The following is a 288,358-nucleotide window of genomic DNA, read 5'->3' on the forward strand; positions in this document are numbered from 1 at the left end:
CACTGTATGGTTGTAGTCAAGGGATTTTGCCTCATACTATAAAAGCGGTGAGGAGTCCTGTGGCACCTTATAGACTAACCGAAGTGTTGGAGCATAAGCTTTTGTGGGCAAAGACCCACTTTGTCAGATGCATGTGTGACAGACCCAGCCGGGTCCGCACTCGCCCCGGGGGTAGGGAACGCCCTCCCAACGGCACCGGGTGAGCAGGCAGGCAGCCCGGGAGACAGGGGAAGCCTCGGCCGAGTGGAAACCTGCCTCAGGGCGGAGCGTCCTGCCCTGCACTGGGGAAGGCGGGGCCAGGAGTGACCACGGCAGGCGGGCAGGGAGCCTGAGCGGCGCGCCGGCCAGCTGGGGCTGCGCAGGACCGGAGTCAGTGTGGCACGCCCCGGCCCTGACGTCAGGGAGCATGCGGACGCCCGGGGGGGGGGAGGCAACATCCCCGGCGTCCTTGCCCGGGCCGCTTGAAAAGCGGCCGGGCAGAGCAAGCAGTTAGAGGCGGCACCCGGAGGAGCAGCCAACGACCCCGCTACCAGGCAGAGACCCCTCCCATTGGAGGACAGGAAGGCCAGCCCCAGAACCCGCAGGACGGCAGCTGAACGAGGCCAACGCTTTGGGCGGGTAAGCGCCTCTTGCAGGCACGCCGACAGGGCGAAGGGAAGCGGGGAGTGGAAGGAGTCCGGGGCAGGGCCCTTCTGGCGCCCGTGGACAGGTGAGTTACGGGGATAGTCCCCACCTGTCACATGGGAGAATGCGGCTATTGTTCCCCTAGTCAGGGCCCCGGGCTGGGACCCGGTGGAGAGGGTGGGCCCAGGTCCCCCACGTCCCCCCCCCCTCGCATAAGCCCGACTTACTCCGTAGGCTGTGGCAACACTCTCCCGCGCCACAGTGATAGACAGACAAACAGGACTACGCAGCAAGCCGTTGTATATTTCCTTCCCCATCCTGGCAAGGACCTCATCCCAGAACAGGCCTCGGGAGGCCCCTATCCCCCTTTACTGTACATTCGGACCCAGGAACCCTAATTGGGCCGGGCCAGGAGTTCGCCGAGCCCCGGTCCGGACCTTCGGCCGGGTGATCGCACTCCGACTCCGGTACCCGGGGGCCAACCCCGGGGTTATTGCAGTAACTTCAGGCGGCGGGTCCGCTGAGCCCCCCTGCCCTGCCGGGAGGGGGCGCTCGCACCCTCTTAAAGCTGCCACAGCATGTAGTAGAAATTTCCAGAGGCAGGTATAAATATGCAGGCCAGAATCAGGCTGGAGATGACGAAGTGGATCCAGTCAGGGAGGATGAGGCCCACTTCTAGTAGGTGATCTGGAGGTGTGAATTCCAAGAGAGGAGTATGAGGATTTTGCTTTATACTATGACAGTGTGGGTATAGATGGAAGTGCCGCTATTCCAAACACTTCAGGATTTGGCTACTCATTTCTTCTCTGCTAGGAGATTATGTACATGTGCAGTTCATTGGCCTTCTCCATTGCAGCCTGTTTTCTTTCAGAGAGAGAGAGATTGAACACCCCATAGTCCCTTGTATCCCGCTGACTAGTCTCTGAGTGCAAGGTCCATATTTTGCATCAGAATTCTGACACCAAGTTTGTCACCAGTATCCAGTGACATACATGAGCATAAAGGCCCAATCCAACTTCCACTGAAATCAATGGGAATCTTTCAGCACTGATACCAGGTCTGAAATGTACTCCCTCATCAAAAGCTAAATGCTTTCCTCAGTGCTAATCAGACACCACACGCTTTTGATGGCAGATCCAATGCCCAGAGAAATCACTGGAATCCTCTGGTTGACTTGCATGGGCTCTGGATCAGGCCCTTAAAGCACAATGTTTCCTTTCACTGTGCACGTTGCTTTAGGTTCTTGTCCTGTCCTCAGCTCTTGTAGGTTGAATGCAGAATCTCGGAGGTAGCTTAAGTGAGGGAGGGAAAAAGTTTTTAAGTTTACATTCCAAATATAAAGGTATTTGCAATGGAAGTTACTAATTGTCTATTTTATTGTTGTTGTATTGTAGCGTATTATTAATGTTTGTGAAGTTGGCATATGTAATTCTGTTAGGGCTAGGTTCTGCCACCCATATTTGGGATGAGACACACCCCAGTCCTCTTGTCACTGCAGTAACTTCTTCATAGCAAATTATATGCCACCCAATCTTAGCAGAATCCCTGTGGAATATGTTAATACATCCAGGAGAGTATCCACTGAGAGGCTACATGAAGGGTAAGGTACTGCTCAGTGTGAGTGAAGACTCCAAAACTCATCCTTCATAATTTGAGGCTTGAGGCTGGATTGATTTTAAAAGCTTTTTCACTTCAACTTTAAGCTTAGATTTAAAAAGGGGACCAATAAGAACTTCTTCTTGAACCAAAGGAGAGTATTAAACATCTGAGGCATGAGACCCAGAGGTACAATCTGAGTTAATAGATTTTAGTAAGACAGAGGATACGTCTTTAAACAGCCCTGCAGTTTCTGCACTAAAATATAGATAACAGCAATTTGTGCGACACTTTGCAATATGAAGTAAAGCATGATTGAATCTCTTTAATATTCAGCATAATAACATGAAACATGACTGAATTCTCCTGGTATCCTCCTGGATGTATTATCTTATTTCATAGGAATTCTGGTATGATCGTGCAGCATATTAATGTCTCAGGATAAAAGTGTTACAGTAGTTTCTTAGAAAAGAGACTAAAATAGGGCTGGTGGAGCCCCAGTGGTATTGAAAGCAGCAGCTACCATATAAGAGGCTTGGATATGGAGAATGTTTTCAAATACCATCTCACTTCTTCACATATGCTGTCACTGAAAACCCGACAAAAGTGTGTATCTGAATGCCCCCCATAACTGGGGAAAATCAAGATCTGGATTGGAACGTTGAATCTCAGGCTTATCTAAAGGTGAAAAAACTTTTGCAAATGGCACAAGTCAAACATGCATGGTAATTCCATCCTGATTGCATTAGCAAATGTCAGCATTAACTGAGCACATCTGAAATGGCAAATAGATTTATGCATGACAGTAAGATCCTGGACATTTCCCTTCCCAGATGGTGTTTGCAGTTTCTCCCCAGAACAGGCAGCTCAAGTGCAATATCTGGCTACCAAGGGAGTTTCTGATATTTTTGTTTTAAAACCAGCCTCCTAGCATCCCTCAGTGTGATACACTAAAGGTACAAGGCTTGCCCATCGAGCTGGACTTTGGAGGCCACAAAGCCTGCTGTCGCAGACCTCCTTTAATTCCAAAGCACTCTAAGGCCTTGTCTGCACTGACACATTTTGTCTCCAAAAACTGCCTTTTGGTGACAAAATCGTGAGAGCGTTTACACTACAATGTAACTTTGGTCAGGAGAAGCACCCAGTTTTGGCAACCAAAAACTTCCACCCTTGTGAGGGACATTTGTCATTTCCCCTCCCTTTATTGTCCAGTGTAGATTCTGCTGTTTGTTATGTCAAGAGAACTGGCTTCTGCCAGTATCCCACAATGCCTGCCCTGATGGCTCTGCTCAATGTTTTGTAGTCTCTGCTGCCCTGCAGTCATGCGCCCCCTCCCCTTTCGAAGCTCTGGGAAGTATCTGACAGCTGAGTGAGCCACTGTTTGGGGAACAAACAAAAAGAGCAAATCATTGGAATGCTTCTGTTCTGCTCTCCTAGGAACACAGTGGCAGGCAGGCTGCTGCTGCTGTAGGGAAGAGGGCTGGAGAGACTGCTGTGATGCTTTGACCATCCTCAACACAGAGCGCTCATAGAGCTATAAGGGAATCCCAAGAAGTGCAGGGATCATCTCTGCCATCCAATAACGCTGCATTGTGGGATGGTTTCCCACATGGCTTTGCTCTTACCTGTCGACAGGGTGCTAGCAATGTGGCCATAAAATGTTGACAATGGGAGGCAGAAAATGGTTTGAGTGGTTTTCACTGTTGGCGACTTTTGCATGTCAACAGCACTTTTGTCGCCAAACCTTCCCAGTGTAGACAGAGTCTAAATATCAAGTCCAGTCACCTGTTGGAAGTGTCTAGCCCTTGTCCTTGTGGAGGTAGCCAAGAAAAGTTCATCAAAGCAATCTGGCTGCTAGGGTTTGAAAGTCTTTCACAGCTATTTTCCCTAAACACCTGTTTATTCACAGCTCCCATCCAGCTCAGGTTTGGCTCACGGGATCAATGAAATAGCTCCATTAAGGAGCTTAAAGGGGTTCAGATCAAGGCATTTTGTTCTCTCCATCTAGTTTTTACTCTTCTTATAGTGCTCTAGATCCAGTCCAGCACTGGGAGCGTATAGTGGATTCCATTCTGCTTTCTGTCACATCAACACCGTCTACGAGCTTAGCCCTGGAGACACCCCAGCAGAATTTGCAGATCTCAGGTTGAGTTTGCAGTTGTTTGCACCTATTTAAAAAGAAACTCACCGTTTCACTTGCAAACAGACTAGCTTGGTCTGGAAATCATTGAGAAAACAAATAGAGAGCTGCGCAGTGTCATTTCTCAGGGCATTACCACGCTTTACATTTGGGCTACGTCTAGACTGGCCCCTTCTCCGGAAGAGGCATGCAAAGCAGGCAAGTCAGAATAGGGAAATCCGCGGGGGATTTAAATATCCCCCATGGGATTTAAATAAACATGGCCGCCGCTTTTTTCCCGGCTTGGGGAAAAGCCGGAAAAGAGCGTCCAGAGTGGCGCGATCCTCCGGAATAAAGCCCTTTTCCAGAGGATCTCGTATTCCTACTTGCAAGTAGGAATAGGAGATCCTCCGGAAAAGGGCTTTATTCCAGAGGATCACGCCAGTCTGGACACTCTTTTCCGGCTTTTCCCCAAGCCGGGAAAAAAGCGGCGGCCATGTTTATTTAAATCCCATGGGGGATATTTAAATCCCCCGCGGATTTCCCTATTCTGACTTGCCTGCTTTGCATGCCTATTCTGTCTTATGTGGCCAGTCTAGACACAGCCATGATGAATAGAGCCAGTACTTCTAATGACAGCAGTATCTTTTTGTTAGCCAGTTATCTGTTTTTTTGTTTACTGCTTCATATCCCTGATGTCAATAACTGGTAAAGTAAGTACTGAAAACTGGCATAGCCTGATAAGTCCTGCATTTATTAGCCCATGTGAAAGATCAAACAAAAATCTGCAGAGTTCTAGTCATTAACGGAGAGAAATAAAAAGGCTTCCCATCCCAGAGGCAAAAGAGAAGCCAACCAATGTATTTGTATTGTCATACAGCAAAGAAATGGCACTCGTGACAAGCTAAGGAATGGTGTTACATTTAAGCCAAGAAATCAGGGTTAATGGTGAAACTTGATCCTTAATTCATCATCACTCTGCCAGAGTGTGCAGCCCTTACGTCTGTCTGCATATGTATTTCTAGAGCTCCTCATTATCTGGAAATGGGGGTATTATTAGACAGATTCCAATAGGAGACATTATGCCACCCTAAAATTTGCTCTGTGGATTTATTGGAAATGATATTCTTCTTCACTTCCTGTCCTAAACCGTAGCAGTGATGTTATTTATCAGTTTTCAATAAATGTTGTTATCTACCCTTAAGGAATATCTTAGAGGTAGGTGAAATGATACCTACTGCATAGAGCACCCAGAACTTGCTTTTGATTGTTAAGGGCTTGATATTTAGGTGCCCCGATTTATGTGCTCAACGATGAGATTTAGATCCCCTCTTTCAATGCCCACTGTTAGTAAAGCACGTTTGGATCTTGTCAGAGTGAAAGATATTGATGTATGTGGCTAGAAGACTTACCCAGCATTTCCCGGGTCCTTCAGAGCAGGGGGCTAGCGATGTGGGGGATGCAGGAAGCAGGGTAGGGTCTTGGGAATGTGGGAGCTTAGGGCAAGAGGCTAGAGTCATGGGGGATATAGAAGTCAGAGTTGGGGGCTGAGGATGTGGGGGCATGTGAGAGTAAGGGTTGGGATTAAGGAAAGGCTCAGGGCAGGGAGTGTGGGAGTGGCCACTGGCTTCACTCCAAGGGCAGCCTAAGGAAACAAGGACTGTGCACCCCTCCTACTGGCTTGTCCCCAAGGGCCAGTGGGGGCTTTCTCTTTCCCCCAGCCCCTCCCAGGCAGGGGGACATGGAGGGCTGTCTCCCAGGTAGGGGGCTGCACTTACCCTGTCTCGTGGCAGGCAAGATGTTGAGCCTCAGCCTTGCTGGCCATGCTCTTACTGGTGCAGCTGCCTGCAGTGGTCACTCTGCAGTATTACTCTCCTCTGCAGGCACACTGCCCCCTGTGGTCACTGTGAGTATTGCGTCCCTCCAAACATCCCCTCCCTTGCCATGTTATGGAAAACAGTCCCATTCCCAACATTTCCAGTTTTCCTGGTGCAACCAAACCCTGACCTTGCTTTACGTTATGAGAAGAGGAAGCTGCTACCAAATTTGGTGGTCCTCACTCTTACCGTTTAGGAGGAGTTCTTGAACAGACTCACATACAGACAGGCAGATGCACATTACTAAAATATATAGATGGATTATATAAGACTGGAGACCCCTGCAGTATTCAAGCAGAAAGGGGAAACTCCAAAATTATATTTTTGTGTGGATTTAATGAGAACTTGGGCATTGTTTTAAGGTCCTGACCCTGTTATAAATCACTCGCAGCAGAGTTCAGATGAGACATGCTGATTTGCCTGTAACTGCAGTGATTCAAGGAGAGAGTTCTGCTGTGGTATTTCACATTGTGGGATAATGACAGAATCTCTTTCTTTCCGGTCCATTCTCCTGCACTTATTAGAGATCATTATCCCTCTGCCCTTGATCCTGGATCTAGACGCCCCCAAAATTGGAGAAAGTTCAGTTCTGGATCTGAACTCCACAGCTAATTTCAGGCATTGTAACTGAACCTTGGATGTGAACACCATGAAAGTTTTGATCTGGGTGCAGAGTCAATTTCCATAGCTTAGGGCCTTCTCTGCTTCTTTATGAAACTGGGTGGTGAGCTGTATTAGGCTATGTTCAAACAGCACATTTGAAATGTAAGGACAAACTATTTAAAACTGAGTGTTGTATTTGTGGGATTGTGAGCGATCCCTTCCATAACTCTTGAGCCCAGGGCAGGTCTTCAAGATCCTGGAGGCCGATAGTCCCTACCAGATGTGCCTAGTTTGTCTAGAAATTAGAGATCCTGAGAGAACCCTTAACAAATAATCTCCTTTCCATTCACTATGGCTGAGTCCTGTCCCTTTACCACATAGGTCACTACAGCATGATTTATCTCTTTTATTTTGACAGGTTTTATCCCACCGCCCTTGATCTTTGGGGCTGGAATTGACTCAACATGTCTGTTCTGGAGCACGTTTTGTGGCGAACAAGGAGCCTGTGCATTATATGACAATGTGGTCTATAGATACCTATATGTTAGCATTGCTATAGCCCTGAAGTCTTTCGCATTCATCTTATACACAACTACCTGGCAATGCTTGAGGAAAAACTATAAAAGATACATCAAGAACCATGAAGGCGGTCTCAGCACTAGTGAATTCTTTGCCTCTACTCTCACCCTAGATAATCTGGGGCGGGACTCTGTGCCCCAAAACCAGTCACATAGGACAAAATTTATCTATAACCTTGAAGATCACGAGTGGTGTGAAAATATGGAGTCTGTTTTATAGTGACTAAGGATGGATGAACTCTATATTAATAATATAAGAGTCCTTTTTAAATAAAAGAGAGAGAATAAAATTTAAAAAAAAAAACAGGAAACTTTTGTTTTTTTCTCAAAAGTCAGAGCCAAGGATTCAGAATAACAAAATCTTTAAATGGGATCATTTTTGAAATCCTTTCGGAGTGCTGGAAAGAACTCAAAACCACTCCAGCTGGGTACCAGCCCCCTTGATGATGGTACAATCTTCCAGGATGGAGTCACCTACAAGGGCATTGGGAGATGCAAAGCCAGGGTTTTGTCAGAGACCACAGTGGATGGACATTGGGCACCTGGTGAGAAGAAACAAGCAAATAACAGCAATTCCTGAATAAGCGTTAGTGACACTGCTTGCCATTGGGGATCTGGGCAGCTCTGTCACCTTTGCAATATGGGCTAACAGGTTAGCCAGTCTGGGTGCTGTTCAAGTCCAATGCACTCTTTCAATGATGTCAAAAGAGGGAACAGTGCAGGATTGATTAAACTACTTACACTCTGTCTGCACCAGCCATGATTCCATGTTAGATACTTTGAATGCTGCCGTATACCCTCTAGCCAGCTTACATTGGTGGTCAAAGGCTCCACTGTCCTTCCAGCAGATCTCAGATTTTGGTTCTCTGTAAATGGCTGTGTTCAGATCTCTAATACCCAGTAAAGTTCAAGTCATTTGCTTACACTTGCCAAATGTTGTCATTTTTTTAAAATTCCAAATATTTCTCTCAATAATCCTTTTAAGGTTTAAGTACTTTCAAATCTATGTTAACCCTTAAATCGCTGACAGTGTTCTATAGGGGGATTTATAATGCCAGTTGCATTTTTTTCCGGTTTCTTTTCAATATGCCACCATATCATGCAAGGGATTCAGTTAATCCATTGCATTTTTTTATTCTATATGCCTTCATTCTGATGCACTGTCAAACCAATGAGGACATACATTATTAAAAAGAAATTAAAAGAGAGAATGCACTGTGTCTCTATAAAAATAATTACCAGCTGGAGAATTCTAGTACGATATAATAATTTACAGATTATTTTTTCATATAACATGTGACTCAGTGAATACATAGATGGAGAGAACCTTTGTTTATGTACTCTCCAATTTTTAAATATGTATTATTTGCAATCAAAGGTGGAATGGGAGTATTCCTTAAAATTATATGTGTGTGTGTGTGTGTGTGTGTGTGTGTGTGTGTGTGTGAGAGAGAGAGAGAGAGAGAGAGAGAGAGAGAGAGAGAGAGAATACTTGAGTCCTGTCCTGCGACCCTTACTCAGACTATTTCTATTCCCGTGAGTAAGTCCCATTAATTTCAAGGATCCTACTCATGTGAGGAAATGGTGCAGGATCTGACTTGCTATGGGCCAAATTTGCCCTTAGAGTTTCATTCAGGGCTTCTATAAAGGGACAGAATTTTCAAAAGCACCTAATATTGGCCATTAATCGCTAGGACCAGAGTTTGGGCCTTACTGAGCATGTTTGAAAATTGCACCTAAATTCTGTAGGGGATGCTCCCCCCCATGCAACCTGGGGAAGAATTGGCATTATCTTTAAATTGGAGTTTTGTCCAATACCCTTTGAAATGAAGGGGAATCTTTCTATTGATTTCAATGGGCCTTGGATCAAACTTTTCCTATGTTATCTTTTTCCAGAGCATTCCTACTGTTAAGCAATAAAACATGGCTGGGTTTAATTAATTTTCTCCAACGGTAACTGAAACCGACCGTGTTTCCAATGGAGTAAATGTCAGTAGCATTTTAAGGGTTAGCATTGTTAATTAAGAATCTCCGGAGGTTTGTTTGTCTTTTATTGTGAACTTACAAGCTTCAAGTGTCCCGGGAGTAGGTGAGCTTCCCAGAGTTATGTTCATTGCCAGGAACGGACACACCAAACTCCTCACAAAAGGAGCAGTGAAGTTAACTTGCCATTCGTGTCCAGTACCGTTTTAGCAGACCTTGCTTTAATCAAGACAGTTAAAAGCTGGCAGTATAAGACCATTTTCAGACTAACTTACTTTACAGATGTGTTTCATAATTTATGCACTGCATTAAATGTTCAGCATCAGTAAGGGCAAAGAACCCAGTATATCAAATAAACTGCACTGTGCCAAATATTCAACCAATAATGTACCAATATATGTTTTTATTCTTGGCTTGGAACCTTGTACAGAATCATTTGGTAAAGAGTGGAGTGGAAAGGGAAAAAACGAGCAGTGCTGTTTGTAAATGTTGGGTGATAAATGATGCATTTGAACCACAATATTTAGATCAGTTTATTGTATCCTCTGCTAACATAGAGATACTGCATCCATAAGCTAATGAATTAAACAAAGGAACAGGTTGCATAACCGTCTCATAAAATATGTATAATTGTCAAGTATAAACCTTTGAAAGCTTTCTGTACAATTTTCCTTATTTTGAAAATTTAGTGCTTATAGAATGCCGCCTTTTTCAGACACTAGCTCATAGCTTTATGCTACACACACACATTACAACAACATGTCTCCATGTCTGATTTCTTGAAAAATCTATAAACCCTTTTGCAGCTTGGATTTTTTTCCTCTAAAAATCCAGGCTGACTAAGACTATTATGCGGGCTTGATGCAAAACAAACTGAAAAGAGTCCCAGAGCTTTGCTTTGTCATTGTGTGGATATACAGTCAAAAAATCATCTTACCAGTGTTACAGAACACAGGATTGCAAAGCACGAAGTGTCACTTCACTTGTTTGTTTGGGGGATTTTTTATTTTTACTTTTTTTTATCTTAATCGGATTTCTTGCGTGTGTACAGAAAGCTCAGCCTAAGCTGGGTTGTTTTATTACTTTTGTACTTAATTATTTTGTATCTTGTGAAATTGTGTGAATTTATTTCTTTTTTTCCCTATAACATTGCTTTTGAAAAGCTCTTTTTTAGGAAACATCAGATCTCAGTATCATCAAGGGCTTTATTCAGAGTTGTGGTGCTGTCATAGGAGAAAGAGGTTGTCTGTGCATATAAAACAAAACATGAAACCAAATATTCAGAGTGCTCCAACTGTTCCTTTGCTTTGCTGATTTCAAAGTCTCAATCCAGTTTTGCCTGTTCCCGACTTTTAATTGCACAATCAGGAGTGAATAATCTCAACTACTAAACCCCCTAAAATGGGAGCCACATGGCTTTTGTAGACACTTCGCTTCCTTTTTCAAGAATGACTTAACCATGCAGGAGATGGAATTGGAAAGATCTTCTTCCTGAGAGGAGAAAGTGGAGGCAAACCTCCCAGCTCCGAAGCTCAGATCCTAGCTTTCCCCAGATTCAGGAGCCTTTGAATTCAGGGTTTTTGTTGAGGCCTATCTCAGATTCAACATTGTCCCCAGACACTGTGCTTTGCTTCCTGGTGACAGCCTTCTAAGGAGATATTTTGGAAAATGCATTATACAATTTGGAGCCTGATTCTCTTCTCACTCTCGTGAGTGTAAATCAGGAGAGACTCCAATGACATTGGGGTGGGGATCTAAGGGTGAAAGTGGTACAAGTGAGAACAGAATCAATCCATTAGGACTTTTTATGTCCTTTGGGCTTTTTAAACAACATGATGCCTTTTGAGACCATCCCTTTATACTTATGTCCCACCCGCTTGAGAATCTCACCAGAGCAAAGAGCATTCTTGGGACGGAGGAGACAGCTTTCCATTCAAATCCCCAGACGAGGACATGATGGAGATTTGAAGATCACTTGAATTACCAAGCCAAATCCACCCACTTTCCCCTTGTTCAATAGGAAGGGCCCTACACCACTCCCTGGAGAGTCTGTATATTCAAGGCATTAAAACTCAGCTCTCATGCTACCATTATCCTGTCTGAGCAGGGTATGAGCCTTATGGGAGATAGAAGGAATTAACTCCCAGGGAGCGGAACTAGCAATACTTAAAAAGGAAACAATGGGGTGAGCAGATGACATTTGAAGAGGGATTTAAGAATTTCCAAATAGCTTGGGCATGTTAAAAAAATCTTTTAAAAGAAAATCTTTAGACAAGCTTTATATTCCCCCTTCACTATACAGAATGTCATCTGCAATGATTGTTCGTTAACTTACGGGATGCAGAGGGCTGTGCATCTTAGCCACACCTTTCTGCATCAGCGCACCCTGGGAGAGAAAGCCAGCTCAATGTAGCAGTCAGCAGTCTCATTCCACAACAGGCCCAGAGGCAACCTCGGGGCTACCAACATGGTGAGTTGTGAAACGTTTTACCAGGAGACAGAGTTTGTGGCTGCTGCTGTTAGAGCATGTCTAACAGCTGGACATGTTGCGCTCAGCACTTCCCTGTGATTCATATGATCTGGGGGTGTCTCTTTTGTTTTTTTGTCAGAGGAAGAGGGGGGATTTGGTGTTAAAGGCTCTTATGCAAATACTTCATAGATCTGACACTTTTTCTTTTGTTCATTTGTTCAGAGAGGTTTCCAAACAAATTCCCACTCCGCTCTTCTCTAAAGATGGCTCATGCAAAATATATAGAGAGGTAGATATATACGGCTTCCAAATCTCGCCCACACATTCTCTCTAGACATAATTAAAGTGTGCAAAGTTCACACCATATCTTTGTGCCTGGGACCCTGGAAGAGCACCTCCTAAGTATAAGCATGAAAGGTTGCAATTCTGAGCCACGTTGACCTTTCAGAGAGCAAGTGGTAACTGACAGAGGCCTCTGCGCTCTGCTCCGTCTCTAAAGCAAAGTTCACTTGTTCCCATGTTACCGACTCTCTCCATTCCACTGCGCTGGGGTTCAAGTCCGGGAAGGCTGTGGCACTCCCAGTTCTCTGTGACTAGGCAGAGTCAGTCCCCTGCAGTGTGTCCTTCCTCGGGGATAGCCAAAACACACTTCTTGGAAGTGAGCATGCAGCCTTAAAGGAAGAGGACACGTGATTGTTACTTGATACATGCCCATATTGGTGTGATCTTATGATGGACCACACCTGACTCCAGAGTGGCACAAATGACCAGGAGAGACAGCATTGTTGTTGGGTTTCCAAAAGTCTCTGTGCACTCGTCTACTCTAGGGAGCTATTTCGAAATAACAAGTGGAACGTCCATACTACCAAACCCGTTATTTTGAAATCATATTTTGAAATAATAATTCCTGCTTTCCACAAGGAATAATGTTTATTTTAAAGTGGTTATTTCGAAATAGAGTGTGGATACTCCACTGCTGCTATTTCGAAATAACTGTTCCCTGGAGTAATTTAAAATAATTACTCCCCAGTGTTTCCTGCAGTTCTAAGTTGAGGTAGCACATCCACATTAAGGGAGCCTGCCTCGGACTAATTTTGAGGCTTCCCTGCAGTGTGGACCCACTATTTTGAAATAATTATTTCAGGAGTTATTATTTCAAAATAATTTCCTAGTGTAAACATGCCCAGAGAGTATTAGGTTTCCAACTTCAGCTGGCCATTAAACACCAAACTGTCTCTGTCCCATTTAAAAACCTCTGCTTTTAGGCATCTCTTCCAGGTGGTTCACTCGGCTCTCTCACAATCCTGACTTTTGCACCAGTAATTTTGCAAAGGACTGTTCAAGTTCCTTCGCCTAGGCGGTGCCTTTCCCCCATTTAATGATGCTGACTGCAAAGAGTGCAGTTCAGTCCTATCCAGCCAATAATTTGTGTTAAAAGACATGAACAATGTCATTTACACTAGCCCAAGAGACCAGAACATCTCATTTGGTTTTGGCCCATTAGCTACATTAAAAACATGATCCATTTTTTCTTGCTTTTACACACTAAATCTGTCATTCTTTATAAACTGTAAGTGACATGTTTTCATCATTCCACTGACTTTTCCAGCAAATGCAAATCTTTATTCAGTTGCTTCTCTAGAAAGTTTGTAGATGCTGGGTGCTTTTCTTTTAACTAGTGTTGCCTAGTAAAATCTTTGTCTCTGATCTTGTTCCCTGAATTTATTGGGACAGGGGCAAGATCTGTGTAATTATGAGCCAATTAACCATTTTCATTGGAATGAGAAAAAACATATATTACTTTTTAAAGGCTTCAGTCCCTCAATACGTTGTAGGCACCTTGTGCTTGTGTGAAGAGGTGTTGACGTCAACAGGGCTTCCTGTGGCCCTAGAGTCTATTTGGGTGACACTCCTGGCAAGATTAGGGTCTTAGTATGAATGTCCATTATATATTGTTTTGCTTATTGAATCTTTTGTTTATAGTTACTTGGTGGAATGGAATGACTCAAGATCCAATGATTTTATAGCCTTTAGAAAACCAAGTAGCCTTTTTTATCTTTTCCTTTTGATTAAGAAGGAAAGAGAAAATTATGAACAAAAGCTGCCAATGGTCAAGTGCAGACAGTCCCAGTCTGATGTGAGGATTCCCCCAAGAAAGGAAAAACTGGCTATAGTTTAAGTGCAACAATTTTGGGGTGATTCTCCATGAAGCTGCTGCCACTGCTAAATGGTAATAAGCAATAAGAAACATGTCAGGAAGAACTGGACAAATAATTGATTAGCAGAATTTCCCATTCCCTTTCCCCATTTAAGAACTTTGCTAACTTTTTTGCCAAAAAAAAAATCTGCATATAATCTGTGGCCTGTAGATTGATTGTGAACCACTTATTGAGAATATTTGATACTTGCCCTGGTCTAGTTAATTTTGGTTGGACATGTAAATCAGGCTGGAAGTTTCTGTTTCCAGAGCAGATTAATGTAATTTTAGAATCAGGTTTTTAGTGCATCTATTCATGATTAGGAATCCAGGGTCAGATCCTTCACTGATATAAATCAGTGCAGCCCTATTGAAATTAGGTCAATTGTTATCAGCTATGGATTTGACTCTAAAAATTCACTATCCAGTTACATGAATAGCTGTTTACATTTCTCTGCTTCTGTGGACCTTTCTACCAGGTATATTCCCTTCATGAGAATAATCACAGAGAGCAAATACAAAAGGGGCATGAACAAGGGAAAAGCAAACTGGTACCAAAAGTTAGGTATTTGTAGAAATGTATTTGCACTATTTGTACAGCTATAATATTTGGTACAATAGAGTGATAGGAGTCAACATCATGAAAAGCCTCAGCTGCCATAATTCACTTCCCTAACCAACTTGTCCATCATCGGGATAAAAAAAGAAGTATCTTTCCTCTGCCACATACTTTTTTGAAGTTCAGAATGCTTATCCTTCCTACAGTGTAGACTCATACACACAGTGATACATTTACCATTGTCAACTCACATCTCATCATTGTCTTCTTGGGTCTTCATGACTCTTGCTAACACAAAAGCCAATTTCTCCTGCATTTCACATCTGCATTTCCACATCTAAAGCTATGTATGAGACACATCCAGCCAATGCCACAGGAGGCAGGACGACTCATTTCTAAAGTTACAGACTAACATGGCTACCCCTCCGAGATCTGCCAGACCTAAAAGCTCTAAGACATCTGGGGGCTCTCTGACAATCCCACTTGCTGAAAAGTTCTAGCCCCATTGTGTCTTATTCCTTAGTGCATGAAAGCAGATCCCATCATCCGCACCTGGCAAGCATCTGTCCTAGATCAGAATTCAGTGGGGAAGTCCCGTGATCTCTTGTTTCTCTTTGCTGCAATGCTCAACTGCATGGGGAAGAAGAGCTGTGACTTTTATAAACCCATAGTGCCTACCATAGAAACGAAATGCTGTGTTGTACTGCATTGTATCATACGTGGTTACTGTGTAAATAAAGTATCATAATTGTGATCTTCATTAGATTTTTTTGATGCAACCCACAACAATATTTCTTCCTCTGCTATCCGGGCTTAAAAACGATCCCAGACCTGGGAATGTCTGTGGCTGTGCAAGCTAGAAATGTGTCCTAGGCATTCGGTGGGAAAACAGCTCATATCTATGGCATTGCTTTGCCCCAGGTATGATACATGAGCATCACCTGAACCTCAACCAGGCAGGCAACTTATAAGCGAAAGAGCAGCTCTTTGATGAAAACGAGCAGTGAGCAGAACATTCCACATTTCCCAGCCACAACTGGTCAGTCATGTTCGTGCTGGTGGGAAACGTTATTGGGGATCCGACTCCTCTTTCATTGCTTTGTTTGTGCAGAGTTAATGATGAGGAACCCAGGCTAGTGTGAGCTCATTACTCTTCTTATCTCTTGAGATCCTTCTGTTGTAGCTTCAGCTGAATAGACTGGGTATGTTAAGGTCAGAGCTGGTTGAGAGGGACGAGCTTCCCAGATCCAGCTCAGCTAGTTGTTCCCTCTGGGACTCAAGCATACATTGCAGCTTTTAAGCAAATAGGATCTTCTGAGACTTTTATTCCCTGCCTCCATTCTCTCGTCACTTTTGCTTCATGAAGCCCTTGGGAACCAAGTTCCAGTGTATCAAGAAGCAGAAGACCTGCCCCAGTAAGCATCACATTTGCCCTTGTAGAGAACTTCCAAATCTTGATGGAGCCTTGTTTTAATTTGTTTTCCCCTTCTTAAAAAAGTTCAAGAGTTTGCTGGCCAAAGCGTGATGCTCTTGGTATGAGACCTTCATTGGGTGACATCCCCACACGCATGAGATCTTCAATTAGCTTTAAAAGGCTAAAATCATTCGGGGGGGGGAAGGGGGAGGAGTGTCATATGTATGCCAGGGAGCTTGTCCTGTCCTCCTTGGTAGTGGTGAGGTCTTGGTTGGAGTAGTGTGTCCAGTTCTTGATGCCACACATCCGGAAAGATGCTGACAAATTGGAGAGCTCTGGGGAGAGCAATACCAATGATAAAAGGCTTGGAAAACCTGATGTCTGAGGGAAAGTTTAAAACAACTGGGCATGTTTGGTCTTGAGGAAAGACAGAGGAGCAACTTCAGGCCCGCCGATGGAGCGGAGCAAAGGCATCAGCTGCCCTGGGGCCCAGCGAGTAAAAAGGGCCCAGGGCTCCCAGACACTGCTACAGTGGCCAAAGCTCCGGGCCCTTTAAATTGCCACCGAAGACAGGACAGCGCTAAAGGGCAGCGTGGGCAAGGCTAAACCCACCGCCTTGCCCAGGGCCTGCCAAAGTCTGTCGCTGCCCTGGGCAACTTGCTAACAGTTTTGAAATCTGGCAAGGGCTGTTATTAAGAAAATGGTGACCAATTGTTCGCCAGGCTCGCTGATGGCAGAACAAGAGCAATGGTCTTAATCTGCACCAAGGAAGATTTAGGGTACATATTATGAAAAACTTTCCAATACAGATTGTTAAACTCTGGACTAGGCTGCAAAGAGCAGTTGTAGAATTCCCATCCTGGGGGGCAGAGGCGTTAAGAATAAATTGGACAAACACCTGTCGGGGAAGGCCTCAGCACAGGGAGCTGGATGTGATGACCTCTCCAGGTTCCTTCCAGCCCTACATTTCTATGATTCTTTCAGACAGCCCTCTCTATGCCCTTGAGACACTTCCATCGTGTGTAAGTCATCCTGCTGAACATGCAAGACCATCCCACCTAGGTTGCTTTGCCTGTGCCTATAAAACACTTCCACAGAGGCCCACCTGCTGCACATACAAGATGGGTCAAGGGAGATTACTCTGCTTATGAACATGTAAGCCCTCTATGTACTTCACACTGCCCACTTAGAACCCGTGTTTATGCCCACCATGCCTTCACGTGCAAGACCCTCTCTGCATAGGCTGATTCCACATGTGTTTCCAAAAGGTCATATCACAGGTGACCTATAGCATCCTGCCCTGGAACCAGGATGAGCTGACTTGCCCCCACCTTGGGCTGCATGTTAATCTCTTCCTATTGTGCCGGGGTTGGGGGGGCCTTTTAAAAATTCTTTGAAAACATGCTGCTTGTTGCTTTGAGGGCTGTGTAGCAGCACTTCTGAAATAAATCTAAACTTGGTTTGGAAAAGGAAATGTTTCGCTGTACGATTGATTTGAAAAAAAAAGAGGAGAAAGAAAAAGAAACTACATGCTCGGTATATTTTGAGTACTGCATTCTGTATTTTTGCAGCTTATATTTTCCAAATGAGCAGTTTAGAAATATGTGATGTGAAATACATACTGTAACTTTGCTGTAAATTATATTAAAAGCACTATTTTCATTCTTCTTTTGCCTCACTGGGTGTTCTCCTTGGCATTCCTCTTATTTGGTTCTCGGCTGCGTCAATTGTTATGCTACTGCTGCTAGAGAAAGCTCAGCCCCAGCAATAGGGATTGTAAGGTGTTGCATGTTTCCTTAGCCCGCACTGGATCATCCAACTCTCACTCACAAACATGCATACCTGTGCAAACACACACATCTTATGTCCTACCACACACACACTCGCAAAGGTATAAATGGCAGGGGGGGGGGGGGGGCAGGAGTCCTGGTATGTTTGAAGGATCCTGGGGAAAGAAAAGGGGTCTGAGGCCTTTTGTAAAGTCATGAGAGGGGATTGGGCAGAAGTGTAATGGAAGGTTGGCGCACGGTTCTATTGAAAGGAGGCGAAGGCAGGCAGCTGGGTTGTAGTGGAAGGTCTTATGATGGGAGGGAACAACTGGAGCCTACTGGAAGTTTGGAAGCCCACAGGATGGATGTGGGAGACGGGCATTTAAAGGGGATGAATGGGAGGGGCAAGATTGCTGCCTCAGTTAACTAAACGCTCTCAATTATTCAGTTTTTCCCTTGTGCCAGTTCAGCTAAAGAGAAGTAAAGTCTTTCCTCATGTCAGTTAAACTGGCCACCTGGGCTGAACCTTGCAAAGCATCCTGGGAGACTCACCCTGGATCCCTCAGATGTATGTTTGTTTTTTGGACAGCGCTTCTCTTTTCATCTCCAGCACGGGATTTTTCCTGAGGGAAGTGACGGAAGGTAAGTTTGGTGCTGTTTTCCCTAGGGGCTTAAGTTAATGGCACTAGAGAGCCATGAAGGTTACTGCACATTTGTACTATTTATTGTTCTCTAGTGAACTGGACAATTCCGTCCTTCTTGTTAGACAATATGGAAGTCCAGCTGAGCTAGCGGCAGAGCAACCAGAGTGCCAGCAGGCTCTGGTGGGGCAGCAGTATGCCTTGTCGGGGACAGAAGCCCCAGTAGCGGGGCAGCGGTCAGCTGTGATGGAGCTGGGAGCCCTGGTGGCAGGACCATGGGCTGTCATGGTGTGACTGGGAGCCTGGCATCACAGCAGTTCTGCCAGTGGGGCTGGTAGAAGCGGGAAGGCGAGTGGCCAGGCAAGAAGGAACTGGGCTGGGGGACCAGTAATGACCTCCCCTGGTCTGACAAAATCCCTCACTTGGAACCAGTCAGCTCCCGAGGGTTTTGGACCAGGGAGGTGCAACCTGTATATAAGTATTTAGAGATAAGTAAAGGCATTTTGTCATCATGGGTGCATGGCTGGTGGTCCACAGAAAGGTTTGCGTTGAGCGGGGTGGGCTGTGGGCCAAAAAGTTTGAGAACCACTGTATTAGAGCCAAAAGGTGAATGGTAACTGCTAGGAAGGGGGACACATTTTGCATCAATTCTTATTGAATGAAAAATACTTGTTTAAAACAATACATAACAATTTGTGGAAAAAAATTAAATTTTCCCATTTTTGACACAATGCAAAATAAGAAATGTTTCTTTTAGTTCAACTCAAATGGAATTATTGGTTTTTAAGTGGGTTTTTTTTTTTTTTGTCCCCTCTCTCTCCTTTTCCAGCTGGGAAAAGAATTAAGCAAATCAAAGACTAAAAGCCAGAATATTTCCATTTTGGTTCCATTTAATTTGAATCAAAACATTTTTATTTGAATTGGTGCACCCCCAAAATAACCCTGAAAATGGGGAGGGAGGATGTGAAATGTTATTAAATGTCATTAAATTTTGTTCAAAAGTGTTTCTTGGAAATTATTATCATTCTTTGCCCAGTTCTAGTAACAGCCCCTATTGCAATCTGATCTGAACACCAGTGCCCAGAGGTGCTACATCCCACCCCAAAGGCAGCACATCCAGCACTGCAGGGTCTCTGTGTGACCATGTGGGGGCACTGGTTCAGTACTAAATTTGCAGCATTTGTTCCTTTAGCTTTTTAAGACCATGTCTTCGGCATTCTGAGCTAGGGCTGCCAACTTTCCTGACCGGATGAATTGGGTGCCATTTAAGGCAATGGTGTTCAGCCCGTCCGGCTGGGAAAGTTGGCAGCTCTATGATCTCTTCTGCAACTGAAACTGGCCCACTGTATTTACTGAAGTGATTTGTTGTGTATGCAGATTATTGACCTTTATGTATTCTGGACAATATCAAGTGGTTTGAAACTAGAAGATCAAGGTGTCAGGTCTCAAGGGTTTGAAACTAGAAGATAAAGGTGCAAGGTCTCAGGCTGCCCTCCTTAGTAGCTGTATGCCATATGTGAGTCTTCTGTGCTACTCATTTTCATCAGAAAGATCCCATCCCACAAATGAGTCCTATTACCAGTGCAAACAGCCTGTTAAAGCTAATTCCCTCTATCTCTTCTGGTCTTCCTTACTGTCTCTCTTTGCTGCCATCCCCACTTCCCCTTGAACTGATCCAAGCTTTATTGTTATTATTAATAAGCCTGTCGATTAATCGCCATTAACTCATGCAATTAGCTAAAGAAAAATCTCAAATAAAAAACAAATTGCTGTTTTACTCACACTGTTAATAGAATCCCAATTGAAATACATTTAGTATTTTGGTTGTTTTTCTACATTTTCAAATATATTGATTTCAATTACCACACAGAATACAAAGTGTACAGTGTTCATTTTATATTTATTGTATTATGAATACTTGTGCTGTAAAAATGAAAAACAAGAGACATACTATTTTTCGGTTCACCTCATGCAAGCACTGAAAGGCAATCTCTATTGTGAAACGCTACTTACAAATGTAGACATCTTTTGTTACATAACTGCACGCAAAAACAAAACAGTGTAACACTTTAGAGTCTGGACCTCCACTCAGTCCTACGTCTTATTCAGCCAGTTTCTCAGACAAACAAGTTTGTTTACATTTATAGGCGATAATGCTGCTACTTCTTATTTACAATGTCTCCTGAAGGTGAGAACAGGCATTTGCATGGCACTTCTGTAGTAGCATTGCAAGGTATTTACAGTCCACATATGTTAAACATTCATATATTTCTTCATACCCTTATTCCCAAAGGACCAGTCAGGCCTGCTGCAGGGTGGGTGGGGGGAGAGGCAAAGGGGCAGTTCCCTGGAGCCTGGTGATTCAAAAGGGCCCAGAGTTTTGGCAGTTGCTATCACGGTTAGCACCCCAGACCCTTTAGAATTGCTGCAGGAGTGCTGGGTGGTGCACTCTGGAACCTTGCACCATGCACTCCAGTTAGCTCTGAGGGCCAGAGGGGAGGGCAGTGTGGCTCTGGGCAGCACTGAGGGCTGGCTGCCCCTGCCCTGCTCCTTCTTACCAAAGTCCCGCCCCTTCTGGGAGCATGGAGCCCCACCCCCACCCCATTGTCCAGGGCCCAGCAAGTCTGTCAGTGACCCTGTAACCAGTCATTTTCTCCAGCTCCAGTGCACCTTAGATCTCACACAGTGCTTGTAGCTGATCCTATAATAAACTATATGAAGATTTGTTAAATAGGAAAAAGAAACCAGAATTATTTACAAGATTAAAGCAGGTCGACATCTCTATATATACATGTGAATTACAATTATAAATTTCAAAGGGTAATAGAAGCTTCTCTAATGAGCAAGCGATATATGTCCTTGAGGGCTAATCCAGGCTAAAAAGCTGGGGATCTCTTGCTTTTGCCTAAAAGCACTTTATGTCCCCTTTGGCCATGGGCTTTGAGTTTCAACTCAATTGGTGGGAGGAGTCCAGTTGCATGACTCATCTTCACAGGACGGAGAGCAGAACAGCACAAGTCTTTTGTCCTCTTGTGGACAGTAAGTAGGGAAATTCTAGTTGCTGTGTCCTACAATAGTTTACCCGGTGTCTGTGGTCCATTTCTTCTGTTGAAGATTTGTCCCTCTCCCTAATTTATGTCTCTTTCTTGTTTAGCGGTTTGCACTGATGCCAAGACTCTCCATGCAACCTCTCAAATATTGCCTTGCAGACTGGGTCACAGATGTGACCAGTGAGATTAATGCATGCTGCATCTCAGAAGCATTCAATGCAGGCTAAGCACTACACACATCCTTACCATTTTAATACCTATGCTAGCAATGCTAGCAGGCAGGCGAGCCGGTTTGATTCCAGCTGGGTATTTCTCAGGGTTCTGTTGAGATATGGGGTCTTGGCATGAGCTGACTGCATCACTGTTATGTAGCTGGTGCAAGAGGAGAGTCACCACTGTGCCGTAGTGACTCCCAAATGTGCAGCGGCTGGGGTGGGGAGGAGGAGAGCGTCTGTACTGCGTTGTCTGGGTGTCAGGTAGAGGAAGGTCTCCTGGAAATGCTGGCTTGAGCTACGCCACATTTTATCCCCTCTCCCCCAGTGCTAAAATAACCTGAAATAGCCCCCCAAAAAACACTATTTGTAGTCAGCAGCCAGCCCAGCAGAAACTGTTGGATCTGCACAGAAATTCACAGTGCTCCTAAAATGTAGTTTCTTTCTTACTAAAGGGGATCAGAGCTAGGCCCATGTTTGCTCCGAATATTCATTCCCATGTTCAGAAGAATTTGCTTTGCCTGTGTTCAGGCCCCTGTTGTGTTTGCTTCCTGTGCCTATTCTAGGGGATGAGTTGATTGGCAGGCACGTTCATGCAAACAGCAGGTTGCAAGGCAGTACTGGGGAACATTTTCACAAAGCAAAATCTGAAATCCAAACCATGAGCATTTGCAACAGAAACCTGATTCTCACTGTTCTGCTCAGCCAATCAGGGAACAGAAATGTGCCGTGTTCTTGGCCAATCGAAACTAACCACTTCTGATTTCAAATATCACAGCCAACAGCTGACAGGTGGTCAACAGACCAAGAATAGCAAATATATTTAAAATATATGGGGGAAAATAGGCAAGATATGAACGATTCGCTCCTCTCAGAAGGGGTGGGCTGGTCCTCTGAGCAGAAGAGAGCCCACTCACATTAGGTAGAGTGTCCATGTGGACTTTATCCACCCCATCATCTTGCTCAGAGGAAACAGGAAGAGCAAATGAAAGGCAGTTAAAGGGAATCAAAGGAAAGCATGGGGCCCATTGAGGCAAGGAAGATGTGAGTAAGGGAATTGGAGTCATCTATCAACGTCAGGGCTGGGTAAGCCCTTTGCTGTGTTTTTAATTCAAAGTCTCCAAGCCCAGACAACTCTGGGGGCAGGCTAATCCCCAGCCCCACCCCTTCCATCCCAAACTCTGCCTCTTCTGGGAGTGGAGTTTTATTCATTAAGTGAATGTTATTGCCCACCCCGATCTATGTGAAAAGTCGCAAACACGTGGATGCTAACTTTGCCTTTGCTTCACATCCAGGATGTGGCCTGCAGATCACTTGTGTTACCGCCAAAATCTGTTCAAATATAAACCCAAATAATAAAACAAATAATCAAACCCAGAAGACAATAAGAAAAGCTAGATAGGCATGCAAGCAGGTTAGCCTCCAGGCTACACCTGGGAGCTTTTACAAGTAAAGCAGAGACATGAACCTTGAAAATCCATCCTGGTTCTATTCTGAGTCTTGCATATGTTACCCACTGGAGAGTGTCTGTTACACATCGTTTGCAGGCTGGAGTCACCAGGGTTCCCATGGTGCTGAGGCTGGGCTCCTTTCCCTTTTGTGGCATTTAGAATTGTTGAGATGAACAATAAAACCAGATTTCAAAACATCAAAATCCTCCACAAAACAGAACAGCCTTGCTCTGTCTGTTATGGCTACACTGGGTCAGACCAAAGGTCCATCTAGCAGAGTATCCTGGTCTTCCGACAATGGCCAATGCCAGGTTCCTCAGAGGGAATGAACAGAACAGGCAATCATCAAGTGATCCATCCCCTGTCACCCGTTCCCAACTTGTGACAAACAGAGGCTGGGGACACCCTGCCCATCCTGGTGGACCTACTTGAAGATCCTTTGGCTTTTATCTCAAGTTATAACAGTTCCTGATTTTAGCTTTTACAGTCTTTGATTAAACCTCTGGTGTGTCCCCCAAGATGGCATCCGTCCCAGAGGGTTTAGTCAATGCTGGGTGGAGGCCCACGCAGTGCAAGTATAATGGATACAGCTCATTGTTATGTATGAAACTGGTGCTTTGATCAATGTATACCATGTGTCCTAATGCCCAACAGCAGCAAAGAATGATTTTGAGGCAATGGGAAAAGAACCCACTTGAGTTTAGAAGTGAGAGCAAGAATGGTGTGGTGAGCCAAAGGTTGGGTAAGTGGATTGACCACCTCAAACAGGTTAGGGTTAGGCAAGATCACTGTGAAGAGTTGAGTTTGAGCAACTTTCTGAACAGCCAATCTCTATTCTTAGCATATCTCCATCTCACGGCAACTCTCCAGCAGCGTAGGAGACAGAGCAAGTGCATTTGTTTCTTTGCCCATTTCGCTAAGTCAGGGCTACTCAACTTTGGAAGCCCCAGGAGCCACAATGATACTTATGGCACATGCCAAGGGCTGCAACTTAAGTGTGGTTGCATGTACAGGCAAATATACATGCAAATATATGCAAATAGCTTCTTTCACACTGACGGGCATAAATACAAAGATTAAGGCAAGACTATACAGCACACAGGCTCCATTTGAGTCAGTTCTGCTGATATTAATAAAATACAATATTTACCTGATTTCCACCCATATGACATCACTTTTAATGACAGTCCAGGAATTTAACTACTAAAATGCATATCAACAGACAATTTTTTTGTTTTGGCTCCCACCCGTGGGCCATGTGTTGAGCCCCATGTAAACCCAAACAGCATGGTGGGCCTCAAACAAACAGGCCTCATGAGGCTCGTGGGCCATGTGTTGAGTAGCCCTACTCTGATGTCTCCTGCCTCTTATGTTTATCCATTGAGACAACTCTAGGTCAGGAAGGAGTATGAATTTGTGCCTAGTCAGAGAGTTAACTCATCACTCCCACTTGCTCTAAAAGAACTCTGCTACCAGAATCTAACCAGGCACTTTCAGGGTACAGGTCCATGCGCAGCCAGGTTAACTTTGCCTTCGTGCGCACTTAACGTGGCATGGTAGAATGCAGCTGGCATCACCTAGTAAACCTGAGAGAATCTCCTCCCCATAGCAAAGAAACTATCCCTTTAAAGGCAGCTGACCCTGCCCTTTGATAGCTCTTGAATTCACTCTTGACAAGATCCCAGATCTCTCGGGGAGAGATCCTGGATCAGAATGTTAACTGCAGGCTAGCCAACATGGGGTAGCGGGAGGAGCTAAAGGGGGCAGTTACCTTAGGGCCCAGTGATTCAAAGGACATGGGGCTCCTGGCCACTGGTGCTGCTACTGTGGTAGCAGGAGCAGCCAGGGCCACTTAAATCACCACCAGAGTACCATGCTGTGAGCTCTCGGTGGTTCTGAGGTCTGGGGGCGAGCACCGCGCTTTGGGCAGCACTGGAGGCTGTTGGGGAGGGGGTCAGTGGCACGCACCAAGCAGTGCGCAGAGCTGGCTGCCTCTGGCCCCGCCCCTTCTATCTAAGGCCCCGCCCCAGCGCTCCTCCCCACTTTGTCCAGGGGCCCACTGAGGCTGTCTGAGCCCCTGGTTAACAGAATACAACATATGCAGGTGGGTGCTTGCAGCAGATTAGAAACATAAAGGTTTCCCTCTCCACTACTGCTCCTAGAACAGCAGGTGTGTTCCAGATAGTCAGGCTCTTCTGAGTGTTTCCCTTGTGTCAGATAAGGATATTGAACCCAGGACTATACTACAGAACTACTTTGGCATCACTACGCTGCTGAGGGGTGTGAATAAACCACACTCCTGAGCAACACAAGTTACACACTGACTAACCTAAGTACCAGTGTAGACAGCTCTATGACAACGGGGGAGCTTCTCCCACGGATATAGCTGCTGCCTCTCCCGTCTACGCTGATGAAAGACCTCTCTCCTGTCACCGTAGATGATCTTCATTTAAAGCCCTACAGCTGTACCCATGCAGCATTGTAAGTCTAGACTGGACCAAGCAGTGACATTGAGAAATCTCTTTTTACTGGTATACGTATGTTGGTTAGGGATGTGATTTTTATGGGTCTAATTTTACTTGTTTAAGCTTTAGTCAATAAGTGATTATTCCCATATAGTTTACTCCTCTTCTCTTATGGGGATATGCTACACTGCTGTCAGCACCTTTATACTAATATGACTCTGGAAGTTGTACAGCTTTAGTTAAACCAGCATAGTTATAACTAACTTTCCTGCATAGATAAGCTCCAAGTCTGATCTAGTTTAATGACCAGAAAATGTGGGCAGCACACTGGCAGAGAAACATGATTAAGAATGAGAGGCAGCGTCCAATGGCTGATTGGATTAATAACAGGAGATGCATTCCCCATAGAATCTGTGAGGCCATTCCCCAGCTGGTCTGTGTTTTTAAAGCATGCCTTCAACATTCAGTTCATGTATTAATTCCCCACCAAAATTAGCACTCCTCCAGTATTTACACACCCCCACACAACCTCTACGTGACTTTGGATTGAAACAGAGCAACTTGAAAGAAAACTAGATGGCTGCAGAAAGCCAGGTGCCTGTGCATAGTGGAGGTTTTGTTGTTGTTGTTGAAATGACATTTGAACAAAGAGGTGTTTAATTTGGCAGTATTGTAAACAGGCCAGTGACTCTGAAAGTGCATGTAGAAATACAGAGCAAGTTATTGTATTGCAAATCACAAGCTGTTCACCGCAGGAACTCACTCTGCAACAGAAGATAAAGCTTGAAGGAAATTGGGTATGTTGTGGATCACATTCCACCTGTCCATATTAGGCTGTACCTGCAGGCCAGGACATTCTATGTGAACAGTATATTAAGTGGTGTTAGTTTGTGGGCATGTTCTTGTAAGGGACTTTGTTAGCTTTCAAGGCCTGATTCTGATTACACTGACTCTGCTGTAAGCCAAGAATAGCTGCAATGAATTTTGATGGAGCTGCAAAACTGCTGTGAGAGGAAAATCAAGCACACTGAATTTAGGTACAGGCTTTCAACAGGGCTCTCTTAGCCAGATCTTTGAACCCCCACCTGGCTGCTGTGAAGCTGCCCCAAGTGGCAATAGATATGTGAGGATGTATGTGTGTGTTCATATGGATGGGTACGTGTCTTGGCAGAGTTTGAAGGTGTGCACATGCACATATTCAAGTGGAGATGTGTGTAGATTAGCACGTATTGGTAAGCCTATGGGCTAGTGTATGAGGGTGCATGTGTGTGTAAAATGTATATTTGTGTTTGCATATGTATTTTTATATGCACCTCTGCAAATGTGTGCAAGAAAGACTGGGTGTTTAAAAGCATAGAATAAATAAACCTGCTAACACTAAATACATTTTCCAAGCAGAAGGGCCAAAAGAAAATACATGAGAGAAAAGAAATAAATCAGTTGCATAAATATGTTTTCTCTGCACTAAAAAATAATCCAATATCAAAGCCTTCTGAAATGAATGGAACCTTTGTTAAAGATACCTGTGAAAAGGAAAATTGTGTGGGTAGGGGACAAGATTGTGTGTTTCTCATGTTTTGTAAATAAACCTTACTGGAGCAATTCTCCTCTGTGCACACCTGCTAGGGAAGCTGGGTTCATGGGCTGAAGTTGATCTGAATTACAGGGAGTGACATGAGCACTTCTTGGCGTCACGTGTCACAGTGGTTGGTATGTTGGAGCACCAAAGAAACCTTTTACATGGTTGAAAAGCGAACAAAACTCAGTTGGGGTAAGTTTAGTTCCTTAGAAACTTTTACCTCTTCTTTCCCCACCCTCCAACTCAGATCAAAGAAAACTGGAATGCACCAGAATGGTTCTTCAGTTACCTTCAGAGAAAACAGTCTAAGAATCTACTGAACGTTTTCATTCTCCATATTTTTTAATGCTAGGAAAACAAAACAAAACAAAGCCCCTGCTGGTTTCATTGAGACATTTCTCTTTAAAGGTAACAATCTCCCAGAAGAGTTTAAACAGCACACATGTTTCTATAGGACATTCACAGAACCCAATATACTTGCATCTAACAACTTAACCTCCCCGAGAGAAGTGAAAATGAGTTTTTCACTTCTCCAAGCTCAATTTAATGAACCAGCCTATTGACTTCCCTGTTACAATGTGTCCACTTACACAATATTCATTGAAAATGACAGATTCTTCTATACCTATCAGCTGGGTCACAAGCTGTATAGCATTCGCCAGGGCTGTGTTCAGTCTATACTGCAGGGAATTTCACCCAATGGATTTGCTATGGGTAGAAAAATAAAAGTGGTCTCACCATACACTGGAAAAACACATGAAAAATAAATGTTTCCCAGAGCAAAGTATGTGACTTTGTCTTCATTTGAATAATGATTTCTCTGCTAACTTCCCTAATAAAAAAATTAACCCATCTGTCTCCTTCTCACCACAGTAGCTCCCCAAGGAAAATAAGGGTGTTAACAAACATACCATAGTTGCAGGAGAGAGACCCCACAGATTTTACCTAATTTATTGAGGTGCAGGAAACTTTTGTAGAGCTTTGTAGAGCTGCACTTTAAAAATATATTGAGGTCTCCACTAATTTACTGGTCTCCATCCAGGCCTGTCAGAAATAAAAGTCTGGGGGAGGAGCAAGGCAAGATGATTGAAATGATGACAATGATGTACATATGAGTAAGTGGACAGTGATTCCTTTTTAAAGCTGTGTCTTTAATGTCAAAGATGTCTTTAATGACAAAGCCCTGGCCGGGTTGATTTAGTTGGAATTGGTCCTGCCTAGAGCAGGGGGCTGGACTTGATGACCTTCTGAGGTCTCTTCCAGTTCTATGATTCTATGATGTCCTCTGATCCAGACCTCAAATCACCATGGAGCAGTGGGGAGGGGAGAGACTTGAGTGTCACTGTTCACACAGAATCTGAAGTCCCCTTTAAACACCAGCTGTCTCTGCCCTGCCAAGATGTTCATGCTGAGAGTGTCACTGTCTCCCAGCAGTGAGCCGTAGTGGCAGCAGAGCATGCTGTGTTTGCTGAGTGGCTGAGGCAGCTTCAGGGCATCAGTTGTAGGGGCAATTTCATTTTTTCTTCCCCACCCCATTTTTTTCCCTAAAGACAATTCCTGGATCTGAAAATTTGGCGGACAAGACAAAGCAATCTATTGATGAAGGGTTGGGCTGGCATCAATGTGTCCTGACAAGCCTAAATCCCACCTCAGACTGAGGGCTCTCTCTGGAAAAGACCACCTGAACGGATGGATTCCTTTGCTTTTGAATGTGTTTCAGCTTTTCAGATTCCACAGGTAGGTTCCACCATCTGAGAGGTGTCTAGATCTGCTCTCTCCTTATAAAAATCTGATCAATCGAGGCCCGTGGCATAAACTTCAAAGAAAGTGTCTCTGACATGCACCCCGATCTGAATATGGGGGAGAAAATACAACAGAGAGAGTCCCAACTCAGCACCATAGTTCTTGTGTATGATACTGAAGAGTTGGCCTGAGGACCATGCAGTGGCAAGCTGGGAATAGTATTTTTTATCTAAATTAGTTCAGTTAGTTTCACATCCTCCTTTAAGAGGCTTGTCTGGCCACGTCTACATTAGGAAAATGTTTTGAAATTACTAAATTTGACAACTCCCAATTTAACAAATTTGAACAAGCGTGTCCACATTATGGGGAAGCCTCGAAACTAGGCTGAGGCAGTGGATACGCTACCTCAGACTTAGAGCCCCAAGAAGCACTGAGAAGTAATTAGATCGAATGACACTGGGGAGCAGTTATTTCAAAATAGTGGCACCGGAGCATCCGCACTACCGATATTTCAACGTAACTATTTTGAAATTAGCGTTATTCTTTGAGAAAAGCAGGAGCACAGATTTTGAAATAAGTGGCCTATGGGGCTTGGTAGTGTGGATGCTCCACTTATTAATTCGACCTAAGGGAGGTTATTTTGAAATAAAACCCTAGGCTACATCTAGACTACATCCCTTTTTCGTAAAAGGGATGTAAATTAGACATATCACAATTGCTAAAGAAGCGGGGATTTAAATCTCCCTTGCTTCATTAGCATAAAAATGGCTGCCGCTTTTTTTTCAGCACGGAGCTATGCCAGAAAAAAGCGCCAGTCTAGACGCTGATCTTGCGGAAAATAAAGCCTTTTCCAAAAGATCCCTTATCCCTCTCTGAAATAAGGGATAAGGGATCTTTCAGAAAAGCCTTTATTTTCTGCAAGATCAGCTTCTAGACTGGCGCTTTTTTCCGGCAAAGCTCCGTGCCGAAAAAAGTGACAGCCATTTTTATGCTAATGAAGTGGGGGAGATTTAAATCCCCGCTTCATTAGCAATTGTGATACGTCTAATTTACATCCCTTTTACAAAAAAGGGATGTAGTCTAGATGTAGCCCTAGTGTAGACCAGGTCAAGGATAACAGTCTACTACTGCTATTAGGTGAGATTTACTCTTTTAGCACAAGTGTTAGATTTTTATACTTTCAGGTCCGGGGTTCAAACCCAGCTCACAACACAGATAGACCATTATTTCATATTACAGTGAGTAATTTCAATGACAAATACAATCCTTTTCTCTGATAAGTTATCCATGAAAAGACGTTTAGTTTTTATGAATGTATTCCCTATTTAAACATGTTCAGAGAGAGATCTCAGCTCAAGGGAACCCATGAACTATATCTCTGGCTACTTTCCATCATTTCTTTGTTATTTTATGTCCTGTGTGATCAGTTCCCTAAGTTAGATTGCTACTCTTCCTTTACTCAATGGCTGAAACATTTATGAAAAGAGTAGAGGTTTTAGATTGGCTCCACATGTCCTTTGTGAACCTTCACCTAAGTGCAAATTTCTGAGACTTTCCCTTTCCACAACTGCTCTTGCAAGCAAAGATGTCATTCATGTGGCCAATGAATTGAAGAGGTCACAGTTACCACTAATGACACTTCTTGGGAGTTAGTTGCATGAAGCATCACAGTTACATCAGGGATGTATTCGCCCATCTCAGCTTGCATGGATTTTGCCATGGAGATGTGAGCAGCTCACCACGCCTGCCTCTGCTGAGATCTCAAAGCCACCTGGCAGCATGGACAGTATTACATGGAGGCTCCCTATAAAACATGTATTTCCTGATAGCTGGTGATGCTCAGCAGAAGAGTTGCTGAAGGTAATACTGAGGTGTTTGCTAAATTTCAGGCTGCCTGTAGTTTTGTTTGGGAGAGAAAGGAGAGGACAGCCTTGTAGTTGAGTCAATTCCCCGCTGAGCCATGGGTGACTACTTCTAATACTCCATTTTCCCTCTGCAAAATGGGGATAATACAACTTCCTTTCCCTCATTCCTTGTACGTCCTGTCCATTTAGGTTGCAAGCTCTTTGGGGTAGGGACCTTTTTTTAGTGTGTTTATACAGTACTACACACAATGGGCCCCAATACCAGCCCGAGAGGTGCTGCTGAGATATCAGCAAGAAATAAAAAAAGTGAAAATAAAGCAGCACCTCTGGGGAAAGACAACTGCCAATTTTGAGTCAATCCGGCACAGGCATTAAATAGCTAAAATACACAACATAAGGATAATTGGCTGTGCCCGCAACGCATTGCTGCATTACCCGATTTGCTGCTACATACTTGAGTACATGATTGATGGATGCTCGTTGCTCTGATTCATGCTTTCAAGCATATAAATTGGGGAGAATTAACAGAGAGGATTCTTCCCCCCAGCATAGTGGTGGTCACAGGTTGGAAAGGGTCAAGAAGCTCTAGAGAAAGAACTGATTTTGGAACAAGCACATCTTTCAAAGGACTTCTGCATCTCACGAAAAGAATTGATTTGCACTAGATCCATTTGTACAGAGGTAGTTATTATTGTCTGAGAGGTGCCAAACAAACTCACCAGCTGCTCTTGCTCCAAACAGCAAGTTCAAATATGTTGTGTTGTCGTTATATTACGTTCATCATTCAGGGAGCTTGGGGTTTACAATGTGGTTTTTTTAAATAGAGAATCTGGCCTAAAGCCTGCTTTCCACCCCCCTATAAGTGAAACTCAAGTGGTCTGATTTATCAGAAGTGCTGATTTACCCACTGCATCCCTTCCCACTGAATTCAATTAAGTGCTGTGAGGACCCAGCTTCTTTTGAAAATCAGGCCTTAGGTCTTTTCTGTGGCTTTCTGGTTGGGAGACCTCCAAAGGAGACGGGGGATGTTTATAGCGTGTGATGATGTCTCAGGGCAAGGAGAACGCTGTGATTCCAGAAAGAAGTTCCATCTTCCAGAGGCCTGGCTTTATTTATGATCATTAGCAAGACTCAGGCTTTTATAGCAAAAGTAGGGGGTGTTGTTTCTGACATCCTGGCTAATGCTCCCGCATAGTTATAGCTGACTATGTCATTGTTCAGTCTATTTTCTCCTATGGTGAACTTCTGCACGGTGTTCCCCTGAGTTGCTTAAAATGTGCCACCCTTTGGCCCAGAGGTGGCTGTGTTTCAGCAATGGGAGAAGTGGTGCCAGGGCACAGGGTTTGCCAAGCATTATGGGATCCTTGGTTAAAATGTAATATGCCAGGGTCGGTTCTTGTCTGGAAGAAACGGACGTGGCAGCTTCGCTGAATTCAATAGCACAGACAATCTGTGCTCTGAAGAAGAACCCCAATAGCCAGGGTGTTACAGGTAAGGATGGGGGAGGCATGAGCAGAGAAACTGGGGTGTGGGACTCAGATAGGGGTCAAGATTGAAGTGGATCGGGAAAGCTATTTGTGATGGGCCTGGATCAGAAATAATGGGGGGTTGCCGCATGCCAGGATTGAGATGTGTCTGCAGAGCTATGTGACAGCCTCGGCCAGAGAAGTCAGGATGAAGATGCACTGATTGGGATGGAGGAAGATGCACTCACTGGGATAGCAAAGGGGGCTACATGTCATGGGTGAAGTGCCTCAGAAGCATTGGCCAGTGGGGTGAGTATGCATAGCACAAGGAGCACTCAATGTGGCGGTAGCCCATGCAATTGCTCCCTTTTTACGAGCAGTATGCTCACTCCTGGAGGGAAACAAACCAGCCCCTGGGAACCACAGCAAAGCCGCCGTATCGCTGGTGGATGAAATGAAGGCAGGCAGAACAGGTGTACTTACACACAGCAAACTTACTAGTGCTGTTCACTAGTAATAATCCCTCTATGGGCCTGGCCTGAATCCAGCTCCACATAGCACTGAAGTGGTAGAACTTTCTAGTCCTTCCCATTCTTCCTGTGGATCCACCCAACCACAGTCCATCTGTGTACATGCCTCTCTCACTTTCTGCCATTTTGCTGCTAATCAGATTAAGATTCCCCTGCTCTCTGATTCGCCCGGCAGTCAGTATGGCTATTTTTGGATACAAAGGTGACTCTCCTCCCCTCAAGGAGAGGGTCCCTCTTGTAGCGATGCTACAAGAAGGCAGAAATAGCTTCCAAACTCACAAGCTACTGAGGGGAAAACCAACTCCCAGTGAGATAGAAATAGAACTGTTGTCCAGTTTCTTCTGTCCAGTTTCCTTTGGCACAGAAAACTGGGCCAGCCAGGAGGTTCGTAGGATACCTGCGTGTGGCTTTGTTCAAGCTGACACCCCAAGTAGTGCGAGGAGGTGGTGCCCTCAGCAAATGTCTGAGGATTTTGCAGAAGGGGCTGTTAGTTTGCTGCTGAATAAAGAGTTTGGCCCCAGGTTTGTCATGAAGGTTCTCCTTGGCTGACAGCTGGCAGCTCGCAAATGTCAGCAGAAGACATGAGCTCAAAGGCCCTTCCGCCTGCTTGGTGTTAATCTGGCCTGGCAGCATCTCACAAAACATCAGCAGGACAAACAGTGTCTCTTTGGATTCTCATTGGGATCACCCTCGTGAGGATTTGTAGGGGGCAGGGGAAGAGGTGACGGGAGAAAGCTGAGCCTTCGCCTACCAACCACAGCGATTCCCCTGACAAGCAGCATTTTTGGAAATGGGTCCAACAGTGCCATCACCAAGGGCCAATCTGAGGCTAGGAGGAGGGAGCCAAGCTCTGACTGGGTCCCAATGCAACAGAGGCTGGAGTAGCTGAGGGAATGTGATGGTTTCCCCCAGCAGGGCGCTCCAGAGACATGGCTGTGCAATGCAGCCGGAGGGGACTACTTCCACTGCAGCTCAAGAAGCACAGTGGGATAAACTTGGCTTTGAGCAAAAGAGAAAGGAAGGCACAGCTTAGATTCTACACGTTCCAGCCTCTGAGCGCTGCTTCTTGCTCTCCGCATGCCAGAAAGTGTGCCCCGTCATCCCCACAATGCTAATGGCACAATCACTGGATAGTGGAGCAGGTGGGCAAAGGATTCAACCCATGCTCATCATGATTGTATGTTCCGAGCATTCGAAGGATCACATCCCACAGCACTTTCCCAGATTAACAGTGTGGGTTACAGGCTGCTGGGTGGGAACAGTTCGCTGCTGTTGTTGTGCAGGAAATTCCATGAGTTATTTAAGAACGTTTCAAAATTGAACTACATAATCCCAACCCCAAAACTGAAATTTCCCAGGAAACAATATTTAAAAAAAAAATCATTTTGGGTCAATTGAACATTTAATTTAGAGAAAATCAAAACATTTCACTCTGGTGCTAAACCTTTAAAAAAATGTTCATAAAGAACATCACTAAATATGATTGTGAAAAGGAAAATCGAAATGTCCCATTCCGAAAATGTTGTCATGGGGCCTTGTGACATAACTGAAACACTTCATTTAATTTATTTGCATTATTTTGCACCATGATCTTTCGTTAGACGTGATGCCTTTTTCTGAAACGTTTAAATCTCAATGAAAATGGCTTTTTTTCCTCATGCCAAAAGTGAGGAGTTCCTGGGGGAAGCCCAAGATGGCCATATTCTGCCTATAAGGAATGGGACAGGTTTGCTGACAGGGAGCCTATTAGGCTAATGAGCCATCTCTCAAGGGAAGCAGAGGAGGCTCCATTTGAGACACTTAAAATCAGTTGGGCGATATCCCACTCGGCACAAGCCTGCATTGGCCATGGAAAGGAGGAACAGCAGGGGATGGAAGGTCTATCCCATCCTGAGCTAAGAGACAGGTTATGTTGCATGTGACTTCTACTGTCTTGCTGTAACCCCGTGTGTGAGAATTGAAGAGAGAGAGAACGAGATCAAGTGTGTGGGAGAGCGCACACACCATAGATGTCTTGTTCACCTCACTCACTCCAACCAAAAGCAAAACATCCCGGCTTTAGCCTAGTGGGTAGCTTGTGGTGTGAAGCTGGTTTTCCACGTGTCACTAAAAGACCATTGACGTGGTCTATGACCTGGAATGCAGTGGGATAGAATCAACCAATCTGAACCCACGGCACAAAGGCTCCTCCTTTCTGCCAACAGCTGGAGCTAAGGGGAGTTTGGTTAATGGGGAGCATCCCCTGCTCCGGCCAGCCTCACAGTCTTACTAAATGCAAGCAGAGCTATTTCCACAGAGTGAACCCCATAGGGATTTCATCACCGACACAAAGACATTCATTATCTGGGCTGGACTGAAATACAGTTGATTCTGTTTAATGCTGGGGGAGTGAAGGAATGCCAGGCTGGCTCTCTGGAGGGGCAGGCAACGTGTCACTTTTAATAATCTTTCCCTGAACAAAAGAGGTTGGTCCCAGTCGCTGGCTCTATCAGGGTTTGTGTTCTCCTCCCCTTACATTTGAAGTGAGACATTCTCCCTCTCTTGTGTCACTAAGAGCTGTATAGTCAGGTTCTTTGGTGGGTAAGCGAAGACATGGTGCTTGGTGGGCAGAAGAAGGTGCAGTGGAAAGCAGTACAGTAATTCCTCATTTAACATGTGCCCGCTTAACACGTTTTCGTGATAGCACCATTTTTTTTTTAGGGAACATTTTTTTAATTACACGACCATCCCTGGAATAACACGATTTCCCCAGCCAGTCCATTGCTCGTGGCTGCGCGGGGCTTCCCCCGCCTCCCTGCAAAGCGGTGGAGGGTTCGCCGCTCATCACGCCGTTCCCTGTTGACTCCCCTTTGCCAGACACCTTGCCCCCTCTCCTCTGCCCCCACTTGCAGGCTGGCAGCTGGGTTTCCACAGCCAGCCCATCGCCGGTGGCTGCGCAGGGCTTCCCCCACCTCCCTGCAAAGCGGTGGAGGGTTCACCGCTCGCCACAGCGTTCCCCGGCAGAACTATCACGGGCATACTCCCAACTCAATCCCCCTTCTCTCTCCTCCCCTTCCCTTCCCAGGGGCCAAACACCTCCCCTCCCTGCTGTAACCCAGTCCCCTTTCTCCCCCAACCTAATGTCCCGGTCCCAACAGACACCACCGCTTGAAACGCAATCCCCACCTTTTTTCATTATTTTCAATAAAAACATTGGCCCCGCATAACACGTTTTCACTTAACACAATCATTTTCTGAAACATATCTAGAGTGTTAAATGAGCAATTACTGTATGTGCATCTATGTAGCCCCTGTGTAGATGTGGAGAGGCTACCATGGAAATCAAACCCCAATAGTGTAGGTATCTCTGGGGTTTGACACCAGCAGCAAATTTTGTGCAATGAAATGTACCACTGCAGTGACACATGATAAATAGAACTAGAGGCTGGGGGCAAGCACAGACAGCCATACAGCCAAAAGACCTCCAGTAGTCAATCTTCCACAAACAAAGGTCTGTAAACTGCATCCTCAGTAATCCCTTGCTGCTCTGAAGCACTGTTTCAGGCCCATGAGGCACAGGTTGACGCTAGGGGTTTCTATTGATGCCCCAAGCCCTTACACAAGTTCTGCCATTTGGATTTGCAGGCAATGTTTGAAAAGTGGAAGTGGCACGGGCCTCTCATGGGAAAAGCCAGTAAGGATGCCTGTTCCCATTGATTAAGAGAGTGTTTTCCTGTGCAAAACGTTAAGCAAACCTCTGGCTCAGTGCATCTTCCTTCCCTTGGAAACGCGCACATACAAACAAAGCCAGCTTTATTGACGACAGTTGAGTAAAATAACAGCGTGAACACGGATCTCATAATGCCATGTGAACTTAAAAAACCCCTCGTCTCTTGAAAAAGTGTCTTAATCCCAATTTATAATGATTATGTATACTACAGTAGCACCCAAACCAGGACCTGCTCTACAAGGCTCTGTACAGGTATGTTTATTTGCTTTGTGCTCAGGGCTGGCCCACAACATTTTGGCACCTGAGCAGGGCTGGACGGAGGCATGGGCAAGCCGGGCAGCTGTCCAGGGTGCCAACTGATGGGGGGCGCACGGCATCCCTTACTCCCTCAGCGCCGGCCCCTCTGCATCCCCGCAGCACCAGCCAGCAACGCCCTTCCCCCCACAGCCGCGGGGCCCTACACGGTCCGGCGTGTGCACTAGCAGTGACGGCCAGGCTGGACTGGGCCTCACTTGCGCCGTGTACCCTAGGGGCAGGCCACAGGCTGCGTGCCAGTGGCCGTAGCCGGGCCACGCATGTGCCGTGTGCCCTAGGGGGGCCACAGGCTGCGTGCCAGTGGCCGTAGCCGGGCCGCGCATGCGCCATGCACCCTGGGGGCAGGCCTGCTCCCCACAGGCGGGCCCATGCATGAGCCATGCGCCCGGGGGCGGTGCCGCACGCCCGTGCCCGGGGTACCAGAATACCTCAGGCCGGCCCTGCACCTGAGGCGGGGAGTTCAAATAACACCCCCTCTCTAGAGCAGAGAGAATACATATGCACCAGCAGCAGACACAATTTTCTACACTCTGGGTCCTAGTGGTGCCCCCCAGTCTGGCACCTGGGGTGGCTGCCTCAGTTCGCCTCATGGTAAGGCCAGCCCTGTTTGTGCTGGATATGTGAGACAAGCTGAGGGTTGTTTGTGATGAATTTGCCCCTCATTCGGAAGTAGTAGGCACTGGCCCATGAGATGAGGGTCAAGTGCCAACAAAACTCTCTTGGAAAGCATTGCTTTGACCTCCAGGCAGAGCTAGTGATCTCATTTCTGGGAAAGCAGTGGAGCTATAAACCTGGCTTGCTCCAAGAAAACCCTACACAGTATTTTTGGAATGGAGGGGATATTTTGTCACCCACCTGTTTGAACCCTGAGAAATGCGCTTTGCATACTAAATGCCTGGTTTTCATCCTGGCATGCACACACAAGGCCTGATCTGAAGCTCTTATGGCTCCATGGAAAGATTTTCACTGGGATTGGGATCGGATCCACGATTTAGAAGTTGCAAATGGCTGTGGAAGCGCTTGCTCGGTAGGCAGACTGCAATCATGCCTGCAACAATTTGTGCCCTCAGAACCACCGGCATAAAGAGGAAGATGGGCTGTAAAATCACGCCCCTAAATATCTGCCTCTCTGGCTGGTGACTGGTAGGCCCATTAGAGATATTATAGATAAAACAGACAGTTAAGGCATATCAGGCGGTTAAATTACACAATTGCATCCACAAAATGGGAAGTTGGCTTTAAAACATTCTAGCTGAAGTGTCCATTTCTAGACCATTCCCATTGATACTCCCAACCAGATACATAAATGCAGCCTAATAGAGATGAGCTATTTCTTGAATCCCTGGCAATTCTGAATCAAAGGTTATCTAGTGTCTCTGCCATCAGCTGTGAGCGGACAGCATATGCAAGGGAAATACTCACAGATAAGCGCCCAATAATTTACACCCCCTATTCTTGATAGAATCCTCTTACATATCAATTTCTGCTCAATCTATAAATTGCCCCCATTCATCAGACAGGATAAATTCGCAGGCTAGTACCAAGGCAGTGCTGTGATCTGTGTATGCTTTATGAGGTCTCTTTGACATGACTTGGTTACAGCCTGGTCTGTAATCTTCTAGGCTAAACACAGCCCCACTGAATGGAGACCACTATTAAGCTGTAAGATAAAATACGTATACATTGTGTTTCATCTCACTTTGGTGTAATGAGGTAGTTTAATGTGAAATGTAATTTAAAAGCAGGTTTTTTTTCTCTTTAATGGATTCAATAACCCTGAGCAGGTGATTGACAGATCAGTAACTGCTACCAAATGAAATGCATTTTCTTCCAGGAAATAATACGAGGCTGAGGCAGCTGGGGAGAAAGAAGCTGAAACACAATGACCTGGGGACTTCAGAAAGAAACTCAGTCTTCTTCCAGTAGGAAAATACTACATGGAATACATGCAGTGTTTGATCCAGAAGGATGCAAATTTAAAAACAATGCAAATTAAGCTATAAGACTTAAATAGTTTTGAAAGAGGAATTTGAAAATTAGATACTCAGAGATTCCATATTAGGAAAAAAATTGCTAGTTGGTTTGAATGTTGGAACACTTGTTCCACAGCAATGCTTAAGCCAGGTCTATACTAGTCCTGGAAGTTTGGTTGAAGGTACGCAACTCCAGCTATGTAAATAACATAACTGGAGTCAATATACCTTAAGCCAAGCTTGGCGCTGTCTTCACAGCAGGAGGTCAATGGGAGAAAACGCTCCCTTGAGCTTCCATTACTCCTCAATCGAGGAGTACTGGCTCCAACTGGGGGCAGCCTCCGTGTTCGATTTAGCAGGTCTTTAGTAGAAGGAAGGGACATTTCCACAGCAGGAATCCAGCCCACAGCACTAAGTCAAGTGGCACATAATACCTCTGAGCATGCCTGTGCTCCTGGCCATCTGCTAATGGCCTGATGCCAATGTATAAGGTCATTGGCCAGTCTAAGCTGGTCACTAGTGCCAAGAAGAGATGGGCATGGGAGGGTAGATGCAAGATGTAGAAAGTGGCCTTTGTTGTGTAAGAAGATCCTCTTTGTAGAGAGCGATATTCAGTGTAGGACCACATGGTTCAAGGGTCTCACCTGTTGATGCTTGTGAAGTATTTCTCCCATCTTAAAATGCCCTTCACCTGGTATTTCTTATTTCACTCTACCTTTAAGAGAGGAGATGGGAAAGTTGCATTCCTTGTAAGCACCGTAGTAAGCCAAATCTGAGAATTATTTCAGAATATGTTTCCTTTTCCTCTTCTCCCAGACCTTCCTTCACATGGGTACACGGGAGACAAATCTCCATATATCAAAGCATCCAAAGGTGCAAGAAAAGTGCAGCTCATAAGAGAAAGTGTAGCTTTCACTCAGAACAACATTTATCAGTTCATCAATCAAGTCCTGACCCTCATTTCTGGGACGTGCACAGAATGGAAGATGTCACTAAGTTGCTAGTCTTCTGCACATCCTGGCCACGACCTAACATGCAAAACATGGAGCTGAGGAGGGGAGGTGTGAGTCTGGGTTAGGTCTAGTACCAGGGGTCTGGAGAGACAGCACATTACTGCTGAAGCGGCTTGTAAGTAAATCACATTTATTTCCCAATCAGTGTCTGCAAGGTCATAGGCTCCCATTTGCATAAGCTGTGTCTATGTTTTATGCATTGTTTTTCTTGTGCTTTCTTTGTTCTGGTGCCCCCTCATTTGTGTGCATTTGCTGATAGGCTCTTCTGACCAGCCACAGGCTTCCCCAAAACTCATGCCTGTCACTTCCATCAGCTCAAACAATAAGCAGGAGCGTTCAGCCTCCTAACATGGTTTTTTCCCCCCCCCTTCAAAAAAGAGTCAGAAAGCATGACCTGCTCCATTTTTGTCATCTTGTCCTCTCTCCTTGTTCATGTGCGAGCTGCCCTAAGAAATGGAAGCCTTTTATCTTATGATGTTCTTCAGGGCGTTATTCTCTGTAGGAAATGGCTCTGCACCTTTCACATCAGTAAATTCGTAACACCATTAGATTTACCCCCAGCGAAACAGCATCCTGGGTGCTTCCAGGCCGTTTTATAAAGTCTGAGTCCCCCTCTTCCTCCCTTTCTCCTGTTTTTCTGTCACATTCAAAGATTGTTCTGTAGGACCAACCCATCCATTCAGCCATGAAGTATTAATTGCATGTCTCAATAGAACTCTATGGCCCTCTTCACTCTGATGTCAGCCTGTGGGGGAGGAGAGGTGTTACTCACCCTTCTCCTGAGAGGATCACATTAATTTGGTCATTTCAATGGGGTCAGGACTGAGTTGAGCAAGATGAGGGTGTAGCAAGCCCATTGGGAAGCATACTCCACTGATGCAAACAAAGCAGCAAACCTTTCAAGGCTCATGGATACACCTTATCTGAATGATCTGACTTTTCTTTGCCAGCAATTGCACGGGAATATAAAAACTGCTTTTGTCACTGTATTGGATCCTTCCAACAACTACATTCCTCCCAGAAAGCCTTCCAACAATAATCCACCCAGAATAGAGGCATGTATACAAACACACCAATTGACTCACAAATACAAAGCTCTTAATGATTGAAATTCAAACTTTCAATGTATCATGTTCGGACTTCATTGTCAGCATTTGATTTATATAAAAAGATCTTTGGGAGCATGGACTAATAGAGTTGGTTAGAAAAATAGCAGATTTTTTGATAGAAACTTTTGGTACCTTAACAAAAATCCCAAAACTGAAAAATGTCAGCAAAAAACTGTCAAAACTTGGAGGGGGAGGGGATAATTTTGAGCTGGTGATTTTTGGTTTGTTAATGAAATTTAGGGAAAGCAGATCTTTGCCATGAAAAGTTTTATTTCACTGAAAACCTAGATTTTCCATAGAAAAAACTATTTTGCATCAGTAAAATGAAAAAATAGTAGGAAGGATAATTGGTTCTTCTCTAAGGCCACTTTGTATCCTGGATGAAGAGTCATGTGGGATCATATGGCCTCTAGAGTCCAGTCTGGCTTGCTTGTCCCTATTTATTTCCAAAGCATTTCTGCTCTTTTCAAGAAGCAAAGTGGAGTCAGGAAAGGGCTGATGCCCGTCTGTGATGTTATTGGATTCTGAAATATTGTGGCAACCACTATTATATGTTTGCACCAAATCTTGTACAAAATGGGCCAAGGAAGGTGTCTATCAAAAGCTTACGTTTTGCTGATTCTGTTTATACTGCTTATATGCCTGTATCACTGTTGTATTTGAAGTTATAAATATTGACTTCATACTTGTATTCTAGATGTATGCTTCTGGGAGACATCAACAGGCTTGGCCAACCTACTGTGAATGGGTTGCTCGTCAAGTGAATATCAATACTTGACTGACAATTCACCTCAAGTGGTGCTAATCCACATCTGAGGAACTGTGCTGTGAACATTCAGACCAGCATGAAAGCAATGTCTGTGACTTAAAAAGGACTGAATCATGCATGGATAGGTGACTTGCTCATGTGACAAACTCTATCATGGGCATACTTTCACACAGCGAGAACAATGGAATTCCTTCCACATAGGCAAGGGCATAAAGAGGGCCCAGGGAAGGGGGGCATGTTCCTCCATTTTGTTTGCATTCCAACTCATTACTTCTGGGGCAACTTTGCTATGAACTGAGCCTGAAAGGACTGATGACCTGTCCTAACAAAGGATGTATTCCAGAGATTTATAAAACAGCAGATTATTTCATCTCTGCTACAAGCCTGCATAGAGAATTTTGCAATTGGTGTATGCAACTGGATTCCTTTAACAATTTTACTCTCAGCCTTTTCTCTCTTTCTTTTATTAATAAACCTTTAGATTTTAAAGGATTGGTGTAGTGTGCTCTTTTGGGTAAAATCTGAGGTATAAATTGACCTGGCAAGATGACTGGTCCTTTGGGATTGGAAGAACCTGTTCAAATTTGGTGAGATTGGTTTTAATAAACTCTCATCTATATGGAGTAGTGCAGATGGTGTCACAGAAAAGCTGGATTGTCTAAGAAGATTCCTTGTATGATTTCTTCCTAGCCAGTGTGGTTAAGAGAAGTGCTCCTCCTCACCTTTGGTGGATCCTGTGCTTTCAGGCAGATTACTTGCCTCTGAGGTTCATAGCAGCCAGCAATTTAGGTACCAGCTTGCTGTTTGTTGAGCTACTCTCATTATGGGCCAGGAATGGAAAAAGAAAGGGGAAAACCAAGCTTCCTAATCTCTGTGGTCCCTATAATTGGTACAGGATAGGACAAATCCTTATAGCAAGCCAGTCTTTTTAGTACTGAAATTATGAGGTGGGGCGGGGAGGGGAGAGAAATCCAGGCCCACCATCTATCCCCAGTCCAGGGATTCTGTAATGTCTCTGGTAACAACTACAAATCCCTGGGCCAAAGCCTTCCCTAGCACCTTCCTTACCACAGGTACTTTCTCCACATCTCTCCCTATCATCAGCTCCTTCCTCACACACTGAGCAAATAGAAGGGAACTCTTTTTAAACCAGTCTCAACTGGTTCTTAATTGGCCCCCAGGTGTTCTGATTGGTCTGGCTCCCTTGAGTCTGAAAGCCTCCTAATTGGGTCCAGGTGTTTTAATTGGCCTGATTGCTCTGATTGATTCTAGTAGGTTCCTGCTGGTTCTGGATCAGCTCTTGTTAGTCTACCCTGGGAAGAGGGAAGTATTTAATCAAATGTTAATATATTTTCCTTCCGTAACTCTCCTGTAGCCCTGTGACTTGACCCTGTCACAGTACATAGCACATGCAATGTGTGCTCAGTATAGAGGCACCACAAAACTCAGGTAAGTCAATTCAATTAATATTTATTTGGAGCCATTGCATGATACAAGGGATGTGTCACTGGGTTCCAGTGTGGCCCAGGGCAACAATGACCAACAGGATAATTAACATCTGGTATCCGTTCAGTAGCCAAAATGGAATGGATTAATCCAATTCCCAATGGACTACTGTCTGAATCATCAAAGCCACCTTCCCAATTAGCACTAATTTGGATCCTAGCTGACAATTTCAGCACAGAAGACATAACACTTCAGCAGCAATTTTCTTTGAAGTCCATCTATTTTTATTGTAATTCCACAGCCCCATTGATTCTAAAATCTAATTGGATGTACTCCACAGGTAGCAAAATGCAGAGGAATTTTTTGCTGTGCTAGCACTGAACTGGGGTTAAGTAACTGATGTGCCATATAAAACCATTGTACCAAAGCTCAGTAACAATATGTAGCACTTTGTACAGTCAAACCTCTGTCCAAACAGGAGGAAATGCATTCTCCCAATCCCTCCTCCCCCAGGAGGTAGGTATGATTAACCTTTTATTAAATTTAGAGAAACCGAGGCACAGAGCTGTTGCCATTCATTCAAGGCCACAGAGAGGGTCCAGGGAAGAGCTAGGAATAGAGGCAGTATTTCCTAGTGGATAGGGCACAGGATTAGGACTCAAGAGGCATGGTTGCTATTCCCAACTCTGCCATGGACCTGCAGCATGACCTTGGGACAGTCACTTTATTCTCTAGGCATGCTTTCCCTCCCACCCTTTTTCCTGTCTATTTGGACTATGACCTCTTTGTAGCAGAGACTGAATCTTTCCACAACATGGGTACAGCACTTTGCACAGTAGGGCGCCAATTTCAGTTGGTGTCTGTAGGCATTACAGGACAATACCAACAGCTCTAAGAATTCCAGGCATTCCAGCTGGTACTCATCCCAGTGGACTTCACTGTCTCTCACTGCCCTGATTCTGCAAGAAGCCTCCACATTGGCAGGTGCATCTCAATGCAGGACTGAGGTTTCAGTTTTTATCTTTAATTGGAACAAGAGTTTTTGCCTTTTTTAAAAGAGAATGCCTGTGAAATAAGTGTTTTTAAAAATTGGCCTACCTGTGCTGAGCAGCAGTCCTATATTTCTATTTTTAGCATGGATTCCCCTGCTAGTAGGCTTGCTAGTTGGGCTCTGCACAGTCTCAAAGGCGACCCACTGAATCTATGGGGTGTGAGCAGCCTACTACAGTTCTCTCCAGAATAACCTTCGCTAGTCAGATAATGGTGCTTCCAATAATAATATATTGCACTTCTATGGCCTCACCCATCCAAGGAGCTTCCAGGCCTTTGCCAACACCTATTCTGCCTTACTGGGCAGTGTAAATATTACCCCTCTTACAAATGGGGAAATGAAGTCACAGAGAGATTAGTCAACTTGCCCAGACTTCGTGAGTCAGGGCCAGAGCTAGGAATAAGCCCTAGAACCCTGACTCTTGGAACTCTGTTCCAATCACTAGACCACGTTAAGTTTAGCAACCAGGAGAAGGTTGGAGGAACTTGTGTGTGTTGGGGGAGGGGGGGAATAAGGCACTCCCTCACCCACAATGGACCAATGAGCTGGAGCAAACACTAAGAGCTGGAGAGACACAAGTATCATGAGAACAAAGCCTCAATAGCCATGTTCCCTCCCACCCATTGTTATTCCTAGCATTGTTAGATTGTGATAGCGGAGGGACAACTTTACATAACAAAAAGATAGTATCAGAAACGTGTTATCACATGCCCAGCAGGGGGCAGACTTGTGGGGAGAGATGATAATACATAACTGTTGTGGATATCCTGGTGTTTTATTCCGATTTGGCAAGCAAGTCTCTGCTCCAGAGCTGGTTAGATGAAGCACGTTCTCCCCCCAGCAGCAGGCTGACAGTCAGCCCTTGGTTCCATATCAACTTTCTCACTCTTGGATATTCTCTCATCACAGGACACCCTTACACAATTCCACTCCAGGCAAGTAGCAAGAGGTAATCTCCAGAGGTTACTGCTCTGCCTCCTGTCAGGGGCATGAGGAAGAGGTTTTGCTACACTGGTATGATCCTATTGAGCTGGGAGTAGCATAAAACCTGTTTGTCTTGTACACAAAGCACTGCTGTGGCCAGCTGTCTTTGGAGAAAAAGCTGTCTGTATCAGGAGCATAAGCACTATCCTTCCAGCCCTGTAGGCATGGGAAGTTTTAATGCTGCTATAGCTGGATAAGTGGCTTTTGTCACCGTCATGAGGCTAAGCCACTCATAATGCCTTCAAGTACCTTGTTGGAAAGAACCCACTGTGCTCCAAGGCAGCCGAGAGTTTTTCAGACTGCCATTTTCTTGAGGAATCTTGGGTTTCCCTAAACAAGATGGATTTTGTATGAAATCTTTGCTGCTGTGGCTGACACATAACAGAGCCATGAAAGAGCTCTGAGCCCATCACACAGCGTTGTTTTTCTTATCATACAAAACTCAAAGACGAGAATAGCAGGCAAATCAATCAATAGAAATTAAGACAGGCTTTGTATTGATTAACATCCTGGAGAAAATGTTTGCTTCTTTGCCAAGAGCACCATATACTCCAGTGGACACAGCAATACCCACGATACCATCGTCTGCTGTTTTTAACTTAGGAAAGGGTAAATAATATAATTGCCTGTTCCTCTGGTCCAATTTTATACACTGCAATACACAAATCTCTAAAAAGCTATGTAGCTATTTGAACCTGCAGGCTGGAAAATGCTATAGAAATCCTCTTAGGGACCATCCCAACAGTACAGTGGCCAACAAATTATTTTGCAGGCTCTTCCTGTTTTTTAGAAGAAGTTTGCAAAGCAGATTTCTCTCTCTTTCTTTGCTGAGCGTGGCTTCTATGTCTCCTTTCGCAGTTCTTCTCTTTCCCTGGCTGATGGAGTTCCTTATAGTTATATCTTTAGTCCATTCCATTTGCCCCTCTAAGGCCTTGTCTACGCTGACATGTTTTATTGCCAAAACCTGCCTTTTGGTGACAAAACAGGGAGAATGTTTACATGGCAATGCAACTTCTGTCAGGGAAAACACTCAGTTTTGGTGAGAAAAAATTTCCAAGAGACTTTTGTCTTTTCCCCTCCCTTTATTGTTGATAAAGAGCCAGTGTGGACTCTGTTGTTTGTTTTGTTGAGTGAACTGGCTTCTGCCAGGATCACACAATGCCCGCCCTGATGGCTGTGCTCAGTATTTTGTGATCGCTGCTGCCCTGCAGGCATGCACCCCTTCCCCTTTCAAAGCTCCGGAAAGTATCTGACAGCTGAATGAGCTGCTCCATTTAGGGAACAAAACAAATAATTGGAATGCTTCTGTTCTGCTACTGCAGTGAGAGGGCTGGAGAAATACAAGTGAATAAATTAAATCTCGGCACACCATTTCTGAAAGATTACTGACCCCTGCTTTACTCTATCTGTCGACGGGGTGCTAGCAATTTGGACATGAAATGTAGACAATAGGAGGCAGAAAAACTGATTTGACCCGTTTTCACTTTTGGCAATTCTTGTCACCAGACCATCCCAGTGTAGACATAGCCTTACTGACTTCACAACTTCATCTGTTCCCAATAGTTCAGGTACCACTTTCTATAGATAATTTTCACATCTACTTCTCTACCCTGCCCATTCCCCTACAGCCCTTTGTCTCCTCCTCCAAGATTTCCAACTGCCACTGCAAACTCAATCGCTCCAAAACTTACCTTCTCTGTTCCTGCCTTCCCTCTCCTTACTGATAATTCCACGTTCCTCATAAGTCTCAGGTCCCAGTGTCAAGACTGATTCTTCACCTTCATTCTCTTCCCAGATCTAAGCTCTTCATTCAGTTACTTCTTCCTCTGTGTTGTTTTACATTTCCTGTGTCAGAAATCCAAGTGTTTCAGGAATCATGGCTGGTCATTGCAATCTCTTCTCTGGACTCCAGTCTATCCAAAAAGCTGCTGCTAAAGTCCTCCTTTTCTCCCTCCTATTAGAGCACGTCACCCCCCTTTCCTGGAATCCCTCCACTGCCTCCCTATCTCTTACCATAGCAGATTCTATTACCTCAGTCTCTTTTATGAGCCTGCTTACCCTTTCCTCTCCCTACAGCTCTGCTCTCCCTCTCTTCCCTCCCATCCTATGGTCCTCCCAATCCTCTTTCTTTACTGCTCCCTTTGGGCATGTTTACACTAGGAAAATATTTTGAAATAACTCCCAAAATAACTATTTCCAAGTAAGCTTATTCCCCACAGAAAGCAGGAGTTATTATTTCTAAATAACCAGCTTCTTATTTCAAAATGGTGGGGTTGGTAGTGTGACGCTCCACTTGATATTTCAGAATAAGGGGGTTATTTTGAAATAATTTCCTAGTGTAGCCCAGAGCTTCATCTTCTCCTCAAGCTCTTGGCTTCTTGTTTCTACCCTGCTTTTCTTTCTGTTTGATGCCAACCCCTTTTGTTTCTCCATCTAATGCCCTCTCCCTTCCATCAGCCCCTTCTCCCAACATGCCTCTTGCCTTGTATTCTTCTGGAGTCCTCTTTCTGTCTCTTCCTTTTCCCTGTTGCCTCATCTTGCAAATGACAAGCTCTTAGGGTACGTCTACACTGTGGGGGGTTTCCAGGATACCAGAGGTATCCCAGAAAAATGCCACATCCATGGAATGCATTTGCTCTTCTGCAAAAAAAAAAAAGCAGAAGTGCAAATGCGCTTTTTTGGAAGCCCTGTCTTTCTCATAAGGGCTCTTCCAAAAGAGGGGGATTTTCTGAATTTGGGCCACTGTAGACGGGCCAAATTTCAGAAGAGCCTGTTTAAAAAAATCGGAAAAAGCTACGCAAAATGTGGAGCGTATTTTGCGTAGTTTTTTCTGAAAAAAGGTTGTAGTGTAGACCTAGCCTTAGAAGCAGAGCTCCTGTCTTTGTGAATATTTGTAAAGTATCTGTTTAGACTGCTTTGTAAACTATGTTGTGTTAGCAGTAGTAATAATCGGCAGTATTAGTGGGCAGTTTGAAGGTAGAGGGTTGGAATGCAGGGGCCTTCTTTCCTGGGAGCATTTGCAGAAGTAATTATGGAACTAATTTGTAGTGAAAATCCATTTCTTTTGAAGAGTCAGCTTTCAGTGTGGCTGCAGTCGAAACACATGAGTGAAGTCAGCTGCTTTGCACAGACTGGCAGATGAAAGTTCCTCTCACCAAGAGTTAGTTGCCTCCTGCCTACTTTGGACCCCAGATAATTACTCTGTGAAGTACAGCTGCTGTCTTCATGTGTTTCAGGACACAAACCTGAAGAGATACTAGAGCATTAGAACTTTACAAGGACGTATCCCAGGGTGAGCCAGGGTTTTGCTCTGATGCTTTTCCCCTCTCTGGCTATTTGTTAAAAACCAAAAGTGAGCAAATGTCAAATAACAGACATGAAGAGTAGAAGCCTGGGTAGTAACAAATCAGCAAAGGAAGGTGCAGAAGCCAGGAGTGAGCTTAGAGACAATTAAAATCCTAAGACTCCTGTAAAAAAAAATAGCCACCACCTCCTTTGGAAGACAGCACACCTGAGACCTGCTGCCTTTCATTCATTTCTAAGCTTTTGTATTTGAATGAATTTTTTAATAAATATATTGCTTTGAAAAAAAAATCGCATCACCAGCTGGGTGACACTAAGTCCTTCTGAGCTTTCTCATGCTCTGATGCCATTTCTGACTGGGTGCTGGGATCTCTTTTATGCGTGTGTAATGCCTACAGGAGGAATTGAACCTGCGACCTGTGCAGCTTAGTGCATGAGCCGCTTCAGCTAGAACTAGAAGCCAGCTGCCTCGTTATAACGAAAAGCACACTCATTATTCCCTCTGGGTATGTCTACACAGCAGCATTATTTCAGAATAACTAACGTTATTCTGAAATAACATAGTGGGTGTCTACACTACAAACCATTATTTTGAAATAATGTCACACTGGAGAACTTCTTACTCTGACTCCTGTAACCCTCATTTCATGAGGAGTAAGGGAATTCGGAGGAAGAGTGTTCTTCCTTTGACTTCTTGGTGTGTAGATAGCGCCTAAAGCCGAATTAAGCTAGTTCACCTTAAACTACACAATTGACGTAGCTGAAATTGCACAGCTTAATTCATCTTTAACCCTGCTGTGTAGATGTGCCCTCTCTATGTGGTCTAAGTACCACTACATGTGGCAATATACCCCATGAGAGTTACACTGGGCCCACAGTAATTCAAAAGACATGCCACAAGGATCTTGTGCAATGGTTTACATGGGGTGCTGCTAGTGTAGAAGAATCATGTACTTCCATAGCCTTGGAGTCATAGGGACAGAATTAAATCTTTTCCATTAGATCTGTAATCTCATTCTCTAGTACCATTAGGGCTCACCTTCTAGACCATGGGTTCCCAAATTGGGGGGCATGCCCCCCTAAGGGGGCATAAAGAAATTCCAGGGGGGGCGTGAGGCGACCCAGCCCCACACAACCCTGTCAATCCCACCCCAAGTTTTGCTGCTATTTTTTTGGATGGGCTGGGGGGGAGGGGAGTCGTGAGGGTTTCTCAAAAATCAAAAAGGGGGCGTGATGCCGAAAAGTTTGGGAACCACTTGAGTCTATGCATAGTATTAAGAAACCTTGGTAGGTGCTAGTGGGTGGCAGAAATATGCAGACTTGAAGTGGTTTAATATTCCATTGAGCAGAGGACAAAAGTCTCTCTCTCACACACATGCATGCCAGTAAAATTTCATGTCTCTTTATCCACGTCTTGCCTCTCCCCTTCTCAAACGTATAATTCTAGCCCCTTCTGCCACCCTGATGATATCGTTTGTCTTTTTGCTCTGTGCCAAAGATTTGGGGCCCTAATCTTCTTCCTCCCTCCCCTGTCTTGCTGCCATGAATTTTGAAGTAATGTCTCCCACCTCTTTTCTGACACCATTTGTCTCCAGTGTACTTGTCTAATGTCACTGTCCTAAAAAGAGCAACATCAGTCCATTTTTATAAGCCTGATGCCAGCTTTCATGTCTTACAGAGATAGACTCTAGTGTGAAACTGAAATCAAACCTCAAATTTCAGGGTTTGCTGGGTTGGATTTGAATCCCCAAGATCAGAACTTGCTCCAATAAGTTTTTAGTCCAGGCCAGATTGAAACACAAAGGAAACCACTTTTTGAAATGTGGTTTGGATTTAGCAGATGGTAGGGAACTCATGCGAAGAGCTGATTTCCAAAGATTCTGCCATTTGGCCCTGGCCTATACTAGGGAGTTATTTCAAAATAATTCCCCTTATTTCAAAATAACAAGTGGAGCGTCTACATTACCAAGCTATTTGAAATAAGGGGCTGGTTATTTCAAAATATTAACTCCTGCTTTCCAGGACAAATAATGCTTATTGTGAAATAGTTATTTTGAAATAGCCTTAGTGTGGACGCGCCACTGCTGCTATTCAAAATAACTACTGGGAAGTCATTCAAAGTAATTGCTCCTCAGTGCTTCCTGGGATTCTAAGTCAGGGTAGCGTATCTACATTAACGGAGTCTGCCTAAGACTAATTTTGAGGTGTCCCTGTAGTGTGGATGCACTATTTAGATTTTGTTATTTTGGGGCTTATTATTTCGAAAGTTATTTTGAAATAATTTTCTAGAGTAGACATGCCCTCGGAGCTGAAATCTTACAAAAAGAGCTGTCAGGATATGACAGTTGAAACTGCAATTGTGAATCAACCTCTAACCCAAACCTTTAACTTTTGCCTAATGTAAGCCAATTTAGCTCAGAACTCTAGTTCCTCATCCTCTCCCTGATTGTAAACATTGTTCAAGTCACTAAAGGGTACGTCTACACTGCACGCTTATTTCAAAATAAACTATTCCAGACGAAATACTCTGAAATAGATTATTTTGAAATAGCCTGTCTACACTACAGGGAAGCCTCAACATTAGTCCAAGGCAGGCTTCCCTAATGTGGACATGCTACTTTGATTTAGAGCCCCAGGAGGCACTAGGGAGTAATTTGTTTGAATGGCCGTGGGGAGGAGCTATTTCAAAATAGCAGCAGTGAAGCATCCATACTACTGCTATTCCAAAATAGCTATTTTGGAATAGGCATTATTCCTTGTGGAATGAGGATTACAGAAGTTGGAATAATCTGTCCGTTATTTTAAATGTATTTAAAAAATAGCAGAATTGCTGTGTAGACACTCACGTTATTATTTCGGAATAATGGCCTTTATTCCGAAATAATGTTGCTGTTTAGACACACCCTAACAGGGTACCTGACAGTCAGCACCAGAACACATTTTGGAATTCAGGGGCAAGAAAAAGGATTTTGGATTGTGGTTGGTGACCAGTTGGACATGACCTCCCAATGCAGTACTGTGGTCTACAAGGGTTAATGTAATGCTTGGATGTATAAGCAGAGGAATATCACATAGAAATAGGAAAGTGGTGTTGCTCCTGCAAGCAGCTTGAAATACTATGTCAGTTCTGCTGTCCTTATTAATTCAGAAAGGATGTTGGAAAATTGCAAAGGAGTCAAAAAAGCTGCACAAATGAGTCAAGGTTTGGAAACCAGGCCTTAAACTGAGAGATTAAAGAAGTTACATCTATTCATCTTATCCAAAAGAAGACTAAGATGTGACTCAGCCATGGTAGTAGAAGGGTTTTTCTCTAATGGGAGAAAAAGTTAGAGCGGCCTGTGGTTAGAAGCTGAAACTAGATACAATCGAGTAGGAATAAGGCATACTTTTGCAAGAGTCAGAGTAATTAATCATTGAAGCAACTTCCCTAGAAATGTGTTGGATTCGCCATTACTTAGGGCTTTTAAATCAAGAGGATATATTTCCAAAGCTCAAACAGATGTTATGGACTTAATGCAGATGTTACTGGGCGAGGGTACATGGACTAGTGTTAAATAGGTCAGTTTAGCTAAGCAGAGTGGTCCCTTTTGGTCTTAAAACAATCAGTGCATCTACAAACACTTTCAGTACCTACAAACACTTTCAGTACCTGATTTCTGAAGTAATAATGTAATCACGTGTTGAAGTGCCTTGCTGTCCTAAGTGCGATGATATTGATCAAGTTATTATTTATTTATTCCTGATTCAGGTTGCAGTGATGAGGAAGGCTAGGCAAAGAGAGGTGATGGAGCTTGCTCAAGATCACCTAACAAGTCACAGGCAGATCCCATGATGGGCAATGACTTGAGATCACATTTCAGCCTCAGTGCAGGGGTGAGGATCTGTCTATTGACATGTCTCTGTCATTTACGAGAGCCTAGCTTCTTATGCAAATGTGCTGACCTGTGCTCTTGGCCCTAAAACTGGTGTTCTGGGAGATCTCATTGGCCTCTTTATGGGTAAGTAACATTTAAAGGCATGAAAGTTACAGTTCCTGGTGCCCGCAGGGTAGCAGCAAAATCCATTTGCCTTCTCAGTTTGCTCTGATAAAGCCTCTCCTGAGCGTGTAAGCTTTACTTAAAAATCTGATGAGCATTCCGTTTCTCTCAGAGTTTAACTGAGTCAACAAACATGGAGCCACCCCAGGTTCACCCATTAAACAAGGCAGGCAATTAGTTCCCCTGCACTGATTCTAAGTGAGTGTTAGAAGGCGAAGACGATGTAACCTCGTTCCTGTCTCCAGCTGCTGATAAGCGAGGGTAATGTGAGCGCGCCACAGACCTTGGACAGCTCCAAAACAAACCCTTCACCCTGGAGAGAAGAATTTCCTTCCATCAGACAAATGAGCAGTTGAGCAAGTGCCAGGAACCTCCGGTCTGGTTGCCCCTCCTCTCCTTGCTTCCTCCCCTTTACTCCCCAGGTGCCCTGTTACACATCTGCTCAGAATGAAAGGGGGGAAAGAAGTTACAACCTTGGCAAGCATCATTAAAACCAACTCAGCCACCCTGAGATTTGCCGTATGGAAGGCTGGTGTCAGGAACTTTTTAATAGGATGCGCCTCCCCTGCCTCCCAAGCCCAGTAGGAGTGGATAATTTAATAGAGTCAGCCTGTCAAAATGATGAAACTGAGAGAGCTTTTACTAAGCAGGAACAGGGCAGAAATGTGTGCTGTCGACGTACACAGGGCGAAATACAGCATGAATAGAGGCAGCAAGGTCCAAACGTTAAAGGTGGAAATAACCTATTAGATCACTCTGTCCATCTTCCTGCGAAGGCAGGTGTGTTTCCTATTGCACATACACTAGTCTTTTCCCAGCTTAATTGTAAAAGTCCCAAATGATGGCCTAAGGCTTCCACCGCTGCCTGGGGAGACATTTCCTCAGCCTACATGAGGATGTTTCTCCTCCTGTATAGCCTGGATTTTCTCTATTAGGCTACGTCTACACTGCAACGGTATTTCAGGACACCGGAGCATCCCAAAATAGCTATACCACATCTTCACAGCAAGCCTGTTATTTCAAAATATAACGGGCTCACTATTCCAATGTCCTTGTAAACCTCATTTCACGAGGAGTAAAGAACGTTTTGGAATAGTGCGTTATTTTGAAATTTGGCACTGCCTACACAGCGCCAAATTATGAAATAAGCTATTTTGAAATAATACAGAAATAAGATCCGCCACTTGAGCTATGCAAATTGCATATCTTATCTTATTTCAAGCTACGGTGCAGTGTAGACATGCCCTTATAGTCCCAGGCACCACCGTCAATAATTCATTTTTGTCCTTCATTTAAACCCTTCAAACTGTTTTGCCTTTAAGTCCCCACTAACTCATCCCTTAACCAAACTGAATGTTTCTAGCACCATTACATCCACCATCATAACTCGTTCCCTCCAGAGCCCTGATCCTTTTCATTCCTCTTCAATAAACTCCTTCAGTGTGTCAATACCTTTCCAACAATGCAGTGCCCAGAACTAAATGCAGTGGGCCAGATTCCAGCCTTGGCATGTCTCCCTAGCCTAAAGGGATAGAGGGGAATCCCCACAACCAGTTGACTTCATCACCCCTAGAATATGGCTTCCGCAAGCTGCTCTCTGCTGCTCCCTCCTGGAGTAACACCTTGAAACTGCTCTAAACTGTGCCAGAAACTGAGCCAGATGACCACACGATCAGAGGGGTGGAAGGGTAGCTTCAAGCCACTTTTGCACCCCCTCCTCCTCTCAGTGGTGCTCAGCAGAGCTCTTGCCCACCAACCTGAGGAGCCAAGCTTCTATTCCAAGCCCTTATTACATCACTTGGGGACAAATGAAAAAAGGCCTGCTCCTTCCGGGGTGCTAACACCAATAGTGCTGCTCCTAAGTGGAGCACCCTCAAAGGCCTCCTGCTTGAGTGAGGAAACATGGTCCCAGGGTGGGGTGCTAACCATGGATGCAGAAGATAGTCAGTTCAACACCTTGCTCTACCAAGAACCCTTTGTGCAACACTGGTCCGGCCACTTAGCCCTTGTTTCCCAGTAGCCCACTGAGGCAGAGCCAGAAAAATGCAGTTTCAAAATTAGGCCCATATCGTTACAGTGGGTGAGATTAACCTTTGGCACAGACTTGCTAGGGCTGCAGTGGAGTCTCCATCTCATCGTGTCTTCAGATCAATGCAAGATGCTGTTCTTCAAAATGTGCTTCCATCTGACACAAGTTATGGGGCTCAGCACAGGGGTCACGGAGTCAAATGTGACATACCAGAGGCCCAGGCCTGCTGACAAGGAGGGCAAAGAGGGCAACGGCCCTGGGGCCTGACAATTCAAAAGGTCCCAGAGCTCCCACTTGCCACTGCCCTACTATACCAGAAGCGGCAACCAGAACCACAGGCCCTTTAAATTGCCTCCAGCGTGTTGCGTGACATGCTACGGACCGTTCTGAGAGCTGGCAGGGGAGAGGTACAGCACTGTGCTGAGAGCTGGCAGCCTTAGCCCCGCCCCTTCCCTGAGGCTCCACCCCTTCTGGGAGCACAGAGCCAGCCCCTTAACCTTGTCCAGGGTCCTGACAATTCTGTGGGCCCCCTCGCAAAGATCAGATTAGATTTTCGGGCCTTAAACTCTGTGAATCTGGCAAACGCCAATTACAGCATTTCCCTACCTCACTGGACTGTGGTGAGGCTACTTTAAAGATCATGAGGCCCTCCATCATTACAGTAATGGGGGCCACATAAGTACCATAAATAGATGGATTGAGTGTGCCAGCCTGGGAACAGCAGAATTATTATCTACAAGACAGGCTGTAAATTGAAGAACAAGGCTTTTGCAGCCCATACATTCACAGCTGGGCTCTGCAAAGCCTCCAGTAAGTAGTTGCTAGGTCTGAAGTGATGGGACAATTTCGTTTCGCAAAAGGAACTTTTATCACCTTTCTGCTGATGTGTCCAGCACTCCCGCACTGGGGGTGGAGGAGGACTTGTACACATACTGCATATTTTTTATTCAACAACAGAAGTCACACTTGGGAGGTGGAAAAAAGAAAGTCCTCTGAATATTGGCCACGGTAAAGGGGCCAGCATAAAGATGACAAGATCTCCCATGGACCGCCACAAGCCAAAATTCCCCTCCCTTCCTGAGATGACTGATTTCTCCCCCCCCCCCCCAATGTGGAGCCACCTGACTCTGAGTGGTTTTCTGATTTGTCTGTTTCAGTAAAACCCACTTCATGGATGAGCCCAATTCCCTTTAATCAGCTTTGGCAGCTTGACAGCACGAGAGGAGAAAACACCACAGGACACCCTGTCAGGGTGCACATCAGCAGGCAGTGACAAAAAATAAACCTTTTTGGTGCATGACAGATAAGTGCTTTCTGACAGTCTGTCTGCTTTTATCTCTTTCAAGTCCTCCGCCAGTGACATTTCCTCCCAGCTGGTAAATGATTCTGGCCAAGGCCGCCACTTTACCAAGTAAAACCTTTTCTGCCTCTATTACCAGGAAGAGGTTAAACACGTGGCAGAATTAGTGTCCATTTGCAGTTGTTTTTCTGATTTGATTTCCTAGCACAAACTGCTCCCTCCTCTCCTGGCCCCACAGTATATTTTATCTCTTGCATATTCAGAGAGCTCCGGTCATTGCTAGGCAACATGTCATGATAAATATTTCATCAGTGGAAGAATGTTCAGTGCCATGACCAAAAATCCTTATCTGGAATGAGTTTCCAGATAGCTTTTTACTTGCCTAGATTGGAGCGCTTTGCATCTCCTGACTCTGTGCGGCGAAGGGCAATAGGAGTCAATGAAAAATCAGCACCTCTCATGGAGCAAGTGTTCAGCTCTGGCCCCCCAATGTCATGCACCCATTTTGTATCCACAGCAGATGGCACCCACCAAAGTGACAAGGCCCTTGTTTTGGCACATGCAGTCAGCTCTTTATTTGAGCAGCTGGGACGGACAGGAAGCCAGCAGTCTGACTGGCATGTGCAAAAAGTGGGTGCATTCCCACTTCAGCAGGGGCAAGCTGTTAGGAGTACTAACGTGAGTCCTGGAAACCAAACATTGGTTTGAAGCTGGCTGAACATACTGCTTAGTGAGTGTTAGTAAAGAAGAGAGAATGGGGGTGGGAGTGAGCTCCAGGATCCTGGTCCCACTGAAGTCCACCAGATATTTGGAAGACATACAAGTGCAATGAGAGTGTCTCAGTTTAACAGCACATCTCGCACTCCAGAATCCCACACCAAGCCAAGCAGAAGAGTCACAATGAATGACGTACAGCAACAGACCCCCCCACCCACACTAATACCGAACGGTTACAAAATATAAGGCCATTGAGGCATCTTCAGTCTTGCCAAAGTGCTCTCTCTTTGCAATGTTAACAGCCTCTGCAGCTGTGTTAATCTGACAGTGCAGAATCTTGCCCCCTCCTGTAGCAATCTCAGTCCTGACATACACCTCAAAGTTGTGGCAAAAGATCTGCTGCATGTTGCCTTTTCCACTTAATCAAGCTGTTTCTTGGATGATCCTTACTCAAGTAAGATCCTGACTCCATTTTGAAGCACTTGGAAGAGAGGAAAGTGATCAGGAATAGTCAACATGAATTCACCAAGGGCAAGCCATGTCTGACCAGCCTGATTCTCTTCTATGACGAGGTAAATGGCTCTCTGGATATGGGGAAAGTGGTGAATGTAATATACCTTCACTTTAGCAAAGATTTTGATATGGTCTCCCACAGTATGCTTAGCTGCAAGTTAAAGAAGTATGGATTGGATAAATGGACTGTAAGGCAGATAGAAAGCTGGCTAGATAATTAGGCTTAATGGATAGTGGTCAATGGCTTGATGTTTGGTTGGCAGTCAGTATCAAGCGGAGTGCCCCAACGGTCAGTTCTGGAGCTGGTTTTGTTCAATCTCTTTATTAATGATCTGGATGAGGGGATGGATTGCATCCCCATGAAGTTTGCGGGTGACACTAAACTGGGATGGGGAGGTCAATATGCTGGAGGGTAGGGATAGGGTCCAGAGTGACCTAGAAAAATTGGAGAATTGGGCCAAAAGAAATCTAATGAGGTTCAACAAAAACAAATGCACAGTCCTGCACTTGGGATGGAAGAATCCCAATCCCTGCTACAGGCTGGGGACCAGCTGGCTAAGCAGCACTTCTGCAAAAAGGACCTGGGGATTACAGTGGATGAGAAGCTGTATTTGAGTCAACAATGTGTCCTTATAGTCAAGAAGGCTAATGGCCTATTGGGCTGAATTACGAGGAGCATTGCCAGCAGATGTAGGGGAAGTGATTATTCCCCTTTATTTAATGCTGGTAAGGCCACATCTAGGCTATGTCTACACTGCCCCCATTTTGCACAAAAAATATGCAAATGAGGTGAAGCGTGGAATATCATGAAAAAAATGTGGAAAAATGGCTTTGGCGCAATAGGGGAGTTTTGCACAAAAAGGAGCTGTGTAGACAGCTCCTTTTTGCGCAAAAGCCTCTTGCGCAAATATGGAGTCTCATTAATTATGTAAATGAGGCACAGCGATATTCCACACTTTGCCTCATTTGCATATTTTTGTGCAAAACGGGGGCAGTGTAGATATAGCCCTGGAATATTGCATCCAGTTCTGAGCCTCCCCCTCAGTGAATTGTAGGACTGGTGAAAGGTGCCAGTTGAAAGCCCCCTATATGGGGAAGGGTTTGATTTCTGAGCTGCACCTCCAGAAGGCAGAGGCCAGGGGAGGGATGGACAAAGCCACCTTCAGAGTTTCCATTTCTCAGCTGTGCCAAAAATTGCTCTTGGGGTAAGTTAGATCCCCCTTGGCTTCCCTCCTTTACGGTGGCCCATGTTGGTGTGCAGCACAGAATCCCTACAACATTGTTCATTATGGGCCCATCTGGCACACCCCTTGTTCCATGGCTTGTGAGTGAGATAACCTGTAGCCAGTTGCAGAGTTTGTCCCAGGAGCTCTGTCCACAGAACAAATGCAGCAGGATCAATGGCCATGCAAGCTTTCTTCATGCTGCTCTTGGAACCCTGCTGTTGAACATCCCCAGAGGCACTTGACTATTGAGATCAAAGGACTCTAACCTCTTTTATTTCCAGACATACCTACCAACATTACACTGCCTTAGTTTAGCTCAACTCCATGTGATCAGAGACAGCTGCAGTGTCCCTCTCCAGGTAATGAAGATGTCTGGGTACCAGCAACAGTGATGACATGTAAGGGCCCAGTTGGTCCTCAAACTGCAGAAGAAACCAGGACAATCCTGCACCTTTCCCCACCTGGAAGGCTGTCACTGGTGGCATTTGATGGTGTACCTTCCTTTCGAGACCAGGATGGCTTACAGAAGAATGGGATGGAGTCTGGTGTGGTCTTGGGTTCATAGCAAATGTAGGATCATTGTTGCTGGCACCCAGATACCTCCATTACCCAGAGAGGAACTGCAGCTGTCTCTAATCACACCACAGGATAAAATTAGTAACTTCCACCTCTCCCATGAGAGTAGCCCTAATAAATGAGCATAGCCCAGAGTATGGGACAAATCTAGTAAAATGGCCTAGAAGTACGGTGTGAACACACATATTGTTACTGCATTGCTCAGAAGAATGCAGTTCCCCAGAGGAGGGGGGATTGTCGTTGCATTTTTGCTTTCATTTGTTTTGTTTGTTTGTTTCCCAAAAGTGGATCTTAGGGCTAAATAAAAAGGGGGCAGCTTCTCCACCCCATTGAGCCAGTTTTACGTCATCATACCTCTGCTGAACTCAACAGAGTTACACTAGCCTGGTGGAGCAGAGCGTCAGCTCAGCATGTCTACCGCCATCCCTGGTGGAGACCATATGTTGTCACCTCCAGAGTTAAATGCCTGCAGACATTAAGGACAATTGAGGGCTGAAGTCATCCTGCGTCTCTGACAGAGGAGCCAGTCATGAATCATTGCGGCTTAATGAGGAGTAGGCTGGAGGCTGTGCATTGAAGGGGGACTAGATTTTGAGCTCTCTACTCAGGCATTGACTGATTGCCTTCCGCTCATATTTTCAGTGAGGCAAATGAAGTGGGCTCATAGACGGAGATTTTCACTGTGGGATTTCAGCCGCATTCACAAAGTTTAAAAAAAGAAAAAGGCTCTCACCTGCCGTTAACCTTCAGTGACGGCGAAAAAGAGACACACAATGAGGGTAGCCTCTAATAAGTTTGGCTTTTTAAAAATGTCACCTTTGATTAAATCATTTCAAACATTTAAAAGGCTCATCCGTTCCAGCCTGGCCTCTTTAAAAGGTTGTGCTCCAACTATTAGACAGAGCCCTGTTTTCATCTGCTGCCAATCTAGTTTGTCGCTAAGAAGGAACACAAGAGAGCTTTGTGTTTCTCTCCGCTATGCGGACACAGAAACCCAGCGGGTGTGACGTAGGCATCGTTCTGCAAGGCACATCATGTGATGGAGGCATCTCCGGTGAGGACACTGGTGGAGAAAATTGTCTCTTGGATTTGAGGTTGGCAGGAATAGCAGCTTCATCATTCGCTTGCCGTAAAGAAGAGTTTCACGAATCACTTTTCTGTGCCCACGTAGCATGGACTCTAAGGGTACGTCTAAACTACATGGCTCCGTCGACAGAGCCATGTAGATTTGTTTGTTCGGCAAAGGGAAATGAAGCCGCGATTTAAATAATCGTGGCTTCATTTAAATTTAAATGGCTGCCCCGCTCTGCCAATCAGCTGTTTGTCGGCAGATCGGGGCAGTCTGGACGCTCCCCTGTTGACATGAAAGCCCTTTATCGACCTCCCCGGTAAACCTCATCCTACGAGGCATAACGGGGAGGTCAATAAAGGGCTTTCAGGTCGGCGCGGGAGCGTCCAGACTAGCACGCTAAGCCGACAAACATCTGATCAGCTGTTTGTAGGCTCAGCGCGGCTGCCATTTAAATTTAAATGAAGCCGCGATTATTTAAATCGCGGCTTCATTTCCCTTTGCCAATCAGCCTAATCTACATAGCTCCATCAGTGGAGCCATGTAATTTAGATACACCCTGAGTGCTCATGCCAGCTTTCTGAGGACATGTCTACACAGCAGAGTTATTTCAAAATAATGTTGTTAGTTGGAGGACTTCTTACTCCGACTCCTGTGGCCCACATTTCACAAGGCGTAAGGATAGTTTATTCTATCCTTTGACTTCCTGCTGTGTAGAAGACAGTGTCAAAAGCCGAATTAAGTTATTTCGACTTCAGCCACACAATCGATGCATTTTTGCCCTGCTGTGTAGATGTGCCCTGAGAGAGGTGAGCTAGTGTGTCTGCCCCAGCTCCCTCTTTCTTCCCACCTGGGAGGAAGCAGAGCTTGGTATGAAACCAACATGTCAGGCATGTTGCTTAATTGTAGAATCATAGAACACTAGAACTGGAAGGGACCTCAAGAAGCCAACATGTCCCGTCCCCTGCCTTCACGGCAGGACCAAGTGTAACCCCCACACCTAGTGGGAGTGGTTCACTGTCCCACGTAGTGGCACTTAGACCACTTACAGCCGAGAGATAAGAATGAGTGAGCTCTACAGCCTAAGCTGAGAGCCAGCTGGCTTTATAGCTCAAGCTGTAGAGTCTCCTACACTGAGGTCCTACGTTCAAATCTGCCTGCAAGTGCCTACACAAGCACCACCTAGATCATCTCTGATAGATGTTTATCTAACCCGCTCTTAAATATCTCCAGGGACGCAGATTCCACAACCTCCCTAATGTGACACTAAAAGGTGCTGAGAGAGATGAGGCTGATGTAGGAACCTGTACAGGACAGAATAGAGATGATTAGAATAGAAGGGAAGTGGCTGAGGGCATTGGAATAGCTCTGTCACTGACTGAAAGTTACAAGTGGAGAGGAGGGGGGGATCTGGCTTCTCTGCTCTTCTCTTCCCCTTTTGGTCTCAAAATACCTCTTTGCGGCTCTGGCTGAGCTGCTCATCCCTGCTCCACCGTACCAGCACGTTCGGGACCTGGGAGCTGAGAGAACCATTCTGCTTCTGAGAAATGCAGCTTCTGGGAGCCTTCGCTGCAGAGCGTAACTCTGAGTAACTCAGCAGCTCTCAGAGGGCCTCTAAACCACACAGCTCCCTTAGAAAATGTCCTTCTGACACCAGTGTGTGATGCTATGGGCTGGGGGAAGTGATCAGCACAGATCCCCACTCCAGGCGAAATGTGTCTGGTGTGGGGTTTTGTTTCAAACCCAAGACTCTGATCTGGTTCACTGGCAGCTTTGGGAAATATGTGGGGAGAGGGGGCAGGGGTGTGAAACTTTTGGAAAAACCTGGGGCCCATTTATCCTTTCTGCGGAAAGCCACGTGATCTGTGGGGGTGGCGTGAGGGTTTTTGACTCAAAACCAGACAAAACTTTTCTCTGGTTCTGTCTAACGGCGCAATCTGCTCGTTGGCCAAGGCCTGTCCCCAGAGCAGTCGTGTCCCAGCCTGTATGTGTCCCAGCTTAGAAAAACCATTTTCCCAAGGGAAAGGAAACGGATGCATCGCAATAATCCTCAGCCACCCCAGCCTCTTAGGGGCTGACAGCCCACTTGCTGCTGGGGCAAACAGAGTCAAATGGTGCTTAGAAAAGAAAGTGGCTCCCTCAAGGAGAAATGTGACAATGCACCTACCTTTGTCCCAGACACTTAAGTGTAACAGAAACCGTTGACCTATCTCAGAGGCAGTGAGCGGATGCCCAAGTGCTCCCTCTCCTGTTCCTTGATCACGGTGTTGCTGCTGATTAGCATGTGAATGGGTGTCTAATTAGAGGGAGGGAGAGAGATGGACAGACTCACTGGCAGGGCAAGTCCTCCACTCCTGCCACTCACGCCTGCATATGTTCTACTGATTAGTACGTGAATGGAACCATGATTAAAGAGGCCACTGCCATTGTGTAGCCTCTCAATAGAGGGGCTCCATTCAAGGATTTATTTTCAATTAAGACTTGAATAAATGTTTTGCAAATGGGAGCCTCTCCTGTTGAATGGGAAGGGCTTTTCAACACCTCGGAGGCGTAATTCTCTCTTGGTCTTTGCCTTATCGTGTCCATCTCTGCCTGTGTATAGCCGCGACAGGTTTCAAGGCACAGTTTGATTTAAACGTCTCTATTTCCTTTGTTCCTGGGCTTTGTTGCTCAAGGAGCCGCTGTTAACCCTGGTTGGAAAACTTCGAAAACCATTCTGGTGAGGAACTTGTCAGCCCTCTGAAGCCATGTCTTTACATGCAGCGCTGCTGCTCTACCGAGGCAGCTGCACTGCATGTGGGGGAGGTGCTTTATGCCGACAGGAGAGAGTTCCTCCGTTTCCTGTTAAAAAAAACAAACACCACCATGTGCGGCAGAAGCTATTTCAGCAGGTTAAGCTCTCTTGGGCTATGTCTACACTGCACACTTATTTCGAATAACTCATGTAGAGTGTAGACTCATGTATAGAGTGCACATCTACACAGCAAGCGTGTAATTTCGAAATAATTTCAAAATAACAGGCTTCTTACCCTGACTCCTGCAACCCTCATTTCACAAGGAGCAAGGGAAGTCGAAGGGAGAGTGGTTTTCCTTTGACTTCCTGCTGTGTAGACAGCGCCAAAAGCCGAGTGAAGGTACGTTGACGTCAGCAATGCAATTAACTTAGCTGAAGTTGAGTATCTTCACTCAACTTTAGCCCATAGTGTAGACGTGCCCCCACTGTGAGGACTGGCCTTAAAATCATGAGATGTAAAAATAATAGATCCGGTGGTTTTTATTTGCCTTTTGCTTTTTGAGGGGCCACATTTTGAAACTCCAAAACCTCAAGGGCTAGAAACTTCCTTTTTCTTTAAAAGTAAAGGCTTAGAGAATCCCAGATCCACTTGACTCCTGCAAACAGTTTTTATGGACGGTATAGAAAAAATGACAGCCAGCCAAACTTGTTTACAGACACTTTTATATCCTATACACATGGCTCAAAAGGACGAATGTGAACCATGTGCAGTGTTTTGGTTCCTACATCACAACAGCAGTGCCATGCTGCTAGTTAACCCGCTTAGCCATATCAGCATTCTTTCAATTCTCCAGTGGATGATCACTCTTTGCAGCAGCCACGCTGTCAACCTTTGCTTTAGTAACTTTTCCAGGTCCTTTTTTCTCAGTCAATAATCCTCCCATCACAGGAGCGGACAGTTTATTTCTTATATTCAAGTGACTGCCCCACTGTGACGTACCAGCAGGGGTGTGTGCCACATGCATACCCAAGTTGCTGCTGTGCTAACACTAATGACACTGAAGAAGAATTCACAGCTAGAGGTGGAGAAGAGCAGCCCCTGCCAGCCAACAGCAGGTCGGAGGGAGCCCCTGCCAAGAGGACTGTCCTTTCTACCTTGCCCCGGGGATTGTAGATTCCCTGGAGCAGCCCCAGGGCACAGAGCTTGCCCCCGGGCTAAGAGGGAGGGACTCCTCAGCTCCACTGCAAAACTCGGTGGTTTTTTGACTGATTTCCAAATGTTTTTATGGATTTAATGGACAGGTCCAATTTTAGCTCTTTTTTACGGACTGCCCATGAATTTACTGATGATTGGCACTCCTGATCACTGTGCCCAAATGTGCTTAGGCTGCCATAGCTGATGTCACTCGGGGGAAGGTTTATTCACCACCCTAGGGAACACAAACGATGCTGGCATAGCCTATAACCGAGACATGGCTTTAGGCACGTGTGCGGTGTGTGAGTTCTTCTGTCACATGTATTATTTATTACAAAGATTAGCTCACAAAAGCATCTCGCCGGTCTCTCCAAGTGAGGGCCTGATTGTGTTAGGAACCTATAGTAAGAGACACAACTGACCCAGGGTCCATCTAGACCATGCAGCTAATATGGGATACCAGAGGTAAGCTGAAATAGCTACTCCGCATCTTTTACATGCACCCGTTATTTTGAAATACATTTTGAAATAACAGGCATGCTATTCCGGCATCCCTGTAACCATTAAGGGACATCTTGAAAGAGCGCGTTATTTCAAAATACATTCAAAATAAGCTACGCAATTTGTGTAGTACAAATTGCATAGCTTATTCTAAGAAAAGCCCCAGGCAGGCTCTCCTGCTTGCCCCGTAGCCCTGCGCACCATGCTGAAACATGGCTGCTGGGCTCCATTTCTGTTTCAAAACTGGAGGGGGGCGGAGAAGGGGAAGCTTCAGAAGCTGCCCCCTCCAGCACAATCCCATTGGCCGACTTCTAGCCAGAAAGCAGCCGATGGGAAGTGCTTGTTTGAATAACAGGCAGCCAAGAAGAACCACGCCCCCTCTCCTCAGCTCAGTTATTCACTGAAGCACATGGACAGGCAAGCAGGCAGGCTGGGAAATGTTTAAAGCTCTGCAAGCCTTAGCTCTGCAGGCAGGCAGGCTGGTTTGGCTGCTGGCTGGTAAGTCTCCTGGCTACAGCCTGGCTCTGGCACCCCAGCCCCTCCCTGCCCCAACCCTTTGCTCCCCCCCCCCCCATCACTCAACATACCAAATCCCTCTGTCCCCCTCCTGAACCCATACCCTCTCCCAGATCTGGCACCCCAATCTCCTGTCCCAGATCACAATCCTCTTCTACCCTAGGTCACATCCCAAACCCGTGCACTTCAGTCTCCTGCCCTAGGTCACAACCGCCTCCTCCACCCAAACTCCCTCCTGCACCCTAAACCCTTACTCCAAGCTCCCCTCTGCATGGAAGAGTGCGGCCCTTGGCCACTTTCCAAAATCTTGGAGTGGCCCCCCCCCTAAAAAATTATTGCCCACCCCCGATTTAGATAATTGTTTGCTTGCTTTAACCTGTAAATTACCCTCTTATTCCTTTGTCCTAGTTAATAAACCTTTGGATAATTTATCACAGAACTGGCTACATGCTCTGTCTTTAGTGTAAGATCTAGGGATCCAATTAATCTGGGTTAAGTCATAATTTAGGACTGGAAGCAACCTGAATATTGTTTGATTTTTTGGTATAGGTGACCATTTATTACCCAGTCCAGTTTTTCTGAATGTTAAGACAGGCTGGAGCATGGTGGGCAATAATTTTTGACAGGGGGAGACACTCCAAGATTTTGGAAAGTGCTCGAGGAGAGGAGACGTGGTTCTTATTGGCTGCTTGTTATTCAAACAAGCACCAGAAACTGGCCAATGGGATTGTTCTGGGGATGGGGGCAGTTCCTGAATCTTCCCCCCTCCCCTCTAGTTTTGAAACAAACGGAGCCCAGCAGCTGTGTTTCTACATGGTGCATTGGACTATATGGCAAGCAGGGGAGCCTGCCTGGGGCTCCCCGCTGCCTCTGCAGGCTGGATCCAGTGACTTGGTGGGCTAGATATGGCTCACGGGCCGTATTTTGCCCAGACCTGGGCTGGAGAGTCTCAAGGGCCTTCCTGTGACTCTGTGGCAAAACTGTTTCAGTGATCTGGGAGTTTACATTTGTTACTGCTTTGGTGACATCTAATTATAAAACATGCCACCTATTTGGGGTGTCCTGCCAGTTTGTGACTGTCTGCCCTGAGGTACAAACTCATATTTCTGACCCACCCCAGACAGCATGACAACAGGCCCATGTCCGTGAGCTAGTAAAAATTACACCTCCTGGGTCAAATAAAGACACAACCTAAGTGATTTTCTCCTGGTCCCACAGGAAGTCTGTGAGAGAGAGCTTAAATGTTAACACAGTGAGGGTATGTCTACACTACCCTGCTAGTTCAAACTAGCGGGGGTAATGTAGTCATCCGCACTTGCAAATGAAGCCCGGGATTTGAATTTCCCGGGCTTCATTTGCATGAAGCCGGCCGGCGCCATTTTTAAATGCCGGCTAGTTCGGCCTCCGTGCCGCGCGGCTACTAAGCCTAATCCGAACTAGCTAGTCTGTGCCACGTGTGGGAATGGGTCCTCGCGTTTACTGCACAGAGGCCCCACTCCCTAGCTTTGCTCTAGGCTTGCACTCTGAGGGGGTTTAGGTCGCGGTCTACACCAACTTATTTGGGAGAGACCAACCTACCGCCCAGCAATCTGCCCACTTCCCCACGGTTGGGGGAGAGTCCCCGTAATCTGGGATGGGGAGGACCCGGCGCCCGTCGGGGGGTTACTCACGGCCCCTCCGGGTCTGTCGGAAGTGCCGCTCAAGGGGCCGGTGTCTTGGGCCATCTCGCCTTTGGGGTCCAGTGCACGTCCTGGGGTCTGGACCACTCTTCTCCTGGCGTCCCAGTCCTTCGCCTCCTAGCGACCTCCCTGGCAGCCTCTGCCGACTCGGCACCCCGGGTTGCCCTGCCGCGGCGCCTGCCGCTCGCCTCCGCGCTCTCGGTGTCGGGGGCCGCTCTGCCCGCCGCCCAGCATCCGCGGCTACTTGTTGGGGTGCCCGGACCTGCTCTGTGCTCCCAGCTGCTTCCGCCGCCGCTGCCCAGGTTCTCCGCCGGCTTCCTCCTTCGGCCGGCGTCCGCGGTCATCTGCGGGGATGCCCTGGCTGGCCCCCTGCTCCCAGCTGCCCCTGCCGGGGTCCTCCCCTGGCCGGTGTCTGCGGTCACTCCCTGGGACGCCCCAGCCGGCCCCATGCTCTCCGCCGCTTCTGCCCCTGACCAGCTGGTCCAGCCGCTTTTTAAATGCGGCGGGCGGACCTGGGTGCATGCGCCGCACTGCCGGGGGAGCGAGCCAGTCTCCGCTCTCTTCCCCTGGCTCTCGGGGTTGTCTGCGGGCGCACCCAGGGATGGGGGCACCTCGTCACAGAAGCGTTAGCCAAAATCTGGATGCCCTAGGTCAGGCTGTTGCACTCTAGAGCTTCTTCTGTAAAGCTCAGGCTTGGATCACTCTGTGAAACAGTCTTACCACAGAGCCCCAGACAGTCCCCTGAGACTTTCCAGCCTGTCTTGACACCCAGACAAACTGAGTAATAAACAGTCACCTCCACCAAAAATCATACAGTGTTCAGGTTGCTTGATTGATGGATCCTAGGAGTCCTCAGCTGCCACTGACCCTTTCAGATCTGACCATTAATTAGATTTGAACAGAGACCAGCTTGCAGACCAGCTCAGGAAGGGTGTGCTATGGATGAGGAGCTTTATGGAAGAAGGCCTAGAGATTAGGAGATCTATGGGAGAAACAGAGCATGAGGCCAAGCTGGCCTCGTTAGCAGAGCGCAGAAACCAGAGGCCTAGGCAAGTCAATAGGGAAGAGTAGAGTTTGGCAGGCTTTGAAGGCCAGGGTGAGAATCCTGATCTTGGTGCAGTGGAGAAGTTGGCCGCCAGGGATGAGAACATGCACTTAGTTATGTAAAGGACCAGCGACCATTCCCTTTTGAAGCTTCTCTCCTGTACTACCAGGTCAAATGCTCAGTGTCAATTCCAGAAATCTGCTATATATTTGAGAGAGTTTGTGCGTGTGTCTGTCTGTCCGTCTGTGAGTGTGTTTGTTCCAGAACTCCTCCTAAACAGTCAGAGCTGGGACCCCCAAATTTGGTAGCAGCTTTCTCTGTTCATAACTTAAAGCAAGGTCAGGGTTTGGCTGTGCCAGGACAATGGGAGGTGCCTGGAATCGGAATGTTTCTCCTCAAATGGAAAGGGAGGGCCTTGATAGCTGCCCTCCAGTTATATGTTAGAATGACCATAGGGAAGGGCGGATAGCAAGTGCCCCAGCACCAGGGAGCAGCTGCTGGCTGGGCAGTGCAGCCCCTGCTGCTCCAGCCATCTGGGGAGTAGATGCCTTCTGGCCAGCCAGTGCAGCCTCCATCATCCCAGGCTGGCCCTGTGGAACATCTGCCAGCTGCCCCCACCCCTTTCCCTGGGCCCCCCTAACCTCTCCCAATACACACACACCTCCCAATCCCCTGCCCTGACTTATGCATTCCCCCACACCCTGCCCTAACTCCTACACCCCCACACCCTGGCCTGAGGCCCCCATACCTCCCAACCCCCTGCCTGGATTCCTGAACCCCTCACATTTCTGTCCTGAGCCACCAACTCCCTGCCCTGACTCCTGCACCCCCACCTACTGCCCTGAGCCCCTCCTCACCTCCAACCCTGACTCCTGCACCCCCACACCTCCAGCCTCCTGTCCTGACCCCCCCACACACACACATCTACAAGCCCCTCCCTTGACTCCTCCACCCCCCTGTCACGTTACTGGATTTTAAGGGGAGCAGACAGATCACTGCGGCACCCGCAGGGGGGTGTTTGCCCCAAAGTCTGTGCAAAGGGGGCCGTGTGAGGTGTCAAACGAAAGCTTATGTTCTACTGATTCTATGTATGCTACTCAAAAACTTGTGTGATATCTGTATGTGGGGTTATGAGTATGGACTCTGCTTATACTGTGAAGGGTCTCTGTCTGAGACAGAGCAAGGGGCCAGGAATGTCCAGTCAGTGACTATGTTAATTAGCACAGTTCCAGGGACAATGGCTCTCAAGGTGCCCAATACACACCTGAAGAATGCATCTGGAACCTGAAAACCAGTCAGTATCTAATGGCCGCTGACATGGAACACAGGGATAGGTCACTTGGCCATGTGACCTGCTCCAGCTTGGAAGGTACCAGGGATGGATATAAAGTGCCATGAGGCAAACTTCATCTGGTCTTCAATTCTGTCACTGATCCCAGATGCAGCCTTGCGAGGGACAGAGAGTTGGGAAGGATTGTCGACTCATCCTGACATAGGCTGTACCCCAGAGACTTTTAAGCTAGCAGTTTATAACATCTCTGCTGAGAGTCTGCATCAAGAACTTGGAGATTGGTGCATGTAATGTATTTTCTTTAACAACCTTACTCTCCACCTTGTCTTTCTTTTATTAATAAACTTTTAGATTTTAGATTCTAAAGGATTGGCCCAGCGTGATCTTGAGGGTAAGATCCAAAGTGAAAATTGACTGGGAACTGTGGCTGGTCTTTTGGGACCAGGAGAACCCATTCGGAGTAGGTGAGATTGGGTTCTATAACCCCTCACCTGTGTGTTAGGCCCGGGGCTGATTGTGGCACAGGGAGAGCTGGGGTGTCTGAGGGGTTTTGCTCATGAGGCTGACTGCTGTCCGGATTGGCAGCTGAACTGCTCGGTGTGACTGGTTTGGGGCCTGTTTGGGAAAGGTCTCCAGTCAGGGGCTGTAAGGATCCCTGGTTTTGAGCAATTTGCCCTAAGCAGATGCCCTCAGACCCAGCCCGGTCCATCACACCCCCACACTCCCAGTCCCCAAAAAACCTGAGCAATCCCAGATAAATCTTTAAGTAGGCTATAAATGTGAACAGTTCACTTTTTCTCCTAGAGCATTTAAAAAACATTTTTTGCTGTCTTCCAGTGAGTGAAACTTAGCTGGCAGTTTGAGAATGAATGTTGGGCCTTTTGTTCCTCTGAAATAGAGTTGTGAACCTAGCTCCAATCTCTCTGCCCTTTGCGCTTTCATGACTTTCAGGCTGGATTACTGCAAATCGCTTGTTTGTAGCTAGGGAGGGACAGAAAAAAACCTCCCTGAAAGGAGGTGAGCAGCTGTAACATGGGTCATCCGGAGTGCATTATCCAGCTGCTGGCCTTACTACTCTCTGCCCCTTCCAAATACTGGTCAAATGCAAATCCTTGGTCCTGTTCTTCAAAGCCTTGCAGGGAATTGTCTGGAGCTACTCAAGCAATTGCCCTCTGCAGCAGCGATCTCCCCTCCCATCTACACCCCTGTTGGCGGTGAGAGTGACACTCTTGAGAGCAGGAGATGGAGCTTTCCCTGTGGCTACTCGCTCCCTCCGGAGAGCTGAATGACTGTGACACTCAGGCCCTGTCAGAACGAAATGATAAATATCTCTCCTTCGACGCGACAGCTGCTTTCCCGCACCTGCATCAGCCAGGGAGGCGAAGGAAGCCGATAAAGAGAAGGAAAAAGGAAGACGAAGAAAAAAGGGCAAATTTTCTTTCCCAGGAGATCTTTGCCGGAAGGAAGGACACAGGCCTACAGCTACAGGCCAGTCTTCAGAGATTTTAGAGCTCTTGGGTGCCCACAGACGCCAGTGGGACTCTCTGTAAAAATGCGGCGAGAGCTCACACTCTTTGAACAGATGTTTCTGGGTTTTCAAGACCTTTATTACTATGGGCAAGACTGTGGCTGTTCTGACACAAGTGCAGCTGACTGACATGAGGAAAGATGCAAGGGGGCCCTCTCGCCCATGGAACAGCTTGGCTACGTCTAGACTGGCCCCTATTCCGAAATAGCCATGCTAATTTCCAACTTTGGAATAGGGAAATCCGCGGGGGATTTAAATATCCCCCGCGGATTTAAATAAACATGTCTGCCGCTTTTTTTCCAGCTTGGGGAAAAGCCGGAAAAAAGCGTCTAGACTGGCGCGATCCTCCGGAATAAAGCCCTTTTCCAGAGGATCTCTTATTCCTACTTTCAGGAGCTCAGAGCCTCCTGGAATTGCTGACCCTCCTCTCCTCACACCCCTATGTGCGGGTCAGCACACAAACATATCCCTGACTTCGGAACGTCTGGGCGTGTTTGAATTTGGGGTTTTGGCTGTTTCTCTTTAGAGTGACGCTCAGCAAAAATCCCTGCAGGCTGCCCATTTTAAAATGGAATCACATGCCTTCTTCTCTAGCCTCTAATTTTTGGGGAAGTTTGGCTCCAAATGTAGATTCAAACATTATAGTCCAGCTCCATCTCTAGTATCTGTCTTTTGACCTTCAGTACAGGCCAATGTGTCTTCTCCACTTAGCAGCCGTAGGAAGGATAAGAGCACTTACTGTTCTGAGGGACTGTTCCAATGAGGCACACTAACTAGAAATGGTCCTATGCATGCAAAATTCAGTTACAGGCAGTGTTCCCTATAAGCTGTGCACTTGTGCAGCTGCTCAGGAGTGATCCAAGTGCCGCCCACCTGATTAGCAGAGCAGCCACAGCTAGTCTTCTGTTTTCTGTTTGTGGTGCACATTCACACATGCTTTGGTGCACATACAATTTATTCTGCACGCGGAAGGAAAAGATTAGAAGGAAGGTTGGTCACAGGCCTGGAAAATTTGGGATGCTGAGTTTTGGTTCAGCTCATTATCAATAGAAGCCATCTGAAAATCCACGCGCGTGTTTAGAAGCTGGCTAATTGCAGAGTTTGGATATGCCTGAAGAAAATAAGACCCTACATTCACAGGAAACTGACCACCTGGGGTAAACCCATTTGACCCTACTGGATAATCTCTGATCAAAGCACAACAAGAAAGTCCTAACACTCTGAAACCCCTGGGACAGATTTCTGTCCAACTCCATATCTAGAGATCTGTGGATCTCAGTGCACATGAACAGCAATGGCTATCGTTTCACATCTAATCGCAGCTAGTCCGAGCAATGCAGATCTTTCCCCAGCCGCCCGTTTTCTAAATTCAGAATCATCAGCGGGTAACACTTTTATGCCCACATTCCATGCTGTTTTACCAGACAGGCTCTCAAACCTAAATAAGCTTAGCATTATCATTGTTTTTATCACATTAAGATCCCACTTGGCGCTCAGCAGCACAGACCACAAAGTCAACACTACATCTTTAAACAGAAACAACAGATTTTGGTTCAATTAAAAATTCATTAACATGTAAATTAGTTTGATTTTTTTCTTCCGATGCCTACTCCATGTGGTACTTTAATTGCACAGAGCGTTAAGAAGAGTGGAACTCTAGGCATAGAGAGAAATTGTTCTCCTTGTACTCACATGGCTAAACAGGCTTTGAAAGGAGTTTAAACTTTTTCCTTCGCCCACTGCAGCGTCTGTTGTCGTACAGAACGTGCCCTTTTCACCTCGGCACATTCAAACACCTTAATGATCTGAAATATGTCATTTTAAAGCTATGGCAGATGACCAATTGGTGTTATTATGAAACTTTTATTCCCTTGAAATTCTCAGAATGCTCCCAGGAAATCTTTTTCCATCTTGAAAGCCAGCTGGTCCATTCTAGACTTGACTAGTTGCTCCATAATAAATTTTCAGGTCATATCCTTAATAGAATCTGCAGCCTGTCTGGAGGTTTAAGTCCTTACTTACTAGACCATGTTTTCCTTCTAATGAGCTATCAAAATATCTGTGAGCATTATTTTTATATCTATTTTTAATTTTATTTTTCTTAACACGATAAACCCATGCACTACAGCAAGTTCATTAGGTGTCCTTATTGCTAAGAGCACACTCAGAACGTATGGTAAATGAAACTTAATTGAGAACTAATTAACTTGTTATAGTTATCTCATTATATGCCAATTAAACTTTTAAACATTCTTTCCAGTAGATAAAGGAACAATAAAATTCCATTGGGCCAGATTCAGAGCTGGGGTAAATGGGGCAACTTCAATAGCTTCAACTTGTCTGTTTTAAATTTCTCTCCTCTTTTTCCAAGGCAAAAAAAAAAAAATCAAACAAGAGGGCAGGAAGGGGACTGACTGACTTTTCAGGGGAAGCAGAGAAAATGTATGTGTTCAAACAGTTGTCAAAAGCAAACAAAATCAAGAATAATATTTTCTTTAACCTCTTGTCGGCCAGCCACATAGGTAAAAAAATTCACATCAGAGTGTGACAGTTAAATTTTGTAGCATCTCTTTAGTGTTTGTGAAACATTTTGAAGGTGAAAAAATTAATTAAACGTTAATTGTTAAAACCAAAAGCAAACCTTCTGAAACTGACAGAAAAATCGCTGCATTGATTTATTTATGGCTGTGAAAAGAGAGATGAGCATGAATACACCACACACTGGGAGGGAACTAATGAGATCTTCTCATCATGGGAGATATTTCCCACTTTTTTTAAGAAAATGAAAATGTACAAGAGAGAGGATTAATTCTGGAGCCAGATTATTATTATAATCATGAGAACTGGGGAAGGGGTAGTTCGGTGCTCATCTTCCATGGTGATTGGTGCATTAGATTACATTAGATTAAATGAAACAACCTCTTGAAAGCAAAGAGACGGGCTGCTTTGTGATGATAGCCAGCTATGAAGAGCCAAATCCAGTTTTGGCAGGTAATTTCACAGTTGAGTCTATTTATGTCCAAGCTGAATCTGGTCCAAAAAGTTTAAATTAGAACAGGCCAGGTCAAATTGTTGAAGAATCTCATGCCCACCCACATATCTGCCTAATTTTCCTCTAGATCCCAAACTGAGCCTATCTTTGCTCTCCTTGCTATTTCCCAGTAGTACGAGAGAAGCTGTTCACAAATGATTTCCCACCCAGCTTGGCAAGAGCCATCCAAAGATCATTCGGGAATTTGCTGCATCTAAACGTTTTGAATGTCTCCTATAACTCCTGTGGTTTAAGCATGGTATGTAACGTAATGGAGGTAACTAGATGGACACCAGATGACAGGACAGCTCTCACCTGTGCAGTTCCCCAAGATGTGCAAAGACGGCAACACTTGCACAGTCAAGTATTATGCGTTTTTATTACATTTTGCAATGTTTTCGTTACGTGCTTTTATTGTGTTGTTCTAAACTGCTAGAGTGAAAGCTGGACCCATTAAACTTGATTGATCATTGTATTTCCATGGATAAATGAAGGGGGTTTTTTCAGTAGGAATGTGTGAACCTCAGAAGGTTCATCAGTTTGATTGAGTGCCAAGTCCAGGCATTACATCCAACCCTGGTGTGAACTCACTGAGGTCAAATAAGTTAATACTGATGTTTCTGAGTTCCTTTTATGTTACTGAGACATCACATTTGCGAAAGTGGGCTGGAGCTCTGGTGAGATCTAGTGGTTTTTCATCCAAGCTTTTTTGTCAGTTTGGTATTATGTGTGTTCCCATGTCCTGAAATTCTATTAATTAAAGGAGTTTTGAGTTAAGAATCTCATAGTTGACTTCTGAGGGTGTTTTGGGTGCAGGAAAACCAGGATCCTGCCATTAGCTAAGGGTGGATAGGTTGTACCTCCATGGTCTAGCACCCTCATGACTTGATTGGTACTGAATCAGGGAATCTGCCAGACCAGGCGAGCTCAATGCCAGCTTTGACCAAGCAGGGATGAGGGATGAGTTAGGGAAGAGATAGAATGTCTGCAGGGCCCCATAGTTCGGGTCCAGGAGTGCAGGCCCATGAGAGTGCACCAAGCCTCGCAGCTGCTAGACTGCACTCCCAGCTCCTGCTGCTGGCCATAGCGCTGTGCTCTTGGCCTCCTGCTGCGAGGCTCCACAGCCTCCCTGCCTCTTTCCCCAAGCATACCCCCTTGTCTACTCCCCCCCCCCCAGTCCCCGAGCTTGGGCACCACAAACGAGCTATTTGTAGTGCTCTGGAAAGAGGAGGAGTTGCTGTGCACGGCTATTTCAGGATATTGGAGGTATCCTGAAATAGCTACCCCGTGTCTACACAAGCTGCCCATGATTTCAAAATGTTTTTCACCATCCCAGTAAACCTCGTTGCTCGGGGGATAAGGGATAGCCTGAAATAGCATGTTATTTCAAAATCTGGTGCTGTGTAGCTGCGCCAACTTTCAAAATAAACTATTTCTAAATAGATTTGAAATTACAAAAATTACGTATCTTATTTTAAGTTTAGGGTGCTGTGTAGACACACCATAGAGGTCCAACCTATACTGTTTAATAGTTCAAGTCTAAGTAATTGTAATGGGTGAATCCCCTCATTCTTCTTCAAGTGCTGATTTTTATGTTGTACCACTGTGGCGAATGCACGCGCTCCCTGTGTCCGAGACAGGGTTCTTGCTAGCAATGTCCTTTGACCTGACTTGTGTTCTCCTCCTCCTCCTGCTCCACAAAACGGTGATGTGGACACACCTGCCTCTCACATACCATCTGAATCAGAACCATCCAGCATCCTCCCTCTTCAGTCCCGCAAAACGGCAAATAGAGTTATTGCTAGAGTTAGATTTAGTGTTTCTAGAATTAATTTCTAGTTAGAATTTGGGAACTTCCCTTCCCTTGGAGAACCCTCTTCCTTCCCAATGCAGGACAGAGATTCCAGTCAGGAACGGCTGCTCACAGGGCCTTTATTGCTTGGGAGAAGCTCACTTTTCATAGAGTGCTGCAGGGGCCTACCCACAATTGGGTCACGGCCTACTCACTTAGCATCTAAGCCTACCCCCTGCCCTATCCTTGCTCTGTTCCACTGTGCCTGCCCAGTGTTCCAGCCAGTGAGTGGTATGGAGTGTGAGGACTTGCCCCCATTCCACTGTCCACCCAGCACTCCCTCTAGGATGCAGGAGCTTTCCCCTTCTGCCAGGTGCTCCAGCCAGGCCTAGAGACCAGGCGTGGGGATTTACTCTGCTCCACACACTCACCGCTCTTGCCAGGAAGCAGAGCTGGGAGCTGCAGGTGGAAGAGGCAGAGCTGGGGCCTAGCCTCTCCCAGACCTCCCTTCTGCACTGCCTGGACTGCGCCACCTAGGGCTCTGGCAGCAATTTAAAGACCCTGGAGCTCCAGGAGCCCCAGGCCCTTTTAAATCTCTGGGCTCTGGGTTAGCTGTGCCCTTTGCCCTCCCCCATTGCAGCCCTAACCTTGACTTTGGTACAGATTATACAATCCACAGATTCTGGATTCTGTCAGAACAGTAGCGTCTCTTCCCATATACAGATTCCAGTCGATGAACAGTCTCATCTCTCAAGTCGAGAAGAATCCACAGACACCGGTTTGTTCCTGCCTTATCCTTTTAGCCCTCACGGTGTCATGCGCCCATTCACAAGGTGTCCTCTCCGTGTCTGCTGGGTTGGCCCGAACAGTTTGTGTGCCAAGCAAAGACAGCCTAGGCAAAGTAGAGAGAGAGAGAACTCTCTAACTTGGTGGGCAAACAAGGAAAGTTTGTGTGGGAGTTCTCTTCCTTCTTCCACACCTGACAAGCCCTGGATTACAGATGCACCCTTATGAGGTTGGGGGCCCCACTGGAGGGGCACAAGCCACATGGATTCCTTGGGAGGCCTGAATGCAAATAAACCTGCCAGTGCTGAGAGCTGTCCAGGAGTCTGAACAATGCAAGCCCCAAATTCAGAGCTGGAATATAGGGCTGGTACCAGTGTGGCTTACTCTAGTTTGCAACTAGAGTGAGCAATTCTGGTATAATGTTTACACTGGTGGCTAGCTACACCAGAGAAACAACAATCCTGAATCTCCATTACAACCTGCCTTCCTTTAGGAGCTATGGGATTTCAGCTCCTCACAGGATTGGTCCCTTAGCTTTTTGATGAATACATCTGTGCAGTTAGTACAATCTGCTTTTCCATCCAGCTTCAGTACACATTTCCAGGCTAAAGACAGTCTTACCTGCCACCTCGATTTGTGCCTTTTGTGTACTGTGCCTCAGACTCTTCCTTCCTAATTCTTTATGCACTGGGCCCCTAGACTGTGCTTCGGGGATGGCAGTTCATTGTGAAATGCCACTGCCAGGCCTTTTGCTCTTAATAGAGCTTTTTCCCATGGTAGTTTAGAGAGCTCTATAAAGTTGATGAACCTCAGGGTCTAACATTCCAAAATGGAGGTCCATAGGTGAGCAGGACAGAACACACAACAAGCATGAGGTGGCATGTGCACCAGAGGGGTACTTTTAAGCAAGTACGTGACAAGCATCTGGATTCCTTAGCAGACTCACAACTGTGATTTATTCATAGAAAGAGAAAAGGGTAATCTTTCCATTTCCCCATTCTAAAACTCTCTGTCCTCTGGCTTTAGTCATTCACTACCCCCTCCCTCCCACACACACACAGTAGGAGATGTATATCTCCATCCTCTATCGAGTATTCTGCGGCTTGTGTTATTGTTTGCTAAATGTTTTATGGCACACTGTTTACCTCACTCTGCAGCCTCAAGATCTCTGTGCAGCTTCTCCGCTCTAGGAATTTCATAAATAAATCACTATGTCAGGAAGTCTCCCTCTTTCTCCCTCTCTCTTTCACCCTCCCCTCTGTATTTGTACCGATCACTTAAACCTGCCACGAATGTTACTTTCGATTGCTCCCTTCTGATGGTATCTCTTTGTGCCAGGCTTAATCCAGCAGAAGATCAATTGTTCATACTCTTCACCACAAAGGGCCCTAAAGATCTAATACCATAGTACAAACGGATTTAGATATTACCTGAATTTAAGTTTGCTACCCGGTTAATAAAGGCTTCTAAACCAACAGACCAGGTGTTCAAAGGAGTGGGTTTTCAGGGATCACCGCTGGGACCAGATATACAAAATGATTTCAGCTCCCATTTGGGCATGCAAGTAAGTGACAGTATGGTTTTCACCTGGCTCCCACTGCTCCCACTGTGATTTACTTGCACTCAATATACTGAACAGCTTTGCAAATATGTCCTTAAGTAACTGTCATCAGGTTTTTCTCAGAATTAGACATGGCTAGGTTTTTTTTTTTAATTGCTTTATAGGTCAGGTTTTCTGTTTTGATTGTCAACACAGCTGTAAGAAAACACACACTGGCTGAGCTTCTGCCTAGTTCAAGAGGAACTACTGGAATCTTTCTGGTAGGAAAGGCCAGAAGTGTCCCTGAAGTCAGGGGCGTTTGAAATCAACATAACCATAATGATTAGGGTTTATTACAATATCAGGCCAAAGAGGAATTTCACATCCTAAGAGGTCTGAACTGGGACAAGGGCAAAAGCACGGTCAGAATTTTGTATCAAAAGCCCTTCTGTGTTAGCTAGTAACTTTAAAACTATCTGTAGAAAAGAGAAATAATAACCATCTGGGACTTATTTTGTGCAAAGAGCTATTACATTTGAATCTTTGCAGGTTGTCTATTGGAAATGTGTTACACACACACATACTCCAATCCAATTAAATAAAAATAGGGTCTTGTTTAGCCCAGTTATTTCATTATTATTGCTCTTATGGATGAGTTTTACTTCTAAAGCAGCAGGCTGGACCACTGAATGTCTACACTCCTCAGATGTGATCACAGCTTGGGTAGGCAAGTCCTTGCTAGCTGTAATGTAGCTAGTACTGATAAAAATGGGAGTGGCGGGATACCCTCCTGCATAGATTCTTCCGACCCCCTTGGCTCCCAAAATTTGCTTACAGGAGTGACAGTCATACCTCCAGTTTTAACAAAGACAAGAATAAGGTTGAGGTGTGCAGGCTGAGGGGAAGCAGGAAATAGAGCAGGTAACTCTTTTCTACAGCAGCATTATCTGTGAAAGACTCCTTTGTTTGTGTGATGTAAGGAAAATTGGCAAAGGCAAATTTCTAGGGAACTCTTTGACTACATCCATGAGCCTGTGGAGCTGACACGTGATTTGCTCTCTTTGGCGGTGGAGGTTTAGAGGGGTCAATGAAAACACACAGCAAGAAACCAACCTCCTTCAAAGTTTAAGCCTCCTCCCGCCCGTTTCCTTCTCTTTCTCGCTGCTTTGGGCACCTCTGTGACCTTGTGCTCATCAAGCATGATCAAAACATTCCCAAGTTCATGTGCCCCCCTGAGAGAATGCTCCCCGCCCACAGCACACGCACACTGCCACCTGGTGGTCTGATAATCCACCAAAGTGTTAACAGCCACAAAGGACAGTGCAAAGCTGGGGCGTTCAGCCAAATGCCATTATCGCTGCATTTAAAAACTTGACATCTGACAGTACTCTGATATGTTCCACCTTCCCAAATTGGAGGTGCCCTGCTAGAAATGCACAAACTGCCAGGCTATAATGGATTGGGTATGGTGCCAGCTGCGCAGATGTATTTGGAAACATCAGGACATTAGCATCACTCTCAGATAACAGGCGGTACAATTGTCACACATTTTCTACCTTTTCAGGTTTTCTGTGTGTGTCTAATTGTGGGGGAGGAAGAAGGCCCTTATCTCTTGGGACTAGAGGTGGCAAAACTGAAAAAAGAAATGTTTTTGTTACCAAGTGGAAAGCTTTTCACATGCAAATGATCAATATCATTGCAACATAGTGGTTTTATTCATCTAAAACAGCTCATCTGACCAAAAAGAAAAATAATTAAAAAAAAGATATTTCTTGTTTTATACCAAACATTTCTCTCTGACAATGGTGAGCTATACATGATGAAATGTTGGGATGGGTCATCCCATTTTGCAATTTGCTATGAGAGAGAAAAAACAAAGAAGAATAACGGACAATTATCTGTTTTGGACATACATGCCAAACAACAATCAAATGGCTGTTTATGCAGGCTCTTTATTTTCTCTTTTTCCCCATCAGAGAAATTGGTGCATTTTTATCATTGTGTATATCATTGTCTCTTCATTGTTTACAATTTCCTTTCAAAGGCTGGGAAAATCAGGTCACGTTCCCTACTGATTCTGTCTTTTCTATTGATTTTTACTTCCAGAAAATCCTAATAGAGCTTGAAATTAATACAATTTAATTTTGCACTCCCCTTTTATTGTGTGCCAAAAAGGATCTCTGCTGCTGTTGCACACAGCTCTAGGTGTAGGGAATATGGCACAGTTCGACTCCTGAATACAATACACGCTCGGAAGTAGGCTGCATTGATACTTTATACTCTCCATACCAAGACAGTGAGGGTCATTTGCTCTAGCCCAGTGAACCTGGTATAAATATTTCTGCTGGTTGATTCATGCAAAAATGGAACTCAGAGGGACAGATCCTCCCCTACATTTAATCAACCCAGCTCCCTTGATTTTCATTCACATCAAATTACCCCGGCTGAGAATGTGGTGTGATATGCCTTGCCTGTTGAGCAAGGAACATATTTATAGATCCGTGAACCAGGACATCCAATGATCTCAAAGCACTTTACAAGCCGCACAGAATCTCTGTGAGGTAGGTAAGTGTTGTTTTGCATATAGTTAAACTGAGGCACAGGGAAATTGAGGGACTTTGTCCAAAGTTGAACAGATCTGGGAAAACCTCCTTGTTCTTGGGGCCTTGCTCTACTCCCTGGAAGGCTGGTTAGGCATAATCAGGTGTGGATCTGTTCACCAAAGATTCAATGGGTTCTTTCTGCAAGAGTGGGATTTATGCAGAAGTGGGCAATGCTGTGTATGATATGAGCATTAAGGAGAAGACACGACACTGAACCTTGCCAAATGTGTAATGCTGATCCTTGCTAATGAGCTTATTCTGGGGAAACAGACACATGCTGGCCATTGGGAAGTGTTGACTTTTGCAGCAGACCTGAGACTTTCAATGGAGGAAGCGCCTGTAGGCAGGTTACAGCGTGGATAATGAGGTTGTTGTGGCCGTGGTTAATATAGGCTTCCATTTGTCATGCTTGTTTATCACGTCACTCGACTGTTTAGCTGTATAAAATGGATGGACTGTAAACTTTGTTCATTTGGGGCTGACAGCTATGATAGAGGTGCTGTGTATTTTACAGCTATACAAATTTGAAGGAGAAAGGTCTTGCTGCACAAGGAGTTATCATTCATCATAACTCAGATGACTGTTAGGTCATTTTGTCAGTCCCTCCCCTGCCAGTTTAGGATGCCATTACTTGACTCCATGTTACCTCCTTGCTCGGGTTAAAGACTTGGTTTTAAGGATGCAGAACTGGTCTCTCTATACATTTGTGTCTTTCATATCTGCATTCTAAAATCCACTGGCTCTCCTCGGGTTGTCAGTAAAAAACCCGAGAGAGTTAACTGTTAGTTTTTGAATCTTTGAAGCTGTGTTGTATGGGAATTTGGTTAATACACACTGATATTTATAAAATGTCAAAAGGAAATGTAAAAGTGCCCTTCCTTTCTGTCCCTTTCCTTCAAAGCGATGAATGTGATATTGCATAAAGGAGTTGCTTTTACTACTAGTCAAAGATTATATTTGTCAGGACACCCAATTTAATTTAGTGCAAAATTTTAAAAGTGGAGATCTATTCTCCGAGAGTACATCTACACAGCAGAGTTATTTTGGAATAACTGACATTATTCTGAAATAACATAGTGCACATCTACACTGCCAGCCTTTATTTCAAAATAATGGTGAGCTAGAGGACTTCTTACCCTGACTTATGGTAACCCTCACTTCACAAGGAAATTATCTTCCTTTGACTTCCTGCTGTGTAGACAGTGCCTAAAGCTAGGTTAAGCTATTTCGACTTAGGCTACAAAATTGACGTAGCTGAAGTTGTATAGCTTATTTCGAATTTAGCCCTGCTGTGCAGACATACCCTAACTTATTAGAGACAGGGTGATATAATAGGCCTTTTATTCTATTTCAGGTTATATTGCTCTTCCTCTGCAGACTGTTTTCCATCGTTTATTCTAATTTTCTTGCAACCTGTCTTGTAGAGAAGATATAAAATTGAGTCTCTGATGATTGATGGACTCCAATCCTGACACATTTATGCTCCTGCTTAATTTTAAGTGGGCAAGTAATCTCAGTAGCTTCAATGTACAGTGTGACTAAGAACTGCAGAATCAGGCCTATTGTCTATAAAGTACTTTAGGACAAATAGCTTGATACCAAAACAGTGTGTTGAACTTAAATCTTGCAGCATCCTCTGTAGCAGGGGTTCTTAACCTTTTTACTTTCACACCTCTCCTGAAAGTGAACTTCGTGTTCACACCCCCCTGGGAGTCATTTTGTGCACAGCCTAGCCCCGCCCCCTCACCTGACAGGAAGCTAAGGGGTGTGGCTAGGACTATAAGAACTCTGCCAGGGAGCTCAGTTGGGGCCCAGCCTCTGAGGGAGACAGAGGCCTGTCCAGAGCTCCTGGCTGACGAGGCTGAGACCTGGCCCGGGCCTCCAGCAGCTTTCTTCCCTCAGGACAGGGAAGGCTTCCCTGCCTGGGCCGCCGAGGCCTGGCCAAGCCGACCAGCAGGGCTACCCTCTGACCTAGAGGAACCCAAAGCTCTACTGGTGCCTGGCAATTTGGAGGACCGGCCTGAGCTGAAGGCCTGGCTCGAACCCCGAGGTCTGCCTGAACCCTGGGACCTGGCGAACCAGCTGGACTCTGGACGCAGCCATCCGAGCTAATTCCCAAGTCCAACGGCTGGTGGCACTGTGGGGTGAGTGAACCCCGTTACAATGCCTAAATGAATAATATGAGCTTTTTATTTTGAACCTTTTCCTAACAAATTTACATAATATTTGAAGATGAAAGTCGGCAGTGCTCGCATACTGTTATTGTAGTGTGTCGTCACATAGGCCTGATTGATTCGCATTGCTATTGTAGTGTGCCAATCTCTAGAAGTTAATAAGAAATTAATGTTTATAATTTTAATTCATAATATTAATTATGAAGAAATCTAAACGTTAGAATTTTATCCAGTGAGAAGGCAATTGTGATACATTTTCTGGGAGGCACCTCACATCTCCCCAGTATCCTCTTCACACCTTCCCTGGGGAGGCGCACCTCACTGGTTAAGAACCCCTGCTCTATAGGAAAGTCTTCCTGCTCCAGAAGGACTGCGTGCAGGCTGAAATAAATACCTGTACCATGGTCTGACTGTGTAGCAGTTCACAACTCACCATGATAGCACCTCCTGCTGGTCGCTGTGAGAATTAGCTCAGTCCAGCCTCAAAGCAACCTCTCCTGGAAGTATCACACCTGCTGTTACCACTCGGTTGGAGCACCACAGTGCCCTTTCTTAAGGAAACTGCCCTGAGGCAGTGCCCCCACACTTTGGGGTCCTCCCCTCCGAACTGCCTATACCCACTTTGCCTCAGTGATTCACTGCCAGTCATCATCTAGCCCATACCTCAGGGGCAAGCTGCAGTCTGAAATGGCCACTCATCATAGGCAAGGGGGTGTGGCTGCTAGCTACAGCCCTCTCCCAGAAATGTTTTAACCCTTTATGCTCCAGCGTGGAGCAACCTCCCTGTCACACTCAGGTTATGGTTATATTTAAGGCTGCTGTACTAGACACTTATACCTAACTGTTACAGTAAGTCCCCTGGATTTATGTCCTAGAACTGCATGGAGTTTCGTGGCATTTTGTGACTATGGCTATGTCTACACAGCAGCATTATTTTAGAATAACTGGTGTTATAGTCTGCGTCTACACTACAAGCAGTTATTTCAACACGGTGTCAAAATAATGTTGATCCGGAGGGCTTCTTTCTCCAACTCCTGTAACCCTTATTGTACGAGGAGTAATGGAAGTCGGAGGAAGTGTGCTCTTTCTCAGACTTCCGGCAACGTAGAGAGCACCAAAAGCCAAAATAAGCTATTTTGACTTAAGCTGTGCAGTTGACATAGCTCAAGTTGCGTAGCTCATTTTGGCTTTAGCCCTGCTTTGTAGATGTGCCCTTAGTTAATCAGATACAAAATAGTCAGTAAATTGCCTGCCTCCTCAACCTGTGAGAATCCAAGGGGCCAGACACCATCCCTCACCCAGGATACTGGATCTCCATCCAATCAATAATGGATCCACTTCAAGGTTCTGGTCCTCGTAGCCAATGCCTGACCACCTACAGAATGGCCTTTCCCCCTCCAGCACTCCAAGAACAGGCCATCAATAGGCATGATGCAGCAGATGGCACGAAGAGCAAGATTCTGCAGAGTTCTCTGTGAAATTACCTAACTGTGGTTCTTCCGGCTATTGGACATCAAGCTCAACTCACAGCATGCCTCCCTCAGGGCCTAGTCTTGTTTCCATTGCAGTCAATAGCAGAGCTCCTGTGGACTGACTTAACGGGAGCTGGATCAAGACCCAAAACAAGCATCTGATTACATGACCCTCTCCTTAGCTGAAAAAGGAATGACTCTACAGCCAACAAGCACTGTTCCCTATACATTCCTCACCCTGACAGACAGCATAAGAATATGACTCCTGGCGTGCTGGAAATGGAGAGATCTTGCATGATCTAAAAATCAAAAAGGAGTCACATATACAAAGTAGAAACTAGGTCAAATTACAAAGGATGAATATAAGCAAACAACACATGTATGTAAGGGCAAGATTACAAAAGCAAAGACACAAAATGAGCTCAATCTAGCTAGAGACATGAAGAGTAACAAGAAGACATTCTATAAATATATTAGAAGCAAAAAGAAGACCAAGGACAGGGTAGTCCCATTGCTCAGTGAGAAAGGAAACTTGGAAATGGCAGAAGTGCTTAATGACTTCTTTGTTTCGGTCTTCACCAAGAAGTTTGATGATGAAGGGATGCCTAGCATAGTGAATACTAGTGGAAATACAGTAGGTTTAGAAGTTAAAATAAAAAAAGAACAGGTTAAAAATTACTTAGAAAAGTTAGATGTTTTCAAGTCACCAGGGCCTGATTAAATGCAATCCTAGCATACTCAAGGAGCTGATAAAGAAGGTATCTGAGCCTTTAGCTATCATCTTTGAAAAATCATGGAAGTCAGAAGAGATTTCAGAGAACTGGAAAAGGGGAAATATAGTGCTCATCTATAAAAAGAGAAATAAGAAGAACCCAAGAAACTACAGACCAGTGAGTTTAACTTCTGTGCCAGGAAAGATAATTGAGCAGGTAGTTAAGGAATTCATCTGCAAACATCTGGAAAAAAATAAGGTGATAGGTAATAGCCAACATGGGTTTGTAAAGAACAAATCATACCAAACCAATGTGATAGTCTGGTGGATAAGGGAGAGGTGGTGGACGTAGTATACCTAGACATTTGATATGGTCTCGCATGACCTTCTTTTCAATAAACTAGGCAAATACAACTTAGATGGGGCTACTACAAGGTGGGTGCCTAACTGTCTGAATAACTGTTATCAGAGAATAGTTATTAACTGTTGACAGTCATGCTGGAAGGACATAACCAGTGGGCTTCCCAGGGGTCTGTTTAGCAATCAGTTCTGTTCAGTAACTTCGTCATAAATTTAGATGATGGCATAGAGAGTACGATTATTAAGTTTGCAGATGATATCAACCTGGGAGGGGTTGCAACTGCTTTGGATAGGGTCATAATTCAAAATGATCTGGACAAACTGGAGAAATGGTCTGAGGTAAATAGGATGAAGTTTAATAAGGACAAATGCAAAGTATTCCACTTAGGAAGGAACAATCTGTTTCACACATGCAGACTGTGAAGTAACTGGCTAGGACGGAGTATTGCAGAAAGGGATCTAGGGGTCATAGCGGAGCAAAAGCTAAATATGAGTCAACAGTGTGACACTTGAAAAAAAAAAGCAAACATGACTCTGGGATGCATTAACAAGGGTGTGTCTAAACTACATGGCTCCATTAATGGAGCCATGTAGATTAGGCTGATCGGCAGAGGGAAATGAAGCCGCGATTTAAATAATCGTGGCTTCATTTAAATTAAAATAGCTGCTGGACAAACTGGAGAAATGGTCTGCTGTCGACAAGGAAGCCTTTGTCGACCAGCGCAGGTATGCCTCGTGAAATGAGATTTACCTGCACTGGTCGACAAAGGCTTCCTTGTCGACAGCAGCGTGTCCAGACTGCCCCGATCTGCCGACAAACAGCTGATCATCAGCTGGTCGGCAGAGCGCGGCAGCCATTTAAATTTAAATGAGGCCATGATTATTTAAATCGCGGCTTCATTTCCCTCTGCCGATCAGCCTAATCTACATGTCTCCATCGACGGAGCCATGTAGTTTAGACATACCCCAAGAGTGCTGTGGGCAAGACATGAGAAGTCATTCTTCTGCTCTACTCGGCACTGATTAGGCCTCAATTGGAGTATTGTGTCCAGTTCTGGGCACCACATTTCAGGAAAGATGAGAAGATTAACAAAAATGATGAAAGGTCTAGAAAACATGAGCTATGAGGCAAGGCTGAAGGAAATGGCCTTGTTTAGTTTGGAAAAAAGAGGACTGAGAGGGGACATGATAGGGGTTTTCAGGTATCTAAAAAGGTATCACAGGGAGGAGAGAGGGAATTGTTCTCCTTGGCCTCTGATCATAGGACAAGAAGCAATGGGCTTAAACTGCAGCTCGGGAGGTGTAGGTTGGACATTAGGAAAAACTTCCAAACTGTCAGGGTGGTTAAACACTGGAATAAATTGCCTAAGGAGATTGTGGAATCTCCATGTCTGGAGATATTTAAGAGCAGGTTAGACAGACATCTATCAGGGATGATATAGACAGTGCTTGGTCCTGCTATGAGGGCAGGGGACTGCACTTGATGGTCTCTCAAGGTCCCTTCCAGTTCTGGTATTCTATGATTCTATGCTTCTATAAGCAGAGCAAAGAATCCTTCCTTACTATGCAGACCGCTGTTCCTGTATTTCACCAATGTAACTGGCACATTCTAAACAGAAATATCAGACAGAAGGGACAGAAGGACCATCTGGGTGTAGCAGGAGGAGACCCTGAGGAGCAGAGCTTCTATACTGCTAGAGATTCACATAGCAATGGAATGTGCCTAACATGAGGTGTTCTTAAGACCCACAGGATGAGAGCTCCATTCCTGTTCCTCTCAGGAACTCAGATGCCAGTTGTCACACTATCCAGCCTCTGACTCAAAGCCCTTCTTCACCTCATGTGCTACAGCCCATTTGTGAGGTGAGCCACACTGTCCCTTCCCTGTGTAGCATCAAAATGTGGTGGGTGGAGAAGCTGAAGGAATGGAAATTGGAAGGAAAACAAGCCTTTTTTTTCTGGATTGCTGCAGAGGGGAAATTATGGAGCTATTTGCACTACTACCAAGTCTCATTAAACCTAAAGCTTTCACTAGGCTCTATTATGAACACTGTATCCAGAGCCAAAATCTACTGGATATGCTGCAGTGTACACAGGGGCACAGTGTAATTATATTACACTGACCTATCCTGTATTTTAACCTATGCATGCAGCTTGCTTTTTTGAAAGTACTGGTTGTAGTCTAGACACCCTTTTTCAAAAGAGGCTTTTTCGAAAGTATCTTTCGAAAAAGCCTCTTTTGAATGAGGCTTGCAGTCTAGACATAGCCTATGTGATGGTTTGTTCCCCATATTTACATTGATATTCAATTTCAACAACCCAGCTTCACAGGAGGCTATGAAAGGGCATGAGGTACAAAAGACCTCTTTAAAATCCGTATCTAGTACTAAGGGAAACCCCCATATTCCACTGGCTATACACACAAAACACTGTACCATTTTAGTGATACTGCTGTAGTTATATTGGTACGCTCAGTGTGGGCACAGTTATAATTGTAGATGTGTTTTATCAGTGTACTTTAGCCCCATATAACTGCATCCCCATCAGGATTCAGACCAGAATTTTAATACAAAATCACACCCCTTCTCATCATAGTTATACCAGAACGAAATTGAATGTAGAAGAGAAAATGGCAGTTCTCCAAGTGGCACCATTTAATAGCCCTGTTTTGCTTAATAGTCCTTCTATTCAGGCTAAAGATACTGTTTTAAATATGTAAGTAATTAGTCTTTTCCCTCCCCTCTTCCCATCTGTGCCTCTCATAATATCCTCTGCATTATAACCCACTGTATACCTCTCGGGTTTGGTGACATGCATAACATCAGGTAGTTCACCGTTATGTCCAGCAGCCTTTAGATCAATTGCAATAAGCTTTGGTTTGGACACAGCTGACCAGCTTGGCCTTGGCGAACCCATTGAATTCTTGGCCCTTTATTGCCGTGACAGGATGCTGGAATCATAGCCTCATAGATGATAGGAGTGGAAGGCAAGGACCTCCTGGGTCATTTTCTGGTCCAACCCCTTTCTCCTTTTTCCCACCTCCCACTCTCTTACACACACACTATCACCACCCTGCCTGTGAGAGAAATTGCAGCTCTCACCCCCGTAGCCATTTCTCTCCAGTATTATGGCTGCAGTTTGCAGCAGGTCACTGGGGCTAGGAGTGTGACAGGAGCCACCTCTGGGTCTCTGGAAAGTAAAAGTATTGTGGGCCTTTGCTGTTATACACAACGGGCCAAAGTAATCCTTGCCATAACTCCAGTAAGCTTGAGACACGCCGGAATAATAATTTACTATTACAAAAGCAGCATCCCAACTTTCAAATAATTATTTTCCCCATGTTATACATTAATGCTAATACAGAATGTTAATAAGTAACCATATATTTTATGTTTATATAGTACATTTTATCCCAAAGGACTCGGTTTAATGTATACATTACACAAGAAGGGGAAAGGTAGAATGATTACTGTAATAAATGTGATTATAATAATCATCATTATTAATAGTATATTATGTCTTTAGAGGGACAAACCTGCCACCAATTTGGCACGCCCTCTGATACATGCATAATCAATTGACACTGCAGAAATTCCTCCAACACCTATATTTATGGGTGCAGAATGGGTACAATGCTGGTGCTCAGATGATTTTATAGGTACGAAAATGGCTTTTCTCCGAATAGAAACCTAGAGGGCTTGCTATAAAATTGGACCCCTGTGCAATGGGGTATTGGCCCATGATTAAGTGGTAAGATAATACAAAGAATAATGAGGGGAGTACCCCTAGCCCTTTGCAGGAATTAATGAATGAAGGCTCACCACACCTCCTGGACAAGGGGTAAGTTTTAATCATAATAAATGCATCTGCTATACATCAGTAGCTCTCATGTGTGTCCATAAGAAGAGGCCAGAAGTTCAGCGATGCTAGGTTACAGCACCTCCCATATGTCCAAAAAAGTGTGCCAGGGTCGGCAATGGGTCTGCCCCATGTTTCATAGGGGGGATTTTACAAAGTATTTGTCTCTGGTGCCCCACCTGCTCTTGGCTGTGTCAGGGGATGCAGACAGGAGCTCCGTGCTGTTCCCAGGTGCTGGCCTGTGTCAGACAAACTTTGCGGGGGGAGGGCGGGAGCGAGGAGGGGGGATGCATTTCCCAGGCTCTGTCTCATTCCCTCCCTCCCTCCCTCGCAGTGTCAGGGCGGGTGGTGGGTGGGAAAAGCGCTCTCCGGCTCCGCTACAAAGAGGGGAGCGGGCTCTGCCAGCCGCCCCTGCCTACCCCTGGGCGGCAGCCAGCGAAGGGCGAGGAAGGCGCGAGTCGGGGGCGTTTCTCGAGCGGCTGGCACTCCCGGGGGACTCCGCCCAGGACCCCGGCGCGGCTCCCCAGCCAGCCGCCCCCCGCCCCCGGCCAGGAGCCATGCCGCTGCCGTGCCGGAGCTGGGCGCTGGCGCTGCTCACCCTGCTCGTGGGCTTCCTCATCTTCGCGGACATCTCGGAGCTGGAGGAGGAGGAGGGCGGGTGAGCAGCCCCGCGCCGGCTCCGGGACGGGCGCTCGGGAGGCGCGGCTGGGCGCGGGGCGGTCTGCGCGGGGCTCGCCTGCCCGGAGGGACGGGAGTGCTGGGGGAGGAGAGGACTGCCAGGTGGATACAGAGGGGTCTTGGGGTGGGTGCTGGGGGAGATGAGAGGAGTGCTGGGGGGAGGAGACGGGTGCCAGGTGGGTACTGGGGAAAGGAAGAAAGGGATACCGGGTGAGTACTGGGAGAGAGGAGAGGGGTGCTGGGGGGAGGAGAGGGGGACAGGAGAGGGATGCTGGGGGGAGGAGAGGGGTGCCGGGTGGGGGGACAGGGGGGAGCTGGGGGGAGGAGAGGGGTGCCGGGTGGATACCGGGGGACAGGAGAGGGATGCTGGGGGAGGAGAGGGGTGCTGGGTGGGTACTGGGGGGAGAGGAGAGGGGTGCCGGGTGGATACCGGGGGACAGGAGAGGGATGCTGGGGGGAGGAGAGGGGTGCTGGGTGGGTACTGGGGGGAGAGGAGAGGGGTGCCGGGTGGGTACTGAGGGGCAGGAGAGGGGTACTGGGGGAGAGGAGAGGGGTGCCGGGTGGGTACTGAGGGGCAGGAGAGGGGTACTGGGGGAGAGGAGAGGGGTGCCGGGTGGGTACTGGGGGGGAGAGGGGTTGGGGGAGAGGAGGGGGTGCTGAGGGGAGGAGGGGAGGGGTGCCGGGTGGGTACTGGGGGGCAGGAGAGGGATGCTGGGGGGAGGAGAAGGGTGCCGGGTGGGTACTGGGGGGCAGGAGAGGGATGCTGAGGGGAGGAGAGGGGTGCCGGGTGGGTACTGGGGGGCAGGAGAGGGATGGGGGGAGAGGAGAGGGGTGCTGGGGGGAGGAGAAGGGTGCCGGGTGGGTGCTGGGGAGACGGAGAGGGGTGTTGGGTAGGTGCTGGCCCTGGGGGAGGAGAAGGGTGCCGGGTGGGTGCTGGGGAGACGGAGAGGGGTGTTGGGTAGGTGCTGGCCCTGGGGGAGGATGTCTGAGAACAGAGGAAGGAGGGCGGGGGCGGGGGCGGGGGTCGGAGAGTTTCTTTGTCTGGCTCTCTGGGTCTCTTGCCTCTGTGTGTTTCGCTCTCTCCTCCCGGGGCCCGAGCAAGTGGGGACAGAAGGAGGGTCCGGGAGAGGCGAACAGGCGGCTCGGGGAGCAGGTACCGGCCCGCCTAGCGATGGGGGAAGCCGGTACCGGTGCGGGCGGGTTGGGGGGCAGGGAGGGCTCCGATGGGGTGGGAAGAGCAGGTGTCGGTCCGGGGCGGAGGGTAGCAGTGGCAGGTGCCGGTCCAGATGGATATGGAGAAGCAGTTGCTGGTGCGGCTGGGGAATGATGGAGCCGGTACCGCTCCGGATTGGGATGATGGAGCCGGGACCGGATGGGAGAAGCCCGGAGCGCGGAGCCAGTCTGAAATGTGCAGGGGTTTCCACGGGGTGGGGCTGAGTTCTGTGATTAACCCCCTGTACTTCCGGCCCGCCCCCAGCCCCTCTCCCTTCCTCCCCCTGCTGCGCCCGTCTGTGTTGGCTCTGGAGTCTCCTGTCCCGGGCTGAGGGAGGGTTTCTTATAGACGTCCTGGCTCTGGGCGTGACTCCATCCGATTAAAAGGCAAAGCATCCGTGGGGGGGGGGGAGAAGGGGCAGTTTATCACAGTGCCGGGTGTCTGTTCACCTGCGGGACTCGCAGCTGCAGGGCGCATGGCGGCAAGACCCCCCCGTTTCTATGACTCTGAGTGGCATTGACCCTATCCTGACTAGGACCAGGGTCTAGTCCCTCCTGTGAGCAGCAGATTTCCCCTCCTACCACCCAGCCCCAGGAGCGCCCAGCAAGCAACTGGCACCGTCAAAAGAAACTCCTCAAGCCCCTTCCTGATTTTATTATTACAGGAGCCTGGGTGCGTTTGCTGGTGCTGCTGGCAGGAAGGGTTCCTGAGGGAAACAGCCTTCCTCTGAATCAGGGATACTGACCTAGAGGCTCCTTTGCCTTGGGCCCCTCTGCCAGTGCCTATGAAATAATCAAGCAGTTGCAACCCATTTGAAATGTGGCTTCTCCTCCCTGCCTCCTTCCCATAAGCCAAACAGCTCTAATACCCCCTCCTCTTTCCCCTCTCCCCTTGTCTTTCTCAACCTCTCCTCTTCCCTCTGAGCTTCTAGCCCGGGTGGCCGACCAGTTAGACATGAAGAGTCAAAAGAGCTGTGGATAAAAGTGCTAAGAGCCACACATCCCTCCCCCAGAGCCAGGCACCCCCCAGCCCTCCAACCCAGTGCCCTCCCCCTCCCCCAGACCCAGGCCCCCCCAGCTTCCCCCACTCTAACCCAATGCCTGGGTCTCACCGAACCTGCCACTGCCACAGCCATGCACTTCTCCCTCCAGGACCTGGGGTGCGTGCACAAAGCGGGCATGCGGCTCTGAAGGAGCCGTAACCCTGAGAGCCACATTTCTGTGAGCAAAGAGCCGCATGTGGCTCAAGAGGCATAGGTTGGCCACCCCTGTTCTAGCCCCTTGGCGTCTGTCTCTTTCAGGCTTGCGGGCATCTCTGCAGAAAACCAGCTGCTGGCGTTACCTGTCAGTCATAAACATGGAAGAGTCCAGTGGCACCTTAGAGCCTAATAAATACATTATATCATGAGCTTTCCCGGGTAACTCATCTGAGGCAGTGGGTTTCGCCCATGAAAACTCATGACATAATGCATTTCTTAATCTCTAAGGTGCCACAGGACTGCTCATGGTTTTTAAAGTTACAGACTAACACTGCTATACCTCCGGGACTTTTTGTCTGCCGTAGTTTTCATTAGAGGTTCCCTGGGTTTCGTCCCCACGCCCCTCATTGTTATTGTACAGTGGATGAAAAGGGGATGCGTGTTTAGTGACAGCTTTATCCCCAGCCTGTGGCATGAGTTTGTTGCTGTCAAGAGAGGGGCAGGCCCTCAAAGGGGGGGGATTGTGTCTGAATTCAGACACAGAAGGAAGCGGCAGGTTCAAGTGAGCCCCTCGGGGATAACAAGCAGCCTGTTGGGAAGCAATTCTAAAAAGAGAACAGGGGCTTTGGAATGGACAGTGGAGTCTTCCCCCGGTAGATTCAAATCCAACCCAGGATGGCAGTGACTGAAAGCTGAGGATGGAGAGCCCCAGAGCCCAAGCTCCTGTCTGAGGGCATGTCTACGCTGCAGAGTGGTTTCAGAAAAACAACCGTTTTTCCAAAAAAACTTCACTCACGTCCACTCTGCAATCGCGTTATTTTGAAAGAAAATCGAAAGAACAGGAGTTTTGCCGACATTGGTAAACCTCTTTCTACAAGGAACAAGCCTTTTTTGCAAAACAGCTCTTTTGGAAAAAGGCGTGTGTGGACGGGGAAGAGGGAGTTCTTTCGAAAGAAGAGCAAAGAGGAAAACGCACAGGAGCCCTGGTGGCCACTCCATCCATAGCAATCACAGCTTACATGTGAGATAACGTCCATCTAATGTGCACGCTATCTTTTGAAAAAGCAGATCGCTTTTTCAATGTGCTTTGCTGTGTAGACACTCTCTTTCGGAAGAAGTTTTTTCGGAAGATCTCTCGGGAAGCCTGCAGTCTAGGCATAGCCTGAGACCAAAACACTACACAGCAATTAAACAACATCGTAGCCCGAGCCCTGCAAGGCCAAACTAACTGATGGGGGCTAGCCACAGGTGTTTAGAAGACATACTCTAAATGCACAGGAAGAGGAGAAAGTAGCTGCAAATGTGCAAAACAGAAGCAAGACAGTGTAGAGCAGGGGTGGTGAACCTAAGGCCCATGGGCCAGATGTGGCCTCTGGTTTGCCTGAATCCAGTCCCTGAGTCTCTGGTGCTCCAGCTCTCCCAGGGTGCATCTACACTACACCCAGAGCTCAAAATAAGCTATGCAATTTGGGCTATGCAAATTGCATAGCTTATTTCGAGTTAATTTAGAAGTAGAGCACTATTTCGAAACGTCCCTTACTTCTCATGGAACGAGGTTTACAGGGATGTCAGACTAGCAAGCCCATTATATTTCAAAATAAGAAGCTTGCTGTTAAGACATGGGATAGCTATACCTGTGGTATCCCGAAATAACACTGCAGTGTAGATGTAACCCCACTGTCCCCCTGTGGGGCTGGAGCATATAGAATCTACTAGCCTGGGTTCCTTAGGCTCTGGTGTGGGAGGGGAATGTGGGGGGAGAGTCTTTCTCCTTCTCAGTGGGGGGCCATGTCAGTGAGGATTGATTTTTCTTCTTTGCTTCTCACTTGTGTGTGGCTTCCGACTCATTTTTCTGTAGGCCAGCGGCCCCCAACCCCGAAAAGGTTCCTTGCCCCTGTGTAGAGAAACAAAGTGTTTCAAAGTTTTCCAACAGTTCCTAGGATAGGCCTGGGTAAAATACGGCCCACAGGCCAGATCCGGCCCAACAAGCCACTGGATCCAGCCCGTGGAGGCAGCGGAAAGCCGCAGGCAGGCTCCCTTGCTTGCCCCATGCACCATGCAGCTGCCAGGCTCCATTTCTGTTTCAAAACTGGAGGGCAGGGGGTAGCTTCAGGAGTTGCCCCCACCCCCAGCACAATCCCATTGCCTGGTTTTTGGCCAGAAACCAGCCAATGCAAGGTGCTTGCTTGAATAACAGGCAGCCAAGAAGAACCACGCCCCCTCTCCTCAGCTCAGTTATTCACTGAAGCACATGGTCAAGCAGGCAGGCAGGCTGGCTGGGAAATGTTTAACGCTCTGCAAGCCTTAGCTCTGCAGGCAGGCAAGCTGGTTTGGCTGCTGGCTGGTAAGTTTCCTGGCTACAGCCTGGCTCTGGCACCCCAGCCCCTCCCTGCCCCAACCTTCTGCCCACTCCCCACTCAACATACCCAAGCCCTCTGTCCCCCTCGTGAACCCTTACCCCCTTCCCAATCTGGCACCCCAATCTCCTGTCCCAAATCACAATCCCCTTCTATCCTAGGTCACATCCCAAAGCCCTGCACTTCAGTCCCCTGCCCTAGGTCACAACTGCCTCCTCCACCCAAACTCCCCCCCCCCCCCCCAGACTCCAGTCTCCCTCCTGCACTCCAAACCCATACCCCAAGCTCCCCTCTGCACCCAACCTCCATCCCCGACCCCACATCTCCTCCATTAATATCATGGAAGAGTGTGGCCCTTGACCACATTCCAAAATCTTGGCATGGCCCCCTAACAAAAATTATTGCCCGTCCATGTTTTAGGGTATCTTTCAGAGCAAAATTGCTCTAAATTAGAGATGGCAGAAAGCTGTGCAGTTTGCATCCAGATCTGCATTTCCACCTTTCCAGTTCAGGTCTGCTAGCTTCCCAGACTGTTTCAGCCTCCTGCTCTGCTCACGGTCCACTCCCTTCTCTTTGTTCAGCTTTCTTGGCCTATTGAAAGGAAAGCAGTCTTCCATGTAAACATCCAGAGCTAAGAATCACGGCAGGCTCAACTAATTCCCCTTGTGTCTTTCTTTGATTTCCACATGCCCATTGGTTATTTTAAGGAAGACAGTTTGCCCACTTTTATATGTGGTTTAAAAATGTTTCTCTTTTTTTATTCTGTTTTTTTAAAAATTCTGGGGCTGTGTGTCCTGTCTAGAAGAAGATGGCTTATGTGGGAGGGAAACAATTCACTGGGCTTACCCTTCAACGCTAGGAAGTCTCAGGCATCCCAGGAAATGAAAGAAGGGATACAATGCGCATTAATGCAACGTGAAGGGTCTGACAGTAATTGGTGAAGTGACAATCAGGCTACTTCCAAGGACAGTAAGTCCTTAGCATCACAGGTGAAGAGCTAGAGCTAAGGAGCAGGGCTGGCAGTAGCTGTTGAAGTGTGACAGAGGTTTCAGGGAAAACCAGTCATTTAGATTGGTTCTCGAGCAATCCTTGTTGCTCCGCATAGCGTTCCCTCCCCCTTCTGCAGATGAGAGGAAACTGAGGCAAAGAGGTTAAAATGGAGGAGTCAGTGCCAGAATTAGCATTCAAGAGCTATTCACTGCCAGTGCCATAGTCCACCCTCAGCCCTCACCTTCCTCTTTTTCTTCAATGTGGGCTGTGCACCATTTTTGTAGAAGTATACCTATGTCCATTAGAGGTGTAACTTGTACCAACAAGTTATATTGGTTCAACCCCTACTGTAGATGCAGAAATAGTTTATTTAATGAGTTTTAATACTTTCCCTTTTGGGGATAAAGCTATCATGGCAAAAGGGCCCCTATACTGGTATGATTGTGTTCACAGTATCTGGCGGCTGCACCACTTAAACTGTCATCGTAATTGCATTGGTCATTGGAGCACCATTGCTGCTGAACAATTGTCTTTACCCCGACAATTGCGTGTCAGTGCTTCAGTCTGCGCTAAGTCCAATCCTGTCCACTCTTTCATGCTGTCCATTCAACTCTTCTTCTGTCTCCTTCTCCTCTTCCTCTGTTCTGGCACTTGGAAGAGGATCTTGGCTAGGCCAGAAGTCCTTGTTACATGACATTACCACTTCAGCTTGCACAACTTCCCCGTTGTCAGGAGGTTTTCACATGACTCAGCGCATTGGGTGATGATGTTGTGGACCTCTTCAGTGCTCGAAAAGGAGATGCCCAGGATTTTACAGAAGCAATTCATCTCTGCTACCTGTGTTTTCCGTTCCATTCTATACTGGTCTAGTAAAAGAAGTGCCATTTTGTAGATAGACAAGTCCATTTATCCTAGGAGGGTAAATAGAAAGGAGCATAAACACTGCCAAATTAAGTGTAAAAATGTAATAAGAAAAGCCAAAAAGGAGTCTGAAGAACAGCTAGCCAAAAACTCAAAAGATAGTAACAAAATGTTTAAGTACATCAGAAGCAGGAAGCCTGCTAAACAACCAGTGGGGCCCCTGGACGATCGAGATACAAAAGGAGCACTTAAAGACGATAAAGTCATTGCGGAGAAACTAAATGAATTCTTTGCTTCAGTCTTCACGGCTGAGGATGTTAGGGAGATTCACAAACCTGACCTGTCCTTTGTAGGTGACAAATCTGAGGACTTGTCACATATTGAAGTGTCATTAGAGGAGGTTTTGGAATTAATTGATAAACTTAACAGTAACAAGTCACTGGGACCAGATGGCATTCACCCCAGAGTTCTGAAAGAACTCAAATGTGAAATTGCGGATCTATTAACTATGGTTTGTAACCTATCCTTTAAATCAGCTTCTGCACCCAACGACTGGAAGATAGGTAATGTAACGCCAATATTTAAAAAGGGCTCTAGAGGTGATCCCGGCAATTACAGACTGGCAAGTCTAACGTCCATACTGGGCAAATTAGTTGAAACAATAGTAAAGAATAAAATTTTCAGAAACATAGAAGAACGTAATTTGTTGGGCAAAAGTCAACATGGTTTCTGTAAAGGGAAATCATGTCTTACTAATCTATTAGAGTTCTTGAAGGGGTCAACAAGCATGTGGACAAGGGGGATCCAGTAGATACAGTATACTTAGATTTCCAGAAAGCCTTTGACAAGGTCCCTCATCAAAGGCTCTTACGTAAATTAAGTTGTCATGGGAAAAGAGGGAAGATCCTTTCATGGACTGAGAACTGGTTAAAAGACAGGAAACAAAGGGTAGGAATAAATGGTAAATTTTCAAAATGGAGAGGGATAACTAGTGGTGTTTCCCAAGGGTCAGTCCTAGGACCAATCCTATTCAACGTATTCATAAATGATCTGGAGGAAGGGGTAAACAGTGAGGTGGCAAAATCTGCAGACAATACTAAACTGCTCAAGGTAGTTAAGACCAAAGCAGACTATGAAGATCTTAAAAAAGATCTCACCAAACTAAGTGACTGGGCAACAAAATGGCAAATGAAATTTAATGTGGATAAATGTAAAGTAATGCACATTGGGAAAAATAACCCCAAGTATACATCTAATATGATAGGGGCTAATTTAGCTACAACTAATTAGGAAAGAGATCTTGGAGTCATCGTGGATAGTTCTCTGAAGACATCCATGCAGAGTGCAGTGGCAGTCAAAAAAGCAAACAGGATGTTAGGAATCATTAAAAAAGGGATAGAGAATAAGACAGAGAATATCTTATTACCCTTATGTAAGTCCATGGAACACCCACATCTGGAATACTGCATACAGATGTGGTCTCCTCATCTCAAAAAAATATATACTGGCATTAGAAAAGGTTCAGAGAAGGGCAACTAAAATGATTAGGGGTTTGGAATGGGTCGCATATGAGGAGAGATTAAAGAGACTGGGACTTTTCAGCTTGGAAAAGAGGAGACTTAGAGTATGTCTACACTAGTCCCCTAGTTCGATCTAGGGAGGCTAAAGAGGGCGACCGAAATGGCAAATGAAGCGCGGGATTTAAATATCCCATGCTTCATTAACATGTTCCCGGCCTGTTGCCATTTTAGAAATTGACTAGCCCAAAGTAACTGCCTGCGTCTACACGCAGCAGTGAAACAGGATTCCAAATTAAAGCCCTTAAATCGAATTAGCTGGTAAACCTCATTCCAGGAGGAATAACAGCTAATTCGATTTAAGGGTTTTAATTCGGAATCCCATTTCACTTCCGCGTGTAGATGCGGGCAGTTACTTCGGGCTAGTCAATTTCTAAAATGGCAACTAGCCAATAACATGCTAATGAAGCGTGGGATATTTAAATCCCGCGCTTCATTTGCAATTTCGGTCGCTCTCAGCCTCCCTAGATTGAACTAGGGGCTAGTGTAGACCTACCCTAAGGGGGGATATGATAGAGGTGTATAAAATCATGAGTGGTATGGAGAAAGCGAATAAGGGAAAGTTATTTACTTGTTCCCATAATAGAAGAACTAGAGGACACCAAAACTAATGGGCAGCTGGTTTAAAACAAATAAAAGGAAGTTCTTCTTCGCACAGCGCACAGTCAACCTGTGGAACTCCTTGCCTGAGGAGGTTGAGAAGGCTAGGACTATAACAGGGTTTAAAAGAGAGCTAAATAAATTCATGGAGGTTACGTCCATAAATGGCTATTAGCCAGTATGGGTAAGAAATGGTGTCCCTAGCCTCTGCTTGTCAGAGGGTGGAGATGAATGGCAGGAGGGAGATCACTTGATCATTGCCTGTTTGATTCACTCCCTCTGGGACGTCTGGCATTGGCCACTGTTGGCAGACAGGGTACTGGGCTGGATGGACCTTTGTCTGACCCAGTATGGCCGTTCTTATGTTCTTAGCTTTCTTTGGTATGTTGCCTTCATGAACAGGGGGGCTGACAGACTTGCCTGGCCTCTGCCAAGGAGGGGGCTAGATCTATGCTCCCAGAAGGTTGGAGCAAAGGAAGCCAACCCTCATCACTGCCCAGAGTACACCGCCCATGTCAGTCCTTAGTGATGCCCACCGCATGCTGTGCGATGCTCCGGCGGTGATTTAAAGAGCCAGGGGGCAATTGCCCCCTTTTTCCCTCCACCGCCCTTCGGCTGGCCTGTTTATGGATCACTGGCATTTTTGAATGATTAGTTTTCAAACACTTGCCTGATTCCAGGCCATGTCTGGAGCTTTAATCTTGTGGCAACTTCCTTTCTGCAGGTCCCTCTGTGCTGAGCCCTATGTTTCCCCTGAAATACTCAGAGCACAGGTCTCTTGTAAGGCTTCCCTCTGGAATACACCATGGGAGGACTGTGAGAAAAGCATGGCTGTTTTCCTGTGCACTAGTGGGAAATAATCACCCTGCCCCTCTGCCTCTCGCTGCAGGGAGAGACAAAGGATGCGGCGACTGGTGGAATGATTATGGTCAGTTCCAAGAGTAAACATGTGGTTCTCTTTGGGAAGTATAAAAGGACAGCGTCTCCTAGCAAGATCCCTCCCTGCCCTGATTACCCATCACTGCCCTTAAGGGAGCCCATGCCCTTGCTGTCACCAGGGGACTTCAGCAATAAGCCATCGTGGTGCGCGTGTGACACTGAGTGGTGCTTAATATGTATGAACCCCGTCTCTGCTGGCGCAGACCGCATGCCTCTCAGGCTCAGGCCTGGAGAAAACACATGCTGCTCTTTCCAATGAATGGTACCGACAGTGATTTTTGGCCAGCCTAGAAACCTGGCGATAGCACATCACCCTTGGCTAGTGTGATTTAAAGTCCCATTGAATCCTTCACATACTGTTATGCACAGCATAACAGTAGCCTGTAGTGGCTTTTCCAGAAAGTGGTCGTTCCTCTCTGGCACAAAGCTGGCCTCCCCCAGCCATGCCTCCTGGCTGGATTATTATAAACCTGCTCTGGTCCAGCTTCTGGAAGCTGTCACAGCTGCCAAACGCAGTGGCACCTTGCCCTTTGAGTGGTGTAGATTTCACCATCCCTTACCAGCTCTGCTCCCTCTTTTGACCGCTACTCTTTTGGCCCTATGGCCACAGAGTGCTTTGCCTTCACTTTTGCTCTCTGTTTGCAGTTCTAGGGCAGCAGAAGCAACCAGGGGTAGCTTGGGGGGGGGTCAAAAAGTTGCGATGGCTGAATGCTCGTTGCTTTCACTTGACTGTGTTGACAACAAGTCTGGAGTGGCAACCTGATGTGTTGGATTTTTAACATTTCTGGCTCAGAAGTTCTCTCACTGTGGTCCAAGGAGCACTCATTGCTTAGAGTCTTCCAGGCGCTCTCAGTTGTGGTTTCTATATCAGGCTATGTCTACACTGTGTGGGTTTTCCAGGATACCCTTTTAGACACCTGAAAACTGCTATCATGTCCCCTCTCAATCTTCTCTTTTCCAAACTAAACAAGCCCAATTCTTTCAGTCTTCCTTTGAATTAATTTGTTCCATTCACACTGATTCTTCACTGATTTCCCCCTGTCAGCACTTGGATGTCATTTGCTTTTCCTCTCTCAGGCACTATGCGTGGTGGGGGGGGTCTCACTTCCTGTGTCTTCAGGTTACTCTTGCAACGAGACAAACCCTTATTTGTGAGAAGGCAGAAAAACAAGGGTGAATTTCTGCTCTCATTAACACTGCTGTAGACTGTGAGTGGCTCCACTGAAGTCAGTACCTGAATGGCACAGCCACGTCTGCATGGACAGTTGTGGGACATTCTCCCACCATTGGTCAACCACCAGTGTATCTCCATTGGTACAAGCTAAGCTGGGAATTGTTGCATCATCATTCAGCATTTTCACCACTGTATTTTCTAGATCTGCTCTAGACCTCACCATGGGCTCGTCTCCACCAGCACTTGCTAGTCCAGTTGGAGTCGCATCAGTCCTAAAGCCAGGGTGTGGGAATTTCCCTGAAATGTTCAGCACAGACGCAGCCTCTAGAATTGAGCCTCATGACATGAGGAGGAATTAAGCTCGCAGCCCTAAAAATAGCATCTGATATTTAGGAAGGTTTTAACACCAAGGCTGCCAAGCTGTGACAATGTGAACAAGTGAGATTTTAAACATTTGTAAGTGAGATTTCAAATGTCTCATTGAGACACATTGCCAGATCCCTCATCCCAGTGCAGTCACAATAGCCTCGTCCCAAAAGAAGGCACCGCATTTGCCATGAAAGTGGGAGTTGACAAGTCGCTCTTATGGCCCCTACTCCAATGTCCTCTCAAGCCTGGTCTTTTTCACACTCTGCAGTGACATGTCAGAGAGACAGTTTGCCATGTCCTGACTCCTTACTGTGCATTGTGAAATGTGGTATGCTTGAGAGGGATGTGTCTGTGGGCTTTGGGAGGAGTGGCATCAGAGTATCTGATAAGTATCTGACCTTGGGGGTCAAAAATCTCTCTCTGATCCCCTGACATTAGATTTTTCTTTCTGACTTGTGAGTCGGGTTAGTACCTACGGAAATGTAGGATGAAGATGGGCAGTGAGCTCCAGGCACACTGCAGGCCAGCACCCAACACGTTTCCCACACACACCTCTGCAAATCATCTTAGCCAGCCTGACCCTCTCCCAGTCCTAGGCCCGGCACAATTCTGCCAGAGCACCTCACTTCACTTCTGATGCCTGCTGCAAGTCCATTCCTGCATCCCACATTGTTCTGTCAATTTGTTCACTCCTCATACACAGCGCCCACTGTTGTTCCACAGCCCGTCTAGTTGTGAGCCAAATGTGCTGTATTGTGATATGCACAAATGGAAAACAGGGGACAAACTAAATTAATTTTCATCCCAGAATCCTCTGACCAGGTGAAAGGTTCATGTATAAACTGAAGCCCAGCTAAACCATCCACAGTCAAGCTTGCTGGACTCAGACTGAACCTTCACCAAACAGCACCACACGTGGGCGTTGTCCCAAAGCAAAATCACAGATCCAAGCATCTACACATTTTGGGGGTGTGGATGAGGATTCCATAACTCAGAACCCAATCTGACAGTTGGCTCTTATCTCTGTCAAGGGCCAAGCCATAAGCTAACCCTACAGCTAATCAGAAAACAGCAGTGAAACATTTTTTGTGGGAATTAGCCAATCCGTCAATATCAAAAGACTGTGCAGTGATGAGTCTGGGAAAGGTAGCCGTGTTAGTCAGCAAAAGCAACAAGGAGTCCTATGGTTTAGGTAGGGAGATATATAATATAAGTCCTAGTATAACAAAAGAAGGGAGTTACTTATCAAGTGTAGGACCCTGTTAAAAAAAACAATTCAGTCAGAGTGGATATCAGTCAGAGTGGTGTGAATATCAAGAGAGGGGAAATTGCTTTTGCAGTGAGATAACCAAACTAAATCCTTATTCAGTCCTAATTTGATTGTATTAAATTTGCAAATGAATTGCAGCTCTACTGTATCTCTTTGTAGTCTGGTTTTGAAGTGTGTTTTTTGTTTTTGATAACAGGATGGCTACTGTTAAATCCATTACTGAATGTCCAGAGAGGTTAAAGTGTTCCTGATACCATTCTTGATGTCTGATTTATGCCCATTTATCCTTTGGTGCAGAGACTGTCTGGTTTGTCCAATGTATAAAGAGACATCCTGGCACATGATGGCTTGATTTCAGTCAAAACTCTCCTGCCTGCCTGGTTTCCTTCCAGCTCACTTTCAAAATCTGGAAATCCCATGAAACGGGATGATTGTTCTGCACCCTGCTCTGTGGCCTCCATTGCATTGCTGGTTCATTGATTAATCTCGGGGTCTCACAATGATCATCTCTAGAGCTGTAGCGCCTGGTTACCTGATTACTCTCTGGTCTTCCCCAAACAGTCATTCGCCTTCTTAGCACAGAGTGAATGCAATGGAATCCCATTGTTCTCCTCTGAATGGAAGAAAAGTTCCCAAAGAATCCTGCTGTTCCTAATGGGACAGTTGCCACTAATCAATTCCTGCATGCAAGTGCCCAGCATCTCAACTAAATTCATTTATCTCGCTGGGATAGCGGAAATGTCACTTCTTTCTGATGTGGATTCAATCCATTCAAACAGGTGGCTCTGACCTGTCATTTGTGATGGGGTATGTTGCAGGGGAGGGTGATATCTGGTTGTGTTAGCATCTGTGAGCAGGACTGAATCTGTTCCTGTATTTGTCTAATTCTCTGTGAGAACTTATGTGTTTTCTGTTTGTGAGTATGCACGTAGGCATATCTGTGTGTCTACTTGTTCAGTCTGTGTGTGTGTGTGTGAGCGTGTGTTTGGGTGTTTGCCTGAAAGTTTCTGTGTGTGGCTACAGCTACACTGCTGGGTTTTTTCGGAAGAAGATATGCAAATCATGCTCGCATTTGCATATTGTCTTCCGATTCTTTTTGTGGCAGAGGTTTTGCTGATATTTGTCCCCATGTAGACGGGGCCAAATGTTGGGAAAAAAAACCTCTTTTGCATGACCCTGTAAACTTCGATTTATGAGGAATTAAGGGGCTTGCAAAAGAGGGTTCTTTTCTGACATTTGTCCCCGTCTACATGGGTCCAAATATCGGCAAAACCTTTTCCACAAAAAGAATCAGACAAAGATATGCAAATGCGAGTGCAATTTGCATATCTTCTTCTGAAAAAAACCCGGCAGTGTAGCTGTAGCCTGTTGGTATGTGAGTTTATGTCTCTCTGTAAATCTGTGCCTGAGGCTACGTCTACACTGCACGATTATTTCAGAATAAGCTATTCCAAAAGAAATATTCCAAAATATCATATTTCGAAATAGTGCATCTATACTACAGGGAAGCCTGGAAATCAGTCCGAGGCAGGCTCCCCAAATGTGGACGCACTACCTCAATTTAGAGCCCCAGAAAGCAGTGGGGAGAAATTATTTTGAATGGCCTGGGGAGGCGCTATTTCAAAATAGCAGCAGTGGAGCGTCCACACTACAGCTATTGCAAAATAACTATTTCAGAAGAGGCGTTATTCCTAATGGAATGAGGTTTACAAATGCCGAAATAAGCTTCTTTTTATTTCAAAATTATTTTGAAATAATGGGCTAGCTGTGTAGAGTCTTGCAGTTATTTCGGAATAACTCTTGATGTTATTCTGAAATATCGCTGCTGGGTAGACGTACCCTGAGTGTTTGTGCGTATAATGTGTTTGTGTGAAAGTTTCTGTTCCCACTTTTAACACCATTTTCTTGGTTGACCATGGCCCAGTCACTTACCTTCCCTGCTCTACCTGTAACATGGAGATCATCAAAAGTACTTGGTTCAAAGGAGGGTAGTGGACTTAATGAATCAGTATTTGAGATCATCAGTTATAACCATGATACACTGTATCTTGATAGAGCCTGTTTTCTGGGTTTGAATTTAGTTTAACAATCCCCCCACATTCATAGGCTATGTAACTATTATTGTCTCCATTTCACAAAGGGAAAAAACTGAAGCATGGCACTAAAATGACTTGCCCAAGGTCACTCAGGAAGTCTATGGCAGAACCAGCTATTGATCCAGTAGAACAGTGGTTCTCAAACTTTTCGGCATCATGCCCCCCTTTCTGATTTTTGAGAAACTCTCATGTCCCCCCTCCCAAAAAAATAGCAGCAAAACTTGGGGTGGGATTGACGGGGGTATATGTGGCTGGGTCGCCTCATGCCCCCTCTAGAATTTCTTCATGCCCCCCCGGGGGGCACACACCCCCAGTTTGGGAACCCATGCACGAGAACTAGGTGATTATTGCAGAAATGATCAGCGAGATTTTTTACTGTGCCCCTTCTTTTTTTGTGTGCATTTTCCATGAATATTCTACTGAATGAGCTGACTGGCAAGGATGTTTGTGGCAACTGTGACTTTTAAGTGGATATTGGAGTATCTCCATGGAAAACACATTTTGAATGTGTAATCCTGAGAATCTGTCCTAGAACACCTGTCTCTGTAGTCCCACATGACTTAGTTGTCCAATCAAAGCCGTTTGGAACGTGCATATCCAAAACTCACAACACATGGTTTGTGAATACACTACAGACTAACAACAGGTCCCAAAAAGAGGGAGCAAATCATTTCAGAAAAAAAAAAAGTGCACTTGAGAAAAATTGCAGGCTGGTCACAGACAAGTTGTGAACAGAAAATTCTTCAAATAAATGATTCATTGTAAATGATTCATTCAACTCAAGAGCCTGAACTCTGGGGCAATTGTTTCTCCCCATCCTGTGACACATGAATCACAACACCTTACATTCCTATACAATGCTGCTTGGCCAGTATGACACCTTCCATAGTCCAAATTCAGCGCCATCACCTCCAGGCAAAAAGAAAAGGATCTGGGATGCTCATCCATGACACAGAGTTACTGTATATCGAGGCTACTATGTGAGTAGAATCGGGAAGCAGGTTAGCATGCTGTGGGGCAGACAGTAAGCTCACACTGAGAACATCTATTTTAATAAGAGAATACAGCCAGGCAGCGTTAGGAAGTTTTCTAAATCAATGTCTTTCTGTATAACTTGAATAGTGGTTATTGTTTACCATATGAAGCTGAGAGATGTAACTGGATCAACTGAACTAGAGTAAAATGAATTGACTTTTTTGCTTGTTTCTTTTCTCCCTAGCACCCAAGGCCGTCCTTACCAATACACAAATCATGCAGACACAGGGGGCACTATGAAATTTAGGGCAACAAATTGCCTCAGATTTCATGGTGCCCTATTCATTTGGGTGCTGTGTAAGGGCTCTGGTGGCCAGCTCCATTCCCAACTTGCCCTCCCTCACCCCCCGCGACATGGGCTGTGCCCAGCCCCCACTCATCAGGCGGCAGCAAGCAGCACAGCGCAGGCTGAAGGACTCCAGAGGAGCAGTAGGCAGCCCCGCAGCAGGTGGCTGGGGAGAAGCCGTGGTTGTCCATCAAAGCATCTCTTCTCTCTAGCCAGCTGTATGGCCACCCGCTACTTTTCCTGAGTCCTCCAGTCCACGCTCGTGCTGCTCACGCCTCCCGCCTGCTCTCCTGAGGCTGCAGGTGAGCCTCCTGCCCTGCCCTGCTTCCAAGGTTGCCAACTCTCCCAGACCAGTGTAGCAAATGGCATCTGCTCCATCCAGTCTGGAATAGTGGGTAACCTTCTCCCCCCTGCCCCTACAACCCCTGTGGAGTGGCTGCACCCCACATGGAGGGGGTGCCAGTGTTCGGCTGCATAGGGCACCAGCACTAGTAGGGACAGCCCCTGCTAGGACCTTTTAGTGTTTTCCTCCTTGCAGGCCAAAGCAGTGGTGTGGCCATAGGGTATTGCCCTGCCTGTGTTCTCTGTGAGCAGGACAAACCTGGGAAAATCTTCTGTTGGTCAGGATCACAATGTCTAAACCATAGATCTGCTCGGACGGTCACCATCGGCCAGCTGCCCAGTGATCCAGCCAGGAGGAGACAAGCAGCCCTGCAGACCATGTTCTCACTGCATGATGCCTTTCACTATGCACTGAGAGGAGATGTGGGGAAAGTCTCCACGTGGTAGACTGCAAAGAGGAAAAGGGGCAGACCCAACTGTATTTTTAGTATTTATTCACTGGAGGATTCCCCAATCAGCTCACGCCATTGGTCCATGAAGCCTGATGTCATGCCAAGCCAGTGGACAACACCTGTGGCTGCAGGTGATGGTGACGACTAATCCGCTCAGGACCTGTCACGGCCACCACAAGCAGCAATTCAGCTGCCCACCCAGGTCAAGAGAATGCAGCCCAGAATCCTCCCTGCCAGCTGTGTGCCTGCTGCAGTAACCATGAGCAGCACTGCAGATGCCTTCAAGTGGGGTATCTGCTCGGTGTGTCCGCTGGGGAAATGAAACATTTGCCTGAACACCTTCCATCAGGCCACAGCTTGTCCCTCCTTTGAGATGCCACCAGGTTGGAGGCATTAGGCATCGAGTCTCTCCGTGGTTCCCTTATGTCAGAGCCGTGGCCTGAACTAGTTTAGAGGCCCTCAGGCTAACGATGTAAATGGGAGGATGCCTCTCCAATCCTGGATGAGCTCGGATGCCTGCAGCGCTCTCCCTGTCTGCACTTCACGCGCCCTCAGGACTGTGAGCTTTAAATCCGCCCTCCCGCCGGAGAAAAGCTTGACAAATGCTGATGAGAAAGGGGGGAAGCACTTACAGTGAATATGTGCAGGCAGAGCCATCGTTTGTTTTTTCTCCTGGCATCATTCTCATGTCAGGGCATCAACGAGCGAGCACCGGAAAGAGAACTCTGCACAAGTGGCTCCCGGTGATCCTCCAACATGGATCACATGTCACACTCCCTCTTGTCACATGACTGTGGCAAGAATTCTTCCACTGAATTCTTCCACTGACAAGATCTCCCCCTTCTCAGTTGGACACAGCCCCAGCCACCAGGGTCTTCTCTGCCTTCTAATTCCTAAGGATTCTCTTTTCCTGAGTGTCACAGAGATTTGGGGCACCCACTTATGCAGGCAGTAGGGAAATGTGTTTCCCTTTCTAAGCCCTTAATCCAGTCCCTATCTGTATTTCAGAGAGTGTGAGGGAGCGCAAATCCCATTTGGACGGCTTCTTCAAAGGACGCGTGATTGAAAAGGATTCGCAGATTGCACACTAATCTAGACTGCTCTCGCACCCTGCAGTGAACCCTATTAAAATGGATGCTTGATAAATGCCAATAAGCTTTGTGAATGAATCTGCCCTGCCACCCCCTTGACAGGATGAAATAGCAATTGATTCTCAGACTTGTCAAAGGAATGAAAAAAGCCGTTCCGGGAGGGATCCCACCAGTGGGATAACAAGCAGTATCCTGTGGGAAGCAGGAAATTGGCATGCCCCAAAGCACTATGCCCCAGACACGCTGTTCAGAGGATTTGATATTAAGAGAGGGTGAGGCTCCAGCTCAGATAAAATAAGGAACCTTTCTCCCAGCTCCCCAAGTTTTCACTCCAAACTCAATTGCTTCTCCTCTTGGGGCTGCCTGGTACAGCTGGGATGGATGGGAGCACACAGGTCTCCCAAAGGAATTTTTCATCCAAAAAAATGTCCAGTTGAAAATCTAAACATTTTTTTAAAATCCTGAGCAGCTGTAGTACTTACACTTCACAATCATCTAGTGCCCAGACCAGGGCTACTCAACACGCGGAATGCGGCCCACGGCACGTTTGTTTGCACAGGTTTGGGTTTATACGGGACTCAACACATGGCCCATGGGTGGGATCCTTTGAACATGGCCTCCACTGGGAACACGCTCCACAATGGCATCTCCCAGGTGGAGTGAGCATTGAAAGATGAAAATGGACGAGCTGGCTGAAACAGATGGGTACAGGGTGTTGGCCTTTCTAGCCCCCAGGGAGGAGGTGCCAGCAGTGCCAGGGCATTGTGGGAAGCGCTTTGTATTCATGACCACCAGTGTGAAAAGCTATTTGCATATATTTGCATATATATTTGCATGTATATGCAACCACACTTAAGTTGCGGCCCTCGGCATGTGCTGTGAGTATTATTGTGGCCCCCCCAAGCCTTCCAAAGTTGAATAACCCTGGCCTAGACAGTGGGCACATAAAACTAAGAGGACACAAAACTCAAAGCTGGCATATTCCAATGGATCTGAGAGTTACATGCCTCACTCCCATGGAGCATCAGTAGGAACAGGGGGGCCAATTCCCAGAGAATGTCAGGCTAGAGAAAGAGTGCACTTTGCAGTCAGCATGCTGCAGATTAAACACTTGTCCTGTTTTTTTCCTCCTTCCCCGGTAGAGTGTTGCATTAGTTTAGGAGCCAACTCCAGAAACGTCTTACCTCCGGCTTGCAAGAGTGTGACTTCAGGAAGATCAAGTTTCTGTGTCTTGCAAGGAAAATGGTCTCAAAATCATGAATGACAAAGCTTAACTTGGGTAACCTAGTCCAGCCCATAATAGACTGCACCAAATAGTCCCCATGATTTCATTGAGACTGTTTGTGGTGTGGTATCACATTCTGACTCTCCAAAGGCTTTGGTAGATGAATACCAGGACCTTGATCTAGTGCCAGTCTTGAGCACAGAAAGCCACTGGAGACTGTGCTGGTTTGATATGTTCCCCACGTCTTGCCCAGGAGGTGGGCTGCTGTCTGTTGGACAGGATGGAGATTTTTGGCTTAGCCTGACTAGACAAGCCATGAGGAGAAGATGATCTTGTTTGCCATGTCCTCATTTGAGAGAGAAGCATGAAGTTTCCTGGGGTCCTGGAGGAAGACATTGTATTCTTGACAAGCAGAGTTGACAAGCAGAGTTGTATTGGCTGTGCACTATTTCTGTCAAGGCTGTTACCCACTCTGGCACTTGGTGTACAGAAGATGGGGGCCTGCAAGAGGCTTTAAAATACCCTGCTACTAAAGGTTTCAGTTAAAAAAAACTCCCATGGTCACATCTCTGACCTTGGATGGTACAGCTATCACACAAAAGCAAAACCCCCTTTGAGAGCCTAGGAAGATGCATTTTGGGAATTTCTTCCTGTGGGGTACCCTCAAGCTCTTTAACCCTCTCTCTGGAGAGATCTTGAAATAAAACTGTAATTCTCTTACTAGCTGACCTTGCCGTTTTAGGCCCATGAACATGAACCCCCTACATTCTAGGACCCAGGAATCAGATCATGGTCCTAAAAAGATGATTTTTATTAACAAAACAAAACATGCTTGGTAAAACATTATTTAGTTGCTAGACATTACAGAACAATTGAAAAAAGATTGAAGGCTCAGAAAATTGCTTCCCTGCAGTTCAGTTTAAAAGTGACAGTGTACAAGGGGGAGGTAGTAGATGGGCTCAGCACAGAGCAATCCAACAAATCCAAAATTAAAGAGAATAGCCCCATCGTATCTGACTAAACATTCCCTGTTCTACTCACATATCTGTTGTTCCAAGGTTTAGTCCTTCCCTAGGCATGGATGTCACTGGATTCTATGCCTGCCCCCCTGGCTTAATTCATGTCTACCAGCTCTGAGCTGGTTACACAGACTGGCACAAGAAAATCACTGCTTCCAATTCAAAATTCACACTCTCTTTCCACTAGCTCTCCTAGCTTTCTGTAAACACTTCCTGCTTCTCTCGCATTCCTGAAGACTCTCTAGGACCCACTGTCTATTGTTTTAACATTTATGGGCAAATTTGTGAACGGAATGGCTGGGATGTCCAGAAAAGGCTAGTATCTCTCCTATTCATCACAACTTTGATGACCTGGGTGCCAGACACCTGTGATAGAGGGTGAGGTTATAATTAATAGAGATGGTTGGGAATTTTTGTGATGGAAAATGTAGTTTTGGAAAAAAATCAAAATTTTCTGAGGACAAATTTTGATTTTGCTGAAAAAAATTGTCCATTGGGAAAACTATCATGCAATATTTCCTTTCATGTCTGTTTGAACATTAATGTATTTATTTTGAGTCCATTAAATTGCATTTCTCTATTGTGGCATGCTGCCTCATGGGCACTGAAATTCAGATTGCTTGATAGCACTCTTCTGTTGAATAGGCTGGGCTCTCTGGCCAGACTACCACTCCCATAATTCAACACAGTCTTCCCTCTGACTAAACTATGTGGCACATTGTCAGTGGAGTTGTAGTCTGGCCAGGGATCTCCTCAGCATGCTGGTGGCAGACAATTTCTGTTAAAGGCTCCTCTGTACATTGAAAAGGATGGCTGCTCAGACAGTCCACCTGTAAGGGCTGGGGAGAATAAAGAGCAGTTACCCATCACTCAACTGGAATTTGTTGGAGAGAAATGATCAGGACCAGCTTGGAACCAGACTGTCTACTCCAGCCAGGGCTTGTAATAGAGTCTGTGGGTCCTTGGGATCCACTCTCAAAGGCTGAGGTGTGGCCTGTGTCCATTGCCATGTGATGGTTGTCCATCTGGGGAGTTAATCCATTTCTGGGAGTCATGTGTGTCAGCGGTGGAGACCATGCAAAAATCTAGTGCTCTTGGTTGTTTCAGCATGAAGTTGAAACTCAGAGTATGAACCCACAGAAACAACCAACCCAAAAAGCACCCTCTCCGTTAAACTAATCTTTCCTCTTTCTCACACTGACAACATTCTAGGTACAGGATAGGATGGGAAGAAGGAGGACTCCATGGTACATTCTCAGATGCTGGATCCCACCTATAAATTTGGGATCACATCACGTGAGATGAGATCCTCAGGTGAAAAGGGCAGCTACAGAGGAACAGTCCTGTTTGGAGATGGGCCCAAGCTGTGATGTTCAGATTAGGATTCTGATCCAAATTTGCTCTGCAGGCAGCATTTTCGATCTGGGATTCCAGCCCATCTGCAGTTGTCATTTTTTTAAGAACACATGACCATGGGCTGGAAATTTAGCTCCTATGCCAGTCCCACTTCTGGTCATTGATATATGAGTATGGCCAGGCAAAAAATGGTGTGACCTAGTATTCCCTGTAAGCTGAGCACTTGTGCGATCACTTAGGAGAGATTCCAGTGCCGCCCAGCTGATTAGCAGAGCTCCCACAGCTAAGCTTTTTGTTTCTCCTGGTGGTGAACATTCGCGCATGCTTTGGTGCACATAAAAAAATTATTCTGTACATGGATGGAAAAAACATTCACATGTGGATGGAAAAGATTAGAGGGAACATTGGTGTGGCCAGGGAGTCCTTGCTCCTACTGATCTGCAGCCACCATATTGTGGCAGTCAAATGTAAGTTAGAGGAACATGCTGAGAATAGGGCTGGACTGCCCCATAGTCTGCCTTAGGATCAGGGTAGCATAAAGGTGGTTTGTTATACTGCTTATCCCTTGCCTTGCTCCAAGTGCAGCTTGTCAGGATGACAGGATCAGGCCCATGACTAAAAGCCTGTGCCCCTTTGAAATCATCAATGAAAATTACTTTTAAGGGATCCTTTGGGCTACTAGAAGGGCGTTGCTCCCCACTTTTCATTTAGTCATAATTTGGTATTGCTAATCAAGGAAGGCATGAAACCCTTTCCCCATCGTGGAATGTTGCCATTTGGATTGTGGGGAATATGAGTGTTTGTTGCAGCTTCTCTGTTTGAAACTCTCCGGACTGGGGTTCTCTTGACTGTTGAACAATGCTTTGCAAAGAGGAGCTGGGTTTATAAATAATGCATTTCCTTTGTCTTGCAGGAATTCTGGCGGCAGAGGTACAATCAGATCAGCTGTGAACAGCTTACATAGCAAATCTAATAGGTTTGTAAATTAGATTTTGTGTTCATTTGTTTTTGCTGTAAGGCAGCTATTAATCTTCTTTGCTGGATGGTACTCTTCTTATTTAGCAAATGTATCTGGTTCTTTCCACTTCTGCTTTGCATTTTCTTAATCATTCTCCCTCTCTTTTAATGCAATAATTATTTGCAAATGACCCGGGATCTGCCAATTGCAGTGGCTGAGGATATGGAAGAGAATCATTTATTGTACAAACTAAGTCAGAGGAAAAGTTGCCACCTTTGCAATTTTCCACTGAGGTATTTAAAAAAGGATGTCTTCCTATGCCCATCATTCTGTTGCATCATAATGCCACTCAGGGTATGTCTACACAGCAGAGCTAAAGTTGAACTAAGCTACGCAACTTGAGCTATGTTAATTGCGTAGCTTGAATTGAAATAGCTTAGTTCAGCTTTTGGTGCTGTGTACAGAGCCGGAAGTATGAGGAAGAGCACTCTTCTTCCAAATTCACTTACTCCTCGTACAATGAGGGTTACAGGAGTCAGAGTAAGAAGTCCTCTAGCTCGAAATAATGCCGCTGGGTGTACATAGCCTCGGTGACACAGAGACATCACAAATCACAGTCATTCTGTGGCATTATGGACATTTAATGGTATTTGGGACCTCCTTTTAGGTCATTTGCAAGATCAGCCCATGTCATCACAACATTGTTATGAGCCATAATTGGGTAGCTTAGTGATGTCAGTCAGTGACACTTTGTGTCATTGCATCACACTGTGACATGGTGATGCCACAAACATCATCAAAATACAAAAACCGTCACGCACAACAAAATCACAGTGATTGCTACAAGGGTTTTCTCCACGTGGCTGCATTTTTTTGCATTTTCTAAATTTGCCTTGCAGGAGATCAGATTATGTGGCGAAGTGCGAGATTGGTAATTATCCTTATTGGCAGTCTCCACAGATCATACTTTGCTATTTTGTATAAACACACACAGTGGTAACTAGCACCTAGAAATATATTCAGCTTCCCTCTCTAAATATTAAGTAGCATAAGTCCTAAATACCCTCACATGTGCCTGAGATCTCCTGTCAATCATTCCCCATCTGTACCTGAAGCAAAGAGACCTCCTTTCAACTGGCAGTAAATTGCCAAGGCGACCTGCCCAGGACAGCCAGCATTTCAGGAGGAAAGGAATCACACTATGACATTGATGAAATTGAATGTAGAGAAATGTAAAGTACTGCATATTGGAAAAAATAATCCCAACTACAGACAGTCCCCGAGTTACGCGGATCCGACTTATGCCGGATCCGCAGTTACGAACGGGGCTTTTCTCGCCCCGGAGGACACGAGCGGCGGGACACCCAGATGCGCCGCGGTCCAGCCGCCATTGTCCTCCAGGGTGAGAAAAGCTGCTCCATGTCTCCCTGGTCTGCTGGGGGGGAACTCCACCAGCAGACCAGGGAGACGCGGAGCAAAGCTGCAGAGCACGCGGGCAGCAGGACAGCCCAGATGCGCCGTGGCTATCTCACTGCCGGCATCCTCCAAGGCTTTGCTCCCCGTCTCCCTGGTCTGCTGGGGGGAGACCTCCCCCCAGCAGACCAGGGAGATGCGGAGCAAAGCCGCAGAGCACACGGGCAGCGGGACAGCAGCGGCGCGTTTTGGCTGTCCCGCTGCCCGGGTGCTCCGCGGTTTTGCTCCGTGTCCCCCCCCAGCAGACCAAGGAGACACGGAGCAAAGACGCGGAGGATGTGGGCTGGACCGCGGCGCGTCTCGGTGGTCCCGCCACCCGCGTCTCCCTGGTCTGCTGGGGTAGGGGGGAGCAGCTAGTGCGCCCCTCCCCCAGCAGACCAGGCTTTTCTCCCCGACGACGCCTGGGGTAGAGCAGCTGGGGCGCTGCCGGGTTGGTCCCGCAGCGCCGCTCCTTGGCGCTACTGGACCAACCCGGCAGCACCCCAGCTGCTCTGCCCCAGGCGTCCCCAAGTCAGCCGTTACTGAAACTGACCAGCGGCTGACTACAGGAAGTCCGAGGCAGAGTTGCTCAGTTTCAGCAGCGGCTGACTTGGGGACACCTGGGGTAGAGCAGCTGGGGTGCTGCCGGGTTGGTCCCTGCAGTGCTAAGTTGCGGCGCTGCGGGGACCTACCCGGCAGCGCCCCAGCTGCTCTGTCCCAGGCGTCCAAATTCAGCCGCTGTTGAAACTGATCAGTGGCTGATTCCAGGAAGCCCAGGGCAGAGCAACTCTGCCTCGGGCTTCCTGTAGTCAGCCGCTGGTCAGTTTCAGCAGCGGCTGAATCTGGACGCCAGTTCCGACTTAGGGTATGTCTACACTACCCTCCTAGTTCGAACTAGGAGGGTAATGTATGCATACCGCACTTGCTAATGAAGCCCGGGATTTGAATTTCCCGGGCTTCATTAGCATAAAGCCAGCGCCGCCACGTTCCACGAGGCGTACAGATAGTTCGGAATAACTACATAGTTCGAACTATCTAGCCCGTGCCGCGTGTAGCCGCGCAGCACGGGGTTCGAACAAGCCGGCTTTTAAAAATGGCGGCGCCGGCTTTATGCTAATGCAGCCCGGGGAATTCAAATCCCGTGCTTCATTAGCAAGTTCGGTATGCATACATTACCCCCCTAGTTCGAACTAGGGGGGTAGTGTAGACATACCCCCAGGGGCATCTGGTATTGGCCACTGTCAGTAGACAGGATACTGGGCTGGACGGACCATTGGTTTGACCCAATATGGCCGGTCTTATGTTTTTATGTTCTTATGACACCGCACTGCTGTACCCCACATTGCATCATCGTGAATGGACGTGGCCTTATGTCATGAGGCTGCAGCTGCCAGAGCTCACTATCAGGACAGTTTTACCTGGTGCGATCAAAAGCATCCCTTTCTATTTGCACTCCATGCCTCTCTCCCGCTGGGGTGTTGACCTGCTTGGTGTAGATCTCTTTATTTGCTGACTCTCTGCTGGCTAAAAGAGGCCCCTTGTACTAAGGAGGGACATTCCGCTTAGCTGGCATCAAACACAATGGCTATGAATTTTTTAGCATACTCTGAAGGGTGAAGGGTTTTTCTGGGCTGCACACACATGCTGTGCTTCCTGGTGAGCCTCTCGGTTCTTCTTTTTGGAGAGAAGCTCACAGACAAAGTATGCAGAGCCTCCCGCCAGTTATGCCACTGGATGCAAAGTGAATTGAAATGTTGGGGCCTTGATTGTTTTTCTGGTTAAATTCAGGGTCTCAGAATGATCATGTCCAGAGTGGTAGCTGGGCACATGACTACTCTCTGGTCCTCCCTGACCAGTCATTCCCCAATGCCTGTGCCCCTTGTGCAGAATGAATGCACTGAAATCCCATTGTTCTCCTCTGAAGGGAAGAAAAGTGACCTAAGAGCCCTGCCGTTTGTAATGGGGCGTTTGGCAGTACTGGTTGAATCTCTCTAGTCTGACACCCTCCGAATCTGAGCAGTGCTGAACCAGAGAATTTGCCAGTCCCCGGGCGATCAATATTGTCTAGCAGCATTACCAACACTTTCACTGCTTATGGGCTCTTAGGGTGCGTTTACACAGCACCCTTACCTCGAAATAGCTTATTTCAATGTTGTTTTGAAATAGCTTTTTTCAAAATTTGGTGCTGTCCACACAGTGCCAAATTTCGAAATAAGGTGCTATTCCAAAATGTCTGTTATCCCTCATGCAATGAGGTTTACGGGGCCGTAGGAATAGTGAGCCTGTTATCTTTTGATATAATGGGCTTCCACTTAAGATGCAGAATAGCTATTTTGGAATACCAGTGATATCCTGAAATAGGACCACTGCGTACATGTAGCCTTCGAAGACATTTAGGGGTAACTTAGGCTAAATAACAGCACAGAACACTGAGAGCCAGGACTGGTGGCTATAAGCAAACTTTGTGGGACCACAGGAAACTTGGCCACACCCATGATAAGTCGACAACCAGTTAACTCAAATCATGCTGGACCACTGATGTTGCCAGACCAGAGAGTGTACAGGTTCGACCCGGAGTACCAAATCCAGCATGCACTGCCCAACATTTCAACTAAATTAATTTCACGCACTGAGCTAACATAAAGGTCACTTTGTTACGAGGTGGGTTTAATCCAGCATAATAGGTAGATCTGTCTTTTGTGAGAAGTGCGTTTGGGTTTGTAGCTGGTTGTGTCATCATCTGTGATCCAGACTGCATTTGCTGTCAGTGTCTAGAACCTCTGTGTGTGTGAACCTGTATCTGTGGCTAAGAGATTCTCTCTGTGTTTTGTTTGTGTGGGTGTCTGTGGGTGTGTATCTTGCTATGTCTAGACTGCAATCTTTTTCCGGAAGAGGAAATGCAAATGAAGCACTCATTAGCATTTCTCGTGCTCTTATTTGCATATCTTTTTCCGATCCTTTTTGCGGAAGAGGTTTTTGTGCAAAAAATCCCTGTGTACATGGGGCTTTTTTGCGCAAAAAAACCCCTTTTGCGCAAGAACCCTTGTTCCTCAAAAAATGAGGTTTACAGGCTCTTGCACAAAAACTTCTTCCACAAAAAGGATCGGAAGAGGATATGCAAATGAGAGTGCAGGAAATGCTAATGAGCACTTCATTTGCATTTCCTCTTCCGGGAAAAGATTGCAGTCCAGACGTAGCCTTAAGTGTGTCTGCCTGTTGAGCCTGAGTGTGTGGCAGTCTGTCCGTGTATGCACATGTCTGTGACTCTGTCTATCATTTGTGTAAGTCTATCTGCGTTTATGTCTGTGTGTGTGTAAATTTGTGCCCATATGTGTGTGTAGCAGAAAATAAATAGGCTTTCCTTCCCTGCTCAGGTAATAACTGCAATTTTGTTTTTCTGAAGAAGTTTGAATCCCAGCCACCTCAGAGCGATTAGAGATGCCATTGGGATGCTAACAGATCGCATCTCCCCCCTCCCCTTCTGTCTCTCTTTTCTCTAGAGCTGAAGTAGTAATAAATGGCTCTTCATCTCCAGCTGTTGTTGACAGAAGTAATGAAAGCATTAAGCACAACATTACACCAGCTTCATTCAGATGGAGACACAACCAGACACTCGCTTTGAAGATCAGGTACTGGTAATTACCTATCGGACAAGAGACAGATTTGGTCCTCTCCAGTGCAAACTGGCAAATTGCCTCTGTATATCATCTACAGAAGTCAAGAGAGAAATAAAATGTTTATCTCCTGCTGGGCCAGCATTCATATCCACAAGCGATCGCTTGGAAACGAATTCCCAGCTCAGCCCGGTGGCCTCACGCTAACAGAGCTGCAAGGCTTGAGCCTCCACTGGCGGAGACAAGCAGGGGCTAGAGGGCCCTGCAGAGGCATCACAATCAGCCACTCCTGGAGGGAAGGAAATCTGTTGCCTTGTGGGTCAACGCGGCGGCTCCTGCTGGTTGAGAGCAGAACTGGAAGTGATGGGAGCTTGAGGACCTGCTCCGGTGGAAAGGGGGGCATGGGAGATGCTCATATGAAGGAGGGGAGATGTTTGATCCTACTCGTGGGTTAGCAGATGGAATACAGAAGTCATAGTGGCTCTTGAAGGCTTTCAGCCTTGCTGTGGAGCATAGACAGGCAGGAGGAGGATGCTTTGCAGTTGGAGGCCAGGCCGCAAGCTTTCCTTAATGCCTGTTTTCGTTCTTTCCCAAGGAAACAGATCTTGAAGTTCCTGGATGCCGAGAAGGATATCTCGGTGCTGAAGGGGACCCTGAAGCCCGGGGACGTCATCCACTATGTCTTTGACAGGGACAGCACCATGAACGTCTCACAGAACCTGTACGAGCTGCTGCCAAGGACCTCGCCCCTGAAGGGCAAGCACTTCCGGACCTGCGCCATCGTGGGCAACTCGGGGATCCTGCTGAACAGCGGCTGTGGGAAGGAGATTGACGCTCATAACTTCGTGATCAGGTAGTGCCGGGTCAGAGAGGCCTGGCCTCTCATACAGCAGGGCTGCTCCTCACGATCACAAAACTCACAGGGACCCAGGGATAGGATCCCCCAGACTCTGAGCCAGGCAACGGGGCCAGCGAGAGCCTTTTCTCTTACTGGGGGTACGTCTAAACTACATGGCTCCGTCGACGGAGCCATGTAGATTTGTTGTTTTGGCAAAGTCAAATGAAGCCGCGATTTAAATGATCGCGGCTTCATTTAAATTTACATGGCTGCCGCGTCTAGCCTACAAACAGCTGATCGGCTGTTTGTCCGCTCAGCGCGCTAGTCTGGACGCTCCCCTGCCGACATCAAAGCCCTTTGTCGTCAGTCCCGGTAAACCTCGTCCCATGAGGAATAACGGGGCTGCCGACAAAGGGCTTTGATGTCGGCAGGGGAGCGTCCAGACTAGCGCGCTGAGCGGACAAACAGCCGATCAGCTGTTTGTTGGCTCAGCGCGGCAGCCATGTAAATGTAAATTAAGCCGTGATCATTTAAATCGCGGCTTCATTTGACTTTGCCTATGTGTCTAATCTACATGCCTCTGACGACAGAGGCATGTAGTCTAGACACAGCCTGGGGGACTGACAGAGTGCTGCATATTCCAGGCCTCCTTCCTCCGCCCTCGCTCCCCTTGCCGACTGGGTATGCTACATAGTGCCGGGAGCCCCCTGCTCAGGGTGGGAAGATGGGCAGGTAACAAGAAAGCCCAAAGGGGAGTGTTTAGTTAGTAGGATGAGTTCAAAGAGATGGAAACGGTCGGCAAAGGAGCCAGGGCTATGATGTACCGAGAGCCCCTCAGCAGGGGGCCTTGCACAACATCACAAGCCTGCCTGCCACAGCCTGATGCACTCCACAAGCACACAGACACACTATCCACCCACACAGACCCCTCTCCTGTCATGAACACTTCCACCACCACCCTCTCCACACCCGCACAGACACACTCCCACCACTCACACCCTAACATAGAAACATACACATCTCACACATGCCACCTCTCCCCTCCAACACACGTCGCCCCCCACAGCTTGGCAAAGAAGTACACCAACACTGATGACACATACCCCAGTCAAATACCCCTGATGCAAGCCAACCATACAGACACACATACCATTCCAACCCACACACTCCCTACCTTCTCCCACTGTCACCTACATCCAGTCCACAGACAACTCAACCCAAGCCTCCCTCATATGCATCACTCCCACCCCAGCGCACACTCTGTCCTTACACATGCACACGCTCACACATACACAAGCACCCATGTACACAAAGACATACCACCCCTTTCCCCTTACTGGAACACATAGAATCCCTACACAAGCCAGACATGTACTCTCCACTTCTCTCTCTCACACACACACACACACACACACACACACACACACACTCACTTACATTTCCAGTCACACAACTGTCAAATTAATACTTGCAATACCAAACCCAGAGAAGGAAAGTACCTGCCTCTTGACCCCAAGCCCATGCAGATCTGTTAGCTGAGGAGCGCTGCATGTCTGCTGGTGATTTATGTCTGCACAGACACTTGCTTTCTGGCAAGTCTATTATGAAGACAGCCCAATCTATCAGTGGCTTATATCAGCAGTCCTGCGTGTGACATGGGAAAGGAGATGATGCTTCCGTTATCCTCTGCATGAGCATGGTCAACCCAACCATGCTGGGTGTCAGAGTGGAGCTCAGGGTCTCTCTCTGATCTATGGGTATGTTCCCTGGATGATTTGCTCAGCAGCTTGAAGTGGAACAAAAGCCAGCATGGAAAACCCAGGCTGCCATGGGCACAGCAAGGGTTAGGCCGGGGTCCTTAGGACAGCAACAGTGACAACTCTCGTAGGCAAGGTCTACACTACGAAGGTCAGCTGATGGAGTGGCAACATTTCTATGACCGAAGCCCTAGTGTGGACACAGTTGCAGAAAGCGCTTTTGCTGTATAACTTACTTTGCTCGGGGAACCAGAATACATTAGATTGGCAAAAGCTGGAAAGCTGGTGCAAACTGCATAGGCACGAGAAGGGTTTGCCGCACAGCTAAATGTGCACAGCCATACCAACCAGCCTTTTCTAGTGTAGACTGCGCTGCAGTAGGGCTGGGGACAAGGAAAGCTGGGTCCTGCATTCTTGGGCACACAGACTGCCAGGTCTTTAGCTTTCCGATCCTGTATTCCCTTGGAGTTTATTCGCCATTAAGGCAGCATGCCCTAATGACTAGAGTAGAGTCTAGGAATCAGGACTTTTGCATCCCATTCCTGGCTGTGTGTACCTTTGAGTAAGCCGCTTTGATTCTTAGACTTAAAGGTTGGAAGGGACCCTCCTGATCCTCTGATCTGACTCCTGCACATTGCAGGCTACAGAACCTCACCCACCTGGTTCTGAAATGGATCCCTGACCTCTGGCTGGGTTACTGAAGCCCTCAAATCATGATTTAAAGAGCTCTAGTTATACAGAGAATCCACCATTTAGACTAGTTTCAACCTGCAAGTGACTCGTGCCCCATCCTGCAGAGGAAAGCGGAAAACCCCCATTGTCTCTGCCAGCCTCACCCAGGGAAAAATTTCTTCCTGACCTCAGATATGGCAGTCAGTTAGGCCTTGAGCATGCGGGCAAACCCCCCAAGCAGGCACCTGGGAAAGAATTCTCTGTAGTAACTCAGGCTTGGTCTACTGGAGCTGAAGGTCAACCTAAGATTCACAACTTCAGCTACGTAAATTGGGTAGATGGAGTCAATATATCATAAATCACCATCCACACAGTGGAAAGCCGACTTCCCTTCCTCCTCGTGAGGAACAAGAGTACCAGCACCAACAGGGGTGCCCTCTGAGTTCAATTTAGCGAGTCTTCACTAGACTCATTACATGGAACACCAGAAGTTCGATAGTGGCAGCATCGATCTTCCCTGTAATGTAGACGTATCCTCAGAGTCTTCCTCATCCAGTGTCCTGGCCTGTCTCCAGCCGTTGGGGCTTTTTGCTACTGGCAGTCATTGGGGACGCATGCCATTGTGGGCAATCTCATCATACCATCCCCTCTAAAAGTTCTCAAGCTCAGTCTTGTTGTAAGTTAGGTTTTTGGCCCCTCCCCTACTTCCTTTATAAGGCTGCCCAGAACTTCTCTCCTCCGATGGTTAGAAACATTTGCCTAGTTCTGAGCCTAAATTTGTTGATGGCCAGTTTATAGCCATTTGTTCTTGTGTCCACCTTGGCGCTTAATTAAATAACTCCTCTTCCTCCCTTGCATTTATCCCTCTGATGTATTTATAGAGAGCAATCATATCTGCCCTCTGCCTTCATTTGATTAGGTTAAACAAGCCAATCTTGGATCATGCTAGTAGCCCTTCTCTGCATCTGTTTCAGTTTGAATTCACCTTTCTTAAAGAAGGCAGACCAGAACTGCACACAGGATTCCAGATGAGGTCTCACCAATACTTTTTATAATGATACTAACACTTCCCTGTCTCTGGGTGTGTCTAGACTACAGGGTTTTGTCGACAAAAGTGGGCTTTTGTCGACAAAACTTTGCCTGTGTCTACACTACTGTAAGTCTACAGAACGTGGCAGTTTTGTTGATGGTGGTAAGCCTCGTTTTACAAGGAAGAACACCTTTTTCGACTTTTTCACAGCTGCATCATATTGACAGCTTATAATCCTCCTTTGATCAATCAATATGCCCAGATCTTTCTCTTCTTGTGTCACTCCCAACTGATAAGTCCCCAGCTTGTAGCAAAAATTCTAGTTGTTAGTCCCTAAATGTATGAGGTCACACTTTGCATTATTTATTTTCGACCCATTTCTTTTACTTCAGTTTACAAGATCATCCAGAACCTTTTGTATGGTATTCTGGTCCTTCTCTGTATGAGCAATACTGGCCAACTTTGTAACATCTGCAAATTTCATTAGCACATTCTCACTTTTTGTGCAAAGGTCGGTAATAAAAATGTGAACTAAGATTGGTCCTAAGACTGATCCCTGAGGAACTCCACTAATAACCTCCCTCCAGCCTCACAGTTCACCTTTCGGTACATTTCACCCATTGTTGTCACCCCTTTAACCAATTCCTTATCCACTTTTCACTTCTCATATTAATCCCCATCTTCTCCAATTTAACTAAAATGTTCCCACATGGAATAGTATGGAATGCCTTACTGAAATCCAGGCAGACTAAGTCTACTGCATTTCCTTTGCATAAAAAACCAGTTATCTTCTAAATAAGATCAGGTTGGTCTGGCAAACCATGTTGTATTTTATCCCAGTTACCATTCACCATTATATCCTTAACAACTTTCTCTTTCAAAATTTGTTCCAAGGTCTTCATGCAGTGGAAGTCAAAGTAATGGGCCTGTAGTTTCCTGGATCACTTTTCCCCCCTTTCTAAAAAATAGGATTTTTTATTTTTCAGCCATAGGGTACAATTCTCAAGTTACCAGAGTCATTACAAATTCTTGCTATTGGGTTTGCAGTTTCATGTGCCAGCTCCTTTAATATTCTAGGATGGAAATTATTTGGGCCCTCTGATTTAGTCCCATTAAGCTGTTTGAGTTTTATTTCCACACTGGATATAGTAATTTCCACCTCCATATTTTCATTGCCATTAGCTACCCTGCCACTACCCCTAAACTCATCATTAGCCTGATTAAAACTGAGGCAAAGTAGTTGTTTAGGCGTTGGGCCATGCCTTGATCTCTACTCCATCCTCAGTGCCTAGAGGTCCCTTTTCTTCTTTCCATGTTTTCTTCTTATTTATATGGCTATTGAATCTTTTACTATTGGTTTAAATTCCCTTTTCAAGGTCTAACTTTGCTTGGCTTTTGACAGTTCTCACTTTATCCCTACACTGTCTGACCTCCAATAGGTAGTTTTTGTTGCTGATCCCTGACAGCTTCCATTCCTTGTAGGCTTTCTGCTTTCACGTAATCGGTCTGTGCCTCAGTTTCCCCCTTGACAATATGAGGATACTGACAAAGACTTTGCTGTAGTGATAGTTGGGAGAAGTAATTCTTCAGTGCTCAGTACAGGCTTTGAGACTTCAGCTGCAAGGCACTACCAAAATGGATTTGATGGGCAACATGAGGGTGTTTCAGAGGTTTTGGCACAGAAGAAGGGCACCCTTTCAGGGCCTTGTGAGGTCCCATCAGTTGCTCACATGCTCCATTCTGCCAGCACCGGGCTCTGGTGCGTAGTAATGGATCAGTAGTCATCTGTCCCACAGCCAGAATGCCAAAAATAAGTGACTTGGAGACCACTGTCAGGAGCAACTGGGCAAGCGGTTGTTTTGGTTCCAGCTTGATGCAAATGTATCCCTCTCAGCCTCCTTGCCTCATGGCTTCCCCTGCTCCGCCACATGGGCTGGAATTACAGACAGTGAGTGTGACGAGTTTTCAGAGCAGAAGCTGCGAATTCCCTTTGTGTGCATGTCTGTGCACACGCATGTGCCTGTGCATGTACGTGTGCTTGTGCACGTGTGTTTGCACGTGGGTGCATGCATGGGCACCCATTCTTAGAGGGGGCACCATTGCAGAGAGGTTTCTCCGAGTCACAGCCCCTAAGCAGCCTGGCCCTGTGAAGGCCACAGTCATTGATACCCACGGGCTATCATTACCATTGCTGGTGCCACGGGGTCTGCTGCTAGCAGGCAATGGCTGAGAGGAGAAGAAAGGATTTGGGATAATATGACTCCGGCCAGGCTAGAACAAAGCATTTCCTGAGGCTACATGGCCAGCTCCTCTCTCTTCCCAGTGATGGGTTCTGCTTGTGCTAGGTGCCAGCCACTGTTTGTGCCTCCCCCTTCCCTGGTACACACACCATCATCAGAGGTCAGGCTGACCGATGGGGGAGGGGGAAGAGAGAGTAGCTGTTCCAGGGCTTGGCCATTCACTGCAGCACTGGTGCTGGCTAGAGCCCCAGGCCTTTTAAATCACCACTGAAGTCCCCGGTGGCACTGAAGGGCTGAGGCGTGGGGGGAGCTAGCCTCCAGCCATACCCTTTCCACTGTGGCCCCGCCCCTTCTAGGAGTACAGCCCGCCCCCTCCCCATGCCTTGCCCAGAGCCCAGCAATTCTGTGGCCCCCTCGCCAGAGGTACCAGTGGGCTCTGCATCTCATCCCACTTGACATTCAGAGCTGGATGCTCTGATACTGATGCAATGGGACACACAAGATCTCCACTGCACGGAGGGTTTCCCTGCTCTGGAAAAGTCACTTCAATTCAAATTTGTCATAGCAGCAAACATAGGCATTTTGTTCCCTGGTGTCTCTTAACTGAGCACAGAGCCAGTCTCAGGGGTTGGCGAGCCGGGTGGTTGCCTGGGGCCACCATTTTCAAGGGGCCGCTGACAGAGCTGTCTTAGGGGTGGGCCATGACCACATTTCGGTCCAACCCCCCGAATTCTCCCCCCAGGTTTCCCTGGTTACTCCCCGACCCTTTTTTTGTTTGTTTTTTGTTTTTGCTTGACAAATTTTTGTCCATTGTTTTTAAACCATCTGGCAACCCTACGGGTGAGCCGGGCACAGGACCGCCAATACCCTGGGACATATATGAACATCCACACCGAGCCACGTGTGCAAATCTTACAAACATACCTACACACTTTAGCGCATTCAAAAGCAAGTGTGTGCCTGTAGAGACACAGATGAAGCCATTCCCACAACTGTGCAAACATGCGTGCCGACATAGACCTGGGCACATAGACGTACACATTCATAAGCATACACATATGCGGACACTATTCTCCACACATTTGCATGGTACACACACACTGTCTGAGTTGCTCTTCCCATAGTATTTTTTTCTATATTAAAACCATAGTCTTGAGCTGAATCATGTGCTCTGAAGTCACAGTAGCAACATAGCCAGATGCCTAGGAGCCACTGGTATATTACTAGCAGGCTCTGGATAGATCATGTTCCAGGGAATTGGTAACAGGAGGCAGACGCTTTTTCCTACGATATCTGCCATGAGTCTGATCTGGGGTTGTGGTGACTGAAAGGCATTTCATGTAGCTCGCTGAACAAACACCACCAGTAGGCAGGTGCCCTCATCGGCATCATGCTCCCCTGCTTGTAATAAAATATTAACAAATCCTCTTAACATCCCCCTGTTGTTCTTGACCTACATTCAGGCAGGGGACACGGGCTAAGTGATTTGCCAAGGGTCATCCAGGCAGACAGTGGCAGAGGCAGGATTCAACATGGGTGGGGTTGCCAAGTGTCCAGACAGGTATTGAACTGGACAGATGGGTATTTGTGCTTTCTGTCTGGTAAAAAAATTCAGAAAATACCAGACATCTAAAACTCTCAGGAGCCCAATGGAAGGCTGGAAGGCCGCTTGGGACTTGCAGTGCAGCTTTTTGATGGGGTACGGTATTTTTTGTGAAACTATGTGTCAACCTAAACATGAGCCACTCCTGGTCCCTAGAACTGTGCTCAGCCAGTACCCCAGGCTGCTGCATCACCACCACACTCCTCAAGCATTGATTGCCCCTCTCCCTCCCCACTCCAGTTGGTCTCTGCAAAGAGAGGGCAAAGAGGGACTGAGCCCTGGAGACTGAGTTCTGCTCTCGTCCCAAGAAGGGACGCAAAGGGGAGGTGCATCCGCGCCCTGGTGCTACCTATGCCACCCCAGGATTGGCAACCCAGCGCCTTACCCCAGTGCTAGCATCCACCCACTCAGGTTTGTTGTTCTCCTTCCCTTGACGCCCTCTCCTGTGTTGCAGGTGTAATCTGGCCCCTGTCCAGGAATATGCCTGGGACGTGGGGACGAAGACAGACCTTGTGACCATGAACCCTTCGGTCATCCAGCGGGCTTTCGAGGACCTGGTGAACGAGACCTGGCGGGAGAAGCTGCTGCAGCGTCTCCACAGCCTCAACGGCAGCATCCTCTGGATCCCAGCGTTCATGGCCAAGGGGGGCAAGGAGCGCGTGGAGTGGGTGAACGAGCTCATCCTCAAGCACCGCATTGACGTCCGCACCGCCTACCCCTCGCTGCGCCTGCTCCATGCCGTCCGAGGGTGAGACTTCCTGCCTGGCCCTCTCAAGGGCCCAGGAGCTGTGCTGGGGATATGGTGGCTGTGTCTTGATGATCCCTCCATGAAAGGCTTGGTGGGGACCTGTGGGAGGGCTTGACTGATCTAGTACCTGTTTCCTGCAGCCACCGGACACGCGTGTGCTGCAGATCTGATGTTCCCGATGTTGTGTTACTCATGAACCGCTAGAGCAAGAGTGAGGTGCTTTGTGCTGGAGCTGGCCTGAGCCAAGCCCGCCACAGGTCACTCAGTGTTTTATTTTGCAGACCACCAGGAAGGGCACAGGGAGCAATGGATGGAGCATGGACCAGAGCTGGAGAAGCTCTGCTTTAGATCTTTGCAAGCTGAGGCTCCCAACACAGGTCCCATTGCAGCCAGTGTTTGCCTATAGCTCTGGAATTTGATGAGCTAGCAGCATTTACTCCCGTGTTCCTGGTCCCTCAGACTGGGAATGCTTTGTTGGATCTAGGCCTGGATTTCAGAGCAGCGTAACTTTCAGACCTGCAGTTTGACGGGTGTATTTGTTGTTTCTCTTTGAGGAATTTGTGCTTTACTCTGCTTAGCTAGTGAGTAATCTGGCTCCTTCCCCATTCTTGTGTCTCAGGCACAAACATGGTCCTCCTGGAGCTAGTTGGGTCAGAAGAGGGAATGAGCTACAAAACCTTTCACTGATTCCTGGATCAGGAGTGGAGGAAAGTGGCTGCCAACTCATGGCTGTTCTAGAGTATCCTGTTTGAAATGATATTGGTGGTTTCAGCCCACTGCTGGTAGATAGGCATTCACCGCATACAACCCCATCACCAACAGCAGCAACCTCGTTGCAAGTGTCAAACGCAAAGCCAAGGGCTAGATGGATATAACTTCCTTTTATGCCTAAGAGTGTTGAGTCTCAGGCCTGGTCTATACTAGACCAGGCAGGTCAGCTTAAGGCAAGGGTGGAGAACCTCACGCCCAGGGGCCAGATGTGATCCCCGACTTGCCTGGATCCAGCCCCTGAGTCTCAGAGCCCCACCCCCCGCCAGCATTGGGGAGGCTGTGCAGGTGCTCCAGCCACACAGCTGCACCACCACACTGCAGGAGCACACAATATCTACTAGGCTGGGCCCCCCTCAGCTCTGGTGGGCCAGGGGAATGTGAGGAGTGTCTTTCTCCTCAGTTGGGGGCCATGTCAGGGAGACCCATGACTATTTTTCCTGTTGGTCAGCAGCCCCCGACCCCTGGCTTAAGGTAAGCCAACCAGCTACACAAAATGCACACTCTCAACGGCCTCCCTTACTGTTTGCAGAATGAGGAGTATAAGACACGGGCGGGAGCTGGCCTCAGTGTTCCATTTGGGGGGTCTACACTAGCCCACTAAATTGAACACTAGAAGATCGACATGCAGAGGGTCGTTCTTCTCCGTAGAGTAGATGTACCCTACAGTGAAGGAGTGAGAGGCGAGCATCAGGTCTATTTTCTCTGTGAATAGGGCGACTCGTAGCCTCTGAATCTGTTTCTTCCCTCCTGTATTAACCATGCAGACTCCTCCTCCCCTTTATTTCTGGCTCTTCCTATAACATCCCCTTGTCCCTTGAGATGTTGCTGGCCTAGCCGAAGTGAGGAAGTTCTTTTGCTCCCTGTTTTAATGTCATCAGATCCAAAACTGAAGCCAACAGCCTGTGGGGCTCTACTAAAGTTTCCCGAGATCACGGGCTTCCTGGGGATGAACAAGAACTTCCCTAGAACTGGATTTCTTCTTCACAAAGCCAGGAGTGAGCTGGCTTAACAGCTGAGGACTGTCATCCTCTACCATTGCAACTCCGCATGGAGATGCAACCTCCTCAGGTTACGGCAATGCTGGGGACTTGGTAGTTGTCCTGCAGGCTGGGACGGGGTGGTTGGACATGGGTTCGGCTATGAAATGCAGCACTGTGGTGTGGACTTGTTGGTGGCTCTGTTGCTCTGACAGAGAGCCAAGGAGAAAGCTGAAAATGAAGGGGATCTAAGGAGGTCAGTAGCGTCATTGGTACAAGGTGCTTTGTCGCTATGGCAATGAGGGCCAGGTAAAGCGATCGGATTAATGATGGCTGGCTGGAATGGCACAGAGAGATGTCGCCTGGAGCCACTGAGCTGCGCTGCGAAGAGCCTTTCCCAGCCAGAGGGGGCAGAACAGCTCGCTCAGAGCAGCTCCTAAGGACACACCGGAGGGTCGGCGTGTGTGTGTGAAGGGAGCAGGGACTGGTTTCTGCAGCGACAAGCCCAAAGTCTATAGATCGCCCCTCTGCACAGGTCTGCGACTCAGACCACAGCCAGCTGAGCAGACAGCTGCCACTGTAGGACCCCTCGGCCCACCAAGAGAGAGACAGGAGGTTTCTGCTGCCTGGACAAACCACCAGTTCAAAACAAATCCCTGCTTTCCGTCGGCAGGGCCATGGCTTCCTTGGGCTCAGAGGACTCTCAGGAAGGAGAGTCACTATCAGGGGTAGGGGCTGAAGGATCCCACAGGAAGCAAAAAATATAACCCAAACCTTGAGCTATTTCCAGCTGTAATTGACTTACTTGCCTCTGCCAAAATAAAATTAAGCTCCTGTAATAAGCCCTTTAAATCAACATGCTGCTAATCCTGTGATTGCAGCACTCCCCCATGCCAGAAACTCCCCTCAGGAGAGGCTGCATGAGGTGTTGGCAAGGGTCTTGCGGTGCATCCCGCTGGTAGGAGAACATGGCAAAGGAGGGGCTCCCTGAGCCACTCCAGGAAGGGAGCACACCTGCCGATCCTGCAGCTCCTCCGCCGGTTGGCAGGGGCCTGCAGAACAGCCGTCTGAAGAGGCACTGGCCAAACAGCAACCAGCAAGCCTCTGGCATGCAGAGAGAGCTAAACAGAGCCCCTCAGAGCTTGACGGGTGCGCTCCTCTGCATCACCCCACACAAACCAGACGCAAGGCTTGTGAGAGGAGCCACATGTGGCCTGTGCAGTGCGACCGCTAGAGAAGGGGGGCTGGCGATCCTAATGAACAAGCGGACAGAGAAGCCAGCAAGCTTGAATGCCCAGAACCCTGGGGCCATGGAAGTGCCGGGCTCCGAAATGCTGTGGGAACCCCAGGGGTGTCTCTCATTGTAGTTGTGGACGTGTTACCAGGGCCTCTTCCGGTTCGCATTCCCTGGGGTCGAGTTCCCTGCCTATGAGAAGAAGCGGAGGGATTTGGGCTTATTTAGTCTGCAGAAGAGAAGAGAGGGGGGATTTGATACCAGCCTTCAACTTCCTGAAGGGAGGTTCCAAAGAGGATGGAGAGAGGCTGTTCACATTTGTGATGGATGGCAGAACAAGGAGCAATGGTCTCAAGTTACAGTGGTCTAGGTTGGATATTAGGAGGTCTAGGTTGGATATTAGGAAAAACTATTTCCCTAGGTGGCTGGTGAAGCACTGGAATGGGCTACCTAGGGAGGTGGTAGAATCTCCATCCCTAGAGGTTTTTAAGTCTCAGCTTGACAAAGCCCTGGCTGGGTTGATTTAGTTGCGATTGGTCCTGCTTTAGGCAGGGAGCTGGACTCGATGACCTCCTGAGGTCTCTTCCAGTTCTATGATTCTATGATTCTATGCCATACATTGCCAACCTCTGATCTGGGAAATGGTACAGGGCCCTGGTAAACTGAGGCACACACACAGGGCTACTATGGGACAGTAGAACTCATGCAGCGGAACAAGGCAAATAAAATCCCTGCTTTGTCACAGGGCCCAGCAAGGCCTCAGCCCGGGTGCACATGAGCCTTGCAAAGGGATGCTGGATATGTATTGACCAAGCATAGACAGCAGATGCTAAGTACCACATTGGCCTCCCATTCGTTGAGGCTCTGGGCTCACATTAAATCACCTCCTTTCCCCCTTCCAGTGTCAGGCAAGCTACAGTGGAAGAACTGATCAGAGCTACAGCAGAGGCCACTGGGCTAGTTAAAGGCTTCCAGGGCCAGGACACACAGGCAGAGAAGTGAGCAGGGCAGGGCTGAGATGAGTCAAGACCTCCTGAGATGAGTCACGTCTGTAGTGAGCATGGCAGTGACCAGAGGAGCTGGAAGCTGGTACTGAACAGAGCTAATCCAATTACAGCCACTGAGTCAGTTCAACCCCACCACGAGGATCAGCCCTGCTGCCAGGAAGGCAACAAACTGACCTGCCCGACCTGCCTCTGTCTCTCCAACCCATCAGCCCAGCATCGGGAGGACCAGGCTGCCAATTGAGGGTTAATTACTGACCACAGAATGCTGCCTCAGTGCATCCAGGCTCAGGGATACCATGTGGGTGAGGGTTAGTCGCTAACGGGCCTGGAGGGCAACTTTCCAGTGTGACCACAATCACTGCACTGAGACCAGACCAGAAGCTTGAGCTGAAAGTCACCAAGGCTATGTCCACACTGAACAATGGGTTGATACTGCAGAGATCGATCCACCTGCCATCGATTTATCGTGTCTGCTTATACACAATCAATCAACCTCAGAGTGCTTTCCCTTCGACTTCGGTATTTCACCAGGATGAGAAGAGCAGCCCCGTCGACCTTACCGGGTAGAAGACACGGCGGTAAGTACAGTACATCAACTTCAGGTACAATAGTTGCATAACTGGAGTTGTGTAGGTTAGATAAATGGGAGGGGGAAGGTAGTGTAGAACTGGTCCAACAGAGAAAAAGAAAGAAGTGAGGACTGTCTGCTAGCTAAGCAGCTCTGACATGTGGTCACTAACGCTTCCATAGCACTCTTTGGAGAGAAAAGGAGCATCTTAGCACATTCCAGTGACAGTAAATCAATTCTGCTATCCTCAGTTCCAGCTCTGCTTCCATCAGATTCCATTATAGACAGTTCCTCACTCCCTATCCTGTGCACAGCTAAACAGCTTCTGTCTTCCACCCAGAGGTTACTGCATGTCAGCGGCGGCTGGAGCAAGATTTCGCTGAGTTCAGAAGGTGCTTTGGGATCCTTTGGAAGGAATGGCCCTGTTATAAATGTGAAAAAAACCTTTAAAAACGAGTGGTCCTGTACCACCTTAGACACTAACAAAAATATAGATAGTATCATGAGCTTTCGTGGGCACAACCCACTTCTTCAGATGACAAATATGGAGCAAGAGGCATAGTGTTTCAAGTATAAGGCAGAAAAAGACGGGGGAAGGGAAGGAGAAAAAAAACCTGTAAATATAAAACACTCATTATTTTCACCCTCACTGATGTCAGCTGAAACATCACTTCTCTGGGTTGTGTGTGTTTGGGACTGTGTTGTGGAGCAGGGTATTGGAAATTCTGGATGATTTGTGGAGCACGCAAGGTCTTTCTGCAGCCGGACATGACAAGCTGTGGGTCCCTATGGTTTGCATGGGGTTCTGCAGCAGGAGTCCAAAGGAGACAAAACAGTTTGACAGGAGGGGCACAGGAAAGTGGAAGGGGAGACAGTAGCAGTTCTGAAATGGAGTTTCTGCCGAGGAATAAGACTAGCCCCAGCTAAAACATGGGGCTCGCCCCACCTAGAAACATGGGGCTCATCCCACCTGCAGCCAGCTCTCCAGGGCAACCTTGGTGTGGAAGATTCCTGGCACGCACCAGTATTTCTGAGTGATTCTGTAAAATGCCCTCTGAGCACACGAGCAAACGATGTCTGGCTAGGAGAGCTTCTCTCATGGGATGGAAAGCTAGCAAGCTGCCTTATGAGGCAACCCTGTCTCCCCAGAGCCCTGTGATCTGATTGCCAAGTGGCTTGTGTTAGAGAAGTACATTTGCATGAGGCCAGAGAAAAGAACAGGGTGGTGGAATTGAACTGGCTGTGTATGTGGAGGTTTGAGTGTTACTTGCTATAGAAAATTCATAGGGACATTTCAATCTGCCTTTCATTGTCTATTCTAACATCATCACTGTACTTATCACTATGGCCTCCATTGCTAATTTTATTGGCTTTTTAGTAATACCCTCTGTTAAAAATTAAATAAACCAATTCTAGCCTGAACCTACTGGAAAGGGTCCCCTTTTGGTTCAGCATCTGAGCACTGAGTGTACTGTATATACCCAACCATAAGCTGAATTTTTTGGTAAAAAATCATGCTGTAAAGAGCAGGGGTTGGCTTATGATCGGGTCATTGTGCTTCACATTTTTTTTCTGCTGGGAGGGTGGGTGTCGGTGAACTTCAATTCCCAGCCCAGCAGGGCAAACCGCTGGCACACCAGGACATTTTATGTACCGGGAATGTCTACAAGCACAGAGCCTGTCAGCTCCTAGTGGCTGCCGTTCGCTGATGTGGGTCAACAGAGTGGCGGCCAGCATGTCCCTTAGCCCGCACTGCTTCCTCAGCTACCATTGGCTGCTTTCCGTCATTCCTAGCCAATGGGAGCTGCAGAAAGCAGCACGGGCTGAGGGACATGTTGGCTGCAGGCACAGAGCCTCTCAGCTCCCATTGGCTGGGAACAGCGAATAGCAGCCAATGGGAGCTGAGAGGCTCTGTGCCTACAGCCAGCACATCCCTCAGTCCGCACTGATGCTGACAAGCTAGGACCAGAAACTTGTACACTGCCGAAATAGTGTTGGCTTATAAATAGGCTCGTTGACGTTTTAACATTTTGTTTCTGTAAGTTGGGGGTGTTGGCTTATGAACGAAGGGGCTTATGTTCGAGTATATACAGTAAGTCATGTAAGCTCTCTGGGAAAAGCAGCGACTTTGTGTCCTGTGTTTATACAGACCTAGCACAAAGAGGCCCTTGCCCACCATTCGGGCTGCTCGGTGCAACTGCAACACAAATATTAATAACAATAATCAGGGCATTTATCCCCTAGGGAAAAGGGGGCCCCACGCAAAGTCTGTGCCCCACTGACATCCTCAAAATCAGACTTAAAATGGGATAGAAGGGGGGCCTAGGCTTTGTACTGTCCCACCTGTAGCCTGAGCCTTTACAGCGAAGGTCCCAGCTTCCAAGGTGAAGTTTGAGCCAAGACATGCAGAAAGGAAGAGACAGGGAGGGAGTGGAGAGGCAAAGGAAAACAGTAGAAGGGGGCTATGCCCAAGGCACACCCCACCCCACGGTGGAGAGGGCAAGGCAGGCAGGAGTATAGCTCTTTTGAGAGTGACTTTCCCCCTCTTTTCTCTTTTCCTTGTGACACGTATGCCATTGTCGCTGCAAAAGCGAGAGGTGAGTTTCAAAAGATCAGAATGAGTGAGAGTTGTAAAGAAGGATCTGGATTCTGAATGATGAGAGAGCAGCTGAGCGGCACATAACAGCATCTGCTTGCAGTAAATGCCAAGTTGTTTACTGTCAAGGCAAGAAACGTTGATGTGTGATGGCTTCTTTCTCTTTAACTTGATTTTATGTCTGATGGGGAGAGGAGAGCCTCAACCACACACTGAGGATAGAGATGTAGATTCCAAACTTCACAGCATGAACATAAGAACATAAGAACGGCCATATTGGGTCAGACCAAAGGTCCATCTAGCTCAGTATCCCGGTCTTCCAATGGTGACCAATGCCAGGTGCCCCAGAGGGAAAGAACAGAACAGAGAATCATCTAGTAAACCTCCCCTGTTGTCCATTCCCAGCTTCTGACAAACAGAGGCTAGGAACACCATCCCTGCCCATCCTGGCTAATAGATATTGATAGATCTAACCTCCATGAATTTATCTAGCTCTTTTTTTAACCCTGTTATAGTCTTGGATTTCACAACATACTTTGGCAGGGAGTTCCACAGATTGATTGCATTGTGTGAAGAAATACTTACTTTGACTTGTTTTAAACCTGCAACTTATTAATTTCATTTGGTGACCCCTAGCTCTTTTGTTATGGGAAGGAGTAAATAACTCTTCTTTATTCACTTTCTCCACACCAGTCATGATTTTGTAGACTTCTATCATATTGCCCCCTACTCATCTCTTTTCCAAGCTGAAAAGTCCCAGTCTTATTAATCCCTCCTTATATGGCAGCTGTTACATACCCTCTAATAATTTTTGTCACCCTTTTATTAACCTTTTCCACTGACAATATGTCTTTGAGATGAGGTAACCACATCTGTACACAGTATTCAAGATGTGGGTGTACCATGGATTTATACAGAGGCAATAAGAAGTTCTCTGTCTTATTCTCTATCCCTTTCTCAGTGATTCCTAAAACTCTCTAGAGGCTACGTCTACACTGGCAGCTTCTTGCGCAAGAACTGTTTTGCAGAAGAGTTCTTGCACAAAAAGTCTTCCACAAGAGCACGTCTACACTGGCATGTGCATTTGTACAAGAGATGTGCTTTTGTGCAACAGCATCTATGGCAGTGCGGACGCTCTCTTGCACAAGAAAGCTCTGATGGCCATTTTAGCCAGAGGGGTTTCTTGCGCAAGAAATTCATGTTGCCAGCCTACACTGGCCTCTTGCACAAGAGCTCTTGCGCAAGAGGGCTTATTCCTCGTGGGGAGAGGAATAACTCTTCCAGAAGAAGCCCTGTTTTCTGACGCTGTACTGTAAATTTACTTGAGCAAGAACGCACGTGCAATGTAGACACCCGGCAAGTTTTTGCGCAAGAACAAGCTGTTCTTGCGCAAGAAGCCACCAGTGTAGACGAAGTCTGTTTTTTGACTGTCACTGCACATTGAGTGGATGTTTTCAAACAACTAGCCACAACATCTCCAAAAGCCATCTCTCTCTTGTGTGGTAATAGCTAAATTAGACCCCATCATTTTATACATATAGTTGGGATTATGTTTTTCAATATGCATTACTTTGCATTTATCAACATTAAAATTCGTCTGCCATTTTATTGCTCAGTCACTTAGTTTTGGACTTAACTTTCTTTAGCAGTTTTGTATCATCTGAAAATTTTGCCACTTCATTGTTTACTCCTTTCTCCAGATCATTTATGAATATGTTGAATAGTGTGGTATATGTTTGGATATTGGGGCAGGGGTGTGATCTGGCTTGCTATTCAGTTAGGGGCCAACTATAAAATACAGACCCTGATCCAGTTTTGGAATCCAAATTTCAAGTGTAAGCAATTATAAACCTAGATTGACAGACAGAATAGATCTACAGATGCAATGTATATTTTAGATACATTCTGATGATGTATTGTTATTTCTATAGCAGCTTGCTAGGCACTTAACAGATAATGCACCAAATTCTGTCCTCAGCTATGGCAGCATCAATCTGGAGTAACTGCAATAGATTTACTCCAGATTTATACTGCTGTAACAGAGTAGAATCTGACCCTCTGATCAGACCAGTGTACATGGGGCAGATGGTGACATGCTTCTGCCAGTCATAAACCTACTCCAGCGGAGTGTGTTTTGGGCTTTGTCTCACTGTTATGAATCAGTTGGTTTAAAAGTTATATTTGTTTGTTTGTTTATTTCTCCACCTTAAGATTTATCACTGAAAAAACAGCAGCTGAAGCTCCTATAACCTGATTTCTTGGCTGACCTGGGTTTCTTATACTCACTCCAGTGCGGTGATGGGCAACCTATAACTCAAGGGCAGCAGGTGGCCCATCGGGGTTCTGTGGGTGATCCAGGAGTCATTTTGTTTACCATTGTCCATGCACAGGGTTGCCAGATTCGTCCATGTAGGTTTTTTCCTACTGTTTTTACAAAAGTGACCTGCACTTAAAGCAAAGGCTCGTGAAGTGAGGTGTATGCGTGCTGATTACATACCAGATTACGAGAGCTGTGTGCTCCCTCTGCGTCTAATCAAAGTCTTCTATGGTCCAGTTGGCACGCCCCACAAATTCTAGGTCTGCAAGCACAGTTAGCAAAACTACCCTGTCTTAGGAGACCGTCTTCATTGCAACAACCATATGCCACTCATGCGGCCCATTCACTAGCCTCAATTTCCCTCTCTGCTCTAGTGGTATTCAATCATAGGATTTTTCTCTTCAGCTCAAAGTGCACCTGCAACAAGCCCAGCCTTTTGTAGGACACATCAGCATGGGGATCAGAGGTGATGTTTAGCTGTACATCAGCTCTCTCTGTTATTGAAACTAACTGCTGGCAGTCCTGCAATGGTGTCTGGCTGGGCAGAGCTTTTCTTGCACTGAACTTTTCCACACAAACGATGGACGGGCTCTATGCAAAGTGATGCTGAGTGAAGATGAGTGTAAGGCAGATTTGTGAATCCTAGGCCAGCTCTACACTTGGGGGAAAGTCGAACTAAGATGCACAACCCCAGCTACATGAATAGTATGTTACGTTGCCGCACATTAGTTCAAATTTCCGTGGCACCCCCACCGTGGGAGGTTGATGGAAGAAACTCTCCCATCTACTCCTTGAGAACTAGTGGAGTACTGGAGTTGATCAACGGTCATTTTGGTGGGTCCTTACTAGACCCACTAAATCAATCCACGGGAGATCGATCTCCACAGTGTTGGTCTCCTGGTAAGTGGAGAAAAGGCCCTACTAATATGCAGGATGGGGACTGCCACCATCCTCAGTGGAGGCTACAGCTTCACAAAGGACAATGACCGAGTCTTACAGGACTTATTTTACAATGCAGATATACTGCACAGAAATCACTTCCTCCAGGGTTGGTAGACAACCACTTCAGGAGTGGAACATACCAACTGTTGAACAGCCCACAGGAAGGCTAAGCAACATTTTAGGAGAGAAGATGAAAAGGAATACTGCAGCCACTGGAAATTGTACTGGCAATTGATATCGGCCCAGTGTCCTGGTTAGCTTCTAACTGGGGCAGTTATTTTTGACCTACATTTGGGTGGAAAACAGTCCCATGGGCCATCCAGTGACCACAGGGCTTAGGATCTGTGTTTTAAGTCACCTACAAAAGAAAGCCCCTCTAGCACGGCCATACAGAACAATGGGTCCCAGCCAGCATCACTCCCTAGGACACAAGGTTGCTGGAGATTTATTTCTTGAAGTTATTACCTTTTTTATTACAATCAAATAGCAGTCTAGGTCCACCATAAGGGGTGCCATTCTGTCCTTACAGGGTCTGGACATGATGGTCAACCAGAGTTTTTCATCAGTAACTATTGTGGATTCTGTATAAGAATTGTTTAGGCAGCTGATGCCTGATAGCACCACAGTTTCTATTACTCATCCAGGCCCACCTAGACCTCAGCTTGTTTCCATGTGGCTGATTCAGCCTCTGAAGATTTATTCACATAAATGCCATACTGCAACCTTCAGAAGAACGTCCAGGCTGCCAGCATAACTCCGAGAAGGGAGGTCTCAAGTTGCAGACTTTGCTCTTAACTGTCTCCTTTAATTGCTGTCTGCTTCCATAAAACATTACAGTTAATAGTTATGGTGATTGGAGTAGCCAATTTGAAAAATAATTACTGCCTTCTTCAAGATTACCTTGCCTCCTAATTAAAATCCCGGACCTTGCATATTAAAGGTGTGCTATTGACACAGCATCCCATGTGCACCCAGACAACCTCATTTGGGTCTGCAAAATTAATTAGTGTTTGTTTCAGTCCCCAGCTGTTCTTCCGAATTGGGAACAGCACACTCACCAGCAATGTGGATGCTGTCTAAATTGACCAGAGCGGAGAAAAAGATAAGAGAGTGATTTGTTCCTGCATAACTCATGTGGCTGCTATTACAAGCTGCTCATTAAACAGTGCCCCTGTGTTCTTTGCAGACGTTACCTAGGAAGATCTCAGTTTCCGCAAAGTGAGGACAAGATGTGTCTGCCGCAATCCAGCCAGCGACAATCCTCAAGCTCATTCCTTTCAGGGCATCCTATGACAGGTTGGATCACAGAGGTCCCCTTGGGGCTGTCACCCAGTATGCTGTGCGTACCACTGAGTCTGCCTACCTGCTCCCTGAGGGTATGTCTACATTACCACCCTAGTTCGAACTAGGGTGGTTAATGTAGTCAATCGAAGTTGCAAATGAAGCCCAGGATTTAAATATCCTGGTCTTCATTTGCATCTTGCCGGGCGCCGCCATTTTTAAATCCCCGGTAGTTCGGACTCCGTGCCCACGGCTACACGCGGCACGGAGTAGGTAGTTCGAATTAGGCTTTCCTCATGGAATGAGGAGTAATGGTAGTTCGAATTAGAAAGCCTAATTCGAACTACCTACTCCTTGCCACGTGTAGCCGCGGGCACGGAATCTGAACTACTGGGGATTTAAAAATGGCGGCGCCCGGCAAGATGCAAATGAAGCCCGAGATATTTAAATCCCGGGCTTCATTTGCAACTTCGATTGACTACATTAACCACCCTAGTTCGAACTAGGGTGGTAGTGTAGACATACCCTGGAGCAGCCCCAACACCCTGTCCTGCTCAGCCAGAACCTCTGGTCTCCCCCAGCAAAGGCAGAGAGTTGGGGTAACAGCCCCCCAGCAAAGCAACACAGAGGCCAAACTATCTCAGCTCTGGGAAGCTATAGACGCTATTAAAGTTAATTTGAAATAATGGCTGTTATTTCTAATTAACTTTGCAGTGTAGACATGCCCTAACTTAAAAAAACTTAATGAATCATCCTGCAGCACCTTAGAGACTAACACAAATGTAGATAGTATCATCAGCTTTCGTGGGTACAATCCATTTCTTTAGTTGAACGGAAGAGGGGTCCAATGGCACAAATAAATAACAGAAAAAGAGGGGATGGAGAAGGAAGAAGAAAGAAAAAAAATCTTGTCAGAGTGTCCCTGCTAAATAAGGTTAATAGAGTGGGCAGTAAGTGCCCGATACTTAGCTTTTGATGTCACCAGGGTGTTGAATATAGTGGCCCATTCAGTTCATGTCTTTGCCTTCATTTGCAAATTTGACACTTTTAATCAAGGTTTGAACAAAGACATGAACTGGATGGGCTGTTATATTCAACACCCGAATGACATCAAAAGCTAAGTATTGGGCACTTACAGCCCACTCTGTTAGCCTCATTGAGCAGGGACACTCTAATTGACATGATTTTTCTATCCTTTTCTTTCCCTTTCCATCCCCTTTTTTTCTGTATAAAAGTTTTACACAGAGAACGCTTATTAGTTTGAGCTTTAATCAATGAAAGAGAGAAATGCACAGTAGTTGTTCCCCCCAGGTAACAATTATTTACACTAGGGATTTAAGTGATTGCAAGTGAAAACACGCAGATCAAAGTAAATTACTAAACCAAAATAAATAAAACACGCCAGCTAATCCTAATCCACTAAGAAACTTGTTACATGCAAATTCTTGCCATAACAGTGGTTCTAATCATTTCTTTAACAAGCTAAAACAAAAAACAGGACTATGTAGCACTTTAAAGACTAACAAGATGGTTTATTAGGTGTTGAGCTTTCGTGGGCCAGACCTACTTCCTCAGATTAAATAGTGGAAGAAAATTGTCACAACCATATATACCAAAGGATACAATTAAAAAAATGAACACATATGAAAAGGACAAATCAAATTTCAGAACAGAAGGGGGATGAGGGGGGAGGTAAATGTCTGTGAGCTAATGATATTAGAGGTGATAATTGGGGAAGCTATCTTTGTAATGGGTAAGATAATTAAAGTCTTTATTCAAACTTAGGCGTAAAGTGTCGAATTTAAGCATGAATGACAGTTCAGAGGATTCTCTTTCAAGTGTAGTCTTAAAAGGCCTTTGAAGCAGGATGCAGGTAATCAAGTCATTGAGACAATGTCCTTTCTGGTTGAAATGGCAAGAAACTGTTTTTTTCTTTGTGATCGTGTCTAATATCTGTTTTGTGGCATTGATCCTTTGGCGAAGTGTCTGAGATGTTTGTCCAATGTATATAGCAGACGGACACTTTCGGCACATGATAGCATAAATTATATTTCTGGATGCGCAGGAATATGTGTTCTTGATCTTATAACTCACTTGGTTAGATCCAATAATGGTATCAGCAGAGTGAATATGTGGACAAAGCTGGCAACGGAGTTTGTTGCAAGGGAAGGTACCAGGGTTGGTATTAGTGTGGTATGTCCTGTGGTTGTTGGTAAAAATCATCTTAAGGATAGGTGGTTGTCTATAGGAGACTATGGGTCTGTCTGCCAGAGCCTCTTGGGCTACGTCTACATTGGCACCCCTTTCCAGAAAAGGGATGCCAATGTAGCACGTTGGAATATGCAAATCCGCGGGGGATTTAAACATCCCCCGCGGCATTTGCATTAACATGGCTGCCGCTTTTTTCCGGCTTGGGGAAAAGCCGGAGAAAAGCGCCAGTCTAGACGTTATTCTCCGGAAAATAAAGCCTTTTCCGGAGGATTTCTTCTTCCTACTTTCAAGTAGGAAGAAGAAATCCTCCGGAAAAGGCTTTATTTTCCGGAGAATAACGTCTAGACTGGCGCTTTTCTCCGGCTTTTCCCCAAGCCGGAAAAAAGCGGCAGCCATGTTAATGCAAATGCCGCGGGGGATATTTAAATCCTCTGCGGATTTGCCTATTCCAACGTGCTACATTGGCATCCCTTTTCCGGAAAGGGATGCCAATGTAGACACAGCCTTGGAGTTTAGTATCCTGTTCCAGTATAGGCTGTAGTTTATTGATAATGTGTTGGACAGGTTTAAGTTGGGGGCTATAGGTGATGACAAGTGGTGTTCTATTGTTGGTTTTCTTGGGTCTGTCTTGAAGTAGATGGTTTCTAGGTATTCGTCTGACTCTTTCAATTTGCTTTTTTATTTCTCCGAGTGGGTAGTTGAGGTTTATAAATGCTTGGTAGAGATCCTGAAGTTTCTGGTCTCTGTCAGTGGGATTAGAGCAGATGCGGTTGTATCAAAGGGCTTGGCTATAGATGATGGATCGTATGGTGTGTTCTGGATGGAAGCTGGAAGCATGTAGGTAACTGTATGAGTCAGTGGGTTTTCTGTAGAGAGTGGTGTCTAATTTTCCATTGCTGATTTGTACTGTGTGTCCAGGAAATGGATCTCTCGTGTAGAATGGTCCAAGCTGAGATTGATGGTGGGGTGTAGGTTGTTAAAATCTCTGTGGAATATCTCCAGTGTTTCTTGGCCATGCATCCAGATCATAAAGATGTCATCGATGTAGCATAAGTAGAGAAGGGGTGAAAGGGGACGGGAGTTGAGGAAACGTCGTTCTAGGTCAGCCGTAAAGATATTAGCATACTGTGTGGCCATGCGTGTACCCATGGCTGTGCCGCTGATCTGGAGGTATAAGTTGTTCTCAAACTGGAAATAATTGTGGGTGAGAACAAAGTTACATAGGTCTGCTGTCAGATTGGCAGTGATGTCCTCTGGGATAGTGTTTCTAATTGCTTGTAATCCGTCTTCACGTGGAATGTTGCTGTATAGAGCTTTTACATCTATGGTGGCAAGGATGGCATTATTGGGGAGGTTATCCTGCTTCAAAGGCCTTTTAAGACTACACTTGAAAGAGAATCCTCTGAACTGTCATTCATGCTTAAATTCGACACTTTACGCCTAAGTTTGAATAAAGACTTTAATTATCTTACCCATTACAAAGATAGCTTCCCCAATTATCACCTCTAATATCATTAGCTCACAGACATTTACCTTCCCCTCCCCCTCTCCATCCTCTCCTGTTCTGAAATTTGATTTGTCCTTTTCATATGTGTTCATTTTTTTAATTGTATCCTTTGGTATATATAGTTGTGACAATTTTCTTCCACTATTTGATCTGAGGAAATGGGTCTGGCCCACGAAAGCTCATCACCTAATAAACCATCTTGTTAGTCTTTAAAGTGCTACATAGTCCTGTTTTTTGTTTCAGCTACACCAGACTAACACGGCTACATTTCTATCACTATTTAACAAGCTAGGCAGTCTCCTAGCTTGGCCCTAATCCTTCTCCCCGTTCAGTCTTAGGGTATGTCTACACTACCACCCTAGTTCGAACTAGGGTGGTTAATGTAGGCATCCGAAGTTGCAAATGAAGCCCGGGATTTAAATATCCCGGGCTTCATTTGCATCTTGCCGGGCACCGCCATTTTTAAATGCCTGTTAGTGCGTATTCCGTGCCCGCGGCTACATGTGGCACAGAGTAGGTAGTTCGGATTAGGCTCTCTATTCCGAACTACCGTTACTCCTCGCGGAACGAGGTGTACTGGTAGTTCGGAATAGAAAGCCTAATCCGAACTACCTACTCTGTGCCGCGTGTAACTGCGGGCACAGAGTCCACACTAACGGGCATTTAAAAATGGCGGCGCCCGGCAAGATGCAAATGAAACCCGGGATATTTAAATCCCAGGCTTCATTTGCAACTTGGGATGCCTACATTAACCACCCTAGCTCGAACTAGGGTGGTAGTGTAGACATACCCTTAGATATTTCTAGCAGGAATCTTGAGTAGTAAGAGGGTGATCTCCTGTTGTCTGGTCATGCCCCTTATCATTTGGTTTCTCTCCTTTATATTTCTTTTACCCAAGATGGGAAATCTTTGTGTTCAGTTCATATTTATCTCACCTGAAGTGGAAATGTATTAGATCCAAAATGAATTCCAACATCAGGTGGCTAGGCCACATGTCCTGACACAACCAACCAAAATCCAGGCTTACACGGGGGGGAAAAAAGCATTCACACATCATTAACTCGAGCTCCGAGCCATGAAGTGTCCAGAGCATCAGTAATGGCCCTCATGAGCACATTTAGCACTATAGACAGAGCCACACTTCATATTTCTAACTTCACATACAAGAATGATACATGGACAAAAATAGAATGTACACATTCAGCAGCTTGCAACTTTTAAAATGATGCGTTAAATGATGTGTTATACTAGAAAGTGTCTTCGAGTAACAGACATTCCTATTCAGAAGCCAATTTTCATAAAGCATGGGGGGGACTCATGCCATGCTTATCATCTTCTTGGGCCCAGAGTTTGGATCCTTTCTCCTTGCCACCTCCTTCCAACTCTTCAGCACTAAAGTAGGAGGCACCTTTGCCTCCTGGCACCAGTAGATCCCTGGACATTGAGAATGGAAAGAATTTTTCCCATGTGTTGCCAAGAGGTAGTTCAGAGGGTAGGCACTGCTGATGCGAATCGCCACCCAGTGATTGTAAAGTGACTGGAACTAGCTGGTTCTGGTGGCAAGCATGAGGGGGATGGAGCCAAGGTGACAGGCTCAGTGTTCAATGTCAGAACTGAGTATCTGCAAAACGAGGGGGGGATACATGTGATTTTTATTGTAGGGTTACACTGAATATTGGGCTGCATGCACATGTTGTTGTTTTTTGTAGGGTTGCTCCTCTTGCTGGCATTGATATTTTTTACCATTAAAAGATTCTTTAAAAGGACATAAAACATCAAGCATAAGTCAGACATTGGACATAGATGCAAGGAGGGACTGTGAGGGTGTGGCCATAGCGGTCTGGCATCCAGAGGCAGCCACGCCTTTTCCTTGCTTCAGTACCGCTGTTTCCTCATGCTTTTTGCAGCTGGACAGTTTGCTCTCCAGCCAAACCAGAGCTCTGCCTTCCAGGATGCCCCAAAGCACAAACCAGAAACAACACCCGTCAGAATTTCTCCCCTCAGAGCTGCAGGGCTGTCTGATTCCCTCTCCAAGAAATGCAGCTGAAGGGCAGGGAATCTTTTGCTGTCCTGCTGCTGTGTGCTTCAGCCCCTATTATGAAAACCCTTGGGGCACATCCATACAAGAGGGCTGAAGCTGAAATAAGCTACGCAACTTGAGCTATGTCAATTGTGTAGCTTAAATTGAAATAGCTTATTTCGGCTTTTGGCGCTGTCTACACAGCAGGAAGTCCAAGGCAGAGCACTCTTCCTCCAGCTTCCCTTACTCCTCGTAAAGTGAGGGTGACAGGAGTCGGAGTAAGAAATCCTCCAGCATTGTGTCGAAATACCTGCTTGTAGTGTAGACGCAGACTATGTTATTTTGAATAACGCTAGTTATTCCGAAATAACACTGCTGTGTAGACGTCCCCATAGGGACCATCCACAATGCCAAAAAGAGCATCATGGCAACAAGTCTCAGAAACTGGGTCCACAGGCGCCACACGGTGGGGCTCCAGCAACAGGGCTGAAAACAGAGAGTAGATGATCCCGCTCAGGTTGGAGTCCAAGCTCCAAAACCCAGCAAGGAGGAAGGTCTCAGACCCCAGGCACTAGCCCAAGTGGCTAAAGTTGCTAGTTCCTTGGCAAACCTGCTACTAAATGTTGCCCAGTAGTACAAGCCCCAGAGGCCTGAGTCAGTTGGCCTGGGAGCTCTGTCATGCTGCCAGGGGGTTTGTTTTGCAGTGGAGACAAGTCGAGTCCGCACAGCAGTCGGAAGCGTGACCTGTGCCATTGTGGCTAGCTCTCAGCTAGCTAGCTCCGTAACAACAGCCGTGAAGGTGCAGCAGCACTGATTAGCCACTGGAGGACAAACCCAGAGTTCTGGGTGGGCTTGGACGGCCCATGTGGCCATAGCTGCACTGCTGTCATCATTCAAGCTCCTTAGATCAAAGAAAGCTCGTCCATGTCTCCATGTGTTGCAGTCACGTCTCTGACTGCAGCATAGACAGCTTGCCCTGTGGCCAGAGGTCAGGGAATGTTTTGGGGCTCCTATCCTTGACAGTGGAACTTCAACAAGACCAGGGTTCATTAATAGGTTTCCTAGAATCTATAAACAAATACCCCCCCCCCCAAAAAAATACCTCTGATAGGGTCTGACGGAGCCAGTATTCTTCATGGAGTCATATGACGGCCCCAGGTGTGTCACAGACTATAAGGCTATGTCTCTACTATGAGATTTGCCAGAAGAGGCAATGCAAATGAAGCGCGGATCAGCATTTTCTCGCGCTTCATTTGCATAATCTCTTCCGATTCGATTTTGCACAAGGGGTTTTTGTGCAAAAACAAGCAGGGTGGACATTTCCTTTTTGCACAAAACCCCCTTTTTGCTCAAGATCGTTATGCATCAAAAAAGGAGGTTTAAGGATCTTGCGCAAAAGGGTTTTTGTGCAAAAAGAAAACGTCCACACGGCTTGTTTTTGCACAAAAACCCCTTGCGCAAGAACATCTTGAATAGATTATGCAAATGAAGTGTGACAAAATACTAATCTGTGCTTCATTTGCATTGCCTCTTTCTGCAAAATTTGTAGTATAGATGTCGCCTTCGATGCCAATGCCAGACCAGCAGAAGTGGTAAAGGGAAGTTTGAAGCTGTTAAATTTTATGAGATAGTCATCCCTGGTGCAACTCCTTCAGTGTGAACAGATGAATTTGGCTTTTCAGGTATCCCTGGGGTTGCTGGATTACAGTCGCATCCCTGCTGAATGACTTTCCCCGGCTTCTCATTATGAAATGGCTGTAACAATAGTCCATGTATCAGTTTAATAGCTGCCCTCAGGCGACAGTGTAAAATTCACTAGCACAGCTGTTTCTTGGCCACCTATAGGATAACCCTGTGCTTCTCTATCATGGCAAAGTTTTATCTTTTTCTTGCTCAAACATATGGGGCCAGGCAGGTCCAGAAGCTGCAGGGACAATATCTCTGAGTAGGGATATTCAGAGGCAGGCACACAATGCCCATCAACATGTTTTTTTCCCTGTCCGCACCACCCTCTCAAATGCTGCCAGGAGAGCAAGTCAGCCATTCCAGAGAGCAGTATTGTCCAAAGGCATCCCTTCCAGACCAGGGGTGGGCAAGAGAGCCTCCGCACGTCGGATCCAGCCGGACAAGCGAGTTGATCCGGTCTGTAGATGCCCAGCCGTTCCCCCGCTCCCAGGCCAATCAAGACCTGGAGACGGGGGAGTGTGCAAAGTCTCGTCCCCCCACCAGAGGTGCGCAGCACCGAGAGTGAATTGCCAGCTGTTCAGAACACAGGGCTGGCCCACAAACATTTTGGCACCTGAGGCAGGGAGCTCAAATGATGCTCCCATGCCCCCTCGCTTGGGCCAAAACTTTGAAAGGTCTCAATTCTGCCTCCTTCCTCCAGCACAGCACTCCACCATCTCTGTGCATCTAGAACAGATAGATACATATGCCCCAGCAGCAGACACAATTTTCTACACTCTGGGTCCTAGTGGTGCCTCCCCCCTCTCCTCCACAGTCTGGCACCTGAGGCGGCACCTCAGTTCACCTCATGGTAAAGCCAGCCCTGTCAGAACAGCTGGCAATTTATTCTAGGCACCAGGGGGCAAAGACATCACACTCTCCCGCTGCCACCAAGCCAATTAGGCAGAGGAGCGAGGAAGTGTCCTGGACCTGTTCCTTCCGCCCAAGACCCCGTCCCTTCCATGGTGGCTCGGGGCCACTTCAAAAATGTGTGAAGGGGCCCTTTAAAAATTCTTGCCCACCCCTGTTCCAGACAGATCACAACAGAGGGTTTTGCTGTGGCCACAGGTGGAGTGCAGCTGGGAGATGGTGACGGCAGTGCTTAGCAGCCAGCAAGCAGCCTCACTAAGCTAGAGGAAAGCAGGATTGTGTTCCCAGCATGCCCTTAGGACTCTACTCCAAATTAGCTACATTTAAAAAATTCTGCTCACTAGCTCACTTAGGAAGCGTCATTTTTTTCCCCATCTAGTTGAAGACCGTCAAGTAGGTTTTATACCAGCGCAGTTAAATGTTCCTGGTTCCTTGCAACGCTAATTTGCAAGACTGAGGCTCAGATACTGCATAGGGATCCAGCTGAGTGGGTCACACCTGCAAGGAGTCCCGCAGAAGACACAGTCTACACTACACTTTCCCGTCGATCTAAGATACGAAACTTCAGCAAGACGAATAGTGTAGCTGAAATCGATGTATTACTCACTGCAGTGTCTTCCATGCGGTAAGGTCGGCGGCTGATGTTCTCCCATCATCTCCACCTCTAGACTCTCTTCTTGTCCTGATGGAGCACTGGAGTTGACAGGCGAGTGCGCAGAGGTCAATTTATCATGCCTAATCAGACACGATAAATCGGGTGCCAGTGGATCGATCACTGGAGCGTGGATCCACCATGTAGTGGAGACAAGCCCTCAGTGCCTGCACTGTGGAGCAGGACCCTGAGAGGGCAAGATCAATGATCAGAATGCTGAACGACCTCTCAGAAATGCTGCCCAGAGCCACCAAACCCTATTCGGCATCCCCAAACATAAGCCCTGTCAGTCTGGCAGAGGGTCTCTTTGAAATCCCAATTACACATAATCCATGGGCATCTAAAGTGAATGTACCCCAGGGCGGGTGTTTGAACAGGCTTCCTCTGGACTCTGGGGAAGTGCAAGCCAGGCATTCTTCTTCACACAGCGTGTAGTCAACCTGTGGAACTCCTTGCCAGAGGAGTCTGTGAAGGCTAGGACTATAATAGAGTATAAAGAGAAGCTAGATAATTTCATGGAGGTTAGGTCCATAAAAGGCTATTAGCCAGGGGATAAAATGGTGTCCTTGGCCTCTGTTTGTCAGAGGCTGGAGAAGGATGGCAGGAGACAAATCACTTGATTATTGTCTTTGGTCCACCCTCTCTGGGGCACCTGGTGCTGGCCACTGTCGGTAGACAGGATACTGGGCTAGATGGACCTTTGGTACTGGATATGACCAGTACGGCCGTTCTTATGTTTTTATGCATGCTCACAGGCGAGCAGCCACTGCTAGCACTAGAGGCAGTTCTGTCTGCAGCCAGGGATGTCAGCTGTAGAACACGGCCAATATCAAATGTGATTTGGTAGGGAAGGGTACACCTGGGGGAGATTTTCCACCTTCCCCCATCCTTATGTTGGTATTCACTTCACAGTGCTCACTGCTCAGTGGGGTGCGGAGATGCTGTGTGCTGTCAAACTCCAGGAGCTAGTAAAAACGCTTGTGACCACACAATCACATTGCAGTGTTTTCTATCACAGCCCATGACACTACCATGTTCAACAGAGCTTCTGCTGTATCTTCACCCATTGCAACAGGGTGTAACTTCTGCCCCTCTTCTCTGTCGTCCTAAATAATAGAATAGCCAACAAACCACGGCTGCAACACTCATGAACACACCTGCTATATGCCCTGGTACTCCCCAATGCTGTGGTATGTTCTGATAAGGGAGTTCAGAGGTGATCGTGGGCTTTAATAGCCTACAGTTCTGTGTTTCTCAAGCCTTTCAGCTTGGCAACCCCTTATTCGAAGTAAAAAATATTCATTCCCCCATTACAGTCACTAGAAGAGCCAAAGTCTCAGAGGAGTCGCTGTGGTAAATCTTTAACTTTAAAAACAATGCGTCGTCCTGTGGCACCTTAGAGACTAACAAAACTATAGATAGTATCGTGAGCTTTCATGGGCAAAACCCACTTCTTCAGATAAGCTTGAGTGGACAGGAAGAGTCAAGACATCATGCATCAGCCATAACGATGAGCTGCCTGTATAATCTCCATGTGCGTGTGTGTTTCGAGAGGTTGACAGAGACTACTTGCCTGGTCTATAGTACTGGTCTTTCTCTGCTGTAAGGAAGACTATTATGGACTGAACTATCGAGGGCCACTACTGCCAAGGATATTTTTTCTCATAAGGGCTTGTAGCAAGGTAAAGCACTCAGGGTATGTCTACACTACAGCGCTAATTCGAACTAACTTAGTTCGAATTAGTTAATTCGAACTAAGCTAATTTGAACTAACGCATCCAGACTAAAAAACTAGTTCGAATTAGCATTTTGCTAATTCGAACTAGCATGTCCACATGAAGTGGACGCTGAACCGGAGTTAAGGATGGCCGGAAGCAGTGCCGGCAGGGCATCAGATGAGGACTTAGAGCGTGGAGCTGCTGCCTCAGGCTAGCCGAGGGCTGTGCTTAAAGGGACCCGACCCCCACCCCAGACAGACAGTTCTCAGGGGTGCCCTGCTTGCAAGGCAGTCCTGGCTTGGAGTGCCCTGAGAGCCCACACTGGCCACATCACAGCACTCGGCCATCAGACTGGCTGCACTTGCCGCAGGCTGCCATCTGGGGAGAGGAGGCAATTGGGGGGCTGCAGGAGAGCTTCCACCCCCAGAAGCCCGCAGAGCCAGCCCAGTCCTCCCCATCGGGGGCTCGTACCCCATTCCTCCCTCACCTCCTTCCACTTACCCTTCCCTAGCCCCTCTTCTTGATGTACAAAATAAAGAAAATGTGTGGTCAAAAATAGAATCTCTCTTTATTGAAGAAAACGCGGGGAGACTGGAAAAAGGAGGTGGGAGAGGGGAAGAGAGAGGGTGGGAGAGGGGAGGGCAACTACAATGACCAGGGGTTTGGAAGAGGTCCCATATGAAGAGAGGCTAAAGAGACTGGGACTTTTCAGTTTAGAAAAGAGGAGACTGAGGGGGGATAGGATAGAGGTCTATAAAAGCATGAGTGGGGTGGAGAGGGTGCATCAAGAAAAGTTCTTCATTAGTTCCCATAATAGAAGGACTAGAGGACACCAAAGGAAAGGAATGGGTAGCAGGCTTCAAACTGGTAACAGAAAGTTGTTCTTCACAAAGCAAATAGTCAACCTGTGGAACTCCTTGCTGCAGGAGGCTGTGAAGGCTAGAACTAGAACAGAGTTTAAAGAGAAGTGAGATCAAGTCATGGAGGTTGGGTCTATGGAGTGGTATTAGCCAGGGGGTAGGAGTGGTGTCCCTGCCCAAAGTTTGTGGAAGGCTGGAGAGGGATGGCACGAGACAAATGGCTTGGTCACTGTCTTCGGTCCATCCCCTCCAGGGTTCCTAGGGTTGGCCGCTGTCGGCAGACAGGCTACTGGGCTAGATGGACCTTTGGTCTGACCCAGTACGTCTATTGTAAGCTCAGGGCTCAGGGTCGGGGGTCTCAGTGGACCACCTTGATTTTCATGCACACCTGCTCCTGGGTGGCCAGGCTGGCAGCTCTCCTGCCCTAGACGGCCACTTTCCTGTGCCTAGTGTGGAGGTCGTGGACGAGGTCCACGATGTCCGCACTAGACCAGGCGGGTGCCTGCCTCTTGCGGTCCCGGGCAAGCTCCTGGGAGCCGCCAGCCTGGTCCCAGGAAGAGGGGAAGGGGTGGGGGGCATCGGGTGGCTGGCTCGAGCCGTGCCAGGTGCAGGGTCTGCTGGCTGGGTGCTGGCAGGCTTGCACCTGGCACGGGCACCGTAGCCAGCCCGTGCCCCTTTAAGAGGTACGGGGCCGGGAGGGGGGCAGACGAGTTTCCCTGGTGTTGGCCAGAGTGGCCACCAGGGAAAGCTGGGGAGGGCTAGCCTCCCACTAGTTCAAATTAAGGGGCTACACACCCCTTAATTCGAACTAGTAAGTTCGAACTAGGCTTAGTCCTCGTAGAATGAGGTTTACCTAGTTTGAACTAAGCGCTCTGCTAGTTCAAAAATAAGTTCGAACTAGGGGAGCGCTAGTGTAGCACCTATCAAAGTTAATTCGAACTAACGTCCGTTAGTTCGAATTAACTTTGTAGTGTAGACATACCCTCAGAGACCACAGTGACAAGTGTGTTGTCAGAGAGGCAGATGCTCAGTCATGAAGCAACCCCAGCAGTAGTTATTTCTTGGCCAGCAGATCTGCTATACCCATTAGCCATCTCTCGCTGCTGAGTGTGTCTTTGATACAGCATGGGCAGAGGCAGGGAAGGGGAGGGTATGTGACATGCAGGCTGGGCATGGTGAGTCTTGCTATGGCATGAATAACAGGATTTGATTTTCTCTCCTCTTCCAGGTACTGGCTCACAAATAAAGTGCACATAAAACGACCCACCACTGGCCTGCTCATGTACACGTTGGCCACCCGATTCTGCAACCGGATTTATCTCTATGGCTTCTGGCCTTTTCCTCGCGATCAGAACCAGAACCCTGTCAAATATCACTACTATGACAGCCTGAAGTACGGCTATACCTCCCAGGCAAGCCCTCACACCATGCCCTTGGAGTTCAAAGCCCTAAAGACGCTGCACCAGCAAGGCGCCTTGAAACTGACTGTTGGAGAGTGTGATGGGGCCACGTAAGATAGGCGTCTGTGGCTCACGTTCCTGCAGGCGACACACCACGGGAGAACGAGGGAGCGGGAGAAAAGGATGAGCAGTGGCTAGTAGGGTTGGTTTTCTTTGTTAACGTGCAGAACCGTGACACAAATATATATACATGGTGCCTATATATATTGACCTGAGTATTATAGTGTGTGGTGTTTACCAAGGGAAGGAGAGACGAGTTGCAGAAAAGGCTGAAGCTGCCATCCGTGCTCGAGGCTTTGCCTTGGGCTGGTGAGCCTCAGGAGGAAGTTAGTTCTACGACGTCAACAATGTTTGAAGGTCACCTTGGTTTTTCAGAGTACTTTAGGGTGACGGGTAAATGTTAGACCACGTGTGTAACTGGTCCAAGGTGGGTAGTTAGGGTCTGTGTGGCCAAGAACCCGGGTGCTGGCGCTTCCCAGTGTATAGTGTTCTTGGCTTAGTGCTAATAATGGGGTTGAGGGGGGAGTGGGGAGGGAATCTTTCTTTGGAGCTAAACAGCTGAGAGGTTGCCTGAGTGACTGGACAAGAACTTAGAAATGCAGCAGGACCCCGCAGATCACCGCAATCCCTTCCCTGCATCCGAGCCGCCTTACTGCCTCCCGGCACGTAGCATCGTCCAGGTGGTCACCGGTCCAGATCGATCCCAGGTGGTTTGGCGAGAAGAACAGCCACTGTCAGAGTAGCCTGTTTGGAAAGGCCACTGGACTCCGGACAGAGACCTTGAGCTGCAGTGTGAGATTCGCCTAGGATGTGACTGTGACTCCAGGAGATACCAGAGGGAGCTCTCAAAGGCAGGCTGATTGTAATGAGGCTGTCAGTGGAGACACAGGGCCTGCTGGGAGACCACAGAGGGGCTAGCAAAGATCAGACTGGGCTGACAGTCTCAGAAGGATGCTGTGTTTATGTTTTTTTATTCCTCTCCTTGAGAACTAACAGAAAAAGCAAAAACACTGGAATGTAGCAGGTGGGCTGTTGCAGATCAGCACAGTCAGTGCTAATGCTTTGCCAGAGACAAAGGGACTAAGCATCTACCAGAACTCTTGAAAACCATAAGCACATTGTTAACTCCCAATTCCCAATCACTACCTGTTAAACAGCCCATTCTTCTCCCCACTCCAAAATTAGTAATGGGCCTAAGTATCAGCTAAGCAGAAAAATCAAAAGTGAGGATTTAAGGGACCCTGTCAAGATTAAATCATACGGGTAACATTCACCTCTGCGCAGAAAACCATCATGAGGCCAGTGCACTGTTTAAGACTCTGATAGTCCTTCTCTGGAAGACTTAAACAGGACAACAATGACCCTTAAGTAAGGATGTTAGATGGAGATTAATTACGTGGTGTCCAACCAGTTCTGAAGCAGTAGCCACTATAGTAGCTACTACTATAGCCGACTAGCCACACTCACCCAGCCAAATAGCCACATGTGGCTGGCATGTTGGACACCACGGGATTAATTGAACAATCATGTAACCGCATCAAATATTACCAGTTGCACGACTGTTGGCTCTTCCCCGCGGGCAGGGCCGGCAGCCAGTGCACTCCCGGCTGCACTCCCAGGGAGCCCCTAGTCATCCTCCAATGCCGCCTCTGTATCAAAGGCAGTGGCATGCGGTGGCAGGGGTCCACAGACTGGCGCCTGCCTGCTGCTCTACGCTGCTGCCTCTGGTACAGAGGCAGCAGTACAGGGCAGTAGCAGCCCCTGCAGACAGAGGCTGTGCCAGCATCCCACAGAGCAACCTTCCCTGACCCCCACTGCACTGCTGCCTCTGAGAGATGCAGCAGTGGGGGATGCATGTGATCGATAAGATTAACTGATGAGATCAGGCTTATCGGCTAATCGGTATTCATCTAAACTATGACAACCCTAGTACAAAGATGTCAAGCTGGCCCTCCACATAGGGGTGAATTTTACACATAGTTTAAATACATCAGTCCCTTTCCCAGCATTGCTATTCTTATTTACAATAAGAGTGAAGTTGTTCCTAAAAAACAAATTTGGTCTTCGCTTTGCCAGGGAAACTAGATTGATCGGGTTAGTCAATTTCACTGCCAGTTTCTATTTCAGTTTGATTTCCTAATCTCATTTGTCAGCAGAATGCAGTTGGGTTTGGATTAGAAAAGAGTGCAAAAGGTTTAACTTAAACAAAACCTGCAAGAAATGGCTTTACAGAATTTTGTTTGTAACCATGAAATGTTCCTTTTGTATTCGTTTTTTTTTTTTTTAATTGACATGATGCCTACATTGTGGGGTTAAACTACATGCTATCCCTTTGATATCATATTTATTAATGACCTGGATGGATTGCACCCCCAGAAAATTTGTGGATGACACTAAGATAGGGGTAGAGGTAGATACGTTGGAGGCAGGGATAGGGTCCAGAGTGACTTAGACAAATTAGAGGATTGGGCGAAAAGAAATCTGATGAGGTTCAACTAGGACAAGTGTAGAGTCCTGCACTTGGGACAGAAGAATCCCAAGCATTGTTACAGGCTGGGGACCAACTGGCTAAGTAGCAGTTCAGCAGAAAAGGACCTAGGGATTAGAGTGGATGAGAAGCTGGATATGAGTCAACAGTGTGCCCTTGTAGCCAAGAATGGCATATTAGGGTGCATTAGGAGGAGGATTGCCAGAAGATCTAGAGAAGTTATTATTGCCCTTTATTCGGCACTGGTGAGGCCACATCTGAAGTATCGTGTCCAATTCTGGGCTCCGCACTACAGAAAGAATGTGGACGCATTGGAGAGGGTCCAGTGGAGGGCGATCAAAATGATTAGGGGGCTGGAGCACATGACCTATGAGGAGAGGCTGAGGGATTTGGGCTTATTTAGTCTTCAGAAGCGAAGAGTGAGGGGGGATTTGATAGCAGCCTTCAACTTCCTGAAGGGAGGTTCCAAAGAGGATGGAGAGAGGCTGTTCTCAGTAGTGACGGATGGCAGAACAAGGAGCAATGGTCTCAAGCTACAGTGGGGGAGGTCTGGGTTGGATATTAGGAAAAACTATTTCACCAGAAAGGTGGAGAAGCACCGGACTGGGTTACCTAGGAAGGTGGTGGAATCTCCATCCCTAGAGGTTTTTAAGTCTCGGCTTGTCAAAGATTTAGTTGATTTAGTGAGGATTGGGTTGATTTAGTTGGGATTGTCCTGCTTTGGACAGGGGCCTGGACTCAATGACCTCCTGAGGTCTCTTCCAGCCTTAGAATTCTATGATTCTATGAAATATGAGTGCCAACATCTATAACTTTTGACAGGTAGAACTGTATGTCATGTTTAGGAACAAAATATTGCCATACCTGCAAAACCATCTAGTTCTAGTAATTAGTTAGACCTGATTCACATTAAGGCTACATCTGCACTACAACAGAAAATCAACTTAAGCTACGCAATTCCATCTATGTGAATAATGTAGCTGGAATAGACTTTCCTTAAATCAAGCTACCACTAAGTCTACACCACAGGGCGTCAGTGGGAGAAACTCTCTGTCGATGTCTCTTACTCTTCTCATCCAAGGTGGAGTAACAGGATGACCAGAGAGCGCTCTGCTGTTGATTTGGCAGGTCTTTACTAGACCCACTAAATCGACCACCAGTGGCTGAGTCTCTGTGTGTTGATCCAGGCTGTAGTATAGAAATAGCCTAAGATGCAGGTAACCACATAGCAGACGATTGTGGGTTAACCTACCTGTAGGACAAGTTTCTTCCTTGCCCAAGGAAATGATATCCCTTGTTTCACTTTTTAGCCCGGATTTTTAGATTCATCGTGATTTTCTGCATATACATCCTATCTTGTACCTTTGTTTAGTATAATTAATTGTAATTTTGAGAGACAGGAAGCGATTAAAAAAAAGAAGCACGAGAGGCTTAACACAATTGATTAATGGTCAGAACATCCCCTGGGGCATTTGTAGCCAGCTAGGAGGCAGAGGTGGCTAAAGGTGAAGCCACTGGATTCATAACCTCCGCTGTTTACCTTTGGCGAATGGCCTGAGGCCAGGTAGTGATTGCTGTTACTGTCATTTAAAAAACATAATAAATGGTGTGATTTTTATTTTTAAACTGATTAGAAAATAAAAAGCTACCACACGTCTCTGGCAATGGCACAGTCCAATCTGCCAGCAGTGGAGATGGGGTCTCTGAAGGGAAAGCTTCAAGGGCACTTTGTAACAGAGGGCTTTTTAAAAAGGGGTTTGTTTTCCTGGTTCCCATGTAACAGCTCCCAGCCTTGCTGTTTGACTCAAAGCACATGCCGGCTAGAGACAGAGTATCCCAGTGTCACTGCTGCTTCTGGTATGGACCCCAAGCATTCTCTGCTGAAACAAAATGCATCACACCAGAGGTGAAATTCTGCCTCCTGTTTGCTTAACGGCAAGTCTCCCCATCCTTTTCAGACTTGATGGCTTAAAACAATGATTCTGCCTTATTCAATGATCACCTGCAAAAATCATATTTAGGATCTGCCTGGCATACATTATTTGTGTGCACATACGCATCTGGAAAGACTCCCACTGGCTTTATTAGGTTTGGCCCTAACATCCACTCCTGGGAAACATTATTCAGTAGGGTGCCACCTCCAGGCAGTTCTCACCTGGGGTCTGAATAGCTGCTGCGAGGCCAGTTCCAATGGGCAGAGATGGCTAGAGTTGAAAAACCCCCCTCATCACCCCTGCTTTTCCTAAATGGTGGGGCTAAGTGGCACAATACCCTCCCCCCTCCACCAACTCAACATCTGAGCCTAGCTAAGGCAATACAGCATATTTGCTTTTTGTTGGATGTTACAGGAGTGGTTGGGTTTTGCATTTGCCTTGACTACCGCAAAAAGCAAGCATGGCAGCTATTAGGCAGATGCAGTTTGGATTTCTCAGTCATATAGAGGAGCAGGGGATGGGGGGAGCTGTGGGTCTTAATAAATTCTTGCTGCTGCTTGGAACAGTGCGGGAACCCATCGCACCAGATGTCACTGGGACCAACCTGCTCCAGGAGGCTGTCGCGTGATAAATTTCTTCATGCCTAATTAAGGCTCCTCTTCCAAAGCGAATGAAACAAAAAGTTTATTGATGCTGCTCAGATGGGAATCCAAACGCGCATGTTGCACTATGAATGTCCTTAATAACCTCCCAAATGGCAGCCGTCGCTTCCCACGCAGTCTGGCATGTGTGCTCATGCTGCTGGCCGTCTTTTCCCAATTTCGTTCTTCCTCCCAGTCTCTCTCTTGCACTGCATCTCTGTCTGGGCCCGTATGTTGGGCTGGCCCCCTTTTCCTCACCCCCTCAACCTGCCCTCCATGAGAAAGTACAGAAGCCATTTCAAACCTCACTACAGCTTATACCAGTATCTCCCATAGTAATCTGGAGTAGGCATCTTACGACTGCGAATGTAAAATTGAACATGGACCAAAGGCAAAAAATCTCGAACAGCTGTTGAAAAACACGGAAAGGGACTGGCAGGTGCCAAGTGAAGGCTTTGTTCTTCCCTCCCATACATACCCCCTAGCTAGGCTAGGAACTGGAACTGGTGGCTCTCCTCAAACTGGTGCTGAAGGCAGCGTCACACCCCCTGTTCAGCACTGTCACAGAAAGCTGAGTTGAGCGTGGGCTCCCCCTGCACTAGCAGAGACAACATGTCTCAGCCGCTGAGACTAATGACTGAGCTCAGGGCTTCCTAACGAGCTAGTCTCTTGGTGTGGCTGGGCTGGGGCTCACTGGTACAGAAGAGACACTTTCACACAGTGTGAGTCAGTGGTGCCCGCCTCATGGTGCAGTGACCGGCCATATTGTCCCATGTTTAGAGTCTCTTGCCGGCGTCCTGACATTTTCTTTAAAATGGGCAAATTACCCCAAATTTGTCTGCCTCCCACTGAGCAGTACTGGTGGGTCCTGCTGTTGGCCGAACTCCTGCTCTCCAGTTGCCTGCCCCACCAGTAGCCAGGGTGGCTGACTGGGGGAATGGGGAGTGGGCAAAGGGGACAGTTGCCCTGGGGCCCAGAGATTTAAAAGGGCCCAGGGCTCCGGGCCACCACTGCTGCTATTGTGGCATCAGCAGTGGCCACAGCCCCCTGGGAGCTCTGGGCAGCTGGGGGAGGCACGGCACAGTCTGGGTGGCACTGATGGCTGGCAGCCCCTACCTCACCCCTTCCATCTGAGGCCTTGCCTCTTCTGGGGCCCAGAGCCAAACTACCCTCCTCCCTCCCCACACACACACATTGCCCAGGGCCTGGTAAAGTCTGTCACCAGTCTTGCTGGTGGCCAGTGATGGGGTGGATGCGCAAGGCTGGTGGCAGGCCAAAGCTGCAGCACATGGCATCAGTCTCTCCCCCTGCTGGTCTTCCAATGCAATGATCGCTGCTTGGAGTCTCTCCAGGACTCTGCTCCCCCAGCCCATGTTCAGCTGATACTGATTATGCACTGTGAGCTATGGTAGCTGGTGAGCGCAGGCTGGGTGCAGGCAGCAGCTGGTTACATGCCACCTACCCATCAGCCCTTTTCTGTCTCCCCCCATTGCACTGTTGGTGTGTGGAGCACCAGCCCCTGGTCAGAGGCTCAGCTCACCAGCCGCCTGACTAGCAGGCTCCTTCCTTCTCACATTGCCTCTGGTTGGGCTAGCACTCCAGAAAACCCAAGACCCTTCAGCCTAAGCACTGGCCAGGAGGTGCCAAGACCCACACCTGCAGAGTCAGCACTTCTGCCTGTAGGCATGAGAGGGCTTTAGTTCTCTATAATCATTCCAGTCCTCGGTGCGTGCATCGATGCCACCCACGACAGCCATTCAGAACCATCGGTGGTGGTGATTTTCTGTTCTTGAGCTTTGGGTACTAGGTATTGAACTTGCACCACCAAAATGGTTTTACCTAGGCTGCCAAAAAGCCAGCAAAGGAGAACAACTTTGGGGCCCGTTGCCCTACATTGATTTGAAGTGAAAGGCTCCATATCACTTACCTACCCTGTTGAGTCAGACTGGCACCCGAGAAGAAGCAATGGTTCCTTCTGGGAACCACCAAAGCTACCATTTGCGGGGGATGTTGGTCCATGAGCGTTATTTTATATATTGTGTGTCCTGCTGATTTTTTTTTCTTGTTCCACACTTCGTGGTTCCTGTTATCTGTGTCTCAGGAATGGCTTGCAGGGTTTCAAGGTGGAAAAGAGTCGGCTCTGTTGGAGCATGGCCAGCAGAGGGTGCTGCTGGCCTCATGAAACCCACCCACTTCCACCCAGACCCAGGCTACATTCCTCAGGGGGTAGCAGGTTGCCCAGAGCTGTGTACTGCAATGGAATGTGGAAGCAAGTCCCCAAAGACCTTTGCCCGCTCTATATATTTGTCTTTCTCTCAGCCCTGTGGTCCCCTGTGGCTGGCCTTTAAAGACACGCTGAGCTCAGCCTGGCCTTAGCAACCAAGTGATAATTGACCCTCACTGGTGTTGTGGAGGTTTAATTGTAACTGATCCCAGCAAGGCAGGGACTTAGAAAGGACTCTACAAACAGAGCTGAGACTTCACTGCACTCAGGTGGGAAACATTTGGAAAGTCGACCAAGTGGGAGGATGGTGTGGGGAAATTTTTTGGGATGGAGGGAGAGGAGAAGAAAAAAGGTATAGGTAGGCCTAGGTGCTATTCATCAAGCAATTAATTAGCAGGAGAATAGGAGAGAACGAATTGTCAACAAGTATGCAAAGAACACTTGAAGGAAAGGTTTTACCTGACAGGATAAAGCTAGACTATCAGATATTTTGGACTACCTCAAATATTCCACACTATTTGGTCATATAAGGTGTGTAAACGGGAAATACAAGATGTCATAAACATGTGGAAGGAGCAGAACTAAAATGTATCAGCTGCAGGGATAAGCATGGTAGCTAATGGAGGATTCATGGTAACTAAACAGGTGAGGGAAATACAAAGTAGGAAAAACCAGAATTACCAATAAGATATCGTATGCAGAATCTGCTAAAAGGCATTCAGAATGACAGGTGGGGAAGGAGGAGAAAACTAGAAAGTGGAAGGAACCATTGCTATGACACAGTGTTCCAAATAAAGGAGCAGGTAAATAATATAGGAGGCATAGGGGAGGACATATTGGTAGAGAAAGTGACATTTGTTGCATTTTTCATAGAAGTAATAAAACCACACTTGACAAACAGAAAAATGCAGATAAAAGCTGCAGAAAAGTATTTGCATGTTAATGCAATTTTGAGTGAAGACAATATTTCAGTTTATCTAATATAGCACTAAAAGAAATTTATGGGGATGTGCAAAGCTTAATAGCATGTGATCAGAAGCTAAAGACTATTTTTGAAATGGCTAAACTTGATGTTTATATGTATACAGGAAATGTGATTAATGGAGAAGTTGTCGTTTAAAGACCCAAGATATGGTACAGTCAAATATGATAAAGAAATCACTTATTTTCCTATATAAATGTTGAAATAAATGTAAAGAAACTCAGTTTTGAGTATACTACTATGGAGATTCCAATGCAGAATAAAAAGGCTTCTTTAAGGATATATAATCCTTATATAGATTTGGAGTGTTCAGTATTACAAGAGCTCATTAGAGAAATAAAAGATCCATATATTATATGTGGAGATTTGAATAGCTATAATGAATTATAGGAAAGTGGGAAATTGGATAGTAATAGCAAATATTTGGAAAAGTTTGACTAACACCATCTGCTAATACTAAATAACCGAGCAACAACAAAGTTTAGCTCAATTACTGGGTTCCTTTTGCCATTTGGCACTGGGAATTACAACAAGCAATGTAGCTAGTAAATTAAACTGGTAAACTTACCAGGAAGAGAAAATGAGTAGTGATCCTTTCCCTACACATAGGTACCAAGGCAAGGATAATACTGAAACACAGGGGCTGTGTCTACATTGGCCCCTATTCCGAAATAGGGATGCAAATGTAGCACTTTGGAAGAGGCAAATCCGCGAGGGATTTAAATATCCCCCGCGGCATTTGCATTTTCATGGCTGCCGCTTTTTTCCGGCTTGTAGATAAGCCGGAGAAAAGTGCCAGTCTGGACGCGATCCTCCGGAAAATAAGTTCTTTTCCAGAGGATCTCTTTTTCCTACTTGAAAGGAATTCTTTAGCAGTATGTGTGATACCTGAGTAATAAGTATGTAAGTGATCATATAGAAGAGTTTAATGATAACATAAAGGGAATATTGGCAGCTGCTGATGTAGCTATTCATAAGGTAACAAAATGCCCTAAAATTAGAAACCCAGTTTTGTGGTGGCATGTGAGATTGTAATTAAAAAAGAAATAAGGTATAAACCACAATGAATAGTGAGGCCTGACAAAACATGAGGAAATATGGCGAACAGAGAATTAATAAGAGGACTCAATAAGAGTTGAAAGAAGAATTATAGGGAAATGAAACACTTCACCAAGGGTACATCTAGACTACATGCCTCTGACAACAGAGGAATGTAGATTAGGCTACCCAGCATAGGAAAATGAAGCCGCGATTTAAATAATCGCCGCTTCATTTAAATTTAAATGGCTGCTGTGCTAAGCCGATCAGCTGTTTGTCGGCTCAGCGTGGTAGTCTGGACACTCTGTGGTTGACATCAAAGGCATTTGTCGACCTCCCAGGTATGCCTCCTGGGATGAGGTTTACCTGGGAGGTTGACAAATGCCTTTGATGTTGACTGCGGAGCTTCCAGACTACCACGCTGAGCTGACAAACAGCAGATCGGCTCAGCGCAGCAGCCATTTAAATTTAAATGAAGCGGCGATTTAAATAATCATTTTCCTAAACCGGGTAGCCTAATCTACATGCCTCTGTCGCCAGAGTCATGTAGTCTAGATGTACCCCAAGGTTGCAGAGATTTAGGAAAATGAACAGAACACCAGGCAATAAATTTTCTTTGTGATCTTATTGAAGAGGATGAAGTTTATAAATTATAATAGGAAAAGCAGAAATCCTAATGAAAGTGTTCAAAAAAGTTGTAATGATAGGAATCAAAATACAGATATTTCAAGGGAAGGGAGGAGGAGAAAATTCAATCAAAAAAATTGAGATTTTAAATGGTTGGGGAAATTATAGATAATGAAAACTTCAGTATGCAGAAACTCAAAAGCTATAGACAAAAATAAAAACACAGCCCCCGGAAAAGATAGAATAGGTAATATAATGCATAAATATTGACCTCCAGGGAGTTTGAAGCTTTTATTAAAATTGTATAATAGTATATGAGAAGGTGTAATGCCAGCAGGATAGAAGCATGTGGTGATAGTACAAGAGGAAAGGCAGCCAAGTTACTTATGCAAATTGGTGCTTATAGGCCAATGGTTATCACATCTTGTGTGGATAAGGTTATGAAAAGAGAGTGATAAATGAACGGCTAGTTGCATAGTTGGAAAAAATGACATCTTAAATAATGTGCTAAGTGATTCTAGGGAAGGGTGATCTGTGATTGATCTTACTGCAAAATTAGAAACAGAAACATATACTCTTGTTCATACTTTTTGTAACTGTGGAGTTTCTGTGGATATTGTCAAATGTATATTGTGTTATGAAGGGAATATTTGTTATATAACTTAGTCAGAGCAGGGATTAAAGGAACATTGTTCTGGTGGATGGGGATTTTTTTAAGTGAGATGACCATAGGTTAGGGTAAGGAAAGTCTTATCAGGTATGGTATCTATAGCATGGCACTTCTCAGTGGAATGTTATCAACCCTGCCTGGTTTAACATTATGATAAACTATGTCCGAAAAAGTGTAAGGACAGGAATGAGTATTATTTTATTTGTGGGTGATTGTGCTCTATGGATTAAACACAAGAATTAAAGTGGCTTGAGAAAGAATCAGTGAAGCCTTCGGTTTCAGAGTGGGCAAATGCGTAGGGATTTAAACTTACAATCTTTAAAACAAATGTAATCATCTTCTCTAGAAGAAAAATTAAAGATGTGTAATTTCTATCTTATAAAGGTGCATGTGGTTAACTGTTCACATTTATGTATGTATAGTTAGTTTATTATCAAATTTGGGATTGCCATGTAGAAAATGTTACAAAGAAATAAAAAGTAGGATTAATCTATTTCAAAGTAATTGGAGGGCAGATAAAGTGTAACCCACAGACCTTGGGTGGTTCATTGTCCCGTGCAGTGGCACTTAGACCACAGCAACAGCTAAGAACAAGAGACCTCTAAAGCATGGACTGAGAGCCATCTGGGTTTTATCTCAGAGAGTAGAGGCTCCTATACTAAGCTCCGAAGATCCAAGGTTCAAATCCAGCTGGTGGTGGTTACAAGTGGGGGTTGGTTGGGGAACTCAACTGGGTCTCTGAAGCTCGAGACCCCCTTCCTTGTCTAGGGGAAGTATGTAACCCACACACCTAGGGCTACATCTACACTGCACATCTCCTGCGCAAAAGCTTATGCAAATGAAGCATGGATTATCATATTGCCACACTCATTTGCATAATTAATTAGGGGCCATTTTTGCACAAGAGGCTTTTGTACAAAAAGGAGCTGTGTAGATGGCTCCTTTTTTCGCAAACCCCCCCTCTTGCGCAAGAGCTGTTCTTCCTGAAAAAATGACGAAGAACGGCTCTTGCACAGGATGGGGTTTTTGCGCAAAAAAGAGCCATCTACACAGCTCTTTTTTGCGCAAAAGCCTCTTGCGCAAAACCGGCCATAATTAATTATGCAAATGAAGTGCGGCAATATGCTAATCCACGCTTCATTTGCATAGGCTTTTGCGCAAGAGAGGTGCAGTGTAGACGTAGCCCTAGTGTGGTTCACTGTCCCATGCAGTGGCACTTAGCCCACAGCAACAGATAAGAACTAGAGAATTCTACAGCGTGGGCTGGGAGCCAGCTAACTCTTTACTCAAAGGGTAGAAGCTCCTATACTAAGTTTCAGCAGTCCCAGGTTCAAATCTGCCTGTGGAGGTTACAAGACCAGTGCTGATGGTGCTGTATAGAGCAACAGTAGGATCAATCATACATACAGAACTAAAGGCTCTATATCCACAATCTAAGTTGGAGGTCAGGCACTATGAATTGCATATGGTGCATTTTGTAATTATATCTCATGTTGCTCCCGGAGAAACATCAATTTAAGAATAAAATGTTAGATCTGACATTTTGGGCTAAAGCCAAGGGAAACAGCACATGTAAGAAACCTGGGCAATTGCATGTTGGAAAGTAAGCAGCCAAAATGTAGTCTGACACAAACTCCTTCACACTTTTAGGCTTAAAAATGTGTGTAGAAGAGTTAAGTGAAAAGGAAGGGCTAGAAGAGATTAAAATCAATAGTTATGGGACAGTAAATCATACCAAGAAAAATCATCTCTCTGGATGTGGATTTAGAATTCTATAATACAATAGTCACTCTGTATAATAGATAAAGATGGAGTAACCATTGCTAAATATATACACTGGCGGATCTAAAGACAGTGATAACATGCAGCCCCTGAGCCTGTAGTTAAGAGAGAGCTAAAAGACTAATTTTGTACCCATGATGACAACTGAATTGATGATGATGATAATCATAATAAGGGACATCTGACCTACCACTGCATTTCTTTTCTAATGCAGTCAGACACACTAGCAATTAAAAAGGATACTTCAAAAAGCAGAAGTGAGATAATAAATGAAATGTTGACATTAGCATGCTTGAGTGTAAACATAATACGAGTACGGATTCCAGCATATACTTGATACCTGGCAAGGAAATAAAAGAGGAAAACAATATTTTGAAAATGGAGAAATTGTCCTAAAGATACCTTTGAGTGAGCAAGAATTTAAATGTTTAAAAAGAAATAGTAGGAATTGTGGACTAAGGAGAAAAGGGGAATAAGATTTTACAAAGTATTCCCCAAAACAGGCCAATGTGCTGCTATTGAACGTTAGTGCTAGTTATGTGCCAGGTATGTGTTAGTTATTGACTGGACACAAACATGGGTTATGTATCAAGTGGAATGTTAAAGACATAGTCGACCCCTTCCTTGATACGGGAGTGCTCCCAGAAAAGGCATTTAAATTCTTCATCAACATTTTTAAGATTACAGAATACACCATGAAGGGGTTTAGAGGGAGTACTAGGACATGGGGGAACATTAAAAAAATCCCAGCTGCTATCTAAAGATATACACCAGGGTACAAGTGCATGAGGCATATAATAGGTGGTGATTATAGACTCAGTAATTAAAGTCACCAGGAGAAAGAAGCAAGCCAATCCCTACCAGTGTTCTCTGTGCCCTTGTGCGGCACCTCAGGAGAGATTCCAATGCCACCCGGCTGATTAGCAGGGTGCCCACAGATAGGTATGTGTTTCTCCTCATGGTGCACATTCACACCATGCCCGTGGATGGAAAAGATGAGAGGGAACATTGGTCCCTACCAACAGGCAAAACATACAGCTGCATAGGACACCACAAAAGTTGGGGATTCAAATCGTGCCAAACGTCATGGTGCCCTATGCAGCCGCATGGTGCCTATGGGCTGCAGTTGCCCCTGGCTGCTCTCCTCCAGCTCAGTGCTGGTTCAGCGGCCCCCAGCCCCGTAGCTCAGCCACCCCCCGTCAACCCTATCTGACCGCTCAGGATGGCCCCCATCCACCAGGCAGTGGCTGAGCAGCCCTTGCCGTCTGGAGGACTGAGCAGGGGTCAGCCATGCAGCAGGTGGCTGGAGAGAAGTGGTGCCTTCCCCGTAAAAGCATCGCTTCTCTCCAACTGGCGGCATGGCTGCCTGGTGCGCCTCGTGCCCGTGTCTCCCTCCCGGCCCTGCTCCTGCATTGACAACTCCTCTGGAAGAGGCGGGCTGGTCACCATTGCAGTAAATGGTGTCCAGTCAGGAAGAGTTGGCAACCCTCTTTTCCACAGCTTCAGTCGTTTTGGAGAGGGAGGGGAGAGGAGAGGTTGTGCTGGTGCGGGGCTGCGTAGGGCACCAGTAGGGAAGAAGAATGAGGCCTGGCTGAGGTCCTGAGAAAAGCACTCTGGAAAGCCTTCCAAGAGCAACCTAAACGTTTAGAGACTACAGTCCCAAGGAAAGTCCTGGGAAACCCCGTGTCTCTAAAGTAAGGGTGGGGAGTCTACAGCCCGCAGGCTGGAGCCAACCCCCAGTTTACTTAGATTCAGCCTGTAGCAAGCATCCACACTGTCGGGGGAAGCCCTGAGCCTCAATGCCCCTCCCATGGAACTTGGGGCTGAGTGGAGCCCCAGTGCCCCAAGTTGAGTGTGAGGTGAGTGCTTGTGGGGTTGTCTTCTCACTTGCGTGTGGCCCCCAACTGATTTTTCTGTGGGTCAGTAGCCCTGACCCAAAAAAGGTCACTCTTGCAAAGGGACAAGAGTGCTAGGGCGGGGGGAAGGGGAAGGATGGTTGTGGAAAGGCTGGTGGTGTGTGTTTGGTTGCAAACAGACTTTGCGAAGGAGGAACTGTGTTCATCTGGTGGGAGTCTGACAAAAAATCATTTGTCTGGTAGAGGCTGAGAAAAGAGAGATGGCTTGAAAGGGCAAAACAGCCAGGCCACAGAAAGGAGAAGCCATGCCCCACCGAGGGACTGGGAAGAGAGACGAAGATATGATACGTTAATAAACTACTCCCTGAGAAGGGGGTATAACAACTATATGGCTCTGATCTTGTGTGTCAAAGAGGCCTAAGAGATGAAGAGACATAGGGCAAGTGCAGTTCGTTGCTCTATCATTAAATCTCTCTTTTTGCAGCCCTCTCCTCAATTTGGTTGCTCTTCTTGGAATTTCCTCCACTTTATGAACAAGCTGACACACAATGTGACTGATTGTTGGTCTGTGTGAGCTCTCAGTCAGCATTGGTCAGCAGGACTCCTCCAGCTGGCACTTCCTACTTCCTGGGAGAGCACCTTGGCTCTGGACACCATAGAACTCTTCCCGTCCCTCATTTTCTCTGACTTTTTTTTAAGTTTTCTTTTTCTCTATTTATTGTATAGGGTGTTAAGTACTTTCCCTCTTCCCTGAACACTGTATTCCAATATCCCATACAAACTGGCCTCTCATTGGACAGCAGCTGCCTCCACAATCTTAGCTGTCACTATTTTCTCCCAGTCGATCATGCTGTGGGTAATGGGCAGCTGTCTCCGGAAAGCCTTCAGGTGGGTATTGCTCATCCTCTGGTATTCTTCCATCAGCTCACCCTGGAACTCATTGTCTGCATCCTCCAGCAGTTTCACAAAGTCCTGAGTGGTCTGGGTCTCAGTGGTGACGGGAAGAGTCTCAGCCACGTCTTTGCACACCGTCAAGTGGATGTTGCCATCCTCAAAGTAGTGAGCTTGCACCATGATGGTTCCAGCTACCTGGGTAGAAGTGGAGGTGGGAGTCAGGGTGAAAGTCCACTCTGACTTCCACAGGCCATTCCAGAAGGCAGAGGGTCGGTGCAGCCGACCCGCAATGCAGGCAATGAGGATTTTCCGGATAGCAGTGTCCTTGATGAAGACACTGCAAAGCCCCCCGGGATAATGGCTGCTGACGTATACTTTCAGGCCTTCATAGAGGGCCCTTCTCCATGCCTCACCCATCTCATCTTCTTGTGGGTGAGCCTGAAACTCACTTGGCTCTTGCCTCACATGGTCAAATTTGAAAGAAACCTGTCTCTGGGGGTCAAAGAAGTGGTTTTCCTCCAGCTCGTTGTGGCGGGTCAGCAGCACCTCACACTCCTTGCTCCTGACAGGGGCGAAATGGAGCTTGTTGTACAGAGCACAGAGGGAGGCAGCCTCCTGGCACATCAGGCTGTCATCACTCACCAGCAGGCGCAGGTCACTGAAGGCCTCGCAGAACTCTTCAGGTGGGGCCTGCTTCAAGAGACTGCTCACAATCATCATCTTCTCATGCTTGGTCAGGGGCTGTTCCCTAGTCATTCTGTCCATGGTTGTGGGGCTTGAGGAGACTGGATCCACTGCACCTGAAGGAAAAGAAACTAATTAGCCTTCTAGGCAATATACTAAGGGCATCCACATTTTGCCCAGCTGAACGCCTCATAGGCAACTTGCTACACATAATGGAGCAGGCTGTGGCCAAGCTTGCTCATGGGTTGCTATATGGCCTACAATTTCTGTCTCCCATCCGTACTGAAGAGTTCTTATCGACAGCAAACAGCTCTGGGCTTCCACAATTCCCGTAGGATCACGAGCAGTGTTCTCTGTAAGCTGTGTGCTTGTGCAGCCACTCAGGAGAAATTCAAAGGCCGCCCAACTGATTAACAGAGTGTCCACTGCTAGGTTTTGTGTTTCTACGGGTGGTGCACATTTGCACAACAGTGCTGATTTAAAAAATTTCATCCGCACCTGGATGAAAAAAATCCACAGATGGATGGAAACGATTAGAGCAGGGGGTCTCAAATTCCCAGCCTGTGGGCCATCCCTGGCTGGAGTAATTGTGCAATCTGGCCCCGGATTCCCACTGGGCTGAGGGGGTTGGTCTGTTCATTACTGTTCCCCCAACTCCCCTTCCCGCCACTGCCCTGCCTTTTCCCACCCCTGGCACCCTCATCCCTGAGGATGCAGCCTTGGGGATTACCTGGGGGGCCTGGCATGTAGCAGCAGTTGGGCCCTCCCTGCAGGAGCCCTGGGGAAAGCTGTGTGCGCTCCATTTCCTCACAGCAACTGCTTTGTGCGAGGGTGGGGGGGGGGGGCGGATTCCTGCAGCTGTGCATGCCAGGACCCTCCAGTAATCCCTGAGGCCACGTCCTTGGAGACAGGGTGACATGGAGGGAGAGGGCGGTGTGATGGTGGGCACAAACAGGCCTCTCCTGGAGCAGATTGCTCTGGCCAAGGATGGCCCATGGTCTGTGAGTCTGAGACCCCTAGATTAGAGAGAACATGGGTCACAAGAATGTCTCATGAATCCATCTGTGCTTGACTCAGTTTTTCACTGTGACTCCCACCACCTCTGTAGATGTGGGCTTAGGAAATCTCTTCAGCTGTTAGAGGGTGCATCCTGAAGGCCACCCCTGAGATGGGCTTATTCCTTTGTGGGGAGCCCAGATAACTCCTTTCCTATCTGCCTTCGCTTCCCTGATAGCATGCATCCCAACCCTAGGCTACCAGCAACCGTGCCCAACAATGAAGGCAGGCTGTGGACAGAAGCATCCCTACTTTTTCACAAGCACCAGAATTTTAATCAAAACGGATGTGATTCCTGACCAGGATGAACTTTCTCCCATGGCAGCAATCCTGACATTTGATGATTCCAAAACTAAGCTTTTTTTCCACCTGAAAATAACACTGGCCAGATCCATCCCATTTTAAGAGTTAAGTCCCTGATCCAACAGCTGAGCCATCAGATGCCAAAATAGGTGCAATCAAGGGCCAGAAGAGATGAAGACTGGAATGCAAGACAGTTAGGGTGAATCTACACTGCAGGGCTTAACTTGAAATAAGCTATGCAAATTGAGCTATGTCAATTGTGTATCTTATTTCGAAATAGGGAGTGTCTACACAGGACGTATTTCAAAATAGTTCACTCTTCTTCTGACTTCCCTTATTCCTCGTACAATGAGGGTTACAGGAGTAGGAGTAAGAAGTCCTCCAGCTTGACAGTATTTTGACACTATTTCGAAATAACTGCCTGATATGTAAGTTACTTCTGGACTAAGTTACTTCAGAATAGTGCTAGTTATTTTGAAATAGTGTTGCAGTGTAGACATACCCTTAGGCTATGTCTAGACTGCCTCCTCTTGCACAAAAAAATATGCAAACGAGGCAAAGCATAGAATATTGACACACCTCGTTCGCATAATTAATGAGACTCCGTTATTGCACAAAAGGCTTTTACACAAAAAGGAGACGTCTACACAGCTCCTTTTTGCGCAAAAACTCCCTCTTGCGCAAGAGCCATTCTTCCTGAAAAAAAGAAGAATGGCTCTTGCGCAAGAGGGGGGGTTTTGCACAAATACAGAGCCTCATTAATTATGCAAATGAGGCGTGGCAATAGTCCACGCTTTGCCTCATTTGCATATTTTTTATGCAAGAAGGGGCAGTCTAGACATAGCCGTAGCGTGTAGCTGCTTAACAATCTATGCTGCAGTAGCTTTCCCCCAACAAAGCCCCTTTCCACAATGATTTTCACAAGGAGCACTGCAGCAGGAGCTCTGACTGAGGCTGTGTCTACGCTACAAAGAAAAGTCGGAAAAAGATATGCAAATTGTGAACCGTAATTTGCGTATGTTTTTCCACTTTTCTTCCAAAAAAGGCTTTTCCGACATTTGGCCCATCTACCCGGGGCCAAATGTTGGGGAAAACCCCTCTTTTCGAAACATCCGTTCTTCCTTCTATAATGAGATTTACAGGGATGCCAAAAAAACACATCTGCTTTTCCAAAAAAATTTTTCCGGAAAAGCAGACGCGTTCCTTGGACATGGCAGAGCTCTTCCGGGATACCTCCAGTATCCCGTAAAAGCTCTGTAGTATAGACGTACCCTGAGTGTAAATCTAGTGTAATTGATCAGGGGCAACAACACTTTAGCTTTATTGAGATGTGAGGGGTTGGGAACATGGAGCACTCTCCTTGGAACCCTCCCTTAATTGTTTCTGTTACAGTGTAACACCGTACGACATTGGTCAATGGCTAACACAAGATGCAGCAGCCTGAAGGAAATGCCAATTGTTGGACGGACTTTCCCCTGTGAAGCCAGTAACTTAGGACTGTGGAGGGGCCTCTGAATTTGCAGTCACCTGTGTCCATCCTGCTTCCTGGCAGCTCCCATAGGCTTTAATTATGTGTCTCAGGCAGGTCTACAACACAGCCACTATCAGCACTGTACATTGCAGGTTACAGGTCAGAAATAACATAATACAGGGCACCATTGAATCAGACAAAGGGTTCACAGTCTGTCCGAGGATTTGCACCAGGTAATCTGCACCCAGCCCTGGGTTCACAGGCACGAGGCGAAACCGGTTCCTTATACAATGTGCCCTGTGCTCCTAACACTGCCACACTTCCTCCACCACCCGTTGTGTGCAAAGACTGGCTGCAATTCACTGGAAGTTGCACCAAGCTTCTAGGTCCATTTGGATCTGCAGCCTGTTTCTTGGCTGCAGATCCTCATAGACTTTGGCCAGAAGACCACATATTCTGCTCCGATAACACGCACAGTCATCACGTAGCCTCCAGCGCTTGACGCTGTTTTTATGGGAATTGGTTCCTCGCTATCTTTGGCTGCCTGACCTGCTGTTAGGTGGCAAAACTGTTTGTGTGACAAGGTTGCCAGCAGGTCTGGATAGCCATGTTGCATTCATTCCTGACGGCTTCTCTGGGTGGGAGTCAATACAAGACTGGCATGTCTCTTCCCAGCTGAAGCTGCTTCTGAGGTCAGGATGCTGCACATGGCCCATCAACCATACATGAAGTTCACAGCCTACTGCTGCCTTTTCCAGCATCACCACAACTTTGAATAAGGGGCTTCTCCATGGTTGGTTTGCCCATCAATTAACTGCAGTGCTCCAAAGCTGCTGTACTCCTAGGACAGGGCACCGGTACCTTGTACCATGTAGGATCAGAGAAGGGCTCACATAAGGGGAAATCATCTGCCCTGTCTCTGAACAAACACGGCAGGATTCCACAGCAGTCCCATCCCCCTACATGATGTTGTTTTTCAATTTCATTTTATCACCTTGGGAACTTCTTGCTGCCCTTCTGCTTGCTCAGAGTCCCCTAAGACACTGCACTGACACAGGATTGAGAGACCCTCTCTGAGCATCATCACCATCTTGGTCCTCCCCGAGGGTGACAAGAATAAAGCTCATCCCATGGGTGATAAGAGTGAGCTTTGACTAAAGTCCTTCCCTAGCACAGGAAACAGCAGGAGAACCTCCTCTCCCCCCACCCCACGCATCCCCCTGCCTCAGCTAGCACTAACCCTAGCATTACTGAACAAAGGACAATGCAGCTAGAGATCCTCCCTGCCCTAAACACAACCCAGCCCCACAGACTGACTACAGTGCTCTGACCCACAGGCTACCACCCTGGGGTGGGGCAGCCAGTCACTGCAGGGTATGTGTGTTTGGCCTGAGCCATTACCTGCTATGCTCCAGCTGTTGCACCTCTGCAGGCAGGATTGCAAAACAGCAAGTTCCCATGGCAACGGGGAGCTACCAACCTACGCTCTATGATGGAGTCAGGGTGACATCATTCAGAGTCCATTCCCTGCCAGCCCACTCCCAGGGAGCAAACGCCCAGGGGGTGTGAGCTACCCAGTCTCAACCCTGCCCCTCGAGGCCCATACTCCCAGCCTGGGTGGGAGGAGTGTACCACCACCGGGGTTCCTAGGGGCTGGTTGGACCAGAGAGCCTTTTGGTCTTTGTCTCATGAAGGCAGGTACCTGGGCCATCTCTAGGGTACCATTTAGACACATCTTTAGGGTAAATTTTCCAGGACCCTAATGTACAGTGCAGTCTATTGATTAATGGGCCACATGTGGCAAGCCTTACTTAGTGTCAGTAGAACAAGATTTCTGGTTATGTGCAGCCAAAAGGATTTTGATGCCCTGAGATTAAAATGCTGCACTCCTTGGATACAACAGTGCTGCAAAAACCTTCCAGGGCTGCCTCTTCTATAAACCATAGAGTTATAAATGAACAAACAGAGTTCAGTCACTGAATTCGCCCAAAAAGAACAGTGCAGGGACCAGATTCTCAGTGGGAGCAACCAGACATAGCTCCAGAGAATTTACATTGGTTGCAAATCTGTCCCTGTCATTTGAAGTGGGCTTGAATTAAAAAGGTCTGATAGCTCTATAGCCTGGAAATAGAAAGCCTCAGCCACAAACACTCTGCTCTGGATTGGCAGCATCCCCTGCTACACCATCTCTGAGTCTCCATGATAGGTGGGTTTTATTCGTAGGTGCCATGTGTCCTGCCACTGGGTTGTTTGGTGGTCTGGAGAAGTCCCATTAAAAGATGGGATGGAAGCAACTCTCCATGGTCCTATGTGGCCCTGCTGAGGTGAAAGGCTTTGAGCGCATTCTAGCTATGCATAGCTTTTTAAACCCTAACATGCGACTTTCAAGGAACTATTGCAGTTTTAGGCTTTCAATCTAATACCAACTGCTAAAAGGAAAAAAAAATGTGCTTGAACCTTCAGTCTTGTAGCATCTTGTTGTCGATGTTCCAGCTGAACTTATTTAGCTTGAAAGAGCCTTTGGATTGGGATTGCTAGGAAAAGGAGAACTAATCGTCTATTCCTGGACTGCATATTAGTCTTCCATATGTGTGCAATGCCAAAACATAAGGGCCTCCATCTGCTAGGCGGCCTGGCCAGGCCCCATGAATGGCTTATAATGCTAGTATATTCATGCAGCTTTGGGATTCTTCCAAAACCAAAGCAGCGAGCCAATGATTCAAATATTGTAGAAACGACTGAAACTAATGGCACTAAAACACCCATCATTTGTATCCCATTTGATTTTTAGAGGCACCCCGCATGGTGCATAGTAATGAATAGGGTGGGGATGCTGGATGATATATGTTCACCAGCACCCTTGAAGGTATAGAGCATTTTAAAAAGTCTAGATGCTCTCTCTCAAATTATTTCAGTCTATTATGCCTCAGAAACTAAGCTGTGCCCTTCAACGTCAATGATGTGGCATTTAGGCTCCATCTGTGATCAGCGTTACAGAGGCTTGTAAGCACCAGTCAGGAAAGCGTCAATTACAACTGCAAGAGCAAAAATGTCCTGGTGAGCTTTCAAGCACCTCTGTATCTGGCATATACAAGTCAGGGCAGGCAAATTTTGTTCAACTGAAAGCCCTGCTGGCCACCGGTCAGAAGTCCTACAGTTATGCCTAGTTTGCAAAACAATGGGTCAGATTGCAGCCAACCATGCCTTTGAGGCAGAGGGTACAAACACTACAGGTCCCAGCATGCAGTGCTACATCTTATAGCCACACCGGCTGGGACATTGAGGCTATGTCTACACTGCAGGTATTTGTCGGCCGAGAGTATGCTAATGAAACGCTCATTAGCATTTGTTGTGCTGTCATTTACATATTCCCTGCTGATGCTTTTTCCACAAGAGGTTTGTGCACAAAATAAGCAGTGTAGATGGGTCCATTTTGTGCAAAAAAATCCCACCCTTTTGCACAAGATCCCTTCTGCCTCAAAAAAGGCGGTATACAGGATCTTGAGCAAAACGGCCCCCGTCTGCACTGCTTGTTTTTGCACAAAAAATTTCTTGCTCAAAAAGCATTGGCAGAGACTATGCAAATAACGTGGATGGGGGCAACAGTGCGACAAATGCTAATGAGTGCTTCATTAGCATATTCTTTGTCGACAAATACCTGCAGTGTAGCCCTAGCCATAGGGTGACATCCGAGCCCCATCAAAATTAATGATAAAGCTCTCATTGAGTTCAGTGGAGCCTGGATTGCACCCACCATCTACAATGAGTACCCCTCCATTTAAAAAAATGGGAGCCTTTGGAGCCTGATTTTTAGAAACTCAGGCTGGAAACTTTTCACTGAAGGGCTCATTATAGAATTGCATGAGACAAATGATTGAAGCCAATGGGTGGCTCTCTGGCCACCCCTAGGTGTGAACACTGTTGGGTCAGCTCCCCCATGCATGTTAATAGCCAACTTTCAATCCACCTGATTCATTAGCATCCATGTTAGCTCATTAGTTTGGGGAAATTACCAAGGCCTTGTTTCCTCCAGCACCTTTATTTCTGGTTTGAGACCTAAGGAATTGTTGAGGTTGCTAATTTAAGGTACCGTAACAAATGCCGAACGACTGAGCAAATATCATGATTTGTGCCCATTGTGTCTCACCTGCTCTAGCTACTGGGTTTTTTAGCTTTTTCCAGGACTCTAGTGATGGGGAGGAATCAGAAGATTTTGGCCCACACCTGAGTATGCCAAGATAATGCTGAAAGGCACAGATTTTTTGGCTGAAAACAACCCTAATGCTGAGAAGCGAGGCGGCTCTGAATACCCCACAGTTTATTTTTGGAAGAAGTCATTTTGGTAATTAGGTGTGTTAAATGCAATGCAATTAGGGATAGAGATGGGGGAGAGAAGGTGTTCCAGGGGTGTCAGAACAGAAACCATTTCTTGGCTAACGGTTTTATTAACTCAGTAGAGTAGATCCATGATTAGCCTGTTTAAGGGAAGGGGCAGAGGAGGCTGATCAGAGCGTCTATTCCATTTATTGATGGGTTTTTATCGTGAACACATAAAGGAAACAGTTGCATCTGTAATGTGGATTTTATGGCACTCTTGAGATTGCAATTAAAAAATGCAATAAAACGTTGGCTTGGAAAACCCGAATGTTTTTAAAAAATCATCAGCTGTCCCTTTTTTTAGGCAAAGACATCAAAGAGGGATCATTTATATACCATATTTATTTCATATGGAAGCTGTCACAGAGTCTGGGGAGCCACCAGGCCCTGCACCCCCATCTGCAGTCAGATGTGAGACTCAGCCAGCGAGTGAAAGAGCACATTTATTGGTTCACAGGGATACAGGACAGCACAGATTTGCTGTTAACACAGGGACCAGGAGCAGTCAGTACAATCCAATTTGCAGAGAGGGGTGTCCAGAGCCAGTGCCCTGGGCCCCCTCCCTGCATCCTAAACCAGCCGAGACTAACTCACACACTCCCCAACTGGTCCAGCCCTGCTGGCAGCCCCACCTCCTCCTTTTTTCCAGCATCTCTACAAAAAGGTGTCCCCTGCGGTCACCTAGTTGTTCCCCCCACATAGGGTCAGGTTATAAGAGAGCCTGAGCTATTGTTGTATAGCTAGAGTCACACCCAAAACTCCCATCCCCAGCTGGGCACCAGTGCAGTGCCCAGGAAAACTCAGAGGCTACGTCTACACTGGCCCCTTTTCCGGAAGGGGCATGTAAATTTCAGCAGTCGTCGTAGGGAAATCCGCGGGGGATTTAAATATCCCCCGCGGCATTTAAATAAAAATGTCCGCCGCTTTTTTCCGGCTTTTAAAAAAGCCGGAAAAGAGCGTCTAGACTGGCCCCGATCCTCCGGAAAAAGCGCCCTTTTCCGGAGGCTCTTATTCTTTGAAGTATAAGGGCACTTTTTCCGGAGGATCGGGGCCAGTCTAGACGCTCTTTTCCGGCTTTTTTAAAAGCCGGAAAAAAGCGGCGGACATTTTTATTTAAATGCCGCGGGGGATATTTAAATCCCCCGCGGATTTCCCTACGACGACTGCTGAAATTTACATGCCCCTTCCGGAAAAGGGGCCAGTGTAGACGTAGCCAGACAGACAAACACGGGCATGCATGCACACACACACAGAGGCAACATAACAAAGCAAACAGAGTGAATAGAGTCCCCACTTTGTCACAGCGGCATAGACTTTCTCTGAGAGTGTAGCCAAAATGTAGAATTTTAGTGTTGGTATAAGAATGTAAGTATTATGATGGTAATACGTCCTCTATAATGATTTGCTTATAAGTTCCGTTGACCCGGCCAGCTACCCTTTGCAATTAGACAATGTTGGCTACAACTTAAGTTGTGCCTCTTGCCTGCCTTGCAGAGTAAGTTGTGTACATTTCTTTTTGTCATTTCTTTAGTAATGGTATAATCCTTTCTAAAAAGGAATCCTGTCTGACATACTCTGCAAAACCATTTAACAGGAAATTCTCTGTAAAGGGCTCGATGTGAGTGGAAGATGCGTGTATAGTTAAGGACAAGTTTGAAAGCCATCACAAATGCCCAGATGGTCAAGAAGTGAGAAGCTTGAAGATAACCAGGAAGCATCCATTGTGCTCAATGCTAGAATTAAATTAGCAGAATTGACAAACCTTGGAGACAGGCAGAGACACACCCCCCCCCCCCCCCCCAAGAGTGAGGTGACAAACAAGAGTTAATCATGGGAAGACAAGTGTAAAAATAAGGTTCTCTTGCCATGGAACTCTGGGTTCAGTCCTGCCTCAGAGCTTCAGCTCATGACTTCCAGAACCCAGCTCCTCATTCATGTTTTATCTAATGTGCTAATAGATTGACTTGAGCCTCAACAGACTGGTAACTCTAAGATCATCTGCAGCACCCGTGTGTATGTGTGTGAATGCAGATGATGCTTTTCATGTTGTATTTTCAATAAACATAGCCCCTGAAAAAGATCCTGTGTGCTTCTTATAAAGCCTTCCTGTTAGAAAGCACTGGGACACAGTGGAATGGAGTGCAGGATCGTGTCTGTACAACCAGTCAGAAACAAGTAATCTAGGGCAGTACGTCCCAAATGGTGTTCTGCAGAAACCCGGGGTTCCACAAAGTGAAAATAAGGGTTCCGCGAGAAAATTCTATTACAATAACATTTTATAATTAAAAAATAAATACTTAAGCATTTATTAATTGGACTGAAAACAATTTTCATTTGTGTTTGCCACGATAAGCGTCCCTGTGCAATGCCAGCTTAGCCAGAGTGGGGACGATGATGTCACTAATCAGCGCTCTGCGCGCAGGCAATCAGTGATGCGATCACCTGTTATCTACCATGTATTATGCATATTAGTTTTTGAGCTTTATTTTTTGTACACATTAAGTGTGATTTTTGTTTTTAAATATGTGCAATTAAACTAAATGTTGATCTCATGACCTTGTTTAGCATTTGTTTATTATTATCCTTACTTATGTGTGGTCTACTTTTTCACCTCCATATATAAGACTGTTATTAGGGGTTCTGCAAAATTCTTTTGAGTTTAAAAGGGTTCCGTGGCCAAATAAAATTGGGAAACAATGATCTAGGGGCTTCATAATCAACTACAGTCTACGGGCTTAGATACAGGTTATGCTATGTGCTGAGGTAGTGGAAATGTTTGTCAGAGGCTGGGTACGACTGACAGGGGTGGGATCACTTGATGATTCCCTGTTCTGTTCATTCCCTCTGGGGGCATCTGGTATGGGCCACTGTCGGCAGACAGAATTCTGGACTAGATGGACCTTTGGTCTGACCCAGTATGGCCATTCCTATGTTCTTATGAGATGGAGCTGAGGCGGATGGCAAGCAGTGGATAGGTCTGGAAAACAGTTAGCTCAGGGGGTAAGATTTTGGGTGGGATGCCTTATGGATTGTTCAGCTGTGATTTCTGAAATGAAATGTCATTTTTTGTTTTTCTGTGGCCACCTCTGTCTGCCCTTAAGTGATGTCCTTTTGCATCCATTATCAGCCACAGACCCATTCTAGAGCGCTGACACAGGCGTTAGAAGTTGTCACGGTCCAGAGGGAAGAGAGAAAGTTTGATCGGAGTCAGGAAGTGAATGAGGCCCCGAGAGGCTGCCCCAGAGAACAGAGGAAGGATCTTTGCCCATCTAGAAGAGACAAGGAGAGTTGTACAATGTAGGTGGGTTGCCAGGTCATTGTCACCTATTAACTATTACATTACATTCTCAACATGATTGTGCAGACTCCATCTCTCTTATGATAATGGCATAATAAATATCCCAGCGAGCTGCAGCAGATAATGGCTGCTGCCCATCTGGGAATCACCCTTTTATCTTCGCTCTTCCCTAGTAATGAACAAATACTTTACTGATGGGAGTCTTTGAAATATGCATCTGATGCCGCTGTACCTGGCCCATTCTGGGCTCCAGGGTCACATGAGAGAGTGCCCTCCTTCTGCTCATTCACCATCTCTCCCCACCACCATACTTACCCTACTGCCCTTGACAATGGGACCAAACCTTAGCTTTTACTCAGCTAAGGGTGCATTTATGCCCTAATAAAGGGGTGAGGGGGGGTGCGGGATCTGGCTGCCGCTCTGCAATCGGGTGAGTCAGGACCAGTGTTCCCTAAAAGCTGCACTTGAATAACCGCTCAGGAGAGCACCCACATCTAGGTTTTGTGTATCTATTGGTGGTGCACATGCATCCATGCCGTGGTGCACATAAAATTATTCTGCACACGGACGGACAAGATTAGAGGGAACACTGGTCAGGAGGATTGCAATTCACTTCTTCAGAGAATGAAGGTTAGGGTTTTGCTGTGATATTTAAACTTCCTGTTAGTAGTGAGAGCCCTGGATATGCACAGAAATCACACTTGTTTGCACTGCTGAGGCCCTGCCTGTGGATGTTCTCTCTAACTGCAGAAGGAATTCAAAGTGCTGTCATACTCGTAGCTGCTGTGCCTCCAAGAAACCCCTGATGAACATGGGGCATTAAGCCTGTCATTTAAAAGATTAGCTTTGAAAATGTAATGAGGATCACTCTGAAAACAGAGTCCTAAGGATAAAACAACACCACCACCCCCCAAAAAACCCCAATTGGGGCTTGCTAAAGATCCTCACTACACAGCCATTTCTGACATGGGACAGCACAGTTTAGAGGAGCACTTAAAAAAAAATCCTTTAGAAAAGGCAGATTGACATTTTGCAGAGAAGTATGTTTACCACTGCTAATAGGCAGCAAAGGGGTAAGAAGCAAGGAAGCGGCACTAGTTGGCAGATGACCCTCCAGCAACCAATCTGTCTAGAGAACACAAATCTGCCTCACTGAACATGGGTGACCCCGGCCCTTGGCAGGCTTCACCTTACGTCCTCTAAAAGGAAAACTTAAGATACAGAAACTGGAGGGGTTTTTTTTTTTTTTTTTTTTTGCTGAGCTGCATCTGAGATCGCTATGGCAACCTTTCTGTGGAAGCGATCGGAGTCAGGTAGCGACAGAACAGATGAGTTAAAGGGCAGCCCAGTAGAGGAGGAGGGGCATTGATCAAGTATTTTAACGAGTCCCGGAGGAGCTGGCATTTGAAAGCTGAGCTGGATCCTTGAAGGGGAAGGAAACAGAACGAGGCAGTCTGTTGGGCTGTGGCTTGAAGAGAAGCCGGCAGGATCCTCCACTCGCCTCCACACAGAAATGAGTCCGATCAGCCACTCAAGTGGTAGGATGGCCTCCCTGGAGCCATGCTAATTCTGTAATAGAGAATCACCCCGCCTTGTGTATACCGAGCCCCCATGGGCGATGGGTGAACCTGTGGCTGGGGGAGGCAAGCGCACAACCCTAGCCCTGCCACTGGAGGGCCCGCCCCTGCCACCCAGGGCCCCTGTAGGAGCCAAGCTTCTCCCCACTGTAAGGGCACCCTCCCAGCAGGAAGTGTATTACCTCAGCCTTCCCCCACAGCATGAGGCAGGAGGGCTGGGCAGGTGGGTGGCACAGGGCCCTGTCCGTCCCACCTACTATGCATGAGGAGGGATGGCAGGAGCTGCATGGCCCTGGCCTTCCTGCCCACATTAAGCACTGGGAGAGAGGGCACCCGCCCACCCCCACACTCAAAGGTAGGCAGTGCCCAGCCCCAGCCTGCCCAGCCCTGGGAAGGCTAGCAGCATGGCCCCAGCCTTGGCAGGGCTGAAGCCGAAGCAGCCCCAAGAGACTCGTGGAGTCACACTGAATGTGGGGGTTGTGGGCAAGGCCAGCCAGGCAGTTTGGAAAGGCATTTCCATCCTCAGCCTCTTTTACCTTCTGCCCATGTGAGCACCTGAGCTGAAGCAGACCAGGTTCCATTGGCAGCTCACAGCCTGCCCTGGGGAAATCCTACGTATTTACTGACAGGTTGAGGGTGGGGGAACGTCAGGCTGGCATCCCAACAAAGCGCTGTCATCGCTGAGCTAAGAGAAGCACTGCTATGGCAATGAGGTACTAGTCCCTTTGGTGGTGATTTTCAAGAACACCTCAGGCATTTAATAGTGCAATTCCCACTGGGACTTGGGCTCCTAAATGCTGTAGGGACCTTGGGAAACACACATGCCCCTTCGAATACACCCAGGACATGTCACACAGATCTCCAAGCACTCTACAAGGCTGGCTCAATATCATTACCCTCAGGGTACAGATGGAAAATACTGAGGCCCAGAAAACACTGAGGCCTGGAAGAATTTTGGCCAAAATTTCCATTCTTAAAGCTAGGTACCCAATATAAATGAGAGGCCAAAATACAGAGCCTGATTTTCAGTGGGAAGTGCTCTGGATGTCAAAATATTGACGGAGGTGGAGAGAGGGTGATATTCACAGAAGAACAGTCAATGCTGGGAGCAGCGAGGCTCAGCCCCACGCCAGGTGTTGTATTGCCACGAGAAAGATTAACAGCAGAGACAGGCCCAACCCATACAATCCACAAAACGGCTCAAAGTAAAAGCCCTAAGCACAGGAGCTTAGGAATGATCATAGACCAAGGAGAGGTCATACCATAGACCATTGGTATGTCCCGACCGGCATTCTGCCTTCCATAGCAGCCAATACTTCATGGGAAGACAAATCCCACTCATTCTCCTATCCGTGGTGGGAAGGGCTTGTCTAGGCACAAAACCAGCCCTGATAAAGCATCCAGCAAAGTTTTATGGAGAGGGTCCAGTGGAGGGCAACCAAACTAAGGGGGCTAGAGCGCATGACCTATGAGGAGAGACTGAGGGATTTGGGTTTGTTTAGTCTCCAGAAGAGAAGAGAGAGGGGGACTTGATAGCAGCCTTCAACTTCCTGAAGGGGGGTTCCAAAGAGGAAGAAGAGAGCTGTTCTCAGTAGTGACGGATGGCAGAACAAGGAGCAGTGGTCTCAAGTTACAGTGGGGGAGGTCTAGGTTGGATATTAGGAAAAAGCATTTCACCAGGAGGGTGGTGAAGCACTGGAATGGCTTACCTAGGGAGCTGGTGGAATCTCCATCCCTAGAGGTTTTTAAGTCTCGGCTTGACAAAGCCCTGGCTGGGTTGACTTAGTGGCATTGGTCCTGCCTTGGGCAGGGGGTTGGACTTGATGACCTCCTGAGGTCTCTTCCAGCTCTATGATTCTATTATTCTCAGGGGCGGCCCTAGACTAGCTGCCAGCAACTGGCACCCTAGGCAAACCATGCAATTGATGTCCCCACCTCCAAACCCCTCAATGATATTGCGCCACCATTTGGCGCCCCATCTGACTTGGCTCCCTAGGTGGCTGCCTAGTTCGCCTATATGGACAGGCTGCCCCTGATTATTCTAAAGCAGTGTTTCCCAATTTTATTTGGCCACAGACCCCTTTTAAACTTGAAAGAATTTTGCCTAACCCCAATAACAGTTTGATATATGGAATTGAAAAAGTAGACCACAAATAAGTCAGGATAATAATAAACAAATGCTAAACGAGATCATGAGATCAACATTTAGTTTAATTACACATATTTAAAAACAAAAATAACATTAATAACTACTAATTATTTTTAATCATAAAATGTTATTGTAATGGTATTTTCTCGCAACACCCTTATTTTCACTTTGTGGAACCCCAGGGTTCCGTGGAACACCACTTGGGAAATGCTGCTCTAAAGCAAACAGACCCATTATGTGTGCTCTCAGATGTGCCCTGTAATGTGGACAGATATCCCAGAGCAACTTGCTCCACTTCCAGGCTCACGTCATGCCCACCAGTTTTCCCAGTGGATTGTGGGATACATCTTGGAGGCCAGAGGAAAGATCAAATTCCCATGGGTCCCTCCCTCTGTATCCCAGAATGTGCCTGTTGCAAATGATACATTTCAGAGCTCCTCTCAATCAGCAGGGAAGAAACCCAGGAGATATCTGCACATCTGTCCCTTATTAAAGCTGCAGTACTGTCAACCCCAAGCATCCAAACGTCATGTATCTGACCAACGTTCCCTATAATTTTTCCATCTATGAGCAGAATACATTGTTACATGCACAGAGGCACCAACAATAGAAATACATGCTGCTGGCTGGGTGCTCTGCTAATCTGCTGGGCAGCACTTGAATCTCTCCTGGGTGGCCACCCAAACACACAGCTTACAGGAAACACTGAGTGTGGCTCCCAAAAATCATACGGGTCACTTAAAACTGTGAGATTTTTTAAAAGTGGCAAATGCTCTTTTTCTTTCTCTGCTGTTTTTCTAACCTTTCAGAATCACTTTCAAGCCTTTGCCTACAACCACAACTAACCTTACATCTTTTTTGACAAAGACAATGGGGAAGTCTCACATAAGCACATGGATCCACATCAAGGTTCCCGGTGAGTAGTGCACCCACGCGGGTGCGCAGCCCTTTTCTGAGCTCCGTGCAGAGGTTCAGAGCTCCTCTTGCAGGCAGGGAACTCAGCTGATCGGCTGGAGAAGGGGGGTGGGGCACTACCCTCTTGGAGGAGCAGAAGCAGCAGCAGCTGCTGCTGCTCCCTGCTATAAATGAAGATGCTGGCTCCAGCCTCTACTCCAGAGCTGGGCAAAAGATGATCTGCAGGCTGGATCCGGCTACCAGAAGATCAGCTGGCTCCCTGCCTGCCCCATGCCAGCTTGGCCCTCCAGAAAGCCAAGTGCAGGGCCATGTGTGTGTTTCTGAACCTGAGAGCCTGGGGGAAGGGGAGACAGGCTTCTCATGCTGCCCCCGCCCCCAGGAGCTTCCATTGGCTGGTTTCAACCAATAGCAGCTGCCTGTTTGCAGGACAGGCAGCATGTGAAGTGCTCCTCCTCCCGGCAGACAGCATTCGGTTTAGAGCAATAAACATGGCTCCTGCAGCTCCCCTGAGCATGTACAGGGGCTGGAAGGCAGGGACCTTGGCTAAGGAACCTTCTAGGCTGCTGGCTGGGAGCCAGCTAAGGTCTCCCAGCCAGAGCCTGTCTCTGGCACTCCAGCCCCTCCCTCACTCCCCAACCCTCTGCTCCTCATTTGCCCTCCTACCCCATGTAACCCAAAGCTTCTGCACCCCTGCGCCAGCCCCCATCACCTTCCTAGACACTGCATCCCCTCGCACATCCCTCCGCAGGTCACAACCGCCTCTCAGAGATTGTACCCCATCCGCTATCCCTGGGGACAGCCCATATCCCTGTACCCCCTCCTACACTTCTGCCCAGATCACAACCCCCTCTTAGGCCCTGCACCCCCTCCTCACCCCAGTCTGTTGCCCCAGGTCATGATCCCCTATGTCACCCAAATTCCCTCCCAGATCCCACACCTCAATCTCTTACCCCAAGCTCCCTTCTGAACCCAACCTCCATCCCAGACACTGCCCCCGCCCCATTAATATAATGGAAGAATGTGGCCTTCGACCACTTACCAAATTCTTGGCATGGCCCCCCATTAATGAATTCTTTTAACAGAAGTTTTTTGAGTGTTGTAGATATCAATCTCCTGCCTGCATGGGGAACTCGGAATCTCTGCACAGGGCTCGTAAAAGGGCTACACACCTGCATGGGCGCACAACTTACAGGGAACCTTGCTGGCTGTAATAGCAGGAGTGTTGTAAGTAACATATAAGAAGTAATTCTTCCACTCTACTCCATGCTGATAAGGTCTCAACTGGGGTATTGTGCCCAATTCTGGACACCAGCCTTCAGGAAAGATATGGACAAACTGAGTGAATCCCAGAAGAGAAAAAAAATGCTTACAGCTCTAAAAAACATAACCTATAAGGAGAGACTGGAAAAAACCTGCATTTGTTTAGTCTGAAGATGAGACCTGATAAGTTTTCAAGTTCGTAAAAGATTGTTATAAAGAGAAGGGTGATAAATTGTTCTCTTTAACCACTGAGGATAGGACAAGATGAAATGGGCTTAAACTGCAGCAAGAGAGATTTAGGATAGACATTAGGGGGAAACTTCCTGTCAGGGTAGTTAAGCACTGGAACAAATTACCTAGAGAGGAATTTGTCACTGGAGATTGTTAAGCACAGGGTAGCAAAAACCCTGTCAGGGATAGTCTAGATTAGTGTTGTGCTGCTGTGGTGTTTTTCCTGCCACAGGTATGTTAAATGTAATTATATTGTGGTCACTACTATCAAGCGGTCTAGTTATATTCACCGCTTGGACCAGATCCTGTGCTTCACTTAGGACTAAATCCTGAATTGCTTCTTCTCTTATGGATCAAGGACCAGCTGCTCCAAGAAGCAGTCACTTGAGGTGTCAAGAAATTTTATTTCTGCATCTAGTCCTGTGGTGTCATGTACCCAATCAATATGGGATAATTGGAATCCCCCATTGTTATTGAGGGCTTTTTTTTATTTTAATAGCCTCTCTAATCTCCCTGAGCATTTCACCGTCACTATCACCATCCTGGTCAGGTCATTAATATATCCTTACTGCTATATTCTTATTACTAGAAGACTTACCCGGCGTTGCCCAGGTCCTTCAGGGCAGGGGACTGGTGGTGTCAGGGGTTCAGGAATAAGGGCAGGGCTTTGGGGACATGAGGTGCTCATGGGGGAGAGCAGCAGTCAGGGTGAGGGATTGAGGAGCTTGCGGCATGGGACTGGGAATGTGGGGGAGTGTGAGAGTGAGGATTGGGGGGTGAGAAGGGGCTCAGAGTGTAACCGTACCAGACTCAAACCGGTGTAACAGAATGACACGGATGCCCGAAGGAGGATTTACCAGACTTTTATTAATCAGCGCTGATGGTCGTCCCCTCGAGCTTTATAGCAAAAAAATGGCGAGGAGCGACCCCGTGCCGCTCTGTGCATAGCTTTTTATTGGATACATGAATAACAGTTTGATTGGCTTTTACATTTCATTGGTTAAAGCACAGCAATACATTATTTCTAACGTTCACGACTGGCATTCCAGTAGTTGGGGAGGGGTACTCTTATCTTATGCCTATGTGCGGTTTTACTTTCTCATAGCTATGTTGCTGATTTCTGCCTGCTTGTGCCTGTCACAAGTTAGAAAATGTGAAATACAGCTTCATTCTTGCTCGACAGGCTAGTGGGCCCCTAACTGCTGTTAGGCTAGTTCCTTATCTTTTTCGGGCAAGGGGCAAATTCCACTACAAGAGTGGGGGTGAGGAGAGACTCAAATCAGGGAAGGAGATTGGGAGGAGGGGAAGCTTAGGGGACGAGGATGAGGATTCAGGGCAGGGGTGGCCACCAGCTTCACCCCAGGGATACCCCACCTGCTGGCTTATTCCTGGGGGGGCATGTAGGCCAGCCCTGGTGGCACCACCAAATTTGGTATACAGATTCCTTTTCTTAGGCATGCATACACAGACCTCCTGTTACTTTCCAGGACACAAGAATCAAATCATCTCCTTAAACAAGGTGATTCTATTAACAAAACAAAACACTCGATAAAGCATACTTGGTTGCTAGGTGTTACAGAGCAACTGAGAAAAGAACAGATTAAAACACAGAGAAAATGGTATCTCTAGGCTACAGCTTAAATACAGCATATGGGGGGGGGGCACATGGATTTAGCACAGAGAAGTTTAACCAAACAACAACAAAAATAAACTGATTGTGACTAAATAGACATTTTCCTATCTATTTACAATCTGTGCTTCAAGGCCCAGTCCATTTCCATGCTCAGTATTCCTTGTAGGCATGGTAGTTCCGCTTGTTTCTGTTCATCTTGTTTCCACAACTCCTACTTTAAAAACTCCCACAAAGGAAACAGCAGGCAGGTATATCTTTCATTCAAATATCAACACTCTCTCACAGGGCTCTCCTGCCTCCCTCCCAACACCCATTAACTACCTGGCTGTGTCTAGACTGGCCACTTTTTCTGGAAAAGCAGTGGCTTTTCTGAAAAAACTTGCCAGCTGTCTACACTGGCCGCTTGAATTTCCGCAAAAGCACTGACAATCTCATGTAAGATTGTCAGTGCTTTTGCGGAAATACTATGCTGCTCCCGTTCGGGAAAAAGTCTTTTTCCAAAAAACTTTTGCACAAAAGGGCCAGTGTAGACAGCAGAGAATTGTTTTCCGCAAAAAAGCCCCAATCGCGAAAATGGCGATCGGGGCTTTTTTGCTGAAAAGTGCGTCTAGATTGGCCATGGATGCTTTTCTGCAAAAAGTGCTTTTGCGGAAAAGCGTCCTGCCAATCTAGACGCGCATTTCCGAAAATGCTATTAACTGAAAACTTTTCCGAAAATGCTTTTAACGGAAAACTTTTCAGTTAAAAGCATTTCCGGAAAATCATGCCAGTGTAGACTTAGCCCCTGAGTATAACCCTTTTAGTCACCAAATGCTAGCCAGCACTCCTCCTATCCATCACACAAAGACACAGAACATCTTCATTAATAGATCCTCTCTTTAGGGATGTTTCTGTCCAAGCCAGCTGCTCTTCCACACATGTTGGCTTTCTCCTATCTCTTAGTTTAAAAACTGGTCCACAACCTTAGTAATTTTAAGTGCCAGCAAGCTGGTTCCATTTTTAAGTGGAATCCATCCTTCTTGTATAGGCTTCCCTTTTCCCAAAACCCCACCTTTCTACAGCATCATATCCACGCATTGAGACCCTGCAGTTCTGCCTGTCTAACTGACCCTTGGCATGGAACTGGAAGCATCTCAGTCAATGTTACTATGGAGGTCCTGGATTTCAATCTTTTACCTAACAGCCTACATTTGGCCTCCAGGGCCTCTCTCTTATCCTTCTCTGGTGTCATTGGTACCTACATGCAGCACAACCACCAGCTCCACCCCAACACTAGACCAAAGTCTATTTAAATGTCTTGAGAGATCCCCAACCTTCGCACCAGACAGGCAAGTCATCATGCAGTTCTCCCAGTTTTCACAAACCCAGCTATGTTTCTAATGATTGAATCCCTCATAACTATTACTTGTCTCTTCCTAATAACTGGAGTTCCCTCCCCCAGGATATGTCTACACTACAGCACTAATTCGAACTAACTTAATTCGAATTAGTTAATTCGAACTAAGCTAATTCGAACTAGTGCATCTAGACCTAAAAACTAGTTTGAATTGGCGTTTTGCTAATTCGAACTAGCATGTCCACATTGAGTGGACCCTGAACCGAGGTTAAGGATGGCCGGAAGCAGTGCCAGCAGGGTATCAGATTAGGACTTAGAGCGTGGAGCTGCTGCCTCAGGCTAGCCGAGGGCTGTGCTTAAAGGGACCCGACCCTAACCCCAGACAGACAATTCTCAGGGGTTCCCCGCTCGCTTGTCTAACTCGATGAGGGACAGCAAAGCAGTCCTGGCTTGGAGTGCCCTGAGTGCCCACACTTGGCACATCACAGCACTCAGCCATCAGACCGGCTGAACTTGCTGCAGGCTGCCATCTCGGGGGCGGGGGGGGTGTCAATCGGGAGGCTGCAGGAGAGCTTCCACCCCGAGGAGCCTGCAGAGCCACCCCAGTCCTCCCCATCGGGGGCTCGTACCCCATTCCTCCCTCACCTCCTTCCACTTACCCCTCCCTAGCTCCCCTTCCTGATCTACAAAATAAAGGACACGTGTTCAAAAACAGAAAAACTCTTTATTGAACAAAACTCGGGGAGACTGGGAAAAGGAGGTGGGAGAGGGGAGGAGGAAACCTGGGAGGAGGGAGCTGGAAGGGAGAAGCCAGGGGAAGAAGGAGGAGGGGAAGTATCAAACGATGGTACGCCATATCTTCAGTACTGTGTACAGATGTGATCTCCTCACCCCAGAAAAGATATTTTGGCCTTGGAAAAGGTTCAGAAAAGGGCAACTAAAATGATCAGGGGTTTGAAACAGGTCCCATATGAAGAGAGGCTAAAGAGACTGGGACTTTTCAGCTTAGAAAAGAGGAGACTGAGGGGGGATATGATAGAGTTCTATAAAAGCATGAGTGGGGTGGAGAGGGTGCATAAAGAAAAGTTCTTCATTAGTTCCCATAATAGAAGGGCTAGAGGACACCAAATGGTTAGCAGGCTTCAAACTAATAACAGAAAATTCTTCTTCACAAAGCAAATAGTCAACCTGTGGAACTCCTTGCTGCAGGAGGCTGTGAAGGATAGAACTAGAACAGAGTTTAAAGAGAAGTTAGATAAATTCATGGAGGTTGGGTCCATGGAGTGCTATTAGCCAGGGGGTAGAAATGGTGTCCCTGGCCTCTGTTTGTGGAAGGCTGGAGATGGATGGCACGAGACAAATGGCTTGGTCATTGTCTTCAGTCCATCCCCTCCAGAGTACCTAGGGTTGGCCGCTGTCGGCAGACAGGCTACTGGGCTAGATGGACCTTTGGTCTGACCCAGTATGGCCATTTTTATATTTTTATGTTCTAAGCTCAGGGCTCAGGGTCGGGGTCTCACTCGACCACCTTGATTTTCATGTAAACCTGCTCCTGGGTGGCCAGGCTGGCAGCTATCCTGCCCTAGACGGCCACTTTCCTGTGCCTAGTGCGGAGGTCGTGGACGTTGGAGGCTTCCCACCAAACCTCAATGAGGTCCACGATGTCCACACTAGACCAGGCGGGCGCTCGCCTCTTACAGCCCCAGGCAGGCTCCTGGGAGCCGCCAGCCTGGTCCCAGGAAGAGGCGGAGGGCTGGGTGGCTGGCTCGTGCCGTGCCAAGTGCAGGGTCTGCTGGCTGGGTGCTGGCAGGCTTGCACCTTCACACGGGCATCGTAGCCAGACCGTGCCCCTTTAAGGGCTCCGGGGCCGGGAGGTGGGCAGACGAGTTTCCCTGGTGGTGGCCAGAGTGGCCACCAGAGCAAGCTGGGGAGGGCTAGCCTCCCACTAGTTCAAATTAAGTGGCTACACAGCCCTTAATTCAAACTACTTAATTCGATCTAGGCATTAGTCCTCATAGAATGAAGTTTACCTAGTTCGAATTAAGTTCGAACTAGCAGTTTGCCTGTGTAGCGCCTATGAAAGTTAATTCGAACTAATGGCTGTTAGTTTGAATTAACTTTGTAGTGTAGACATACCCCCAGAGAGGTATCCTCAGTGCAAGAGGATACCCCATCATCATCTGGAGGAAAGGTCCCAGTTATGGGACTGTTTCCCTCTGCTCCAGTTGATGGTCTCCTTCCCTAAGATTTTCACACTCCTCAACAGCACAGAGGCTGTCTGCCCTGAGTTGGGAGCATTCAACAGTGTCCCGGAGAATCTTATCTGTCTACCTCTCTGCCTCTCTTAGCTCTTCCAATCCAGACACTCTGGACTCCAAAGCCTGGACATTGTCTCAGAAGGCCAGAAGCTCCATGCATCGGTTACACACATATACCACCTGCCCATAGGGCAGCTAATCAGGCATACTGCATTGGATGCAATAAATTGGATAGCCCCCACTCTGTTGCTAGGCTTCTGCCTGTATTAACTTTTACTCCTAAAGCTCGTTCCTTTATTGTTGTTTTGTTTATTTTAATCAGGAGCTTTCTTTAGTTTTAAGTTTAAAGAAATTTAAGTATATCTAGCCCTCCCTGTACACGCCTTCTCTAAACTCCCTCACAAAACTCCCCTGTTACTCACTCCTGTTCCAACAGAGAAGATGGCGCAGTGGGCTTTTTAAAGCCTTGGTGTTTTAGAGGCTATATCTAGACTGCAGGCTTCTTTCAGAAGAAGCTTTTCCGGAAGAGATCTTCTTCTGAAACAGAGCATCCACACTGCAAAAGTGCATTGAAAAAGCAATCTGCTTTTTTTAAAGATAGCGTCCACACTGAATGTGGCCACCAGGGCACCTGTGCTTTTTCCTCTTCTCTTCTTTTTAAAATACTCCCTCTTCCCCATCCACACACGCCTTTTTCTGAAAGAGCTCTTTCGGAAAAAGGTTTCTCCCTTATAGAACGAGGATTACCAATGTTGGCAAAACCCTTCTGTTCTTTCTATTTTCCTTTCAGAAGAATGTGATTGCAGTGTGGATGTAATTGAAGTTTTTTTGTAAAAACATCCGTTTTTCCAAAAAAAAACAAAACCCTCTGTAGTATAGACATACCCTGAGTAGCCCTGCCCCCTTTCATTAATAGAAAGCTATAGAGTCAGAAGAACAAATATTCTCTGATTGCTAAAGACTTTGGACATGATTCTCTTATGTAACTGTTCTGTGTCTGTCTTTTTTCCAAAAATATGCATAAAACAAACCCCTGTTCTGACTGCATCAAGGGTGAAATTGAAACTTTCTCCACAGCAAGATGTCACCATTCTGTTTGTCAGAGCCTCACTAATTTGAACTAATGACTGGAAAACTTGTTGCCAATTACTCAACATTGTGAGTTGCCAAGTAGTACACATTACATAACAACAACAAAACCACACCAGAAGGATAATGTCTCATAGGATTGCCAAAGTGGACTTGGGCCATATATTTTGATAGCAGTCATTTTGATTATTTATTAATAATATTCCTTAACACACTGACAAAACTAATGAAGTCCTGGACTGGTCTCATCTCAGTAATGAGTAGGCTTGGCAGAATTTAATTTTTTATATAATTTCGACATACTATCAATCCTTATTTTAAAACTGTTTTTTCCAATTTTTCTTTCTATTTTCACAGCAGTACAAAATTAGGAGGTTAATTTTTTCCCCAAAGTGATTTATATTTTCACATTTGTGGGAAGTTTATGGAGGGGACCTGCAACAGGGATGGGAGTGAGTCAATAATTATTTAAAAACTGAAGGTTTTAAAAAAACCAAGACGTTCACGATATACAACCAATAAACTACAATTCACTACCCTCATCTATCAAAATATACAAAAGTGAACAGCCTTAAGCAAAACTCTCATAGGCTTGCTTGCAAGCAACATTTCTCTTACTTTGCCTTACACAATGAAATTCATATTTACAAATGTTTGCCAATAAAAATAAAATTCTTCCAAGCATACTAAATAAGCCATGGGTGAGGAATGAGGAGACCATCATTCTTTTTTGTGAATCTCAAACTGTCTGCTTTAGCAACCATCTACCATACGTGTTGTAAGAAATTCTGTACCTCCCATGAAACCAACCAGAAGTCATTAGGCAGCATGGCTTGGCCAGTCCATACTTTAGGGAAACTGTAGAGACCTTGCTACTCCAAGAGCCACTAAAGCAGAGGAAACCTCTGGCCAATGTGAGTGATGGGGTGAAGCCAGCGCACAATGTCATGGAGCCATCTGCCCCACTCACACCCAGACCTCATGCCCCCTCTCCCTTTCAACACACCCCTATCTGTCCAGACCCCAGCCCGCTCCTGTAACCTCTTCAAGCTCCCATGCCATTCCTGTATCCTACCTCGCACCCAGACACCACACTCCCCCACCCCTAACCCTCTCCTGTACCTTACCTCCCACGTAGACCCTGCACCGCCAGGCTACGTCTAGACTGGCATGTTTTTCCGGAAATGCTTTTAACGGAAAAGTTTTCCGTTAAAAGCATTTTCGGAAAAACGCGTCTAGATTGGCAGGACACTTTTCTGCAAAAGTACTTTTTGCGGAAAAGCGTCTGTGGCCAATCTAGATGCACTTTTCCGCAAAAAAGCCCCGATCGCCATTTTCGCAATCGGGGCTTTTTTGCGGAAAACAAATCTCTGCTGTCTACACTGGCCCTTTTGTGCAAAAGTTTTTCGGAAAAAGACTTTTGCCCGAACGGGAGCAGCATAGTATTTCTGGAAAAGCACTGATGATCTTACATGAGATCGTCAGTGCTTTTCCGGAAATTCAAGCGGCCAGTGTAGACAGCTGGCAAGTTTTTCCCGGAAAAAGTGGCCAGTCTAGACACAGCCCCACTCTCTTCTTACATCCTAGTTCCTGCACAGGCCCTGGACCACTACCCACAGCCCACTCCCAGGTAACCCCTTCCCGCACACTGAACCCCTCATTTTTGGTCCCACCCAAGAACCTTGCAGGGCCCCACAAAATCTACTAGCACCAGGTCACCAGAGGAGTAAATCCAGATCTAGGGGTAAGCCCCGAGCCTTAAGTTTGGCCCCTCCCCCGCAGGACTAAAGTGGGAGGGGAACCCTGGCCCTCGAGTTACCTGAGTGAGGTGAGTGTCTCCCTTTTTTCTTTCACCATGTCCGAGAAGTTTTCTTGGTTTGTGTGTTTTTCGTGGGAGTATTTTGCTTCTCACTTGTGTGTGGCCCCCAACTGATTCTTTTGTGGGTCACTGACCCCTGACCCAAAAGTTTCCCTACCCCTGCACTGGAGGGACAGGAGTTGTTAGCAGGACACAGCAGAGGGCTGCATAACACGTACTCTGGCCAGTAGAGCTGATCAAAAAAATCAGAATTCTGATATTTCATCATGTTTTCAGGACAAAGTTGGATTTTTCATCCTATTGGAAAATCTGCTGTTTTAACATCCTGTGTCATCCTGAATCAGGAGAAAAGTATCATATTTTTCATCAAACAGGCTACATCTACACTGGCATGATTTTCAGAAATGCTTTTAACGGAAAAGTTTTCCGTTAAAAGCATTTTCGGAAAAGCGCGTCTAGATTGGCAGGACGCTTTTCCGCAAAAGCACTTTTTGCAGAAAAGCATCCATGGCCAATCTAGATGCGCTTTTCTGCAAAAAAGCCCCGATCGCCATTTTCATGATCAGGGCTTTTTTGCGGAAAAGAAATCTCGGCTGTCTACACTGGCCCTTTTGCGCAAAAGTCTTTCGGAAAAAGACTTTTACCCGAATGGGAGCAGCATAGTTCTTCCGCAAAAGCACTGACAATCTTACATGAGACTGTCAGTGCTTTTGCGGAAATTCAAGCTGCCAGTGTAGACAGCTGGAAAGCTTTTCCGGAAAAGCAGATGATTTTGCGGAAAAACTTGCCAGTCTAGACACAGCCACAAAGTATCCAAAATCTCTCCCTTTTCCCTTCTGCTGCCATGTCTCCCACCCTCCCCTCATCCCATCTGCTCCCCTAGTGCCTGCTGCTGCCCTCTCCCACCCCTCACCCTCCTCTGCTGTCCTGGCTCTTGTCCTTCGCATTCCCCATCATCTCTGAACCCTGCACCCACCCTTCCCTTCCCCCGTGCCCACCCTCCTCCAGCCCCACTCTGATCATCTGCAACTGCCCCTCCCCATCCCCTCTCCTGACACACCTCCCTCTACCCACCTGCCCTGCCTCTTTCCTCTGCCCTCTGATGCCCATCTCTCTCCTTCTACTCCCTTCCCTGTGTCTGCCCCTCTGCTTCAATTCCCCTCGCACCTGCACCTTCCTGGTACCTCCCCTTTCCCTCCCTGTCCTCCCAAGCCCTGCCTCCCTTGTCCTCCTCTTCCTCCCTGGTGCCCACCCCCTCGCCATTCTCTACCACAGTTCTCCTCACACCCCTCTGCGCCCTCACACATGACTTGCTCCACCATCTGCCTTCCTCATGCCCATCCCTCCTTTCAACCCCTCTTCTCCCGACACCCACTCCTCCCCTCTCCTCTTGGCCCCATTGCCCCTTCGTTCTGCTCCACCTCTCTCTTCTCCCAGCATCACTCTGTCCCTTCCCTTCTCCCATCCCCACTGACACCTTCCCTCCCCTCCCCCTGGCTCCTCCTGCCTTTTCCCCTCATTGTCTCCTCTTGGCCCCCTGGCATTTGTCTCTCCTCCATCCTGCCTCTTTGTGCCTTCCCCTTTCTTCTCCTGCCCTGGCCCCTTCTGTCCCCTCAGAACAAGCCCCTTCCTGTCCTCACCTATCTTTTCCTTGGTTCTCCCCCTACCCCTTCCCCCACCTTCTGCCTTCCTGACACCTGCAACTGCCATGCGAGGCAGCATGGTGAGCAGCTGCCCTATATGCTAGGGCTAGAGACGGGACTGCGATGCTATTTTAGGTGCTGCAGTCCTGGCCCCAGAAGCCACCACACAGCCCCAGCCCCAGCCGCTCCCAGAAACTGGGCCATGTAGCAGGAGGCTGCCCCCGGAGCTGGGGCTGCAGCTGTGGTGCTATTTTTAATATCCTGGCCTTGGCCCAGGAACAGCTGCACTGCAGCCTGGCTCTAGTCCCACCACATGGCCTCACCCTGGGAGCAGCTAGAGCCGGGGCTGCGTGGTGGCTTCTGGGGCTGGGACTGCGGAACTAAAAGTAGCACCACAGCCCCAGCTCCAGTCCCAGCACATGGGATAGGGCCGCGTGGTGTGCCAGGACTAGAGTCCAGACTTCTACTGGGCTGGGGCCATGGTGCTATTTTTAGTACCACGGCCCAGGCTCCAGCTCCAGCAGCCACCATGCGGCCCACCCTAGACACTGCTCCAGCCCTGGGGAAGGGAGGAAGCTAGTGACTACCCAACTGCTCTTGGGGTGGGGCAGCCACCTGCCATGTGGCCCTGCCCCGGAGCAGCTGAGCAGCCACTGCATGGTTCTGCTGAGGAGGTGAGTGGGACTCAAATTGTTCCCTTAGAAGGAACTATGGTGATGGGGAGCCCCAGAGAGCAAGAAGGCAAATGTCACTGGCATAATCAGCAGACCAGGGAACAGCCCCAAAGGATCATCTGTGACCAGACCCCATCCCCTATAATACACTGTGGTCATGACTCCCATGATTCATTACTGGGATTCACCCCCTCACTCCTCCCCCCGAAAAAAGCCATGTTGTGCCCTGGGCATATGACATCTCAGCTGAACACACCGGAAACAAAACATTTCAATTTGAATCAACCTGGCCTGAAACAAAATATAGATGGACAATTTCTGAGCACCTCTGTTAGCTGGTCTTTAAATACACATCATGTAATCTTGGGCAGATAGATCTGTGCTGCAGTTCCCCTATTCGTTAAATGCTTGCCTATCTTTTGAAAGCACTTGAAATCAATGGCAGGAAAGCACTAAGTAAGAGCTAGTTAGCTATTGTTTATAGGTAATTAGACCAGAATCTTTTTGTTCCTCTTGTGGCATTAAAGGTGCATTCTAATTGAGGTCTGGTTAAAGCACTACTTAGCAAGAAGAATGTACCATAGACATTGTGATAACAAAATCAGTATGTATCTGCAGAGTTTCATCATTTTAAAACTGATTTTAATCAATGACCATGGAAGCACCACTTAAAAATGCTGGGAGCAAGGGATAAATCTAATCACTTGCAGGTTGCATTTGACTGGAACTGATGTTCTGCGGAGAGTAGCTGGACTAGATTTCACACGTATTAATACAAACCTATAATATAGGAGGCAATAAGGCAGGGGGCCAGGGCAGATTCTTAGTCTAGTAATTATGCTTCCTATGTTGATTGCTTGGTTATAGTTTCAACTGCATGTATTCATCTTCCTTTCTTTGCCTGGCATGTAGTGTCCAGGCTGAAAAATAACACCCACATTCCACCCCAGAGATGGCTGCATTTGTGGCTGATAATGTGGTTCTTGTTCGGAATGGGCTGATTGCCCTCCTTTGGTCTGGTCGATTACGCCAGTGCAGAAGTGCCAGGCTATCAGAATGGTTGCATTTGGCACCATTACAACAGCAAGTGGCTGGGAGTTTAAAATGGATGCTCGTTGCAGAGGCACACAACAAAGCAGTACGTGTCCTGACATGAAACCTCTGTCCAGCTTGCACCCAGAGTTAACAATCCAACCCTGCGCTCTCGCATCAACACTCAAGTTACTGTAAACTTGCCCCATCAGAGATGCTCACTCTTGGTATTGGTGTCTCAAGGGAGCCATCTATACAGCCCCTGCAATGGAGTGGCTGTCTTGCAGCTGCAGGACCTGCAACTCACTCATGAGCCTGTGAATGGCAGATCCAGAAAGGCTGAAGCACTGAGCTTAAAGCTAAGTACAGCAGTCAGCGGAAGCTTGACAGCACTGCCACATACTCCCGTTTTATTGGGAGTCTCATACTACTGGGGAGGGGGGAAGTTGACAGCCCCAGCTAGTGGAATTAAGTGATTGTGAGAGACTCAGGTTTCTCTGAAGTAGGAATTGCCTTGGTGGCTGCAGAGAGATGTTTGAAAATGCGACTCCCGATGTGTTTCAAAAGCAGCTGCCAACTGTTAAAAATCCCAAATGTGGGTTTTTTAAAACCTCCTGATTTGCGAGGCAATCTCGTGATATTTAACCACGTGAGGCCCACAACACCGGGGAGGAAGGGTGCTGTGTATAGGAACTGCAGTGTGATACTGGCAAGCATGGCTGGATTAATGCAGGGGATTTAGGGGCTATAGCCCAGGGATGTAGGCTAAGGGGGGGTGCCACAGAAAGATCTCCAGGCCGCCAGAAGTTCAGATCTTTTTGGCAAGGCCCCCTTAGACCAAAACCCAGGGCTGTAGCCATTAAAGCCCTTGTGCATTATCTGGTGCTGCTGGGAGCAAGGGGGAGGCAGCTCCATGCACTGCCATTGCCCCCGCTGGACTGGAGCAACAGCACTGCGAGAAGCTCTGTCCCCACACTTCCCAGCGCTCACCTGCAGGCTCCACCCCTACAACTCCCATTGGCTGGGAATCCCAGCCAAAGGGAGCTGCAAGAGACAGTGCCTGCAGGTGAGTGCAGGGCAGCACAGCCTATGCTGATCCGCTTGCTTCCCCCAAACCAAAGGGGAGCTGTCCAAGGTAAGCATCCCACACCCAAACCCCCAGCCCTGAGCCCCCTAACTCCCACCCAGACCTCAGACTCCCCTCCCTTTGCCCCATCCCTGAGCTCCCTCCTGCACCCTAACTCCCTTCTAGACCCCCGCCCCCACCCTGAACCCCATCCCTAAGCCTGTTCCAACACCCTCACTCCCACTCAGACCCCATACCCCCACCCCAACATCCCGTCCCGACCCCGCTCCCACACTCCAAACCCCTTGTCCCCAGCCTGGAGCCCCCTCCTGTACCCCAAACACCTCTTCCCTAGCCCTATCCCTCACCACCTCCCACACTCACCTGCCTGCCTCATCCTGCTGCCCCCTCCTGCACTCTGAGCCCCTCATTTTGGCCCCATCCCAAAGCCTAGCAGGCACCACACAATGTAAGTCCCAGGTGAGTTAATTCAAACCTGTTGACAAGACCAAATGGTGAGCATGGTACTGTCTCTTTTTCAACTCATCACCCATGTAGCACAGCCCCCACTACCCCCGTGCATTCACACACAACCCAGGGGACGGGCTGCTATAGACCCGCAGCTGTAGAAATCATCATGTTTCATTAGCCAGTTAAACACATTCCAACATTCCCACTCAGCTACACCTTTCAGACTGATTTCCTCCCTGCCCCGCAGAGACATTAGCAGAAGCGTCACAGAGCACAACAATTGCTATATTATCCTGCAGTTCCAAAGCTGGGAAATGTAGGTCACCCATCTTAGAGGTGGCCTGGTTTTAGAGCCCCAGAGACAAACTCTTTCCCATATCCAAGCTTCTGGGTCCAAATGCTGTCAGAAGCTCATGCTTGCGAGTTTCAGCTTGCCTGGATAGTCAAACAGATGGACACAATCACCTTCTTAAATAGACACAGCACTGTCCAGATGTTCCCATGCAGCACTGCGTGCTAACACATTACATTGACAGACACAACCACAGTGTTGAGCTACCCCTCGGGGATAGGCACAGGGAGTTCTATAGACACATGGATATTTTTGTCATAATAAAATACAGAGGGATAGGATTGAAAGGCTACAGTGGAAGGATTTTTATAATTAATGCTGGCTCCCTCCAAAAAGCAGCCTGAGGGCAGTGGAGGAGGGAAGGGCAGTGGATGGGTGATGCCGGTGTGACACCGACAGGCGGAACCGAACCTAGAACCTCTGGAGCTTAGTGCATGAGCCGCTACAGCTTGAGCTAAAAGCAAGCTGGCTCTCAGTGGAGGCTGTAGAGCAAACTCGCTCTCTCTCACTCTGAGTGGACTCAGGGCCACTATATGGGACAGTAAACTACACCCGGTAGGGGTATGGGTTGCACCATCATGGCAGCTCAGTAATGGCAGTGGTTCGGGTTTCCTGGGGTGCCCCCGTGACAGCAATGGAGTATTCCGGGAGCTCAGGAATCAGACACACAACGCAGCTCCCTGGCATGGGGAAGACCCCGCTCTATGCTGTGGGCCCACTGGAAGGGATAATCTGGCTAGCGACGCATCAACCAAGAAGAGACATGACCATGCCGAGGCACTAGGATATGAGACTCCAGGGGTGTCATTCTGGTCCCACTAAAATCCAGGGGAGCTTTTTCATGCACTTCAGTGGAGCCAGGATTTCAATCTGTACTGGGGCAGGCTGGTTTCCTTGAATAATGTTGTAGAAGCTATTTCATATTTAGCTAAAAGCCATTCTGTATAACAAAAAGCCATTTTAGTTTCTTGTGTCTGCACAAGGGAGTAAACTGGCCTTCACCAAGGTGGAAAAAAACCAAAGGAATGCGCTGTTAAAATGTGTTAATAAACTATTTTGAGCTGAAGCTCAAACTCCCTTTTAACCTGTTTCTTTCTATGCTAATAATAATTCCTCTTTAAAGTTCTCTTTAATTTCTTGCCCTAACGTCAAACTTGTTTGGTTAAGGGTATAAAATACTAAAATTAATTGTATTAAGCAGCCTTACTGGACCCAGCTTTGCTGGGACCACGTTTGGCTCACTTTGCTTTTATTGGCCAATAAAACTGTCTGTTTAGCCGCGTAAACTAAGTAAGGCATTTGCTTCGACAATGTGAAACACAGACAGCGCTTGCTATGCCACTCTGCTTTCTCCTCCCGCCATCTGCAAAGCCAGCCTGCTCCCGAGACCACTTTTGTTCCTCAGAAGGATTCAGAGATGCAGCCTGGAACACGAGCACAATGAAATACTCTTAAGAAGAGAGCCCAAGCCTGCAACCCCTCTCAAAATATGCCAGGGGTCTGAAATGACAGCAGTGCATTGATCATAAACATCACAGCCCAGGAATTAGGCAGAATGTGTAGAAGACAAAGAGGAAAAAAATAGTCTATGTCCTCAAACAGCACAATCAGAGAATAAATGGAGACGCTGCGTCCCTTTGGATGCAAATATTCCTAGTGCTCAGAGACCATGGTGATAGGCCCAGAAGCAGATCAAAGCAACCAGATCAGGTCATCCAGTTTGGTACATTAGCAGGACTCTAGAAAATATGATCAAAACTAGGGCTCCTAAAATCCTTCTCTGAGCTACGTAGCAGGAGACAGCACAGCCTCAGGGACAGGCTGCGGAAGTCAGTCTTATTTCTGCCTGCACAACTGGGCAAAATCAGGATGACACGCACTCTGCCCTGAGCAGTGTTTCAGCACTGAGGGCCAAGAGAGAAAAAGCACCTACAGATACAGCTTGGGTACAGATACAGATACAGTTTGTCCTCCCGATACAGAGCGCTTTCCTCTTTATGCATCTTGTAACCGGCTCCATCAGCTGACGGAAAAATGCTTCAATCCAGCCTCAGTTTACTTTGGTGAAGAACGCTCCTAAGCCAGCTCTGAGTCCAGGTCACTCTTTGGATGTCTGATTTGGGCATAAGTGTCTTGACACAGTGTAACCAGGTTACAGTGGCAGCTTGCTTGAAACGCTGCACAGCTTCTCCCAGAACACTGACTCACTTTGGTCCCACGGTGTTTATTGCTGTAGCTCACTGCAGGAACCCTGGCTCAACGCACCCTGAAATATCACTTACCTACAGATTCAACCCTATCAATATAGGTGTCATGGGGTGGGAAAGCCAGCCCCCTGGGAGGCAAGGTGGGAACCCCGCCTCTTGGGTCCCGTCTGGGTTGCCTAATCCTGTAATCATGCCCCCCGTCTATAGCCGCTGTCAGCAGGGTGGTAAGGGCCAGTGGCCATGTCAATAATGACCCCATTCAGCAGGGCCCAACAACCAAATCAGCAACGTAGCTGAGACACTCCCTTTTGGGGAGGGTCAATGGAGTAGGGTAGGGGAACCGGGGCCCTCCCTCTCCACCGGGCCCTGGCAGTGTCCTGCCACTAGCTCAGCAGGGAATAAACATGGTGAGCTCACAGGGGCCCTTCCAGCTCCCCGCTCTGAGCTACTTCCTACCTTGTCCAATGGCTGGCATCTTCCCCACCTGCATCCTCTGGGCGTCCGCCTGATGTGGTAGCTGTTGTGGCTGTGGTAGCTACTGCTGCTCCTGGGCTCTGGCAGGGGCTTCTTCCCCTTCCATGGTCAGCCCTGACTGAGCTGCTCCCATGGCTTTTATACTGGCCCTGCAGTTGGAGCATGCCCACCAGGGTCTGGGGGGGAGGAGCTCTCTCTGGTTTTTTTGATAGCCTCTCTAATCTCCCTAGCATTTCAGAGTTGCTATCACTGTTCTGGTCAGGTGGCCGATAATATATCCCTACTGCTATATTCTTATTATTAGAGCACGGAATTACTATCCATCGAGATTCTATGGAACATTTTGGTTCATTTAAGATTTTTACTTCGTTTGATTCTACATTTTCTTTCCCATACAGTGCCACCACTCCCCCACCGGTTATGTATCTTCTACAGCAAACATTTTCATACTGGGGGATGCATGCCATATATTCTGGGTGGGATAAGGGAGAGACTTCCTCTGCACATTTTGCCCATAACAAAGAATACCCTGCTAACCCGATTCCTCCAGACATATCACGCCCTCAAAAGACCTGTGCATTTGACTCTAAATGACACCGTGCATGTTGGCAGCTTCCTGTTAAGCTTGCACAACAAGTCGTTGCCATATGTATGTTAATCTGTTTGCTTCAATTAAGTGTGTGGTTGATGCTTACATCAAAGGCTCAATCACAGTTTTCCTTTTGTTCTTATTACAATGGATCGTTGGCTTATTTGTGCAACAGGAAACAAAAAACACCACCGCTGAAAAACAAAGACGCCGAAACTGTTTCAAGTGAAGCACCACCACGGGTAGGAGATATTGGGAAGCAAGTGCCACCAAACAGGCGTGTGGTACAAATAAAGCTGTGATGCAGCAAAAAGTCAAGCTGAGGAAATATCAAGAGGAATACATACAATACAGCTCACCTATTTGGCTGAACATTTGAAGCACCCACCATGTGTTATGCTCATGATAACTTAATATTTAGTAGGAGTTGCAAGTTTATCGGGTATAGGTACTTGCATGGTGGTGGGGCATAAACTACAGACACAAAGACAGTGGCACAACCAAATCAGCAAGAGAACCACTGTAATGGGTGCAGCAGGTTTAATGGACTGTACATATTTATATAAATAGGGTGGCCAGATCTGAACTGATCTTATGTGGAAGAAGTTCATACTAGAGCACCGAGCAGCAGTATAAACACTTAGGCTGCCTCTAGACTGGCATGATTTTGCGGAAATACTTTGAACAGAAAAGTTTTTCGGTTAAAAGTATTTCCGCAAAAGAGCATCTAGATTGGCACGGATGCTTTTGAGCAAAAGCAACCGTGCCCAGTATAGACGCGCTTTTGCGCAAGAAAGCTCCAATGACCATTTTAGCCATCGGGCTTTCTTGTGCAAAAAATTAAGGTGCCTGTCTACACTGGCCCTCTGGCACAAGTATTCTTGCGCAAGAGGGCTTATCCCTGAGTGAGTGTGTCAAAGTATTTGCACAAGAAGCACTGAATTCTTACATTAGAACGTCAGTGCTCTTGCGCAAATTCAAGCGGCATAGACAGCTGGCAAGTTTTTGCGCAAAAGCAGCCACACCCTTACTGTAAGATCATTCCCCATATGCAATGTTCCTTCTTGATCCTAGTGAAGCATGTTAGTCTGTAACTTTAAAAACGAGGATTTAAAAGTGGCCATTCTTACACAAACACAGCACTGCATGCTAGGACCTGCTGCCTCAACAGTTAAAGACAAAGGCGGCTTCCGCTTGCTTCCTTCCTTTCAAACTAAATAGAGCTCTCCACCCTTGGATGAGTGCCCAGAAGAGGAGTACGTTAACCAAAGGTTTGGTGGCCCAGGTTTAAATGCTCCAGTGCAAATACACAGCCTGGCCACTAGAGGGGGAAAAAGAATAATATGGTGAGAGTATGTTACACCCTCACCAGTCCCCGGATAGATTTTCTGGGATGCTGAGTTTTGTAGTTGACTGTTCCTGTGTCTTTACATCATATACAAGAAGTTCTACCTTGCAAGAAGCTCTCCCCTCCGCCTGCCTTTTCCTTCCATGCTGAGTTATTTTCACTCATTCCTTTGTTACACCAATTCTAGTTTCTGACTCTGAGATGAACATTTCATTTTGAAAGGCTGGTGTCCCATGTCAGGATTATAAACTTACTCCTGAAATGCTTCATTAATAAATAATAAAGTGCTAGTAAATATGCAGCATAGACTATTAGTCAATTCCACATATTCTTGGCTGTGGGAGCATAAAAGTACACCCTGTGGCTTTTATACATATAATAAGGAAATGAACATTCAGATTGTCTTTATAGCCCACAAATAACAAGTGCTGAATAATTCACTTCTGATAGTAAATTAAAAGCAAACTATTTGTTTCTTTAAACACAAACAAACAATATGCAGTAAATATGTGATCTGAAAATATCACATATCCATGGAGAGACAACATTGTTGACTTCAATAGATTGGTAAATAGCAGCTGTTTAGTAACAAACGTGCCAATTCTTAAAGTGTTTTGAGTGTTACTAATTATTTTATTTAAACCTAGCAGGCTTTGGGAGTGCTAATCCAACTACAATATATTTGGCTTTCAACTGCAGGAGAGGAGGCTAGAATCAAGAATTAAATTCAGTTTAAGTAGAATTTTTTTTTAAAGTCGCAGAGGGATAGCTGTGTTACTGTTACTTTAAAAACACGGATTTAAAAGTGGCTGTTCTTCTACAAAGGAATTTCACCAGCCTATTAGAGAGAGAGAGTGCGGAACTGGTATTCATCTGCAAACTTGACACTGTTTCTCTGGGCTTGAACAAAGATGTTAACTGGACGTCATTTTATAAAGCCAGTCTCCCCTGCCTTTAATACCTCATTTTTACATCAAAAGGTAAATATGGGACAGTTCCAGCCCACTTAATTAGCCTCATTAGCACCAGTCCTACAACTGACAGGTACATTTTTTCCTGTTATAAAATACTTGTGCTTCTGTTATTTCTCACCAGCTCATCATCTGATAGTGGGTTTTACCCATGAAAGCTCATCATACTATACATTTGTGAGACTCTCTAAGGCCTTGTTTCTTAAACTGTGTTCTGTGGAGAACTCACAGGTGTGCTGCGACCATTTGAGGAAAAATAACGGCCGCTAGAGCCGCTGAGACGCAGCGGATGGTGTGAAGGGTGGAGGAGGTGAGCAAGTGGTGACGCAACAGCGATGTGGCAGGAAATGAGGTGGGGCTACCCATATTGCTCCTCACGTGCTTCTGCGCCTGGCTTGCAATCGCCTGGGAATGCTCCACGCCTCGGTTGCGCCCCTTTCCAGAGAGGAGGAGCGTTGCAGGGCCAACAGCAGGGAGAGATCTGATTGGCCATCTCTGCTGCTGGTCTGGGGATCCTGCCTGCCAGGGGAGAGAACTGCTCTACAGCTGCCACCCCAACCGGCTCTTTGCACCACTGCCTTAATCCATCACTTGTTACCCAGGACAGCTGAGGGGCGACAGATACAATTTCTTTGCTGGACAACTTTTTTTTATTTAATGGATAGCAATTGACAGGTTATGTTTGGGATGCTAAGATTAAAAAAGATGTTCCACTTTTCAAAAGATAATTAAAAAGATACATCATCATTGGGCAGAGAGCGAATATTGTCGTTGTCAATAAAAGTGTTGTCTGGTGTTAAAGGGGCAAGGTGTGTGGGAGGATTTTTTTTTTTCTCACTCAACCAAAAACTCTTGGTGTTCCTCATTAAAAAAAATGTATTGTGTGGTGTTCCTCAGTCTTAAAAAGTTTAAGAAACAGTGCTCTAAGGAGTCACAGAGCTACTATTGTTTTTAAATGGAGCATCATTGTCCAAAGAGCAACCCACTTGTACAGCTGTGACATTTTTTCAGGGAACAGGAAGTTTACCATAAAAGGAACATTTCTATTTCAGCAAATCATTTCAACTGAAAAAAATGTCTGTGTTTTGACATTTTCAAAACTATGTGAATTTATATCTGATCTAAACACTTTGTTTTACTGTCGCAAGAACACCACAAAAATCAGTCTCGGCTCAAAGTGGTTTTGAGGATTTTTCAGTTTGGCACCAAATTGCGGTTACAAGGAATCCCTATGATCACCAGCATGGTGTGAGAGAAAATGCATTTTTGGTTTTTTTCCTGTTTGTTCCCTTTGCAGCTAGTCAGCTTTGACAATGCAAGCCTTGCCATAGGTGCTGCACAAGTGTGTTTAGCAGCAAGGGACACTGTGCACTCACAGACAGAGAGAAGACCTAAGTGTGTTTGGCATTACACTCAGCCCCACGCAAAATCCTTCTAACCATCAGTGGATGAAAAGGCATTTTTAAAACATCTAAAATCAGGACAAGCTCTTGTAGAGCATTTAGCTTTCAATAATGAATCAAACAAGCTGGTAATGCCCTTTCACGTGTATCCCATTAGTCCTACTTATGCACCCCAAATAAACCAGTCCATCCTCGGTATTTGCAGGGTTCAAATATTTGTGGTATTTTGCCTGCCTGCTCTTCCCACGCTATGGCTACAGCCTCTTTGCCAAGCTGTTTTAAGCTCTTAATCTTTCCTCACACATCACTTACTCTAAGTCCATGACCATTTTAGCTTGTCTGCTCTAAGCTCCTTCCCACTTGTACCTATCTTTCTAATGAAAAGTTGCCTGGGCATGAATTCAGTGTTCACAAGTCAATCCAGAAACTGTGCTAACTGCCTGCTCTCCTTGCATGGTGCCCTTACAGATGCAGTCCCAAAACAGGGAGAGAGCCTCCCAGCTCTGCACTGTGCTCTCGTGAAAGCTACAACCTGCGTGAAAATATTCCAGCAACAATTCTGTGTCTTGCTGCTTCTGTCACAAGCCTCTAGGCTTCACACCCTGCTCCACCAGAAATTAATTAAACACCTTAAGAAAATGTATTACAAGATGGTGTTCCCTTTGATGGGGTTTTCAGTCACCACAAAGAGTTGCACAACAGCTGATCTGTTGCAGTTGTCGGCTGAAGCCTGAGGGCATTTCAATAGGTTTATTATGAATCAGGATTTTTAAATTCACTTTGCAGGCAGCAGAACATAATTTAAGAGGCACCAACTGGACAGCAACTGCCCTTTGTCTGCAGCACAGAATTCCCTGGAGACTATGACTGCAATTGCTATTAAGTGAGAAATGAAGGTGTCAAGACTGACGCAATAGGGAGAGGCAGCTGACTGGCTCTTGCAAGGGATGATTCATACAATCATTCTTTGGTTGTCAGGCTTGCTTTGCCTTGCTTTGGGGTTTAGAAAGATATAAGCCTGTACCTGAAATAAGGGTAACAGGAGAAGAGTACTGGTCCACAAAGACACTACGTAGACTATAACATCTGTGACAATGCCGTCAATAGAATGCATGTATCAGATGTAAAACTCTTAAGCTCTCTTGAACCACAGCTTTGTTCTCCAGCACAACAAGGATACTTTCCACTGCCAGAGTGACTTGCACCTAAACACATCACAAAAACCCAATCCAGATATGTTAGGTAGGCTGGATCCTGGCTTTACAAATGAGAAACCTGTGGCACAGAGGTAAGAGACTACCCTGAAAGCAAGATGGATAAAAAGTGATGATTTAAAAAAATAATAATAATCAGAATTAATTAAATTGGATTTTTAAAAATCAATAAAAGACTACATTTCTAATTTAAAATGAACAGTTACAATTAAACGTCATCCCAAATGTGCTACACCTCCACTTAACAGTCTAAAAAATGAATCAACGGCTCTAGTCTGTCCACCCTAACTACCAGGTCTTGCTTCTTGACAGTCCTGGGCTTCTAATTTCTGTTTCTCAGCAGACTAAAAAGTAACATGTGCAAAAAGAGACATGCTGGAGAGGATTGTTTTTGCTCTGTGCTTATGTGGTGGTGGTCCTTGGCCAAGCACAGCAGAGGAGTTAATTAAGATCTTGTCTTAAGGCAGACACACAATATATGGAATGGACTGGAAAGGAAAAAGGAAGACATTCAGCACACACACAGCTTCCTATATTCCTCCACACTTTTGCCATAGAAAAACTGTCCTGGCTTCTGAATGTACCTCTCTGGGAATATTTTGCAGAAACTCATTCCCTAGGTAAAAAAGTAAAATGTGTCAAGTGTACACAGTGCAAGATGATGTGGGGCCTAGTTGCAAGAATGAAACACCATAAGGAAAACTGCTTATTGGGAGAAAATGATATAGATGTGGATATGGCTGAGTGGATCAACTGGTTAGAAACTGAATAATTCACTTTGCAATACATCATTCTTCAAGACTCTCTCAATGACTTTTAGTATTAGTGTGACTTGACAAGTAAATTCCCATGATGTTTACTGTGCTGGATGTTGCTAGAAAAAAAAATTAGCTTAGCTAATCCTTGAGGCTTTTTAATTAGTTAATTAGGTTTAGAATCGGTCACTCAAGTATACAGTACAGAAAGCTGCAGTAAGAGAAATCTAGAGTTGCCAGTTGCCACTTAGTGTCATTTTCTTAATTTATATTACATAATACATGCCTCTTATTTTGGAACATCATGGCCACACACCATAATGGTGATGCCATAAATGTATTCCCTATTTTACTTCAGCATAACTCAGTTTTCCCATAGGAACCCCATTCTTTTCTCGTTTTCTAAAAATCAGACGTGCCAATGAATACAATGGGGCTTACTCCAAAATTAAGTGCAAAATCTAAGCACAGTCTGTCTTAGCTTTTTTGGTACCTTGATTTAACTCAAATTTTTTTTTTGGTGAATTAAATTGTGGTTTACATCAATGCACCCCACCTGAAAGCTGCTGGCAATCAGGTTGGCTGGCATCCTGCTTAGGGACATCACATGCTGCAAGATGTTTGTCCTATTGACTAGAAGCAGAAGAAAACTCAAAGACTTTTGTCTAGCTGACCCCAGATTGTTGAGCACAGTCATGGTGAGGACTGAGCTGGATTGTGTTGATTCATTTCCTTCCTCATTCAGACAATCACTGCACTGTGCTGCCCTCTCTGTATCTCAGTGTATTTTGGATTCCCACCAGACAAAGGGGCTTGCACATAAGAATCTGGCAATCATCAGTAATGGGGGACAAAGCAAGATTCCCCTTTATGTTGATCAGAAGTCACCAGTAACATTCCTCTCTCCAGAAAGGCCTGTCATCCACCCTTCCCAAACAGAACTCTCAACAGAAATGGATTTACAAGAACATGTTTAATGACAACAGTTCCTACCGTAACATGAGATGTCCATCCAAACTTGCACTGCCATTTTTTTTTAAACACAAGCCTTTGGGTCACAAGGGAAATCCTAATCCAACATTTTCATCAATGGCCTGGTGATTGCACACACAGGAATGCATGGGCCTTGCAAAACCTCATACAAAATCTGCAGAAGCAGAAATCAACTAAGAAAAATTTTAATTAAATCCACAAACTCCACCCTGATTAAATTACTGTTGATGCTGTAATTTTGAGGGTATATTTACAAAACTGGCTATAACTGTATCCAAATAAACTCTAGCTTGTGTGCTCATTTACTGACAATAAGTCAGTTTGTATTTAGAATAAAGTGATATTAGTGTTAGAAAGTAGCAAAGGTTATACTATTCGCCATTTTGCAATCAATTCTCCATTTTGCTGACAAAGTCGCGTCCAGTTCCATCTTCCTCCTTCTGGCGAGGCAGATCTTGCCCCTTATTCGGTTTGCTGAGAGGGTCAGATGGATGCGTAATTCTACACAAGTGATTCCTCTCTCTCAGAAAAGCAGGCATAGCAGACCCACAGGGAAGAAACCAGTTGGGTATAGTCTTTGATTAGCTGAGCTTCTGAAATGGAACCTCCCCCAAAAGAATTATGGTCAGTCGAATAAAGAGACAACTGTAATTTGTCATAGGTAAGGTACTTCTCTATGTTGTGGCATGTTCGAGTAAAAAGGGATCTATCTAGTTTACTTGTCTCTATTGGTTTGATTAAACTAGTACTGAAAGTGAATTTTGCTAAGCAGGAAATTAAGTTTAATACAAATGCTATACAATAGTGTTCTTCATTTGCTAGAAATAAAAATGTGTCTTTAAAAACATCATCTACCAAAGTAGTTTAAGACTATGCAACACAAAGAGCAGCAAACATTGAAACATGTTACAATCACAACAAGATTAGAACTCTATACAGTGTAAGACAGTCAGAACATTTATTACTTCAATGTAGTGGTTAATGGCTAGCTAGTCTTCAACAGAAATCTATAATTAAATATCCCAAAATCAAAGAAGCTATGTTGTAACTAACTGCTACCTTTAAAAAAATACTCCTATATATACTATGGATATGAGTCACATCAAGTGCTCTTAAAGTCTTAACTGAAATAAACCTATAGAAAAATTTAATTAGACAAACACCTTAAATCACGTACAGCAATTGTTAGGTAACTATCGTCCCATGTTTGCAATAGCAATTTAACATCAGGTAAGCATTCAGGCTCAATGATATGACCTTGAATGACACTGATGAAGCTGCCCTGATTTCCTTCATTAGTCAGCCAATCATCCCCTGTCCCCCCAATACCATTAGTTTACACGCAAAGGCTAGATTTACAAAAGGAGTCCCCGGGAGATAGTTGCTCTAATTCCAAAGAGTTGGGCATCTACATTCTGGACACCTTTGGGGGAAAAAACTACTGTTCCTCACCGAAAGGTAAACTTCAGGACTACAGAAGCAATCTTGATAGCAATAGTCAAGTCAGTCCTAATTAAACCCAGAAGTGCTCATAAGGGCCTGACAAATCCCAGTGAAAGACTCACTGATTTCAGTAAGAGTTAGTTCTCATGTTCTGAAAGATCAGATATCTTAAACTGGGCCTTATTTCCTCATCTCTCTACTTCTGTAGAACCTAGAACTAGTCTTGTGCAATGAAAAGGGCTCTCAGTCCCAGAAAAGGTTCAGAACATTCCAGACAAGCTATTTCAAAACAAGGCCATGTCCTCTGGAGCTCAAGATGCTCTTCTTCATAAATTCTCCTTTGACACAAATGTACAAACATAATGCTACGATCGCTCTTTCACTGAGAAAGAGTAGCCAGGCCAAGACTCTTTCCCCTCTCAGCCACAAGGGGTTAGCTGTTTTCACCCAATCTTCTACCCAGTATTGCCATTTTTCACTTCAGGACTCAACCTATCCAAGAATTTCCCATAACTCAGCTCATCTTCATAGTACTTAGCCAACTCCAAAGGTCCATCATGTTGCCTACTATGAACCATCTGGTGCATTTCTGTAACATGCTTTCTTGAAGGTGTTCCCAAGCCATAGTGCGCCATCCTAGTCTATGGGTCTTCCTATGGCTCCTGTAATTCAGAGCTCAGTACGCTCGGACCTACCCTACTCAATTTCTCTACCTATTGATCCCTAGGTGGGATAAAGGGCCTCCCTGCAGTAAGGTGGTGGGGCAGGTTCCCATGTGGCATAGGGCACTCACCTGGGAGGACAGGGTCATGGGTTCAAGTCCCACCTCCCCCAGGTCATGTCCAGTCCAGTCAGGACAGGACTACCAGGTATCCCTGGGGCAGGCTAGATAGCAGTAAGGTGGTGGGGCAGGTTCCCACATGGCCTAAACCCATTAAATATTGCCCAATAACAGCACTATGGAATGACCTGAATTTACTCTGTGATAAAAATAGGATATTGATATTGCCTTGATGACTAGTATTAACTCAAAGGTCCTCAGTGAGAATTTTCCAACACAGGCCAGGTGTGAAGCCATCACTGCCTATTCTCTTAGGAGAGTTCAGATGAAAGCACAATTGTCCCAAAGAATTTTCCTCCTCCATCTTTTACTGACTTCCAGCTGCCTTAGTTCCCTCTTTTAATGCATGATACCATCTGTACAGAATGGGATTTTCACCCAACAACCAACTTTGAAGTGCACAGTCTGAAAAGTGACTGAAGATATTGCATCTGGGGATTCCTGTGCATTTTCTGTGTTTCACAGCAAAAGTGCTCCAAACCAACAGAGATCAGTTTTGGTAACTGCCAGTGCTGGACATTCCACCCAAGATGAGGCCACAGCTGGGTTCTGCCTATCATGTTGTCATCAGCAATAACAATTTCGCCCTTGGAACTCAAAGTTTAGCCAGGGATTCATGAAACAGAATGGAATCCAGTTCACTGTTTCAGAGCTATGTAAACTCTGCAGGGTCAACATAAATAAAAATGCACATGCCAAGGAAGCAGAGATGAAATGAGACATGCCCTGAGTAGATCTGTGGAGTATGAACATTTTCCAACCCACTTTTCTAACTATTGCTATGCTTTAATGAGGCAGCATGGAGTGGCAAAACACTCTCATTTAGTAGGTGGTAAGGGGAAAGGAATTTAGAATGCAGGGGCTAAATCTGTCAAGGACCCAGAGGGACACAACCAAACTACACTGTATGCTAGTTTGAACACAGCTATAATTTTGCTTGAGTTAATGCAAATTGCTATTGCAGAACATGGAGGTCGTCTTCTTGCAAAGAGCCAAAGTGAGCGGACTAAGCACATCTGTGTCAGGGGGCAAGCTTTGGGAGCGCGCTGAACAGGAGTGGATAATATAACCTACTTGGTCATGATTTAAAAAAAAAAAAAATCAAGAATTCCAGAATGCACTATCATGGGCAGCCTTGGAACAGTCATTCCAGAGAGGCAGCTTTGCAACTGATACATAGCAGTCACAATCCACCAAGCAAACTGCAGAATTTACCAAAAGAGTCAAGCAAATGTCAGTATACTCCCAAAACAAGAGGTAATTTTAACACCAACAAGGCAGGAAAAGCTCCAGATGGGTTAAAATCCCAAAGCAAAAAGGTATTTGACATACAAGTTGGCAGAACACACAACAAGAGTCAATATGTCAAGCAAAGCTCATCAAAACTGCAGCTCCTTTTCAGGAACGCCATGAAACAGAGCAACCATGCTAATAACTTTGAACTCAGAGCTTTCAAAGGATGGCACAGAACTCAGTCTATGGATCTTAATCAGCCTACATTACAGACATTCTAGTTTTTTAAAAATAGCTGTCCCACAGCTCTGCCCTCTGAAGTGTGAAGAATTGCAGACAACAAGAGGGGGGGGGGGACGTATCTTAGTGTAATATAGGAGTTGTCAGCCAGCTGGGGGAAGAATCCAGTTTGATGTAGAAAGGATTATTTGCACGAACGCTTTCAAGGGAGGGAAGAGAGAACCAGTGTTCTCATCCTGCAATTCAACAACTGAATATCAGATATTTTGTAAAATTTGATTAGCAGAAGAGATACAGCAAGAAAAGGATACAAGATGGCAAAAAAGAAGTGTTTTACTTCCTACGCGGGGTGGGGAATTACAAAAATAGATATCTATTTTCTCTAATCCAGGATTCCTATAGTACAGTGCTTGCTGTTTCTCTGCTTCCCTATGGTCTCATGTTGCTTTGAGTAAGTCTGACCAGAGCTCCATTGGAAAATGAGTACATCATTATAGGAGGGCTTAGTGCAATTGTTAAGATCAGTAGCAACTCATCACAATTTTTTGCAACAGTCACAAAATAATAAAAAAAAAAGACTCAAACATACACAGAAACTAACACTTCAGCACAGTTTCAGCTACCAGCTGTCGTCAGATGGGTAAGTATTTCTGTAGGCCCAGGATCATACAATTCCAAGTCTTAGCACAATATATGTTTAACAGAGACCAAAAGTATCCAATTCAGTTTCTAGAAAGAAAGACTTTTGGGCATCTTGGTCTAATTGGTTTTTTCCCCTTCCTTTTACAAAATGTATTTGGACCACTGAGTGCTGAAAGTCTATACACAGTGCTGTATCTGCCCCTGATGCTTTTGCAATCCCCACCTCTTCAAGCAACAGAGCAGAGTCTATGAGGAGGAACTCGGGTCGTTTTACTGTGGGAGTCTGGAAACTAAGAGTTTCATGGTGATATTTTGGGCAGAGAGTCAAACACCCCGCTGCTGTGTACTGTATAAATAACATCGCAGAGGTGGCAATGTTTGTTTTGGTTTCAACACTGCAGAGATGAAAGCTTCTCCTTCACAGTTAAGGCTTCAGCAGGGCTCTCGACAGCTGACTGGCTTCTCACAGGGAACCAGCGCTCCGTGGAACAGCTTTACCTGGCAAGAAAAGAGTGTGGGGGGGGAGAATTAGTACTATCAGAGAAGCTTTGTTATTAAAACAGACCATGTGCAACTATGGGAATTTACATACTAGGGGGAATACAAAGGAAACACCACCTCCTCTGATCACAGCCGCTCAAGCAGGGGTGGATTTCGGGCTTGATTACCCACATGTGGAAATGAGCCAAAAGCAGTCTGAGCAACAGGCAAAGCTCAGAGATAAGAATTAAGTCAATCACAACTACAGTTCGAAACAGAGGACAGCTCTCCCGGAACGGCACAGCTATGGAAGTTTTTCTGGGTAACCCATTCCTTTTGGTTGCTACCCAGGCCATTTTCTTCTTGGAGCCCTCACATTCCTTTCCTCCACCTCTCATCCACAGGTAAGAAAAGGGAAGAGATGCAGCTGCCTCAGCAGGGACTGTTACGGCAGCCAGGAGTCGAGGAGAACTTTTAGGTACCACTACAGCACTTAAACCTATTGAGCCAAGGAGCCACCAAGGACTCTCTGTGTTCAGCCCTGATTTTCATAGCACATCTCGCCCAGTGGGGAAAAGGCACAGGTTTATAAATGCCTTCTGGCCCCTAGTGTTGGCAATCACAGCAGCACCTGGCCAGCAAATTCGTAACAGCAGCACCAACACTGCAGGCGATCTGTTGTATTTATAACAAGCGGCTGCATGAGCTACTGTGATTTCCCCCCTTCACATGAGGGTAAATGATATCCTCCATTTACACAGAACCTTTCCCCACTCTGCCTACTGGAAAAAACAAAGATACATTTAAACAGCTACAAAGCTCAGCATTCACCTAGCATCATACGGAAAAGGCCTCTGGCTTTCATTTGCAAGGAATCTGTTATAGCTGCTCTCCAGAGACCAAACATCTTGCTGTAACAAGCATACAGGATAGCACCCTCCATTCCAAGCTGCACATGCAATTTAAGCTCTGGTAGGGACATGTTCTATGGAGAGTGATTAATGTAATATACACTCTGCATTATTTACAGCTATGAATGCCCCTCATCTCTAAATCATAGGGCCCTAGAATGTTGATGCAGATGTTTTAAATTGCATCACGAAATGAACCTTTTCTGGGGGGTGGTAAGTCCCAACTTCCTAATGCGGCACTAACCTTTTCAGCACCAAGCCCTATATGGTCTCTGACACTAACGTGCAGATTGTATAGGTTGGACCTCTCTACTCCAGGACTCTGGTCTGGCAACATCTGTGCTCTGGCAGAACCAAGGATGTTTCTGAACCAGAGCGCTCCAGGGGCTGAGAGTCTGGTGTTAAGGGGGCCAGTGACTATGAACCCTACCAGGTCAGGAATGGTCAGGTCCCAAGGGTGCCAGACCAGTACTGGTCCAACCTGTACTGAACCCCAAATCTATGCTTTCCCTACTCATAAAGCAGACTAAGGATGTTAAATATCAACTGACTAATCGAATAGTCGATGCATTTTGTATTGACTATTCAATTAGTCGACAGGGAGAAAGCGCCACAGGGAGCCCGGGATCAGCTGGGGACTCCAGCTGATTCTGGGCTCCAGGCAGCACTGCTGCTTTGAAATGCCACTTGCACCCTCATGCCAGGCTCCCCAGGGCGTTTCAAAGCGACAGTGCCACATGGAGCCCCAGGTCAGCAGGGGAGTTCCCAGCTGATCCTGGACTCCACACAGCGCTACCGCTTTGAAACGTCACGTGCAGCCTGGGGACACCCCAGATGGTTCCAAGCTGCACACAGCATTTCAAAGCAGCAGCAGCGCCATCCGGGGTCTGGCCATGGGCTCCCCATGGCGCTGCTGCTTTGAAGTACCCCCTTCTCTTCTCTCCTTTTGCTGCCTCTTTCTGATAGATGCAGCCGGGGGGAGCAACTAGTCAACTAGAATGTCATCTATCTAATAAGCATTTGCTTATCGGATAGTCAAGTAGCCCTTCACATCCCTAAAGCAGACTGTGTTTACACTATTTCACCCTGGTTGAAGTTAGTTATGATAGTTAAAGGGGCCCCACCCATCACTGTAGCATACCAGATATGCAACTGCAACATGATCACCAGGCAACATTCTGGGAAGATGCCACATTTCTAAAAGGCCTCATTTTCCCTGCTGCTAGTCAAAGGAAAAATGAGAATCTGCACTGAAAAACTAAAGACTATCAGCCAGTTTTAGGGAAGGGGTGGAGGGTTTGATCAGGAAACGTCTGTACTGTAGTTTTAATTTAAGTATTGATGCAGGGGTTTTCAGTCACCTAATACATTTCTACACTAGCTTTATCATGGTGGCTTTAACATGGTGGCTTAAAAAAAGACATCTGTCAGCTAGGGAGTAAATCAACACACTTATTTCATACTGGCCACAGAGCTATTAAATGGTGATAATTTGTCAGCAGTATAGGCTGCATTTGATTCAGTAACCGTGAAACAAAAGGCTCCATATTCATTATCCAGACTCTTAAACCTGTCAGTCAATTCTTGAATGTTAAGTGTAATATTTTTATAAAAACAAATATAAAATTCACAACTCCAGACTAGTAATTGTTTCCAGGAGGTTTTCAAGCACGTGTTATTCCCTAAGTAGTTTTGCATCTCTGCTTTGACAGCCTCTGTGTTACGCTTTTCAGATTATTGTCACACAGAAGCTGCATTCTCTGGAGTAGAGAAGATGTTGACAGAACCACTTCCCCTGCTCCTGAAATTGCAGGAGGATCTAATCCAATATGCTTCTGTATTTGTCAAAGGTGCCAGTGGCTTTAGCAGATAGACAGGATTTTGTTTGGTGAAGCTTTTTAAGTAGTCTAATTAGCCTGCTAGGCAGAGGAAAGGTGATTATTGTTCTCTGTTTCACAGCCTGAAAAGGTGGATTTTACCAACACCTTCACTGTAGCAAAATGGTCAAAATGCAGGAGAATCCAGAAGAAGTAACTGTCAGACAGCAGCTGAATTTACACCACCTGCCACTTCTTGTGGCATACACAAGACTAGAAAACCACTGCCCATAGGGACAAAAGCATCAAACGATGAAAATAAACAACATGAATGCAATCAGACTTGCGTGCCACTTCTCCACTGCTGCCGATTGTACCCAGCTAAGCAGCAATTAGTGTGCCGTTAGAATGCAGTTTGCATGGGGGCAGGGAAGAGCAAGTTAAATTATGCTCCAAAATACAAAAGTGAGCAAGTGAAGAAGAGATGTAAAAACAGATCTTGCCTACATGTTAAATTCAGATTTAGTCTATGAACCCAGAATATGACTGTAAGCTATGTAGGTCTTCAGAACATCAAGTAAATCAGAAGAGTTAAACACACAGCACACAAGTTTAATAAGGCTGTTAAAAAGAGAGTCGGACTCACTCAGAACAGTATTACAAGCCAGCTGAAGAGCTCTGCCCAGTTGCCACCATAATGAGACTAGCAGATATTTTAAAGTTATGGTCTTGCTTTGACATCACAGTAACAGGGAGCGACACACCTTGCCAGCACATACAAGCCAATATGCCCTTCGGGATCACTGCCTGTTAAGGAGGTTCTCTCTCTCCTGCTTGCCTATGTCTGTCCCCATCAAAGTGCTCTTGGATCCTTCCCAACAGAGGCATTAGAGAAAGGCAAGGTCAAACGAATCAGGCATTCCCCTCTCCTTTTCCAACGTACACGCTCGAGTCTCTGCATTCCAACATCCTGGATACAAGTGTGAGTCGAGGCAGCCACCACACAGAATTCAGATGCTGCTCTGAAACCAGAAGGCATTTTGGGAGGTTGTAGGTTTGTCGGCCACCTCAGTGAGAAGGTTAGCGATGACCAGGGACCCTAAAGTTTTCCATGATAAAAAAAATAAAATTTTCCAATGGAAAAAAATATTTGTAGTTCTCCAGAATTAAAATGAAACATTGAATTTTAGTTTCCCTGCCTACACAAACATATACAGCTATCAACTAAACACATTTTTTTACTGATATACAGCCAGTTCTCCAAATAAACAAACCATCAGCTGCCTGGGGCTGACTGCCCAAGCCCTAGCCTAGCCCTAGCTGTCAGCCCGAGGTGGCGGTGGCTCAGTTAATATGGAGAGCCAGATAATGGAGGTGCCTCGAATAAATGGGGTCCTACAGTATATGGTTTTATTTTTTCACAACATGTACAAACTAAAGATTCTCTACTAAATTCAAAAATTCCAAAACAGAGGGGCCAGAGAGAGGAGGGATGTGATACAGAGAGTGGCCACTGGGAGCAGATGCATCACTAAGAGTTTGGCCAGCAGGGTTGGGGCGTGACCATCTTGCCTGCCTCCAGATAGAGCCTCTACCCCAAACCTGGTCCCCCCAGGCTGCAGGGGAGGCAATGGATTTCTAGGCTCCTGGGTGATGACAGAACATTATTTGGTCTCTTCTCCCTGTATGGGATTCGCTATAGCAGAGGGGGTCAATATGGCAATGCATTAGAGAATCGAACCACTGGCTGTTCAACCAATAGGACTGCACCAGTACAACAGCAGCAAATACCTATTAGTCACCTCTCTCTGGTGGAGACCAGTGAATTACAGCAGTAAGCAGAGGACCTTTGCATCATAGAGGCCATTGCAGCAGTAATTCTTACCAAGAACGGCTCTGTTGCAAGTGAAGACCGTTTGGGGGCTCGCCTTCCTTGGAGCCATTCTAGTCCAAATGGTGGAGTTCACTTATGCACAGTTGGGAGCACTTGTGTCAGGGGCAAGGAGAAGCCAACCAATGATTAGCAGACAAGGCCGACAGATCTGCAGGTGCGAGAGATTGTACTCGGACGGGGGGAAGCTGTCCAGAAAAAGAAATGCTTTCTGATAAGACACTGCAAGACCAGTGGAGTAGAGCCGCAGCACTCCTGTGGCTGATGCTGAAAGGCTCCTTCCCAGCACCTCTCAAGTCATGTACAATTAGAAGAAAAATAAGGAGGCGACAAGCAGGGCTCTTCCCACCTCCGTGTCATGTGACATTATCCGCCAGTCCTCAGCCCTCCTCGTGGTGGCTCGTTACTTCTTGATTTCATTAGCTAATGAGCTGAAGCAGCAGTCTTGTCCCTTCCCTAGTGCAGCAGCCCTGAAGACGTGGCGGCCTCTTCACCCATCAGCATTTCAGCATCGGCAACATTTCTGGAGTTAGGGAAAAAAACAATAAAGCTTTCCTAAAGCAGCCGCTAATGAAGCCTTGTTACAAGCCATTCATTCGTGCAGGCGACATATTCAAACCGCTCCTTTATTTGTATCACAGTAATATGCAGGAAGCATCACAGTGTGTTGTACAGAGGCGCTGATCTTCAGTGCCTTTGTGAAGGTCAGTAAGTGTTAGATCTCCATTTCATTCTGTTCCTGGCAGGCACGTCAGCTGTAGTCGACACTTCAGGCAGCAGCCAGCACAAGGCAACAGTTCACCGAAGGAACAAGATGCTGAACATAGTGCTTGGAATGTCAAGGATAGCTGCATTACTGATGCCTTCTAACAGGAATTACTGAGGTAGGGCACCAAGCCAGCTCTTTCTGGAGATCCATCCTCATTTCTCTTTCCTTTGCTAATGAAACATGGTTGACAGGGGAAAGACTCTTTTCAGACAATGGATCCTTGCTGAGGAATCTTTCCCCTTCATGGGGCCATATGCGCCGAAATGCCCATGGCCAAACTCAGTGCTCTCTGGGACTTGAGTCCTGGTGAAAAGGTAGAAACTGTTCTGGGATGTGATATAATCTTTGACATGGGTCTAACACAGGTCAGTGCTCTGCCTACCAGATTGCTGTTTCTAAACACACAATTCAGAGACCTTTTTATGGCATTCAAATCCTCAGAGAACCTCGCCCAACTCAATTCTCCCTGTAAGCTAGAGCTGTGCTGCTGGAGATCAGGGACCACATCCCTCAAGTAGCAAAGAGTGCTGAGGATGCAGAGTTTGGTATCCGTTGTACTAGGATTTTATCAAGGCCAAAGAAAGAAAGAGTCAAGGTACAGGATTGGGAACAAAATCTATGGTCTCTGTATTCCCTTGGTGGTATGAGTGTATGTATCATGCGTTGTGCAGGGGTGTGTATATCTACTGTATATTTGAAAGAACTTCTGTGTGTCTGTTAAAAACTCCCCCTAAACAGCAAGAGCTAGGACTACCAAATTTGGTATGCAACTCCCTGATATCATAACTTGAAGCAAGGTCAAGGTTTGGTTGTGCCTGGACAATGGGATGTGCCTGGAATCTGTGTCTTATCAAACAGAAAGGAAGGGCTGTGATAGCAGGGGCAGTAATTCTCCATAATGACTACCAGGGGGCAGCAAGCACCTCAGCCCTGGGGAGCAAGCGCCAGTCCATCAGAGAGGGCCCCTACTGCCCTGGGCCGGCCTCAGGGAGTGGCTGCTGGCCGCTCCCACAGCCTATACTGAGCCAGGGCACTCCCCCTGACTTGACTTAATACACCCCCCACACACCATATCCCCTGCTGACTTATGCAACCCCTACACCCAGCCCTGAGACCCTTCTCACATGCCAACCCCCTGCCCTGACTCCTGCACCTTTCCACCCTCTGCCCTAAGCTCCTCCTCACCTGACTGCCCCACATCTCCAGGCCTCAATATCCTGAGAAATGCTATGTAAATATTTTATATATCTATATCTTCTTCTATCTATTAATATTAGAGTGTGCCTGGCTGTGAGTCCATCTGTCTGTGCATCTGAGAGTCCCTTTGTTCAAGAACTTCTCCGAAACTATAAGAGCTAGGACCACCAAGCTTGGTATGCGGATTCCTCTTATCACTTAAATTGAAGTCAGGATTTGGTTGTGTACAGAAAGTGGGAAGTGCCAGGAATGGGACTGTTTTCCATAACATGGAAAGGGAGGGAGCAGAGAAAGGAGGGATGCAAAACGGAGGGGCCAGAGAGAGGAGGGATGCGATACTGAGAGTGGCCACTGGGGGCAGATGCATCACTAAGAGTTTGGCCAGCAGGGTTGGGGCGTGACCATCTTGCCTGCCTCCAGATAGAGCCTCTACCCCATTCCTGGTCCCCCCAGAGAGCCTGCAGGCTGCAGGGGAGGCAACTGGGTGGGCCCGTTGGCAGGGGAATGCTACCCCGGCCTTCCGGGAGGAGTTGTCGCTAGAACAGTGCTACACTCAGCCCCAGGAATCCCACCCACACACCTTCCAGCCCCGTCCTGAGTCCCCTGCTCTGAGTCCTGCACCTCCCACCTGCCTTGACTTCTGCACACACACACCCACACTGAGCCCCACACCTCCCTGCCCTGAGTCCCCCCCCACTTTCCAACCTTCTGCCCTAAGCCAACCACCCCTGCCTCTCCTTACCCCCAAATCCACATTCCAGCCTTCATATGACTAATGAAGGCCCATCTGCACTTGAAGGACCAAGAAGATCTGAAGAAGTGGTTTTGTCCACGAAAGCTCATGATACTAGATATATTTTTGTTAGTCCCTAAGGTGCCACAGGACATCTAGTTGTTTTTAAAGTTACAGACGAATACCCTCTGAGACCCAGAAGATTGACTTCATTTCTGAGAAAACAGTAGCACAACATGCTCAGAGGAAGAAAAAAAAAAACAGTAGAAAACATGGTTACGACTCTCAAGCCAGATTGTTTCCAGTAGGTTTGCCTAATGCTTTATTACTGGAAGCATTTCCACGCAGCATTATCATTTCCTGAGATTTTCCTGTTTGTTGTGTTAGAAAAAATCTCTGCAACCTTGCCCCAAAGGATGCCTGCAAAGGAAGTTCTGCTTTTCTATTCTCCTCAATGAGTTTGAGAGAAGTAGGTCAAGTCCAGAAAGCTCCACTCTCTAAGTCAGGCTCAAGAAATCCCAATGCATAATCCAACACTCAAGACTGCCCAAGAGAGAGTGCAACATGCCCTCTATGTTATTCACTAAGCACCGACAGCATGCTCAGTGCTGCAGAAGACAAAATGAGACAGTCTATGCCCCAATAAGCCGGAATGCCCTGGAAAGCTGCAAAAACGGAACATCTCAAGACGGATCTGAATGGGGACTATACTAGGGATGTTAACTAATGGGTATGTGTGTAAACGTGTAACCGATGGATATTTTTAGTGGTTACATGTTTACATGGGAGAAGGGAGGAGCAGGTGGTCATCTCCCCATGAGCACCAGCTTCCCTCCTGCCCCTCTGCGGAAGGTGGGGAAGGGGGACAGGCAGTTCTGCAGAAGCTGGCACGCATGGAAAGCCAGTTTAAAAGCCATCTCCTCGTATGTACTGGCTCCCGCCTGTTCCCTCCACTCCTGTGCTGCTGCCTCTGTGGGAAGTAGGTGGCTTGGCGGAAGCCGGTGCTCATGGGGAGCCGGTTTAAAAGCCGGCTCCCCACACGTACCAGCTCCCAACTCCATCACTCCTGAAACCTCTAATACAGAGGCAGCAAGGGGAGGGATGGGCATAGTCATAAGAGTTAACCAATAAACCCAGACTTATTGGTTAATCATGTAAATGACTCCACTCTAACATCCCTAAATTATACCCCAACATAAAGCATATCTGCTTATTGAAACAATGGCCTGCACTTCTAAACCACCCTGTGCCTCATCTTTTCATGCCACTTTTCCAAGCAGTTAGCACTACATGTACCGGTTCCATGGAGGAAAACTGAGGCAGACAAAGGCCCGGGATCATGCAGTAAGTGAGCAGCAGAGCTAGAAACATATCAAAATTTTCCCCATGTGAAACTTCACCTAATTCTCTTATATGCTAAAACTACTCTAGTGTCCGTCTAAGACCCTCAGTGGTAGAGCCCTGCACCATTACAAATTTCTAGCTGTGGATGCAGATATGCACGGACAGTGATCTGTATTTGCTGACTCCTAGGGTTCTACTCCGAAGAGATGCTGTAGCCAATATGGTGCCCCCAAGCACTGCAGAGAGCTCCGACAGCTGGCCAAGAAAAGAGCTAGGGGGAAGAAGAGACTATGCGGACTTGGGGGCTATTTATTTACAAATCTCAAAACAACTGACTCATTCTTCACCAGCCCCCAATCCTTGACGCGCTCTTTTAGAGAGAGGTGTATTTAGTTGGTTGGAAAATTATCAAAGCAAAACACAGCACCATATGCTTAAGTGTCCACTGAGTGCTCCTTTGAATGAATGCACTGCTTCCCCCATTTCCAACACTAGAAGTATGTGGACATTTGTGACCCCGGGGGGGGGGGAGGGGAAGAAGAGGAGGACCTGTGCAAGTCTCTAACAAGCTCATAATTATGAGTTGCCTGAATTCAGGTGCAGCCTGATCATTAGCAGAGCTTTACCTAGCTAAAGCGCCAGGATCTTGGGCTGTCTTTGTATGGGTGAGAAACATGTTTCTTGTACCCTGTAAGCTGAGAGCTTGGGTGGCCACCCAGGAGAGATTCAAATGCCACCCAGCCGATTAGCAAAGCGCCCACAGCCAGCACATAACATTTATTCTGCACATGGATGGAAAAAATTAGAGGGCACATTGACTGTCTCCAACCTGATGCAAATAAAAGAGATTCGAATACGTAACCCCATAAATCAGAGAGTTCGACAGCCCACCACCATTGACAGGCGGCTGTAAGTTCTCCAGCAGGATAGGCACTGAAACTTTGGCCTGTCAAACACTTTAAAAAAAAGGGTCATGATCTGGTGCTGCTGATGGGGGCCTGACTGACGGCACTGGTGACTAAAGCCCTCTGTTTATCACAGAACAGATACAGCAAAGGCATCTGCGAAGCAAACTTCCCCAACACAACATCCCACCAGCTTGCCTCATGTCAAGAGACCATTAAGGAAAGTATGTCAGCATTTCATAGAATACTAGAATTGGAAGGGACCTCAAGAGTCCAATACCCTGTACTCTTGGCAGGACCAAGCACCATCTAGATCAGGGATGAGGAACCCCCACATTCCTCCTGCACACCAGAGCCTGGGAGGGGCGGAGGGGCAGGCTAGTAGAATGTGTGCTCCAGCCCCATGGGAGAATGACGGGGGGACTCGAGTGCCAGCCCAAGCACCTCAATGTTGGGGTGGAGCCTTGAGCCTCAGGGGCTAGATCCAGGCAAGCTGAGGGCCACATCCAGCCTCTGGGCCTTAGGCTCCCCACCCCTGATGTCCAACCTAAACCTCTCTTGCTGCAATTTAAGCCCATTTCCCCCACAGCTTTTCACATCAGCAGCTGTGGGGAGAAGCAGCTCTGGACTGGAAGGGCCTAACTCACCTAGTTTCACACATACTATTTATGAATACCACCAGAGGTGAGCTAGGCCCTTTACACACAAGTACAAGTACAGGAAGACTGCAACTTCCCAAATCAGCTGCAACATACAGAGGAAGGATGAGGGATGGGATGGGATGCAACAAGCAGCCAAGGATGGCACAGGAAAGTCCAACACATTAACCATGCTGGTTCTGTAGAGTTTTGTGTTTGGACAGTCTCTTCTGTCGGCACTTCTCGGCACAGGCTTCTAGGGATTACAGGCTTGTTGGATGTTGCATATTTTAAGAAGGAGAAGTTGGATGCATAGCAGAATGGGTTTCAGGTTCAGGGGCTATGGACAGGGTAGTAGTGGAGCTTTTGTGGACTGACAGAGCAGAGAAGGAGCTAAGCCTGCAGGAAGGAAGAGCTGTCCCCCCAGCTAACAAATACCAGAAGGCAGCCTTTAACCAAGGCCCACTCGTGTAAGTACCTGTATTTCACATCAAACACCGTCGAGTCTTCATCATCATCCTCATCTTCGTTCAGAGGGGCCATTTCTACTCGCTCAGCTGGTGTTGTGATTATGTCATACTTCCGTGTCTTCTTAATCCTTCTGCCAGCCCTGAAACAGAGAAAGGGGAGTTCATTCTGAAAGTGTTCTCCAGAGGAAGGGCTGGGGTGGGCTATTACCAACCCCTTCTATATACAGCCCAGACTGCTGAGACTTATCCTGAGGCAACATCTGAGGAGCCAGCCCCTCCTCCACGTGTACCCATTACCTAAGAGCTCAATTTCCTGTCAGCGGCAATCCAGATCAGTGTCAGTCTTTTCGTTTCTGAGGCACCAGCCACTGATCCTTTAGTGTGCAGGGCAAATGCGCTGGCACAGCAGTTCAGAGACCCGTGTTGCCATGCTCAATAAGTCAGACAGAGGCTTAATCAGAGGAGGCAGCCGACAGGTTAACTAACATCTTTAGATGAGAAAATCACATCAATCTGGCTGACTCGATGCCTGCCAAGCTGACAGCAGTTCAGAGAAAACTTACAAGATGACTGGGCATCGGAGGTAATATTTATGAGTGGACAATCTCTTCTGCCTTTTCTGGACACCAGGGTGAAGTTTTCAGACACAATACAATACAACCAGTAGTACTATATTCCTCAATACAACTTGAGGAATTTTATACTCACTACTATGCAAGCAGTAAAAAAATCATTGGCCATGTTTTAAGATTTAGGTGTAGCCAATGTCTCTTCCCTTAGCATGCGCACAGCCCTTTTGTAGAAAGGATGCTTATGCAGCTAAGCACAGTTTATTCTTATTAGACTCATTTTCCACCATCTACGTGCATTAGAATAGTATTGATATAAAAAAACAAAATGATGCAAAATATGGTACTTAATTTGACAGCCTCTCATTAACTCAAAGCACCTATATTAGAAAGGCTCTTTTTACTCCAGATTTTCCATTAACCTAAGGTCTTGAGCTACCTCACACTGCTCAGACACCTGCCTACGTTTGTGTTGGTTACACTGGTTTGTGCTTCAGTTACATTGTCTTTAACTAAAGAAGCTGTAATATGACCATCTTTTTGGGGAAATGGGGATGGAATGAAGAGCTTAGTATAATTTCTTGCACTCTGGAAATGGTTTATCGAACACAATGCAGAATATTTCTCCTTAAAAATATTTTTAAAAAATCAGATTGAAGGGCTGCAAGATAAGAGGAGATAAGAGGAGTGTTAGCAGGTCATGAAAGCATTCCTGCTGTCCAGAAGACTCACCCTGAGAAATCATATGATATGGGTTGGAGTTGCCATCACTCGAAATATTTAAATCAAGGCTAGATTTCTTTCTAAAGCTATAACTCAAACAGCGGATATAGGCTTGATTCAGGAATTACTGGGAAATATCCTTTGTCCTGTGTTATTTAGGAGGTTAGACAAGATCACCATAATGGTCCCTTCGGCCTTGAACTCAATGCACATTCAAGAAATACCTGATGCACAAGCTGTCACTGGCCTCTGACGAGAGCATCATTTTGGGGCATTAGTCCAAGACTAAGTAGCAAGCCTCAGACATTGGGACAATACAATTTTCGTTGCCTAAGCATTCTAAGAACTTGCATCAAAAAACATCAAGAAACTCTCATGGTCTAAGCTACACTCTAACAATCTGTGCTGTATCACACCAAACAGAGCACAAGAGTGTTTTGTTCTGTTATCCCTTCTAGTTAAAACAAGTCGTTTCACACAGCAGGACACCTGATAACCCTCATAGAAACACCTGGAAGTTAGGGATGTTAGATATCGATTAATTGAATAGTCATGTAACCGCATCAAATTTCAACAGTTACACGACTATTCGATAGTCCCCGGTGGCAGGGCTGGCAGCCATTGCACTCCTATCCCCATTCCTGGGGAGCCCCCACCACCCCATGCTGCTGCCTCTATATCAGCGGCAGCAGTGCAGGGTGGCAGGTGGAGCCAGGCTACGAAGGGAGCCAATTTAAAAACAAGCTCCCCGCTCAGACTGGCTCCCGCCAGCCACCCCGTGCTGCTGCCTCTGAGCCCAGCAGACAGAGGCTGTGCCAGCATCCCACGGAGCAGCCTACCCTGCCCCTGCCAGTGCTGCTGCCTCTAAGGGTATGTCTAGACTACATCAAAATGGCTGCCGCGCTGTGCCGATCACCTGTTTGGCGGCACAGCGCAGTAGTCCGGACGCTCCAAGGTTGACAAGGGAAGCCCTTGTCAACCGCTCCAGTAAACCTCATTCCACGAAGCATAATGGGGCGGTCGACAAGGGCTTCCTTTGTCGACTACGGAGCGTCCAAACTACCACGCTGTGCCGCCAACAGCTGATCGGCACAGCGTGGCAGCCATTTTGATATAAATGAAGCGGCGATTATTTAAATCGCCGCTTCATTTTCCTATGTCTAGAAACCTAATCTACATGGCTCTGTTGACAGAGCCATGTAGTCTAGACATACCCTAATAGATGGGGGAAGCAGCAAGGATGGGCAGATGGCTCTGCAGAGCCGGCACGCGAGGAGAGCCGGCTTAAAAGCCAGCTCCCAACGCATATCAGCTCCCACCTCTCCTGCCACACGCTGCTGCCTCTGATGTGGGACAGGGCAGCTCCGCGTGAGCTGATATGCTCGGGGAGCTGGCTTGAAAGCCAGCTTCCCATGTGTACCAGCTCCCACTAGGGATGTGAAACGACTAGTCACTTGCTGCCTCTATCAGCCTTGGGGCTATTGCTACAGTTCAAAGGTGGAAGCATCCTTATCAACTAATCAAACAGTCAATGCAAATTGCATCAACTATTTGATTAGCCAATTAATCAAAATTTTGCATCCCTAGCTCCCACCTGCTGCCCTCACCCTCCGTGCTGCTGCTTCTCTATCAGAGGCAGCAGCGTTGGAGGGGGAGCAGTCGGCTCCACGGATCCAAATGCTTATGGGGACCCGGATTAAAAGTCGGCTCCTCAGGCCACCGGTTCCTGCACAGAGGCAGCAAGAAGGGCGGGGATGCACATAGTTGATAAGATTAACTGATAAGCCTAAAATTGTGGTTGCGTGTAGTTGATAAGTTTAAGGCTTATTGGTTAACTGTGTATTCGGCTACATGTTGACATCCCTACTGGAAGTCTCACTCTACTTTTCAGCCAAGACCTAACAAAGTGATGTAGTAAGTAAAGTGATATGTTGAGAGCTCATCTTACAAGGAAAGCTTTGCTTAGACAAGAGAACATTTACTCAGACAATATGAAGTGTCATTATCATTAAAAATGAACTGCCCATTCCTCAAGGTGAATGAGGCACATTCTACAATGGAATTAGCAAGTGAGCAGCCATGACAAAACAATCTGCAATGAATCTCCCACATGTGCACATGAATTAGCAAGGCTACGCTGGACTGCATGTTAAAAGAACAAGTTTTCTGCCTGCAACCAGACCTAATTTGCTACAAGACATCAGTTCTCATCCCCTAGAGACAGACACAGCTTACATTTTGGGCAATTACTGAAAAAACACTATTAAGGGCAGCTAATGGCTAGGATCTGAGTAATCCTAGTTTTCTATTTCTCTATTCAGTACCATGTAAAGAGGACTTTCAAAGTCATTGTCAGTAATATGACAACAGTCAATTAACAGTAAAGCTGGAAGGAAAATGAGCTTTGCAAAAATTTTCTGACTTAGCTGAATGTAGGTACAAATACTTTGTCGTGGTGCAGATAAAAAGGCTCTTTCATTCGCTTCTACTTTCAACTAATTCCTTACTGATCTATTTGTTTAATATCTTGATTGTTAATCTGCATTCCCAACAGGCAGCACACAAACGCTTGTTTATGAAACAAGGAGATTTTTTTGGTCTGGAAAAGCCTTAAGACAAACAATCTTTAAATGGAAACATTTCAAGTTTCCCACCCGCATATAAAATTATTTCTTCTGATGGACTTTTGCTCAGTCTGCTTCCTGTGGCACTGGACATACTTACCCCTGACAGGATCCCTTAAATCAGTAGCTATAATGAAACCAGGAAATCACACACAAAGTACACACTGGGTGGGACAAGGAACCATGTATCAACTGTATGCAGATGGAAATATGAGCACAGCAGCACAAGATAGGAATCTGGGAACATAAACATTTCATGAACTTTGGAGACCTGTTCCAAAGGGCCAGAACATGTTAAGGCCACATGCGTGAGAAAAGGCCATGGCTTAGTCACCCAAACACATTTGTTTTATTAAACTAACAAGAAAGGATGTTATGGGCAGCAGTGAAAGCATGCTCCTTGCACACTGATAATAATTAAATACTCCCTTGCATGAAAAAATCCTGTTGTAAAGGGTAGGGATAGCATATACAGTAAAACTCCATTGGTCCGGCATCCAATGCTCCAGCACTCCTGATGGTCCGGCACCATTGGGAACCCGGAAGTGCGGTCAGCCGGACAATTGGAGCTGCTCTGCGCCCGGCTTCCCCGATTCAGCCGCTGCTAAAACTGATCAGCAGCTGAATCAGAGAAGCCGGGGGCACAGCAGCTGGGGTGCTGCCAGGTTGGTCCCGCAGCGCCGAGGAGCGGCGCTACCGGACCAACCCGGCAGCACCCCAGCTGCTCTGCCCCAGGCACCCCGATTCAGCCACTGCTGAAACTGACCATTTGATTAGCCCTCCCCACCACAGGCCCCTCATAGCCCCCCCTTCTGATAGTCCGGCATATTTGATAATCCGGCACCCCCTGGGTCCTAAAGATGCCGGATTATCAGAAGTTTACTGTAGTTGTTTACGCGATTAACCGATGAGCATGGGTTCACTGGTTAAACCTCATGACTACATGCACATGGTCCCCCCCCCCCCCACTTTGCTGCCTCTGATACAGAGGCAACAAGGTTGTGGGGACACAGGAGCCGGTGCCCATGGAAAGCCGACTCCACTACATTATTTACGTGGATGGAGTTGTATGGCTTAAATCAACTTTCTGTTGTAGTGTTGATATAGCCTGACTAATGCTTCCATGGCTGATTCTTAAACTCCAAACCCTCCCCGCAAGTTAGCAGTCCTGAGCAGAAGATGATGTGGCCATGATAGAGATGCACTCACTATAGAGCTGAGCAGGTGCAGGATAGGGATGTGAATGAGTAACCGGCTACCCGGTAAGCATCTCCCTTATTGGTTAACCACTGGTACTGGTTAACCACTACCCAGGCGCAGCCCCCTGCATGAGAGGGGTGGCAGATGGACCAGGAACAGAAGCCAGTCTCCCCCACACACACTTGGTGCTGCCAGTTCCAGCTGCCAGCAGGCGCCAGCGCAGGGAGCCGGGAGAAAAGCCAGCAGCCAAAGCCGGCAGCCCCAAGTGCAACGAGGGGAAGGGGGCTGGGGGCCGCAGCAGCTATCCTGTGCGCAGGGAGCGGGGCGCACTGCCAGTGGCACGCGGGAGAGGGAGGAAGTGGGATCCCATTTAATTGGTTAACCGGTTAAATCTAAGGTTTAACCAGGATTTTATATGCCTAGTGCAGGGGGCACAAACCAAGGGATAGCAGCAAATTCTAGTCATCACAAGGGGGAAGCCAGCAAAGCCACGGGGATGTCCAAGGACTACAAGAGCCGAAGGTGCCACAGCAGAGCTAGACTGAAATGCATTGGCAGAGCTATGGGGCTGGGCAAAATTCACTGTGCTGTGTTAGGCAGGCGGTCACACCAGATGATCATAAAAGTCTCTTCTGGTCTTAAAATTTACCACTCTATGAAGCTCACACAGCATCTTCACAAACTCCAAACAACTGCCAGAACCTTATCATTTTTGGCCCACTGTCGATCCAGTTGAAACCAACAAGCGGCTCGTTAGCTTTAAGAAGAGCAGGCTTAGGGACATGCGATGTCTTTAAAACAAGGTAATAAGGGTGAGACCTCTTCAGTAGGATCCAGCTCATAGAGCTCAGGGATTATTGAGCTGTATCAATCCTATTCCTATACAATCATATATCTTTACAGAAACCTTTTTTGGGTCTGGGGCACTGACCCACAGAAAAAACAGTCGGGGGCCACATACAAGTGAGAAGCGGGAAAAACTCCTCACTGTGGCCCCCGACTGAGAAGCAGAAAAACACTCTCCATATTCCCCTCACACACCAGAGCCTAAGAGGCCCCAGCCTAGTATATTCTGTGTGCTTCAGCCCCCTGGGGGCAGCAGGGGTGCTAAAACACCTCTGCCCAATGTGGGGATGGGGGTGCTGAGCCTCAGGGGCTGCATCCAGGCAAGCCAATGGCAGCATCTAGCCCCAGGCCTAAGGTTCCCCACCCCTGCTTTACGGGTTAAACACATCAGACACCACTCTCCACAACGCTACTCTCGACTCCTTCAGAACCAGGATGCAATGCCTGCACATGTCAGTACAGCTCGGGAAGGGGGTATTCAATATTGAAACATAGCAAATGAAAAGTTGGCTAGGAGAGAGAGAGAAAATTTATAACTCAAGTCAGACTTTTGACCAGGGGCTGTTTTGGTCAAACACTAGTCATGTGTAGCACTTCATGCTTCTTACTGAAGCATCATGTGGTGAGAGAAATGCATTAGTCAACTCACTAGTTCATTATATACTTTAAGATTCCTATTTATTTTAGTCAACAACTCTGTGGCTTAGAAATAACACTTCTCTTGACCTCACAGAGAACTGTCTCAGAGCTTTTAATCCAGCATTAACACTTCCTGAAGCTAGAAGGGGAGAGGGGGGATTAGAAAAGGGGATTAAATAATCCTTTCCTATAAACCTGTTTCTCATTCGCAGTTCCACTAAAAACAATAGACGAAACCCATTCCTGTTGAAGGTCCAATTAAGTTCTACCACAAATGAACTGGGCCCAACATATTTAACAACTAGAAGATTTACCTGTTTTGCTCAGGTCCTTAACTTAAATAGGCTCTGGTTTTCTTAATTTAAATCACTGCTCTTGGGTTGGGCTGGCAATCAGAGGTTCAATATGCAGGCTGCCCTGGAGAGAGAGGACAACTTCTGCCCTCTCTCACCACAGCAGCTTGGGGCTAGATGAGAAGTGTCTGTCCGTAGCCACTGCAGCTGGCACAGGCCAGGGAGGGGTGTATGTCCCCCAGTAGGGAGGCAAACACAAAGACAGACAAACTCTCTGAAATACATAGTCAATAACTGTCCCTTTCTCTACCCCTACCAGCCAAATGAATTTATAACTGTCCTGGCCCCTATCTCTTCCCGCTTGTGGTCATTCTACAATATAACTGTCCCTCCTATCAGACCCCTCTCTTTCCATTTTATGAGAAACAATCAAATTACAGGCAGATCCCATTGTCCTGGCACAACCAAACCCTGACCTTGCTTTAAATTACAAAGGAAAGTGTCATGCCAAATTTGGTGATCCTAGCTTTTACTATTTAGGGGAAATTCTTGAAAAAACTGACTCACGGATGGACAGACGGACACACAGATATACAAACCTTCTCTAATATATAGTAGATAATTGGCTCCCACAATATTTACAAGATTCCAGATAATAAACCAAGGAAAATGCCAAACTCGTAACAAATCACTTAATGAGAGCTTCATTAATACCTCTGATATTTTACAAATTTCTATCAAATCAGACTTCTCTGTTCACACGGTCATTATAAATGCTGAAATTAAACTAGAAGCCATTAAAATGAGTCCTTGTGTATGCTTTCAGGCATTCATTTTGCTGTAATGAACTGGCATGCCATATTTTTCTGAAAACATCTCTTTGAGATGGAACATACTCAGCCACAGAGAACAGAAGTGTATGCTTGCTCAATTGAACTATTAATAAGAGCTCTGGGGGCTATAAAGAAGGTTGTGAAAAACTTCAGGAACACCTGAATGAGATCTTGACATTACTCAATTGAAAGGTAGTACTTGAAAATAGTTAAAATAGGGCTGGATTTGCATACCTTACATAGTAGTAGGACCAATATGCACTTTCAAACATCATTTCCATAACACCAATTACATCTCTGTATTATTTCCATTTTAGCCAAGCACCGAGGCTTGGAAAATGTAAGTGATTTCCCTCTACTCTGATTCTTCTCTGACCATTACAACACACATCTGAAGTGGGGTTTCCAGTTGGGGTCATACTTGGTTTTTGCGGGGGTTTGTTTTTTGCATATAATAAACTATCAAACAATGTGGGCTAATTTTAAACTAAAGCAATTTAAGTCACCAATTTTCATCATGAAATAAACCAGCATGAAGCCTTGATTTAAATAAATCAATTGTTGTTTTTTGCATGTGTATATCTTAGCTGTTTTTTTAAAGAAAGGTTCATTCTCTTTGTTTGGTAACCAGTAAAACTTTGATCTGCAACTACATGTAGCTATTATGCTAAGTTTAGTACCGGTTGAACCTCTCTAGTTCGGCATATCCGTGGTCCGGCATGGTTTTAGTTCGTTGGATGTCCACTTTTCATGAGTGTAGCCAAGTTTCCCAGTATCCTATCAAGTTTGTTTACAGCCTATCAGTCCTGGCTCTCAGTGCTCTGTGCTGTTGTTTAGCTTTAATTTACCCTTAAATGTTCACTGAGAGCCCAGTAAGCAGTGAAAGTGTTGGTAATGCTGCTAGACAACATTGACTTCCAGTGGTTTGGCAAATTCTCGGGTTTAGCATCCGTCAGGTCCCAAGGGTGCTGGAGTAGAGAAGTTCAACTTTTACTGCTTCTTACTAGGGGTGTAAGAGTGTAGCCATTTAAATGGGTAACCAGTAAACTCATGCTTATCAGGTAACTGCCTGCTGCCCCACACTGCTGACTCTGATACAAGCAGCCGCACAGGGTTGCAGGTGGGACCAGTACAGGCAGTGCACACAGGCTCCTGGGGAACTGGCTGCTGCCCCACGTGTAACCATGTAGCTGCTGGTAAATTCAGCGGTTACATGATTAATCAATTACACACATTTTAACATCCCTACTTCTTGCTACCTAGGAGAATACACCATATCTATACTAGGAATGTAAAATCCCATGTGATTGGTTAACCAGTTAAACATTTTGTTTATCCAGATGGAGCATCCCCTTCTTGTGGGGTGCCTGGGCTTCACACAGGCAGGGGCTGCTTCAGCCCGGCCAGAGCAACCCCTGTCCATAACAGGCCACCCATGGAGTTGGAACAGCTCTCTGTCCAGCTCCCACCAGTTACACTTAACCAGTTAAACATTCACGTCCCTAACCTATACATGCTTAACTTGCATGTATTCAGATTCCTAATGCTGACATTTTATTTATGTTAAGAAATGTACCAGTCAACATCTTCTATTTACTAGATGATTTTTTAAAACTTGTGATTCACGACAAGCTTTATTTGGATGAAAATTCAAATTTAGTTAAATGCCAAAAATTGACACTTTATTTTTAGATCTAATTTTAAAATGCCTTAAATATGCTGCATAAGAAAAAGACCAAAAAGTTGATCAAAACACATTTTAATAATTTGAACTGATTTATTAAAAAAGGACAATATTATTTGTAGTTAAGTAAATTGAACTGATTGTTTTAGTCACTATACCTTCACATTTTTAGAATTAGCAGATCTCACTCTTTCATATGTAGTTTATATTCACAGGAAGAGGAAAACAAGCTTTCCTGCTTTTTCAATTCCCAACTGGTTTCTTACTTCTGAGCTAGGCATTGAACTGAACAAACCTGAAATAAAGAACGTATTTTCTCTGCACTTGCAGAAGAGGCAACTGCTATCAAAAACTGGTTTTGCACTTAAACTCTGGCTCCAAGTGCTTAACCAGTGACTTCCAACATTTCCATGGTCTGTCTTTCTTTAAAGCTCAGCAGCAAACATGCACTGTTATTTAACTGAAAGTATTAATAGATTATAATAAACTTAGGCCCTAACATAGGTGGTCAACTTCAAATTTAATTTAAAAAGTTTTTAGAACAAAGTGGTATTTAATGTGATTTTTTACATGATTTTTTTTAATTATTTATTTTTATCTACCCTGCTATCAAAGTGATCTATTTCCTTCCAACAGCTGGCAGCTAGTTGTTTGGGGATTGAAGAAAGAAATTTTTGTAATGCTGGAGTACAGTAACTAGTTATAAAACAATTTACACTTGATTCAGCCTTCTAGTGCAGGTGAGCCTTTGCGACCACACAATCAGGTAGGATAATCAGAACCTGTAGTCTATGACTAAACGACAAGTTAATGCACTCAAATCTGTCTCCTAAAGCATAGCAATGAGTTTTGTAGTTATTAAGGAATTAGGCCCAAGGGAACCATCTTTAAAAAGTGGGATTTGGTAGAGAAATTGGACGCTGACAGCAGTGATGTGACCAAAGGTTACTTCAGTAAAAATCTTATAGTTATTTAAGTGGGCAGCATGTATCTCAATAGGCAAAAACCTATACCCTGCAAACAGTGCTCATATCCAGCTTGAGCCTTAACTCATTTCCACGCTTCCCAGCAGTTCACTTCAAATACTACTGACAGTGGCTCATCATTCCTATTGTCCCACTGTGACACTGCAGTTGCAGACTGCTAATTTTTTTAAAAATATGCTTGATTGATTTATCCAATGATCCCAGTGGGTACCACATCAAGCAACACAGACAAGTTTCCAAACTCTCACTTCCTCTTTAAGTGTTGTTAACCCTGACCAGTTCACTTTGTAAACAAGGGGGTCTAACTGACTGCACCGAAATCAAGAGATACAGCAAGGAAGGGGAGAGTGGGTTCAAAAAGGCAGAATTAAAACACAAACACTGTGGAAGTTTCAGTGTTTGGAGGAAGGGTGCTTCCTAATAACCCAACTCACTTAATGTTTGGATTATGGTGGGTGGGTGGGTGGGTGGGTGTGTGTTTTGGTTTGGAGGTGGGAGAGGAGGAGGTGAAAATACTCCATTCCCGCTGCAACCGTAAGTGGCTGAGCATCTTTTCCAGGCTCCTCTTTGAGTATGTCTACACCACGTAGGTTTTAGCAACAAGGCTGTGTCAACACGGCCTTGTGACTAAAAATCAGCTCGTGTGAACAACTTTTGTCTGCAACATATTTCCCTCCCTTAGAAGGGGGTTTTACTTTGTCGGCAGGAAAGCCCTGTTGGCGACAAAGCAGCATTCACATTTCACTTGCCGTGGCAAAACTGTTGTTGTACATGGGAGGAATTAAGTATCCGTGAACAACAAAGATTTGTTCATCAAGTACAAGTGTAGACATACTCTAAATCGGTCAGAAAAGGTTGCTTTTCAAAAGCGCTGCCGTCTGCTACTGTGGAACATACAGCTTTCACAGCCTGGGCACTCTTGAACAGCCCAGGAGAGAAGCAGCTGGAATTCAGATCTCTTATGGCAAGTGCCATGCTCTATAATCTATCGGCCATTAAGTCCACTCAGATCAGAATACTTCTAATGAAGAACAGGTCATCTTTGAAAGCAGCCATTAAAAAAAATGATTTGGAAAGAAAGCAAAGATATAAGTATCTCAAGCCAGTGCCAATGATAAAAAAAAGGGGCTGCTAACTCACTTCAGCTCAACAATCCCTATCTAAAGGGATCATTTACTTGCAGCAAACCAGTGTAATTTCACAGTGACTGTTTAATCACATACTGGATTTCAGCATATTCACCTTATCAGCAATCTACTACATGAGTCTCCGCAAGTTTCTTTGTTTTGTTTTTAAATAGACTTAAGCAACCTCTCGTTTTGATGAAGAAACGCTTTTCATTTGAGTAAATGTGATTTCTTTTCTGCAACAGAAATGAGAACTCTCCCTCAATCTATTTTGCCAGCTGTATGCTGGAAATGGTACAAACAAGTTTGTTGATTTTCTTGTCTTAGTTTGCAACTCAGATCAATCTTTGTTTACACACTAGAGGCTGTGTCAGATAAATAAACAACTGCATGTAGAAGTTGAAAGCTCCATTTTCCACTGGAGCCACTGTGTTTATTAAAGGAACAGCAGGAACCTCTCACATACGTGAACTGGGCATTAACAGTTGTATACAGATTAAATGAGTTTGGCCTGGAAGAGCCCAGCAGTGCTCGCTGGTAAAGGTGACTTGCAAAGAATTTTCTAAAATAATTGGGCTTGTGTCCCCTATGGCTTCTGCAAGATGTAAAAAGAAGACTCCAAAGGCTAAGTTTTCTGCTGCATGGTTTTTTTCCCCTTGGAAAATATTAAGAATGTCAACCCTGAGCTCTCTTTTTAAATATGGAGAAACTGAGGCAGCAAATCTAAACTTGTCCAAGGCCAATTAGCTAAAGAGCTATATTCAAAATTCAGATTACCTTACACCAATTTTACTGGCAGACTATGCTGCCTCTTGTTCAGGGGTGGGAAAATAAAAAACCAGCAGCCCACAGAATTAGTCCCTGGCAGGCCACCGCAGCTATGTTTACCTGCGCCTCCACAGGTATCGAAGGATCGCTGCTCTAGTTGGCTGCTAATTGCCCACAGCCAAAACGAGCAGCGGGAAGCGTTGCTGACCATGACGCCACTTCCCGCTGCTTGCATTGTCTGTGAACAGCCAATCGCAGCTAACTAGAGCTGCGATCTTCCGATACCTGTGACGGTGCAGGTAAACATGGAGGTGGGGACTCGCCAGAGACAAACTAACCCTGTGAACTGGATCCAGCCCGCAGACAGGTATTTGCCCATCCCTGCGCTAGTCTAACTTGCCCAGGTGTCTAACAGCTGTTCAGATGTATAATCCCATGACAATTCTGGAAGGCTGGATGAATAGATGAAAGTGATAAGAAGGATTTTTTAAAATATGTTTTATTTGCTTGCCTCTCAATTAAATTACTTGCCATGGACAAGCTGAATCTTGCTATGCTATGCTAGTCACTGACAAGTATCTGCCAACCTTTTGAAGTTTGTTCACTGGGACAGATTTATTAAATGCCCTAGTTTCAAAGGGTTCATTTATAGAAGGAAGCCTTTTAAGAACAGTATTCATGTAAACTCTGCTCATCAAAATTAATACATTAAAATTACAAAGACCTGAGAGGCAGGGAAGAACTAGAACAGCCAGCTGGAACTGCCACCTGACTGCAGAAGAGATGTCTGTGAGTAGGTGGAGGAAGAATTCACAAAATACACCTGTTCAACTACCTTTATTGCCCAATTTCTACTTTCCACAAGCAACCATAGTCTCCAAGAGAGCGAGTTAGATGACTCAGCCCTGCAGATTGTTTTCTTTTGTACATACCTGTTAGAAAGAATTCCTGTTAACTATTGAACGTTAGTAGTGCTCCACCAGGAAGTCAGAAGTGAGCAGACCAGAGCCAAATGCTCTCAAAGATGGTCAGGTGACTGAGCAACTTCCTTTACTGTATGTACATAGAATGCCTAGCACATATAGACATCTAGCTGCTACCACCACAGAAATAACAACTGATAAACACTTTATATGAAAGGTGCAGTTCTCAGCAACAAGCCAGTATAGAGATCATCTCTCTAAGTGTGCGTCTACACTGCACCCCGTAGCTTGAAATAAGTGGTGCAAACTGAGTTACGCAAACTGCGCAGCTTATTTCAAGTTAATTTTGAAATAGTTTATTTCAAAATTTGGCACTGTCTACACAGACTTATTTTGAAATAAATCACTATTCTGAAACGTCCCTTAATCCTCATGGAATGAGGTTTGCAGGGACATTGGAATAGCGAGCCCGTTATATTTCAAAATAACTGGCCCCCTCAAAAGACATGGAAGTGCTATTTTGAGATACCTCCAGTATCCCAAATAGCGCTACAGCATAGGCATAGCCTAACGTGACTGAGTTTGACTTGCTTGTGTTCTTTCCAGCATACAACAGTATAAAAACATTTAGTATTACAGTGTGACAGAGCACATTCTGGTTACAACCTAATTTCTACAGGAAAGGAAGTTGAATGCAATGTACTTGCTGGCATTATGCTGCGAGAAAAAAATATACAAGGATTCTACCAGGCTGCAGAGCAGTGTTCTGCCAAGGCTTCCATCAACCCAGTGGACTTGGGTGGAGAATAGAGGCGGATCCACTAACCAGCCCTTTCACCCTCCTGTCCAACCAACCACACTGTGCAGCAGTGGAAGGCTAATGTAGCACCCAGGCAGCACAACTGGCCACAGAGCAGTTCTACGGCCTAGAATTCCATCTAACCCTAATTCTGTGCCCAAATTCACTCCATTTATCTGGGCTTTATCCTAGTGCTGAATTCTTATCTCAGCGGTAAGCAAAACTTCGTTTCAGCTGTACACTCCAGTCAGGTAACTGCACCTCAACTCCCTTCAATGTGTCATCTGCACACACATGCAAAAAGGATGCCCTTTGGATACTTGACAAAGTGAGCTGAACCAGAAGAAACCAACTCCCCACCTAAATTATTGATAAAGAATGTTTTCACTCCATTTTTCAGCTTTAAGTTTATTTTAAAACTGGGGTGGAAAAACCACTCAGGGAAATTTGGGGTTTTTTAATGACACCTCTTTCAAAGTTATAGCAGTTTCACAACACCACAAACTTATAAAAAGATGTTTTATCCAAAGCAGAATGTTCAAAAAGGGATATCAATAGAGTCAGAGCTGAAGTTTCAATAGGTACAGCGAAGAGTCTCCTGTCACTTCTCTAATCACAAGCACTGGACAACACAGAGGGGGCACAAATAGGCAAGCATTCTATAAATGCTGATGAGTAGAATAATGGTTTTATTCCTGATAAACACTAGATTAAATCACTTACCCCAGTTAAAAACTGCATTCCCCCTATATGCTTCCCTGTATTTCCCTCACTCTAGCACTTACACTCACATAACCCTGTGATGTTCAAATAGTACCAAACTCACAAAGGCAAATCAGGGTGTCAGGTAGAGGCTGTGGTAGGCAGGGAATTGTGCCTCAGGTACCAGGCACATAAGGCAGCCGTTAACACTTAGAGGTTATTGAGGACTATTGGGAAATCTATTTTCAAGTGAGAACTAGAGTCTTTGCTGTGCCTGGACACTAGACTTTACAGCACATGAACACTCATCTTCTGGCAATTATTTCAAGAGAGCTTATTCGTGGCTTAGCTAACGAAACAGAACAATACTTCTTCATTGAGAAGAGAGTACTGTACACTGGAAAGAAATGGGAACTAAACAATTCAAAGCTATAAGCATTTTATTTTCCATTTTCATAACCCCTTTCTGACAATGGAGTAAGGGCATTTTACAAACTAGGTACAGTAGGGGCTGGCCTGAACTTGCCTTCTCACCTACTTCCCTCCCCTGTCAGCTGGATTCCTTAATTCCAGGGGAAAGTACTCTTCAGCTTTTCTGTCTACGCTACCAGCGATGTCGGCAAAACACGTGTCACTCTGGGGTGTGAATATTCCACACCCAGAGCAACAAAAATTATGCCACTATTAACGCTTGTATGCACAGCGCTATGATGGCAGGAGAGGGTCTCTCATCAACATGAAACAAAATACAGGACTATGTAGCACTTTAAAGACTAACAAGATGGTTTATTAGGTGATGAGTTTTCGACCCACGAAAGCTCATCACCTAATAAACCATCTTGTTAGTCTTTAAGGTGCTACATAGTCCTGTATTTTGTTTCAGCTACACCAGACTAACACGGCTACATTTCTATCACTATTCTCATCAACATAGCTTTTGCCATTTGCAGGGCGAGGTGTATGCCGCTCTCCCAACACAGAGTGTCTTCACCAGATGTACTGCAGTCTGGGTACAGCAGCGCCACTACAGCGTTGTATGGGCAGACATACCCTACCAAAAAGGCCATGGAAGCTTTACCTTTTCAGGTCACATACCACAGACCTTGACTCACAGCCTAGAAAGGTGATGGTGCTGCTGTGGTCAAGTGCACCTTGGGACATATGTTAGCCCAGCACTGACTCACCTTACCACTCCATGAATACAAATCCTGGGAAACCTCTGAGGTCTATCAACAGAGAGGCACTCTGTTAGTAGTAAGGGCAGAGAGGAGCTCCCCCCAGGGCGTACAGAGAACAGTGTCCCTCTCCATGAGGAGAGTGTCTCCATGGAAAGAGAACCCCACACCAGGGGTCAGAGAAAGCAGTGCCCTCCAATATCTGTGGGCGGGAGGGGGAAGAGGGCCCCCAACGCATGGGATACCCAGGGCAGCGCCCCCAGTCTCAGAAGGGGGGGGAAGAGGGCCCCCCACTTGAGGTACAGAGGGCAGCGCCCCCACTCTCAGTGGGGGAAGAGGGCCCCCTACTTGGGGGTAGAGAGCAGCGCCCCCAGTCTCGGTGAGGGAAGAGGCCCCACACTGGGCAGTACAGAGAGCAGCGCCCCCAGTCTCGGGGGGAGAGGCCCCCACTGGGCGGTACAGAGAGCAGCGCCCCCAGTCTCGGGGGGCGGGGGAGAGGCCCCCACTGGGCGGTACAGAGAGCAGCGCCACCATTCTCGGGGGGAGAGGCCCCCCCCGGGCGGTTCAGAGGGCAGCGCCCCCAGTCTCGGGGGGAGAGGCCCCCCCCGGGCGGTACAGAGAGCAGCGCCCCCAGTCTCGGGGGGGGGGAAGAGGCCCCCACTGGGCAGTACAGAGAGCAGCGCCCCCAGTCTCGGGGGGGAGAGGCCCCCCCCGGGAGGTACAGAGAGCAGCGCCCCCAGTCTCGGGGGGGGGAGAGGCCCCCACTGGGCGGTTCAGAGGGCAGCGCCCCCAGTCTCGGGGGGAGAGGTCCCCCCGGGCGGTACAAAGAGCAGCGCCCCCAGTCTCGGGGGGAGAGGCCCCCCCGGGCGGTTCAGAGGGCAGCGCCCCCATTCTCGGGGGGGAGAGGTCCCCCCGGGCGGTACAGAGAGCAGCGCCCCCAGTCTCGGGGGGAGAGGCCCCCACTGGGCGGTACAGAGAGCAGCGCCCCCAGTCTCGGGGGGGGAGAGGCCCCCCCGGGCGGTTCAGAGGGCAGCGCCCCCAGTCTCGGGGGGAGAGGCCCCCCCGGGCGGTTCAGAGGGCAGCGCCCCCAGTCTCGGGGGGAGAGGCCCCCCCGGGCGGTTCAGAGGGCAGCGCCCCCAGTCTCGGGGGGGGGGGAGAGGCCCCCCCCCGGGCGGTCCGGAGGGCAGCGCCCCCCGGCGAGGACCCCGCCCTGCCCCCCGGCCGGTACCTGCAGACCCGCAGCAGCAGGCAGCCGATGAGGCCGGCGCTGAGGGCGCACGCCCCGATCACCGCGGCCTTGAGCGCGAAGAGGTCCCGGGGCCGCGCGGGCAGGGGGCTGAGCTGGGCGCCGCTGCGGTTCCCCGGCGCGCTCAGGGGCTCGGGCGGCGGCCGAGTGGCGTTGGCGGGGCCCTGCGCGGCCTGCGGCGGCCCCGGCGCGGGGGGCTCCCGGCGGGCGCGGGCGGGGGGCGCGGCCAGCAGCAGCAGCAGCGGCAGCAGCAGCAGGAGCGGGGCGGCGAGGCGCATCCTGCCCGGGCTCCGGGCTCCACTCCGCCTGCGACACACGGCGGGCCCGGCTCCCCCGCGCGGCGCCGCCTCCCGGCCCGGCCCACGTGGGGCGCAGCCGCACCCGCCCTGCCCCCCCAGCCCTAAGGGCGGGGAGATCCCCCCCCCCCCCCCGTGCCTCGGGGAAAGGGGAGCCCTGCGCCCCCACCCAGTCCTGCAGCTCCCCGCCCCCCAGGAGCGGCAGGGTGTCCCCCCCCCACCAGGGAGCCCCCCTGCTGCCAGCCTGCTGGGGCACTTGTCCCATCGTGCCCGTGTTAGCCCAGCACCGTCCCACTTTGAAACAACACACGTGCAAGGGGGGCTCATTGCCAGGAGACTGGGCACCTGCACCTGCACGGGATTCGCTGGCCAGCGCGAAGAAAGGCCAGGCCCCTCCTGACTCACATCTCTCACGCAGTGGTCCTGTGGCACCTAAGCGTAGGCATGTCAAACTCGAAGCCACACAAACGAAAAGGGATCGTTTTCAGAGCCGCCAATGTCCTTCTATCGGAAAGTCACAATTCTTTATGAGTATAGATTCTGTGTTAGGTATATTGTGTAATATTTTTGTTGGAATGTAATACAGTCATGTGATGTGTAAAATTGTTATTTGCTCATATATAATTTTATAATTTTCAAATGTAAATTTAAGGTACTTTTGAATTATTTTTATGATACATACCTTGTTTTGTTGAAATAAAAACAAGTTTACACCAAAACAATAAGGGAGAAACTCATATTTCAGAATAATTGCTTCAGCCTGGCAAACAATAGCCTTTGAATTTTCTGTAAAGAAACACAGTGTAGACCAGGTACATACTGATTCTTTTTTTGCCCTGGAATCTAAATATGACATCTGTGTTGGCTGCCTTATTCTGCATCCATACACCCTTTCCCCCACCTGCTCTAAGTGTCTATTTGTCCCCAGAAGGATTACCAAAACGAATCAAGTGGCTTGCAAAGCTGGCCTTTATGCTATCCTTAGGATTTCTTAAACTTTGCACTTTCAAAGGTATATGTAATATTCCATGCAAGACTAACAAGTTAATTGCCCTTTGGCTGACTGATGTACAAGTGCATATTTATTAGCAATATTGGTATGCCCCGATTACCCTTGACTGGCTGGTACTTCTTAGATATAAAACTAGATAATTTCCTTTTCCTTTTTTACTTTTAAAGCAAATGTTATTTGAGTCAAATGGGTAGCCTTCAGAAATTGGAAACCCATCTCAAGTTAAGTCTATAGAGCAGAAAGTGAAATAAGGATAGGTAAAATGTAAGATAGCTATAAGGTGTGCAAAGTGGGAATTGATGAGCAAACAGCCAAAACATGACAAAAAAATTGATAAAAGAAAACTTTTTTTACCCAATTCATCTGTGGAACTCGTTGCCATTAAATAGCAGTGAGGTCAAAAGTTTGTAAGATTTGTAAAAGGATGAAGGCTTATTGATAATGAAAACATCTAAAATACCATAGGTAGGATAAAAAACAGATTAAAACCCACTCATGTTTCAGGTCATAAGCCGGCAATAAACTGATGGGAGTGAAAAAGAAACATTTCCTGTCCAGGGATAACTGTCCACTGTAGTTTCTTGTGGACATATGCAAACACACTCACACCCCATCCTATGACACATCTTGTATTGGCCACATTTGTAACTACAATACCGAGCTAGACTAGCAGGTTCCTCTGGCTGATTTGGCAATGCCTACATTCCAAGGAAATCATATGACAAATATTAACACAGTACAGTTAGGTAGTTAAAACTCAGGACATATGAACATTTATCTGGGAACCACAAATCAGCCCCTTGTGTGTGTATATATTACAGTACTCTTGATTCCATTCCATTTCATTCGGTGGAAAAAAAATGTATGCTATCATATTATTTGAGAAACAGTATGTGACACCATGCAATTAACACTGAATTGTATGCTTGTACAAGGAGAAGAGCTAAAGGGCTGTGGTCTAACACCTCCCCCCTCCCCCAGAGCCAGGCACCCCCCACCCCACCCCCAACCTAATGCCTCCCTCCTCCCCCAGAGCCAGACACCCCTCAGACACTCCCAACCTAATGCCTTCCCCCTGCCTCAAAGCCATGCACTCCCAGCCCCCCCAACCCAATGCTTCCCCCAGAGCCAGGCACCCCCAACCTAATGCCTTTCCCCTCCCCCAGAGCCAGGCACTCCCAGCCTCTTCCCAACCTAATGCCTGGGTCCCGGAGCCGCCGTCACCACATCGCCGCCACACACTTCTTCCTCAGGCACTGGTGCGGTGTGAGTACAGCAGCCAGCTGTGAGCAGGCACTTGATGCCTGTGCAGAGTGGCCTGACCAGCCGTGAGCACGTGCTGGAGCGCCAAGCGCAGAGCTGCCTGGCCGGCCATGAGCAGTCACTGCGGTGCCGTGTGGAGAGCGGCCAGCCAGCTGTGATCTGTACTTGGCCACGTGATCTGAACAGCCAGCGGGCCGCACTTTATTCTTTTTTAAAAGGTAGTGGAGGGCCACAGAAAACTTTGATCGGGCTGCATGCGGCCTCCCAGACGCCTGTTGGACATGCCTGCCTTAAAGACTAATAGAAGTATAAATACATAGTATCTGGAGCTTTCATGGGCAAACCCCATTTCCTCAGATGAACAGATCTCTCACATGTGTTTTTTTCTTTCCCAGGACAAGAGCTTTCCTCTTAGGGCTCATCTAGACTACATCCCTCTTTCCTGAAAAAATGAGGAGTACGGGTTCTTTCAAAAAAGGATTTATTTTTCAAAAGAACCACATCTAGACTGCGGTTTCACTTTCAAAATACCCTTTTTCGAAACAGCGATCGGACACAAATATGCAAATGAAGCACGGGATATTTAAATCCACACTTCATTTGCACTTTTGATCAGGCTCATTTATATCCCTCTTTCAAAAGAGGGATGTAGTCTAGACATAGCCCTACTGATGCTAGGCGGGGCTCCTGGAATCCTGCCACGGGACAATAGTAACACATCCCAGAGACAGCCACCTTTTTCTAACACTGAACAAAGAACCTACAGGCAAGAACAGAATTATTCTTCAAGTTACCCAACCTCTGCTGAGCTCCTTAGAACCTCCCCGAGCCTGCCTGCTTGGCCACCTGGTACAGTTTTAAAGAAAGAATGCACATTGCCACACAGATCATTCTTGTCCTAGTCATCCCATGCCCCTTTGTGCTCTCCTTTGTACTTTCTTATAAATTAATGGAGATTGCCTATCTCCTAGAGCTGGAAGGGACCTTGAAAGGTCATTGAATCCAGTCCCCTGCCTTCACAGCAGGACCAAATACCATCCCTGACAAATTTTTGCCCTAAAATCTCTAAATGGCCTCCACAAGGATTGAACTCACAACCCTGTGTTGAGCAGGCCAATGCTTAAACCACTGAGCTATCCCTCTCCCTCAAACATCTTTGTCCCTCTGCTGGGTCTCCCTTCCCTCGTCTCAATTCTAAGGTTGACAGGGAGGTTACAGGGGATATTTTTGCAGAAACTGCTGGACAGGCCAAGACTTTCTCCCATTTTTTACTTTCCAATTGCTCTTCCATTTCCCACTCTCTCTCCCTCAAAGGAAAAAGAGACTAATGAAGTGAGGAGAAGCTACAGCCTGCAATGGCTACTTGCCCACCTACCTAACAGCCATGGGGGAGAGCAGCTGATTGCAGGAAGGAAGTGGGAATGAAAGGGACAATAATTCTAATGGCCTGCCAAGCAATGTTCCCTCTAATCTTTTCCATCCATGTGCGGATTTTTTCCATTTGTGTGTTGAATAAAATGTTGTGTAAACCAATGTGTGTATGAATGTGCACCACCAATAGAAACAAAAAACCTAGCTATGGGTGCTCTGCTAATCAGCCGAGCAGCATTTGAATTAAGGATGTAAAAGACTAGTCGACTAGTCAACTCTCTGATAACACTGGTCTACAATTTTTTAGAAGTCGTCTGCTTCAGAGATAAAATGTGCTATTTATTATGTATTTTGATGTGCTGAATTCAAATATGACAAAACAACTGCTTGGCTAATGTTTCCAAGATATTTAAGTTTTTACATTTTACCTCTATGTATATTGTGTAGATAGTAGAGTTTTAATCATAAATTGTAAACCTAGGTCTTTTCATGTGTTTATGGTTGCTTTACATGACAATATTTCACCTGTCCTGTTTATGTAGCACTTAAAAAATCAGCGAAAGGGTTATATAAATAAAATTTATTATGAAACAAAAGGCAAAAAACTATTATGTACATAGTTTAGTCCTATTCAGTGTCTACCTGGCACTTCTTGGCTTGTCTCTTGTATTCAATAAAAGCATCTCTTGTCACTGTCCAGCAATAGTCTGCAAGCATTGATGGGCTCCATTTGCCCTGATAGCGTTTCTCCATTGTTGCAATGTCCTGGTGAAATCGCTCGCCATGCTCGTTGTTCACTGCTCCGCAGTTTGGTGGAAAAAAATCTAGATGAGAATGCAAAAAATGTATCTTTAGTGACATGTTGCAACCAAGGCTTTTGTACGCCTTGAGGAGGTTTTCCAACAACAACCTGTAGTTGTCTGCCTTGTTTCCAAGAAAATGTATTGCCACTAACTGGAAGGCTTTCCATGCCATCTTTTCCTTGCCACGCAGTGCATGGTCAAATGCATCATCTCGAAGAAGTTCATGAATCTGAGGACCAACAAAGACATCTTCCTTTATCTTAGCTTCACTTAACCTTGGAAATTTTCCACAGGGGTACTTGAAAGCTGCTTGTGTTTTGTCCATGGCCTTGACAAAGTTCTTCATCAGACCCAGCTTGATGTGTAAGGGTGGTAACAAAATCTTCCTTGATTCAACAAGTGGTGGATGCTGAACTCTTTTCCTCCCAGGCTCCAATGACTGTCGGAGTGGCCAATCTATCTTGATGTAGTGGGAATCTCTTGCACGACTATCCCATTCACAGAGATTCACGGCTACATTTCTATCACTATTCACAGAGAAAACAGCAGTACTTTGTGTATCCAGTCTGCAGTCCAAGCAATAGAGCAACAACCTTCAAATCTCCACAAAGCTGCCACTGATGTTGGTCATAGCTTACGCACCTCAAAAGTTGTTTCATGTTGTCATAGGTTTCCTTCATATGGACTGCATGACCAACTGGAATTGATGGCAAAACATTGCCATTATGCAGCAAAACATCCCTGACTTCTAGGAATAACATGATGCAATTCATATACTGTATGACGCAATACCAGCTTCAGATTGCATCATTAATTGTTTTGCCTAAAAAGCACGTACTGTCCAAACCCAGTCATAGATTTATTCATAGATCCAGTCAAAGATGTATTTTAGTCATTTCTGGTTTAAATTGAGATCCCTTCCCTTTATAACTCACTTATCCTCCGCCATTCGCAAGTCAAGGGTCGTATATACTGACCCAATAGCATATCTTGAAAACTAGAGCCAATCAACAATTTTAAGCATCATTTTCGTTCTCAGTGACCCAGAATTAGTAAAGTTTGACTACATTTATTTCAGAAGCATTTTGGCTGTAAAGCAGTGTAAGCATTTGCTTATCGGATAGTATTTTGACTAGTCGACGGTATCCTCCCCTTTGTTGCCTCTATAAAATAGAGGCAGCAAAGTGGGGGGGAAGGGGAGAAAGGGATACTTCAAAGTGACACTTTAAAAACCTCAGGTGGCTTTTCAAAGGAGCAGCCACTGCACAGCTGATATGTGGATCATCTGTGCAGCAGCTGCCCCTTTAAAATGCTGCCTGTGCACTTTTCAAAGGGGCAGCCGTGGAGCCCGGGATCAGCTGGGGACTCCCCACCTGACCCTGGGCTCAAGGGCTGCCCCTTTAAAATGCCGCCTCTGCGGCAATTCAAAGGAGCAGCTGCAGTGGAGCCTGGGGATCAGCTGGGAACTCCCCAACTGACCCCGGCTCCCTGCAGCATTTCCCCAGCTGATCTCGAGTTCCGGGGAAATGGCACAGGGAGCCCAGTGTCAGCTGGGAGTCCCCAGCTGACCCTAGGCTCCATGGCTGCCCCTTTGAGCTGCAGAGGCGGCGTTTTAAAGGGGCAGCCCGCCGCACAGCTGATCTGTGGAGTCCCCAGCTGATTCTGGATTCCAGGGACGTGCCCTGGACGCCTAGCAGCATGCAGCGTAGCATATGCCCGGGGTCAGTGGGGGACTCTTGAATTTCAAATCAGGAACCCACATGCAGACCGGAGTCAGTGGGACTTCCCGCTGGCCCTGGGCTGTACGTGGAGTTCCACATTCCTCCTTTGGGGGCTCTTGTACATTTCAAAGGAGGAATGCGGAAGTGCCTATCAATTAGTTGACTAGTCGATAGAAATTCTGTCGACCAGTCAATTAACCTCATTTTAACATCCTTAATTTGAATCTCCTTTGAGCAGCCTCACAAGCGCACAGGTTACAGGGAACACTGCTGCCAAGGAAAGTGAGAGAAATCCCTGCAAAGAGCCCAACAGATGGATGTAACTCACCGCAGCAGGTCTTCAACTGGCCCATTGAACCATCTAGATTTGCTTATGAGAGTAAAGTTACTCATATGCTTAATCGTAGAGAAAGTACCAAAAGCATTTCCTGCCTGGCATGGATTAGTGGGTTAAAGGCTCTGTTAGCTATGACTGTAGTACAAATACATATCTATGTACCATTATCAAAAGTGTGGAGTTCACAATGCCTGTTATGTCCTCAGCAACAGCGTCGCTTGATGCCAATGGAAGTAAATGAAGGGGGAGATGATTTTCAAATATCTACCAGTACACGCACATGTAGGCTTTTTTTAAGTCACAATGTCTCATTCTCACTTGGAATCACGGGGCTCGATTCTACAATAGTTCTGTGCAAGCAAACCACAGCACCCATGTGCGTTCAGGAGGCTACATGCGGGTGCAGGAGCTAGTCCTTGAAATTATGTCTGTTATTATTACTTGAGATGTTTTGCAATTCACCATTCAGAGCAGCTGGATGGGTTTCCTAAGCTTGGGCCAGCTCACAAAACATCCTGTTTAGAAACCATTCTGCATTCTCTATACATGTCATCTGTTTGGCAGGGGAGGTCAATTCTCTTGTTTTGTTTTCGCATAGGGTATGTCTACACTACAGCGCTAATTCGAACTAACTTAGTTCGAATTAGTTCATTTGAACTAAGCTAATTAGAACTAACGGATCCAGACTAAAAAACTAGTTCAAATTAGCGTTTGCTAATTCGAACTAGCATGTCCACATTAAGTGGACCCTGAACCGGGGTTAAGGATGGCCGGAAGCAGTGCCAGCAGGGCATCACATGAGGACTTAGAGCGTGGAGCTGCTGCCTTAGGCTAGCCGAGGGCTGTGCTTAAAGGGACCCGACCCCCTACCCCGGACAGATAGTTCTCAGGGGTGCCCCGCTTGCAAAGCAGTCCTGGCTTGGAGTGCCCTGAGTGCACATCACAGCACTTGGCCATCAGACCGGCTGCACTTGCCGCAGGCTGCCATCTGGGAAAAGGGAGTAATTGGGGGGCTGCAGGAGAGCTTCCACCCCCAGAAGCCCGCAGAGCCAGCCCAGTCCTCCCCATCGGGGGCTCGTACCCCATTCCTCCCTCACCTCCTTCCACTTACCCTTCCCTAGCCCCCCTTCCTGATGTACAAAATAAAGAAAACGTGTGGTCAAAAATAGAATCTTTCTTTATTGAACAAAACTCGGGGAGACTGGGAAAAGGAGGTGGGAGAGGGGAAGAGAGAGGGTGGGAGAGAGGAGGGCAACTAACATGATCAGGGGTTTGGAACAGGTCCCATATGAAGAGAGGCTAAAGAGACTGGGACTTTTCAGTTTAGAAAAGAGGAGACTGAGGGGGGATAGGATAGAGGTCTATAAAAGCATGAGTGGGGTGGAGAGGGTGCATCAAGAAAAGTTCTTCATTAGTTCCCATAATAGAAGGACTAGAGGACACCAAAGGAAAGGAATGGGTAGCAGGCTTCAAACTAGTAACAGAAAGTTGTTCTTCACAAAGCAAAGAATCAACCTGTGGAACTCCTTGCTGCAGGAGGCTGTGAAGGCTAGAATTAGAACAGAGTTTAAAGAGAAGTGAGATTAAGTGATGGAGGTTGGGTCCATGGAGTGGTATTAGCCAGGGGGTAGGAGTGGTGTCCCTGCCAAAAGTTTGTGGAAGGCTGGAGAGGGATAGCACGAGACAAATGGCTTGGTCACTGTCGTCGGTCCATCCCCTCCAGGGTCCTTAGGGTTGGCCGCTGTCGGCAGACAGGCTACTGGGCTAGATGGACCTTTGGTCTGACCCAGTACGGCCATTGTAAGCTCAGGGCTCAGGGTCGAGGGCCTCAGTGGACCACCTTGATTTTCATGCACACCTGCTCCTGGGTGGCCAGGCTGGCAGCTCTCCTGCCCTAGAAGGCCACTTTCCTGTGCCTAGTGCGGAGGTCGTGGATTACGTCCACGATGTCCGCACTAAACCAGGCGGGTGCCCGCCTCTTGCGGTCCCGGGCAAGCTCCCAGGAGCCGCCAGCCTGGTCCCGGGAAGAGGGGGAGGGCTGGGTGGCATCGGGTGGCTGGCTCGACCCGTGCCAGGTGCAGGGTCTGCTGGCTGGGTGCTGGCAGGCTTGCACCTGGCACGGGCACCGTAGCCAGCCCGTGCCCCTTTAAGGGGTCCAGGGCCGGGAGGGGGGCAATAGAGTTTCCCTGGTGTTGGCCAGAGTGGCCACCAGGGAAAGCTGGGGAGGGCTAGCCTCCCACTAGTTCGAATTAAGGGGCTACACACCCCTTAATTCGAATTAGTAAGTTCGAACTAGGCTTAGTCCTCGTGGAATGAGGTTTACCTAGTTCGAACTAAGTGCTCCGCTAGTTCGAATTAAGTTCGAACTAGCAGAGCGCTAGTGTAGCGCCTATCAAAGTTAATTCGAATTAATGTCCGTTAGTTCGAATTAACTTTGTAGTGTAGACATACCCATAGAGACACTGATCTGAAAACAGATAGGGCTAACTTTTTCCCTGTTATGCCTAGGGATGTAAAATCCTATTTAATTGGTTAACCGGTCAAACATATTGGTTGATCAGTTAACCAATTAAAGGAGATGGTGGGGGGGAGGGCACTCCCCACTGCTGGGCTGGAGCGCTTCCCCACGACAGGCAGGAGCTGCACTGGTCAGGCTGGAGTAGCCCCTGCCTGTGGTCCCCCCTACCAGGGCCCAGGTGGAGCAGCCCCTGTCCACAGCGAGTTCCAGACCACAGTAAGCGGGGAGATGGTCCAGCCCCCACTGGTTAACCGTAACCAGATACACATTCTCATTCCTAGTTATACCCATGTATTCAGGGAGTAACACAGGATCACCATGGCCCATTGTGTGCCTTAAAAACTCATCTGCCCCTTATTCCTCTATTACTTTCTGATTAACAACAATTGTTTTTTAATTACAGCATGCAACAACTGTCCAAATATAAGATGAGGTGTCTTATTTAAAGGGATATTATCATGATATAAACAATATAAATTTTAAAATCTTTCCTTGTGTTATTAGTATCAACAATTTAGATCATTACAATGGGAAGAATTTTGACATACCTTTATTTTTCATTGCCCATGCTGTTATTTACTTTGGGTTTGATCAATGACAGTGGTCAGTTGGATTCACTGTGGTATCTAGTTAGTTTCTAGCATTAATATCTATTACTCACTAACATATAGATCCAAAGAGTCCCTGCTCTGAAGAGCTTTGCAGTCTGAGCCCCTGATTCTGTAAATAATTGGACATATGTTAATTTCAAGCATGTATGTAGTCCTATTGACTAAACCATACAAACAGCATGACTTGAAAAGTTCAGAGTAGGGAATGACTAGGACTTGACTAGTCAATTTCACTTTCCGTCTCCTAAATTATAGAGTCAGAAGGGAACATTGGAATCATCTCCCCTTGTATAACCCGTGTCTCAGTATTACCCTGAATTAAATTCCTGTATCCAACAGATGAAAAATTATATTAGCCAAAACAAAAGATACATTAACTGTCCCTCTTATTATTTAAGCACAAATGGGTATCAGATAGTGTTGGGGGGCGGGGGAATTCTTCTTATTAAAGTTACAATATTGCACAATTGGCTAGGTTTTTATGGGAGGCTTTCACCTTTTTTGAGTTATCCTGCACTAGTGTGGGGTTGTTTGGTCTTTTAAAACTAGAAGGCAGTCTTGGAAGGAGGGAGGGAGCTGTAATTGAAATGAAGAAAAAGATTTTGTTAGACTTTATGAGGCCATGACAACTTTCTAAGGTTAGTGTGTCAGGGTAGCATTCAAAAGTGGGTGTCACAGCACCATGCTAAATGGAGATGCCACAGGGGAGACATCTGAGATGTAGCAATGAAATAATGCTTGTTTTTATAAACCTTTCCAGCCAATCAGGATGCTGTATCAAATGCCACCCACTTTATAATAAAGACACCCTGTGTTTTTATGCGAATTTCTGCAGGATCAGGAAGTATTGACGTATGTAATGGGCAAAAAGTCCCTGAATTGTCTGAATTGGTCATTGTTCCATCTGCCGTTTGCTACTTGCATTTGTAACAATTTCTCAGTTTCTGATGTGGGACTGCAGTTTGTCTCTATGTAGCAAAAAAACAGCTGGACAGGAGGTCAAAGTGGTGATGCAGACTTTTCCGAAATGTTTATGTGAGCAAACCTTGCATGATTTATTGTTTGTAAACAATGACCCCAGGGCTGGGCCCAGCCTGCTCTGTGAAAGCTTGCCAGCAGCTACCTCACCTCTCTGCTTTCCCGCTCTCTGACACTATTGTTTTCTTTAAACACGGGGCTCCCTCATAGGCAGAAGAAAGGGGTGTAGAGGTGTCCAGTGTGACAGCCTCTATCAGATGGCACAGGGTACGGAGCCTCAAACTGCATCTGATTAAAAAGCTGGGCTCCTACCTCCTACTGCATTATCTGGGTTCTGTCAGAGCACGCTGCCTCACTGCATTGTTCTCAAAGTTTCAATGCTATTTACTTAAACTGCCCAATGAATTTAAACCACTGACGGACCAGAAAGAGCCTCCTTGGGGCCAGCCCAGCTGTGATCACATCCTGAACAGCATAGTCATGATGAAGCTTGACCTTTGGTCTTTGCCGCCACACATCCTTCTTTGTGCCCTAGCACCAGCTCTACGCCTGGGTTCTGGAAGTACCATGCTCGTCAGGAACGGGAGCAAGTCATGTTGCTCTCCTTCAGCTGACTCTACTTGATGGAGTTGTGCCCAGTGGGTCTCAGCAGAGGGTGGGTCTTTGTCACACAGGGCTTTGGGGAAGGACAAGGAGGTAAGAGGAGAACTGTCACCATTTCAAACAACAGCATCATTCAGTAAAACAAGCCAATAAAAGCATCACTCAGGGGTTAGGGAGTACATTCCTTTTAAAAATCTATATTGACTATTTGTATATTAGTCATTAGAAGACTGACCCAGTGTTGTCTGGGTCCTGAACTCAATTTTTTTTTTCATTTAAACCTTTGCAGTGGGGTGGGGTTGGGGATGAGGGGTTCAGAATGCAGGCTGCCCTAGTGAAAGAGGACCGCCCCAGCCCTTTCTTACCACAGAAACATGGGGTCAGGTGAGAAGCGCCTCTCCAAGGCCACTGCAGCTCCAGAAGGCACAGATGGGAAAGGGGTGTATGTCCCCAAGCTGAGACAAGTCCAGGTTCATCTGCCCCCTGTGCTCCCCAGCCAGAGTGAGGAATGCAGCAAACTGTGCACTTTCCCCTCATTCCCTGACAAAGGAAAACACTCAGCAATGTTCCCCTAGGAAAAGGGAAGGGAGCTTCAGCCCCCCTAACCCTAAAGGGATCTCTGTACACAGAGTCAAGGGCAGGATCAGGGCCTAAGCCTGCAATGCTCAAGTAAAGGAGTGGGAGAAAGGATGGAACCAGTGGATACATCATAGTGAAGTTATCTCCAGTATTTCTGACATATGTGAGTAATTGGGAAGGGAAAGGTTAGCCATAGAGCACCACAGCCATTCCTGCTTTGGATGGGGTAAGACAGGGTGGGCCTAGGTTGCCAGACGGTTTAACAAAAATTACCAAACACCCCCACCCCTCCAAAACATAAACACAGAGAAAAAATTCTGTTGAGCAAAAAAGGGGGGAGACCAAAGTTATTGATCAAAAAAAAGGCGCACACCTTTAAATGGCCCTGCACTCCCTCACTCCCCTGCCTGCGCCAGACGTGCCTGGGGAAAATTGTCCCCGCCAGGCTTCCATCCGAGGGAAACAGTATATGTCCGGTATTTTCTGGGGTTTTTTACCAGAGGGGGACCCGAATAGCAGACAGTCCGGGAGAAAACCGGACACCTGGCATAGATGGGCCACGGAAACATCTCTAGGCCAGAGGGACAGGATAGTATTGTACGTAAGCCCTTATACTTCATCTCAGTCTTCTATTGATACAGCTAGCCTGGTACAGGACTTTAAAGGGGCACTGTCACCGGCAATGTAGGTTTTGTAAAAACAAATTTAATAGAAAAACCTAAAATTAAAGAATAGTGGAAACCCTTGCCATTTGCAGTGGATGCATTCCTGGCACCACCACAAATGGTGAAATTCATGAATACTGGGAGCTGTGTCTCCCGGCCCCTGTGGTGATCTCCCTGCAGGGCTCCAGAACTCATCGCAGCTCCCAGGAGCCAAGGGAATTCACCGCGGCGGCCAGGAGCTGCGGCCCCAGGATTTGCAATTTTCGCCATTCACGGTGGTGCCAGGTATGCAGGATGGGACGAGAGATACCTGCAAATATGCAGAATTGTAAATAGCGAGTCTGTGAATCACGAGGCTCTCCTGTACCAAAAGTCACAACATTGCTTAAAAACCAATTGCGATTGAATCAAGTTTATTCCTGAAATCTTCATTCCTGTTGCGCCTGTCACTTCCTATTTTCTGCTCCCTGAGCCCTAAAAGCAGCCAGTTGGGGATCCAGGATCTTTCTCATGATCTTGACAGTGCCTGTGTCACCTGTTTCCCTGTTTGGTTTTGTTGCTATTGTTTAATTTTCATTTCTTTCGTCGTTCATCTGCCAGATGTTTCCATCTCCTAAAACGTGACATTCAAAGTCAGTAGGAAAGATTAACACACTATGTCACTCTTGACTTCCTCTATTAGACAAGGCACAGACGTGCCAATGCAAGCAGGATGAGCTGTGTTGCTGGCAACTTGGAAATGATATAGCTAGAGATTCTCCTTGTTTGCTTTGGGCGGTTTTATGAAGTAATTTTTTGTTGTTGGGATGTGCAGACATGATTCATATGGGACCGTGTGGTAGAAAGAAGACAATGAGGTTGTTATCCATTTGCGGAATGTAGTCAACTCCATTTTACCTTTGTCCTTCCCATGATTTCTTTCCTATCTCGCTCCCATTCAACTTCCATGTCTAGCTGGGACTCACTGGCCTCCATTTCCGGTGCTCATTTCACAGTTGGCTGGTTCCTTGTGATTTTGTTGTTGTTTGATCTTTCCTGGCACTCAGTAATGTTCTGCTCCATTGTGGAGCCTTGAATCCCTACCTCGCCACAGAAGGAGGGAACTGAGTTTGGAAATGGGTCCAAGCAGGGTCAAGAGGTAGTTCATTTGCCCAGTCGGTTCAGCCCTATGACCCACAAGGAACACACAGGCCAGACTCCAGCTTTTGGAAAGAGCCATGGGCAAACATACAGAGCTGGGCCAGTGCAGAAAGCTTGAGACTGCTGGGGAAGAGTGTTCAGGGACAGGGCTTTAGAACCTGATCCAAACGCCACTGAGGTCAGTGGGAATCTTTCCACAGACTCCAGTGGGCGCTGGATCAGGGCCTTCATGCTGCCATGAGGAAATCAGCATGTGTAGAGTGATCATATTTCCCTATGCTGAATGCAGGACACCTGGTAAAATTACTCACCATCAAGCAAGTTCAATGTCAACCAGTCAGAAATATGAGGTACAAACATTCAAATTAACATCAAGTTGATTGATCCCCTGTTAAAAAGAAATACACTGTAGCAGGATCCTTTTTATTTGCCTTCTTATCTTTAAGGCATCAGGGTTCATGTGGGGAGAGGTAACACATACACACACTCCTATATACCTCTCTCACAAGGGGTGGGGTGACCAACCAACCCAACCTCCCTGCTAACCTCCCTCCCTGGAGGGCCCCAACCCAACCTCCAGGGGCCCTCCATGCCTGGTTGTGCCCCTGGAATGGACCTGCACCTCCTGGTGCCTGGCATTGCATCTTCCAGAAGCAACACGTGTGGGGGGCATGCAGGGTCACATACCCTTCTTCCCAGATTTCTGCCAGGGTTCCCACTAAAATGTGGCCAGCAGCAGCCTTTCCACACTGTTCATGAGGGAAGGGATGGGAGCTGCTTCCAGTCACAAGGGACATGGGGGAAAGGGAGGGATTACTTGGCCCATGTATTTGCAGAGCTCTTCCCTCTCCTTTCCTCTACCCTTGACTTCTATAGCTTGGAAGTAGCTTGTCCATTCCTGCCCACAATGTTGTGAAAGGCAGGTAACACCTCTAGCCTGCTAATGGCCACTGACAATACCCAGCCAATTCCTGTCCCACAGCTACAGCATGAGCAGCAAAGGGTTAAGCCTTGAAGATGCATTGTGCACCCGTGCCTGGACAATCTGATTGCAGGGGCTTCTGCAAACACAGCCAGAGAGGTGACTCAGCAGGGGTGGATGTCTAGGGGATGGAGCAGCCCCAGGTTCCCTGGGGGCAAGATCCAAGGGGGGGTGAAATGGGTGTCCACTTGCTATAGTGTATCCTGTAGGATGGGGGCACGAACAGGCTGGAAATTGCTTCCAGTTGGGCTTTTCTCCATTTGTTCCACAGAAATGTCAAGTGACTGACTTTTAGGAGAAATAATATCTAAACCCTGCTCCATTTGTAATATCTTGCTCAATGGAAGGCTAACAAGCCAAGCCAATAACCCTGTAGAGAAGTGCTGTCCTCATTTTCCAGTTGGGGAACTGAGAGATGAAGTAACTTTGCCAAGGTCACATAGGTAGTCTGGGATGAAGTAGGGAATTAAACCTGGGTCGTCTGATCTGGTACCCCAGTTGTTAGACCATCCTTCTAACTCTGGGATGTGTGTAGAATGAGCTGATGGCCCTTTGCTGGGAAAGCACTTGCATGTACCCAGATGGCCTTTTTATACTCTTTCTAACAGATGAGCAACCAGGGGGAAAGTGCTTTTATTTCAAAGGGGCTTTTATTGATTATTTGATGTTCTGAATGTGTTAAGTCTTTTACAACTGTATTGTATTCTAAGTTGCCTAGGAAAATGTTATAGATTAGTGTCATATAAATAAACTGCAAACACAGGCCCTGAATTCTGAATTGTCTTTGCAATCCTAGCTCTTTATTTTCAGGATGCTGGGCAATTTTGGGGTATTTGAAATGAGGAATAATTAATACAGGACAGCGTTGGAAAGCTCCCTCATTTATTTTATGCCGTTTCCAAGGTTTTTTTTTTCTCATGGCTGATTTGCTGCTATTTCAAATACCATTTGCCTAATTTGGAAAGTGTTCCTGGTTCCTGTTCTGGAATTTGTGATTTCGCAACTGCCGTCAATGACGTCACATGGTCTGTTCTGAAGGGAACAGTAATAAATAAGAGACAGTGGGAGTCTGAACCCTTCTGAAATAAACATCTTGTCTAAAAAATCCGTCTCCATCTCAGGAGTGCTATTTGGACTCAGCTCATCAAAGAGGAGGCTGGGCAAATTGTTTCTTATTTTGAATTTTAACTAATAAAAGGCCTCCCCTGTTCTACCAGGGCACAGGGCCCTTATCTTGTCTTCAGTGAACAAGGGGTTAATCCCAGTTTAATTTCCCTCCTACAGGTGCTGAGGGGAATGGTCAGAGGCAAAAGTAAGAAAGTAAGAAAAGAGCCCTATAGCTGGGGCTCCTGGCTGCAGGAGAAGGTGCACGCTCCCAGCCTGGCTCCCAGGGCTCTGCTACAGGAGGCTGAGCTAAGCAACAGGCAGCCGGGCAGGTGAAAGGGGCTGGCTGGGAGGTGCTGCCTCCCCACATCCAGCACTGCTACAGCCTTGAGCCTTCCCCCCCCCCCCCCCAAGTGCCCTTTGGCACTGTCAGGGAGCAAGGAGAAAGGGCAGTCTGCGGCATTCCTCTCCCTCTGGTTGACGAGGGCAGGGGGCAGCCCCCCTGCCCTGCCCGCACATACCCCTCCACACACACACCAACCCCCTGTCCTGAGCCCCTCCTCTGACTCCTGTACCTCCACACACCTCCTGCCCTCAGCCTCTCCTCACCCCCGAACCCTGACTCCTGCACCCCTCGCATCCTCAGCCCCCTGCCCTGAGCCCCTCCTCAACCCTGACTCCTGCACCCCTCTTAGCCCTAGCTCTGAGCCCCCCACATCACTGTCCCCCTGCCCTGCGCTCCCCACATACACCCTGACACTCCCCAACCTTTTTCCTTGAGCCCGCTTCTCTCCACCCCACACTTAAATTTCTTACAGGTACTGTTGTATCACACACACACCCCAACCTCCTGCCTTGAACCCCTCCCCACTCCGAAAGAGGTTGCAATATGACATTACCAGTAAAAAAAAATTAAGTTACTTTCTCCCCTGAGAAGGGCTATAAATTGGCTGCATCGGAGACAGAAGGGGAAAATGCCATTGAGAAGAGAGGGCTCTGTACTTATCAGGCCAGCTGAAAAGTTCCTGGTTTCCTTTCTGAGGATGGCTTCCTTTACTTGTTGTAAACACTAACCTGCGAGGAAAAGGCCTTGCTGATTACAGGTTTGTTCCCCCTCCCTGCTGAGCTGTTCTACCAGCTTACACCTGTTCAGCATCATTTAAAACCCGAGCGCTCATGCCTTCTGCAAAGCGCCACGCACACACTGAGGCTATCGAAAGACGTTAAATAATGATAACATAATTACATATGGGATCACTTCTGAGAACGGGAGATTTCCATATTGATGGAAATCTGGCACATCGTGTACAGAAAGAGCGGCGCCGTTGGAGAGACACGGAATGCTGTTCTCTCGTTCGTAACAGCGCATCCGCAGTGAGTCCTGTCCTCTGCGCCAGGCCCTCCAAAGACTCCCTGGCAGCACCCTGGGGGCAGTGCAGCTGCCCAGGGTGGGGCAGGATTTGATGGGGGCTGTGCAGAGAAGAGGCAGAGGATCCATAGCTGACTGAATCCCCAGAGTCATAGCAGGATGGAGCCCTATTGTGTTTCCTCAGCCATTAAGCTGCATGTTCTGTGGGCTTCTTCATCATTGCCCTCCTGCACAGCAGCCCAGTGCCCTGCCCAGCTAGCTGAGATGTGGGCTGGTTGGAGGAGATGGTGCTTGCAGGGTAAAAAGGCTTTGCAGACCTTAACAAATCAATCCTCAGAAGCCCATTGTTAGCCTGGGCAGCATTACCATCCCCCTTCTCAAAGTGGGGAAAACAAGCACGCCGTTGTTCAATGAGGACTTATTTCTGTGGAGCAAATGGAAATCAATGCCGAAGGACAGGGAAGCCCTTACAAAGGAATACATCTGTTCAAAGACTAGTCTTCCCGCGTACCAGGAAATAAAATGCAATAGCCCTATGGGAAGATCAGCTTTGTTCAATGAGGACCCAATCAAACGCCACATTGCTAGCAGAGGTACAAATCCATGGAATGAGCATTTTAAAGATGGTCAAATTGTCAGGATGCTGAATTCACAGGCCAGATCTGAGACTATATTGCAAATTTAGAGGTTAATTCCCTTACATACAGCACCACCTTGAAGTAAGTGTACAACCAGCCAACGTGACTGATAGCTCAGATGTGATTTGAGGTCCATTCTGAGATCTAGTTGCTAACCTAGGGTCAATGACCTAGATCCTCAAAGGTATTTAGACTCCTAACTTCCTAACTGGAATGAATGGAAGGTAGGAACCTAGATAATTGCTGGGCCAATGTCCTTGGCAATAAAATAGTGCAATCTACAACTCCAGTTAGAATTGGAAGAGTTTGATCCTTCATACATTCCAAGCTAACATAGTATTTTGTTGTTATTGTTGATATATAATCCCATAAGCATGCCTGGTTCTTTACAGACAACAAAAGCCAGTGTTGCAGCTCCCAGAAGTCTTGCAATCCAAGTCTATAATAAAATAGAATGGCAGATTTCTCTCAAATAAAGGTCATGAGGAGCATTAAAATTCAGGTGCAAAGAGATTCCCTCTTTGACAGGTTCCTATAATATTGCTCTGTGGAGACAATGTCACAGTGTTATAGTCAAGCATAAAATGCAGGCAAAAGAAGGACACCAATAAAGCACAAATCTTTGTTTAGTCTGTATAACAATAACCTAAGAACACAAAAGCCGATTATGACTTTCCTTCTCACTACTTCTGTGGCTATTCATGCAGTAAGTACAGTCTGGCCTGGTTAAGTGCCACCTGAATGAAACTGACAAATAATTCACATCATGTTTTAGATAATTTGCAGATCGTGTCCTTAGACTGTTTTTTTTTTTTTTCATCTCAGCTGCAAAGAATAAACTAACTGGCACCGTAGCTGCTAATCTTGCAGCCTCAGATGGCTTGAGGGATTATCGAGGAAGGTATAGCAACTGCCAAATAGCCAGATGCTGTCCAGAATTACAAGTGACCTGGACATGAAAAATAGAATTGCATTTTAACCCCCTCTTTTTGGTATTGACTGTTGGATTGACTGAGCTAACTGGTTATACTTGATCTGCTGCCACATAATTTTGTTCTGTCATCCCATGAGCTAAACAAGGTGAGGGCAAAACAGTATTTTGAACAGGAACATAGTGGAACAGCTATGTCCTGCAGGCTTTGGTGCTTGTGATACAATAGACGGTGCTCTTCCCGCCGAGTTTCTACTTTCTCCAAGACATGAGAATTAAGGGGTGCTGAGGTTTTGTATGAGAATACCCAGACACCCAGATAAACTCTATATGGAAGGGAGAGTCAATGCAGCTTTTGGAAAGGGAAATCATGTCTCTCCAATCTATTAGAATTCTTTTGGGGTGCGAGTCAACAAACATGTCAACAAGGGTGATCCACTGGATACTTGGATTTTCAGAAAGCCTTTGACAAGGTCCTATACCAAAGCCTCTTAAGCAAGGTAAGCACTCATGGAATAAGATTAAAGGTCCTCTCATTAGTTTGTAACTGGTTAAAAGATAGGAAACAAAGGGCAGGAATAAATGGTCAGCTTTCAGGCTGAGAGGGGTAAATAGAGGGGTTCCTTCAAGGATTTCTACTGAAACGAGTTCTGTTCAACATATTCATAAATTATTTAGAAAAACGGGCAAACTGTGAGGTGGCAAAGTTGGCAAAGAATACAAAATTACTCAAGACAATTAAATCTAAAGCTAATGCCACTATATAAATGCACGGTATGCCCACACTTTGAACACTGCATGGCTCAAAAGAGATCGAATTGGGAAAAATAATACAAAAAATACAAAAATAATTAGAAATATGGAATAACCTCCATATGAAGGGAGATTGGTGGCGGTTTTGTGTTGATTTTTTGCTTGTTCATCTTGGAAAAGAGACAACTAAGGAGGCATATGATAGAGGTCTATAAAATCGTGCTGTGGAGAACGTGATTATTGAAGTGGTATTGACCCTTTCACATGGACTATAGGATCACCTAATTAAATGAATAGGCAGCAGATTTAAAACAAACATAAGGAAGTACTTCTTCATACAACGCACAGTTAATTTGTGGAACTTATTGCCAGAGATGTTGTAAAGGCCTAAAATATAAATGAGTTCAAAAAATCATTAGCTAAGCTCATGGAGGACAGGTCCATCCATGGCTATAAGTCAAGATGATCAAGGATACAACCCCATGCCTGGTTGGCCCGTCAGTGCTAGAAATAAGGACTGGATGACTGAGGATGGCCCACTTGAGAAATTATCCTGTTCTATTCATTCTCTCTGAAACATCTGGCACCAGCTGCTGCTGGAAGGCAAGATATGGGCTAGAGGACATTGGTCTGACCCTGCAACGCCATTTTTTATGTTCTGAAGCACTCTGTAGGAGCTAGGTATTGTTATGATAAACAGGAACCTGCAAACACCTCATTCCACAGCTAGCAGTGAAGCCAGTGAGCTCTGAGGGCTTGTCTACAGATTTGTCCCAATGTCAGCCATTGTTGGATAGACACCAGCATAGCAGGTGCCTACTTCTAGGATAGACAGGGGATGGGGCTATGAGCCACAATCTGCCCCTCCAATGGCCAAAGTCCCCTCTGTGGACACGGCCTCATATGAACTCCCTTCAGCAAAGAGAGGCCTACACTGTGGTTTGGTGTTGATTTTTTGTTTGAAAGTAGGGAGAGGGATTTGTCTGCTTTTACATTAGAAATACCATGTTTTGCTCAATTTGCTTATTGCTGGACAACTCGATGGATGAATGGAGATCTAATGGTATTGTGACATCATCAGTATCAAGGGAGTAAAAAATTAGATACTGGGAAAGGATTTTTACTTAGACTGCTTAAAACTCATTGTTAGCTTCTTTTTATTTCAAACGTCTGGCAAATATTCCAGAGGCAAAGTTGCTTTGTGGAAGATACAAGTCTTCTCTCCGCCCTTACCTAAGCTCCAAGAAAGCTTTTGCTACAGTTCAAAAGCTTTGAAACAAAAATAAGGGAAACAAGACTTAATAGTCCTAATGTAACAGACAGACTTTCTTTTCTTACTAAACTTTCACACTTCCTTTACCCATTATAAAAATGAGGGGCACAAACAAGACTTTCTACTCTGTAGGTCACCTTTAAAGCAGCTACATAAATGTAGCTTTTCACTACACAAAATGCCACTTAAGCCATCTCAGGTAGCTGCCTACCCTTTATTTTTGTTGTCTGAAATGCCAGTTAAAATATTTTCAGCATCAAACCCAGTGCAGCCGACAATTTTCAGAAGGAAGCACTTCAAAGAAGGTTTGTTCTAAAGCGCCTGGCATAAACACCTGCTGTCACCGCAGCTCGCATCCCACAGGCAGGGATGGTTTTGCGATGTTGCACTGATAACTGCTTTATTGCAGCCAGAGCGTTTGAGATGAAAGATGTCTAGTTCATAAAATGTGACTGTTCTTTTCCCTTCCTTCCCACAAAAATAACATTTGAGGGTGATTTTAATGCTCATGAAAGTGAAGGGCTATGGTTCTTCTTAGAGACCAGCATAAAGAAAGCTTCATGCCCCCAGCTTTGCTAGCACACTTATTCCAACTTTTAGCATCCTGCCCAGACTTCTCAATCCTGATCTTCAGTATCCCTTCCTGTTCCTATCCTGATACCCCTGAGACGATTACACATTCCTCAAATACGATCCTCTAATATCCTGTCTCAAGTGCAGCGTGCAGCTCTGCCCAATACACCCCAATTCCTTTGGCATCCCTTGCTATTCAAGTCATTCAGCATTAACCTGCTCCCCTATACCTGCCTATAGTACTGCACGCGCAGGTTCTAGCAGGAGTTTATCCAACTTTTCATATCCTTTGAATTCAGCCATTTTTCACTTTATATTTAGCATCTGGGGAACTCAACACTCTTTACTGGCCTCAGTGGAGTAAGCCATGATATCACCCCCAGCCCATCAGTAGAGATGATTAATAATAATACCTAGCTCTGCAGTGTGACATCACAGTGCTTCTTAAAAAACAATGGCTATCGGATTACAATGCTAATCAGCTCAGTTGGATGGAAAACTCCCCGGATAGGGCATAACATGGCCCCAGCTGAGTCAAGTGCAATGGGTGCTGAATTTTGCTTAGAGTGTCAGACTGAGAGGTAAAGCTGAAAGGAAATTAAGCTGGAAATAAACAGCCCTTGGGCCAAAGGACCAGGTTGACTCTACTTATGGGACAGAGGGGCTGCAGGGTGAGCATCCTGTAGGCTCAGACTTATAGGCACCTTATAGGCACCATGGGAGGAAGAAACTGCACTTTTCCCCCAAAACTATCCCCATGGGCTAGGTTGTGTTACCATGAGAGATGAAGCTTCTGCATCCTGCTCTGCACGAATTCCTGGCAGCTCCCTGAGAAGCCATTACAAGCAATTCCCCTGCACTGGCTCATGTGCCTTCTGCCCCCACCTCCATTTACCTGCTCCACTGTACCATTCTGCCAGGGCTTCCGTCACTGGTGCCTGCCCTGGACTCACTCAGGAAAAGATGTTCACAGCACAGAGGGGAGCACAGTATGGAATGGAGAAGATACCCAGGCGGCATCAACTTTCCCCAATATTCCCTATGGGTCTTGGATGGGGATGATCCATGTCCAGCTGTCCCTGAACCAAGACCTCTCCCCTGCCTCATTCGTAGCAGTAGATCAAACTCTGCAAAGTGCTCTCAGTAGGGCTTGGGCAGCTGGGTGGGGTGTGAGTTGGGGATAGGGCGAGTATTGTACCTACGTCCTTTTGAGGAAGACTCAGAAAGCTTTCTAGATACAACTGTAGTGTTACAGAAGCCACTGGCCTACACAACCCTGGAAGCAAAGGGTGAAATGTCATAGCCAAGTGGATTTGTAGGTTGCCACCCAGCCCCAAGTGTTTCCAAACCACAGACAGCATTCACTTGTTAATTTCTTCCACCACCAGAGGGAGTCTGTGGAGTCTTCAGAGAAGTGATTGAGCTATATGCATCCTTCCTTCAACCACCTGCTCCTATTAACAGAGGCTGCAAATGAGGGCTCTGCAGGGGTCATCAGATGGATGGAGATTAATGCACTGACGAGCCAAAGCACTGTGTAGTTTACAGACATGACAATCGCTTGCTGAATGTAAATGATACAGTGTTTTCCACTGCCAGATTCTCAGTTAGATGTGGGTTTGTTCGTTAGTTAACTGAATAGCCTAGCCCAAGTGCTACTATTATATTCTTTCTGGATGGCTATAGTGCATATTTCTTTTAGTTCAGAATGACTGCATACCTATGCATCCTGCTTTCTGAGACTTATCCCCCACTCGTGGGTTCTTAGCCAGCTTCCCATTCAAAGCCTGTAGACAGTAGAGCTGTGTCTACATTGGTGCAACCTTGCGCAAAAGCAGCCACTTTTGCGCAAAAACTTGCTGCCTGTCTACACTGGCCGTGAGTTCTTGCGCAAGAACACTGACGTTCTAATGTGTGAAATCAGTGCTTCTTGCGCAAGAACTATGATGCTCCTGCTCAGGAATAAGCCCTCTTGCACAACTGTTCTTGCGCAAGAGGCCACAGTAGACAGGCAACATGAATTTCTTGTTCAAGAAAGCGCTGTGGTTAAAATGGCCATCAGAGCTTTCTTGCGCAAGAGAGCGTCTACACTGGCACGGATGCTCTTGCGCAAAAGCACATCTCTTGCGCAAACGCAAACGCCAGTGTAGATTCTCTCTTCTCAAAGAGTTTTTGCACAAGAACTCTTCCACAAAAGAGTTTGTGCGCAAGATCATGCCAGTGTAGACGTAGCCTAGGGATTTGTCATCTTCCTCTTTCTGTGATGACTCTCATTGAGTTATTTTCAGTCTCTGTTTCCAATCTATTTAGGTTCCTTTGTTTTACTTTTTGTTCTCCCTGGATGTTTGCAGTTCCTTTCAATTTAGGGTCGTTTTTGTGAACATTGTCTACTGTTGTCAACCCTGTATTAGAGTCCTTAATAAAAATGTTAATTAAGAGCAGATCTAATGCAGATCCTTGCAATTCCCTATTAGACACTTCCCTGGAACTCAATACTTAACTGGTTAGCATTGTTTTTTATTTGCAGCCCTTCAGTTTTGTTTCAAAATCCATCAGACATCCAGGTCAGCTGGAGAACTAGATTTTAGGGCATTTTATCAAATGCTTCACCATAACCCAAATGTGTCCATACGTTTTTAAGAGCAGAAGGGACTCTTAAATTATCCAGTCTGCTGCTTCCATAAGGCACCACAGAATTTCCTCTAGTTACTTCCGTACTGAGACCAATAACATGTGTTTGGCTAAAGCATATCTTCCAGAAAAGCATCCAGTCTTGACTCAAAAACCTCCAGAGATGGAGAATCCACCACTTCCCTTGGTAGTTTGTTTCAGTGGTTAACTGTTTCTTAAAACCCTGTGCCTTATTTCTAATTTGAATCTGTTTTTTAACTTCCATTTAATGGTTCTTAATATGTTTTTCTTTGGTAGATTGAAGAGTCCACAACTAAACTGGTATTTTCTCCCTCTAAAAGTCATATGCACTTGTACATATCCCATTTATTGCTTTCCCCTATCTCACAATGCCAATGCCCTACAAGCAGAGCTCTATAGGTGCACCTCTGCAGTCATGCACATGCTTCAGTGTATGGACAGGTCCCTGCTTGTTTGAAGCAGCTTGCAGCATCAGGACCCTGTTTTATAAGCAGTCAGGTTTGTCTGGTGAGATTCATTCCCACTAAACCACTAGGTTACGTCTAGATTGGCATGATTTTCCGGAAATGCTTTTAACGGAAAAGTTTTCCGTTAAAAGCATTTTCGGAAAAGAGCGTCTAGATTGGCACGGATGCTTTTCCGCAAAAGCACTTTTTGCAGAAAAGCATCCGTGGCCAATCTAGATGCACTTTTCCGCAAAAAAGCCCCGATTGCCATTTTCGCGATCGGGGCTTTTTTGAGCAAAACAAATCTGAGCTGTCTACACTGGCCCTTTTGCGCAAAACTTTTGTGCAAAAGGGACTTTTGTCCGAACAGGAGCAGCATAGTATTTCCGCAAAAAGCACTGATTTCTTACAGTAGGAAGTCAGTGCTTTTGCAGAAATTCAAGCAGCCAGTGTAGACAGCTGGTAAGTTTTTCCGGAAAAGCGGCTGATTTTCCAGTAAAACTGGCCAGTCTAGACACAGCCCTAATGTTCCCCAGATGCCCAGTGAGTTTTGATCTCTTCATGTTTCCTCTATATTTGATCAATTAAAGGCTCACTATTGTTTTCACACTAATGAGTCTGATTCTCCATTCACTTCAATGAGCATAAATCCAGAGTAAACCCAACTGCAGTCAGTGGAGACACTGATGGAAAATAGGTATAAGCAACAGGGGAATCAGACCCAATCTCTCTTTAATATCTTGTGAGCAGGTCAGGCAAAAATAGCATCACAAATTAAATCTATAATAAGGTTTTTGTAATATGTCTCCACTAATTCTCCACTCCATTAAGATCCTTTCTCCCAGCTGACAAATAACCCAAAAAAGGCCATTACCTAATTCTGTTCTCTAGTACATGAGGTCCAGAATAAATGACCGGCTAGATCAGCATAGAAACTGAAAATGCTGTTTGGCTAGCAGCTCTTTAAAACAAATAAAAGGAATCATAGAATCATAGAATCATAGGACTGGAAGGGACCTCGAGAGGTCATCGAGTCCAGCCCCCTGCCCTCAAGGCAGGATCAAGCTCCGTCTACACCATCCCTGACAGATGTCTATCTAACCTGTTCTTAAATATCTCCAGAGAGGGAGATTCCACCACCTCCCTTGGCAATTTATTCCAATATTTGACCACCCTGACAGTTAGGAATTTTTTCCTAATGTCCAATCTAAACCTCCCCTGCTGCACTTTAAGCCCATTACTCCTTGTCCTGTCCTCAGAAACCAAGAGGAATAAATTTTCTCCTTCCTCCTTGTGACACCCTTTTAGATATTTGAAAGCCGCTATCATGTCCCCCCTTAATCTTCTTTTTTCCAAACTAAACAAGCCCAGTTCATGAAGCCTGGCTTCATAGGTCATGTTCTCTAAACCTTTAATCATTCTTGTCGCTCTTCTCTGTACCCTTTCCAATTTCTCCACATCTTTCTTGAAATGTGGCGCCCAGAACTGGACACAGTACTCCAGCTGAGGCCTAACTAGTGCAGAGTAGAGCGGCAGAATGACTTCACGAGTTTTGCTTACAACACACCTGTTAATACAACCTAGAATCATATTTGCTTTTTTTGCAACAGCATCACACTGTTGACTCATATTCAACTTGTGGTCCACTATGACCCCTAGATCCCTTTCTGCCATGCTCCTTCCTAGACAGTCGCTTCCCATCTTGTATGTATGGAACTGATTGTTCCTTCCTAAGTGGAGCACTTTGCATTTCTCTCTATTAAACCTCATCCTGTTTACCTCCGACCATTTCTCTAACTTGCTAAGGTCATTCTGAATTATGTCCCTATCCTCCAAAGAAGTCGCAACCCCACCCAGTTTGGTATCATCTGCAAACTTAATAAGCGTACTCTCTATCCCAATATCTACATCATTGATGAAGATATTGAACAGTATGGGTCCCAAAACAGACCCTTGAGGAACTCCACTTGTTATCCCTTTCCAGCAGGATTTAGAACCGTTAACAACCACTCTCTGACTACGGTTATCCAGCCAATTATGCACCCACCTTATCGTGGCCCTATCTAAGTTATATTTGCCTAGTTTATCAATAAGAAGTTCTTCACACAGCGCATAATCAATCTGTGGAACTCCTTGCCTGAGGAGGTTGTGAAGGTTAGGACTATAACAGGGTTTAAAAGAGAACTAGATAAATTCATGGAGGTTAAGTACATAAATGGCTATTAGCCAGTATGGGTCAGGAATGGTGTCCCTAGCCTCTGTTTGTCAGAGGGTGGAGATGGATGGCGGGAGAGAAATTGCTTGATCATTACCTGTTCGATTCACTCCCTCTGGGACACCTGGCATTGGCCACTGTTGGCAGACAGGTTGCTGGGCTACATGGACCTTTGGTCTGACCCAGTATAGCCATTCTTATGTTCTTGGTTTACTATAGCCAATGTACAATTGCAGAGGATAAGCCAAAGACTGAGGTCCCTGCCGAGTAACACTCCCAGTAACACCAAAAGGAATTTTTGTGAGTAGAAAATATTGCTGGATTTGCCAAAGCAAGCCAGACCCTCAGCTTGATAACTAGCAATCACTTCACTGAGTTACACTGATTTACACTAGGGCTACGTCTACACTGGCATGATTTTCCGAAAATGCTTTTAACTGAAAAGTTTTCCGTTAAAAGCATTTGCGGAAAAGCGCATCTAGATTGGCACAGATGCTTTTCCGCAAAAGCACTTTTTGCGGAAAAGCGTCCGTGGCCAATCTAGACATGGTTTTCCGCAAAAAAGCCCCGATCGCCATTTTCACGATCGGGGGCTTTTTTGCGGAAAACAGTACTGTGCTGTCTACACTGGCCCTTTTGCGCAAAAGTCTTTCGAAGAAAGTTTTTTGCCCAAATGGGAGCAGCATAGTATTTCTGGAAAAGCACTGATGATCTTACATGAGATCGTCAGTGCTTTTCCGGAAATTCAAGCGGCCAGTGTAGACAGCTGGCAAGTTTTTCCACAAAAGCAGATGATTTTGTGGAAAAACTTGCCAGTCTAGACACAGCCTAGGTGAGAATCTCGCCCTTTATCGGTATATACAGTATTTCCTCATCCCCAACCCCCCTCCCCAGAGTAATGGTTTAAATGAAAATAAAACAAAAATTAATTGTATTAAGAACTTGAGCAACACTGGGTAAATCTTCTAGTAAACCATACTAAGCTTGTAAATCTCCTACATGCCCTGAGAAGGCAACCCAAATACCCAGAAAGTTCTGTGAGACCAGGCTTCATTGTATGGCCCGCTTGGAATGGGAGTAACTTCTACTGGGAGGTTATTGAGGCTGGATCCTTCAGAATGAAGAGAAACCAAAGAGGAAGGGCAATTATCAGATCTAACACCAATTCTCTTCACAATAGGAATGTAAGCAAGTAGTTGAATAGTCTGTTCACTTCCCCCCTTCCTTGATGCCTCCGTATAAGAGGCAGCAAGAGGGCAGGTGGCGGGTGAGGGGGACAGAACTCGGTGCTGGGGGAGAGCTGGTTTAAAAGCTGGTTCCCCCCAGCACTGTCTCTGCAGTGCTACCTGCTCCACCCCACGCTGCTGCCTCTAACAGAGGCAGCAGTAGAGGGCAGATGGTGCAGGGAACCTAGGTTCACCGTGGGCAGAGGCTGGTCTGGCAGCAGCCCCTGTCCATGGGGGACCCATCTGCCTGCTGGGATTCCCCCATGGACAGGGGCTGCTGACACGAGCCGGGGCTGAGCAAGCCTGGATCAGTCTCCACTCGCGCTGGTCCGGGACTGCTGCAGCTCTGCATTTTAAATGTAGTAAGAACTGGGCTACCTGCACATCCGGCTCCTACTACATTTAAACTGCAGAGCCACAGCAGGGGTAGCTGCTTGGCCAGTGTGAGCTGGGACACAGCGCCTTCCCTTATCGACTAATCGTGTCGTCGATGCAAATTGTATCCACGACACGATTAGTCAATTACCCGTTTCTTAACATCCTTACATCACAGGTTCTAGAGCTAGATGAATAGGCCTAGTAGCTGCCTGCCACACTGTGTAAAACAGGTGACACGTCTAGTCTCCTGGCATTGAGGTTGCCAAGAAATCAGAGTCATAGAGTCTCTTCAACTACAGCCTGCATCGTTTCATAATGCATTCACTCCGTCAACTGCACTCATCCCTGTGGGCCTGGAACCAGCCGCTCTTGGTGCCTGTGTTTGACTCACTTGGAGGAGACATGTCTGGAGTCAGTTAAACGAATGATTATAAAAGCAGAGAAAGCTGAGAGCGCTTTGATGAAAGCTCAGTGTCAGAGCAGAGGGAAATCATTTTGCGTTGGGTTGCAGGCACCACAAGGGCCCACACATGCAGAGTTCGGTGTCTGAAATGAAGCATCTGAATCCATATGCCGGTGTTTAATGTCAGACATCTGGGTTTGAACATTCCTGCCCCAGCCGGTTGTTTGCTGGTAACCGTGGCAGCCTGTCTGTGGGGTTGTGTCTCACAGTATAAACATCGGTGTGATGGGGTGGATGGGACTTGGCCGGGGTTTGGCAGGCAGAAGGTTAGGCTGAGACAAGTGTCTGGTCCACACGGCAGAGGCTGCAGCAGGTCAGCTGGAAACCCAGGATCTCTCCATGGGAAATGAAGCTCAGTATCTGCAGAGACAGTGATGAAAGGAAAGCAACTACGAACAGCACAGGGAGTGGAGTGTGGAAGAGAAGGGATGAGTCAAGCAGGAGCACTGATCTGAGCCCTGCACTGCCCTGCAATGATTGGGGGCTTTAGGGGAAGTCCTAGCCTAAGCTGCAGCTAGCCAAGTAGTTTCCACCCTGTCTGGGGAGCAATTTGTAGATTTATAATCTACCGTCTATTTGGGAGAGTTTGTCCATCTGTGTGTGCATCTGTCTGTCCATGTGTCTGTTTGTTCAAGAACTCCTCTTAAACGGTAAGCACTAGGACCACCACATTCAATATACAGCTTCCTCTTATGGTCACTGAAAGCAAGGTCAGAGTTTGGTTGTGCCAGGAAAATGGGATGTGCCTGGAATGGGATTGCTTCTCATAAAAGCATGCAGAAAAGAGAAAGGGGCTGGAAGGGGGTGCTGCCAACCCACCTCCCGGGACTGCCTCATCCCCAAGCCTCCCACCCCTCAGGTGCCCTGTAGAGAGGGAGAGGGCTGAAGCTCCCTGCCCCAGTTCATATATTGCTGGCTGTTCCCCTTTGTCAGGGGGTGAGGGGAAAGTGCACAATTTGCTACATTCCTCACTCTGCCTGGAGAGCGCGGGGGGGGGGGGGAGGGGGATGGACCTGGATGTGCCCCAGCCAGGAGACATGCACCCCCTCCCTCAGTTGTGCCTACTGGAGCTGCAGCAGCCTTGCAGAGGCATTCTCACCTGCCCCAAGCTGCTGCGGTGAGAGAGGGCTGGGGTAGTCCTCTCTCCTTGGAGCACTCTGCATACTGAAGCCCTCACCCCCAGCCCCGCCCCAGAACAATAATTCAAATGAAGCATGGGCATTTTCATTTTATTTTCCAAAAAAACAAAAATGCATTGAGTTAAGGCCCCAAGCAACACTGGGTAAATCTTCTAGTGTGCTATAATGGTGCAACAGGGTTGCTAGAGAATTCCTTATGATCCACATAGATCAGATAATTCTCTGCCATCCTCTTCCTCTTCCCTCTCTACAGAGCATGAGGCCCAGAGTCCATGCTCCAAAGAGCCACAGGGGATAGCTGCCTCCTGCCCAGGGAGGTGGGTTTTCAGCACTCTGCAGAGGAGCTAGCTCCTATGACAGGATGAATGGTTCCAGAGAGTTAACCTGCCTTGGTGAGGATGGTGATGTCAGGTGGTAGGACAAGGTGGCCACCCTGTGGTGATCCTTTGCTGGACAGCCATTTGAGAGTGTGGCAGGATGTTCATACCCCGCACTGAAGCGGGTAGGGATAAGACCCTGTAGGTGGAGGAAGTCCCACCCCTTCACCCAGACTGGGCATGTTCCAAATGCTGGGGCAGTTTAAAAGGCAGCAGAGCAGCTCAGTATGGGCTGGCCAGCAAAGGGGAAGGACCTTCAGACAGAGCTCTGGAGTGGCAACAGCCAGTGATCCAGACAATGGGAACCGAAGTTCCTGGAGACAGCCACTACACAGACCCAGTGGAGCCCAGTGGGGGAAGTCACTGCTGGGGAAGTGGGAGACCCCACCAATACGTGGGATGAGCCCTCAGTCCCACTGCCGGCATCCTCCGAGGCTTTGCTCCGCGTCTCCCCCCCCCAGCAGACCAGGGAGACACGGAGCAGGTTTTCTCGCCCCAGAGGACGCGGGCGGCGGGACCGCGGCACATCTTGGCGTCCTGCCGCTCGCGTCCTCCGGGGCGAGAAAAGCCCCGTGCGTAACTGCGGATCCAACATAAGTCGGAACCGCGTAACTCGGGGACTGCCTGTATCTGGATAATGATGCTCTGTCTCCACCCCCCTTCCTTTTTCTTTCTCTCCCTCCTCCCAATCCCCTCTCCTCCTATCCCAAACTCATAACTGCGGTCATCTGAAGAAGTGGGCTGTGCCCACGAAAGCTCATGATCCCATCTACAGGTTTTGTTAGTCTATAAAGTGCCACCAGACCATTTGTTGGTTTTTTTACTAGACTCATAGATCATCCGACCCAGGTGTGCATTTCCAGTCCCCAGATAATGCAGTGGTTGATTTTGTGACTTAAGTGATTTTGTGACTGTCTACACCACCGAGGCTAAATAATGAAATTCCGGGGAAAGCTGGGAGATTTTGTCCATTTCCTGATGCATGTTGTAAATGCTCTCTATGAGCAAGAGCTGAGTGGAGGAAGGTTAGGGTATGTCTACACTACAAAGTTAATTCGAACTAACAGCCGCTAGTTCGAATTAACTTTAATAGGCGCTACACATACAAACCGCTAGTTTGAATTTAAATCAAAGTACCGGAGCGCTTAATTCGAACTAGGTAAACCTCATTCTACGAGGACTAACGCCTAGTTCGAATTAAGGAGTTCAAATTAAGGGCTGTGTAGCCACTTAATTCGAACTAGTGGGAGGCTAGCCCTCCCCAGCTTGCCCTGGTGGACACTCTGGGCCAAACCAGGGAAACTCTTCTGCCCCCCTCCCTGCCCCAGAGCCCTTAAAGGGCCACGGTCTGGCTACAGTGCTTGTGCCAGTTGCAAGCCTGCCAGCACCCAGCCAGCAGACCCTGCACCTGGTACAGCATGAGCCAGCCACCCACTGACACCCAGCCCTCTGCCGCTTCCCAGGACCAGGCTAGTGACTCCCAGGAGCCTGCCCGGAGCCGCAAGAGGCAGGCACACGCCTGGTCTAGTGTGGAGATCGTGGACCTCATCGAGGTTTGGGGGGAGGCCTCCAATGTCCACAATCTCCGCACTAAGACACAGGGAAGTGGCCATCTAAGGCAGGATAGCTGCCAGCCTGGCCACCAAAGGCCACATGCGAACCCAGGAGCAGATTTGCATGAAAATCAAGTTTGTCCAGTGAGACCCTCGATCCTGAGCCCTGAGCTTAGAACATAAGAACATAAGAACGGCCGTACCGGGTCAGACCAAAGGTCCATCTAGCCCAGTAGCCTGTCTGCCGACAGCGGCCAGCACCAGGTACCCCAGAGGAGATGGACTGAAGACAATGACGAAGTGATTTCTCTCATGTCATCCATCTCCAGCCTTCCATAAACAGAGGCCAGGGACACCATTTCTACCCCCTAGCTAATAGCACTCCATGGACCCAACCTCCATGAATTTATCTAACTTCTCTTTAAACTCTGTTATAGTTCTAGCCTTCACAGCCTCCTGTGGCAAGGAGTTCCACAGGTTGACTATGCGTTGTGTGAAGAAGAACGTTCTTTGATTAGTTTTAAGCCTGCTACCCATTAATTTTATTTGGTGTCCTCTAGTCCTTCTATTATGGGAACTAATGAAGAACTTTTCTTTATTCACCCTCTTCACACCACTCATGATTTTATATTCCTCTATCATATCCCCTCTCAGTCTCCTCTTTTCTAAGCTGAAAAGTCCCAGTCTCTTTAGCCTCTCTTCATATGGGACCTGTTCCAAACCCCTAATCATTTTAGTTGCCCTTTTCTGAACCCTTTCCAAGGCCAAAATATCTTTTTTGAGGTGAGGAGACCACATCTGTACACAGTACTGAAGATATGGCGTATCATAGTTTTATACTTCCCCTCCTCCTTCTTCCCCTGGATTCCCCCTTCCAGCTCCCTCCTCCCAGGTTTCCATCTCCCCTCTTCCACCCTCTCTCTTCCCCTCTCCCACCTCCTTTTCCCAGTCTCCCCAGAGGTTAATCTCCCCCCCCCCCCCCGTTTTGTTCAATAAAGAGAGTTTCTATTTTTGAACACACGTGTCCTTTATTTTTTACATCAGGAAGGGGGGCTAGGGAGGGGTAAGTAGAAGGAGGTGAGGGCAGAATGGGGCACGAGCCCCCGATGGGGAGGACTGGGGTGGCTCTGCGGGCTCCTCGGGGTGGAAGCTCTCCTGCAGGGCCTCCTGGATCCTGACAGCCCCCCGATTGACCCCTCTGGATGGCAGCCTGTGGCAACTGCAGCCAGGCTGATGGCTGAGTGCTATGATGTGCCGAGTGTGGGCACTCAGGGCACTCCAAGACAGTACTGCTTTGCTGTCCCTCATCAAGTTAGACAAGCAAGTGGGGAACCCTGAGAACTGTCTGTCCCGGGTGGGGGTCCGGTCCCTTTAAACACAGCCCTCGGCTAGCCTGAGGCAGCAGCTCCACACTCTAAGTCCTAACCTGATGCCCTGCCGGCACTGGTTCCAGCCATCCTTAACTTCGATTCAGGGTCCACTCAATGTGGACATGCTATTTCGAATTAGCAGAACACTAATTCGAATTAGTTTTTAGGTCTAGATGCACTAATTCAAATTAGCTTATTTCGAATTAACTAATTTGATTTAAGTTAGTTCGAATTAGTGCCATAGTGTAGACATACCCTTAGAGAATTTTGCATTAGGACAATTTAGCCTCTGTTTCATCCTGCACCATGATGCAGTGTGTATGTAGCAGAGACCTGAGATGGAAATACTGATATAACTCAGGAACATGGGTGTATCTGATCCTTAGTGAACAAAGGCTTAAATCCAGTTTGGTTCGAATCTTCCCTTCCCAGGTACAGGAGTTACTACATTGAATTCTTAAATATTAATAAAATCATAGAATACTAGAACTGGAAGGGACCTCAAGAGGTCAACAAGTCCAGTCCCCTTCCCTCATGGCAGGATCAAGCACCATCTTCTAGATAATTGCTAATAGATGTCTATTCAATGTGCTCTTAAATATCTCCAGTGATGGAAATTCCACAACCTCCCTAGGCAATTTATCCCAGTGTTTGACTACCCTAGCAGTTAGGAAGTACAACCTAAACCTCCCTTGCTTCAATTTAAGCCCATTGCTTCATGTCCTATTGTCAAAGATCAAGGAGAACAATTCGCACACCCCCGTGACACCTGTTTAGATACCTGAAAACCACTATCATGTCCCCTCTCAGTCTTCTCCTTTCTAAACTAAACAAGCCCAATTCCTTCAGCCTTCCCTCATAGTTCATGTTTTCTAGACCTTTAACACCCATGGCCAGTGGCCTGCAACATGCAGACCCCCAGCCCTAGCTGGCCACTCTCTTATAGGTGTGGCCACCTACCTGTGATCACTATGCAGTATAACTGTCCCCACGCTCGCTGCCCCCCTGTGGTCATTATGGAGCATAACTGTCCCTGCTATCAGACCCCTTCCCTTTCCATTTAATGAGATTCCAGGCACATTCCATTGTCTTGGCACAACCAAACTCTGACCTTGCTTTAAATTATGATATGAGGAAGCTGCATACCGAACTTGGTGGTCCTAGCTCTTAACGTTTAGGAAGCATTCTTGAACAAACAGACTCTCAGACGGATGAACTGACAGATGGGTGCACCTTTCTAAAGTGTATAGTAAGATGTGAGTGTACCAGGGATTTATATAGAAGCTTTATGATATTTTCTATACTATCTATTCCTTTCCTAAAGGTTCTTAATCCTCCATTCACTTTTTTGACTCCTGAAGCACATTGAGTGGATGTTTTCAGAGGGCTACCCACAATGATTCCAGCATCTCTTTCTTGAGTGGCAACACTAATTTAGACCCCAATGTTTTGTATGTATAGTGGAGATTGTGTTTTCCAATATGCATGACTTTGCATTTATCATACAGCCTACCTTCACCTTCCCAATCTCACCCTTCAATGGCTCTGACACTTGCCTGTAAATTCGAGCACCCTTCAATATCAATTCCTGGGGAAAACACTGGCACTGTTCCTCTCTGGGGGAAAGCTTAGTTTTGGCCTAATGCAGGGAAAGCAGAGCATCCTGTGGAGCTGCATAGGACTGAGGAACAACAGTCTGTTTCTGAGAAGGCTGCAGGACTCAGAGCACCCTTTTCTGTCTGTATTTGAAGAGGCGCCTTATAGTAACATTTGGATCCTCTTAAAACAGAGGGTATCTCTGTGCTGGCTATATGGTTAGCGCACACACAGGCTACGTCTAGACTGGCATGATTTTCCGGAAATGCTTTTAACGGAAAAGTTTTCCGTTAAAAGCATTTTCGGAAAAGCGCGTCTAGATTGGCAGGACGCTTTTCTGCAAAAGCACTTTTTGCAGAAAAGCGTCCATGGCCAATCTAGATGCGCTTTTCCGCAAAAAAGCCCCGATCGCCATTTTCGCGATTGGGGCTTTTTTGCGGAAAACAAATCTCTGCTGTCTACACTGGCCCTTTTGTGCAAAAGTTTTTTGGAAAAAGACTTTTGCCCGAATGGGAGCAGCATAGTATTTCCGCAAAAGCACTGACAATCTTACATGAGACCGTCAGTGCTTTTGCGGCAATTCAAGAGGCCAGCGTAGACAGCTGGCAAGTTTTTCCGGAAAAAGTGGCCAGTCGAGACACAGCCACAATGTTTCATGGGCTAGGTACATTGGTGGACTGTAGAGTTTCTAGGGAAGCTCATATGAGCTTGGGAAAGCCAAACCTGCAGCAGAGGGTGTCAGAACAGATGCTCTTCCTTTTTTATTTTTAGCAAGGCCTCTTTATTTAATCCCCTCAATCTTTGTTTCAGAATGGACTTAAAGGCACTCTGCACTATGGCACATGGTATTCTGTGAGAATCTGAGACTGAAGATTGCCTTGTCTTGGCTGCTTGTGTTCTGTTGCCCCAGTGAAATGGTGATAATAACCCTTGCCGGCCCCATCGAGGGGCTGTGGAGATTAATTTGTTCATGTTCATAAAGCTTTCTATAGATGCCTCAGCCTTGTTACATACAGCGGTGTTGTAGCCCCGGGGGTCCCAGGATATTAGACAAGATGGATGAGGCAATGTCGTGGATCAACTCTTGTTGGTGAGAGGCAAACTCAAAAGCTTGTCTCTCTCACTATCTCTCTCACGAACAAACAGAAGCTGCCTGATAAAAGGTATTACCTCACTTCCTTTGTCTCCGCATTATGACAACTTGTACTGCTCCGTGCTTGTAAACAGCCGTCATGTTTCACTTCTGAGGGGGATGCATTGAAGAGACAGGTAAAGTGAACTGTCTATGTCAGGAGCTTGTATATCGATGTGTTATGGTGCTAAAGTGCTTTGGAGCATCCTTCAGGCACTGTAAAAATGTAAGTTATTAATATAAAATGGGGTTGTCACAATGCCTCTCTCCTCTGCTCTGGCACTGGATTAATCCAAAGACCTCAGGGTGCTTTACACCCATGTGTTGAGTCCTCCAAAACTCCTTTAATTATATGAATGGGCAAAGTGAGACAGAAACAGATTGGCTACGTCTACACTGGCATGATTTTCCGGAAATGCTTTTAACGGAAAAGTTTTCCGTTAAAAGCATTTTTGGAAAAGCGCGTCTAGATTGGCAGGACGTTTTTCCGCAAAAGCACTTTTTGCGGAAAAGCGTCTGTGGCCAATCTAGACGCATTTTTCCGCAAAAAAGCCCCGATCGCCATTTTCGCCATCGGGGCTTTTTTGCGGAAAACAAATCTCTGGCCCTTTTGCGCAAAAGTTTTTCGGAAAAAGATTTTTGCCCGAACGGGAGCAGCATAGTATTTCCGCAAAAGCACTGACAATCTTACATGAGTTCGGCAGTGCTTTTGCGGAAATTCAAGCGGCCAGTGTAGACAGCTGGCAAGTTTTTCCGGAAAAGCGTCTGCTTTTCCAGAAAAAGTGGCCAGTCTAGACACAGCCATTCTGATTTTGGCCCAAGAGTCAAAAGTGGAACTAGGACTTGTGACTCACAGTCCCCTGTGCTAATCCACAGCGGTTGGCGGGTCAAAAAAATGCCAGAGAAAAATACACTGGCCTGTGAAAGAGCTTTTCTGTTTTAGAGAGCGCCTCTCAAAACCATGATATTGTTTGTTATAGTCAAAGCGCCTCCCATGTACTAGAGCATTACTCCTTTCAGCTCCCCTCGGAAGGAAGTAAAACTCCCATACCCATTGACCAAACTTAAGAAAGGAAGGCCTAGAGGTTTGTGCATTAAGCTAGGACTTGGGCGACACATGTTCTATTCCTAGCTCTTCCAAGAAAAACCTGTTTGGGCTTGAGAAAATCACTTAGCCTCTTGTCTGCCTCTAGACCACATCTGGAGACAATAGTCTCCTGGGTGTGTTATGAGGATATGTTAAAGTTTATGAGGCACTCAGCTACTACAGCAATAGGGGCCAGCTAAGTGCCCTAGACACACTAGGGCTATGTCTAGACTGCAAGCCTCTTTCGAAAGAGGCTCTTTCGAAAGATACTTTTGAAAGAGCCTCTTTCGAAAGAGCGTCTAGACTGCACGTTGAACTTTCGAAAAAGCGGCTTGCTTTTTCGAAAGAAAGCATCCAGTGAGTCTGGATGCTCTCTTTCGAAGAAGCCCTATTTACATTGAAGAACGCCTTCTTTCGAAAGAGGAACTTTCGAAAGAAGGCGTTCTTCCTCGTGAAATGAGGTTTACCGCCATCGAAAGAAAAGCCGAGTTCTTTCGATTTAATTTCGAAAGAACGCGGCTTGAGTCTGGACGCAGGGGAAGTTTTTTCGGAAAAAGGCTACTTTTCCCGAAAAAACCCCTGAGTCTGGACACAGCCTAGGAAACAGAGGCAGAGAGTTGGTATTTCAGGTGTTTAACCACTTGATTCTCCTTCTCTCGGTTGTCAAAAGCTTAGAGTTTAGTTTAGGTCACCAATACACATTTCATGAAACGAGATGCTGAAGAGTTCAGCGTGTCTCTCCACTGCTCCCTCCCATAGCTCACAGTCTGGAACTGGGAGATAGGGACAGCTTTGGAGGCCTCTGGACTCCTCCTCAGCAGCAGCCTGAAGAAACAATTATTTCTGTCTTCAGATAAAGCAGCTTGCATCACTGTTCAGGTGTGGCAGGAGCCAAGTCATTACAGTCTCATTAAGGGTGCTAGCAGTTTGCCAGCTCTGAGACACGTTCCTGAGCATAAGGCCCTGAAAATTACCACCTTAGCTTCCATCCAGGAATTGCTCTGCTCCTTCCAGAACAACAATAACACAGCTCCTACCTTCTGGCTTCTTGACAGACTCACTCCTTTAATGAGGTTGCCTCATGCAACTGCCAGTCACTATCGCCTGGCCCACACTGGAACCAAGGCTGTTGTACCAAAGGGCTCTGTGTTCCATGACCACGTACCAGCCATCCCCTCTCCATGCCGTCTGTTTGCAGTCTGCAGCATTGCACGGCCCTGCACACGTGTGATTGCAGCCCTTTGCATGGTCTGATGGTGTGATGGCGCGTTGGGGGTTCCCCCATCTCCTGCACCCCGAAATGGCACAAACAGACCGCACCAGCCGGTGGAATTGAGGGTGGTTTATTGCTCCTCCAGCACAGCGCAGCACAGATGTAATCTGGTTACAGGAACTGGGGCTAAGAGGCCTCAGTGCCCCCCCTTGAGATAGGGGAGTCCCAGCCCCCTCCCCAGCTCCTTATCCCCTGCCTTCCAGCCAGGAACTACTAACCCCCTTCCAGCCCTGCCCCCCAGCCAGGGCAGCATTCCACCTTCCTTTGTTCCTTTCCATGGGGGGTGTCTGGCCACTGGTTCAACAAGTTTGGCATTACCTCTGCCTAGTGAGGCTTTCCCTGCTGGGTCTTGCTCCAGACAGCAGGGGTCACCACATCCCAGCAAGTACCCCCACTACGTCACAGATGGTAAACAGGAAACCGCTGGGACCTAGACCACTTGGCCCCATACCATAATGTTCTTGCTGTCCGTAGCAACTGCAGAGGTCCCAGGCAGACTAGTCTGTGCATGGGTGGGGGGTGAAGCCCTGCTTTGGGAAGGCAAACCACTGGCCCTACCCCCACATGCCAAAGCCCTAAAGCCCCCCCTGTCCATAACAGCAAAAGCCATGAAAGGGCCCCCAGATGGGAGGATCCCTGGCCCGCCCACCTCAGCACCAGACTAACCTCAGCTATCAGCCTCTGACCCATTGCACCTCCTCACAGCACCCACTGGGTCTGCTCCGCTGGCCTCTGAGCGCTGGCATGTGGCTGAGTCGGCAGCCTTCCAGGCCAGCCCATTGCCCATTGGGCTGGTCCCAGAGCTGGGTTGGGCCACACCCCTCCCCTCAAGTACCGGACTAACCCCAGTGCTGGGCTGAGCCGCCAGCAGCCTCTCCAAGTGTCAACTCCTCCTGCCTTGAAGGCTCCCAGCTGAGCCGCCAGCCCCAGCAGCATCCAGCTGAACCTCTTCTGTCCGGCAGCTCTCTGTGTCATTCCTCACTGACCCATCCCCAGGAGGAGGGATGCCGTGAGCAGCTGGGGCCTTTGGAGGTGGAGTATGTAGTGCAGGAGGTGGTGGGATTATTGGGCCAGGGGGCCCAGTGGTCCGGCTGCTGGCTGACGGCAGCACCAGGAAAAGCATCCGCCTCTCCTGGCCTATTGTACCCACCACCAAGGCGTGTGAGGCATCTATTTCCTCATCGGAGAAATTTCTCATTGTTTTTTCCCAAACCAATTACAATGAGAAGTAGCAAGGAGCAAACTGACTTCCTATCTTAGTAGGGCAGGAGAGGGCAATCATTTTTGGCCGGGGGCCACTTCAAAAAATGTTGGAGTGACTGGTCTGGGGCTGGGAGAGCTCCTTTGCCTCCCCCTCTTCCCACCAAGCACCCATGCCCTGGCAGGGTGGGAAGAGGCTTTGCACGCTCCCCACCCCCAATTAGGGCTTGGGGGTGGGGAAGGGGACAAAGTTTCCTCTGCCCTGCCAGGAGCATGTAGCACTTTGAAGTGCAACATGCTCCTGACAGGGTGGGAAGAGACTTTATACACTTTCCCGCCCCCGAGTCATGATCGGCCTGGGGGTTGGAGGAGCGTGCAAAATTTCCTCTGCTCTACCCCCGTCCTGAGAGGAGCGCACCGCACTTGAAAGTGCGGCGCGCTCCACGCAAGGCAGAAGAAGCTTTGTGCGCTCCCCCACCCCCAAGCTCTGATTGGCCTGGGGACGAGGGAGTAGCAGAGCCTCTGCAAGCTGGATCAACCCGCTTGGCAGGCCAAATCTGGCCCGCAGAGGCCCTTTTGCCCTGTAGTAGTAGAAAGATGCATTCTCTAGGAACATTGAAGCTTCCACGCTTCTATGAAAAACGGAAACATTGACTGCGATTATGGCGCTCGCTCACTCATTCCTACATACACAGAGAACCGTACACCGAGTCTACACACACACACACACCTGCTCTTGCATGCACAGAGACAGACACACGCACAGCATTTAAATACACCTGCCTTTTCCCAACACTTTCTGTAGGCCTGGGTCTGTTTTAAAGGTTTTTATCACACCAAATGATGTATAGCATTTCGAGCCCAGGTCTGGGTGCCAAGACACCTCGATTCTATTCCTGTCTATGCCATTGACTCTTTTGAGGAATTCATTTATGTGCAAATTTTCCTCATGTGCAATATGGGTAAACCCTGCAGCTCAGTTAATGAATAAAACACTCAGAGAAAATTGCTCTGGATGGGGAAAGATGTTGGGTCAAGCTCTGTGCTGCCTTGTGCTGCAGAGAACTTACCAGCATTTTCTCTAGGTCAGAAAGACCCGATATTTCTGGCATTTGCCCAGCTCCTGCTTTTAGTGCCATTGTTCCATTAGGCTGCCAGCCCAATCAATGAGATACAGAAAGAACTCAGAACAGAGAGCCACTGACTTGATCAATCCTCTTCAACAGACACTCGCCCTGCATCTCAGCCTGCTTGACCACAAGTACTTGATCACTGCTCTTGTGCTCTATGCCTACAGTCTCGTGGCTAATTTTTTTTATAGACCTTGGGCTAGAGTGGGAATTGAAGCAGAGCTATGCACTGACAATGAACAAAAGCCATATATTTATGTGTGGGAAGGGGGAGAGCCCAGGAGATCAATTTCCCCTATCTGATGCCCCGCTGCAGGGCTAAAGTAGAATTAAGCGATGCAACTTCATCTACGTCAATTGCGTAGCTGTCGAAATAGCTTAAATTGGCTTTAGGTGCTGTCTGCACAGCAGGAAGTCTTCCTTCAACATCTCTTTCTCCTTGTAAAATGAGGGTTACCATGAGTCAGAGTAAGAATTCCTCCAGCTCGACATTATTTCGAAATAAAGGCTTATAGTGCAGTTGTGCATTATGTTATTTTGGAATGTCAGTTATTCTGAAATAACGCTGCTGTGTAGATGTACCCTAAGGCTGAGTCTAGACTGGCCAGTTTTTCCGGAAAATCAGCCGCTTTTCCGGAAAAACTTGCCAGCTGTCTACACTGGCCGCTTGAATTTCCGCAAAAGCATTGACTTCCTACTGTAAGAAATCAGTGCTTCTTGCGGAAATACTATTCTGCTCCCGTTCAGGCAAAGGTCCCTTTTACACAAAATTTTTGCGCAAAAGGGCCAGTGTAGACAGCTCAGATTTGTTTTCTGCAAAAAAGCCCCGATTGCGAAAACGGCGATCAGGGCTTTTTTGAGGAAAAGCGCGTCTAAATTGGCACGGACGCTTTTCCGCAAAAAGTGCTTTTTTGGAAAAGCGTCCGTGCCAATCTAGACGCTCTGTTCCGAAAATGCTTTTAACGGAAAACTTTTCCGTTAAAAGCATTTCCGGAAAATCATGCCAGTCTAGACGTAGCCTAAGTATATTTCCCCTCATTACCTCTAAGTAGTTTTTTGTATTTAACAGCTGATTATGCCAGTCTGCCTATTTAATATCACTGCAATAAACTGGAGATTACTTTTATGCCCTACAGCAGAGGTGGAGAGCCTTTTTCTGTCAGGGGCTGCTGCCTCACAGAAAAATCAGTCGTGGGCTGCATATGAGTGAGAAGAAAAAAAAACCTCATTAATGTGGCCCCTGATTCAGAGAAAGACATTCCCCATATTCCCCTCACACACTAGAGTCTGGGGGTGCTCGGGCTAGTAGATTTGGTGTGTTCCAGCCCCACAGTGGGTTGGTGGGGGAGTTGGACGGCCAGTTCATGCTCCTCAGTGCTGCGGGGGTGGGGGCAGCCCTGAGCTACAGGGGCTGGATCCAGGCAAGCCAGGGGCTGCATCTAGTCCCGGGGCCTGAGTTTCCCCACCCCTGCCCTACTGGATGGAACCAGAGGAGATGTCCTAGACCAAGAGTGGGCAATACTTTTTTTGAGGCTGCTCCGGAAGGGGCAGGGCCTCAAGTGGAAGGGGTGGGGCCAGGATACTTCCCTGCTTCCCCACTCACAGACCATGACTGGTCTGGGGCTGGGCAAGTGCCTTTGCCCCCCGTCCCAGGTTCCCCCTAGGTGTCCATGCACCTGGCAGTGAGAGGAGACTTTGCATGCTCCCCGTCCCCCATCCCCCGTCCCCAGGGCTTGGGCTGCGGGGGAGCGTGTGAAGTCTCCTTCCCTCCTGCCAGAAGCCCATGGCACTTCTAAGTGCCTTGAGCTCCTGGCAGGGTGGAGGAAACTTTGTGCGCTTCTCTCCGTCCCCACACCCTAATTGGCTTGGGGACAGGGAAGCAGCAGGGCCTCCATGGGCAGGATTAACGCACTTGGTGGGCCACATCCAGTCCACCCAGGCCCTTTTGCCCACCCTGGTTCTAGACTATATTGCAACAAACTGTTCCATGAAGCCCATGTTTCTACAGCATTGTCCTTGCTTGAGTGCACCTTGGCCATAAATGCCAGGAGCTGTATTCAGGGCTCTTATCTAGTACTTTACATCCTCAACACAGTCTACAAACTTTTGCTACTAATTCCTGCCAACACCCTCTGTGATGTGGGTCAATATAGTTACTCTTGTTTTAAAGAGTATGCAGATTGTATGCGGTATGCAAGTTGTGTAGCTTATTTCAAGGTCATTTCAAAAAAGTTTATTTCAAAATTTGGCATTTACTACACAGTGCCAAATTTCAAAATAAAGCACATTCCAAAACGTCCCTTAGCCCTCGTGAAACAAGGGTTACAGTGTGTGACTATTATTTCCAGGGCTCGCCGAACCGCGGCGAGCCCTGCTGGCCAGCCACGCTGTCTGGTGATCTGCGCATGCACAGATCATTCTGCGCATGCGCAGATCGCCTGAACCCAGCTCCTCCAGGTTACAATCTACTCGCCACAGGCGAGTAGAATGTATTATTTGTCAAGCCCTGATTATTTCAATATCTCTTTCAAAATAACAGGCCTCTTGAACAATACAGAATAACTCTTTCAGGATACTTCCGGTAATCCGAAATAGCTCTGCAGTGTAAATGTAGCCTAACACTGGAGTCCTGAGTAGACTGCTGGTGACTATAATTATCTGTACTGTAAGGGACTTGTCTGCTGAAGGGGTTAACAGTGCAGTCCTGAAGCTGTATGTCTTTTTCACTTGTCCTGCTCGTGATGTCCTTTGGTGCAGGATGAATTACATTGACTAATGCTGAGTTCCACGATGGTAGGACTGGGCAAACTAGATCCAATAAAACAGGAAGGGCCCTACACTGCACTACCTTTAGCCAAAGCCTGAATCTTTACCGAGGTTAATTAGCTTGTCTGCTCAGCTGCGCGTCCGAGTTCCAGAACTTTTAGGTGGTGGTGATGTACAGTGTGAACGCTGAATATTCCATTCACCCGCATGGAAGCCTCTGACTGCAGCCTGCCCGTTAGCCAGACACATCCCAAACCAGCTGCTCACATTGCTCTGAAAAAGATCCAGCTCCTCATCCCAACTGTGGCCACACAATTCAGGAAAACGGCAGACTTCAGGGGGCTAGTGATAGAAATGTAGCTGTGTTAGTCTGGGGTAGCTGAAGCAAAATGCAGGACTATGTAGCACTTTAAAGACTAACAAGATGGTTTATTAGATGATGAGCTTTTGTGGGCCAGACCCACTTCCTCAGATCTGATTCCTTTGATCTGAGGAAGTGGGTCTGGCCCACAAAAGCTCATCATCTAATAAACCATCTTGTTAGTCTTTAAAGTGCTACATTGTCCTGCATTTTGCTTCAGGGGGCTAGTCCATCAATATTTCATCATGTGTTGGCACTAGAATGGAGACTGATCTGGGGTGCGTATCTTTTGTTCTTGTGCTTCTCAAATTTCTCTCCTGAACAGCTCCTTAGTTGACACAAAGGTTGTTTGAAGCTAGAACTGTTAAAAAACAGCTGCTTTAGAAAGAAACTTTCCTGTTAAAATATGTTGGCTCAGCAGCACCATCTTCTGTTCCCCTTTGTAACAGCCTTCAATGACAATCTTTTTTTAAAAAAATACAGGTGTGTGTTTGTCTTGGTTAGCTTGGGGCAAGAGAACATTTTGCATAAGACAGAGAGCCGGGTTATCCAGACTGATGATCTGAGCCATACATTGAGTTAGGTGCTGTACAAAGAACAAAAATATGATCCCTACCCCCAAGGGATCTGCAAGTTCTGCAGGAGCTTGTGATCGAAGTGTCTCTTGCCTGTACATTTAGGCTATGTCCACACCGTAGGCTTTTGCCAGCAGAGAGTATGCTAATGAAGCGCTCATTAGCATTTGTCACCCTGTCATTTGCATATTCTCTGCAGATGCTTTTTGCACAAGAGGTTTTTACGCAAAACAAGCAGTGTTGATGGGTCCATTATGCGCAAAAAAAACCTTTTGCGCAAGATCCTTATACCTCCTTTTTTGAGGCATAAGGATCTTGCACAAAAGGGGGGGTTTGCTCAAAACTAACCCATCTACACTGCTTGTTTTTGCGTAAAATGCATCAGCAGAGAATATGCAAATGACAGCACAACAAATGCTAATGAGTGCTTCATTAGCATACTCTCTGCCAGCAAAAGCCTGCAGTGTAGACATAGCCTCAGAATACTCCCATGTATTGTAAATGTATGTAACTAGCTCTAGAGCATTTGGAGATAGCTTTGGAATGAAATAGACTACCCATGGCCCAATCCTTTCCACAAGGAAAGTAATCATTTCCACAAGGCACTGAGTGAAGCCATTCGGGGTGTCAGCCACACAAATCCAATCAGTATCCATAGGAAACACTGTTGTTGGCTTCCCCTTTGTGGATCCCTCTGCAGGATCCAGCCTAAAGTTGTATTGTATAATTGGTGAGCCTGTAACTCAGTGTGCTTTTTATGATATTTGTATTTGTGATCTCTATATTTATCCCTTACTTCTTTGGGGTGTTGTGAGGCTTAATTAAGTACTCTGGGGAAAGCATTCAGATCCTTGCATGACAAGTGCGACATGCAAGCAAAGTGCTCTCATGAAGAAAGCAATAAAGCCTTTATACCAAAAAAAACCAAAAAAAAAAAAAAAAAACAGCTGTCTAGCATGAGACACTCAATGGCAAGGTTCCTTTATCAAGGCAATCAGCTTCTTTTCTCACACATCCCAGGGGAATGCAAGAAATACTTGGAAACCAGCCATAGCTTTCACAGCAGCTGCTGATGAATCTTTGTCAGGCTCAAGTTCTATTTCAGTTATGGGAAAGGAGAAGTGATAACCTGATTTGCTGTGGGAGGATTTTAACAGTTCCAGGGGCCCCAGGAGTGTTGGTAGCAATAAGTAATTAATGAATGCATAGCATTTACAAGTAGCCCAGAACTTCACATTTTCAATGCATTGAACAGCCATGCACCTGGCTGAGTGTTTAAGGACAGATTCTCTTTTCTCTCATGTTTTGATATGCATATGTGGATTGCTTTAAGGTCTACATAAACCCCAATGGAAGCTACAGGATGTAACAGGTTAGAGCACAGAAGCTCCTTTGAGGCTGTCCCCTGGTGTGCTGATCAAGCCTTGGATGCCTGCCTTCCTACCCTGTGAGGCTCTCCACCACCCTGTGCTGCTGGGCCAGAAGCTCTGGTCTCTCCCAGCCAAGGCAGAGGGTTGGGTAACTGCCCTGCTGCAGAGCAACACAATGAAACAGGTCAGCTCTGGGAGGGCTCATCTATAAAGGCTCAGCAGCCTGGAAACCAAATCCCAAAAGAGACCAAATCCATCTTATTCTGTATGAAAATTTTACACAAAGAAAGCTTATCAATTTGCCCTCTTTATCAATGAAAGAGAGTTATGCACAATTGCTTCCCTACCCACCAGGATTTACACTTGATAATAAACACATCGTTTTAATGAAGTACAAAAAGTAGGATTTAAGTGGCTGCAAGTGAAAACAATCAGATTAAAATAAACAAAAAATACTAGCTAATCCTAATCCACTAAGAAACTTGTTTCATGCAAATTCTTACCCTAAACAATTGTTATAAACACCCTTCACAAGGCAAGCAGTCTCCTAGCTTGGGCCTGATCGGGCATCTTAGGTGGTAACGGGGATGGGGGGGCCCCTGGCATCTGGCAACTGCCCCTACTGTTTGGTCACTCCACCCCTTAAATCCCTTTTGCCCAATGCAGAAATTCTTTGTGCTCAGTTCAAACTTTTCTCTCCTCAAATGGAAAAATACCAGATCCAAAACGGGTTTCGGCATCAGGTGACCTGGTCAGTCTTTTTAGAGCCAATCATAATTTGGGCTTAAAAGAAAACAATTCTATTCACAGGTTGTTGGTTTGAGTACTGAGTCATTTAAGATGATAACGTGTCCTTAATGATGCTTATTAGCACATTTAGAACTAAACCCCAATTCATACGTCATATTTCTAACTTCACATACAAGAATGATATATGCACAAAAATTGGATATATAAATTCAGCAGATTGTAACTTTAAAATTGACATGGTAGATTATGTGGTTTGCATAAAGTGTCTTTCAGGTACGCATATTCATAAGCCAATTTTCATAAAGCACGGGGGGGGTCCCGTGCCACAGGGTATTCAAACAAAGTGATGGGGCTAAATAAAATAGATCCAGCCTAGTAAGTGAATCTTTGTTACTGCTGCACAGATCTCATCAGACCACCAGAGGGCTTAACGTTGTATCTTTTGGTGCTTCAGAAGCCATGGTCTTCTAGGATCCAAAGGGTATGTCTACACTACCACCCTAGTTCGAACTAGGGTGGTAATGTAGGCAACCGGAGTTGCAAATGAAGCCCGGGATTGAATTTCCTGGGCTTCATTTGCATAAATCCGGGTGTCGCCATTTTTAAATGTCCGCTAGTGAGGACTCCGTGCCACGCGGCTACATGCGGCACAGAGTCCGCACTAGCGGACATTTAAAAATGGCGGCACCCGGCTTTATGCAAATGAAGCACGAGAAATTCAAATCCCGGGCTTCATTTGCAACTCCGGTTGCCTACATTACCACCCTAGTTCGAACTAGGGTGGTAGTGTAGACATACCCGTATATAATTAAATGTATACTATGTGCACCAACTGCCTCTCTCCCCCCCGGCTTCTGCATGCGCCAACTGCTCCCAACTGCAGCTAAATACTGTTGCTGAGCTGGGCCCAAGAGCTTCCTGTCCTTGGTGCTCCTCTCCCAACCCACGTAAGGCTAAGTGTGTTCTCAGCCTCAGAACCTTGCCCTGGGGGTTCAAAAGACTTAGTAATAAAAGTGTTTTCTGTGACATCTCCTGTCTGAGGATTGCAAAGCGCTTCACAAATCGCTATAAAGAGGCAGGGAAACATCCACAGCCTCTTTTTACAGATGGGGAAACTGAGGCATGAAGCAGGACAGAGAAGTGCCCAAGATCACATTGTGAAGTCCTAAACATTTATAGTAAAACTGTGCGGGGGGGAGGGGTGGGAGGAGGCATTTAGCAAACCTCCAGACCAGACTCCCCTCTCATTTTAGTGTTAGTCCCTCCAAGCCAAGGTCTTTGCTAGGGCACATCACTGCCAGGGGAAGCTTTCACTGCTGCTGTCCATGTTCTGTGGATACAAAGAAGATTTTGCTTTCCAAGGGTAATCATCTGGGTCATCTCTAGAAACAGAAGAGCCAGGTGTCCTCACAACCCGCAATAACAGCACAGGTAACCAACAGAGACACCCTCAACCCAGACCTGTGACCGCTGCAGTGCACTGATCTTGCCCACACCTATGTGTGTCCGTCTGATTCCCACGAGGCAAGAACTTAGTTCACAGGTTTAGTTCTCATTTGCCTCCTTTCCCTTAGAAATGAGGAGCCTCTAACACTTAAATGTCACAGACCTGCTAATGACTTTCTGAGCGCGGGAGGGACAATTGTTCATCATGTCAGATTAACATGGAGAAACCATCAAGGAGAGTGGACTGTGGCCAAAAGGGAAAGAAAATAAAAGGCCAGATGATTGCCAGAGCTCAAGGGGAAGGAAAGCATTGCAGGGTGAAAACAGCTAGCGGGGTCCTGGCAGCTGTGGAAGTGACTGTGTTGAGAAGGTTTGGCACCTCATCAATGGACAGACCACAGAGCTGGCCAGGCAGTGGCATTTATATGGAGCACAACTGAGGGCTGATATGACTGTCCTTTTCTTTTTAAATAGTAATAGAGAGGTAGCCGTGTTAGTCTGATCTTGCTAAAACAATAGGAAAAACTATGTAGCACTTTAAAGACTAACAAGACCTATTAAACCATCTTGTTAGTCTTTAAAGTGCTACATCGTTTCTTCTTTTCTTTTTAAAACACTTTTAAAAAACAACTAGGCTGTGTCTACACTGCGCCACTTATTCCGGAAAATCAGCCGCTTTTCCGGAATAAGCTGCGAGCTGTCTACACTGGCCCCTTGAATTTCCGGAAAAGCACTGACGATCTATTGTAAGAAATCAGCTGCTTTTCCGGAAAAACTATGCTGCTCCTGCTCGGGCAAAAGTCCTTTTTCCGGAAAATTGTTCCGGAAAAGGGCCAGTGTAGACAGCACAGTAGTCTTTTCCGCAAAAAAGCCCCGATCGCGAAAATGGCGATCGGGGCTTTTTTCCGGAAAAGCACATCTACATTGGGCACGGACGCTTTTCCGGAAAAAGGGCTTTTCTACATCCTGCCAATGTAGATGCTCTTTTTCTGGAAATACTTATAACGGAAAACTGTTCCGTTTTAAGCATTTCCGGAAAATCATGCCAGTGTAGACGTAGCCCTAATGTTTAAGAAGGGTCTGTGCAAGCAGCGTTTTTGCACTTTTGGATCTGCTGCCATGACACGCTCCTGGAAGGAATCTGTTTTGGCCACCTGAAAGTGATAGAGTCCTGATACATCTCAGATGCTAACGCACCACTTCCTGTGGGACTAAAGGAAACAAATCAGAGATGGAGTGCGAGGAGGAGAGATGGCGAAGTGGGAATGAGCAACAAGAGAGAGCCAGTAGTATATCACAGCACCCCTGAGTTCCATTTCTGGCTCTGCTCCTGACTTGCTGAGTGATGCTAGAAA

The 288,358-nt window shown here is 46.6% G+C and overlaps 3 protein-coding genes and 1 pseudogene across 8 annotated transcripts in view; 2 read left to right on the plus strand and 2 right to left on the minus strand.

The window, feature by feature from the left end:
- SLCO3A1 (solute carrier organic anion transporter family member 3A1) overlaps positions 1-17,687 on the plus strand; it is a 285,388-nt gene extending 267,701 nt beyond the window's left edge. For 2 of the 3 annotated variants that reach the window (XM_075897022.2, XM_075897019.2), the window contains exon 10: positions 7,238-17,687. In XM_075897022.2, the coding sequence (XP_075753137.1) occupies positions 7,238-7,617 (380 nt within the window). In that variant the 3' untranslated portion in view covers positions 7,618-17,687. Of the gene's footprint in view, positions 1-4,246; positions 4,545-7,237 lie in introns of those variants that run through there. The other variant, XM_075897020.2, reaches the window with a different exon arrangement.
- A 71,398-nt stretch (positions 17,688-89,085) lies between these two features.
- On the plus strand, positions 89,086-152,504 carry ST8SIA2 (ST8 alpha-N-acetyl-neuraminide alpha-2,8-sialyltransferase 2). Its single transcript, XM_075897018.2, has 6 exons — positions 89,086-89,405; positions 111,789-111,851; positions 116,786-116,914; positions 117,495-117,752; positions 125,494-125,787; positions 150,272-152,504. The coding sequence occupies exons 1-6, from the start codon at positions 89,305-89,307 to the stop codon at positions 150,555-150,557; spliced, it is 1,131 nt and encodes a 376-aa protein (XP_075753133.1). The 5' UTR covers positions 89,086-89,304; the 3' UTR covers positions 150,558-152,504.
- A 9,708-nt stretch (positions 152,505-162,212) lies between these two features.
- On the minus strand, positions 162,213-166,404 carry LOC149523606 (F-actin-capping protein subunit alpha-2 pseudogene; annotated as a pseudogene).
- On the minus strand, positions 166,306-239,494 carry FAM174B (family with sequence similarity 174 member B). 4 transcript variants are annotated; one of them, XR_012895722.2, is made up of 5 exons: positions 238,961-239,478; positions 221,850-221,981; positions 215,780-216,308; positions 214,541-214,993; positions 206,249-211,184 (listed from the first exon to the last, which is right to left on the minus strand). XR_012895722.2 is itself a non-coding variant. In XM_075897016.2 (3 exons), exons 1-3 carry the CDS (start codon positions 239,254-239,256, stop codon positions 166,388-166,390), a joined length of 480 nt encoding a protein of 159 aa, XP_075753131.2. In that variant the 5' UTR covers positions 239,257-239,494; the 3' UTR covers positions 166,306-166,387. The 4 variants fall into 4 exon arrangements, 2 of the variants coding, with proteins under 2 accessions (XP_075753131.2, XP_075753132.2); XR_012895721.2 differs by lacking the exon at positions 214,541-214,993; XM_075897016.2 differs by lacking the exons at positions 206,249-211,184; positions 214,541-214,993; positions 215,780-216,308 and adding an exon at positions 166,306-166,439 and having other exon boundaries at positions 238,961-239,494.
- Positions 239,495-288,358: the final 48,864 nt, after the last annotated feature.

This window comes from Pelodiscus sinensis, chromosome 14 (assembly GCF_052426305.1).
Source record: "Pelodiscus sinensis isolate ZL-2025 chromosome 14, ASM5242630v1, whole genome shotgun sequence".
NCBI classification, from domain to species: domain Eukaryota; kingdom Metazoa; phylum Chordata; order Testudines; family Trionychidae; genus Pelodiscus; species Pelodiscus sinensis.

Bases quoted from the DNA above. Each gene is read 5' to 3' on its own strand.
- ST8SIA2 (XM_075897018.2), top strand. From the start codon at position 89,305: ATGCCGCTGCCGTGCCGGAGCTGGGCGCTGGCGCTGCTCACCCTGCTC. The intron at 89,406-111,788 runs GTGAGCAGCCCC...TTTGTCTTGCAG, and splicing joins CTGGAGGAGGAGGAGGGCGG to GAATTCTGGCGGCAGAGGTA. The intron at 116,915-117,494 runs GTACTGGTAATT...TTCTTTCCCAAG, and splicing joins ACACTCGCTTTGAAGATCAG to GAAACAGATCTTGAAGTTCC.
- FAM174B (XM_075897016.2), bottom strand. From the start codon at position 239,256: ATGCGCCTCGCCGCCCCGCTCCTGCTGCTGCTGCCGCTGCTGCTGCTG. The intron at 221,982-238,960 runs GTACCGGCCGGG...TCTCTGTTTCAG, and splicing joins CTGCTGCTGCGGGTCTGCAG to GGCTGGCAGAAGGATTAAGA. The intron at 166,440-221,849 runs GTACTTACACGA...CTTTTCCTTCAG, and splicing joins GTGTTTGATGTGAAATACAG to GTGCAGTGGATCCAGTCTCC.